A 278,633-nucleotide genomic window follows, 5' to 3' on the forward strand; every position below is an offset into this window, starting at 1 on the left:
GAGAGAGAGAGAGTAAGAGAGAGAGGTCACGCAGAACCATTTGGGGTTAATTTTGTTTCCCCCCCTAAAACCTGTAAGAAGAAATACGATTCCAGGATCAGAGACATGAGCAGGGGAACAATTTCCTTGTGGCATTTAATCCCTCAAAATAAACATGCTCAGTGGCCTTTGGATAGCGGCTGGTGACCTGCCTGCTCTAACCTTTCACAAGAGGAACCAATGAATCAAAGCACGATTTTGTACTGTGGTGACTGGGAAAACTGTTACAGTGTGCTGTAAGGATCTAAGAGTGGAGAGGTCATTTACATTACACCATCACGAAGGAGCGACGGAGGGAGCGAGGGGGACAGGGATTCAAATAGGGAATTCAAACAAATCTGTGGTCTCTCTTTCTCTGATTTGTCTGCCTCTCTCCTCCACAGCCTCTCCCTCTCTCTATTCCATTATCTCTGTCTCTCCCTCACTATCTCTCTGTCTTTCCTTTCCCTCTATGCCCTGGCAGTCTCTGAGCAGGTGTATGTGGGGAATTGATTGTTCCAGTCAGAGCACTGGAGTATCTCTTTCTGTCTACCTCACTCTCCTATGTCTTTCCCTCTAACCCCTCTTGGAGTGTGTCTCTCTCAGGGGATCATGTAGGATCTTCAGTCAACACAGCCCTCCTCTGAACTGACAGAGTTAGAGCCCTGATCCACCCTGTGAGGGAGGAAGGGATGGAGGAAGGGAAAAAAGATGAGGATGAAAGGGAGGTGAACAAGCTGCTCTTGTTTCCTTTCGTTCAGCGTCTCTCAGTTAAACGCACACACACACGGCAAAATGGCCCTAAGGCGATACTTGTTTTGGAAAGAACCGCTTTTCTAACTTAACAGTACAATTTGTACTTGGACTTTCCATCATATGCCTACTATAGAACATCCATCATTATTCAACCGGACCCCTTGCTCTCTCTCTGTCAGGTCAAACTACAGTGAATTCAGAGTCATCCAACTGGGCACACACTGGTTGAATCAACATTGTTTTTGCGTCATTTCAATTAAATTATGTTGAACCAACGTGTAATAGATGTTGAAATGAAATCTGTGCCCAGTGGGATATAGATGACACACCCATACATGTCTCATAGGTCAGCCTGGTCTCATAGACTAGATAGTAAAAGTAAATCCGGACACTCAAATTAGTATGATATTGTTGGATTCTTGCTTGAAATATACTTATTACTGTTACCATACTATATCTTATTGATTACTTTACATGTATAAGGAATATATATGTTGGGGTCAATGGAAGGGGTGTAATAACTAGGTGTATGGAAAGTAACTGAGTGAGGAAGGGGGAGTGCAAAAGGTTTACATTCTGTCAAAACATGATATTGTTAAATCTCATGGCTCCTAAAGAGGGAGGCAAAGGGCAACAGTCTGCTATTAATCACTGATAAGGGAGGACAGTCGTGTGTTAGGGAGGAGTGAAGAATTCGACCCGAGGTCAGGTCAGATGAAGTGAGAAGGAACAGTCCTATCCCACACACATACAGTTGAAGTTAGAAGTTTACATACACCTTAGCCAAATTCATTTAAACTCCGTTTTTCACAATTGCTGACATTTAATCCTAGTAAAAATTCCCTGTTTTAAGTCAGTTCAGGGTGGCAGGTAGCCTAGTGGTTAGCTCGATGGACTTGTAACCGAAAGGTTGCAAGATTGAATCCCTGAGCTGACAAGGTAAACATCTGTAGTTCTGCCCCTGTTCCTAGGCTGTCATTGAAAATAAGAATTTGTTCTTAACTGACTTGCCTAGTTAAATAAAATGTAGGATTACCACTATTTTAAGAATGTGAAATGTCAGAATAATAGTAGAGAGAATGATTTATTTCAGCTTTATTTTCTTTCATCACATTCCGAGTGGGTCAGAAGATAACATACACTCAATTAGTATTTGGTAGCATTGCTTTTAAATAGTTTAACTTGGGTGAAATGTTTCAGGTAGCCTCCCTTCCACAAGCTTCCCACAATAAGTTGGGTGAATTTTGGCCCATTCCTCCTGACAGAGCTGGTGTAACTGAGACAGGTTTGCAGGCCTCCTTGCTCACATGCGCTTTTTCAGTTCTGCCCACACATTTTCTATAGGATTGAGGTCAGGGCTTTGTGATGGACACTCCAATACCTTGACTTTGTTGTCCTTAAGCCATTTTGCCACAACTTTGGAAGTATGCTTGAGGTCATTGTCCATTTGGAAGACCCATTTGGAACCAAGCTTTAACTTCCTGACTGATGTCTTGAGATGTTGCTTCAATATATCCACATAATTTTCCTACTTCATGATGCCATCTATTTTGTGAAGTGCACCAGTCCCTCCTGCAGCAAAGCACCCCCACAACATGATGCTGCCACTCCCATTTTTCCTCCAAACATAACGATGGTCATTATGGCCAAACAGTTCTATTTTTGTTTCATCAGACCAGAGGACATTTCTCCAAAAAGTATGCTCTTTGTACCCATATGCAGTTGCAAACCGTAGTCAGGCTTTTTTTAATGGTGGTTTTGGAGTAGTGGCTTCTTCCTTGCTGAGTGGCCTTTCAGGTTATGTCGATATAGGACTCGTTTTACTGTGGATATAGATACTTTTGTACCCGTTTCCACCAGCATCTTCACAAGGTCCTTTGCTGTTGTTCTGGGATTGACTTGCACTTTTCGCACCAAAGTACGTTCATCTCTAGGAGACAGAACGTGTCTCCTTCCTGAGCAGTATGATGGCTGCGTGGTCCCATGGTGTTTATACTTGCGTGCTATTGTTTGTACAGATGAACATGGTACCTTCAAGCCTTTGGAAATTGCTCCCAAGGATGAACCAGACGTATGGAGGTGTACAATTTTCTGAGGTCTTGGCTGATTTATTATTTTTTTTCCATGATGTCAAGCAAAGAGGCACTGAGTTTGAAGCTAGGCCTTGAAATACATTCACAGATACACCTCCAATTGACTCAAATGATGTCAATTGGCCTATTAGGAGCTTCTAAAGCCATGACATCGTTCTTGTTTTATGTTGGTGATGTTGGGTCCTGGGGATGCCTCAGCTGGCTCTTCGGGCTTCCATGCCTTAGCTGGCTCGAGAGGTTTCCTTGACTCGGTTGGCTCAGCAGAATCCCACCCCACATCATGCCTCAGCGGGCTCGTCAGGCTTTCACACCTCAGTGGGATCGTCGGGCTCCCACGCCTCAGCCGGCTCATCGGGCTTCTACGCCTCAGCTGGCATGTCCAGTACCCATGCCTCGGCCAGCCCATCAGGCTCGCCCAGGTGGGATGTCGGGTGGCGCCCCTAGAGGGGGGTGGTATTGTCACGCCTGCTCCCACATTACGCACACCTGTCACCATCATTAAGCGCATCAGCACTCATTGGACTCACCTAGACTCATTCACATTTTGATTGCCTTCCCTATATCTGTCTGCTCCTCTGTTTCATCCCCGTGTCAGCATTATTGTCATTTTTTTCCCCCTGTCCAGATGCTGTCCATGTTCTGTTTCATGTCTGTTGTTCCATTAAAATTTTCACTCCTTGTACTTGCTTCTCGTCTCCCACCGCCTGTCCTCACAATTATGGGGTATTGTGTGTAGAATGATAAAGAAATTAAATAATTTAATCAATATTAGAATAAGGCTGTAATGTAACAAAGGCAGAGTTCCTCTGTCCAGTGTCTGTGTTCTTTTGCCCATCTTAATCTTTTCTTTTTATTGGCCAGTCTGAGATATGGCTTTATCTTTGCAACTCTGCCTAGAAGGCCAGCATCCCAGAGTCGCCTCTTCACTGTTGACGTTGAGTCTGGTAATTTGCAGGTATTAATTAATGGAGCTGCCAGTTGAGGACTTGTGAGGCGTCTGTTTCTCAAACTCAACACTCTAATGTACTTGTCCTCTTGCTCAGTTGTGCACCGGGGCCTCCCACTCCTCTTTCTATTCTGGTTAGGGCCAGTTTGCGCTGTTCTGTGAAGGGAGTAGTACACAGCGTTGTACAAGATCTTCAGTATCTTGGCAATTTCTCGCATGGAATAGCCTTCATTTCTCAGAACAAGAATAGACTGAAGAGTTTCAGAAGAACGTTCTTTGTTTCTGGACATTTTTAGCCTGTAAGCGAACCCACAAATGCTGATGCTCCAGATACTCAACGAGTCTAAAGAAGTCCAGTTTTATTACTTCTGTAATCAGCACAACAGTTTTCAGCTGTGCTAACATAATTGCAAAAGGGTTTTCTAATGGCCAATTAGCCATTTGAAATGATAAACTTGGATTAGCTAACAGAACGTGCCATTGGAACACAGGAGTGGTGGTTGCTGATAATGGGCCTCTGTACGCCTATGTAGATATTCCATAAAAATATTTACACGTTAAGTTTGCTGAAAATAAACCCAGTTGACAGTGAGAGGACGATTCTGAGTTTAGATATGCACGCCTATTCTGATGACAAATTCTCTCTCTCCCTCATCCTTTCCATCACTTCAGATTGACCCTCTGGTCTATGATTAGTAGATGTGGGTGAGTGGACATACAGATCTGGGACTAGCCTAGCAGCAGCAGCTCTTCTCAACTATTGGCAAGGATTTATTTGACATCTAATCGCCATGAGATATGCTTTGTTCTGCATTCAACACTTTATTGCAGGAGAAGTGAACACCTATCAGATCCTCTTGCTGTCCTTCACCCCTCGGTACAGTCTGCAAACCATCGCTGAGGCCAGGAAGAAGTCTGCCAGCCAAAGTAGGAGCCATGTTCATCGCCATGCAACACTCTACTGACTCAGGGATGCAAACTGGTGAGGGCCCAAAAAGGCGACACTTTTTGTTGTACTGAAACATGCAAAATAAATCTCTGCTAGGGGGAACTGCAGGTTTTAACTAATTAAACAACAAAGAATATGATCTACATGATCAGTCCCTGTGTGTAAAATAGAACACGATTATTGTGAACCTAACTCACAGCTAAAAAAATGTAAGGAAAGTAATCCAATGTTATTTGTTACCTAGACTTTATTGCAAATGACACTCAAGTCTTGAGAAAAAAACAATACACTAATATTGCAGTTAGCCATGACAGCCTTTATAATAGAACGCTTGTGACCACAAACATCTAAATAATGCACTTGGGGAAAAGACATCTTAAAGTAGAAATAGAATGAAACAAACAGGCATTGTATTTTTACTCTAATATAGTGGCCACTATAGTAGACATCGATCAAGTGCACAAGGCTACATGTGTGCAAAAATAACATTCACTGAGTAAAAAATGTAATAATCTCCCCCACTCACACAAAAGTTTTACTGTCAAGTTCAACACAACAAAAGCAATATCTTTGGGCTGCACTGCATGTTATTACATTGTACACTTTCTGTCTGTGGACATCTGTTCTACAATGTGCCAGCAGAGCGTGATAATTTATCTCTTTCAAGCATCCCCCGTAGTGTGGAGCACTTGCTACGAGAGACTTATAACTGGTTTTCAGTGTCTCCAAAGCGCAGGGAGGCCTACAAGGCCATATATGAGAGCATCAACTGTGGGGAGAAACCTTTACAGATAACCAAGGTGTGTCCCACACGTTGGCTCTCCATTGAACCCGCGGTTTCACGCATTTTGAACCAGTGGGAGGAGCTTAGGCTACATTTCGCAGTCACCACGTCCAGCGAACACTGCTACATGGCTGAGGTTTTCTACTCCATGTACAGTGATCCTCAAAACATATTGTATCTGACTTTTTTGAAGTCAGTGCTGGGTGAGGTACAGTTGGCCATCAAGGCTTTTGAGGGAGAGCAAGTAGATCCTCTTAAGCTACTTGACAACTTGGTTAGTCTGATCAAGTCTGTGAGCAGCAGGGTGCTGAATCCACTGGCAAATGTTGATGTACTCAAAGGGCCAATAGATGGATACATCAGTCCCAAACCGTACCTTGGTTACCTTTTTGAGTCAAAGACAGCTGAGCTCCACCTTGCGCCTGAGGATGAAAACAATGTCCGAAAGCGGTGTGTAGCCTTCACCATCTCCCTCACTAATGAGTTGAGAGTGAGACTGCCGGACAAGTTCGAAGCATTGCAGTACGTCATTATTCAATGTGGAGGAAACTCTGAAGCACAATAAGAGCCCTGGAGAAATAGAAAAAATAGCCAAGCTCCTTGGCTACTCCCCTGCAGAGATAGACAAGATTGTCCAGCAATGGCGTGCCATCCATCTTAGTAAATGGAATGAGACAAAAAACACACTGGGCTTCTGGAGTGAGATTTGGAAGTTCAGGGATGCAGCTGATATCAACCTGTTTCAAGAACTTGCCATGGCTGCTGAGTCTGTGTTGTCCTTGCCACACTCAAATGCTGAAGTCGAGAGAGTATTCAGCCAGATGAGTGTGGTAAAAAGCAAACATAGAAATCGGATGCCCTTGCAGACCTTTAACTCCATCCTGTACATTCGATATGGACTGAAGCTGTCAGGCTTGCTATGAGCACCAGCTGCCTGATAATGTTTTGCAGCTTTTTGGCACATCAGCTGCTTACTCATTTAACCTGTTATGGATAGGGGGCAGTATTTTCACAGCCGGATAAAAAAACGTACCCGATTTAATCTGTTTATTACTCCTACCCAGAAACTAGAATATGCATATAATTGTTTGATTTGAATAGAAAACACCCTAAAGTTTCTAAAACTGTTTGAATGGTGTCTGTGAGTATAACAGAACTCATATGGCAGGCCAAAACCTGAGAAGATTCCAAAGAGGAAGTGCCCTTTCTGACCATTTCTTGGCCTTCTTTAGCCTCTTTCTTGAAAACAGAGGATCTCTGCTGTAACGTGACACTTTCTAAGGCTCCCATAGGCTCTCAGAAGGCGCCAGAACGTTGAATGATGACTCTGCAGTCCCAGGCTGAAAAACAGTAGCGCATTTGGATAGTGGTCGATCTGAGAACAATGAGACGGGCTCGCACGTGCGCGTGAAGAGTCCATTTTACATTTTCAGTCTTTGAACGAAAACGACGTCTCCCGGTCGGAATATTATCGCTATTTTACGAGAAAAATCGCATAAAAATGTATTTTAAACAGCGGTTGACATGCTTCGACGTACGGTAATGGAATATTTTGAAATTTTTTGTCACGATATGCGCCGGCGTGTCACCCTTCGTTACCCTTTGGATAGTGTCTTGAACGCACAAACAAAACGCCGCTACTTGGATATAACTATGGATTATTTGGAACCAAACCAACATTTGTTATTGAAGTAGAAGTCCTGGGAGTGCATTCTGACGAAGAACAGCAAAGGTAATCCAATTTTTCTTTTAGTAAATCTGAGTTTGGTGAGTACCAAACTTGGTGGGTGTCAAAATAGCTAGCCTGTGATGGCCGGGCTATCTACTCAGAATATTGCAAAATGTGCTTTCACCGAAAAGCTATTTTAAAATCGGACACCGCGATTGCATAAAGGAGTTCTGTATCTATAATTCTTAAAATAATTATGTTTTTTGTGAACGTTTATCGTGAGTAATTTAGTAAATTCAACCGGAAGTGTTCGGTGGGAATGCTAGTTCTGAACGTCACATGCTAATGTAAAAAGCTGGTTTTTGATATAAATATGAACTTGATTGAACAAAACATGCATGTATTGTATAACATAATGTCCTAGGAGTGTCATCTGATGAAGATCATCAAAGGTTAGTGCTGCATTTAGCTGTGGTTTTGGTTTTTGTGACATTATATGCTAGCTTGAAAAATGGGTGTCTGATTATTTCTGGCTGGGTACTCTCCTGACATAATCTAATGTTTTGCTTTCATTGTAAAGCCTTTTTGAAATCGGACAATGTGGTTAGATAAAGGAGAGTCTTGTCTTTTAAATGGTGTAAAATAGTAACATGTTTGAAAAATTGAAGTTTTGGGATTTTTGAGGAGTTTGTAATTCGCGCCACGCTCTATCATTGGATATTGGAGCGGTGTTCCGCTAGCGGAACGTCTAGATGTAAGTTAAGTCAACACCCAATGTAGTTTTGGTTCCAAATAATCCATAGTTATATCCAAATAGCTGTGTTCTGTTCTTGCGTTCAAGACACTATCCGAAGGGTGACGCGCCAGCGTGTAACGTGACAAAAAAATTCAAAATATTCCATTACCGTACTTCGAAGCATGTCAAACACTGTTTAAAATAAATTTTTATGCGATATATCTCGTAAAATAGCGATAATATTCCGACCGGGAGACGTTGTGTCCGTTCAAAGACTGAAAGAAGTAAAATGGAGTCGTAACATGCATGCGCGCGCCCGTGTCATTGTTCTCAGATCGACCACTTTCCAAATCCCCTAATGTTTTTCGCCCAGGGACTGCAGAGTCATCATTCCCCATTTTGGCGCCTTCTGAGAGCCTATGGGAGCCTTAGAAAATGTCACGTTACAGCAGAGATCCTCTATTTTCCATAAAGAGGCTATAGAAGGCCAACATTTCTCTGACTTGCTAACGGAGAATTCGATCCAGCTACCACTACTATAGCAAGATACTTAACAATGCTAACAATACTTGTTCCACCACACTTTCTCCCTTACCTCAAACTTTCCAAATGCCAGTTGTTTTTCAGTTACAGCTCATGAAGTACGCTTCATCACCTTTTCATCCGTCTCCGTGGTAAGGCTTCTCATCTACCTCTTCGTTATTGTTCAGGGACTCGCTGCCGTAACTGGCAAACTGCCTTTGCACCATACTGCTGTCTTTCCAGAGTGCGCGCTAATTCTCTAGCTAGCAAATTGGTTGTCTCTTCTCTCTTCAGTCACGTGCTTTATTCTGTTATGTGAATGATTGGCTGTGTCACGCCCTGACCTGAGAGAGAGGGTTTGTTTCTCTATGTGGTTAGGTCAGGGTGTGGGGTGGGCATTCTATGTTTTGTATTTCTTTGTGTTGGGCCGAGTATGGTTCCTAACCAGGGGCAGCTGTCTGTCTATCGTTGTCTCTGATTAGGAACCATACTTAGGCAGCCTTTTTTCCACCTGTGTTTGTGGGGTCTTATTTTTGCATTGCTTTGTGTGCCTACAGAACGTGACGGTCGTATTTTCTTTGTTCATTACTTTTTATCTTGTTCTGAGTAAATAAATCACAAGATGAACATATTCCACACTATGTATGACTATGTAACACCTGCCGCCTATAGTGACGGAAAAAAGTATTTGATCCCCTGCTGATTTTGTACGTTTGCCCACTGACAAAGAAATGATCAGTCTATAATTTTAATGGTAGGTTTATTTGAACAGTGAGAGACCGAATAACAAATAAATCCAGAAAAACCAATGTCAAAAATGTTATCAAATGATTTGCATTTTAAATGAGGGAAATAAGTATTTGACCCCCTCTCAATTAGAAAGATTTCTGGCTCCCAGGTATCTTTTATACAGGTAACGAGCTGAGATTAGGAGCACACTCTTAAAGGGAGTGCTCCTAATCTCAGTTTGTTACCTGTATTAAAGACACCTGTCCACAGAAGCAATCAATCAGATTCTAAACTCTCCACCATGGCCAAGGCCAAAGAGCTCTCCAAGGATGTCAGGGACAAGATTGTAGACCTACACAAGGCTGGAATTGGCTACAAGACCATCGCCAAGCAGCTTGGTGAGAAGGTGACAACAGTTGGTGCGATTATTCGCAAATGGAAGAAACACAAAAGAACTGTCAATCTCCCTCGGCCTGGGGCTCCATGCAAGATCTCACCTCGTGGAGTTGCAATGATCATGAGAACGGTGAGGAATCAGCCCAGAACTACACGGGAGGATCTTGTCAATGATCTCAAGGCAGCTGGGACCATAGTCACCAAGAAAACAATTGGTAACACACTACGCTGTGAAGGACTGAAATCCTGCAGCGCCCGCAAGGTCCCCCTGCTCAAGAAAGCACATATACATGCCCGTCTGAAGTTTGCCAATGAACATCTGAACGATTCAGAGGACAACTGGGTGAAAGTGTTGTGGTCAGATGAGACCAAAATGGAGCTCTTTGGCCTCAACTCGCTGTGTTTGGAGGAGGAGGAATGCTGCCTATGACCCCAAGAACACCATCCCCACCGTCAAACATGGAGGTGGAAATATTATGCTTTGGGGGTGTTTTTCTGCTAAGGGGACAGGACAACTTCACCGCATCAAAGGGACGATGGACGGGGCCATGTACCGTCAAATCTTGGGTGAGAACCTCCTGGGTCATGGATGGGTATTCCAGCATGAGAATGACCCAAAACACACGGCCAAGGCAACAAAGGAGTTGCTCAAGAAGAAGCACATTAAGGTCCTGGAGTGGCCTAGCCAGTCTCCAGACCTTAATCCCATAGAAAATCTGTGGAGGGAGCTGAAGGTTCGAGTTGCCAAACGTCATCCTCGAAACCTTAATGACTTGGAGAAGATCTGCAAAGAGGAGTGGGACAAAATCCCTCCTGGGATGTGTGCAAACCTGGTGGCCAACTACAAGAAATGTCTGACCCCTGATTGCCACCAAGGGTTTTGCCACCAAGTACCAAGTCATGTTTTGCAGAGGGGTCAAATACTTATTTCCCTCATTAAAATGCAAATCATTTTATAACATTTTTGACATGTGTTTTCTGGATATTTTTGTTGTTATTCTGTCTCTCACTGTTCAAAAAAACCTACCATTAAAATTATAGACTGATCATTTCTTTGTCAGTGGGCAAATGTACAAAATCAGCAGGGGATCAAATACTTTTTTCCCCTCACTGTATATGGTTGCCTAAAATGGCACTTCCAGGTTATGGCTGCTCCTTTTTACTGAGGGGGAACACCGGTTCGTGACAGGCCACCTACAGTATATTGAGTTGGATCATGAGTTCGGAGAATTATAATGGACTTTATCAAAAATATAATTTTATTACAAGTTTCTCTTTAAGTTACAAGATTAAAACCACCCGCACTTTGTTTGTTAGCCAGTTACAACAGTCAATCAATACATACCTGGGTGTGTAACGGCCAATGCTTGAGATGAGAAGCATGTACGGGGAGGCAACATTTATTCAGGAACAGACGGGTACCAAAACAGGAACAGCATCAGCACACGGGTAAACAACGACAGACAATTAATGCTAAAGCAGGGAACCAGACAGATATAGGTGAGGTAATGACAGAGGTGATTGAGTCCAGGTGAGTCCAATAGTCGCTGATGCGCGTGACGGGAGGTTGGGGGGGCAGGGTGCGTAATGATGGGGCGCCTGATGCCTTCAAGCGCCAGGGAGGGGGAGCAGGCGTGACAGTGCCACTCGGCGTCCAACCTGGGCGAGCCTGATGGGCCGGCCGAGGCATGGGATCTGACTGGAGCGTGAAAGCCTATCGATCCCGCTGGGAGCCCGATGATCCGGCGGAGGTGTAGCAGCCTGACGAGCCGGCTGAGACCCGACGTGAGATGGGCACCTTCCGAGGCAAGAACCTCTCGAGCCAGCTAGGGAGTGACGAGCTGGCTTAGGCACCCCTGGTTCCATCGGTGGAAGCCCCTGGACCCGACGTCACCACCAACCAGAACGCCAGCACTCCGAGGCTTTGTGTAATGGCTTCAGCATTCTGTAACGACCGACACTGGAGATGAGAAGCAGGTGCGGTGAGTCAACATTTATTCAGGAACAGACAGGTAACAAAATAGGAACAGTGTCAGCACACGGGTAAACAATGACAAACAATGTTGAAGCAGGGAACAGAGCGGGGAACCAGACAGATATAGGGGAGGTAATGACAGAGGTTACGGGGGGGGGGGGGGGGGGGGGAAGGCAGGTGTGCGTAATGATGGTGGCAGGAGTGCGTAATGCTGGGGAGCCTGGTGCCTTCGAGAGCCAGGGAGGGGGAGCAGGCGTGACAGGATGGTAGTCTCTCTAGACAGATGGTTTGCCTCCCACAATGTACTAATGTTCCGGCATACAAGTCTGTACGGAAAAAAAGCTTCAAAGGGTCGAGTTGGGACATCTGGCATTCCTACATCACTGCCTTATTCGATTGTTGCCTTAGCACAGTGTTTCCCAACTCCAGTCCCCCCAACAGTAGACATTTTTATTGTAGCCCCAGACAAGCAGACCTGGGTCAACTAATCATCAAGCCCTGGAGTTGAATGAGGTGTGTATGTCTGAGGCTACAATGAAAATGTGTACGGTTTGGGGGGTACTTGAGGAACGTTGGGAAACATTGCCCCTGCACAATGAGGGAGACCTATTACTTTTGTTTTGAGCCGACATTGCGTTGGAGTTCAAACCAATAAGTTACTTTACATCTCAATCATAACAAATACCTTAGCAAAGCCACCGTCACACAGAGCACATGGAGTGGCGCTTGGGGTAAGATATACAAAAACAACAATATCAGGCAACCCTGAATGCAGGGAAAACTACACTGAGTGTAGAAAACATTATGAACACCTGCTCTTTCCATGACAGACTGACCATGGGAATCCAGATGAAAGCGATGATCCCTTATTGATGTCACTTGTTAAATCCACTTCAGTCAGTGTAGATGAAAGGGGAGGAGTTAGGTTAAAAAATGATTTTTAAAGATGCGCTACGCAGAAATATCTCCGCCATTTACTGGTTGCTAAAATTCTAATAGTTTGCCTAATTTCTGTTTGTGACAAAACAAGCGAGGTTTCCCAAACTCGGTCCTCGGGATCCCAAGGGGTGCAGGTTTTGTTTTTTGCCCTAACATTACACAGCTGATTCAAATGATCAAAGCTTGATTAGTTAATTATTTGAATCAGCTGTGTAGTGCAACGGGAAAATAACTAATCATACCAGCTAAACCATTGTGAAATATATTTTCCATAAGCAAAAATATTGTATTTTCTGCTGTTTTGAAGCTGGTGTTCAAAACCGAAAGTAAAAGCTGCAAAAACTTAACTGGAAGCATAGAAATAGAGCACATAGAACAGATCTGGGGTGGTGCGACACTCAATATTAGGGAGGTGTTCTTAATGTTTTGTACACTAAGTGTATGTTAGGACTGACCCCACTATAAGCTAGCTCCAACCTGAACTCTGCAGCTCAGACATTTGCAGTTTGGACCGACAGCTTGTTTCTTGGACCCAAGCACCAAGGAAATGTTCCTTCTCCCCGTGCTGCCCTAAGAGGTGATTGCCCACAAACACAGGTGGACTACATGTTACAAAGAGGCAGGGGGCATGAGATGCAAGGAGAGAAACAGAGTTAAGTTGGATGCTCCAATCATAGGAGGGTGGTTAAAATGTTCACACAATTAAACAGTTGGTTGGAGTGGAGCTTCAGTAGTTGGAGTTTCGAGTCCTGGAGGATGGTTGTGGTAAGATGGAAGGTTTCTGGTGTCTGGAAAGGAGAGAACATAAATTAGGAAACACATTATATACAAAGTGCATGCATGGTAAAGTAGTGGTAAATTACGAAAACTCAGCAAAAAAAGAAACGTCCTCTCACTGTCAACTGCGTTTATTTTCAGCAAACTTAATCTGTGTAAATATTTGTATGAACATAAGATTCAACAACAGAGAAACTGAACAAGTTCCACAGACATGTGACTAACAGAAATTGAATACTGTGATGAGGAGAGATGAGGAGGATCCTAACTTAGTACTTGAATATATCGCAGATTCTGAATGACAGGAAAACATGGCTTGCCTTAATTGAAAAGTTAAATTTACCCCTGACAATCTTAGTGCATTAAACGGACAACTATGGACAAGACTGTTTTTAACAGTACAGTGGTTCCTCCTTTAAAAGTTGCGTTATACTGCGGCACACCTTGCGTGCTGCCACAGCATTCAGCATTCTTCAGCACTCACAGCAACCCTCAAGGTTTCCGTTAGGATGGAATGGAAAATATGGTGCTGTACAACGTGCCAGTCGGGAGTAGGCTACAGGATTGGAGGATTCTAAATTGTTTGCCTTCATTAGACAACTTTGTTCCAATATTTCTGTAAATCAGTGATATTTATTCCCATAGTAATTCGTTATGGATCCATAACTAAATCAACATGTGCATTTTGTGGCCTCCCAGGTGGCGTAGCGGTCTAAGGCACTGCATCACAGAGATTCTGGGTTCGAGCCCAGGCTCTGTCACAGCCGGCCGCGACCGGGAGGTCCATGGGGTGACGCACAATTGCCCCAGCATTGTCTGGGTTAGGGAGGGTTTGGCCGGCAGGGATATCATTGTTTCACCGTGCACTAGCGACTCCTGTGGCGGGCCGGGCGCAGTGCACGCTGACCAGGTTGCCAGGTGTATGGTGTTTCCTCTGACACATTGGTGCGGCTGGCTTCTGGGTTGGATGTGCATTGTGTCAAGAAGCAGTGCGGCTAGGTTGGGTTGTGTTTCGGAGGACGCATGCCTCTCCCGAGTCCGTACGGGAGTTTCAGTGATGAGACAAGACTGTAACTACCTACCAATTGGATACCATTAAATTGGGGAGAAAAAGGGGTAAAAAAAAATAATAATCAAAAATGGCATTTTGAAAGAGTATTTTTTTAGCATTTTTTATTTACGAAATGTGTTTATTTGTTTATTAGGCTACTGTGCAGTCTACAATACATACTGTAGTAAACATGGGAAAGTTCCTAATTCCTTACATAAGGGAGAGCAGGCCATGTCTGTACTACAAAATGCGGGGCACGTGTGAGACCGGTGTTATTTCATAGTTGTGATGTCTTCACTATTATTCTACAATGTAGAAAATAGTAAAAATAAAGAAAAATCCTGGAATGAGTAGGTGTGTCCAAACTTTTGACTGGTACTTGCTTCATTAATTTGATTCATATTATGTTTTTTCTATTCCAAGAAAAACGAAAAACCCTCTGGGTTTCCATTTGGATGGAATGGCAAATATGACGCTGTACAACGTGACGGTCGGCAGTACAGTACTGGGCTATTTAGCTAAAGAATCCCTGCATGGCACAAGGAAGGAATAGGCTGTCCTTGTAAATAAGAATTTGTTCTGAACTGACTTGCCTAGTTAAATAGAGGTTAAATCTAAAAAATAACTGGCATCAACCGCAGCTCAATCAATAGGAGGCTGGTGCTGGTGCTGAAAATATAGCTAACTTGTTATGCAAGTGTTTCACACCAATAGATGGAGAAAACCTACACCAGTCGAGCAATTCATTTCAACAATAATCTTCATTTTAATTTGACTATACAAACAACAAGAGGGCTTAATTGGTGTCTATTTCTTTGGAGCCTAGACCTATATAAAATAACTTAACTGGCTGAGGTAGGCTATGAGGCTTAACAGACTAATAGAAGTAGGATTTTTTTTTATTAGGACCACTTACAATTGCAATTGGTCAAAAATGTAGCATCCTACATAAAACAATAATTTAAAGAAAAAAAGTCTGCATGTTCGAACTAAAACAATGTAACTAATCATTAAAAGCACACATTTGTAAATCCCAAACTCTAAAAGTAATTGGAAAGGTAGATACAAATTATGTGTGACACAATAAAGAATGTAACAAGATGTAAACAAGATGCTGTGTTTTTATTTACAGTAGTGATGGACAACAGGAGGCATTTTGAAAACAGGTTTTCAAACACTTGTTTTTCACAACTGTAGCAGGTGTAGCCCATCATGCAAATCTTTCCTATTAGCAGGACAATATACTTTTTCTAACCAGGCTACTGTTGTGAAAATCCCTCAACTTGCAATGTATTCGATGCTTAAGTACTTTAAAGTGTTATATTTCTAACTCAAAAGAGCAGCACAGTATTTCTTCAGCAACACCTTAATGTCTCGTTAATAAAATAAAATAATGAGAAAAAAGAGATTCAAATGCAGATGTTTATATAAACTACATTTTAGCCGCACTTCCACCCAGCTCCACGCCCACAGGTAAAACCTTGCTGAGATGTTCAATGTATTTGTTGCATTTTTATATCGTCAATTTCTCATCATCTTCATGAATATAAGCAAATGATTAGCAGGACAGTATAGGCTTACCAATACCTGTCTGTATTTTGATACTGTGCAAGGCAATTGATCAGCATTAAAAAAATGTGTAGATGGGACCTCCCGAGTGGCGCAGCGGTCTAAGACACTGGATCGCAGTGCAAACTGCGTTGCTACAGATGCTGGTTTGATGCCAGTCGCCACCGGGAGACCCGTGAGGTGGCTTTTGGTTTCTCTCCCTCTAAAAACAGAAATAAATCATTCTAAATAACAAACTGGCTTTATTTAGAAATTAGTGAGAATGTCTCACTCCATGTTCAAGTATTTCCATTTTCCTCGCTCACTCTAGGTTAATATATATATTTTTCCCCCCAGAACATTAACCGTGTGTGGGTAGATACAGTTGAAGTCAGAAGTTTACATACACCTTTGCCAAATACATTTAAACTTAGTTTTTCACAATTCCTGACATTTAATCCTAGTAAAAATTCCCTGTCTTAGGTCAGTTATTATCACCACTTTAGTTTAAGAATGTGAAATGTCAGAATAATAGTAGAGAGAATGATTTGGTTCAGCTAGTTCACATCTAACTCGGCTATTAGACAATTCTTTAGTCAAGGTTGAATAGTCTATTGTTCAGCTAATAGCCATCCTGCTACGCTTGTGAAAAAGTGATAATAATACTTTTTCCCTTTTCCACATGTTAAAGATTCTAATTGATAAAGTGTTTTTAGCCACAATCGGCCCCAACCCCAATTAATAAATTTGGGCACAGTTGATAGCGTGCTGGACTTCAGGCTAGAATGTTCAAAACCTGCTCCCTGCTTGTTTCATTACATTGTTATGCCGTTCTCAGAGCAAATAGCCTGGATTGTTACTCCCATCTCGTTCCTCGCTCTCTTCCACGCGTCATTCAGCAGGCTTGCGGGCGTGCTGGCAGGATGTACTGTTTTGAATTCTATATATATATGAATTACAAATCAGCCTTTAATTAAATAATGTTTCTAGTCTATTGCATAGTTTCAATGTGTAATCATTGATGTCCCGGGAGCAGGAGTAGTAAACATTGTTGAAGTGTATAATTGTAATACTGTCACAGGCGTCAAAATGAGTAGACCAAGGTGCAGCGTGGAACATGTTCATCTTGATGTTTAATGAAAGAATGAACACTTACAAATTAAACAAAAATGACAGCAGACAGTTCCGTCAGGTACTCACAACTAAACAGAAAACAACTACCCACCAAAACAAAGGAAAAACAGGCTGCCTAAGTATGGCTTCCAATCAGAGACAACGATAGACACCTGCCTCTGATTGGAAACCATACCCGGCCAAAACATAGAACACAAAACATAGAATGCCCACCCACCTATCACACCCTGGCCTAGCTAAACAGAGAAAACACAGCTCTCCTAGGTCAGAGCGTGACAAATACCTACATGCAGACACAGCATCATTCAAAGAATGGAGTTTAATACATGCAAACACAGCCTCATTCAAAGAATGGAGTTTAACCTCTATGGGCTAGGTGGGACGCAAGCGTCCCACCCGTGGTGCACTCCATCAACAGCAGGTGCATTTCAAGAGCGGCAAATTTGAATCCAAATAAATGTCAAAATTCAAATTTTTCAAACATACAACTATTTTAGACCATTTGAAAGATAAACATCTCCTTAATCTAACCACGTTTTACGATTTCAAAAAGGTTTTACGGCGAAAGCATAAATTTAGAGTATGTTAGGACAGTACATTTACAAGAGTTGTGTGTAATGTTTTGTCAAGTCAAAGACAGGGTCACCAAAACCATAAAACCAGCTAAAATGATGCACTAACCTTTTACAATCTCCATCAGATGACACTCCTAGGACATTATGTTAGACAATGCATGCATTTTTAGTTCTATCAAGTTCATATTTATATCCAAAAACAGCGTTTTACTATGGCATTGATGTTGAGGAAATCGTTTCCCTCCAATAACCGGCAGTCAAGTCAGCGTCACAAATTAAATAATTAAAATTAGAAAACATTGGTAAAATATTATATTGTCATTTAAAGAATTATAGATTTACATCTCTTGAACGCAATCAACTTGCCAGATTTAAAAATAACCTTACTGGGAAATCACACTTTGCAATAATCTGAGCACTGCGCCCAGAAAAATACGTGTCGCGATACAGACTAGACGTCATGTTGGGGAGATCTAAAATCGAAAATACTATGTAAATAATCCATTACCTTTGATTCTCTTCATCAGATGTCACTTCCAGGTATCACAGGTCCATAACGAATGTAGTTTTGTTCAAAAAAGCTCATCATTTATGTCCAAAAATCTCCGTCTTGTTAGCACATGATCTAAGCCAGCCGGACTTCTCGTCATGAACGAGGGGAAAAAATATATTTACGTTCATTCAAACATGTCAAACGTTGTATAGCATAAATCATTAGGGCCTTTTTTAACCAGAACATGAATAATATTCAAGGTGGACGAATGCATACTCTTTTATAACGTATTGGAACGAGGGTACCCAACATGAACTCGCGCGCCAGGTGTCTAATGGGACATCATCGTTCCATGGCTCTTGTTCGGTCAGATCTCCCTCCAGAAGACTCAAAACACTTTGTAAAGGCTGGTGACATCTAGTGGAAGCAATAGGAAGTGCCAAAATATTCCTCAGCCCCTGTGTTTTTCAATGGGATAGGTTTAAAGTCAATACAACACATCAGGTATCCACTTCCTGTCAGAAAATGTCTCAGGGTTTTGCCTGCCAAATGAGTTCTGTTATACTCACAGACACCATTCAAACAGTTTTAGAAACTTTAGAGTGTTTTCTATCCATATATAATAAGTATATGCATATTCTAGTTACTGGGTAGGATTAGTAACCAGATTAAATCGGGTACATTTTTTTTATCCAGACGTGCAAATGCTGCCCCCTAGCCCTAACAGGTTAATACACCTGGTATTGGATATGACGTAAAAGAAACCTGCTAAATAGCAATTTTTGTAAATTAAGTTTGACAAAAAAATATGCACAATCGTTTGTCTCTACATTAACTAACATATTCCTCTCAATTGTACGTTTTTTGCTTGACTCGTTATGACGTTATAACTACTTACATTTTCTTCTCCCATAATGTTTTGTCAGCCATCTTTGCTGCAGAAAGTCACCATGGACGCGTGGCTCGTGTCAAATTTGTCATTGGAACCACTCGATTTCATTGGTCATATAAAAACCTTGGGACCCAAATGCATAATGAGCGCTCTAACCACCTTGTGGTGGTCTGGAGCAATGATGCCGTGACGCTGGGTACCTCTAAGTCCCGCGATGTAAGCTCTCAACTTTTAAAGGAGGAACCACTGTAGAACTGTGCACAAATTTAAAATGCAATTGTGTTGTATGAGGATAACAATTTTTTGATTGCAATCCATTAGTTAAGTTAAGATCTTTGTTTTTGCCTCCATCTTTCTGACTCTTTCTCTTGTTCGTTTCCCAGTGTATCGATTGACAGAATAATTGGATAGAAGGGCTTGGAGTTTGGGGAGAAGGGTTTAATCAAAGCTGATAAATGAGGCTTGACAGACGAACAGGAATGGTCTCGCTTTGCGCTGAGATGTGTCAGCTTTTCATTCAGATTTGAGTGTGAATTATTGGTTTTGAATGGGATGAAACTGTAATATGTTGAAGCTGCATTGTGGGTCTTAAGGGGCAAGTAGCTGTCGATTTTGTTAACTCTAGGAAATTAAGATCATTAGTTCTAGGATTAACTATGCAGATACATGCATATGGACTTGCACACACCTCACACACACAGAGACCAAACCTTTCCCACTGTCACTCTTCCTCAGTAGACTTCGGTCTCTTTATCTTCCTCTCCTGGAGCAGTGAGATGAGATAAGAGCTGGAAGCACAGATTACCCAGCCCGTAACCCCTCCACATAAACCAACACACTAATGTTATATTCTACCTCAATTTACTCTCCTCCAATTCACAGTAGCAGAGACTATTCAGTAAATCATGCTTGTTTTATGAGTAACCTTGCCTGAGATCTGACCTGGATTTAATACCTGGATGGTGATGTGTGTGTATGTGATTGTAAGTGTGTGTAGAAGTGTTAGTGCATGTGTGTATGTGTGTGCAGGTATGTTTTATAAGGGTCTCTAATTGCGATGTGTGTGTATTGGGCTAGGTGCTCTCTGTCCATGGTTTGGCTGACTGTCTGTAGTAATTACTGGCTAGCTGATATAGTATTAGTATGTCTCAGGTGTTGCTGCTGCACACATCCCAACAAACATGACCAAAGTGGCACAATGTTGGCCCAATGGGGGATAAAATATTGGCCCCATGTAGGCTGTCCACATTGGGTCGATGCGGCTTTGCTCATCGTCTCCACGTTGGGCCCCAATGCATTTGCCTAGTGTGGGCAGCACATATCTGGTGAGGGCAGCCCTCACTTTGCCTTAAATACAGTGTATTCGGAAAGTATTCAGACTCCTTCCCCTTTTCCACATTTTTATACGTTACAGCCTTATTCTAAAATTGATTAAATTACTATTTTTTTCTCACCAATCTCCACACAATACCCCATAATGGCAAACTGAAAACAGGTTTTTAGAAATATTTGTACATTTATAAAAAATACTAAACAGAAATACCTTATTAACATAAGAAATCAGACCCTTTGCTATGATACTTTATGTTGCGCTCAGGTGCATCCTGTTTCCATTGATCATCAATGAGATGTTTCTACAACTTGATTGGAGTCCATCTATGGTAAATTCAATTGATTGAAAAGATTGATTGATTCAAAAGATTTGGAAAGGCACACACCTATCTAAATAAGGTCCCACAGTTGACAGTGCATGTCAGAGAAAAAAAACCAAGTCATGTGGTCGAAGGAATTGTCAGCAGAGCTCCAAGACATGATTGTGTCAAGGCACAGATCTGAGCAAGGGTACCAAAAAATGTCTGCAACATTGATGGTCCCCAAGAACACAGTGGCCTCCATCAATCTTAAACGGAAGAAGTTTGGAACCACCAAAACTCTTCCTAGAGCTGGCCATCCAGCCAAACTGAGCAATCGGGGGAGAAGGGACTTGGTCAGAGAGGTGACCAAGAACCTGATTGTCACTCTGACAGAACTCCAGAGTTCCTCTGTAGAGATGGGAGAACCTTCCAGAAGGACAACAGTCTCTGCAGCACTCCACCAATCAGGCCTTTATGGTAGATTGGCCAGACGGAAACCACTCCTCAGTAAAAGGCACATGACAGCCTGCTTGGAGTTTGCCAAAAGGCACCTAAAGGACTCTCAGACCATGAGAAACAAGTTTCTCTGGCCTGATGAAAATAAGATTGAACTCTTTGGCCTGAATGCAAAGCATCACGTCTGGAGGAAACCTGGCACCATCGCTACAGTGAAGCATGCAGGGTTGGGGAGTAACGGATTACATGTAATTCATTGCATGTAAGGGATTACAATAAAATGGTACCTGTAATCCGGTACGTTACCAGCTAAAATGTTGTAATCAGATTACAGATACTTTTGAAAAACTAGATGATTACTTCAAATTAGCATTGAAAAAAGCGGCAGTTTAAGTTTTTTCCGCCTGAACCAGTTTGACCACAAGTCAGAGACCACTATGATGACACACCAAATGTGTATGATGGATCGCTGGGAAAGAGCAGGAATATACTTTTGTAGGCTACAGTCCACGCTATTTCTTCTTATGGTGTCAGCATCCAAAGATTATTCAACTTGAATAAATGCTTGGAGGTAAGGACGACAGCAATGGTGTAGCCTAATGGCGATATGGATATCACTTATTATTTATATCTACATAGTGCATTGATGTGAATCACACTGCTGCTCTCTCATTTAGCTATTTCCGCCTTACGTGTTTGTGGTTGTTGTGGATGGCTGTTCACGAATCTAAATGTGTATTTGAACCCAATAATTGTTGAATTCAAGAAGTTTAAACTGCCTATCAATCATTGTTTTTGAAACCAGTGGACAGCCAGTGGAAAATGCGCTCTTGCAACAGTTGCAGAGTGCGGATCCCAGCCTATGAAATAAAAGTGCAGCATTTATTTCTCAATCTAATTGATGCTGATAAAAAATTGACACATGGGCACATTTTCAAATTCGCACACTTTTGATAAACTTATATTGGCAATCTGTAGTTGCTACATCCATTTTTGGACTTTTTCTTTATTTTTACTATTTTCTACGATGTATGAAAAAATATGAAATAACACATATGGAATCATGTATAGTAGTAACCCAAAAAAGTGTGAATCAAATCAAAATATATTTTATATTTGAGATTCTTCAAAGTAGCCACCCTTTGCCTTGATGACAGCTTTGCACACTCTTGGCATTCTCTCAACCACCTTCATGTTATCACCTGGAATCACAGGTGTGCCTTGATAAAATATAATTTGTGGAGTTTCTTTCCTTCTTAATGTGTTTGAGCCAATCAGTTGTGCTGTGACAAGGTAGGGGTGATATACAAGTCCATATTATGGCAAGAACAGCTCAAATAAGCAAAGAGAAACGACTGTCCATCATTACTTTAAGATATGAAGGTCAGTCAATCCGGAAAATTACAAGAACTTGTGCAGTCGCTATGATGAAACTGGCTCTCATGAGGACCAACACAAGAAAGGAAGACCCAGAGTTATCTCTGCTGCAGAGGATAAATTCATTAGAGTTAACTGCACCTCAGATTGCAGCCCAGATAAATGCTTCACAGAGCTTAAGTAACAGACACATCCCAACATCAACTGTTCAGAGGAGACTGCATGAATCAGGCCTTCATGGTCAAATTTCTGCAAAGAAACCACTACTAAAGGACACTGATAAGAAGAAGAGACTTGCTTGGGCCAAGAAACACAAGCAATGGACATTGGACTGTTCTTGAAATCTGTTCTTTGGTCTGATGAGTCCAAATTTGAGATTTTTGGTTCCAACCCCCGTGTCTTTGCGAGACGCAGAGTAGGTGAATGGATGATCTCCGCATGTGTGGTTCCCACTGTGCAGCATGGAGGAGGTGTGATGGTTTGGGGGTGCCTTGCTGGTGACACTGTCTGTGATTTATTTGGAATTCAAGGCACACTTAACCAGCATGGCAACCACACTATCCCTTCTGGTTTGCGCTTAGTGGGACTATCATTTGTTTTTTAACAGGACAATGACCTAAAACACACCTCCAGGCTGTGTAAGGGCTATTTGACCAAGGGTAGTGATGGAGTGCTGCATCAGATGACCTTGCCTAAACAGTCACCCGATCTCAACCCAATTGAGATGGTTTTGGATGAGTTGGACCGCAGAGTGAAGGAAATAGGTCGAAATAGGTCGAGACTCCTTCATGGCTGTTGGAAAAGCATTCCTCATTAAGCTGGTTGAGAGAATGCCAAGAGTTTGCAAAGCTGTCATCAAGGCAAAGGGTGGCTACTTTGAAGAATCTGAAATATAAAATATATTTTGATTTGTTTAACACTTTTTTTGGTTACTACATGATTCCAAATGGATTATTTCATAGTTTTGATGTCTTCACTATTATTCTACAATGTAGAAAAAAAAGTCAAAACAAAGAAAAATCCTTAAATGAGTAGGTGTGTCCAAACTTTTGACTGGTACTGTATATACACTGATTCTTGAAGAATATAACGTAGAAATAGCTCATGAGCTTAGTTCAACTGTCACACTCCACGAGCACCCAAAATATAAGCTTGTTTTTCTCCAATGTTTGTAAACATTGTAAATGGTAATAAACACTGTTTAGCCTCGTAACATCGTTTAAACAATAATTTTGATATCATGGATGGTCCTTGCATCCATAGCTCTGTCTATTAATCTGAGAGTGGTTACATTTCTCCAGGCCCATCCTGAGTGTGCTTCCGAGTGGCGCAGCAGTCTAAGGCACTGCATCTCAGTGCAAGAGGCATCGCTGCTGTCCCTGGTTGAAATCCAGGCTGCATCACATCTAGCTGTGATTGTGTGTCCATTAGGGCTGTGCACAATTGGCCTAGTGTCACCCAGGGTAGGCCGTCATTGTAAATAAGAATTTGTTCTTAACTGACCTTCCTAGTTACATAAAGGTTAAATAAAAAATATATATATGTCCCTCAGCTTTTTACCAAAACAGAGATGGGGCAACCATTTTGTTATTGTTTCATCTATGGACTTGCCCTTTAAACAGCTGCATATTATCAAGATATCAAAGTGTCACCAACAAAAAGGTAAACAATAGGCCTATAACAAATGCAGCATATGGCATTCATTTTTCACATATAAATAGCACTTTTCAGTAGTGCTCAAAGCATGCCATTCCATGAGCGCAGCATTTATTTTTCAGCTCGAATCAATGAGCTCAATCAGTCCTCCATGAAAACAAAATCACAAACAACAGAGTAGGGCTGGCTAATAAGTCCTTAGTTTTGTGTACATGTTCAGGTAAAATCATTTGGCTAATCTATACTTCCATATTTACAAATCTTTGGTTTTAATGTAAATCTTTGGTTTTTAATGTGACTGGTTTTTAATGTAAAGATATCATTTAATGGTATTATTTGTTGCAAGAACAATTATGTGAATCCTTTGGAATTACCTGGATTTCTACATAAATTGGTCAAAAAATTTGATCTGATCTTCCTCTAAGTCACAACGATAGACCAACAACAGTGTGCTTAAACTAATAACACACAAATTATTGTATTTTTCTTGTCTGTATTGACTACATAATTTAAACATTCACATTGTAGGTTGGAAAAAGTATGTGAACCCATAGGCTAATGACTTCTCTAAAAGAGCATTGGAGTCAGGAGTTAGCTAACCTGGAGTCCAATCAATGAGACGAGGTTGGAGATGTTGGTTAGAGCTGCCCTGCATTATAAAAAACACTCACAAAATGCGAATTTGCTATTCACATGAAGCGTTGCCTGATGTGAACCATGCCTCAAACAAAAGAGACCTAAGATTAAGAATTGTTGACTTGCATAAAGCTGGAAAGAGTTACAAAAGTATCTCTAAAAGCCTTGATGTTCATCAGTCCATGGTAAGACAAATTGTCTATGAATTGAAAAAGTTCAGCACTGTTGCTACTCTCCCTAGGAGTGGTCATCCTGCAAAGATGACTGCAAGAGCACAGCGCAGAATGCTCAAGGAGGTTAAGAAGAATCCTAGAGTGTCAGCTAAAGACTTACAGAAATCTCTGGAACATGCTAACATCTGTTGGCGAGTCTATGATACGTAAAATACTAAACAAGAATGGTGTTCATGGGAGGACACCACGGAAGAAGTCACTGCTGTCCAAAAAACATTGCTGCACGTCTGAAGTTCGCACGTCTGAAGTTCCAACAGGACAACGACCCTAAGCACACAGCCAAGACAACGCAGGAGTGGCGTCGGGACAAGTCTCTGAATGTCCTTGAGTGGCCCAGCCAGAACCCAGACTTGAACGATATCGAACATCTCTGGAGAGACCTGAAAATAGCTGTGCAGCAACCCTCCCCATCCAACCTGACAGAGCTTGAGAGGATCTGCAGAGAAGAATGGTAAAAACTCCCAAAATACAGGTGTGCCAAGCTTGTAGCATCATACCCAAGAAGACTCGTCGTAATCGTTGCCAAAGGTGCTTCAACAAAGTACTGAGTAAAGGGTCTGAATACTTATGTCAATGTGATATTTTCATTTTTAATTTGCAATAAATTAGCAAACATTTCTAAAAAACAGTTTTTGCTTTGTCATTATGGGATATTGTGTGTAGATTGATGAGGGAAATTTTAGAATAAAACTGTTATGTAACAAAATGTGGAAAAAATCAAGGGGTCTGAGTACTTTCCGAAGGCAATGTGTATATATATTATATATATATTTTTTATATACTCTGGACTCACCCTAATAATTTTTATACTGACATTACTCGTTCTAATATTTATATATGTCTTAATTTCATTCTGGGGCGGCAGGTAGCCCAGTGGTTAGAGCGTTGGACTAGTTACCGAAAGGTTACAAGATTGAATCCCCGAGCTGACAAGGTAAAATACTGTTGTTCTGCCCCTGAACATGGCAGTTAATCCACTGTCCCTAGGCCGTCATTGAAAATAAGAATTTGTTCTTAACTGACTTGCCTAGTTAAATAAAGGTACAAATTATTTTACTTTTTGATTTGTGTGTAATGTTGTGAATTGTTAGATATTACTGCAATGTTGGAGCTAGGAACACAAGCATTTCCCTACACCTGCAAAAACATCTGCTAAATATGTGTATGTGACCAATAACATTTGATTTGATTTGATGAAGGGGAGGAGACAGGTTAAATAAGGATTTTTAAGCCTTGAGACAATTGAGACATGGATTATGCATGTGTGAATGGGAAAGCCAATTTTCCCAAAAGATTTAAGTGCCTTTGAACAGGGTATGGTAGTAGCTGCCAGGTGCACCGGTTTGAATGTGTCAAGAACTGCAACACTGCTGTGTTTTTTGCTCTCAACAATTTCCTGTGTGTATCAAGAATGGTCCACCATCTAAAGGACATCCAGTCAACAACTGTGGTAAGCATTGGAGTCAATATGGCCAGCATCCCTGTGGAACGATTTTGACACCTTGTAGAGTACAATGGCTTGACGAATTAAGGCTGTTCTGAGGGCTTGTTGTGTTAGCCTTGTGTTATTATGCAATTATTAATGGCCATGTTTAGTTAATTAAATTAGAAGTTATGAATTGTGACCATGGTCACAGCTCTATCGCTATTGCTGATCAGCTGTTGTTATAATGCTTTAGATTGATGGTAACGGTCAGTAAAATTAAGCTACTGGTAAAAAGAAAAAAACACTGGCTGTTCTTGACAAGCATATTCAGTTCATTTCCATATCATTAATATTTTATTCAGTTGTTGACCCCATTCTCAGTAGCCTATTCCAGCAGGCTATTGGAAAAACACAAGCACTTCTTACCACGTTATCACCTCGCTATTCATGTTAAATAAATATCTGTCAATTTGAACAAAGTAAGCTGCTAAATTGTTCAGCTTACCTAAATATTGCCTAGGCTACTGTAAGCTAGCTGAAGTGAGACGTAGGCATATCAGGGCCTAGGCTACCTGCATCTAGCTAAGCAAACCATGGCAAAGTTGAATTACAATCATAAACACAGATTTTTGTCAGTAGCCTATGCCTATTGAAATGACAAGTCAATCTCGTAAATAGGCCATTCATAACAGTTTTTACTTTGTAGTCTTAACATCTGGCACATAACAATTGCGAGAAAACAATTGTTCAAGTGTTTCTTGCACAGAGATTGACTTTTATCCCTCAAACTCTTCTGTCGGAATATCTATAGTTATGCACATGCGTAAAAGGGATTTATTATAGCTCGCAATAATTATTATTTTGATGGAAAACTGAATTAAATGTTATATCGATATTCCTTATTAATATACTTGATTATGGTATAGAAAAAACATTGAATAATGGTGATAAATGTGTCAACACCACTACACTCACATTTTTTAGGGGGGTGGGGGCTAGTTTTCAGGCCTTGTGGGCAGGTTTTGAGTAGTCTTTGGGCTATAATTTTTTTGCTAGACCTGGCAACCATGATGAATAGGCTAAAAAGCATTATTTTGCACTGTGATTGCCAATTTTATTTATCAGCTTTTAAAATTTGTTTCGGCCGACAGCCGACTATTACTGGCTAACAGAAACCCTGTGCCGGGTTGGGAAGATGTTTATTTATCAAACATTTTCATATATTTACCAGTCAGACATATGCATTGGGTGTGGAACCCATTAGGGCGTCCACCCACGCTGCCAGCGCCATCAATAAACAAGGGATTTTTCACCCCCCACCCCATCCAGAAACCTCAACTCAAAACATTTTCCTGTGGCTATGCCTATCAGAGAGACTTGTAAAGCTGCAATATTGAGTGCCTTGCAGAGATGTGGCTGGATGACTCTATGTACGTAGAAATCAATGGTTTCTCCATGCAGTGATACGATCGGATGAAGGCGACCTCGGGCAAGTTCAAAGGGGGAGGGGTGTGCCTCTTCATAAACAACAACTGGTGCACTGCCTCCAGTGTGAAGGAAATCTCGAGATTTTGCTCACCTGACAAACTGTAGAACACCTCATGGTAATCTGTAATTATCACGGCTGTCTACATCCCTCCACAAGTCAACACAGCTTTGGCACTCAACGAAGTGTATGGGGCCATAAACAAACAAGTTTCTGGTGGGTGGAGACTTTAACACGGGGAGACTTAAAATGGCACTCCAGTCTCCTTTTCAACTCATTTAACAGCAGATTTCCTTTAAAAAAAGGCACATCTCAATAGGTGGTCCAGGTCAATTATGACATAGCACAAGTTGAGAGGTGAGCCTTTCCTCTTTTGTTCTTTATTGGTCCTCATGCAAGGGGGAGGCCAATAACATCACGACTTACCATCAAGCCAACTCCTTGAATGCCCTACTCAAATTTTGCTCACAACTTATTTTTACCATTTAGTGTGTGTACTTGACTGTATTTATACTTGGGATATCACTTCTCAACAGTAAAACTTTTTTTTAAATCGCTGGAGGATGTCTTTAAAACCGTTCTACTTCAGTTCAACCAACACGTCTCCTGAGCCACTAGGGGCGCTAAAAACTCACTTTTATTTTACCCACAGAAACGTACACAATGCCCTCCTTCGTCCTCCCTTCAGCAAATCTGACCACGACTCAATTATCCAGGGCCCTGTTTACAAACAAAAGCTCAAACAGGAAATAGCAGTGACTCGCTCAATACGGAAGTGATCCGATGAAGCAGACGCGAGGCTAAAATACTTTTGCAGAACTTATCCCAGGCTGGGATATGTTCCAGGATTCATCCAATAACATTGAGGAGATTACCCCGTCAATCATGTATCCACGTGTCCAAACCAATAACCATGGATTACAGGCATTATCCATGCTGGGCTAAAGGCTAGAGCTACAAGGAATGGGACACGGACATGGACGCATACAAGAAGGCCTGCTAAGACCTCTGTTGAGACATCAAACATGCAAAAGGGCAATATAGGAAGAAGGTGGAATCCTGTTACACTGGCTCTGACAGTTGTCGTATGTGGCAGGGCTTGCAGACGATAATGGATTACAAAGGGAAACCCAGCCATGAGATGCCCAGCGATGGAGAACTCCCGAACCAGCTAAATGCTTTTGATGCTTGCTTCGAGGAATACAACACTGAGTCTTGCTTGAAAGCCCCTGTTGTTCCAGATGACTGTGTAATCTTGCTCTCCATGGCCGATGTTAGTAAAACTTTTTAAACATGTTAAAGGTTCCGCACAGTCATCCTATTTCCCAAGTAAAAATAGCCCTTGAATGACCAAAACATCACCCATAATATTTTTAAGCTATTAAAATGCTCAGAATTTAGGATATTTTACCCTTTCTCTCATTTCTAACGATCAAAAAGCCCGAAAGAAAAGGCTGAGTGGGCGTGGAGCTGTATCTTCACTGATACACTTGAAGCCTGATTCACCTTAGAAGCTTAGACGTAAGGAAAAGCACCTGAAGCATACAATAAGTATATATTTATTCCTCTGCATTAGCATTATAAATGACAATATGTTCAGAATTGTATGTATTATTTTATCAGTTACAATAGGCCAACATAGCCAAAATATTGATCAACATGAGAAATAAAGGTGATAAATAATGGTGAGATCATTTGATACAAAACAATTAGAGCCATAAGCCTAATATCGGGACCCGGCCAGCCTAAAGTGTGCAGGACCCATTGATTCTTACAAATTGTAACACGTAACTCACCTCCGAATGCAAAAAAATAAAAATAACAAAATGTCATATATCACGTAAAAGATAATTACTTAGGCTTTAGGAAATGCAACCAACTACAACCCCCTCCCCATCAAATGCAGCACTAACCTTTGATGATCTTCATCAGATGACACACCTAGGACATTATGTTATACAATACATGCATGTTTTGTTCAATCAAGTTCATATTTATATCAAAAAACAGCTTTTTACATTAGCATGTGACGTTCAGAACTAGCATACCCCCCGCAAACTTCCGGGGAATTTACTAACAATTTACTAAATTACTCACAATAAACGTTCACAAAAAGCATAACAATTATTTTAAGAATTATAAATACAGAACTCCTTTATGCAATCGCAGTGTCAGATTTTAAAATAGCTTTTCGACGAAAGCACATTTTGCAATATTCTGAGTAGATAGCCCGGCCATCACGGCTAGCTAATTTGACACCCACCAAGTTTGGCCCTCACCAAACTCAGATTTACTATAAGAAAAATTGGATTACCTTTGCTGTCCTTTGTCAGAATGCACTCCCAGGACTTCTACTTCAACAACAAATGTTGTTTTGGTTCCAAATAATCCATTGTTATATTGAAATAGCTCCGTTTTGTTCGTGCGAGTGCATTTCGTGACAAAAAATGTCAAAATATTCCATTACCGTACTTCGAAGCATGTCAAACGCTGTTGAAAATCAATTTTTATGCGATTTTTCTCGTAAAATAGCGATAATATTCCAACCGGGCGACGTTGTATTCATTCAAAGACTGAAAGAAAAACATGGAGTCGTCTCGTGGACGCGCATCTCCAATGTCATTGTTCCCTGCCTGACCACTCACAAAAACTCCTGCTGTTTTTCGCCCAGAGACTGCAGAGACCCCATTCCACTTTCTGGCGCCTTCTGAGAGCCAATGGAAGCCTTAGAAAATGTCACGTTACAGCAGAGATGCTGTATTTTTGATAGAGATGCCACAGAAGGAGAACAAATTGTCAGACAGGGCACTTCCTGTATGGAATCTTCTCAGGTTTTGGCCTGCCATATGAGTTCTGTTATACTCACAGACACCATTCAAACAGTTTTAGAAACTTTAGAGAAACTAAAGAAGAGGAGGGGCATTTGTAAGGGGTATGACATATGGTATGACCAAATGTTAGGTATAAAAGGCTCTGTACATTGTATGATATTCAGAGCTCTCGTAAATAAACATTCTGACTATTGTAAGGTGGGTCTCTGTCTGCTTCATTCAACCAGAATCTTACTAGTTCTGGGATACAGACTGAGTAGATTAATTGAAGTTCAGTTTAAGAACATTGGGAACATTAGGAAAAATAATACTATTGTAGTCATGGCGCATTAAAGATGATGAAAAATATTTTGGTGATGTAGTACACCTGCACAGCATTCCAATGTAGAAAAACAAAAATATTATTGGGAGTAAACCTAAGAGGGAGGCTGTAGAAGGCTTCCAGGGCAGAGGTCTAGTGGAGAAGGCTCAGCTTGGCAACATCCTTCAGTAAACGCTTGTTGAGTATCAGCTTCTCCAGCTTGTGTAATAAACTCAGCAAAAACATAAGCGTCCCTTTTTCAGGACCCTGTCTTTCAAAGATAATTCATAAAAATCGAAATAACTTCACAGATCTTCATTGCAAAGGATTTAAACACTGTTTCTCATGCTTGTTCAATGAACCATAAACAATTAATGAACATGCACCTTTGGAACGTTCGTTAAGACACTAACAGCTTACAGACGGTAGGCAATTAAGGTCACCGTTATGAAAACTTAGGACACTAAAGAGGTCTTTCTGCTGACTCTGAAAAACACCAAAAGAAAGATGCCCAGGGTCCCTGCTCATCTGTGTGAATGTGCCTTAGGCATGCTGCAAGGAGGCATGAGGACTGCAAATGTGGCCAGGGCAAAAAATTGCAATGTCTGTACTGTGAGACGCCTAAGACAGCGCTACAGGGAGACAGAACAGACAGCTGATTGTCCTCGCTGTGGCAGACCACGTGTAACAACACCTGCACATGATCGGTATATCCGAATGTCACACCTGTGGGACAGGTACAGGATGGCAACAACAACTGCCCGAGTTACACCAGGAACGCACAATCCCTCCAACAGTGCTCAGAATATATGCAATAGGCTGAGGGAGGCTGGACTGAGGGCTTGTAGGCCTGTTGTAAGGCAGGTCCTCACCAGACATCACCGGCAACAACGTCACCTATGGGCACAAACCCAATGTCGCTAGACCAGACTGGACTGGCAAAAAGTGTTCTTCACTGACGAGTCGCGGTTTTGTCTCACCAGGGGTGATGGTCGGATTCGCGTTTATCGTCGAAGGAATGAGCGTTAAACCGAGCCTTGTACTCTGGAGCAGGATCGATTTGAAGGGGGAGGGTCCGTCATGGTCTGGGGCCGTGTGTCACAGCATCATCAGACTGAGCTTGTTGTCATTGCAGGCAATCTCAGCGCTATGCGTTACAGGGAAGACATCCTCCTCCCTCATGTGGTTCCCTTCCTGCAGGCTCATCCTGACATGACCCTCCAGCAACCATACTGCTCGTTCTTTGCATGATTTCCTGCAAGACAGGAATGTCAGTGTTCTGCCATGGCCAGCGAAGAGCCCGAATCCCAATTCCATTGAGCACATCTGGGACCTGTTGGATCAGAGGGTGAGGGCTAGGCCATTCCCCCAGAAATGTCTGGGAACTTGCAGGTGCCTTGGTGGAAGAGGGGTAACATCTCACAGCAAGAACGGGTAAATCTGGTGCAGTCCATGAGGAGGAGATGCACTGCAGTACTTAATGCAGCTGGTGGCCACACCAGATATTGACTGTTACTTTTGATTTTGACCCCCTTCCCCCCTCCCCTTTGTTCAGGGACACATTATTACATTTCTGTTAGTCACATGTCTGTGAAACTTGTTCAGTTTATGTCTCGGGTGTTTAATCCTGTTATGTTCATACAAAAATGTACACATGTTAAGTTTGCTGAAAATAAACGCATTTGACAGTGAGAGGACGTATCTGAAAAAGTCACATAGATTTGATGATAATTTGTTGTATTACAGTACATACCAGGCGTTTAGCAATTTGTTGGTGCTTCTGGAGGGAGCATGGAGACACTTCGGGAAGAGTGGGATCGTCATGTGTGTGGACATTCTGCAGGTGATTGAAAAGCGATGTCCACCTGGCAACCATCTCTTCCCCACTGTACTCGCCGACCAGTAGAGGTGTTTGATCATGCTCTGCACCCATTTTTTCACCTTCAGACATTCTTTGTCCTTGGCCACTACTTCAACTTTCCTAGAGATACCTGATAATGTAGTGTTCACAACAGAAATACAAAGGAAGTATTGATTTTATCAAACACAACAAATATTTCCTTTACATTGTTGTGGGTATGCTTGCTTTAACTCGATGGGTGAGCAGACTTGGCACTTTTAGGATTTTTGTCATGGTACCAGTCTAGCTAAATCTAGCTGTTAAATGACTTTTTACCTTTTGCCACATGCCAGGAATCATTGTAGTCTCTCTGTACATCTCTCTGAGGAATTTCTGGATCTGGGGAATACCAATCCGTAATCATAGATGTGACCTTCATATTGGACCTCTGCAGGAGTTCAATACTCCTTTTTAGTCCCCCCTTCTCCATGTGGCTGCTGCTGCCAAACTCATTGCTCTTTTTGAAGACAAATCTAAGTGAGTTTGTGATAAAAAAACAACACCTGGTCAGAAAACAAAACCCTGCAACAGGGGTGGGCAACCTCACTATACTAGGATCAGTATATTGTCAATGCCAGGCATTTGTTCCAGACAGGTCTGAGATGTTGGTTAAGTTTAGGCATTAGGGTTAAATGTAGGCATTAAATTAAACTGGTTAAGGTTAGGGTTAACACTGAAAACGTGTGCCTATCAATGGGATTGAACCAGAAATGTTTGGGGCCATAGCTTGCAGTCGTAGCTATTTAGCAACTTGGCCCATGTCTCTGAATCTTTGTAACACGTATTTTTAACGTGAGCTCGTCAGGCATTTTGAGTTGAAAATGTTGAAACTTTTGATGGACGAGACGCTCCCCAGCAGTTCGCCTTGCGTATTTAACCCACAAAAACATGTTGTGATCCCAGCCTTACAGTAACACATGGTTAATGTGGCGCATACGTCACATGACGAATCATGACAAGTCATAATATCATTACATTAATTAAAAGTTGTCAAATCAATTTTATTCTTGCATGAGCCACATACTGAAAACTCAAAGTTTGGATTAAAGCGTCTGTTGTTATGACCATTATCTGACCTCTACATCCATACAGTATATAGATCTATATATAGATATATGTATACTCGTGTCCATCTGTGAAAATAAATCCCTGCCATACCCTCAGTGACTGTGTCATTGGTTGTCATTGGATACCTCTGAGACGGATGCCTGTTGTTCATTTACTGGAAGATAAAGGTTAAAGTTCACACAAATACACACAAACATAGACGTGCACACACATATACACACAAAGTAGGATGGTGCTGATTTAATGAGATGATATGGGCCTACACTCTCTGCCAGACACATATCTAATTAAATTGAGAGCAGACTTTGACAGTGTAAGAATTATGGAATTACTGTAGCTGACATAGATACTAGAAAAGTGCTTTTACAGTTTTTTCATTGAACTGGAGATTTGTCTCTGATTGATAAAACAAACAGACCAATTGCAAAGTTGGAAGCAAAGGGTCAGCCACAATACAGTTGTCACGCTCGTCGTCGGTGAAGGAGGACCAAAACGCAGCAGGCATGCGGTTGTTCATTTTGAACATTTATTAACTCCAAAATGAACACAACAATAACAAAAGAGAACGAACGATAAACTGACAGTCCTGTAATGTTGACATACACTAAACACGGAACAATCTCCCACAAATGACAAACACACCCTAATATATGGGACTCTCAATCAAAGGCAAATAGACAACACCTGCCTTCAACTGAGAGTCCCAACCCCAATTAACCAAACATAGAAACAGACACACTAGACTACACATAGAATACATGAAAACCAAACAGTGCCCAAAAACCCCGGAATACTTAAATCAAATGCCCCTTCAACAAACACACCACACCGAACCACATAAAACGAATACCCTCTGCCACGTCCTGACCAAACTACAATACCAATTAACCCTTATACTGGCCAGGACGTGACAACAGTGCACCTGGAGTAGTGCCTTGTTCAGAACGGCACTTTGGATTTAAACCACTCACCCTCTGGTCTCTGTTCAGTGGTCCATTTCTAGATTTACTGCAAGAGGGTGAATGGAAATAAATCAGGAATAAGATAAAGAACTCACTTTAGGGGGCTTTCAAACCAAATTGGTTTGGTGTGGTTTTTCCAATCTCTGGTGTGTTTACCCCCTTATTTCAGTTCGTTTGGACTGGTGTGAACACTCTATCCGCACTAGGGAGCGCACAAAAAAATGCATCCTGGTTCGTTAAAACCGGGTGGTATTTTACTGTGTTGTTGTTCGCTGCAGGTGAGAACGCAGTCCGGACTAAACACAGGAAAATAACCGTAGTAGCACATTATTATGGATTGTTTGACTACAAGCATTTGATGAAATGCAAGCAGCATCATAACTTGAGATCTCTGAAACATTCTGTGAGTAGTAGCAAATGTATGAGCGATGCAGATTAGGGGAGACAGGGCTATACCGAGGATATAGGCTTCAGAATATATGTCATTTAGAGCTGCTATTCCTCCAGCATGATCTTGGAAGACCAAAGCAAAAGTAATATGATGACTGGGACACATGACTCATGATATTTATAAATGGATTTAACTTGAGCATTTTTGTCCAATAAACAAATGACTTGCATGGACATGATCTTTTGTTTAGGAATTTTTGTTCGTTTGAGATTTGGCAATGTGAAACCAACTGGACCAAATGAAAAAATACAATGTAACAAATAGTCGAACTCGAACTATAGCTCAAAACTTTGTGTGAAAACACCCTTACATGCTGACCCGACCGCTCGTGCGCCATCGCGTGCATGTCAATTTTGTCCACCCACACCAGACGCGATTGAAATATCAAAATGAACTCTGAACCAACTGTACAAATTTGGAGACAGGTTGAAAAGCATGAAATATTTATGGCAATTTAGCTAGCTAGCTTGCTGTTGCTAGCTATTTTGTCCTGGGATATAAACATTGGGTTATTTTACCTGACATGCAGAAGGTCCTCTACTCTGACCATTAATCCACAGATAAAAGGGTAAACTGAGTAAATTTCTAGAAATCTCTCCTCCTTCAGGCTTCTTCTTCTTGTTTGGACTTTATATGGCAGTTTGCAACCAACTTTAAGGTGCATTACCACTACCAACTGAACTGGAGTGTGGACCGCAGTTCATCTTTCAATCACCCACGTGGGTATATGCTCCTAAAAACCAATGAGGAGATGGGAGAGGTGGGACTTGCAGCATGTCAAGCGTCACAAATAGAACCATGTTCTATTTTAGCGCCTGGCTACGCACTCGTTGACGTACATGAGCAGTGTGGGTGCATGATTGAATAACATGTATGTGTACATTTTGCCATGATCACGCATGTGCCGCGAGTGGTGTTGTCAGCATGTAAGACAATTGATTTACAGCTCTCTGTTGTCTGTCAAAACTCAGTGTTGACAGTGTGAGAAAATAACAGAAAGAGAGAGAGAGAAAGAGAGAGCGCTTCACAGAACTGTACAATGTAGCTATAGATCAGATACAGTCAGTCTCTGCCTCCGCTACTTTTCTGCCTTATGCTTCCACTACCATCCCTAATAGTGGTGATATCATCATAATTTAGATTCCATCCCTTTTACTTCTTTGTAATTGTGTTGTACAATGTTGTCACTGGGTTATTATTAATTTAAAATATTGGTGAGTGGGATACCGGGGGTAATGTAATGTGGACTTGATATTGTAAATGCAGTTTCAAAGAATCACTGGATAAGTCTATTTAAATGATTTGCAGTATTCCCTATATCTATAATTCTGAAGGTGTTCCCCTTAAACCACCAACCCTCTGGTCGCTGTTCAGTGGTCCATTTCTAGATTTACTGCAAGAGGGAGAATGGAAATAAATCAGGAATGAGATAAAGAACTCACTTTAGGGGGCTTTCAAACCAAATTGGTTTGGGGCGGTTTTTCCAAACTCTGGTGTGTTTACCCCCTTATTTCGGTTCGTTTGGACTGGTGTGAACACTCTATCCGCACTAGGGAGCGCACAAAAAAACGCACCCTGGTTCGCTAAAAAAGGGTGGTCTTTTACTGTGTTGCAGTTCGCTGCAGGTGAGAACGTAGTCTGGACCAAACACAGGAAAACACAGGAAAATAACCGTAGTTACCCCCTGGGATTGCACCTGAGACGGTCGCTGTCCATTTCTCTGTAGCGCTGAACCTCTGAAATCCAATTCTGTGGCTGTTCACTTCAGTGCTATTCGCTGCTATTAGGGCCTACTGCTGGTTTGTTTCTTTAAAGGCTGACTGTGCAGTTCAAATCAGTGGCGACATTAGGCCTGGGCTTTTGATCCAGACCTGAAACTTTTGATGTACATTTTTTATTTTATTTTTACATTTCAGTCTGATATAAGTTTCCACAATCACACATCACTTGCGCTATATTGTATTTAAAAAAAAATGTGTTACTGTCAAATTTTTATGACAAAAATAAACAATACAATATATTGAGAGAGGCAGAAGCAAGCACTGCAAGAAGCCCCTGGAGTGACTCTGTGCCTTCTGTGTATGTACGAGATTTCACAACGCAGTGGACCGTTCATGTCCCTTGACCCTTCCCCGACCCCTACAGCACTGATTAGATGCCAATGTCATCACTCAGCAAAATGCCTGTCACTCAGTCAGTCTGCAGCATAGCACAGAGCAAATATGGATATTCGGAACTACTTCCGAAACAGTGGCAAAAAAATTTGATCAGGTTGAGGCAGCAGTGAATGAGATGGAGAGGGCAGAACAGCCAGAAAGTCAAAGATAAGGATGTTGATATAAGTCCTGATTTTAGGGAAAGTGTTTATTTCCATAAACTGTATTTGATGGGTTTCGTTTCTGTAGCTAGATTGGCTGGCTGGACACTTTGGTAGCTACTAGCTGGCTAGGTAGCTGAGACCCAAGAGATTTTGGAGAACGTTTTTCTGACTGAAGCACATATGTGACTCGTTACATGAAACTAGGCGTATGTCACGCATCACTACTTCACAGGAGAGGCCTTTGAACGTAAAATGTTATATCTAAATGCAGAGAGATGAGTTTGGATTGGTCTGCCATGTAGCACGCTTCTGTCTATAACATGACTTGCTCAGTATGTCGGTAATCCTTTCTAACGCAGATTTTTTTTTAAAGATATCACAAATAACTGCAAAAGTGTTGCTAATGCTCTCCACTTTCTGGAGGACCGAGTTTTGAAATCAGTGGAATGCCCGGTGGCACCAGAGTATGATAGCTAAGGAGATTAAGAAAATTCAGGAGTTTGATTAGAAATATGCAGAGGGAGTCGAAAAGGGAACACACAGAAGGCTGTTGTATAAAACACCTGTCTCCGGATTACATCTTCAAACTAAGGGCAACCATAGCATCCGTGACAGAGAAGGAGAAGCGTTCATCCATGTATACGGGTAAGAGAGTCTAGCTAGCTACATTTTCAGTTATTATATGTTTCTAATTTTGTCAGAATGACGTTTTCATTGCAAGTTAAAGCGTACTGTTAGCTAGCTAGCTAATGTTAACGTGTATGATCTGTGTAATAATATCTTTCATATCTCAGAGCCATTTGCATTGCTACTTATAGCCTAATATTAGCTAGCTAGCTAACATTGAAACTAGTTGGTTAGCTTTAGCTACATCTAGATTAATGTAGTGTAGTAAAGTTATGAGTTGGGGTTATGGTTAATTGTGTAGCTAGCTAGCTACATGTCTTAACAAAAGACTCCACTATGCAAGAAACCATTTCACTGTGCTGTTTACACCTTCTGTATCATGTGCATGTGATAAATAAACTTTGATTTTATTTGATATAGTGTGTGTTTACGAAAGACGTAATGTGAAGAACAACATAACCTGCACCAAAGTCAAATTAGGATATAACGTTAGGCCAACGAGAAAGGATCCAAGTTCTAAAATTCTCCAGTAGAATGCCCTGATTTTATTTGTCACACTCACAACTGTAAACTATGTTCTGTAATTAGCTCACCATTAACTTGTAAATTATGATCTTGTTGTGAGTTTATTTTCCTGTAATAATGAATACAAATTAACTAATGTTAAGATGTTGTCAGCTCTATGATATGGTAATTCTTTGTACTGGCTAGCCAGCTAACTTAATGTTGCACATGCTTGGCAAGTCTTAACGTTAGCTAGTTAGCTAACAAGCTAGACACGAACCAAAACATTGCTTAGAAAGTTGCTTTTAGTTGCCTGGTTTGCTGGATTGACATATACTAAAATCATTTTAAAATGGATGGGTTTCTTGGTGTTATTTTGGTCCACCAGGCTGCTGATGTCATGCAGCCTGTCGTTTTTTTTGTGTTCATACTTTTTCATAACGACAACGACAACTTTGATGTCGGATGACAATAGAATGTTCATGATGTCACTGCGACAACTGTATACAGAGATATCTTCTGACAGTGACACAGCGCCCCACTGTGGACTGAAGCTGAACTTTACTACAACATACAGTATTTAACCCTGTTTTAAAATGAGCAATGTTGAGGTGGTAGACTAAATTAACCTGTTGGGGCTAGGGGGCAGTATTTGCATGGCCGGATAAAAAACGTACCCGATTTAATCTGGTTACTACTCCTGCCCAGAAACTAGAATATGCATATAATTAGTAGATTTGGATAGAAAACACTCTAAAGTTTCTAAAACTGTTTGAATGGTGTCTGTGAGTATAACAAAACTCATATGGCAGGCCAAAACCCGAGAAGATTCCATACAGGAATTGCCCTGTCTGACAATTTGTTGTCCTTCTGTTGCATCTCTATCGAAAATACAGCATCTGTGCTGTAACGTGTCACTTTCTAAGGCTCCCATTGGCTCTCAGAAGGCGCCAGAAAGTATAATGGGGTGTCTGCTGTCTCTGGGCGAAGAACAGCAGGAGAATTTGTGAGTGGTCAGCCTGGGGACAGTGACACTGGAGATGCGCGTTCATGAGAATTCTCAATTTTTTTCTTTCAGCCTTTGAATGAATACAACGTTGCCCGGTTGGAATATTATCGCTATTCTACGAGAAAAATAAAGGAGTTCTGTATCTATAATTCTTAAAATAATTGTTATGTTTTTTGTCAACGTTTATCGTGAGTAATTTTGTAAATTCACCGGAAGTTTGCGGTGGGTATGCTAGTTCTGAACATCACATGCTAATGTAAAAAGCTGTTTTTTGATATAAATATAAACTTGATTGAACAAAATATGCATGTATTGTATAACATAATGTCCTAGGAGTGTCATCTGATGAAGATCATCAAAGGTTAGTGTTGCATTTAGCTGTGGTTTTGGTTTTTGTGACATATATGCCTGCTTTGAAAATGGCTGTGTGATTATTTTTGGCAGGGTACTCTCCTGACATAATCTAATATTTTACTTTCGCTGTAAAGCCTTTTTGAAATCGGACAATGTGGTTAGATTAACGAGAGTCTTGTCTTTAACCTCCCTGGGCAAGGCGGGACGCTTGCGTCCCACCTAGTCAACAGCCAAATACCTCATAAATGCTATAACTTCAATTTCACAAACATATTACTATTTTACACCATTTTAAAGACAAGACTCTCATTAATCTAACCACATTGTCCGAGATGCTGTATTTTTGATAGAAATGCCACAGAAGGAGAACAAATTGTCAGACAGGGCACTTCCTGTATGGAATCTTCTCAGGTTTCGGCCTGCCATATGAGTTCTGTTATACTCACAGACACCATTCTAACAGTTTTAGAAACATTAGAGTGTTTTCTATCCAAATCTACTAATTATATGCATATTCTTGTTTCTGGGCAAGTGTAGTAACCAGTTTAAATCGGGTACGTTTTTTATCTGGCCGTGCAAATACTGCCCCCTAGCCCCAACAGGTTAAAATGGTGTAAAATAGTCATATGTTTGAGAAATTGAAGTTATAGCATTTTTGAGGTATTTGTATTTCGCGCCACGCGATTCCACTGGCTGTTGACTAGGGTGGGACGCAAGCGTCCCACCTAGCCCAGGGAGGTTAAATGAATCATAACCTATTCCATTCTACATATACACATGCTTGGCACGTCTGTTATTTCCATAAAGGCTATGTGACTATTTGTAAAAAATACATTTATATTTCTATTACTTTCTTTGTTCACTTAGCTAATTACTTTTTCTATTGTTGACACTAGACAAGACAGAGACAGCAACAGAAGAATAGGTCATGGAGAGAGACAACAGACAAGAGAGAGAGACCGCAAAAGAAGGATACGTGATGGAGAGAGAAACACCACACAAGACAGAGACAGCAACAGAAGAATAGGATAAGACAGAGAGAGACACCAGAAGAACGGAACATGCCATAACAGAAGAAACAAAGGAGACAATTACATAGAATTCTAAGAGACAGCAACAGAAGAGGGCAGACAAGACAGACAGCAACAGACGACAAAGAGAAAGCAATGGAGTGATGCAGAGGAGGAGTGAGCACACAGTAGACTGTTTCACTTAAAGCTGCTCTATCGATTTGAATTACTGCAGTGTGTGTGTGTGTGTGTGTGTGTGTGTGTGTGTGTGTGTGTGTGGTGTGTGTGTGTGTGTGTGTGTGTGTGTGTGCGTGTGTGCGTTTGTGAGAGAGATAAAGAGGGATGGTCAGAGAGGCTCATTGGACAGTTCAGAGTCTATGTTTGAAGTTATTGAGCGGTTTTTGGCAATACACTGTAGAGTAGCAAGCCTATAACATTACTGTTACACCGAAAACACCTCATTTCTAATGAGATTTTAGGATTGTTAGATGGAGCTGAAAAGTCCCCCCCAAAATATAATTTGCCAAAACTCAGCCACCATACAGGATACAGTGGTTGCTCAACTAAAAGTTTTGCAATTATGCTGCGGGACATAGAGGTAATTTGTGCTTCAGTACTTTACCCTGCGTCACTCCTTCATTGATCCAGACCAGCAAGGGGGAGTTAGAGCACTGATTATGTTTTTGGGTCCCAAGGCGCTACTGTGTCTCTAACGGACACTTATTTTTTTGTTACTACTCTACTGTATTACTTACTAAAACTGTTGTTACACTAAGGTTTTTATTCTAAGAGAAACTTAGACTACAATTAGGGTGTGGAAATGTTAGGATTATTTTGCTCTTACTGTAGTATTGTAGCCTACTCCCGACCATGTTGCACACTGCCCGAGTGGCGCAGTGGTCTAAGACACTGCATCCAGTGCAATCTGCAATACCTGTGCCGGCCACGACCGGGAGACCCATGAGGTGATGATAGGCTTTTGATTTCTCTCCCTCTAAAAACAGAAATAAATAATTCTCAAGAACAAACTGGCTTTATTTACAAATTAGTAACAATGTCTCACCCCATGTTCAAGAATGGCCTTTTTCTCGATCACTTTACACAACGTTTCTAGCAGGACAATATATATTGGTCATGGCTCCCGAGTGGCGCACAATGGGATTGCCTTGCAGTTCTCCAGCTTTATTCACTGAGATAGCGGTAGGCGCATGAGATTCAAGGCACGAGGTCAGGAGGCACGGGATGGGCCGCAGAGCAGCGCACGGAAGACGGTGAAAGGGGTGCGTACTGGCGGCAGAGAAGTCGGACGCAGGAGAGCAAAAACTGTGTTTCCAACAGCACAGTTTAATAAGAAAAACACACCGGAAAACAGAACAATCAATAAATGGGTACATAACCCGACGCACACCAGACATAACGTGCACAAGCACTTACATTAAACAATACCGGACAAGGACATGGGGGGAACAGAGGGTTAAATACACAACATGTAATTGATGGAACTGAAACCAGGTGTGTGGGAAGACAAGACAAAACAAATGGAAAATGAAAGGTGGATCGGCAATGGCTAGAAGACCGGTAATGTCGACCGCCGAACGTCGCCCGAACAAGGAGAGGGGCCGACTTCGGAGGAAGTCGTGACAGATGGACCTAGCCCATGGGGAAAGGAGGAGGAGGAAGGGGGAGCAACACTTTAAGGGGCATTGCATTAATAATGGCGCTGACTAGGAAAACGTTCCCGCTGTTCTTAGTGCCTGTCTGCATGTTCAAACTAAAACAATGTAACTAATAATTGCGTGAAAAATGCCCCTTAGATATGAATTCGGAGGGCAGAAATTATCCAATATTAGAACATTAGACCTCTCACTAAAGGCGTAAGTCAAAAGTTATACTTAAATCCAAACTGGATTTAATGAAAAATTACATGAAAAGCGCACATTTGTAAATCCTAAACTAAAAGTAATTGGAAAGGTAGATACAAATTATTTGTAACATTGTGGTTACAATAAAGAATGCAAACAGGATGTAAACAAAATGCCATGTTTTTATTTACAGTAGTGATGGACGTCTGGAGGCATTTTGAAAACAGGTTTTCAAACCCTTGTTTTTCACAAGTGTTCCCATAGTACTGTAGCAGGTGTAGCCCTATCTGTAGGTGTGAACATCCCCCAACTTGCAATGTATTCGATGACATTGCGACCAAAGAGAACAGACGAAATGGACATTGTTTTCAAGCCAGCTTCTTTCTTTGGTGCTACCTATTCCAGGGTTAGGATTTTCAAGAGGACTTGAAAATGAGCCGGAGCTGAGAGGATCACCAAAACTAAAGGTATTTTGGTATCAGTGCATTTAAAAAAAAAATGTATATAGCCTATCAATGTGTAGGCATACTGTGTGATAAAAATTATAATAAAAAAATAAATAATAATAATTAAATAAACAAATTATAATAATTGTGTACTAAAAACGTGAATGTGTTTTTGCAGAGCATACTGTACAATCATGTCGATAACCATCTGTGGAGATCAGTGGACAAATGGCGGGCTGCACCGAAAAAACACATGGTTGCCAAGAAAGCCGTTAGTTTTGCTAGATTATAATGTGTATGCAGCATTTGTGTGTTGGAGTCACTTTTAATTCTTAATTGATCTATCGTTTCTATCATAGGCCACTGTAATCGATGGGTGCTCAGGGCGGGACCATTCTGCTCGCTGATGAAGGTGCACATGGATCAGATTCAAACTTTGAAGACCGAGATCGAGTCACTGAAGGCAGAACAGCAGAAGAGAAACATCTGAGGGCAGAGATACGGGCGACAGCTGTTGCATTGGTCCAGAGCCAGGCGGTATTGGCAGAGTCACTCGTCATTGGCAGAGAGTCAGGCGGCATTGACAGAGAATCAGGCGGAGAATGACACGTTGAGGAGGGTAAGAAACGAGATAGTCACAATCCATGCCAGGCACACCTGTGAGCTTTGGAACTCCACCTCCGACAGGCAGAGTCAACATACCTGGTGGGTTCGCCAGGTCGTCGGTTCACCCTGACATTTCCATTCCTCTTCTGACAACAGAACTTGACCAACTGCTCACCAGGCACAGCAAGGGCTTTCCAGACCGTTATGCTGTTCTGCTATTCCAAGGATGTGTAACCGAAGAGAGATAGCACGAGTGGACACAGAATACCAACTGGGATGGATCCCGAGGCAAATGTGGCTTACCAGTGAACCTCTGGGTGTTCATCATTAATAGTCTCTCATAAGTTTCTGTCCATGACTGATGCAACCCGAAGAAGCATTAAAGAAAGAGTTAATGAGTACTTGAGGTCACTGAGAAAGTCTGGACATGGCCTCCCTTATGTAAGGAATTAGGCACTTTACAATGTTTACTACAATATGTACTGTAGGCTATGTTTACTTGTCAGACTGCACAGTAAGCTAATAAACAAATGCAGGCGGCTTCTATTTTCAAAATGATTTAAATGCTTTATTATCCAAATGTTTAAAGTGCGTGTGGGCGACCTCATGCAACTGCAAAAATATCAGAAAAAGCATATACTGTACAGTACTTTATTTCTTCATCAGCATCTTTATGCTTTCGTTAATAAAATAATTATAAAAATACTCTTTCAAAATGCAGATGTTTATTTAGTTATGGATCCATAACAAATTACTATGGGAATAAATAGCACTGAATGACAGAATTATTGGAACAAAGTAGGCTAATGAAGGTAAACAAATTGTTGCTTACTGGAAAATGCTCTTTCAAACACACACAGTCAAGTTGTACACCGCCATTATGGCTATTAGCAGGGCTATTAGGAGGACAATAGACTTGCCTAGAAGGAAAGTAGGGAGAGAATTGTATCATCAAATGTATTTCTTAGTTAGGTTAGGTTGTCTGTATTAGTTGCAATTTCAGTTTAATCATCCACCAGAAAATAACAGACCAAATAATACAACAAATATTGTGGTTAAACTCAAATATACTAATTAATAAAAAAAAACATGATCAATTAGAACCTTTAACATGTGGAGGGGGGAAAAAGTATTATTATTATTAACCCTGTTTTTCACAAGCGTAGCACAGTCATATAGCATCGGCACCTACATAAAGCTGAGTGACTCACTCATTCATGGCTTTGGATCAAAATAAATAAGTACCAACATTCTTTCTGATAGTCTTTAATAAATAAATGTTTTGGTTATCCTGACCTGGACACCATGTACAGTATTATAATAGCCTATTATGGGCTATTAGCAGGACAATATAGGCTTACCAACACCACTCTGTATTTTGATACTGTGCAAGGCGGGATACCTGTGAGGCGGCTTTTGGTTTCTCTCCCTCTAAAAACATAAATAAATCATTCTAAATAACAAACTGGCTTTATTTACAAATTAGTGAGAATGTTCAATAATGGCCTTTTTCTCGCTCACTCTAGGTTAAATGAAAACAAAATGATCTCCAAAATATTGTTATTGTCACGTCCTGACCAGTAATAGGGGTTATTTGTTGTTGTAGTTTGGTCAGGACGTGGCAGGGGGTGTTTGTTTTATGTGGTTCGGGCTATGTATTTAGGTAGAGGGGTGTTTGGTTTATGTGGTCCAGGGTTTGTTAGTCTATGTTCTATGTTAGTGTATTTCTATGTTCTGTCTAGTCTATTGTAGTTCTATGTTTAGTTAATTGGGGTTGGACCTTCAATTGGAGGCAGCTGGTTATCGTTGCCTCTGATTGAAGGTCCTATAATTAGGAATTTGTTTGTCATGGGATATTGTGGGAGATTGTTTCTGTGTATAGCTTTGTGCCTTACCGGCCTGTTCTTTGTCGTCGTGGTTGTTTGTATGCATGTTTATTTTGGTTTTCCTTCTTTGTCCTTTAATAAAAGAAGATGAGTATACATTTTCCCGCTGCGTCTTGGTCTAAACCCTACGACACCCGTGACAGTTATACTTTAAACAAAGTTATTATTATTATTAGTATTATTAATTAATTTTGAATCATATGAAAGCCCCTTAGATATGAATTTCTCATAGATCAGATTTGCCCTAACGAAAAATGCCCCTTAGATATTAATTTAGAATCCTCCAATCCTTTTATGCTCTTAGTTAGTACTGTAGCCTACTCCCGACCGACACGCTGTACAGTGCCATATTTTCCGATCCATCCTAACAGAAACCCTGAGGGTTTAGTTTTTAGTTTTTCTTGGAATAGAAACACCATAATATTAATTAAGCTACATTTCTTAAAATCAATCCCATATACTATGTTTTTACAAAAAAGATTTTAAATTCTCTAGTATTGCCAATATTGAAGACTATCAAATGCTTCTCAAAGATACCCTCTGGTGGTCAAACTAGCACTAACTAGCATTAATGGGAAAAATGGCTGACAATTAAATAATGTGCCATAGACTTCTGCAGCAGTCCACAAGGTGTACTGCAGTATGACGCAGGTTTTAAAGAAGGAACCACTGTATGTGCTTTGATTGAAACAAAATGCAAAAAAGGCTAATAGTTTCTTAACATCATCTGCTCTAATTCGCTAATGAAACAGTAATTAAAGATCTAAATGTATACAGTGCATTCGGAAAGTATTCAGACCCATTCACTTTTTCCACATTTTATTACGTCACAGCCTTATTTTGAAATTGATTAAATAGTTTTTTCCCCCTCATCAATCTACACACAATACCCCATAATGACAAAGCAAAAACAGGTTTTTATAAATGTTTGCAAATTATTATTTTTTTTTAAAACACCTGAAATATATCACATTTACATACAATACCAGTCAAATGTTTGGACACACTCACTCATTCAAGAGTTTTCCTTTATTTTTACTATTTTCTACAGTATATTGTAGAATAATAGTGAACACATCAACACTATGAAATAACACATATGGAATCATGTAGTAACCAAAAATGTGTTAAACAAATCAAAATAGATTTTAGATTCTTCAAAGTAGCCACCCTTTGCCTTGATGACAGCTTTGCACACTCTTAGCATTCTCTCAACCAGCTTCATGAGGAATACATTTCCAACAGTCCTGAAGGAGTTCCCACATTTGCTGAGCACTTGTTGGCTGCTTTTCCTTCACTCTGCGGTCTAACTCATCCCAAACCATCTCAATTGGGTTGAGGTCGGGTGATTGTGGAGGCCGGGTCATCTGATGCAGCACTCCATCACTCTCCTTCTTGGTCAATTAACCCTTACACAGCCTGGAGGTGTGTTCTGTCATTGTCCTGTTGAAAGACAAATGACAGTCCCACTAAGTGCAAACCCGATGGGATGGCATATCACTGCAAAGCACCCCCACACCATCACACCTCCTCCTCCCTGCTTCATGGTGGGAACCACCCATGCAGAGATCATCTGTTCGCCTACTCTGCGCCACAGCATTTGAAACCAAAAATCTGATTTCCACCGGTCTAATATCCATTGCTCGTGTAAGCAAGTCTCTTCTTATTATTGGTGTTCTTTAGTAGTGGTTTCTTTGCAGCAATTCGACCATAAAGGCCTGATTCACACAGTCTCCTCTGAACAGTTGATGTTGATGTGTCTGTTACTTGAACTCTGTGAAGCATTTATTGGGTTGCAATTTCTAAGGCTGGTAACTCTAATGAACTTATCCTCTGCAGCAGAGGTAACTCTGGGCCTTCCTTTCCTGAGGCGGTCCTCATGAGAGCCAGTTTCATCATAGCGCTTGATGATTTTTGCGACTACACTTGAAGTAACTTTCAAAGTTCTTGAAATGTTCCATATTGACTGACCTTCATGTCTTAAAGTGATGATGGACTGTCGTTTGTCTTTGCTTATTTGAGCTATTCTTGCCATAACATGGACTTGGTCCTTTACCAAATAGGGCTATCTTCTGTATATTCCCCCCCCGTACATTGCCACAATACTCAACAGGGTTGAAGAGCCATGATAAGCTATTCAATAGGCTACATCTGTCGGTACAAACTTTGATTGAAATGATGATGTAATTTACATATTTTTTGCACTCCCTCATCTAAAAAATAGCACTACACCACCGCAAGTAAGATCTGTGGTAGGTTTGTAGCCGGTGATATCTGTATGCTGCATGTGTTCCCTGCTGGCTTCATCCATCTGAGCAGAAGCCAAAATGCAACTGTCACGTGCTCATTACGAACACCATAAATACAGTACCTTGAACGACAGCACCATGGACAACTCCTCCGTTTACCAGGAGACTTTGTGCCATTATTTTGATCTGCCACTGACCACATTGAAGCCTTCTTCTCCATTTACATTGTGTCATAGCCTACACTTGGATTAGCCTACACTGTAATTCATTACACTGGACTGGTTTATTTTACCGCACCATCATTGCAATCCAATGCATGCACGATTTATGCAATAAACTAAGATATATTGTGGCTCTGTTGCGCTGTGCTACAGAAGGCTATGTCAGTCCGCTAATACAGGACTAGTAAAGGCCCAGTGCACTACTTTTGTGACCCGATTCAGGAACTTGGCATAAGTCGCAAGTCACGACTTCACAGGAGATCGGTTTGAATGTAAAATAAAAATGTTTTTATCAAAATGCGTTTTTTTTTCTCGAACATGTGAACTTTAATGTGCCTTCATATCAAACGTGTATGCCATCTGTAAATACGAATAAAATTGTTAAATTACGACCCTAGTTGGTTTAGCAACAGAAAAAGTGAGCAACCTTCCCGCTAGTCATGATTGGCTGAGATAATGAGTGGGCTAGACATGCCGAGAGATGATTTTGGATTGGTCTGTCATATAGCACACGTCTGTCTATTGGAGCTGGTCAGTATGTCTAGGCAATCGTGTCAAACGCAGCTTTTTCTATGTATCGTGTAATAAAACTGCATAAACCTAATGTCAAGTTAAAGTGCACTGTTAGCTATCTAACGTTATGTGTATGCTCTCCACTTTCTGGAGGACTTAATTTTGAAATCAGTGGAATTCGAGAATGATAGATAAGGAGATGGAGAAAACACCAGTCTGGATTACATTGTGCATGGCATCAGACAGGAGACGTGTCCAACCATGATGTAAACAGGTAAGATAGTCTAGCTAGCTACATTTTCAGATATTACAAGTTTCTAATTTTGACAGAAAGTGGTTTAATTTCAAGTGTACTGTTAGCTAGCTAACGTTAGCTGGCTGGGTCGCTAGCTGGGTCGCTAGCTAACGTTATGTGTATGATCTTATTCTTTGTATCTCAGACGCATTTGCTTGACTAGTTATAGCCATAGAACCTGGTTGGTTAGTTACCTGCAGATTAATGCAGGGTAATAACGTCACGCATTGTGATTATGGTCCATTGTTTAGCTATCTAGCTATCTACATGTCTTAACAAAGGACTCCACTCTAATTTTAACAAAGTATTTTCATTTCAAGTTAGTGTACTGTTAGCTAACTAGCTAACGTTCGCTGGCTGGCTCGCTAACTAACGTTACGTCATGCGTTGGGATTCATTGTTTACCTAGCTAGCTATCTAGCTACATTTCTTAACAAAAGACTCTCGTTTTAGCATGCCAGAAGGCAGAATAGTTCGTAATTCAATTGTAGCCAGCAGCACTGTTACAGTCACCAATGCTCTGGATAACATGAAGTCAGCCAAACCAGCTCTGCTGGAGAGATTAAAATGGTCAAAGTGGGGTGTTCTCTCATTATGTGTCTGGAAGTAGCTAGCCAATGTTAGTAAGTTAGCTTGGATGCTTGACTGTAGTTGTGAGGTCAGAGCTTTCGGAAAAACCCTACTTATTGGCCAGAGTGTCCGGTGTGCGCTCTGAACACGAAACGCTCTGAATTTACAAATGGACAATCTGACAGCACAGTTGCAGTCACCAACGCTCTGGATGATGTAACAGCCTAACCAGCTCTGCTAGGGCGAGTAATGTTCAGTGAGCTGTTCTCTCTCACTTAGATGTCTGGAAGTAGCTGGCAAGTTTGTACAGAATGCACGGATCAACCCTTTAAGAGATGGTGGGCCTAAGGCTTAAGAGGGTGTGAACAATGCTGAATGGGTGTAGACAAAGAAGGGCTCTCCAATAGTAGAACCAAAACATTGAAAGACTGTTTTCTCAAAGTGCATTTACAAGTTGATCAACTTTCAAAGCAGAATTACTTTCCCATTGTTCCTCAAATGCACTGTATGATATACCATTTTGTAGCTCTGAGTCTCTACTTTTATCCAATGTAAAAAACAGAAATTCATATGTTGCTACATAAGACCGAATCCAGGTTGTGAGTCACTTTTGTGAAAAACTTTTTTTCGCCTATGCTAGAGATGGCTATATAGGCGCGCTAATATAGGACTAGTAAAGGCCCAGTGCACTACTTTTGTGATTGATTTTAATTTTTTTATTCCGATTTTCAGGGTTTGCTACACCACCCTCAACACCCCATTTCCCGCGTCTATGGAGAGGAGTATCGCTTTTGTGCGCTTGCTCGAATCAGTCCGGTGACCAAAAGCCTGATAATCCTAGTGTGTGAGTGTGTGTGTAAATGTGTGTGTTCGCAGGCAACAAGCGCGTGTCGCTCACTGGTGGAGAGAGACTGAAGCCAGTTTGGGTAGCGGAGAAAGCACATCACCAGAGCAGTCCGGACTGAAACTGAAATAACGAATTAACAGCCTACCAACGGGTTTGTCATTTAATAACATTTTATCAACCGTTAACTACACATGGTTAAAGGAGACATAAAACAAAAAACACCATAAAACACAACTGAGATTTATCCTCCATAGTTTCCGTTCCAAGCACCGGGAAATATGAAGACTAAAAACCGGGAGCAAAGCTTTTCTGATTCCAGAGAATTGGATGGATCGTATGACCAGCTGACTGGTGAGTGATGGGCTTTCCCAGCCCCGGCTTTATTAGACCAGTGAAAGATGCCATATGACTCTCGAAAAACTGGAATAGTTGTGTAGCCAAATTGTTTTAAGCTTGTGCTAGTCTACTTTCGATGCTTCTCAGTTGTCATTTAGTGCGCGACCTGTTGTGAATAAAGTGTTAAAGCAGATAATGAAGGCTATATCGTAGTCTTTAAAAAAAAGCGAGCAGCCTTTAATAACCTCATCTCATTACACAATGTATATATTGATTATGATATATAATTGTGTATATGTCATATTGTATCTTTTGTTGTGTTCGCATGCATGTTGTTGCGTGAATTGTTAGTGCATGGCGATGGAATCTGTGCGTGGCGCTCAATTTTGCTGACCAGGCTTTTCTACGGGAGTCCATTGGCTGCCAGGTTGAGATGCCCAAAGCGCATCTGGATTGGAGACATTGGTGCTGGCCTTGAAGTCTTGGGTGATATAAAATAAAACGTGTCATGTTAGTGAAAGTGTGCCTTTTCTAATCAAACAAACCAACATCTGCTTTCTGATTTTTAGGACTGTTTTGCAAAATAGTTGTTGACTGAATTATCTTGGATTCTATATTTAATGAGCTTTGCCAAGCTAAACTATTTGAGTTTATGTTGCTACTGGTTTTTGCCACACATGACGTTTCTTTGCTTGTGTGTGTGTGTGTGCCTGTCCATCAGGATTTTAGAATGTCACCTAGAAGTGTGTTGCAAAATGTCAAGACAATTTTAATTAAAAACAAAAACTGTGTGTGTGTGTGTGTGTGAGTACAGACTGTCAGCAATATCAAACCCTCGTATAATATAAACAGAGTTTAGAAGAGGAACTGCAGACAATAATATTATTCTATAATTAATGGACTGTATAAGTGCATGTGCGTGTGTGTGTGTGTGTGTGTGTGTGTGTGTGTGTGTGTGTGTGTGTGTGTGTGTGCGCACATGCCTATGTGTATGTAATGTGTGTGCTTTGCAAGCATTCCAAACACTGCCATTCCTTAATTACATTAGCTCGGTGATGTACCATGAAACACCATTTGTCTGTTTAGTGCCAGCTGCTGGATTAAAATGATGCTTTGTGGCCAAAAATATTGTTACTCTACAATAGGCAAGAGGCAGGCCATGCACTGGCTGCCGGACACACACACACACACACACACACACACACACACACACACACACACACACACACACACACACACACACACACACACACACACACACACACACACACCACACACACACACACACACAGCACACCACACACTACTCTTTGTCTGCCCAGGGACTGTGCTGGGCCAATCTAATCTAACATCACTACTCTACTGCTGCTGCATTAGGAGCTACACAACCATTTGTAGCCAATTTAATGCATAACAAATAAAGCTATGATTCCATTCCTGGGTCCTAGCCAGGAGGTCTGTCTGTGCGGGCTCACATAGAATTAGAATGAGTTGTTCTTAGAATTAGTAAATCTAATTCTATGGACTTCGCTCTGACGGGCATGTGTCTGTTTGTGCGTGCGTGTGTATTTGAGGATCAACGCCTGTCTAGTCTGTAAGCTTTGACTTGTTTTGGGGGGTGAGGTTGTGAGGCTGCACATGGGAAAGATCATTTAGAATCAGTCTGTCCCTCAGTTCTGTATGAACAGGCAGGCTCCAGAATCCACTAGAGGGATTATTGGGGAGGCTCTGGGCGCTGTCTCTGTGATTTTAAGCCAAGACTGAACCAGAAAGACATTCCATTGGACAAACAGAAGGGTTTAACGTTTAATAGTAATCTCTAAAATAAGAATTTAGAGATGTTCTTTAGAAGTTGATGCTTTTGTTCCTGCAGTAACCTGACAATGGCCTGTGCTCTCCAAACATTTTCTGTCAGCCGCAAGTAGATGAAGGATATTTTTCCTGTCATCTCTTGAACATGACCCTGGACTAGCCATAATATGCTTTCTTCTAATTTTCTCTACTTTTCCTTTGTCTTGCTCACAGACCAAGTTTTTCTAGAGGTCCCTTCTTCCCTTGTTCGTGTGGAGGGAAGTCAGATGTGAAGGTGAAGGTGTGAATAAGTGAACTAGTGCAGGGGAGCAATTCCCATCCTGACTTTGTTTAATGGATTTTAGAAAGCTGTCAGTAGCTAAGTTTCCATCCAATTTGTGACACATTTATATGCAAATATTATAAGATCTACATAAAAAAAATATCCGTATTTTCCCACTAGTGTTGTTTCCACCGAAAAGACTTGTTGCGGATAAAAGTCAGTGCGCGATGACGTTGTGCACACAACATGTACTTTTTCATGTACCAAATAAAAATATAAAGTTCAATGTGTTTCCATCGTATTTTCAACTCTACTGATAGATTTGTCACAAAAACTATTACATTAAATAGCAAATGTGCCTATTCTGGTCTTGGCATGTGCGCTCTAGCCAACAGCTTGCAGATACAGTGCGGGCAGGCTAGTCTATTGTACATGATGATATTATTATGGATAATATTTGTATCTGTCAAACAGCAGTCAAGCATCAATCATGTCACCAGAATTAGACCCTCGATATTTCTTTGAAAGGAGCATCAAGATCATCGTGCACTTTCACCACCCTGTGAATTTCCTCATAACTTATTCCATCTGTAACCCAATAAACTGCATGGTTTCCTGAGTCATAGTGGCAGGACCACACACCATATCATTGCATGATTCCAAGTTTACTTTGATAGGATGGTTATTCTATCAATATTTGCAGGTAAAGGTATTTCCACCACCATTTCTCGCATCATTCATTTTACAGACACAAAAAGATCCCACCATGTCGAACGAACAAATTATCTATTGGCATTTATTGTACCAAATCTCCCTGTTCCCATCACAGCTGTCAGGATTTTTTTCTACTGTATGACTTTAATTGCATGAAAACTGTGGATGGAAACGTGGTTTGTATGGCTAAAGAGATTGCCGTGAATTTGACAGTATCTTACAGGCAGCAAAGTTGCAAGTAATTTACTGTATTTCATATTGCAGTACACCTACCTACTGTAATTTAAATACAGTATCAAAGCAAGTACTGTGTAATGAAACACATTCTACAACAGGTTGGTCAAAACAAGCATTGTGATAGGTTGAGACGCATTCTAAGCCATACTAATAAACCAGTTTAGCATGGGTAAGCCTATGACTCAAAAATGGGCATCTCGTTTTCTGTTCCATCTGAGAAATCCCTAAGTAATCCAGTGTCCCATCAGCCCAGCCAGCCAATTCATTAACTTGATCTCCTCTGTAAAAAAAACAACATCTAGACATTATTTCCCCTTTCTTCTAGCCTAACCTGTGGTTTGTAACAACAAAATGTTTTTTTTTTTACAAGCTTTGCTGTCTAGCTCTCGACCTTTGCAGCATTGTTTCAATATTGAAATTCGATCTCCAATGTCCTATTGAGAATTAATGTGTCAGGACTAGATGGACATATACTTTTTAAGGATATTTACAAATAAATTAAATGCAGTTACTTTGCTGCACGGTTTGCAAGCAAGGGATAGGAGCGTTGATAGCCAGTATGGCAACGACACATTTAGAACTAATGACTGGGTCGCGTCCGTAGATATAGAACAAAAAGTCTTCACGACTGGGTCGCGTGTCTGGCAACCGATAGAATGAACGTACATCTTTTTTCAACCAGTTGAAATCATGAATCATTTTTATGGATATATACAAGGAAATGTCAATAGAAAAACAGGTCAAACGACATGAAATGCAGCTAGTTTGTTGTATTACCAGCTTCAGTTTGAAGTGATTGCGTTAGCTGTGTAGTTGGCTAGCTCCTCTGAACAGTGTCCTGACAAGAGAGCACATTGTCTATGCCAGGCAAAATCGCACATCATTAGCTCATTGTTATGGATGTATCCGAAACAGCTTAAACAAAAGCAAATGCAGCTATTTTGCTGTTATTATAGCTTCACTGTTTGACCTGAGTGTGTTAGCCATAGTTGGCTAGCTATCAAGCAAGGGATAAGAGCATTGCCAGCCGGCATGGCAACGGAACATTTAGAATAAACAACTGGGTCGCGTCAATAGCTATAGAACAAAAATACTTAATGACTTGGTCGCGTTTCTGGTAACCCAACCGATAGAATGAATGGCCAGCCGGCTTGGCCAGTAACCATAGATGTGCCTATATTTTTGTTGAGCGATGAATGTATATATAATTTGATATACAGAGGAATATACATAACTGTCTTATGATTTATATTATCTTGTTTGATATTGTAAATTTAATTTATTTCTCCTCTCCGTGGCTAAGAATACATTTATCAAAATAACATATTTTTTTTATCTAATTGCTAACCCGTTGTAGAAAAGCAATTGTACACTCGAGGGTGTGCAAACCAACTTTTTTAGCATGGCTGTGCTGATCTATGGTACTCGGCTCTGCCTCATAACTATGACGCAGCGCAGCCATGCTAAAAAAGTTGTCTTGTGTGCAATTACTTTAGTACAATACTGTATAATGACTCTGTAAAATACTGTAAAAAGACTATAATGCTACTGAAAATGTAATGAATGAATTGATTAATTAATAGATGGATTAATTAAATTCATTGAGGGGAGATGGGGTTTGTATTTCACAGTATTTTACTGTAATTACATGGGATTGGGGCAAACAGGTTGGCTGCTAGGTAATGTGTTTACACATTACATCATAATAGTGAATATTTTGTGTTTTATATCAGTTACATTTCCAAACGGGCAGCGAATACAGGGCAAAAAATACCAAAAAGACATGGCAAAATGCTCTTCCATTAATTTATACCTTTATTTAACTAGGCAAGTCAGTTAAGAACAAATTCTTATTTTCAATGACAGCCTAGTAACAGTTGGTTAACTGCCTCGTTCAGAACGACAGATTTTTACCTTGTCAGCTCGGGGATTTGATCTTGCAACCTTTCGGTTACTAGTCCAACAATCTAACCATTAGGCTACCTGCCGCCCCATTAAAGGTTTAAGACTTGCTGCCACTACAATCTGTCTCCTATACATTTTAAATTGATGGTGCACTACTACCACATGCCAGTTAAATTGGTACATCACTCTTACTCCCTGATGCAACCAGGGATACTGTACATAATGACGAGATGGTCTTGTCTGGGCCCTAACAATGGGAGTCGCAGAATAAGCCCATTAAGCCCATATAAACGCATTCAATATTGCTGTGTTTTGTTATTTTGGTGTTGATTTTGTATTTATTATTAAAAGAGCAAGATGAGCATACACATACCTGCTGCGTTTTGGTCCTCCATTTCCAACGACAAGCGTGACAGAATCACCCACCAACTATGGACCAAGCAGCAGAAGAAGGAGCAGAGGGACTTCGAGTTGGACTGGCGGGAGAAGTGGACCTGGGAGGAAGTACTGGACGGGGCCGGACCTTGGCACCAAGCTGGGGATTATCGCCGCCCGCAGTGGGAAATTGAGGCAGCCAAGGCAGAGAGGCGGAGGTACGAGGCCATGTACGCGCTGAGGGTGAAGCACGAGAGGCACCCCCAAGACATTTTTTTGGGGGGGCACACGGGTAGTTTGGCTAGGCATAGGAAGAGCCGGAAGCCAGCTACCCGTGGTTATATGGAGGAGCGTATGGGGTGGAGAGCGCCATGTTTCGCTGAGGAGCGCACTATCTCACCCATACGCACGCACAGTCCGGTGCGCGTTGTTCCAGCCCCTCGCAGGTGCCGTGCTAGAGCGGGCATCCAGCCTGGTAGGAGGATGCCTGCGCAGCGCATCTGGTCGCCGGTACGCCTCCGAGGACCAGGCTACCCAACTCCCGCTCTACGCACGGCTACCATCAGGCCCCTGCACAGCCCAGTCTGCCCTGTACCAGCACCCCGCTCGTACAGGGCTACTACTTCCATCCAGCCAAGACGGGTTGTGCAGGAGGTAAGATCAAGACCGACTGTGCGCCTCCATAGCCCTGGGTTTCCAGCTCCTGTCTCTCGTGCGGACCCGGAAGTGCGTCAACCCAGTCCGACTCGTCCTGTTCCCGCTCCCCGCACTAGCCTTCAAGTGCGTAAACCCAGCCACGCCAGTCAACAGTCGTCATCAGGAGCTGCCCGCCAGTCAACAGTCGTCGATCAGAGCTGCCCGCCAGTCAACAGTCGTCATCAGAGCTGCCCGCCAGTCAACAGTCGTCATCAGAGCTGCCCGCCAGTCAACAGTCGTCATCAGAGCTGCCCGCCAGTCAACAGTCGTCATCAGAGCTGCCCGCCAGTCAACAGTCGTCGATCAGAGCTGCCCGCCAGTCAACAGTCGTCGGAGCTGCCCGCCAGTCAACAGTCGCCGGAGCTGCCCGCCAGTCAACAGTCGCCGGAGTGGCCAGACTGCGCTGAACTGCCGGAGTGGCCAGACTGCGCTGAACTGCCGGAGTGGCCAGACTGCGCTGAACTGCCGGAGTGGCCAGACTGCCCTGAACTGCCGGAGTGGCCAGACTGCCCTGAACTGCCGGAGTGGCCAGACTGCCCTGAACTGCCGGAGTGGCCAGACTGCCCTGAACTGCCGGAGTGGCCAGACTGCCCTGAACTGCCGCAGTGGCCAGACTGCCCTGAACTGCCGCAGTGGCCAGACTGCCCAGACTGTCCCGAGTTGCCAGACTGCCCAGACTGTCCCGAGTTGCCAGACTGCCCAGACTGTCCCGAGTTGCCAGACTGCCCCGACTGTCCCGAGTTGCCAGACTGCCCCGACTGTCCCGAGTTGCCAGACTGCCCCGACAGCCTGGAACGGCCTGAGCCGGAGCCACCTCCAGAGATAGGTGGGTTGGGGAGGGGGGGTGTAGCACAGTGCCGTCGTTGACGGCAGCCACCCTCCCTTCCCTCCCTTTAGTAAGGGGGAATTTTTCTTTTTGGTGTTGCTTGGGGTTATTTTTGTTAAGGTGCTTCCGGGGTTAGCACCTTTAAGGGGGGGGTACTGTCACGTCCTGACCAGTATAAGGTTAATTGGTATTGTAGTTTGGTCAGGACGTGGCAGAGGGTATTCGTTTTATGTGGTTCGGGGTGGTGTGTTTTGTTGAAGGGGCATTTGGTTTAAGTATTCCGGGGTTTTTGGGCACTGTTTGGTTTTCAGGTATTCTATGATTTTGTCTAGTATGTCTGTTTCTATGTTTGGTTAATTGGGGTTGGGACTCTCAGTTGAAGGCAGGTGTTGTCTATCTGCCTTTGATTGAGAGTCCCATATATGAGGGTGTGTTTGTGTTTGTTATTTGTGGGTGATTATTCTGTGTTTAGCCTTGTGCCTTACCAGACTGTTTTTGCATTGCGTGTTTTGTTGATCGTTCGTTCTTTGTTATTTTGGTGTTCATTTTGTATTTATTAAAAGAGCAAGATGAGCATACACATACCTGCTGCGTTTTGGTCCTCCATTTCCAACGACAAGCGTGACACAGAAACAACAATACCATGCACCTGGTCAAAAGGTTTTTGGCGTTCCAAAGATACTGTATGTTACTGTTTTCTGTGGGATTGAACTACAGTACAGTTTGAAATACAGCAATTTTTTTCCCCCCACCCACAACATTTTCCCACAATGCACCATCATTTACAGTATGCTGCAGTGAAACGTTTCACAGTATTTTATTGTTCATAATATCCCAAATTACCGCATAAATGACAGTTTTCCGTTATAGTGCATCATGATGCGTTGCACCACAGGGTCCGCCCTATACACATTTTTAACACCCATCCCTAGATGGGTTTTTAGAAATTAGGAACTGAAGAATAGCCCCGGGTGGTCCGTATTCCACACGACTGTGCTAGCCTAATATGCTAAAGCCTATGAGGAGAGCGCTGGTAGACAGTAATGTGGTGTGTTTTAATGGTATGTGTCAAGACATGTTTTGTGTAGATCAGCTCCCCTGTGGTGAAACAACAGATGCAGATTAGCTACTGGTCTCCATCCCTGGGTCTGTTCTGGAAACAAACACACGAGATAGGATTTGACAGTACTGCTGTCTGTAAGTGCATGTGACTTGCCTTTAAGGTAGCGTGGGAGGAGGATAGTACAAGCAGAGGCACAGCTAACGGTGGTCTAACCACACACACACACACACACACACACAGCGAACTCAGAGTTGTCAGTCAAAGCTGTTCATCGAGTTGATAGTGGATAATTAGAGGGTTCATATCCTAGTTGCTGATGTGAAAGCTGTCCATCTGTCTATCATTTTACCTGCCTGCTACATTACATAGTCTGGGAGAGTGTGTGTGTGTGTGTGTGAAAATGAGAGAGGGATATGTGTGCGAAGGACTGGTGACTCAGAACTCCTTCTCTTAACTCTGGAACTCTGTTTGCATGCTCTCTGTGTGTGTGTGTGTGTGTGTGTGTGTGTGTGTGTGTGTGTGTGTGTGTGTGTGTGTGTGTGTGTGTGTGTGTGTGTGTGTGTGTGTGTGTGTGTGTGTGTGTGTGTGTGTGTGTGTGTGTGTCTTCGTGTGTGTATGAGATGTGTGCTTGTTATGAGACTGACCTGTGTAACTTTAAGGTAGTGTGGGTGGTCTCTAACCATCAGCTTTTGATAGAAGAGAAATGTAGCCCTCTAGAAATACTGTAACTCCCTCGCAGCCCGTTGTAGCATACTGTTCTCTGTGTGTTTCTTTGTTAGTGTTTTTGCACATATGCATGTATATTTCTCTGTGTGTATGACATGTGTGCGCGTATATCGGTCTGTGTGTGTGAGTGTGTGTGTGTCTGTGTGATGTGATGTCTCTTGAGTGTCGTATCTGAGGCGGAAGAGCAGATTACCGTACAACGCTTCTATAATTACCTCTCATCTTTCAGCTAGCGCTCTCAAACACAATGGGGAATGATACCACATGCACACACAAACGCTCGCTTGCACACATACATGCATGCACACAAGCACACAATGGTGTGTGTGCGTTATGCCATGTCAACAGTCTACCCAGAGGACATCATGGTCTTGAACCCTGGTTGTAGAAGGAAATTGTGTTAACATCTATTTAGCAACCAGGAAATACGTATTTATTTGTTTGTAATCTGACCAGATAACACCCAGCATATGACTTTCCCCATGATTTCTTTACCTGGTTGTTTCAGAGACCGTGACAACAACGAGTTCACAACCGTGTGCCACATTTGTCTGGGAAGGGGGTTCCACTCCTCATCTCATCTCCTTGTGTCCATCTACCTCTGGTATTCAAATGACTGGATAACCTGTAAATGTCACATGCCGCCCATGGCCCTCTCTGATTTGTCCTCTTTATTTCTCCTCTCCGTGGTGGATTAGAGCTTAAACCCACTAACACTCATGCTCTCCTGTCGTAATGTTTTTCTAACCCATTACACACTCTCTGTGCCTATAACACATGCCCTGTGGAAAGACAAACAAATATGCAAGGTAATAGTGTGTTTTTGTGCAGTATGTGTTTATGCATTGTTTTAGGGAAAGTGTGTACATACTTTTAAAAGAAGAAAAAGATGCTTTGAGGGGAAAGAGACTAGTGTGTGTGGGAACTTGTGAGGCGTGTAGTGTGTATGTCTGTGTGAGTAATGTATTATGTTTGTGTGTGTGTGTCCAGGTTTGCGTGCGTGCGTGAGTGAGTGGGTGTGTGCAAGTTAAGTGAGTGTTCTTTAAGCACATTAGTTGTGTGTGAGAGCATAAGTAGGATGTTGCTGACTACACTGGATGGTGGGCAGTCTGCTTTTTCTGCCAGAGACGAATATCCAATTAATTTAAGAGCTGGACATGATCCTCCGACCCACACACACACACACACGCACACGCACACGCACACGCACAGACACTCAGAGGGGGCTAAGACATTTTAAACAAAATGTTACATTTGTTATTGTGACAGTGCGAGGGGTATTACACTGTCTGGGGGTCGGGCATGGACATTGACTCAAAGGTAAAGGCACAGGAGACAGGAGCGCAGTGCAAACAGAAAGGCTGTTATTTAGAAAAAGGCAAATTCAGTCCTGGCTCTTCAGCTTTACAAGGTTCTGACTTTTACAGAATTAAGCTAAAGCTTAAACACAGCAAAACACAAAGGTCAAAGCCATACCGCTCACGTGTACTCTCCAGAGTGCTCTCCCTAACAGAGTGAGAGCCTCACACCTTGAAGGGAGTCAATGAGGGGATTTGATTAAGCTGGCCCGGGTGGGCGGAGTTTGCCATCGGTGAAAAGTGATTGCATTCGTTTTGGAACCGGGCTGCCTCCTGGCCGTGATCCTGGTGCCCCGCTCTGGCCGACGGCAGAGTCACCTCAAAAGAAAAGTGACGTATTTTAAGCACATGGAGTAATGAGTAGGATTCTGTGTTTTCACATGCAAAAGTGATGGCTTATGATAAAAAACGCTTTATCTGTCTTCCCAATGAAAACTAGTTTGAAAATTCAAACATATATTTTATGGAAAAGAGTTGTTAACAATATGACAGAGCGGCGTAGATTAGTATTGGATTTGAGCAAGGCGCGCCTCCCTCACCGACTTCGCATGGTCACGTGACAGGCCAGAGCTTGGTGCACCAGGCCAGTTTAATCGAATCTCCTAATTTAGAGGGCTGCCACACCCTCGTTAAGGGAACATTTTTCAGCTGAAGCTTGTTCCCCTAGCCAGCGTTCCTTGTGCTGGCCAGGCTTGGCGTTGAAGGGAGGCGTGGCAGTATAGGTATGGCCGTGCTGCACCACAGGTGTCTAGCCTCCTTTTCTTCCTCATCCCTTCCAAGCCCTCTACTCCCTCCTCTTTATCATCCCTTGTCCTCCCTCCCCTCCCCGTTGTTCTCCTCCTTCTTGTTCTCTCCCTACCACTGAATCAATAGGGTTAGGATCTTCCACTCCAAATGTGAAGACTTCTTCACTGGACACAGTGCACAAAATGTACAATACGCATAACAGTCTTGCAAAATACAGTAATATGTTGCTTGATGATTTAGAAGGTTGCGGCCAAGGGGCACATCTTTCCCAAACCAACCTACATAGATTGCTTTCTGGTGCAGGTTTGATCTGGGGTGTGATGGGGGTTCTCTGTATGGTAGATGATGAAGGGGTCCTGTTAAGTTTTAAGTTTTTAAGTTGGTAAGCATGGCACTTATAACGTTAGGATCTTTGGTTTGATTACCGCTAGGGTCAATCCAAAAGAAAATATATTCACGCACTGCCACTACTGTCAGGGTATTTTGATAAAAGCATCTAATATATTTTTATTATATTACTGACGTGTATTGTGATTAAGTATTTATGTGAATTGCCATTCATTTGGCTGTATGACAGTTGAATTGACCCAAGGTAGTTAAAAAAAAAAATAGGAAACATGCTCTCTCTCTCTTTGATGATAACAAGACAGGAGTGTCCTACATAGTAGAGACGGCCCTACAGTATAGCAATAACTGTCATAGAGACTTTGGTCCATTGTCAACTTCTAGCTATGTGTGTTGTTGGAATTCTAATTCCTACTGGCGCTAATTGGCTTGATTTAATGTGTCACCTAATTTGGCATGATGAGTTTGACACATTTCCCTGTCCAGCGCTCTCTAGTCTGGGCATAGGAAGCATGCGTTTTTACTCACTAAAGTAACAACACAGTGTGGTCAAAGACTTAGTAACTTGGTTGTAGTCACAATCTGGTTACCTATAACTACAACCATACTTATGTTGTAGCATTTTTACATATTTATACATGTATTTGGGGATATCTTCTGACCTACCCACAATGCACTGTTGAATTTGACTTTACTGCTATTAGCCCATAGAAACACATTGTAGAAGTCATGAAGCAAATGTCACTATGCTGTCAAATCCCCCCACATTTCTAGTTTGACCAGCTGTTTTCAGCAACTAATATTTTTTAATTTGGTTGTCATATTGGCTGGTATGCTAGCATCAAACTATTAGCCAGCTTCTAGCCTAGTGTTTGATATGCAATGCGATCTCGTTGTAATGAACAGTGTCGAGTGTCCTGACGAAAAGGCAAACTGTTCTAGCTATGCCAGGCAAAATTGGGCATTATCAGCAAAATAAATTGATTTTCCAATGTTGTCAAGCAAAGAGGCAATGAGTTTGAAGGTAGGCGTTGAAATACATCCAAAGTTATACCTCCATTTGACTCAAATGATGTCAATTAGCCTATCAGAAGCCATGACATAATTTTCTGGAATTTTCCAAGCTGTTTAAAGGCACAGTCAACTTAGTGTATGTAAACTTCTGACCCACTGGAATTGTGATACCGTGAATTATAAGTGAAATAATCTGTCTGTAAACAATTGTTGGAAAAATTACTTGTGTCAAGCACAAAGTAGATGTCCTAACCGACTTGCCAAAACTATAGTTTGTTAACAAGAAGTTTGTGGAGTGGTTGAAAAACAAGTTTTAATGACTCCAACCTAAGTGTATGTAAACTTCCGACTTCAACTGTATAGGGCCATGCTCATTTAAAAAAAAAACATCCTCCTTCATCTTTAACGGCACTGACCACTACTGCTCTCTTAGGTCACTAGTGGTCTGTGGGGTAATAGTAGAGGCAGCCAGAATCAATGCTAATGAGTTTTAATCTGGGAGTGTATCTTGGGAGGGAGGACTGGGATCGTTAATTAAAATAAGCACGGCTCTCCTCCTCCCCTGTAAATGCACACTCATCTATATACGCTTACTTTGCAGAGAAGAGAGGGGAGGAGGAGAGTAGAGGAGAGATTTGGGGTTGTGGACACATTTCTTTCCCAGCAGTGCCACGCTGTTGAAATACCATATTTCAAAGGTATCAGCTTTTTATGACGAAGTATTAATACAGAAGGTGCCACAAAGCACCCCTCCCTAATCATTAGTCTATCTCTTTATTTTTGTGTCTTGTTCTCTCTCTCCTTTTTTAGCACTTGTTCTCTGTCTCTCTCTCTCTCCTCGTCAGTCAGTCAGAGAGAGAACATGCATTAGTGGATGGCATTCCACCATTAGCTCTGTCAGATTTTATTATACTAACAGCAACCATAGCAGTGTATGTAAGTGAAGAAGACAGGAGCATATGATTCAATACTAACTGCATTCACACTGGATTTTGACATTGTTTACAAGCTGATGAGCCCTCTCCCCCAACAAAACCCCTGTCTGTTTCTACGTAATTACCAGTGGGTTTTTGGGAGGGATAATGGAATTCAATACAAGTCCTGGCTTGTCAGTGAACTAGTGTCCCCACTGTCCTTCACTCTCTCTTCTTTCTCCCCTCCTCGATATTCATGACTCATGCAGTGTGTATACATGTGTGTTGAATGTCATAGTGAGTATTGTCTCTCTCTCTTTCTCTAGTCCTATGTCTCTCTCAAACCCCTCAAACCATACAGTGTGAGATTGACAAAGAACAAGAGGATGGTAGGAGGGGAGAGAGGAGATAGAAGGAAGGGAGAAAGGGAAAGCGGAAGAAGTTGGCAGTTGTAGTATAAGGTGCCCACAGCGCTAGCTGTGCTGTGTACCTTAGAGTATTTTACCCCCTGCCATACCATATAGTCAATACTCTAACCCCTGCCTTGGACTCATATCCAACTGTAGCTTTATACGTTTATACACTGCGAGCACACACACACAAACACACACACACACACACACACACACACACACACACACACACACACACACACACACACACACACACACACACACACACACACACACGCACGACTCAAAAACCCACATGCAAATAGGGGCACACACATAGACGTGTACACATGCACATACAGACACATAGAGTGACACGTATACCTACACACACACGTCCTGTTGTGAGCTGAAAGATAGCGCCACAGGGAAACACTCTGTGGCTGGACTGGTAGTCAATCAGTCCGTTAGTTTAGACAGGAGAAGAGCTGTAGTCAATATTTGGACAACACCAAAGTGGACAGGTCTAGTCGATATCTGTCACTCTGTCAGTCATTTTGTCGGTATAAACCAACTATTTCCCTGAATAGTTTGCAGCCCACTCAAACGTGTCATGTGACTAGGTTGTTGTAAGCCTGCCCTCAAACAGCAGGGTTGCTGGTCCAAGCCAAACTCTGGTCATTCACCCTCAATAGCCACAGTGATAATGTATATTATGAATGATTATGGTTTGAATCCTACATCATTTTTATTTAGTTGAAAAATAGTGACACCCTGTAGTTGTTTGACTCTGAAAGAGGTGCCAGTTTAAGATAAGGAAAAATCACCATGGGTCCCATTTTACAGGAAACAGTATGGTGATGACAGTCATCCATACACAAACACCAAATTTAAACAATGAAAACATTCATAGATTAATGTGACCCAGATGACACACACATAATTTACACACACTAACAGATGCGTACACACACAGATTCACACACTCGTTTCATTCATGAGCAGAAGTGTCAGTGACAGTGGGAAAGATCAGAACACCTGCTGCTGCTAATGGAATTTTGAATCAGCTGTTTTATACAATTCTTAGAATCCTCACAACAATCTCAGAATGTAACAAATGTGTCAACACTCACTGTTCTGTTGCGGCATGCTGAAAGCAACAATCTCCATTTCAGTTTTATTAGTTTGTGGACTTGACATCCTGCAATTGTGTCCCTGCAAATAAGCAACCCCAATGTTGAGAATTTAAAGTAGAAAAAATAACTGCAAAACAGCTGTGTTTTTGACACAACCAACAATTCCCATCTCTGTTGTGTTTTAGTCTGCCTTGCCAGTACTGCTAGGGGTAGAACAATGTATCTGCTTCCAAAATGGCTTCCATCACCCTTGTCACAGCCTCAGGCCAGGTTGCCATAAGAGATAGGTCCTGACTGACAGCTTGTTACCACACAAATCCACACACACACACACACACACACACACACACACACACACACACACACACACACACACACACACACACACACACACACACATACCGTATAATATTGACATGGCCCTTGACAAGTTAGACACTTCTCCAGGAAATGTAATCTGCACACACCTGCCTATGTGTGAATCTTGACTTGAGTGTGATACCATACTAAAGTACTCCCATCTCTACTACAACACAGTCAGTCAACCCTCAAATCAATCAATACTTTTAACAGACAAAAAAGACAAGAAAACCCAGGGAAAGTATTTGTAAACGTTTAAACGATTTTACTGAATCATGTATACAGCAAGGCACGGCGCTCCAGGTTCAAGGTATGGCACTGGGAATCCTATTTTCCCAAAACCGGTTAAACGGATTACACACACCACATTCCACCATTCCAAGAGTTGGTATCCCTAGGCACAGAGTTCACCACGCTCAAATGTATTTCATAAGCTTTAATGGAGTCCCCAAACACAGACACACAAATAATGACAAACATGTACACGCACACACACACAGAGAAGCTTGATTGATTGGTGAGGCAGCTGACATGACAGCAATGCAATCGGCCCAGACCTGGATTAGAGCAGCAACCAACAACATTAACATCAACATGGCATCATACATCAAATGATTAACTGAGAGAGAGCAAGCGAGAGAATGGTAGGAAAGAATGGTGTGATATAGGGGAGTAGTTGTTTTTGCCACTAGACATGTTTTCTTGATTGAAGACCCATCTTTTTTTATTTTCTCTCGTGGTCATAATTTCCTACTGCCTGGGTGTGTGCGTATGTGCGTGTACGAGTGCACGCAGTGAGCTGCGATGACAGACAGATTAAATATGTGCGAGTGAATGGTTTTAACAGTCTGGTTTGGCATAGTCGGATCTCTCTCTACCTATATCTCACTGACTCGCTCATTTTCTCTCTCTGTTCCTCTCTCCCTCCTCTCTTTATCGATATATTATAGTCATTTATATAATGCTGTGCTAGGCTACACATCAAAGTTTTGATTAGTATGGGATGAAGCGTGACAAGTGTATTGGGGAATCATGACTCATCATATTAGCCAGAGACACAAAGGAATGTAAGTAGTAATGGCTGGCTTTTCATCTTATTAAAATGTACATTTCAGTCATTTATCAGATGCTTTTATACAGAGCGACTTACAGTAATGAGTGCATACATTTTTGTACTTTTTTTTCACCTGTCCCCCGTGGGAATTGAACCCACAACTCTGATGCCATGCTCTACCAACTGAGCTACACGTGGGGTAATCAAACGCCATTTATACATCCTGAGCTGACATTCAATACTATTTTTGCTACGACTGACCGTTGACTGACAGTTCTTTGAAACCCGTATGTCAAGCAACGTGGATGCAATATTGCAGTGAGATCATCTCATGCTAATTTTCCGATACACGAAGCAACTCAAACAAAATGGAAATGTCATGCAACATCCAATCCTGTAGTTTATCAAATTATTTGTTTATCCAACTGTTTGGTTATTGTAACAGCATCGATATAGACAAAATGCTAGCTGTTCAGTTTAGCTGGCTAGCCAAAATGAAATTGACACCACCTTTTATCATTGGCAATGTTGGACAATTTTTATTTTAAACTGGACAGGGAATGGTCTGCGTTCACTTCATAAATATATGTCACCTGGTAACCCAGCGCTTCCTTTTTTTCCTCTCACGTTTGCTGTGTTCACATGTTTTTGAAGTGCGTTTGCTGTGCTAACCTATTCCCAAGTGCTGTGTGTTTAATAACTGAAGTGTGAAATCTCACACGTGCTACCCATATGCATGTTCGCCAATGATATGCTCTAACCCAAATTGAGAGGCAACATTCCTGCCTCTCTTTCCGCTCTTGATTGTGCACAGGTGGCCACGTGGAAGACTTCAGCCATATAGATACAGTGCTCCACAACATCCGCACAGACACCACCCCACCCGTATGAGAACGTTCCGCCCCATCCACCCGGCACTCTATCAGGAACTGCGCAGCCTTCTGAAAGAGATGTTGGATGGAGGAGTGGTGCGTGAGAGTGCTAGCCCTTGGGCTGCACCTATTGTCCTGGTCAAGAAAAAGTATGGTACATGCCATTTCTGTGTGGACTATAGAAAGCTCAACGCAGTGACCCCAAAAAGATGCCTATCCCCTCCCCCAGATCGAGGATTCCTTAACCACCCTGAAAAAGGATGCCTGGTACTCCACTCTTGACCTCCACAGTGGCTACTGACAAATGGAGGTGGACATCCGTGACCGGGAGAAGACTGTTTTCACCACCCTGCTTGGGTTGTTTGAGTTTGAGCGGATGCCATTTGGGTTGTGTAACGCACCAGCCACATTCCTGCAACTGATGCAAAGGTGTCTGGGGAACCAGGTAGGATAATCATTGCTGTTCTAACTTGGTGATGTAATTGTCAATTGTCAATTCCTCAGATTTTGAAACCCACCTGACCCACTTGGAGGAAGTGTTTGAGCACCTCTGGAGCCATGGATTGAAACTACAACATCTAAAGTGTCACCTGCCCCAGAGGCAGGTCACTTACCTTGGGCATGTGGTGGGCGCCCAGGAGGTCACGCCAGACCATGGTAATGTTTAACCAGTAAAGAATGGGCTACCTTGTCCACAGTGTGTAAGGTAAAATCGTTCATGGGCTTTGTGGTGTATTGTCTGCCATTTATCCCTAAATTCTCTAGGATTACCGTACCTTTCAATAATCTATTGGAGGGCCAGGGGTCCAGCTCACCCAGTACAGTGGGGCACTGGTTTTGAAAATAACCTTTTGCAACACCCTGTTTTGACATATGCTGACTTTTCTCTCCCCTTCCTGCTCTAAGTAGATGCAAGCTGTGGGCTGTGTGGTCTCAAGTGCAGGATGGACTGGAAAAGGGTCATTGCCTACGGCAGCCGGAGCCTGAGCCGAACTAAGTGAAATTATCAAAACTATAACTCCTTCAAGCTGGAACTGCTGGGACTGAAATGGGTGGTAACAGAAACGTTTAAACCTTACCTGTGGGGCTCCAATTTCACTGTGTACACTGACAATAACCCACTTGTCCATCTGCATACATCCGACCTCGGGGAAGTTGAGCAGTGCTGTGCCACACAATTGGCAAACTACCAGTTCAGCATTGAGTACCATCCAGGAGCCCGCAACATCAATGCTGATGTCCTCTTGCTTCCAGAGGAAGGAGTTGACGAGATGCCCCAGACCCAGTTCATTGGAGGGACATCAATAGAGGGGGAACCCCCAAACACATGACCCTGGAGTGTTTGGCAACAGACCAACAATACCCTTCAAACTGTTAAACCAGGCCCAACCCTTCGACAACCCGGCATGGCAAGCAGCGCCCCAGCCCATCAAAATCTTACTGCAGGAGTGGAACCTGCTAAAAACATCAAGGGGGGGGGATAGTCAGGCAGGTGCCAGATGAATGTACAGGGGGAAACGGCACTACACATGGAAGCACTACACATGGGGGCAGAGAAGACCCGATCTGCACTACAAAGAGGTTTCTTTTGGCCAAACATTAGAGCAGATATTCAAATGCTCGATGTCAACAATGTGTGGTTAGTAAACCTAGGCCCTCTACCCATGTGCCAATGCTTTGAGTGTCAACTAGTGCTCCAATACAAATGGTGGCCATTGATTACCTCCCCCTGTGTCCCACCACTGGGGATGTTTGATGTGTTTTCCAGGTACGCTTGGGAGGTGCCCACAAAGGACCAGAAGGTCCACATCACAGCCCAGGTGCTATGGAAGCACCTCTTACAAACCTTCAGTTCTGCAGTGGTCAAACATTTGGGACTGGGTACACTACACACTTCCTAATGTTTGGTAGACATTCACTGTTGCCCATTGAATGTACCTTTGGAGTCAAATTTATCCAGACGGGTAGATCTGTGACCAGTGAGTGTAGCATCATCATGGGGTCCTCCTAGGGCCTATGAGAAGGCAGGAAAGGCGGCCCGACAACGACGAAACGCCAGGCCACTGGCCCCACCTCTACTGCCCGCAGTGCGTGTGCTTGTTTGTTGTTTCCGCAGGAGATCCCACGAAAAGTTGGTGGATCGTTGTGCGAACACACAGCTCTCCGGTGGCCGCCTGGTCCTAGGATGCACAGAAACCGTATCCACACATTTCTCTGAACACTCGTCGCTCCCAACACAAAGTAAAGTACTCTTTTCCTCTTGCCCATATACGGCTCAAAGTCACTGTAATGTATGCACTTTGGATAAGTTATGATTATGCAGGATATGGCCCAACATTGTGCTGAAGATATAGAAATAAAAATGAATTAATATGGGGAAACTGTGATACCTACCTGACTTACATACTTACACTGCCTTCTTCCTTCCGTGGCCAGACCTGAACCCTCCCTCCATGGAGACCGAAACCTCTGGAGAGAAAGTGATTCAATTGAGAGCTAAGGAGAAAAGTCTTAACTAAAAGGGGAGGTACTGACACCACGGGCGGACTCGAATACAGAGGCTACATTTGGATGAGTATTGACTGTTGGAAATTAAGATAAATGTTGATTGATGGATTTTATGCAAACGGGCTTTTTGAAAGAGGAATTTACATTTTTTAGGAGAGACTTTTAATGAGGCATTGCATATTTTTGTACCACCATTTTTAAGAGATACTTCCTGTCATGTCTACTCCCGCTCCTCCCCGCCGGCATTCGACGTCGCTGGTTTTCTAACCACCGGTCCTGGCAACCATCTTTACTCGCACCTTACATCAATCATTACTCGCACCTGCTTCTCATGATTAGGCTCACCTGGACTCCAGTTCCTCTCTCACTACCTCTCTTATATCTGGCACTCCCTTAGGTCTATTCACCAGGCAGTATTAATGTTGTTCCATGTCCGTACGCTACACTTGTCTTGCATTGTTCTCTGTGACTTTTATTTTTAAACTCGCTTCATGCACTTGCTTCCCGTCTCCCAGCGTCGTCGCTACAGAATACTGCCTCAACAAATGGAAGCAGACGGTCAACGAACAGGGAAACGTACTTCGTAAGCACCACGACCAGCTGGCGCAACTGGGGACGGCTATGGAAGAGGTTCTTCGCTGTCGTCAACATCTCGAACATGCTCGAGAGGCGTTGCCTTCCACTAGCGGAGGATACTCTGCCACCAGTCGACCCAACGAGCCAGCACATCAGTCTATTTAGCAGTCCGCCCAGGTCAGAGATGCCCGTTTGTCCTTTCCGGATAAATATGACGGAACCCCATCTAAATGCCGTGGCTTCCTACTCCAGTGCTCCCTCTATTTTACGCATCAGATGGGAGCCCTTACCACTGAAAGGTCCAAGGTTGCCATGGTTATTTCTCTGCTGACTGGACGGGCGTTGGAGTGGGCTATGGCCATCTGGGAAAGAAGAGAGGAGGAGCTGGCTTAGTATGAGGGCTTCATGGCTCTGTTCAGATTTATTTCCGATCATCCACCGGAGGGCAGAGAGGGGGGTGAGCGCCTACTCCAACTACGGCAGGATGACCGGACCTCTGCCGAGTATGCGCTCACCTTCCGAACAGTAGCAGCATCCAACGGATGGAATGAGGTGGCGCTCCGTATGCTATTCCGAAGAGGACTGCGCGAGGAGGTCCAAACAGAACTGGCATGTTGCGACGACAACCTCTCCTTAGACGCACTCATCACAATTGCCATCCGGTTGGATAACCTATTTCAGGAGCGTCGGTTCCCACATTGCTTCTTTCCCTCCCTCAGTGAACACCCTGGATCAGAGCCTGAACCCATGGAGGTAGGAGTCACACGCCTCCCTGCGGCGGAGTGACGCAGAAGGAGACAGCTGGGGCTCTGTCTTTATTCTGGTCAAGGAGGGCACCAGCTCCAGCGGTGTCCGGTACTTCTCAACCCGGGATCCACGAGAGCAAAGGGACGGTCACGTGATCTTTTACCTCCTGGGGCAGGAGTGAGTATTCCTTCATCACTTTCTACTAAACTCTTTGTGGTGTACATCCCACTAGTTGACTGTCCCTCATGTACTGTGTCGACAGTGTTAGTGGATTCTGGTGCCGCTGGGAGCTTTATTGAGCAGACCCTTGCCTCCTCTATGAACATCCCATCATACCCACTTTTGTTTCCAGTTCAAGCCCTTGATAATTGCCCACTAGGATCCGGAACTATTACACACATCACCCAACCACTCACCCTCACCGTGGAGTCCATTCATCGGGAAAACATCCCGTTCTTCATCACTAGTGCACCAGCTCACAAGATCATCTTCGGCCTCCCATAGCTCCAACGCCATAACCCCACCATCTCATGGTCGAGGATGAGAATCTGGTCACCTGAATGCCGGAGGACCTGTATTCCTGTTCCCTCTCGTGTCGTAGCCCCTGTGGCCTGGAATGGAGACGTGGACATTCACCAGGCTCTGGAGAGGGAACCCTGTCCTCCTGAGCGCATCTACGTTCCCACGGGGATAAGGGAGCGACGGTTGACCTGGGCACACACAGCTGTCATCTCAGGACATCCTGGGATCACCCGTACTATACAATCGCTCTCCGAAAAGTATTGTCGGCCCACCTTGGCGCAGGACGTTACTCGCTATGTCAACTCCTGTTCTGTGTGTGCCCAAACTAAGTTTCCCTGGCACGCACCAGCAGGGAAACTCCTTCCCGTGCCTCAGCATCCCTGGTCTCATCTGTTCATTAACCTCTCTAGGCTAGGCGGGACGAATTCGTCCCACCTACGTAACAGCCACTGCAAGCCTGTGGCGCGATTTTCAAAACGTTAAAAATCCTATTACTTCAATTTCTCAAACATATGACTATTTTACAGCCATTTAACCTCTTGGGGCTAGGTGGGACGCTAGCGTGCCACCCGTGGTGCACTCCATCAACAGCAGGTGCATTTCAAGAGCGGCAAATTTGAATCCAAATAAATGTCAAAATTCAAATTTTTCAAAAATACAACTATGTTACACCATTTGAAAGATAAACATCTCCTTAATCTAACCACGTTTTACGATTTCAAAAAGGTTTTACGGCGAAAGCATAAATTTAGAGTATGTTAGGACAGTACATTTACAAGAGTTGTGTGTAATGTTTTGTCAAGTCAAAGACAGGGTCACCAAAACCATAAAACCAGCTAAAATGATGCACTAACCTTTTACAATCTCCATCAGATGACACTCCTAGGACATTATGTTAGACAATGCATGCATTTTTAGTTCTATCAAGTTCATATTTATATCCAAAAACAGCGTTTTACTATGGCATTGATGTTGAGGAAATCGTTTCCCTCCAATAACCGGCAGTCAAGTCAGCGTCAGAAATTAAATAATTAAAATTAGAAAACATTGGTAAAATATTATATTGTCATTTAAAGAATTATAGATTTACATCTCTTGAACGCAATCAACTTGCCAGATTTAAAAATAACCTTACTGGGAAATCACACTTTGCAATAATCTGAGCACTGCGCCCAGAAAAATACGCGTTGCGATACAGACTAGACGTCATGTTGGGGAGATCTAAAATCGAAAATACTATGTAAATAATCCATTACCTTTGATTCTCTTCATCAGATGTCACTTCCAGGTATCACAGGTCCATAACGAATGTAGTTTTGTTCAAAAAAGCTCATCATTTATGTCCAAAAATCTCCGTCTCGTTAGCACATGATGTAAGCCAGCCGGACTTCTCGTCATGAACGAGGGGAAAAAATATATTTCCGTTCGTTCAAACATGTCAAACGTTGTATAGCATAAATCATTAGGGCCTTTTTTAACCAGAACATGAATAATATTCAAGGTGGACGAATGCATACTCTTTTATAACGTATTGGAACGAGGGTACCCAACATGAACTAGCGCGCCAGGTGTCTAATGGGACATCACCGTTCCATGGCTCTTGTTCGGTCAGATCTCCCTCCAGAAGACTCAAAACACTTTGTAAAGGCTGGTGACATCTAGTGGAAGCAATAGGAAGTGCCAAAATATTCCTAAACCCCTGTGTTTTTCAATGGGATAGGTTTAAAGTCAATACAACACATCAGGTATCCACTTCCTGTCAGAAAATGTCTCAGGGTTTTGCCTGCCAAATGAGTTCTGTTATACTCACAGACACCATTCAAACAGTTTTGGAAACTTTAGAGTGTTTTCTATCCATATATAATAAGTATATGCATATTCTAGTTACTGGGTAGGATTAGTAACCAGATTAAATCGGGTACATTTTTTTTATCCAGACGTGCAAATGCTGCCCCCTAGACCCAACAGGTTAAAGACAAGACTCTCGTTAATCTAACCACACTGTCCGATTTCAAAAAGGCTTTACAACGAAAGCAAAACATTAGATTATGTCAGTAGAGTACCAAGCCAGAAATAATCAGACACCCATTTTTCAAGCCAGCATATAATGTCACAAAAACCCAGAAGACAGCTAAATGCAGCACTCACCTTTGATGATCTTCATCAGATGACAACCCTAGGACATTATGTTATACAATACATGCATGTTTTGTTCAATCAAGTTCATATTTATATCAAAAACCAGCTTTTTACATTAGCATGTGACGTTCAGAACTAGCATACCCCCCGCAAACTTCCGGGGAATTCGCTAACATTTTACTAAATTACTCACGATAAACGTTCACAAAAAGCATAACAATTATTTTAAGAATTATAGATACAGACCTCCTCTATGCACTCGATATGTCCGATTTTAAAATAGCTTTTTGGTGAAAGCACATTTTGCAATATTCTAAGTACATAGCCCAGGCATCACGGGCTCGCTATTTAGACACCCGGCAAGTTTAGCACTCACCATAATCATATTTACTATTATAAAAGTTTGATTACCTTTTGTTGTCTTCGTCAGAATGCACACCCAGAACTGCTACTTCAATAACAAATGTTGGTTTGGTCCAAAATAATCCATCGTTATATCCGAATAGCGGCGTTTTGTTCGTGCGTTCCAGACACTATCCGAAATAGTAAAGAAGTGTCACGCGCATGGCGCAATTCGTGACAATAAAATTCTAAGTATTCCATTACCGTACTTCGAAGCATGTCAACCGCTGTTTAAAATCAATTTTTACGACATTTTTCTCGTAGAAAAGCGATAATATTCCGACAGGGAATCTCCTTTTCGGCAAACAGAGGAAAAAATCCCAAAGGCGGGGGCGGTCGGGGTCACGAGCATAAGCCCAGTGTCCCTTGATCGGCCACTTGAGAAAGGCGATAATGTGTTTCAGCCTGGGGCTGGAATGACGACATTCTGTTTTTTCCCGGGCTCTGAGCGCCTATGGACGACGTGGGAAGTGTCACGTTAGAGCAGAGATCCTTAGTAAATGATAGAGATGGAAAAGAATTTCAAAAAATGGTCAGACAGGCCACTTCCTGTAAAGGAATCTCTCAGGTTTTGACCTGCCATTTGAGTTCTGTTATACTCACAGACACCATTCAAACAGTTTTAGAAAATGTAGGGTGTTTTCTATCCATATGTAATAAGTATATGCATATTCTAGTTACTGGGTAGGAGTGGTAACCAGATTAAATCGGGTATGTTTTTTATCCAGCCGTGTCAATACTGCCCCCTATCCTAAACAGGTTAACTTTGTACCAATCTTCCCTTTTCTGACGGTTTCACCACCATTCTGGTGGTTGTGGACAGATTTTCAAAATTATATTGTTTCATCCCTCTCTGTGGTCTCCCTACTGCTCTCTAGGTCACTGAGTTCTTCTGTCATTATGGTCTTCCGGAGGACATCATCTCTGACCATGGCCACCAATTCACAACATGGTATGGAGAACCTTTATGAAGAAGCTCGGGGTCACGGTCAGCCTCACATCCGGGTATAGGCATCAGTCAAACAGGCAGGTGGAGAGGATGACACAGGAGCTGGGGAGGTACCTGAGGAGTCACTGTGAGGACGGCAGGGGGAGTGATCTACTCCCGCTCCTCCCCTCAGGCGTTCGCCGTCATCGGTTTACTAGCCACATGCATCTGGCATCAATCATTCCTTCCATGGGCTTAGTACGCCCAGAATTTGCGCAGAACTGTGGAGCAACGCTCACATGAGACTCCAGCGTGCTGTCTACCATCAGAAGAAGCAGGCAGACCTCCACCGCATTGAGACTCCCATGTTCCATCCTGGCTCTCTACCAGGAACCTCCCACTCTGCCTGCCCTGCAAGAAGCTGAGCCCCCGGTTTGTGGGGCCATTCAAGGTTCTCCAGAGGATCAATGAGGTGAAGTAAAGATTACAGCTCCCCAATGACTACCGCATCTCACCTTCCTTTCATATTTCCCTTCTCAGATGGGTGGTTCCTGGTCCCCTGGATGAGGCTGTCCCCCATGACGCCATTCCACCCCCCGGACATCGAGGGATGTCCCGCCTATGCCGACAGATCCCAACTGGACTCCCGACATCTTGGGGGTTGGCTCCAGTACCTGGTGGACTGGGAAAGATGCGGTGTTGGGTTCCGGTGGAGAACATTCTGGATCCCAACGTCATCAGTGATTTCCATCTTCACCGCCTGGACCGGCCTGCTCCTCGTCCTCGGGGCCGTCCCTCCATCCAGTGTCGTCCTGCGGCTGGAGCCATGCGTCGGGGGGGGGGGGTGTATTGTCACATCTACTCCCGCTCCTCCCCTCAGGCGTTCGCCGTCACCGGTTTACTAACCACGTGTATCTGGCATCAATCATTACTCAAACCTGCTACTCATGATTAGGCTCACCTGGACTCCATTACCTCCCTTATATCTTGCACTCCCTTAGGTCTGTTCCCCAGGCAGTATTAATGTTGTTCCATGTCCATATGTTACACTTGTGTCTTACATTGTTCTCTGTTACGTTTATTTTTAAACTCACTACCTGCACTTGCTTCCCGTCTCCCAGCGTCGTCATTACATCTCCTACCTTGTCCAATAAGGTATTGTGCATTGTGAAGCTTGCCTGGTTGTTATTCATCCTTTCTGAAATTGCACTGGGGCGCAAAATAACCTCCGTTTTGCCATATCTGACATGTACCTTTCCGCTTTGGCATTTCTCATTTGTTGCGATTCACAGCAGTACTGACAGATACACTACATGGCCAAAAGTAGGTGGACACCTCTTTAAATTAGTGAATTTAACTATTTCAGCCACACCCGTTGCTGACAGGTGTAAAACATTGAGCACACAGGCATGCACTCTCCATAGACAAACATTGGCAGTAGAATAGCCCATACTGAAGAGCTCAGTGACTTTCAACGTGGCATCGTCATAGGATTCCACCTTTCCAACAATTCAGTTCGTCAAATTTCTACCCTACTACAGCTGCCCGGTCAAATGTAAGTGCAGTTATTGTGAAGTGGAAATGTCTAGAAGCAAAAACGTCTCAGCCGCGAAGTGGTAGGCCACACAAGCTCACAGAATGGGACCGATTTCTTCCAACTGCCTCTGGAAGCAACGTCAGTCCAAGAACTGTTTGTTGGGATCTTCAAGAAATCGGTTTCCAGGGCCGAGCAGCTGTACACAAGCCTAAGATCACAATGAGCAATGCCAAGCATCGACTGGAGTGGTGGAAAGCTCACCGCCATTGGACTCTAGAGCAGTGGAAATGCGTTCTCTGGAGTGATGAAGCACGCTTCACCATCTCGCAGTCTGATGGACAAATCTGGATTTGATGGATGCCAGGAGAATGCTACGTGCCCGAATGCTTAGTGCCGACTGTAAAGTTTCGTGGAGGAGGAATACTGGTCTGGGGCTGTTTTTCATGGTTCGGGCTCTTAGTTCCAGTGAAGGGGAATCTTATAATGATGACACAGCATATAATGACATTCTAGACGATTCGTTCCAACTTCGTAGTGTTGTGACTTTACTTTCATTAATCTGATTACTGTTAGTTATCTAATCAACTAACTATGTTTAATTGTTAAATGAAATTAATCATGTAAAAATTAACTCATTAGGAATTTGGGGCACCACGAGCGGTTTGGCCACTAGATGGCAGCAGTGTATGTGCAAAGTTTTAGACTGATCCAATGAACTATTGCATATCTATTCAAAATGTTGTGTCAAGACCACCCAAATGTGCCTAATTGGTTTATTCATACATTTTCAAGTTCATAATTGTGCACTCTCCTCAAACAATAGCATGGTATTCTTTCACTGTAGTAGCTACTGTAAATTGGACAGTGCAGTTAGATTAACAAGAATTTAAGCTTTCTGACCATATCAGATTTAAGTCTATGTCATGGGAAATTGTTTTGATTCTTACAACCTTATACTAATCACATTAGCCTACGTTACCTCAACCATCCCGAGGTCAGGACACCAATCCTGTAGAGGTTATTTTGACTGTTTAGGACCTTTAAAATATCAAACTTGGGGAAGGTTTCAGCACAATATTCCATTGACTTCAATAGAGCACTTTGTCTTCCTACATCCTTAGTCTGAAAATTGGATGTTCATGGCTGCTGCCCCTGGTCTTCGGTCAGTTTAACATTTCCCATCCTAATGGTTAAGGTTAGGAGTGGGGCTGGGAAAGCTGATCCTAGAACTATGCGTACGGGAAACTTCACCTAGGAGCCGTGAATAATGTCCACCATCACATAGTGTTAAGGTGTCAGGCAAAGGTTTCACAGCTAAATACATCATAAAATAATCAGCAATAATATTTTGTGTCCTTGATATAACACTAAGTAAGGCATGAACATCTGTCAATAGGTATTTGTTCTTAATAACCAACATGCCTAGTTAAATAAAGGTTAAATAAAAAAAGATCTCTGGTATCTGATTTTAGTGCACAATTTCACATCTCTCTGAGCTCACAAGATAACCTAAAGACACGGAGGCTGCGTTTACACAGGCAGCCCAATTCTGATATTTTTCCACTAATTGGTCTTTTAATCAATTATGTCAGCTATTTTGCCAATAATTTGGCAAAAGGTCAGAATTGGAGTGCCTGTGTAAACACAGCCAGAGAAAAACAGAGTAAAAGTCTCCCACTTGAATTGCTTCATCAAAGTTCAACATTCTACATAACTTTGCCACATTATACAGTAGTTGTTTCATAGAGCTGTGCATCAAAGTTGTATATTTATGTTATGTTATGTAATCTATTTGCCTGAATATTTCTCTCATGAAGAGTGAGTATTTGTAGTTCATAATGTCAGTCACTTGCAACTCACTCTGTTGATGTAATTATTGAAAAATCAAGGCCTTCAGTGGCGTGTTTGTGTGAATGTGTGTGCGCCACCCCTCACCCTTTGCTCCACCCTCATCCCCCTTTTCACCCCTACCTCTTTCCTTCTCACCTCTCCTCTTCTGTCTATACTGTATAATGGTTTGAAGAAAATACAGTTATGATGACTCCATTCTCTCCTCTTCTCTCCTCTCTTTTCCTCTCCTCCCCTCTCTCCCTAAGATGAGAGGTCTGCTTGGTGATAAAACTCTGTCTAAAGAGTCAGCTCCTCACCCCTCGTTGACCCCTCTCCTCACCCGTCATCCTCCTCCCTCTTCAGATGATCTCTGCAAGGTGATTAGGCTAAACACTCTGTAGTTAATAGTGTCAGGGGGGCTGTCATGCCTGGACGGTCTGCCGACGTTAGGGGACCGAAGGGGCAGCTAATGGAGAGGAATGGTTAGAGCATTCCATCAGAGTGTGTGTGCGTGTGTGGTTTATGATGCATTCACAGGTGAAACCCATTAACAGAAGACATAAAGGGAAGACATACAAGGACTCAGGGTGCAGGCTAGAGCAGTGGTTCCCAAACTGCAGACAGTGCATTCGGAAAGTATTCAGACCCCTTGACTTTTTTCAAATTTTGTTACATTACAGCCTTATTCTAAAATGGATTAAATAAAACAATTTCATCAGCAAACTACACACAATACCCCATAATGACAAAGCGAAAACAGGTTTGTATACATTTTTGCAAATGTATTCTAAATAAAAAACAGAAATACCTTATTTACATAAGTATTCAGACCCTTTGCTATGAGACTCATAATGGAGCTCAGGTGCATCTTGTTTGCATTGATCATCCTTGAGATGTTTCTACAACTTGATTGGAGTCCACCTGTGCTAAATTAAATTGATTGGACGTGATTTGGAAAGGCACACACCTGTCTATATAAGGTCCCACAGTTGATAGTGCACATCAGACCAAAAACCAAGCCATGAGGTCGAAGGAATTGTCTGTTGAGCTCCGAGACAGAATTGTATGGAGGCACAGATTTGGGGAAGGGTAACAAAACATTTCTGCAGCTGTTAACGTCCCCAAGAACACAGTGGACTCCATCATTCTTAAATGGAAGAAGTTTGGAACCGCCAAGACTTTTCCTAGTGCTGGCCGCTGGGCCAAACTGAGCAATCGGGGGAGACAGGCCTTGGTCAGGGAGGTGACCAAGAACCCAGTGGTCACTCTGACAGAGCTCTGGAGTTCCAGAAGGACAACCATCTCTCCAGCACTCCACCAATGCCTTTATGGTAGAGTGGGCATTCTGAAGCCACTCGTCAGTAAAAGGCACATGACAGCCGAGTTTGCCAAAAGGCACCAAAAGACAAGATTCTCTGATCTGATGAAACCAATGTATAATTATTTGGCCTGAATGCCAAGCATCACGTCTGGAGGAAACCTGACACTATCCCTACAGTGAAGCATGGTGGTGGCAGTATCATGCTGTTGGGATGTTTTTTAGGGGCAAAGACTGGGAGACTAGTCAGGATCGAGTCAAAAATGAACGGAACAAAGTACAGAGAGATCCTTGATGAAAACCTGTCCCAGAGTGTTCAGGACCTCAGACTGGGGTGAAGGTTCACCTTCCAACAGGACAATGACCTTAAACACACACCCAAGACAATGCAAGAGTGGCTTCGGGACAAGTCTCTGAATGTCCTTGAGTGGCCCAACCCGAGCCCGGACTTAAACCCGACTGAACATCTCTGGAGAGACCTGAAAATAGCTGTGCAGCAACTCTCCCCACCCAACCTGACAGAGCGTGAGAGGATTTGCAGAGAAGAATGGGAGAACACCCTTAATACAGTTGTGCTAAGCTTGCAGTGTCAAACCCAAGAAGACTCGAGGCTGTAATCGCTGCCAAAGGTGCTTCAACAAAGTACTGAGTAAAGTAAATCAAAAGGTCTATTTATAAACTCAGCAAAAAAAGAAACGTCCTCTCACTGTCAACTGCGTTTATTTTCAGCAAACTTAACGTGTAAATATTTGTATGAACATAACAAGATTCAACAACTGAGACAAACTGAACAAGTTCCACATACATGTGACTAACAGAAATGGAATTACGTGTCCCTGAACAAAGGGGGGGTCAAAATCGAAAGTAACAGTCAGTATCTGGTGTGGCCACCAGCTGCATTATGTACTGAAGTGCATCTCCTCCTTTTGGACTGCACCAGATTTGCCAGTTCTTGCTGTGAGATGTTACCCCACTCTTCCACCAAGGCACCTGCAAGTTCCCGGACATTTCTGGGGGGAATGGCCCTAGCCCTCACCCTCCGATCCAACAGGTCCCAGACATGCTCAATGGGATTGCGATCCAGGCTCTTCGCTGACCATGGCAGAATGCTGTCATTCCTGTCTTGCAGGAAATCACACACAGAATGAGCAGTATAGCTCGTGGCAGTATCATGCTGGAGGGTCATGTCAGGATGAGCCTGCAGGAAGTGTACCACATGAGGGAGGATGATGTCTTCTCTGTAACGTGCAGCGTTGAGATTGCCTGCAATGACAACAAGCTCAGTCCGATGATGCTGTGACACACCGCCCCAGACCATGATGGACCCTCCACCTCCAAATCGATCCCGCTCCAGAGTACAGGCCTCGGTGTAACGCTCATTCCTTCGACGATAAACGCGAATCCGACCATCACCCCTGGTGAGACAAAATCGCGAGTTGTCAGTGAAGAGCACTTTTTGCCAGTCCTGTCTGGTCCAGCGACGGTGGGTTTGTGTCCAAAGGCGATGTTGTTGCTGATGATGTCTGGTGAGGCCCTGCCTTACAACAGACCTACAAGCCCTCAGTCCAGCCTCTCCCAGTCTATTGCGGACAGTCTGAGCACTGATGGAGGGATTGTGCGTTCCTGGTGTAACTCGGGCAGTTGTTGTTGCCATCCTGTACCTGTCCCGCAGGTGTGATGTTCGGATGTACCGATCCTGTGCAGGTTTTGTTACACATGGTTTGCCACTGCGAGGATGATCAGCTCTCCGTACTGTCTCCCTGTAGCACTGTCTTAGGCATCTCACAGTACGGACATTGCAATTTATTGCCCTGGCCACATCTGCAGTCCTCATACCTCCTTGCAGCATGCCTAAGGCACGTTCACACAGATGAGCAGGGACCCTGGGCATCTTTCTTTTGGTGTTTTATAGAGTCAGTAGAAAGGCCTCTTTAGTGTCCTAAGTTTTCATAACTCTGACCTTAATTGCCTACCAGCTGTGAGCTGTTAGTGTCTTAATGACCGTTCCACAGGTGCATGTTCATTCATTATTTATGGTTCATTGAACAAGCATGGGAAACCGTGTTTAAATCGTTTACCATGAAGATCTGTGAAGTTATTTGGATTTTTACGAATTATCTTTGAAAGACAAGGTCCAGAAAAAGGGACTGAGTTCATAATGAATAAGGGCAGAAATGATTAAATATTTAAGCATTAGACCTCTTTTAAAGGCATCAGTCATGATACTTAAATCCAAACTGGTTCTCAACCAAATTAGTAAGAATGTCTCAGCCCATGTTCAAGAATGGTCTTTTTCCCATTATTTAGATTACAACCGCTCACTTTCGGTTATTTGAAAATGAAATAATCTCTAAATATCGTAATTTTTTAAACAAGCCATGGAAAGTTGATTGCAATTTCCGTTTAATCCACTTGACAAGTTATAACAAATAATACAACAAATATTGTGGTTAAACTCAAATAAACTAATTGATCATTTTAAAATTATATCATAAATAGGACTGGTGGAGTTATGTCACACATGCAACTAACACAAATGTGGAAATGTCTGCTCTACCCAAAGTTATAACCAACTGATTGCAGCTTTACAGACAAAATGGAAGAGGCAAGTGGAAGGGGGAGAAAGTAAGGAACTTGTCTGTCGGCCCTGCATAAAGGACCAAAATTGGTTAAAGAAAATTGCGATTAATAAAAATATATACTTGTTTCATTTAAGGACCAAAAAATTGACAGCTGGGCCATATACATTGCAAAATAGTTGGGAAGAGATTTTCGATGTACCGATTCCATGGCACATGGTTTATGAATTGACACACAAAATGACGCCGGATTCGAAACTTCAATGAATATACAAAATTCTTGCAACCAATAGAATGATATATATATATATTGTGGAAGGACCACCAGAGGGCAGGCTGGGCTCATAGATAGTAGCCCAACAAGGCATGTGAGACAAGGTAACCAGAGTCAATTAAGCACAGCTGACGGTACTAATGAGATATTCTCTTTCCCCCTACAAGAGAGAGGATGGAACCAGCAAGAAAGGGGGAAGATAAACTATCTCTGGAGAATGGCTACGGAGAGAGAGGTGCTATCCAAGAAGAGCCATTAAGACGGTGACGAATATGTGATTGTTGTTATAATTTGAAGATAACCGTAATGTGATCCTGTGTCATCTAAAGAAGACGTATGTTGTTCCTTTGGAGATTCTCATTGACTGTGTTGGAGTGTTTGTAGTGTCAGAAATCCCTCAATAGAGAACTGTGTTGAATCAAGAAAACCTACTCTGGACTCGTTTATTCCACCTTTCCACTTTAGAGTGACACCAAATGACTTGGTCCGCTCACATATATATATATATATATATAATGAGGTATACAACCTTCCCAACTCTGCAGATTTTGCTGTGAGGAGGCAGAGCCATTAGATCATTTATTTTGGTACTGTCCATATGTAGCTCAATTTTGGTCACAGGTCCAGGAATGGCTGAAGAATTGCAACATTTACTTAGAGCTAATGCTGCAGATAGCAATACTGGGTGATTTGAAAAGTCATAGTCAATCGATCAATAATATAATAATAATTTGTGACTCACAACCTGGATTCAGTCTTATGTAGTAACATTTGAATTTCTGTTTTTTACATTGGATAAAAGTAGACTCAGAGATTCAAAATGGTATATCATACATTGCATTTGAGGAAACAATGGGAAAGTAATTCTGCTTTGAATGTTGATCAACTTGTAAACTCACTTTTGAGAAAACCGTCTTCCAATGTTTTGGTACTACTATTGGAGAGCCCTTCTTTGTCTACACCCATTCAGCATTGTTCACACTATCTTAAGCCTTAGCCCCACCCATCTCTTTATTAAGGGTTGATCCGAGCATTCTGTACTAACTTGCCAGCTACTACCAGACATTTAAGAGAGAGAGAACAGCTCACTGAGCATTACTCGCCCTATCACTCTATCCGTGGTTTCGCGTTCAGAGTGCATACTGGACGCTCTGGCCAATAAGTAAGGTTGTTCCGAAAGCTCTGACCTCACAACTACAGTAAAGCACCCAAGCTAACTGGCAAACATTGGCTAGCTACTTCCAGTCACATAATGAGAGAACACCCCACTTTGACCATTTTACTCGCCATAGCAGAGCTGGTTATACTGTTTTCATGTTATCCAGAGAGTTGGTGACTGTAACTGTGCTGCTGGCAACAATTGAATTCCGCTTTGTTGCCGACGTTTACTAACACTGGACATATTCAACGGGTTTTGAAGCGTTCAAAAATGTATCAGTTATTCTGCGCTCTGGCACACTAAGACGAGAGTCTTTTGATAAGAAATGTGGTTAGATAGCTAGCTAGGTAAACAATGAATCCCAACGCATGATGTAACATTAGGGAATTTGTAAAAATTCTTTGTCTCAGGTCAGTTAGGATCACCACTTTATTTTAAGATTGTGAAATGTCAGAATAATAGTAGAGAGAGTCACTTATTTCAGCTTTTATTTCTTTCATCACATTCCCAGTGGGTCAGATGTGTACATACACTCAATTAGTATTTTGTAGCATTGCCTTTAAATTGTTTAACTTGGGCCAAATGTTTCGGGTAGCCTTCCACAAGCTTCTCACAATAAGTTGGGTGAATTTTGGCCCATTCCTCCGGACAGAGCTGGTGTAACTGAGTCAGGTTTGTAGGCAGAACTGAAAAAGTGTGTCCTTGCTTGCACACGTTTTTCAGTTCTGCCCACAAGTTTTCTATGGGATTGAGGTCAGGGATTTGTGATGGCCACTCCAATACCTTGACTTTGTTGTCCTTAAGCCATTTTGCCACAACTTTGGAAGTATGCTTGGGGTCATTGTCCATTTGGAAGACCCATTTGTGACCAAGCTTTAACTTCCTGACTGATGTCTTGAGATGTTGCTTCAATATATCCACATAATTTTCTTTTCTCATGATGCCATCTATTTTGTGAAGTGCACCAGTCCCTCCTGCAGCAAAGCACCCCCACAACATGACGCTGCCACCCCCATGCTTCATGGTTGGGATGGTGTTCTTTGGCTTGCAAGCCTCCCCCTTTTTCCTCCAAACATAACAATGGTTGTTATGGCCAAACAGTTATATATTTGTTTCATCTGACCAGAGGACATTTCCCCAAAACATACGATCTTTGTCCCCATTTGCAGTTGCAAACCGTAGTCTGGATTTTTTATTGCGGTTTTGGAGCAGTGGCTTCTTCCTTGCTGAGCGGCCTTTCAGGTTATATCGATATAGGACTCGTTTTACTGTGGATATCGATACTTTTGTACCTGATTCCTCCAGCATCTTCACAAGGTCCTTTGCTGTTGTTCTGGGATTGATTTGCACTTTTCGCACCAAAGTATGTTCATCTCTAGGAGACAGAACGTGTCTCCTTCCTGAGTTGTATGACGGCTGCGTGGTCCCATGGTGTTTATACTTGCGTACTATTGTTTGTACAGATGAACGTGGTACCGTCAGGCATTTTGAAATTGCTCCCAAGGACGAACCAGACTTGTGGAGGTCTTCAAAATTTTTTCTGAGGTCTTGACTGATTTCTTTTGATTTTCCCATGATGTCAAGCAGAGGCACTGAGTTTGAAGGTAGGCATTGAAATACATCCAAAGTTACACCTCCAATTGACTCAAATGATGTCAATTAGCCTATCAGAAGCTTCTAAAGCCATTACATAATTTTCTGGAATTTTCCAAGCTGTTTGAAGGCACAGTCAACTTGTTAACTTCTGACCCACTGGAATTGTGATACAGTGAATTATAAGTGAAGTAATCTGTCTGTAAACAATTGTTGGAAAAATTACTTGTGTCATGCACAAAGTAGATGTCCTAACCGAATTGCCAAAACTTTAGTTTGTTAACAAGAAATGTGTGGAGAGGATGAAAAACGAGTTTTTATGACTCCAACCTAAGTGTATGTAAACTTCCGACTTCAACTGTATATAGTGGATATATATTTTTAAAGGTCTGTCATTAAACTTTCTCTTGAAAGTTGTAATAGTAGAATGCACAAGGTTCAATTTCGAAATTGGGTAGTGCATCATCAGTTCCTCTTGTCATGTTAGTCATTGCATACCTTAGAGCTATTTATAACTTGTCAGAAATGTCCAGTTCAACTAGCCCATCCCAGCTAATGTTTTCTTACTTAGGGTATTTTAGCCCATTGATTTTGTTGAACATTTTTTGTCACTCAAATAACACATGAATATACATTAGACATAGCAAAATGTATAGAAATTCATGAAGATTTGCTTTAAAACTGCTTAATTGCCTTTGCACCCCATGACTAAATGTGTCGAATTGCAGGAAATAAGCTTCAGAACGTTGAATGATGACTTTGCAGGCCATGGCTGAAAAACAGTAGTTGGATAGTGGTCGATCTGAGAACAATGAGACTGGGGGCGCGTGCACGAGAAGACTCCATGTTTTTATTTTTTCGTCTTTGAACGAAAACAGGGTTTCCCGGTCGGAATATTATCGCTTTTTTACTAGAAAAATCGCATAAAAATTTACTTTAAACAGCGTTTGACATGCTTCGAAGTACGGTAATGGAATATGTTGAATTTTGTCACGAAACGCGCCGGGCGCGTCACCCTTCTTTACCCTTCGGATAGTGTCTTGAACGCACAAACAAAACGCCGCTATTTGGATATAACTATGGATTATTTGGAACCAAACCAACATTTGTTATTGAAGTAGAAGTCCTGGGAGTGCATTCTGACGAAGAACAGCAAAGGTAATCCAATTTTTCTTATAGTAAATCTGAGTTTGGTGAGTACCAAACTTGGTGGGTGTCAAAATAGCTAGCCATGATGGCCGGGCTATCTACTCAGAATATTGCAAAATGTGCTTTCACCGAAAAGCTATTTTAAAATCGGACACCGCGATTGCATAAAGGAGTTCTGTATCTATAATTCTTAAAATAATTGTTATGTTTTTTGTGAACGTTTATCTTGAGTAATTTAGTAAATTAACCGGAAGTGTTCGGTGGGAATGCTAGTTCTGAACGTCACATGCTAATGTAAAAAGCTGTTTTTTGATATAAATATGAACTTGATTGAACAAAACATGCATGTATTGTTTAACCTGTTGGGTCTAGGGGGCAGCATTTGCACGTCTGGATAAAAAAAATGTACCTGATTTAATCTGGTTACTAATCCTACCCAGTAACTAGAATATGCATATACTTATTATATATGGATAGAAAACACTCTAAAGTTTCCAAAACTGTTTGAATGGTGTCTGTGAGTATAACAGAACTCATTTGGCAGGCAAAACCCTGAGACATTTTCTGACAGGAAGTGGATACCTGATGTGTTGTATTGACTTTAAACCTATCCCATTGAAAAACACAGGGGTTTAGGAATATTTTGGCACTTCCTATTGCTTCCACTAGATGTCACCAGCCTTTACAAAGTGTTTTGAGTCTTCTGGAGGGAGATCTGACCGAACAAGAGCCATGGAACGATGATGGCCCATTAGACACCTTGCGCGCGAGTTGATGTTGGGTACCCTCGTTCCAATACGTTATAAAAGAGTATGCATTCGTCCACCTTGAATATTATTCATGTTCTGGTTAAAAAAGGCCCTAATGATTTATGCTATACAACGTTTGACATGTTTGAACGAACGGAAATATATTTTTTCCCCTCGTTCATGACGAGAAGTCCGGCTGGCTTACATCATGTGCTAACGAGACGGAGATTTTTGGACATAAATGATGAGCTTTTTTGAACAAAACTACATTCGTTATGGACCTGTGATACCTGGAAGTGACATCTGATGAAGAGAATCAAAGGTAATGGATTATTTACATAGTATTTTCGATTTTAGATCTCCCCAACATGACGTCTAGTCTGTATCGCAACGCGTATTTTTCTGGGCGCAGTGCTCAGATTATTGCAAAGTGTGATTTCCCAGTAAGGTTATTTTTAAATCTGGCAAGTTGATTGCGTTCAAAAGATGTAAATCTATAATTCTTTAAATGACAATATAATATTTTACCAATGTTTTCTAATTTTAATTATTTAATTTGTGACGCTGACTTGACTGCCGGTTATTGGAGGGAAACGATTTCCTCAACATCAATGCCATAGTAAAACGCTGTTTTTGGATATAAATATGAACTTGATAGAACTAAAAATGCATGCATTGTCTAACATAATGTCCTAGGAGTGTCATCTGATGGAGATTGTAAAAGGTTAGTGCATCATTTTAGCTGGTTTTATGGTTTTGGTGACCCTGTCTTTGACTTGACAAAACATTACACACAACTCTTGTAAATGTACTGTCCTAACATACTCTAAATTTATGCTTTCGCCGTAAAACCTTTTTGAAATCGTAAAACGTGGTTAGATTAAGGAGATGTTTATCTTTCAAATGGTGTAACATAGTTGTATTTTTGAAAAATTTGAATTTTGACATTTATTTGGATTCAAATTTGCCGCTCTTGAAATGCACCTGCTGTTGATGGAGTGCACCACGGGTGGCACGCTAGCGTCCCACCTAGCCCCAAGAGGATAACATAATGTCCTAGGAGTGTCATCTGATGAAGATCATCAAAGGTTAGTGCTGCATTTAGCTGTGGTTTTGTTTTTTGTGACATTATATGCTAGCTTGAAAAATGGGTGTCTGATTATTTCTGGCTGGGTACTCTCCTGACATAATCTAATGTTTTGCTTTCGTTGTAAAGCCTTTTTGAAATCGGACAGTATGTTAGATAAAGGAGAGTCTTGTCTTTAAAATGTTGTAAAATAGTCATATGTTTGAGAAATGGAAGTTTTGGGATTTTTGAGGAATTTGTAATTCGCCCCACGCCTATCATTGGATATTGGAGCAGGTGTTCCGCTAGCGGAACGTCTAGATGTAAGAGGTTAAAGGTCTTACTCGCATCGGCTATGGAAAGCGTGATCACACAGTCGTCCGGAACAGCTGGTGCTCTCATGCATGCTTCAGTGTTGCTTGCCTCAAAGCGCGCATAGAAATCATTTAGCTTGTCTGGTAGGCTCATATCACTGGGCAGCTCGCGGCTAGGCTTCCCTTTGTAGTCCGTAATAGTTTGCAAGCCCTACCACATCTGACAAGCGTCGGAGCCGGTGTAGTACGATTCAATCTTAGTCCTGTATTGACGCTTTGCCTGATTGTTCGGCGCAGGGCATAGCCCACAAAGATCTCCCCCATGGCACGAACCCAAGGGGGGTGCCAACCCAGACAGGAAGACCACGTCAGTGACTCAACCCATCAAGTGACGCACCCTTCCTAGGGACGGCATGGAAGAGCACCAGTAAGCCAGTGACTCAGCCCCCGTAATAGGGTTAGAGGCAGAGAATCCCAGTGGAGAGAGGGGAACGGGCCAGGCAGAGACAGCAAGGGCGGTTTGTTGCTCCAGTGCCTTTCCGTTCACCTTCACACTCCTGGGCCAGACTACACTCAATCATAGGACCTACTGAAGAGATGAGTCTTCAATAAAGACTTAAAGGTTGAGACCGAGTCTGCGTCTCTCACATCGGTAGGCAGACCATTCCATAAAAATGTAGCTCTATAGGAGAAAGCCCTGCCTCCAGCTGTTTGCTTAGAAATTCTAGCTCTACCCTTTAGCTCAGTGTGGATGTTGCCTGTAATCCATGGCCTCTGGTTGGGGTATGTGTGTACGGTCACTGTGGGGATGATGTCATCAATGCACTTTTTGATGATGCCAGTGACTGATGTAGTATACTCCTCAATGCCATCAGATGAATCCCAGAACATTTTCCAGTCTGTGCTAGCAAAACAGTCCTGTTGCTTAGCATCTGCATCATCTGACCATTTCCGTATTGAGCGAGTCACTAGTACGTCCAGCTTTAGTTTTTGCTTGTTAGAAGGAATATGGAGGATATAATTATGGTCAGATTAACCAAATGGAGGGTGAGGGAGAGCTTTGTACATGTCTCTGTGTGTGGAGTAAAGGTGGTCTAGAGTTTTTTTTCCCCCTCTGGTTGCACATGTAACATGCTGGTAGAAATGAGGTAAAACGGATTTAAGTTTGGATGAGCGTTTTCTTGTTTGCTTATGGCCTTATGCAGGTCGTTGAGTGCAGTCTTAGCGCCAGCATCAGTTTGTGGTGGTAAATGGAAACCTACAAAAAAAATAGATGAAAACTCTATTGGTAAATAGTGTGGTCTACTACTTATCATGAGATACTACTTAATATTAGATTTTGCGCACCAGCTGTTATTGACAAATAGACACAGGCCGCCATCCCTTGTCTTACCGGAGGCAGCAGTTCTGTCTTGCCAACGCACGGAAAACCCAGCCAGCTGTATATTATCCATGTCGTCGCTCAGCCACAACTCGGTGAAACAATAGATATTACACTTTTTATTGTCCCGTTGGTAAGATAGCCTTGAACGGAGCTCATCCAGTTTAGTCTCCAATGATTGCACGTTGACCAATAGGACGGATGGTAGAGGCGGGTTACCCACTCGCCAACGAATTCTCACAAGGCACCCGGACCTGCATCCCCTGTATCGGTGTCTCTTCTTCATGCAAATGACAGGGATTTGGGCCTGGTCCGGTGTCAACAGTAAATACTTTGTGTCCGACTAGGTAAAGGAAAAGCTTTGTCCAGTTCCAGGTGGGTAATCGCTGTTCTGATATCCAGAAGCTCTTTTCGGTCATAGAGACAGTGCCAGAAACATTATGAACAAAATTAACAAATTATGTTACAAACGAGGCGAAAAAACACACAAAATAGCACAATTTGTCATGGAGCCCGTAAAACGGCAGCCATCTCCTCCGGTGCCATTGCTGTATCCCTGCACCTTTTACCTGCTGCACTTGACTAATAAAGTCGATCACAACAACAAGAATATGGATAAAATTTTGCTTCCGTTTTTATATTTGTTTCCGTTCCCCTTTATGTTAGTCGGAAGAGTGAAATTGTTGAAGAACAAAAGTTTCTTGTCAAACTTTATCTAGGATCTACAGTGAATTAGTGACCTTGTGGTTAGACGGTCCGCCCTGAGATTGAAAGGTTGGGAATTCGATACCAAATACTGTAAAAATGTAGTGTCCGAATGGTTTGGTTTGAACTACAAAACTAATACGACCACTCGTACAACTCCCACGGGACTTGTCTGAAGTCGGTAACGCTGATGCAAACCATCTGGGCTCTATGACCCCCAAAAGTGTCAGCGGACTCGTCTGAAGATAATCCAAACAAATGAATGGAGGTAGTTTTGTGCCAACAAAAATAAGGGGTTAAATATGTGTCCAAAAATATTTCTCCTAGATATAGGACAGACACTTCAAAACCTTATACCTTATGATTTACTGTCTTTTTTGCCATTCATGAATGTGTTATTCAATGCGTTTTCATGGGCTATAGTAAGTAGTAAAGGCCAAATTCAATATTTTCTTGATGTATTTTTTTATATATACCTAAAGGGGTCCTAAAATCTAAATCAAATAGCTAAATGATCCATATGTTAGCTTAGTAGACCCCTCCCCCTTATTAGACCCCCCAATGACTTATTAAGGACATAAAGTGGGGGTAAGGCCATGCGATAGACTAGCGTCCTGTCCAGGGGGTGTACTAGTACATCAAGCTGTCTCACGCTACAGAAACAGGAGATAGATTCCTGCTCCTATGAGCCGTTCCGGCTCACACAATCCAAGGCTTGTGCAAGGCTACTTACTTACTTTACAGTCAATTATGCAGTGTGTGTGTGTGTGTGTGTGTGTGTGTGTGTGTGTGTGTGTGTGTGTGTGTGTGTGTGTGTGAGAGAGAGAGATGAGGATCTAAAATCATTTATGCACTCTTCCATGCGGGTGGTCTCTACAAGCGGAGTTTGGAGGATCTGTGGCTTCCTGCTGTTTTCTTGTCAACTCTGATTTAACAGAAGTACAGCATCTGATGAGTCTGAAGAGTTGGAGGGAAAAACTAGGACAAACTAAGACATGCTATTTTTCCTTTTTAAAAGTTAGACCATAAAAGGGAAACAAGGAAACTGTTGCTTCCTCACTTTCCCCTTTCCAAGGAGAGGAGATGTAAGACTAGAAGCCTGTTTTCAGTTTGCAGTTAGACATACAGTATGTGACCTACCGCCTCAATTCGGTCTTATGTAGCAACATTTGGAATGGTATTTTTTACATTGGATAAAAGTAGAGACCCAGAGCTACAAAATGGTATATCATACACTGCATTTGAGGAACAATGGGAAAAAGTAATTAGGTTTTGAAAATTGATAAAATTGCAACACCACTTTTGAACGCTTCACGGCAGTGTGTCTTTTCCATTTGGTTTGTAGCTAGCTACAGCTTGTTTGGCCCGTTGTCAAGTCAGTCTGGTTGACAATGACCGTGTGCAGAAAATCGTCCATCAACTTTTTCTCACTGATTTTTGTCGATAACGCCGGCTAAATTCTGGGCAGCAATGTTGTTGAGAGGATTATCTATATATACTGAGCTGCTCATGTTATAGACAGAAGAGTCCTACATGGCAGACCAATCCAAACTCATCTCTCAGCATGTCCAGCCCAGAGAGCGAGAGAGAGAGAGAGTGTGTGCGTGCGTGTGTCTGTCAAGTTGTTTGGACACCCCCATTCACCCCACTCTGTGATCATGAAATGTAAACTTTGACTTTGTAGTCTGATGGCCTCTCATCTCACTCTCTGATCTTCTCTCTGTTAATCACTCAAAGAGCTACACACACACACACACACACACACACACACACACACACACACACACACACACACACACACACACACACACACACACACACACACACACACACACACACACACACACACACACACACACACACACAGGCACTGTAATCTGCCAGCCAGCTGAAAATACCCCAGCTAGCAGCTAAATCGAGGGAACTGCCATAAATACAATCAAATTAAGAGCTGTCCGGATGTGTTCAGTGGAACGGTGGAAAAGTGCAGTATACATCCCATCCATTGTTATGATTAAAAGTACATTTTTAAGCATTTATGGGACCTCAGAGAATAGATAATCTTGTAACCAAGATCTTGTCTGCAGCATATTGAGAGAGACTAAAAGGATATAAGTATATTCAGGGTTTGCTCAACAATCAAAAGATGTAAGCTAGAGCCAACAGAAGCTATTTTGCCGAAGAGTGTGTATGTGTGTCTGAGTTTGAAATGAACTGATATTCACTGCTGTTGCATGACTCTTTCTCTCTTCTCCTCAAACACTGACATCCACATTCATTCTCGCCCTCCCTCTCGCTCTCTTCCTCTCTGACTTTCTCCCTCCCCACATCTCTCTCTCTTTCTCTCCCTCCTTTTCTCTCTGTCTTCTCTTCTCTCATGGTTGCTGTAACAAGAGCCCAAGAGTGTAGTCACGCACCCCAGTTGTGGGTGGTGGAAAACAGATATCCCCTAAGTACCACATTCCAGACCAAGATGTACAGTTCTGTTATTGACAGCACCCCCTTTCAAGCCACCACAAGAACAAACAAACGTCTCTCCCTTTCTCTTTTTACGACACTGAGTGGCCCTGAGGGGGGTTGCAAGACTGAAAACAGAAATCTTCTGCAAATCAGCAGACCATCTTATGACCTGCATATGTATTCCAGGGGAAGAGAAGTCAGGAACTTTTTTTCTTTGTAACAAAGGAAAATAGTGCAAGGACATTTAATACACATTTCTGAACAATGTACAGTATTTAAACTGACGGACTCATGACAGATAACTTGAAGCATACTGTAATATTTCTCTTCTGATTACCCTATGTCATTAAAAAGGATATTGTGTATTTCCTATAGCATGGAATGTGTGTATTATAACCAAAGCATGTTTAGAACTTTGACAGGCTACGTATTTCAGGGGGGAAAAAAACTACTAAACAAGTTCAAGTCAACCAGTCATTTGAAAGAGTAAGAACATTTCAGCGAGGCAACTCAAAGGTGAAATCCATTAACACCAAGATAATGGAATTCATTACCCTTGACAAGCAACCGTTCTCTGTCGTGGAAGATGTTGGCTTTCGCGACTGGTCGAGCACCACGAGCCCCGGTACACACTACCAAGTAGGCGCAATTTTTCTGATGTTGCTCTACCGGAGTTACAAAGTATTGTTGAAACACACATCCATGAGCTACTTGCTATGGGCGTCACTGCTATTAGCTTCACGACTGACATTTGAACCAGCGATGTCTGCCCCATGAGCATGCTGAGTCTGACAGCACAGTGGGTCGATGAGGATTTCGTACTGAGGAAAGTCGTATTGCATGCTCAAGAATGTGCTGGTTCTCATACCGCTGCTGCCATTTCAATGGCATTTGAGAACATGTTTGAAACTTGGAAAATCCCCAGGAACGAAGTATACACTGTACTTCGTGTGCACTTAACATGACAAAGGCTTTGGAAGAATGCAGAGTCACCAGTTTGCCATGCATGGCACACACTGCAACTGGCTGTGAACGAAGGTGTTTTGGCCCAACGCAGCATATCTGACAAAGTGGCAACAGGTAGGAAGATAGTGGGTCATTTTAAACACTCACAGCTAGCATACAGCCGGCTGCAAGCAATACAGGAGTGAAACTGGGAGTGAAAACAAAAAGGTTTAAGCAAGATTTTTCCACCAGATGGAACAGTACTTTTTACATGATGGAGAGCCTGCTGGAACAAAAATGAGTGCTTGGCGTGTACGCAACAATCAGCACAAACCAGGGGACTCTCACTGAAAACATGAACACACTCCTAGCTCCATTCGAACAACTGCCTCGAGAAATAAGCTCATCAATAGCGTCTGCAGCAGACGTGATACCCTCTGTCATGGCATTGAACACCTGCTCAACAAAACTACCGACACAGACCGTGGGGTTAAAACTTGCAAAAGTTTTTTTTTTAAAGTCATTTGGTGGCATTCTCTCTAAGCCTCTCTACTGTTTCGCCACCATGCTCAATGCTAGGTACAAGGACCGCTACTTCGATGCAGACAAGAAACAGGGTTTACGTGAAATGTTACATACACAGCTGGACAAGATGGAAACAGACACAGTGACACAGCACACTGAGGGAGAGAACCCACGACAGAAGAGGCCACGGACAGACAGCTGAAACTTCACTGCTTGACATGTATGATGAAATCCTGGTTGAGAATGAAACGACTGAACAATGAAACAGCAGAGCGTGCAAGTGAAAGAAATTGGTTTTGATTATGTTTTACTGGTAATGGGGACATACGTACATGCCACCAAAATAACTTTTTGGTCAGTGTGTGTGTGAGAGAGAGACAAGTTGTATTTTCATTTTATGGTACTACATCGGTCAACATTTTCCAATGTTGATCTATGCCTAATGATCCTTTGGAATGCACGAATAATGCTATATGTTGTATTAAATGTACTAACCCCACCCCTTTCCTATTATATGCAGATACTAGCATACCTGACAGAACCTACTATTCACAGGAATGAAGATACACTTGGATACTGGAGAAGTAACAAGCACCGTTTCCAAATCTTAACTAAAGCTGTGCGCAAGTATCTTGGTGCTCCCTGTACTGGTGTGGACAGTGAGCGCCTTTTCAGAGCAGCTTCACACATTGTAGATGGGAAAAAAAACTGACTCTCCTGTCACAAAGCAGAACAGGTCCTCTTTGTGAAGAAAAACCTCCCCCAAATGTTAAAATTGTAAATGGACAGTCATATTGTAACCCAGCCATCTAGAGTCACTGGAAAAAGATTGACCAAGCCAAATGGCTTTTCTGTTGTTTATTCATGGCTGGTATAGGAGAAGATTTGCATTTAATTTAAAACAAAGCAGTTTTGTTATTTTGTTTATTTGTTTAATATCCTAAATGAAACATGAGATGATGTGTTGTAAATTTTCTCGCATTTTACTAGTCAAGTCAGTTGAGCACATTTGAAAAGTTTAAGTTGTGCCATTTATAGCAGTTTTTTCAAGCAGTTAAAGGTAAAATGATTAACTGCATTTTAGTTTAAACCAATATTCTTTCAAAGCATTTTTAAGTTCCTCCATACTGTCAAGATTGGATAGTAATAAGAGCCACTTCACAATCTTTGTAATGCGGGGTAGCTAAAATATAAATAAATAAATATCTCGTGCGATAAAATACACTAATGGATTTGTCATTTTTGTCATTTACAAGTTATTAAGCAATCTGTTCCTAACTGAACAAATGAACATATGACACTTTGTTTGAACTATTTAACTGTACTAGAATGCTTAAAAGGCCGGCAAAAAATTTGAAGTATCGGTTATCGGTATCTGTATCGTGTTTTTTGGCAAGGAAAATATTGGATATCTGTATTGGCCAAAAACATCATATCGGTGAATCCCTGATCTCCTTTGTTTTGTTGATGTTGAGTGAGAGGTCGTTTTCCTGACACAACACTCCAAGAGCTCTCACCTCCTGTCTCGTCGTTATTGGTAATCAGGCCTACTACTGTTGTGACGTCTGCAAACTTGATGATTGAGTTGGAGGTGTCCATGGCCACGCAGTCATGGGTGAACAGGGAGTACAGGAGGGGGCTGAGCACGCACCCTTGTGGGGCCCCAGTGTTGAGGATCAGCGAAGTGGAGGTGTTGTTTCCTACCTTCACCACCTGGGGGTGGCCCCGCCAGCACCCACAGACCCAGGGCCTCAAGCTTATTGATGAGCTTGGAGGGTACTATGGTGTTGAATGCTGAGCTATAGTCAATGAACAGCATTCTTACATAGGTGTTTCTCTTGTCCAGATGGGATAGGGCATGTTTTGAAGCAATGAGCCCAATCAGTCCTCCATGACAAAAACAAACAACAGCCTAATAAGTCCTTCGTGTTGGTAAAATAATACAATAATTAGACAACCCCATATTTCCAAGTCCTATTCTTGAGGATCAAGGGGTATTCAATGAATTGGAATGACTGGAACTGTGACAGACTTTGGTTTTTAATGTAAATATATAGCCTAATCGTTTTATTATCTGTATTGAAGTAGAACGCAATGGGTTAGACACCTTTTTAACCCATAATGTAAAAGGCAACATCCATTTATGGCCAGCTAACTCTAAAATGTTCACGCTTTATCTTGCAATAGATGCATTCAATTCATAATATTCATTTACGTCTTATTCCAATGCCTCTTAAGGGGAAAGTAATCTAAAAGTAACTGAAAGTGATCAGATTGTTATTGAGTTTGGGTAATCCAAAAATTTCGTTACTGATTACATTTTTGGACAGGTAACTAGTAACTTCAACTGCATGCATTATCCCTCTCTCCCTATTCCCCTCTCTTCCGCCCTCTCTCCTCTCTTTTGTTCTCCGCTGTGCTGGGAGACCTGGCTCACTGTGACATTTACATGATCGCTGTGACAGTAATCTTTACACCTCAACTCCTCTCTCTCTCTCTCTCTCTCTCTCTCTCTCTCTCTCTCTCTCTCTCTCTCTCTCTCTCTCTCTCTCTCTCTCTCTCTCTCTCTCTCTCTCTCTCTCTCTCTCTCTCTCTCTCTCTCTCTCCAGTACAAAGACCATTCTGTGAGATCCAGACAGCTAGATGTCAGGGAGTGAAAGGAAGGTTTCTGATCTCACTAAAGCTCACCTGCTGTATGGATACTGACTGGAGGAGGGATGTTTGGTAGGGGGAAATGGGCCATTGGAGGCAGCTAGGTAGATCTGTCTGGGGATTGAGTGGAGTGTGTGCGTGCAAGTGCTGCGTGTGTAGGTCCATTCATGCGTGCGTGCTGGTGAGTCGATGGACGTGTGTGTGTGTGACTATTCCATCTCATCCAATCCCCTCTCCAGTCAATCCCAAGCTTACAGTGACAGTCTGAATGAAGTTCAGTCGATTTAACAAAAGAGTCAACTCTTCACCTCTATCTATGGCTTATTACCAGTCAAACTGTAGGAAGCAGTGAGATTGGGCTTCACATATTTTTCCACTTTAGGGTGGCAAAGTCTAATGATGATTTTCATTGTTCCATGTCTGTGGGTTATATTTTGGTATGATAGCCCCGCATCGGAGGAAGCTAAATGTGTCACTGCATTATACTGTATGTTATGACCCCTGTTATTAACTCCATAACACAACACATATTAAGGTATGAAACAATTGGAATGTTAATGACATCTCTATGGGTCCACCTCAGGGGTCAAAGGTCATACATGTATGCATTCATGGTATGATAACTACACCAAATTTCACACAGAACAATAAGAGTCATCATAGACATTGTTTAAAATTAGTCCCAGCCATAGAGATAGATCGAGGACTCATCTATGTATCAGTGCAATTATAGTGTCTGTGAGAACATGAGCAGTGCCCTTGATCCCTGGCTCTGACCCCACTCTCTGAGGGTGTCTCAGGGGGAGTGGAATATGCAAAAAAAAAAAATCATTTCTAATTCAAAGGTGTGAAATAGTACAACTTTAAGCGCCCCACCAATTATTATTACTATTATTGAGGCTATATCTATTTTAAAGTAGTCCATTTTGTTCTTCATGATTGGCTGAATCCTCCTGATGTGTTACAATGAGGACAAAACCAAATGGTGGCCCAAGTATGTCAGTTATACAGTACCAATCAAAAGTTTGGACACACCTACTCATTCCAGGGTTTTTCTTTATTTTTACTATTTTCTACATTGTACAATAATAGTGAAGACATCAAAACTATGAAATAACATATGGAATCATGAAGTAACCAAAAAAGTGTTAAATCAAAATATATTTTATATTTGAGATTCTTCAAAGTAACCACCCTTTGCCTCGATGACAGCTTTATACACACTTGGCATTCTCTCAACCGTCTTCATGAGGTAGTCACCTGGAATGCATTTCAATTAACAGGCGTGCCTTGTTAAAAATTCATTTGTGGAATTGCTTTCCTTCGTAATGCGTTTGAGACAATCAGTTTTGTTGTGACAAGGTAGGGGTGGTATACAGAAGATAGCCCTATTTGGTAAAATACCAATAACAACAAAAAACAGCTAGAATAAGCAAAGAGAAACGACAGTCAATCATTGCTTTAAGACATGAAGGTCAGTCAATGTGTAAAATTTCAGTGCAGTCGCAAAAGCCATCAAGCACTATGATGAAACTGGCTCTCGTGAGGACCGCCACAGGAAAGGAAGACCCAGAGTTACCTCTGCTGCAGAGGATACGTTCATTAGAGTTACCAGCCTCAGAAATTGCCGCCCAAATAAATACTTCACAGAGTTCAAGTAACAGACCTCAACCCAATTGCTATGGTTTGGGATGAGTTGGACAGCTGAGTGAAGGAACAACAGCATATGTGGGAACTCCTTCAAGACTGTTGGAAAAGCATTACAGTTGAAGCTGGTTGAGAGAATGCCAAGAGTGTGCAAAGCTGTCATCAAGGCAAAGGGTGGCTACTTTGAAGAATCTAAAATATAAAATGTATTTGGGCTCCAATTTTTGAGGCTGGTATCTCTAATGAACTTATCCTCTGCAGCAGAGGTAACTCTGGGTCTTTCTTTCCTGTGGCGGTCCTCATGAGAGCCAGTTTTGTCATAACGCTTGATGATTTTTGAGACTGCACTTGAAGAAACTTTCAAAGTTCTTGATTTGTTTAACACTTTTTTGGTTACTACATGATTCCATATGTGTGTTATTTCATAGTTTTGATGTCTTCACTATTATTCAAGAATCTAGAAAATAGTACAACTAAAGAAAAACCCTTGAATGAGTAGGTGTGTCCAAACTTTTGACTGGTACTGTATATGTTAACTACAAAGTAGCCTATGTCTACCTGGTAGAATGATACAGTATCATGATTATTTGCATCAATCCAGTAGCCATTTGTTTTGCAAATTTTGCAATCACATGAGCACTGCAGAAACATGCTAACGAAACAATGTTCTCTGGCTGGTGCACAGTTGAATTTAAGGCTAACTACACCAAAAAAAAAGTATTAGGTCTCCTGATTTGGTTTAAGCAGAGTTGTAGACTTAGAACATCCAATGGTGTTTTCTCCAACATACCCTCAACACGGGGGCCCCTCACGGGTGCGTGCTTAGTCCCCTCCTGTTCTCCCTGTTCACCCACGACTGCGTGGCCTCGCACGACTCCAACACCATCATTAAGTTTGCTGAGGAAACAACGGTGGTTGGCCTGATCACCGACGACAATCAGACAGCCTTTAGGGAGGAGGTCAGTGACCTGGTAGTGTGGTGCCAGCACAACAAGCTCTCCCTCAACATCAGCAAGACAAAGGAGCTGATCGTGGACTGCAGGAAACGGAAGGCCTCAGGATCTCGTCATGGTATCTCTGTACATTCAAATTGACATCGATAAAATGCAATTGTGTTTGTTGTCCTTAGCTTATGCCTGTCCATACCATAACTCCACTGCCACCATGGGGCACTCTGTTTACAATGTTGACATCAGCAAACCGCTCGCCCACACAACGCTGTACATGCTGTCTGCCATCTGCCCTGTACAGCTGAAACCGGAATTAATCAGTGAAGAGCACACTTCTCCAGCATGCCAGTGGCCATCAAAGGTGAGCGTTTGCCCACTGAAGTTGGTTACGACGCCAAACTGCAGTCTGGTCAAGACACTGGGGAGGACGATGAGCACACAGATGAGCTTCCCTGAGATAGCTTCTGACAGTAAGTGCAGATATTCTTCAGTTGTGCAAACCCACAGTTTCATCAGGTGTCCGGGTGGCTGGTCTCAGATGATCCAGCAGGTGAAGAAGCTGGATGTGGAGGTCCTGGTCTGCCCTGGTGACACGTGGTCTGCAGTTGTGAGGCCAGTTGGATGTACTGCCAAATTCTCTAAAACGATGTTTTATGCAGCTTATGGTAGATAAATGAACATGCAATACTCTGGCAACAGCTCTGGTGGACATTTCTGCAGTCTGCATGCCAATTGCACGCTCCCTCAAAACTTGAGACATTTGTGACATCTGTGCACATTTTTGAGTGGCCTTTTATTGTCCCCAGCACAAGGTGCACCTGCGTAATGATCATGCTGTTTAATCAGCTTCTTGATATGCCACACCTGTCAGGTATATGGATTGTCTTGGCAAAGAAGAAATGCTCACATAATATGGATGTAAACAAATTTGTTCACAAAATTTTTGACAAATAAGCTTTTTCTGGGATCAATATTTTAAGCTCATGAAACATGGAACCAACACTTTTTCTTTTAACACTTTTATTTTTCTTCACTATATATGTACATATCTACTATACCTCAATTAGTTTGTTTCCCTGCACATCGACTCGGTACTGGTACCCCATGTATATAGCTAAGTTATTGTTACTGATTGTGTATTTATTCCTTGTGTTATTATTTTTCTAATATCTCTCTTTCTGCATTGTTGGGAATGGCCCGTAAGTAAGCATTTCACTGTTAGAATACACCTGTTGTTCACACAGCATGTGAGAAATAACATGTGATTTGAACTACATTTTTTTATTGATTTCACATTTTAAAATATGATACAATAACCCCACAATAACTCTTCAACATCTGAAATGGTGAGACTGACTAGCTAAAACATGGACATACTTCATTAGTGTGTCTGTGTCGGGAGCATCTACAGTGCCTTGCAAAAGTAATCATCCCCCTTGGAGTTTTTCCTAGTTCCTAAAAAACGGAATAGTGGTGCGTGCATACGTATGTATTCACCCCTTTGCTATGAGGCCCCTAAATAAGATCTGGTGCAACCAATTACCTTCAGAAGTCACATAATTAGTTAGATTGCACAACGGTGGACTTTATTTAAGTGTCGCATGATCTCAGTATATACACCTGTTCCAAAACGCCCCAGAGTCTACAACACCACTAAGCAAGGGGCACCACCAAGCAAGTGGCGCCATGAAGACCAAGGAGCTCTCCAAACAGGTCAGGGACAAAGTTGTGGAGAAGTACAGATCAGAGTTGGGTTATAAAAAAATATCTGAAACGTTGAACATCCCAAGGAGCACCATTAAATCCATTATTAAAAAATTGAAAGAATATGGTACCACAACAAACCTGCCAAAAAAGGGCCGCCAACCAAAACTCCCGGACCAGGCAAGGAGGGCATTAATCAGAGAGGCAATAAAGAGACCAAAGATAACCCTGAAGGAGCTGCAATGCGGAGATTGGAGTATGTGTCCATAGGACCACTTTAAGCCGAACACTCCACAGAGCTGGGCTTTACAGAAGAGTGGCCAGAAAAAAAGTTATTGCTTTAAGAAAGAAATAACAAACATGTTTGGTGTTCGCCAAAAGGCATGTGGGAGACTCCCCAAAAGGCAGCATCATGCTGTGGGGATGTTTTTCATCGGCAGGGACTGGGAAACTGGTCAGAATTTAAGGCATTATGGATGGCGCTAAATACAGGGAAATTCTTGAGGGAAACCTGTTTGACTTCCAGAGATTTGAGACTAGGACGGAGGTTCACCTTCCAGCAGGACAATGACCCTAAACATGCTGCTAAAGCAACACTCGAGTGGTTTAAGGGGAAACATTTAAATGTCTTGGAATGGCCTAGTGAAAGCCCAGACCTCAATCCAATTGAGAATCTGTGGTATGACTTAAAAATTGCTGTACACCAGTGGAACCCATCCAACTTGAAGGAGCTTGAGCAGTTTTGCCTTGAAGAATGGGCAAAAATCCCAGTGGCTAGATGTGCCAAGCTTATAGAGACATACCCGAAGAGACTTGCAGCTGTTATGGCTGCAAAAGGTGGCTCTACAAAAGTATTGACTTTGGGGGGGGGGTGAATAGTTATGCCCACTCAAGTTATTTTTTGTGTGTCTTATTTCTTGTTTGTTTCACAAGAAAAAATATTTTGCATCTTCAAAGTGGTAGGCATGTTGTGTAAATCAAATGATTTACAAACCCCCAAAAAATATATTTAAATTCCAGGTTGTAAGGCAACAAAATATGAAAAATGCAGAGGGGGGTGAATACTTTCGCAGTGCATGCAGTCTATTTAGTCAGGAAATGCCCACATTATTCTGAAATATTTTGGAATGAAAAAAGAATGTGAATGTCAATGCATAATGACATTGGGAAGGCCAAAACAATTATGTTAATGCATACTTTTTTGCGTTCATTTTGGTGGGAGTTTTTTTTCTGTAGGCTATTAAAACATTTAAAAAGTCCTTATTAAAAGTCCTTGAATTTGACTTGCCAGTGTCTGTATGAACCCTGTATACGATACTTGCTCAGCCCCAATGGAAGATAAAATCACCTGCTATTGAAATTATGTGTTTATCATTTGCTTTCCTGTCAGATCTTGACCTGGGCCAGTAATTTTTTCATTCGGGCCAGTAGCTTTCAGTTGGCACTGGCCTGGTGTGCCACTGGCAAATTTACCTCAATGTTGTGCCCTGATTTTGTTCATGTGTTATGATAAACTTGGACAAATTAATAAATGTTCTATTTAATTCAATGCATTTAGTTGATTTTCTACAAAGTTCAACACATTTTGAATATTGTTGAATTTCATTTTAATGTCTGGATTCCATGATTCTGCCCGTGTTTTCCTCAACACAAATGTCATAGGGCCCTGATTATAGTGATTCCACTCTACTCTGCCTTCCCTCTCATATATTTAGAGCCATATATTTAAATAATGCTATACACCCGAATGTCTAGAATTAGAACAATATACAAAATTCGAAAAGTTGGCCCAACTGTCTAAATACATGGCTCTGTCGCCATGGCATCCCTCTTCCCTCTCCCTCTCTAAGTGCATTGGCTTGTCTTCCTTAATGTAACTGAAGAGGAGAACTCTCCATTTAAATGTAACCCAACAGGACAGCAGCCAAGTCTAGGCAGGATACACTGCCAATGCTGATCTACGGTTGTCCTTGAGAGACTAATAGAGATGCAGCTGATTCCAAAGATGAACACCTGAATTGTTAACCCCCAAGAGTCTAAGAAACATAATCATCAAGATCTCTCAGTTTAAACTTGAGATATGTTTTTTTGCATGGGCTGCTTCCCAATCCACCACATCCTCCAACGTCGTCCCTCCGCATCTGCATGGAAAGTGGCAGAGCGCTGTTTGTCAGAACAGGAGACATCAGAAAATCTGTCTTCTCACGAAAACGTCTGTAGCATCTGAATGGTTTGGCCTACAAAATTAATATCACTCTATAGAAAGGGGAGACTCTCACAAACACTATGGTGCTCTTCGTTTTGCTCTACGGCCCCCACAAGTGTCACGGGACTTGTCTATGTATCCCATACAAATTAATGGAAATATAGAGGTAGTTTTGTGGCAACAAAAATAGGGGGTTAAACTTTTACCCCTTATTTAATGTAAAAATAACTAAAAATATTTCCTGAGCTTTCTTATATCTCTTAGATATAGGACAGACACTTCAAAACCTTATTCAGTTTGACTGTCTTTTTTTGACATATATTAATGTGTTATTCAATGTATTTCTATGGGCTATAGTAGTAAACACCAAATTCAATATTTTATCAAATATTTTTTTTATTAAAGTCTCTATATCCATTTAAATGAAGCTGCAACAAGTTCTACAATGAGAAGATTAAAGTTAATGCCAGTATATTTCATAAAGTGGATGAATTATGTTGTATAATAACGTTTTATGAGATTTGGCCAGTCAACTCAATTAGTCAGAGGATATGGAGGAATAGAGGTGCTGAGGAGAGGAAGGAGGGGGAGTGGGATAGAGAAAGGAGAGTGAGTTTCCTTCAGTGACACAACACACTGAAAAAAAATGAATGTGAAAAGGTCAACTGAGACCCTAACCCCATCCCTCTCTCTACCGTTCTCCTCCATCCCTCTATCTGTTTGTTGTTCCATGACCCATTTCTCTTGTTAAGCTCTCCTGTATTGTTGGTGATGATGGTTGTCCCTAATGCTAAGAGGGTGTGTGTGTATGTGGGTGTGTGTGTGTGTTTGTGCATACATTTCATTCCCCTCTCATTCTCCGCCATCTTTGTGCATATATAAGCAGAGAGGGACAAACCGTAGATTTAATCCCTGCTTGATGGCAACAGATGTCTTTTAACCCCCTCCCTCCCTCCTATCTCGTTCCTTCTCTCTCTTCCTCTCTCTCCTCCTTCCTCTACAGGTGTAAATGTGATTAGATATGGTGCCCTGGATAGAGAAAGGCTGGAGTCTGACACTCACTATTAGGGGGGCAGAGAGGAACAGAGGATGATAGAGGGGGGAAAGAGAGAGAGAGGGGAGATCCATTTTGTAACAGATAAGAGTTGCAATGGAGGGAGATGGAGGAGGATGAAAAAGAGAGCGATAGGTAATAGAGGAGTAATAGCTAGTGATGGATGAGAAAGTAGAATCCCCATACCGTCTTTTTAGGACTAAAGACAGACTACAACTATTCTTTGTTTCAGGTGAAATCAGACTAGGAGGTTTTAAAAATGAAATGAGCCTTTGCACGTCTCCATATGAAAGTGAAACTAACAACGTGAGTTTGTGTGTGTTAGACTGGGGAACAGGAGGGTACATAAGCATTTAAGATCAGTGCCAACTATTATACAGTACCAGTCAAAAGTTTGGACACACCTACTCATTCAAGGGTTTTTCTTTATTTGTAATATTTTCTACATTGTAGAATAATAGGAATACATCAAAACTATGAAAGAACACATATGGAATCATGTAGTAACCAAAAAAGTGTTAAACAAATGAAATTGTATTTTAGACTTTAGAATCTTCAAAGTAGCCAACCTTTGCCTTGACAGTTTTGCACACTCTTGTCATTCTCTCAACCAGCTTCACCTAGAATGTTTCTCCAACAGTCTTGAAGGAGTTCCCACATATTTTGAGCACTTACTGGCTGTTTTTCCTTCACTCTGCGGTCCAACTCATCCCAAACCATTGCAATTGGGTTGAGGTCGGTAGATTGTCCCTCTCCTTCTTGGTCAAATAGCCCTTACACAGCCTGAAGGTGTGTTGGGTCATTGTCCTGTTGATAAACAAATGATGGTCCCACTAAGCACAAACCAGATGGGATGGCTGTCACGTACCTGCTGCGTTTTGGTCCTCATTCACCGACAACAACCGTGACAATGGCGTATTGCAGCAGAATGCTGTGGTAGACATGCTGGTTAAGAAGGAAAGAAATTCCACAAATTAACTTTTAATAAGGCACACCTGTTAATTGAAATGCATTCCAGGTGACTACCTCATGAAGCTGGTTGACAGAATGCAAAGAGTGTGCAAAGCTGTAATCAAGGCATAGGGTGGCTATTTAAAGAATCTCAAATATAAAATATTTTGTTGATTTGATTAACACTTTTTTGGTTACCACATGATTCCATATGTGTTACTTCATAGTTTTGATGTCTTCACTATTATTCTATAATGTAGATATTAGTAAAAATAAAGAAAAACCCTGGAATGAGTAGGTGTTCTAAAACTTTTGACAGGTAGTGTATATATTGTCTATCAATATTGAGATGTCCTTTTGTGTCTCTTCTCTCTCAGATATATTTCGAACTCAAACTGCACACCTGTTTTTTGTTGTGATTCTCCTTAGTTGTTTCTGTGCTCTTCTCATGGTGAGACGTTTTCGTACCCACAATGAAACCAATATAGACACTGAGTGTACAAAACATTAGGAACACATGCTTTTTCCATGGCATAGGCTGACCAGGTGAATCCAGGTGAAAGCTATGATCCCTTATTGATGTCACCTGTTAAATCCACTTCAGTCAGTGTAGATGAAAGTGAGGAGACAGGTTAAAGAAGGATTTTTAAGACTTGAGACAATTGAGACAAGGATTGTATATGTGTGCCATTAAGAGGGTGGATGGGCAAGACAAAAGATTTCAGTGCCTTTGAACGGGGTACGGCAGTAGGTGCCAAGCTCACCTATTTGAGTGTGTCAAGAACTGCTATGCTGCTCAGTTTTACACGCTCAACAGTTTCCCATGTGTATCAAGAATGGTCCATCACCCAAAGGACATCCAGCTAACTTGACACAACTGTGGGAAGGATTGGAGTCAACATGGGCCATCCCTGTGGAATGCTTTCAACACCTTGTAGAGTCCATGCCCCAATAAAATGAGCCTATTCTGAGGGCAAAAGAGGAGAGATGTGTGTGTTTGGTTACACAAACCAGAGACAGCCAGGAGTACAGACACTTCATCAGGAGAGAAAGTGATCAAGGCGAGAGAGACAGAGCGAAAGAATGAGAAGAAAGAAAAAATATGTGGAGTTGAGTGTACTCAAATAAGTGTTGGTTGAGAGACAGAGAGCTCCTTGAGAAAGCTCTAGTCTAGTAGGTGTTAAGGATGGCTGGGGATTGAAGTGTAAATGTAAAGCTATGGATTATAGTGGGAGTGTAAGAGATTATAGTCATACTGTAAATGGCCCGCCTAGTAGCAGTCCACTCTCCATGATCAATGTTGTTATTAGTGCACTTGTTCAACTCTGTGCCATCTGTGTGAGAATGAAATTGTGGCACAGGGTTTGTTATCCAGCACGCAGGTTTTGACACACACAAATGCACACACAGGTAGATCGCTCAAGAGTGACTTCGAAATTGGACGTCTTGTCCATGTCCTGAGGATGTGCGGAAATCCTATTAAAACTCGTCCAGTAGGGGAAACAGTGAGCGCTATTACCATCAAGTAGGATTGGGTTTTGCTAGGGCGTTGTGGACAGGGGTGGGTGGCGGATAGGCATAATCCCATGACTCTGGATCAGAAAGTTACGTGTTTTATCCCAGTGGTGGACACTCGTAGTTTACTTATTTGTGTTAACCCTATCCAAAACCTTAACCCTTAATCTAAATTTGACGTTTGGAGAAATGGAACGATACCGACCAGGAGAAGTCAATCCAGTGTGTCAAAAACACTTCTAAATTTGACGTTTGGAGCAACTTTGGAGTAACGTGGATAAACGTCTAATTCTGCAGTGAGACTGTGAGAGCTTGTTGCGCACATACACACGCAGACACACACACACACACGCAGACACACACACACACACACGCACACGCACACGCACACACACACACACACACCACACACACACATACCCCTTTGCTCTGCCAGTATAGCCTTAGGCACAATATTTAGGGTTTCCACCCACTCTGCCCAGAGTTGGTGAAAACGCGCTTTGGTGATTCAATTTTACTTCCTTATGTTATAAAATAAATGTATCCAGAAGGTCAGATTTCGTAGCTTAATACATCCAATAATAAGCACTGAGCTCTGTTAACAGAGCGGTGCAGCTTTCTCGCAGCTACTTTTGAGGATTTTACATGTTGTGGTGGTTGTCTTCAAAGTTGTTTCCAAGGGTCATAAAAAGCTAAATTACCATGACACAAGCTGAATTACTATAAAATGCTTGTGGTACGCTCGGTGCTCTTTTGACAGTTCACAGAGATACGCTTGTTTTTGTGGGAAATCAACTAAAAAGAACAGGAATTTTGTATTAATATGAAGTATACTAAAATACGAAAATGCTACGTTGTGTCTCAAAATCGCTATCTATCTTACCTCTATATTGTTTTATGTTCTGCAATTCGAGAAGAAAGATGACTGTCACGTCCTGACCAGTTAAGGGGCTGCTTGTTATTGTAGTTTGGTCAGGGCGTGGCAGGGGGTGTTTGTTTCGGGGTTGTTCGGGTTATGTTCTATGTTAGTGTATTTCTATGTGGTGTTTATTGGGTTGACCTTCAATTGGAGGCAGCTGCTTCTCGTTGCCTCTGATTGAAGGTCCTATTTATAGGGGTGTTTGTTCTATGAGGGTTTGTGGGTAGTTATTTCCTTGTTTAGTGTTTGTTGCACCTGACGGGACTGTTTGGAGTCGTTTGTTTTGTATACGTGTTTATATTGTTTTTCCTTCTTCAAATAAAAAAAGAAGATGAGTATACATTTTCCCGCTGCGTTTTGGTCCACTCCTTACGACAATCGTGACAATGACGAGTTCAATGAGAAAGTAAGCCTGTCAGGTAGCCTTCATTCTCGCACAGCATCCAGCCTAGCTAGCGCGATGCTGTGCAGTTTTTTTCCCTCTGGCCTCCATTGATTTAGTCACCTTCATTTTGGCCATCATACAGTGAGGGAAAAAAGTATTTGATCCCCTGCTGATTTTGTACGTTTGCCCACTGACAAACAAATGATCAGTCTAATTTTAATGGAAGGTTTATTTGAACAGTGCGAGACAGAATAACAACAACAAAAAATCCTGAAAAACGCATGTCAAAATGTTATAAAATGATTTGCATTTTAATGAGGGAAATAAGTATTTGACCCCTCTGCAAAACATGACTTAGTACTTGGTGGCAAAACCCTTGTTGGCAATCACAGAGGTCAGACGTTTCTTGTAGTTGGCCACCAGGTTTGCACACATCTCAGGAGGGATTTTGTCCCACTCCTCTTTGCAGATCTTCTCCAAGTCATTAAGGTTTCGAGGCTGACATTTGGCAACTCGAACCTTCAGCTCTCTCCACAGATTTTCTATGGGATTAAGGTTTGGAGACTGGCTAGGCCACTCCAGGACCTTAATGTGCTTCTTCTTGAGCCACTCCTTTGTTGCCTTGGCCGTGTGTTTAGGGTCATTCTCATGCTGGAATACCCATCCACGTCTATTTTCAATGCCCTGGCTGAGGGAAGGAGGTTCTCACCCAAGATTTGACGGTACATGGCCCCGTCCATCGTCCCTTTGATGCGGTGAAGTTGTCCTGTCCCCTTAGCAGAAAAACACCCCCAAAGCATAATGTTTCCACCTTCATGTTTGACGGTGGGGATGGTTTCTTGGGGTCATAGGCAGCATTCCTCCTCCTCCAAACACGGCGAGTTGAGTTGATGCCAAAGAGCTCCATTTTGGTCTCATCTGACCATAACACTTTCACCCAGTTGTCCTCTGAATCATTCAGATGTTCATTGGCAAACTTCAGATGGGCATGTATATGTGCTTTCTTGAGCAGGGGGACCTTGCGGGCGCTGCAGGATTTCAGTCCTTCACGGCGTAGTGTGTTACCAATTGTTTTCTTGGTGACTATGGTCCCAGCTGCCTTGAGATCATTGACAAGATCCTCCCGTGTAGTTCTGGGCTGATTCCTCATCGTTCTCATGATCATTGCAACTCCACAAGGTGAGATCTTGCATGGAGCCCCAGGCCGAGGGAGATTGACAGGTCTTTTGTGTTTCTTCCATTTGCGAATAATCTTACCAACTGTTGTCACCTTCTCACCAAGCTGCTTGGCGATGGTCTTGTAGCCCATTCCAGCATGTGTAGGTCTACAATCTTGTCCCTGACATCCTTGGAGAGCTCTTTGGTCTTGGCCATGGTGGAGAGTTTAGAATCTGATTGATTGATTGCTTCTGTGGACAGGTGTCTTTTATACAGGTAACAAGCTGCGGTTAGGAGCACTCCCTTTAAAAGTGTGCTCATAATCTCAGCTCGTTACCTGTATAAAAGACACCTGGGAGCCAGAAACCTTTCTGATTGAGAGGGGGTCAAATACTTATTTCCCTCATTAAAATGCAAATCAATTTATAACATTTTTGACATGCGTTTTTCTGGATTTTTTGTTGTTGTTATTCTGTCTCTCACTGTTCAAATAACCCTACCATTAAAATTATAGACTGATCATTTCTTTGACAGTGGGCAAACGTACAAAATCAGCAGGGGATCAAATACTTTTTTCCCTCACTGTATATGGATAAGCACTCCAATAACTTTTGAACGGATTATGATAGAGACATAAGGTTTGGACCATCAGTTTTCTTAAAGGATTATATGCACAATTAATTGGTCAAAATATGCATTTTTGATTGGACACCCTACAATAACTGTACTTAACACAACCCTGTTCTTGTCAAGGTCACCTCCTGTCCCAGATAGTCTCACCCGTGGGATATGATGCCTCTTTCTCCTATCAGAACTGATTAGGCTGTTAGGGGTGTGTGTGTGTGTGTGTGTGTGTGTGTGTGTGTGTGTGTGTGTGTGTGTGTGTGTGTGTGTGTGTGTGTGTATGTGTGTGTGTTCGCATGTGTATGTGTGTGCGCATGTGTGCGCACGTGCGTATGTGTGTGTCAGAGGGTGATTATGTAGTTATTATGATGCTATTTAGACCCAGATGGGCTGTTTACCTCTACATCTGTCTTTATCAAACCATCAACCAGCCATGCTACTGATTCATGTCATTAGAAGGATATAGAGAGAGGTACATCAGAATCCCACCAGTGGGAGACAACCACTTGATTTGTCACATTAGTTTAAGACTTGGTCTCAAGTAGGTCATAAGCCACTTTCAAACGTTATTATTTTGTTCCACAGTGCACTGGGAGCGACTGTGAAGGCTTGGACATTCACAGGCAAGCTACCGTAGATGGGTAAGAGAAAGAGGGAGAAGGAGAGGGGGAGGCTGCAGCACATGGCGTATTGAGGTTCTTCTCAGTCCACTTTCCTTTATCAAAACCCCTGTAACTACTGTCTTATTGAAGCTAATGAAGTGCAATTACAAAAACCTAGTCAGAGTTAGCAAGGGGGGGAGAGGGTGGGTGGGCTGCAAAGTCAGCAGCTGGGGCTGGGGGGAGGTGGGGGGGGGGGGGGGTGAGAGGAAAAGAAAAGAGGGGAGTGAGAAGAAGTGGTAGTAACATGAGAGGTGGAAGCAGGCTTTCCCTTCATGGAAAACGTTTTCGTTTTTATAAATTGCACGTCTGCTGAATTGCTGAAATACAAATTCAAGAAAAAGAGAGACATACTTAAAATACAGAATGTAAATGCACTCCAAGGAAGTCTCCCTATCATGTTTTATTTCGGGGTCTCAACTTAATGTTGCGAATAGTGGTATACACAAGGTGCAATTTAGAGATTTGGTTGTGCATCTGCAGTTTATCTCTTGTTATGCCAGGCACTGACTGTCGCTCAATTACCCTATGTTAGCTAACATTATTAAGATTGATAAATTAGTCTGGCCAGCTATGTAAACTTGTAGTAATCGAGGTCAAAATACAGACCGGGGCGCCCATTGATTTTATTAGTCACTCAATCTCAGATATCATGTTCAATACTGCAAAATATTATCGCCGCCCTATGGCACAATTAGTAGAATTGCAGGAAATGATCTGTAAAACTTCAAAATTGAATCTCCATCCCATGGCAAAATTTGTAGAATTGCATGAAATAAGTTGTAAAATTGCTAAATCTTCTCTTCTCCCCATGGCAAAAGTTGTAGAATTGCAGCAAACTTTCTTTAAAGCAAAATGTCAACATGTTTCTACATCATCTTCAGCACCACCCTAACATCCACATATGTGAAATTTGCGCATTTCTACATTTTGTAGGGAAAAAGATAAAGGAAGATAAGTGTTTCCAATGACATCATCGATGTGCATCATTAACCAATTATGAGTAGGCATTGCCTACTAATTGTCTACTACAGTAAATGGTTGATGATGTCATTGGAAACACTTATCTTCCAGCATCTTTTTTTACTACAAACATAAAAACGTGCCATTTTCACGTATGTTTATGTTGGGGTGGTGCTGATGAATATGAAGTTCATTTTGGGGCGAAATTTCCCGTTAAAACGGCAACATTTTCTCTACAGCTGATGGGAAAATGTGACCCGTTTCAGGAAACTAGACGTATGTTGCGTTTTTTGGCAGAAATGCCTTCTCGAACATGTGAACTTTCATGTGCCTTAATAACAAACTTGTATGCCATCTGTAAATACCAATAAAATAGTTAAATTACGAGCTTAGTTGGTTTAGCCGCAGAAAAAGTGAGCAACCTTCCCGCTAACCATGATTGACTGAGATAATGAGTGGACTGGACATGCCAAGAGATGAGTTTGGATTGGTCTGCCATATAGCATGCTTCTGTCTATTTTAGCTGGTCAGTATGTGTAGGTAATCCTGTCTAACACTGCTTTTTTGATATATATTGTTTATTAAAACTGCATAAGTGTTGCTCTCCATTTTCTGGAGGACCGAGTTTTAAAATCTGTGGAATTTGAGTATCATAGATAAGGAGATGGAGAAAACACCAGTCTCTGGATCTTCAAACTAAGGGCAACCATGGCATCTGTGACAGGACACAAGCCCATCTATAATGTATACGGGTAAGATAGTCTCGCTAGATACATTTTCAGATGTTACACATTTCTAATTTTGACAGGAAGTGGTTTCATTTCAAGTTAACGTTAGCTGGCTCGCTAGCTAACATAACTTGTATGATCTTGTTATTCGTATCTCAGAGCCATTTTCTTGGCTAGTTATAGCCTAATGTTAGCTAGCCAACATTGAACCTGGTTGGTTAGGTACCTGCAGATTCATGCAGGGTAGTAACGTCCTGAGTTTGGATTATGGTTCATTGTTTTGCTAGCTAGTTATATGTCTTAACAAAAGACTTCACTAAGCAAGTATCCATTTCAATAGAATGTCACTGCAACAATTGTTGATAGACGTAACGTTAGCTGGTAAATTCGCTCTGGCTATCTACTCTGATTTCAGACCACAGATAAGATAGTCTAGCTAGCTACATTTTCAGATGTTACACGTTTCTAATTTTGACATAAAGTCCTTTCATTTCAAGTTAAAGTGTACTGTTAGCTGGCTAGCTAAAGTTAACTGGCTGGCTTGCTAGCTAACATTACTTGTATGCTCTTATTATTCATATCTCAGAGCCATTTGCTCGGCTAGTTATAGCCTAGTGTTCGCTAGCTAATATTGAACCTGGCTGGTTAGCTACCTGCAGATTCATGCAGGGTAGTAACATCATGAGTTGGGATTATGGTTTATTGTTTACATGTTTACATGTCTTAACAAAAGACTCCACTATGCAAGTAACCATTTCGGGTGTGTTTGTAAATTAAGTCTGGCCATCTACTCCAATTTCAGACCACTCTCGTCTGAGTGTGCTAGAGCGCAGAATAACTGATGAATTTACGAACGCTCAACACCCGTTGAATATGGCCGGTGTCAGTAAACGTCGGCAAAAAAAGCATCATTAAAATGTTGACAGCAGCACAGTTACAGTCACCAACGCTCTGGTTAACTTGAAAACAGCCTAACCAGCTCTGCTAGGGTGAATAAAATTATCAGAGTTTGGGTGGGGGCAAAAGCTTAAGAGGGTGTGAACGATGGTGAATGAGTGTAGGCAAAGAAGAGCTCTCCAGTAGGTACCAAAACATTCAAAGGCCATTTTATCAAAAGTGAGATTACTAGTTTATCAACTTTCAAAGCAGAATTACTTTCGAATTGTTGCTCAAATGCAGTGTATGATATACCATTTTGTAGCTCTGGGTCTCTGCTTTTATCCAATATGAGTGTTTTATGCGGGTGATGACAGAATGCTCTCACCGCTCCAAAATGTTATTCTTATGCAACAGGACAGTTAAACCGCTCTACCCTCAAACCAAGGCCCGCTGCCTGCTAATTATCTATAGGCTATTTCAGTTTGTCAATTTCAAATAAGTTGTATTTTCAAATAACAGTTTGAAATGAGGTGTGTTCTGCCTCCTCGTTAATTCACATAGAAGTAGCCCTTTTCACTGTGGCGGAGTACTTACATTTGAGGCATGCTATGCTATTGTAACGTGAGGACTAGGTAGATGAGCTGGACAAACTTCTCTCTTCGATGAGAGCCCAAGCACTCCCCCAGTGTTTCCCAGGTCAAGTATGCAGACATTTGCGTATCTCCTGTCAGAACAGAACCTGCACAAACTCTTTCCCCCTGGTGCATTTTCCGGCTGTTATTATGCCCTAATCTATGGATTACACGTGACTGGAAATGTAGATATGCATCTGTTTGTCACAGATAACCTTCATGGCCAAAAGTATGTGGACACCGGCTCGTCAAACATTTCATTTCAATATCGTGGACATTATTTAATATGGAGTTGGTCCTCCCTTTGCTGCTATAATAGCCTCCAATCTTCTGGGAAGGCTTTCCACTAAATGTTGGAACATTGCTGCGGGGACTTGCTTCCATTCAGCCACAAGAGCATTAGTTTGGTCGGGCACTGATGTTGGAGGATTAGGCCTGGCTCTCAGTCGGCGTTCCAATTCATCCCAAAGGTGTTCGATGGGGTTGAGGTCAGGCCAGTCAAGTTCTTCCACATCGATCTTGACAAACCATTTCTGTATTGACCTTGCTTTGTGCACGGGTACATTGTCATGCTGAAACAGGAAAGGGGCTTCCCCAAGCTGTTGCTACAAGTTTGGAAGCATAGAATAATCTATAATGTCATTGTATGCTGTAACATTAAGATTTACCTTCATTGGAACAAAGGGGCAGAGCCCGAACCATGAAAAATAGCCCCAGACCATTATTCCTTCTCCACCGAACTTTACAGTTGACACGACGTATTTAGGCAGGTAGCGTTCTCCTGGCATCCGCCAAACCCAGATTCGTCTGTCAGACTGACGAGTTTCCACTGCTTCAGAGTCCAATGGCAGGCGAGCTTTACACCACACCAGTCGACGCATGGCATTGCACATGGTGATCTTAGGCTTGTGTGCGGCTGCTTGTTCTGACGTTGCTTTCAGAAGCAGTTTGGAACTTGGTAGTGAGTGTTGCAACTGAGAACCAGTGTTGGAAAAGGTACCCAATTGTCATACTTGAGTAAAAGTAAAGATACCTTAATAGAAAATGACTCAAGTAAAAGTGAAAGTCACCCAGTACAATTCTCCTTAAGTAAAAGTCCAAAAGTATTTGGTTTTCAATATACTTGAGTATCAAAAGTAAATGTAAATGCTGAAATATACTTAAGTATCAAAAGTAAAAGTACAAGTCTAAGTCATTTTATATTCCTTATATTAAGCAACAAGACGGACACGTTTTCTATTTTTATTTTGGCATGCTCCAACTCTCAGAAAAAATTTACCAACGAAGTATGTGTTTAGTGAGTCTGCCAGATCAGAGGCAGTAGGGATGACCAGGAATGTTCTCTTCATAGGTGTGTGAATTAGACAATTTCCCCGTCCTGCTAAGTACTGGCAGCTTCATTAAATTGTGCCCGCAAAACACCAGCCCCAACGTCAACAGTGAAGAGGCGACTCCCGGATGCTGGCCTTCTAGGCAGAGTTGCAAAGAAAAAGCCATTTCTCAGACTGGTCAATAGAAAGAAACGATTAAGATGGGCAAAAAAACACAGACACTGGACAGAGGAACTCTGCCTAGAAGGCCAGCATCCTGGAGTCGCCTCTTCACTGTTGACGTTGAGACTGGTGATTTGAGGGTACTATTTAATGAAGCTGCCATTTGAGGACTTGTGAGGCGTCTGTTTCTCAAACTAGACACTCTAATGTACTTGTCCTCTTGCTCAGTTGTGCACCGGTGCCTCCCTCTATTCTGGTTAGGGCCAGTTTGCACTGTTCTGTGAAGGGAGTAGTATCGGATCACCACCGCAAGCTGAACCTCGGCAAGATGGAGCTGCTCTTCCTCCCGGGGAAGGACTGCCCGTTCCATGATCTCGCCATCACGGTTGACAACTCCATTGTGTCCTCCTTCCAGAGTGCTAAGAACCTTGGCGTGACCCTGGACAACACCCTGTCGTTCTCCGCTAACATCAAGGCGGTGACCCGATCCTGTAGGTTCATGCTCTACAACATTCGCAGAGTACGACCCTGCCTTACACAGGAAGCGGCGGAGGTCCTAATCCAGGCACTTCTCATCTCCCGTCTGGATTACTGCAACTCGCTGCTGGCGGGGCTCCCTGCCTGTGCCATTAAACCCTTACAACTCATCCAGAATGCCGCAGCCCGTCTGGTGTTCAACCTTCCCAAGTTCTCTCACGTCACCCCGATCCTCCGCACACTCCACTGGCTTCCAGTTGAAGCTCGCATCTGCTACAAGACCATGGTGCTTGCCAACGGAGCTGTGAGGGGAACGGCACCGCCGTACCTTCAGGCTCTGATCAGTCCCTACACCCAAAGAAGGGCACTGCGTTCATCCACCTCTGGCCTGCTCGCCTCCCTACCTCTGCGGAAGCACAGTTCCTGCTCAGCCCAGTCAAAACTGTTCGCTGCTCTGGCACCCCAATGGTGGAACAAGCTCCCTCACGACGCCAGGACAGCGGAGTCAATCACCACCTTCCAGAGACACCTGAAACCCCACCTCTTCAAGGAATACCTGGGATAGGATAAAGTAATCCTTCTAACCCCCCCCCCCCCAAAAAAAAAGAAATATATAGATGTACTATTGTGAAGTGGTTGTTCCACTAGATATCATAAGGTGAATGCACCAATTTGTAAGTCGCTCTGGATAAGAGCGTCTGCTAAATGACGTAAATGTAAATGTAAACGTACACAGCGTTGTACGAGATCTTCAGTTTCTTGGCAATTTCTCGCATGGAATAGCCTTCATTTCTCAGAACAAGAATATACTGACGAGTTTCAGAATAAAATGATTTGTTTCTGGCCATTTTGAGCCTGTAATCGAACCCACAAATGCTGATGCTCCAGATACTCAACTAGTCTAAAGAAGGCCAGGTTTATTGCATCTTAAATCAGCACAACAGTTTTCAGCTGTGCTAACATAATTGCAAAAGGGTTTTCCAATGATCAATTAGCCTTTTAAAATGATAAAGTTGGATTAGCTAACACAACGTGCCATTGGAAAACAGGAGTGATGGTTGCTGATAATGGGCCTCTGTACGCCTATGTAGATATTCCATAAAAAATCTGCCGTTTCCCGCTACAATAGTCATTTACAACATTAACAATGTCTACACTGTATTTCTGATCAATTTGATGTTATTTTAATCCTCCAAAAAAAGTTATTTAAAAAAAAAGGACATTTCTAAGTGACCCCAAACTTTTGAACAGTAGTGTACATTTGCAAACATTTCTAAAAACGTGTTCTTGCTTTGTCATTATGGGGTATTGTGTGTAGATTGAAAAAAACAATTTAATAAATTTTTGAATAAGGCTGTAACATAACAAAATGTGGAAAATGTCAAGGAGTCTGAATACTTTCCGAATGCACTGTAGATCTACAGTCATTGTCCAGGTTTTAGTTTCCATTCAACCCATCTTAACAGTAGGCTGCAATTCCCTTGACATGCCTATTTGAAGTCCCTTCTTGTGACTGTCAAATTTGTATAGTGCCTTACAATCATCACACATGGCATAGGCAGCACTGCTATCATCCTCTTTTACCACTTTACCAAATATTTTCCTAACATTACTTTTCTGTCCCTCCCTTCTCTTTATTTTCAACTGTCCTTTCGCAGCTTTTGTCTTATTGAATTAAACTTCAACAACGTCCTTTTTGCCTTCGTGGATTGGCGTTAATTTTTTCTGCCAGTTCCCAAAACTTGGTGATAGGCTGTGTAGGCTATTAGGAGTGCATACACTTAATCCCTAAAGATTAGGTTTATGCACTAATACCAGATAGCCTAAAATAATGAAATAAAAACCTCAATGTAGCCTATAGATATAAATTGCACAAGAATTACACATCTATTGATTTTTCAAGGTATTTGTTTTCTCTTTATTCAACCAGCCTGCCACCCACCAGCCCTTCAGCCACACAATATTTAATGACCCTAAACCATCTGCCCTGCGGATATAACCGCGGGGACTGTTGGTTATGAGTCAAGTCGCGCATCACTATTGACCACTGTTTGCCTCATGAAGCGCGACACATCTCCTTCGCATAGAGTTGATCAGGCCTGTGGAATATTGTCCCACTCCTCTTCAGTGCCTTGTGCGAAGTTGCTTGATATTGGCGGGAACTGGAAAACATCGATCCAGAGCATCCCAAAAATGCTCAATAGGTGACATGTCTGGTGAGTATGCAGGCCATGGAAAACTGGGCCATTTTCAGCTTTCAGGATTTGTATACAGATCTTGTGACATGGGGCTGTGCATTATCATGCTGAAACATGAGGTGATGGCAGTGGATGAATGGCACAACAATGGGCCTAGGATCTCGTCACGGTATGTACGTATGTGCATTCAAATTGCCGTCGATAAAATGCAATTGTGTTTATTGATTGTAGCTTATGCCTGCCCATACCACAAGCCCAATGATACCATGGGGCACTCTGTTCACAACGTTGACATCAGACCACTCGCACATACTGTACACGCTGTCTGCCATCTGCTGGTACAAATCTGCTGGTACAAACTGGGATTCACCCGGGAAGAGCACACTTCTCCAGCGTGCCAGTGGCCATTGAAGGTGAGCATTTGCCAACTGAAGTCAGTTACAACGCAAAAATGCAGTCAGATCAAGACCCTGGTGAGGACGACGAACACGTAGATGAGCTTCCCTGAGATGTTTTCTGACAGTTTTTGCAGAAATTCTTTGTTTGTGCAAACCCACAGTTTCATTAGCTGTCTGGGACCGGTTGGACATACTGGCAAATTCTCTAAAATTATGTTGGAGGCAGCTTATGATGGAGAAATGAACAATAAATTCTCTGGCAACAGCTCTGGTGGACATTCCTGCAGTCAGCATGCCAAACGACTGACACTGGAGTCAACCCGCACATTATTAACGTAAATACTCACACACACACACACACACACCACACACACACACACACACACACACGCACACACGCACACACGCACACACGCACACACACACACTAGTGTTCAAACTATGTGACCAAGGGGTGGTACACACACACACACTGGGAAAGTTCAGTCTCTGACATTCACACGCAATCACTCATACACACACACACACACACACACACACACACACACACACACACACACACACACACACACACACACACGTCTCTCTCTGTCTCTCATATGTGGAAGGTAGGAAGTAAAAGACGGGTGTCGTAAGCTATGCACGGAGGTCCACAGAGTGACTGTGGTCAATGGCTCATCTGTGGAAGAGCGTAACAGAAAACCTTTAAAAAAAATCTATCTGGATTTAAAGAGGGAGAGATGGAGAGAGAGAGTATTGGAGAATGTGTGTGTGTGTCATCAATATTTCAGAGCGGTGTGAATACCACTGGTTCCCCAGTGAGGTAATCAGAGTCAGTCCCAAAACATCAAAGCCCTCTGAGCCAACTCAATCTGTACCCTGATTCCCCCCCCCCCCCCCCTCTTTCTGTGCCTCTCATCCCTTTCTCCTCCGGAGCCCTAATGCCCCAAACCCCTTCTACTTACCTGCACACTAGCTGTATCTGGTTTGTGTAAGCTCTGGTGTGGGTTCACATGCACATGCACATTCACACACACGCAGGCAAACACACACACACACACACACACCACATGAATTAGGTCACTGGCTCGTATTTTGGATGAGAATAATCTCTCGTGGACAGACCTACGTAAACATAACTGGTACCATAGAATCAATCGGGAACTAATGGGATGTGTAGGATAGCCAGCATCAGTAGTTCTGGTGTTTGGGTTTTTTCGTTAGTTGTTATTTGGACAGTGGTTATCTGGTGTTAGCCTTTCGATTTTCGGAAGGAGAGGGGAAATTCAGCCCGTTACTCGCAAAGAGAGAGGGTGGAACTCCTCGTTCTGGTCCCGCTCATCATTCTAGCATCTCTTCATCTCTTCTCTTAACACGTATAGACCCAGAACTTAGTCGGGTAGCTGACCATTTACGTGAGACTTTAGTTCTGGGTTAACCTAGATTAGGACCAGAATGACAATCTCTAATGAATGAGATTATTGATTAAAAGGATAGACAGCATGGACGGAAGGGAGGAAAGTAGAAGGGGAGAGTGGGGAGATGGAAAAAGACACAGCAAAAAAGATACTGAAAGCAAAGCCGAGAGAGAGAGAGAGAGAGAGCAGCAGTTCTATCCTAATGTTCTTGACACTAGTAATCTTTAGTCTGGTATTACCACTGCTTGCTGCTGCTGCCTTCGTGCACGTGTGTGTGGAGGATATGCTGTTTCCCTTTTAAATGCTGGCCTGCTACCCTGTAACATTTGCTTGATATACATTATAACTGAACACTTCAGTGGTGGTTGGTGCCGTTTAAGATGAGGGAGGATGGTTGTATTTTTTAGGGGCATAGCCTTATTTCTTTTAAAGCATTTTGGATGACTGTCATTCGTATTCCGTTCACCCAGCTCAATGTAACATCGATACATTTAGGCTACTACATGATACTCAATTTTTACCAATAACCATCATGAAGTTGCTACAACCTAGCCTATGAATGAAAGTTTACAACATACTGTATGTGCAAAGTTCAAGAGAAATTTGAGTCATCAAGGTGACAAACATTGACACATTCAATACCGCCTTGCACACTCTTGCCTGCATCTATACTGAGCAAAAATTTAGAACAAAAGGTCAAACAAAAAAGTATGTTTTTACTCTTGTTTTGTGAAAAGGACACCAGGGCCTGTATGCAAAAAGCATCTCAGAAAGGTCCTAGGAATCCTTTTAAACCCTGTTTTAAGAAAAAAATAACTCTCAGCTCAGAGTAGGTTTTAGAATGATTATAAGACACTGCTCAGGCAATGAGTAAAATCAACCCAATTTATACTCAAGCCCAATTTTGGAATATTTTTATAGAACTTGATATTGCGTTCCAAAGGGATAAATTGAAATAACATAATGTAGGTAGTTAACCTTTTGACGTGTACGATCACATTGTTGTGATCATCATCTGCACGTCTACTCCAGTGTTAATTTGCTAAATTGTAATTATTTCGCTACTATGGCCTGTTTATTGCCTTACCTCCTTACTCCATTTGCACACACTGTAAACATATTTTTCTATTGTGTTAATGACTGTACTTTGTTTATCCCACGTGTAACTCTGTGTTGTTTGTGTCGCACTGCTTTGCTTTATCTTGGCCAGGTTGCAGTTGTAAATGAGAACTTGTTCTCAACTGGCCTACCTGGTTAAATAAAGGTGAAATAAAAGTTCCACAGCCAAATCATTCCATAAATCGCTGACAAAAAATAAAACATAAGTTAGCGACCTAACAACTAGACTTGTTTACAATGTACCACATCTTTGGTGATCACAAGGGAGAAATGTAATATTGTTTAGAAAAGAGATACGTGTCAGCTAAACTCACAGAGGAAAAATGATTTATTATGGCAGTCATGTTTGTTGATGTTTGACAAAACACCCTAATCCCAGAATGACATTCACTATAAAACGCACAAAAACAAAGTCAAAGATGATAATAAGATCAATTTAGTTTGTCCACTTTTCAGATTATTACAAATCTTCAATGTGTTTGTTACAGTGTATGCAAGAACCGGAGCACATAACTTGACAAGTCATTTACAGTTTTTGACAAATCACAAAACAAATGAAATGTTAACCTCAGATTATCGCCTCAAATACAAGCCTAATGTCTAGCTTAGCCATAAACTGGGTTGACAGATTTGGGTGAAACCATTTTAGGGGGGTTTGTAGTCAGTAATACTTGGAAGTTTATACAAATGTAACCACGCTTTGGAAGGAGATTGAAAACTGGTCCACCCACGTAACATTCAGCCCATCGATGATGCCAAAGCATAAACCTAGGTAATCCTGTCTAGCTCCGTTGTTTACGATTACCCTTATATCTACAACCTCGCTTCACTCATGCCATGGTCTCTGCACACAGTCTCTGCACACAATATAGCTTATTACACACACGCACCATTCAATCTGATCATCCGCACAAACAACCTCACTTTGTTGCTTACATGAATTGATCCACCCTGTTCTCACTCTCCTCTGCCCCGACCAGGATAAAACCTATCCAAGCCTTTGATGATTGCAAAATATCTTCCTCGCTTGACGACAAGGCAGGCATCTGTAGGCTACAGTGCCATGCGAAAGTATTCACCCACCTTGGCATTTTTCCTATTTTGATGCCTTACAACCTGGAATTAATATATATTTTGGGGGGTTTATATCATTTGATTTACACAACATGCCTACCACTTTGAAGATGCAAAATATTTTTTATTGTGAAACAAACAAGAAATAAGACAAAAGAAACTGAAAACTTGAGTGTGCATAACTACCCCCCCCCCCCCCCCAAAGAAAAGTCAATACTTTGTAGAGCCACCTTTTTCAGAAATTACAGCTGCAAGACTCTTGGGATATGTCTCTATAAGCTTGGCACATCTATCCACTGGGATTTTTGCCCATTCTTCAACGCAAAATTGCTCCAGCTCCTTCAAGTTGGATGGGTTCCGCTTGTGTACAGCAATCTTTAAGTCATACCACAGATTCTCAATTGGATTGAGGTCTGGGCTTTCACTAGGCCATTCCAAGTCATTTAAATGTTTCCCATTAAACCACTCGAGTGTTGCTTTAGCAGTATGATTAGGGTCATGGTCCTGCTGGAAGGACATCCCAGATTCAAATCTCTGGAAGACTGAAACAGGTTTCCCTCAAGAATTTCCCTGTATTTAGCGCCATCCATCATTCCTTCAATTCTGACCAGTTTCATAGTCCCTACTGATGAAAAACATCCCCACAGCATGATGCTGTCACCACCATGCTTCACTGTGGGGATGGAGCCCTCGGGGTGATGAGAGGTGTTGGGTTTGTGCCAGACATAGCGTTTTCCTTGATGGCCAAAAAGCTCAATTTTAGTCTCATCTGACCAGAGTACCTTCTTCCATATGTTTGGGGAGTCTCCCACATGCCTTTTGGCGAACACCGAACATGTTTGCTTATTTCTTTTCTAAGCAATGGCTTTTTTCTGGCCTCTCTTCCATAAAGCCCAGCTCTGCGGAGTGTACGCCTTAAAGTGGTCCTATGGACAGATACTCCAATCTCCGCTTTGCAGCTCCTTCAGGGTTATCTTTGGTCTCTTTGTTGCCTCTCTGATTAATGCCCTCCTTGCCTGGTCCGTGAGTTTTCATGGGCGGCCTTCTCTTGGCAGGTTTGTTGTGGTGCCATATTCTTTAAATGTTTTAATAATGGATTTAATGGTGCTCCATGGGATGTTCAAAGTTTCGGATATTTTTTTATAACCCAACTCTGATCTGTACTTTTCCACAACTTTTTCCCTGACCTGGTTGGAGAGCTCATTGGTCTTCATGGTGCCGCTTGCTTGGCGGTGCCCCTTGTTTAGTGGTGTTGCTGACTCTGGGTGTCAGGTGCGTCATAAAAAGTGGACCAAGGCGCAGCGGGTATCGTGCTCATCTTCTTTTTTTATTTGGATAAACGTGAACACTTAACAAAAAATAACAAACAACGACGACGAAAAACAGTCCTGTAAGGCTACACAGCTATACATGGAATAACTACCCACAAAACCCATGGAAAAACACCCCTACTAAATAGGACCTTCAATTAGAGGCAACGAGGAACAGCTGCCTCCAATTGAAGGTCAACCCAATGAACTAAACATAGAAATAGAAGAACTAGAACAAACATAGAAATATATTAACATAGATCATAACCAAAAAAAAACGAAACACACAAAACAAACACACCCCTGCCACGTCCTGACCAACTACAATAACAAAATGACCCCTTTACTGGTCAGGACGTGACACTGGGGCCTTTCAGAACAGGTGTATATATACTTAGATCATGTGACACTTAGATTGCCCACAGGTGGACTTTATTTAATTAATTATGTGACTTCTGAAGGTAATTGGTTGCACCAGATCTTTATTTTGGGGCTTCGTAGCAAAGGGGGTGAATACTTATGCATGCACCACTTTTCCATGTAAAATTTTTGTAATTTTTTGGAAACAAGTTATTTATTTAATTTCACTTCACCAATTTGGACTATTTTGTGTATGTCCATTACATGAAATCCAAATAAAAATCAATTTCAATTACAGGTTGTAATGCAATAAAATAGGAAAAAAGCCAAGGGGGGTGAATACTTTTGCAAGGCACTGTACATGTCCAATGGTGATAATACGTTTACATGATGATAAAATGTAGGCAATGCTGTAGCCTAGTTTTTTCAGGGGAGAATAAATGAAATTAATGTAAAAAAATTGACTAAAAGTATTTTGGACGCCAGCATTTTTCTTAACCATGGTCGATATAATGTAATATATGCTCATACCCCGCTCTCACTTTGTCTGTTAGCCACTATCGCACCTCAGGTTTCCCACCCTGTCTCACACTTGCAGCACCTCAAACAGGCTATTACCAAAGCTTTGTTGAGATAATAATACATGTAATATAGATGATGATAATAATAATATTTATATCATTATCAATAATACTATAGATACTCACTGCTTCTACTATAGGCAGAAAGTTTCACATTTCAGGAGAAGACCCAGATGCAGACAGTGTTGAAGTAACAAAAGTATATTAGTAGAACAGGGGGCAGGCAAAACGACAGGTGAAGAGCAGGCAAAAGTCAGTAATCCAGATCAGAGTCCATAAAGTACAGAACGCCAGGCAGTCTCGAGGTCAGGGCAGGCTGAGGTCAATAATTCAGGGTGGTGTGACAAGTTACAGAACAGCAGGCAGGTTCAGGGCAGGCAGAATGATAAAAAACGGGAAAACTAAAACACAGGAACTAGAAAAAGACAGGCGCAAGGGGAAACCACTGGTAGACTTGACAAACAAAACGAACTGACAACAGACAAACAGAGAACACAGGTATAAATACACTGGGGATAATGGGGAATATGGGTAACACCTGGAGGGGGGTGGAGACAAGCACAAAGACGGGGGAAACAGATCAGGGTGTGACAGAAAGGATAAGAGATTGAGTGGTTAAAATATACAGTTTTGTAAAGCCTAATATGAAGCAAAAATGTGGTCTTGATGCAGTGAGGGGTGCAGAGAATAGCGGCAAAATGCAACAATCAAATTCTAGAACAGCAGCATAGAATTCTGGTACCGCATGCAAAAGGAACTCATGCTGTAAGGGCCATTTAATTTACGCGTCAAAAGGTTAAATAATCTAAAGAAAAACAGGTTTATTTATTAGCCTAGTGGTTCAAAGTATTTAGGCATATCATGTGAAATAGGCCTCGTGAAATCATTGTCAAAGGCTTTCCTAGGACCTTTTCTGAGATGCTTTGTTGATACTGGCCCAGAGCCCGTAAAAGCTATACATGAATCCTCTTTAGTCAAAAGAGTACCAGCTAAACGACAGATACACTACATGACCAAAAGTATGTGGACACCTGCTCGTCGAACATCTCAATCAAAAATCATGGGCATTAATATGGAGTTGGTCCCCCCTTCTCTGCTATAACAGCCTCCAATCTTCTGGGAAGGCTTTACGCTAGATGTTGGAACATTGCTGCAGGGACTTGCTTCCATTCAGCCATAAGATCATTTGTGAGGTCGGGCACTGATATTGGAGGATTAGGCCTGGCTCGTAGTCAGCGTTCCAATTCATCCCAAAGGTGTTCGATTGGGTTGAGGTCAGGCCAGTCAAGTTCTTCCACACCGATCTTGACAAACCATTTCTGTATTGACCTTGCTTTGTACACGAGGGCATTGTCATGCTGAAACATGAAAGGGCCTTCCCCAAACTGTTGCCACAAAGTTGGAAGCACAGAATCATCTGGAATGTCATTGTACTGTATGCTGTAGCATTAAGAGTTCCCTTCACTGGAACTAAAGGGCTTAGCCCGAACCATGAAAACAGCCCCAGACCATTATTCCTCCTCCACCGAACTTTACAGTATGCATTCGGGCAGGAAGCGTTCTCCTGGCATCCGCTAAACCCAGAGTCGTTCGTCAGACTGCCAGATGATGAAGCGTGATTCATCACTCCAGGGAACGCGTTTCCACTGCTTCAGAGTCCAGAGTATAATATATGCCATTTAGCAGATGCTTTTATCCATAGCGACTTATTGTCAAGCATGCATACATTTTACATATGGGTGGTCCCGTGAATAAAACCCACTACCCTGGCCTTACATGTGTCTGTCCTCTATCTCTCAAAACATTCTTCCTTTTCATAAATGTTTTTACTATCTGTTTTGCCATGAATTTACCGCTGGGCACTGAGTTGTCAACTAATGTGAATTCAATATGAAACCCCCCCCCAAAATTCACCATGTCTTTGGATTTTTGTAAAAAGTTTGGTGAAAAATAGATGAAATACCCTTACGTTGATGATTTTTTTTTATCCAATCAGTTTTCCACGTTGATTCAACGTCATTATATTGAATTTTGGGGTTAAAATGACATGGAAACAACGTGATTCAACCAGTTTCTGCCAAGTGGGTTGTTATTTAATGCTTTTCTATGGGCCAATAGAAAAGCATTAAGGCCAAATTCAATGTTTCATCAAATAATTTGGGGATATATATATGGGATATATTTTTGATCCCTACAGGGGTCCTACAATTCAAAATCAAATAATAGAACAATTATCCTTGGCATGACTATTAAAAAACAGTTCCATATGTTATCTTAGTTGAAACCCAGCGCTGGGCCCTCAATGAATGCGTCCTACCTGACAGGTCGCTCCTACCAGGTGGCGTGGCGAGAATCCGTCTCCGCACCACGTGCTCTCACCACTGGTGTCCCCCAGGGCTCAGTTCTAGGCCCTCTCCTATTCTCGCTATACACCAAGTCACTTGGCTATGTCATATCCTCACATGGTCTCTCCTATCATTGCTACGCAGACGACACACACAATTAATCTTCTCCTTTCCCCCTTCTGATAACCAGGTGGCGAATCGCATCTCTGCATGTCTGGCAGACATATCAGTGTGGATGACGGATCACCACCTCAAGCTGAACCTCGGCAAGACGGAGCTGCCCTTCCTCCCGGGGAAGGACTGCCCGTTCCATGATCTCGCCATCACGGTTGACAACTCCATTGTGTCCTCCTCCCAGAGTGCTAAGAGCCTTGGCATGACCCTGGACAACACCCTGTCGTTCTCCGCTAACATCAAGGCGGTGACCCGATCCTGTAGGTTCATGCTCTACAACATTCGCAGAGTACGACCCTGCCTTACACAGGAAGCGGCGCAGGTCCTAATCCAGGCACTTCTCATCTCCCGTCTGGATTACTGCAACTCGCTGCTGGCGGGGCTCCCTGCCTGTGCCATTAAACCCCTACAACTCATCCAGAACGCCGCAGCCCGTCTGGTGTTCAACCTTCCCAAGTTCTCTCATGTCACCCCGCTCCTCCGCACACTCCCCTGGCTTCCAGTTGAAGCTCGCATCTGCTACAAGACCATGGTGCTTGCCTACGGAGCTGTGAGGAGAACGGCACCTCCGTACCTTCAGGCTCTGATCAGTCCCTACACCCAAAGAAGGGCACTGCGTTCATCCACCTCTGGCCTGCTCACCTCCCTACCTCTGTGGAAGCACAGTTCCCGCTCAGCCCAGTCAAAACTGTTCACTGCTCTGGCACCCCAATGGTGGAACAAGCTCCCTCACGACGCCAGGACAGCGGAGTCAATCACCACCTTCCAGAGACACCTGAAACCCCACCTCTTTAAGGAATACCTGGGATAGGGTAAAGTAATCCTTCTAACCCTCCCCCCCACCCTCCCTCCCAAAAAATATATAGATGTACTATTGTAAAGTGGTTGTTCCACTGGATATCATAAGGTGAATGCACCAATTTGTAAGTCGCTCTGAATAAGAGCGTCTGCTAAATGACGTAAATGTAAATGTAATGAGTGACCTTTCAAAATTTTTATGCAACATTATCTGCAAATAACTGTCACAGTTGTCATAGGAAGGAGCAGACCAAAGTGCAGTGTGATTATCGTTCCACATTTTTATTGAACTGTGAAACTATGCAATACATACACAATAAACTAAACGAACAAAAACAACAAACCGTGACACAGAGTTGAAACATACACTACTCAAAAACAATCTCCCACAAACCCAGGTGGAAAAAAACCCTACTTTAAGTATGATCTCCAATTAGAGTAAACGAGGACCAGCTGCCTCTGATTGGAGATCATCCCAAACAAATCCCAACATAGAAATACAAAGCTAGAACCTGACAACATAGAAATACAAAACATAGAATAGAACAAAGAACTACAAATCTTGAATGCCCAACGAAATCACACCCTGACCTAACCAAAATAGAGAAACAAAACGTCTCTCTCAGGTCAGGGCGTGACAGTAACTTGCTGCCTACTCTGCCAAAAGCAATTTAGAGTTGTTGAACGGGAGTGATGAGTGTGTTGATACAACAGTAGTATAATTAAAAACTTTATTCAAAATATCATAAATTGTAAAAAAAAAAAAAAAAAAAAAAGGTTTATGCATGCCAAAATACATACTAGGCAAGAATTAAGATTTAAGCAAATTGATCTTGTCAAGCAAAAATTATACCAAACGTTTTACCATTGCAACATTTCATGTACAGTCACATTCACATTGGTTGTCTGAAGCGTGCTATAGAGTTCACGGCTGGTGATGCCTCATCGCAATTGGTTATTACCCACCATTTGCAACAATGTCAATGATGGGTAATACTGTGTATTCTGCATTTAACCTAACCCCACTTTCTTTCCTTTGTGATACCTCAAATTGTTGTGATTACCAGCTGAGATAAACTTTTATGACTTGATTTTACTCATGGCTCAGAGTTTGTCGAGGCAGTATCTTAACATCATTCTAAAACCAACTTTGTTTTTGTCTTAAAACATGTTTTAACAGTATTCCTAGGACCTTTTCTGAGATGCTTTGTGAACACGGGCCATGTAATGAGTTGAGCAGTGGTGGAAAAAGTACCCAAAAAGAAAATGACTCAAGTAAAAGTGTAAGTAAAAGTAAAAGTCTTTACTCAAGTAGTATTTTACTATACTACTCTAGTAAAAGTCTAAAAGTATTTGGTATTAAAACCTGTTGGGGCTCGGGGGCAGTATTGAGACATTTTGAAAAAAATATGTGCCCATTTTTAACTGCCTCCTACACCAACTCAGAAGCTAGGATATGCATATTATTAACACATTCGGATAGAAAACACTCTGAATTTTCTAAAACAGTTTGAATGGTGTCTGTAAGTATAACAAAACTCATATTGCAGGCAAAAACCTGTGAAAAATAGATCAAAAAAAATGTGAATTTTGTGACTGTACTATTTAGTGTCATTGTTTTATAGATACCATAGTGAGAAAGGATTCATTTCGCAACACCTACGGCTTCCACTAGATGTCAACGATCTTTATAAAGTTGTTTGAAGCGTCTATGATAAACAGAGAGCAAATTAGAATCCAAGGAAGTTGACATGTCATCACTTCATTTTTTTGCGCCTGCGCATAAATCTGAGAAACGTGAGTTTGTCATCATTTTTTATCTAGACATAGGATAGGTTGTGTGAAAATATTACTGATGTTTAACGTTAAAAATGGACCAAAAGATTAATGCTAAACAACATTTGACATGTTTGAACGAACATAAATAGATTATTTACTAGGTTTTTTTAGCTTTTCGGCGTGATTTTACCAGCCCCCCACCACGTTTTGTGGGAGCATAATGAACGCTAAGTACTTGGTGTTATTTGGACATAAATTATGAACTTTGTCAAAAGAAACCACATTTGTTCCGGACCTGGGATGCCTTCCGGACCTGGGATGCCTGCCTTCTGATGGAGATGATCAAAGGTAAGGGGATATTTACAATGTTATTATCGATTTTAGATGATGCTAACTGTATAGCATAGCCTGTTGTTCTTAGCATAGCACCCCGTTTATTGCAAAATGTGATTTCCCAGTAAAGTTATTTTGAGATCTGGCCATTCGGTAGCAATTACGAGATGATAATATATTATTCTTTGAATGACAATATTATAATTTACCAATGTTTTCGAATAGTAATTTTGTTATGTTCACCGGAAGCATTTCAGAGAAGAAAAAAATCTGAATTTCACGCTACTGTAAAATGCTGTTTTTGGATATAAATATGAACTTGATGGAACAAAAAATGCATGTATTGTATAACATAATGTCCTAGGAGTGTCATCTGATGGAGATTGACAAAAGTTAGTGCATAATTCAAGCTGGTTTCTGCTTTTGGTGACGCCTGACCTTGAATTGAAAATGGATGTTTGTACTTTTGTGGCTATGTACTGTCCTAACATAATCTAACTTTATGCTTTTGCCGTAAAGCCTCTTTGAAAATCGAACAATGTGGTTAGATTAAGGAGATGTTTATCATTTAAATTGTGTAAAATAGTTGATTGTTTGAGAAATTGAAATTATTAGATTTTTGATGTTTTGAATTTCCAGCCTTGTTAGCAATCCCGGCTCGGGGTTCATTGCTAACCTGTAGCCCCAACAGGATAAATATACTTATGTATCAAAAGTAAATGTAATCCCTAAAATATACTTAAGTATCACAAGTAAAAGTAAAAGTATAAATAATTTCAAATTCCTTATATTAAGCAACCCAGACCACACGATTTTCTTGTTTTTTAATTTACACAATGCCAGTCAGACTAATTTACAAACAACACATTTGTGTTTAGGTGAGTCTGCCAGATCAGAGGCAGTAGGGATGACCAGGGATGTTCTCTTGATAAGTGTGTGAATTAGACAATTTTCCTGTCCTGCTAAGCATTCAAAATTGGGTGTCAGGGAAAATGTAAGGAGTAAAAAGTACATTCTTTTCTTTAGGAATGTAGTGGAGTAAAAGTAAAAAGTTGTCAAAAATAGAAATAGTAACGTACAGATACCAAAAAAAACGACTTTAAGTTATTTTTACTTAGGTACTTTACAACAGTAGAGTTGAGTTTATGGATGCACTTTTTCTTTGTGGTCCAACACTACCTTTTAGTGGGTATTAGAGGTAACTTCACCTGGCTCTACCTTGGTTAGGCTGCCCTCTGTTGGTACCAATGGGTCAGTACATGAAATTCACCAGGGTTGTACAAATTGGTCTAAACAGTTGCAAACAGTTGTGTTTTGCAACAAAAAAGCAGTTTCTATTGGATAAATTCAGGTAGGTCCCTCCCTGTTTGCTTCCGTTTAAGAAATGTTTTGCAACAGAATCAGCGTAATGAATACGCACGCCCCCAGTGCTGAATTCCAGATCAAACCCTGGCCTAAAAAGGAAAGGGAAAGGGAAACTGGGGATACCTTGTCAGTTGCACAACCGAATGCATTCAACCAAAATGTTTATTCCGCATTTAACCCAACCCCTCTGAATCAGAGAGGTGCAGTGGGCTGCCTTAATTGACATCCATGTCATCGGAGCCTGGGGAGCAGACACCTATTCCTAGCCATTCCTGTAGATGGATTGGATAGGTGGGTACAACATGGCAACTTTTTTGCCCTGCCAATCAGAAGGCAATATTATGATATTACCATATTGTTTATTTCTATCCAATCATCAGATCTACAGGAATGCCCACTTGGCAGACACGTAACAAAAGCTAAGCAATTTACAGTACAGGAGCAAGTGCATATATTTTTTGCATGTGTACGTGATCCCTGCGAAAATTGAACCCATTTCCTTGGCATTCCTTCCCCCATGCACTTAACAACTGACCCATACACATAATTTGGGAAACATCTGCCTTAAAATCTGCCTTACTTTATTCAGATGGAACCAACTGAATGGTAGAATTGAACTGAGGATATGTTGGTGTGTCTCCGCTGTAATACAACATCTGAACCACTAGATGTGACCAGAGACTTTGTTTAGTGTGATCAGAGTCCTACACGTCAACTACATGTTGTTCCAGTCCTGCACTAACACACCGGATTACACCAACCAGCTACTCATCAGGACTGATGAGTTGCATCAAGTGTGTTAGTGTAGGGCTGGAACAGAAGCCAGCACACCCTGTAGCTATCTGGAACCAGGGTTGCCACCTCTGTGTTAGTGCATTGTTATTTTTGGCAGCATCATCTTTTTTTCAAATAGTTCCTTTCACTACCCCTGTCTCCGCTCCTCTCACTTCCTGCCGCTCTCCTGTTCTCCTTCCTTTTTCGCTAACTTCTAACATACTGTCATTTTCATGTACTCCTGTTTTATGCAGAGGAGCAGATTACTTTCCTAATCCAGCTGTAGTCTGGATTATAATCTACAGATTCCAACCTGATTTCTTGTCTGTGTCAGGCCTTAAAAGACCAGCGATATGAGTCATAAATTCAAGTAATCCCTTTGGAGAGCAATATCTTGTTGTTTAAAAAGATCCCTAAATTGAGCATGCCTATAAATTGGGCAATTGAGAGCATCTAGGGACTATGTGTTCGGTGACCCCCTAGAGCAGGGATGGGCAACTGGCTGCCCCCCTTTTGTAGGCCCGCGGACCAATGAAAACATTTAAAAATTCAAATGGAACTCAGTCGGGGTCTCAAATTACTGTTGACAGTTAGAATAATAGAATACACAAGGTGCAATTTAGATATTTGGTTGTGCATCAGCAGTCACTTAATTAGCTCATGTCAGCAAAAAAAGAAAATTGATTTGTAAATGAGTCTAGCAGCTAGCTATCTAAACTTGTAGTAAGCATGGTCGAATTACCGACCGGGGTGGGTCCCATTGATTATCAGTTATCATAATAAAACTGCAAACATTTACCTCTATCCTATTGCAAAATGTGTAGAATTGCAGGAAATTAGCTGTATAACTGCAGATATTTCTCTCTGCCCCATGGCAAAATGAGTAGAATTGCTTAAAATGAGTTAGAAAATTGCATTATTTTCTCTACGCCCATAGCAAAACTTGCAGAATTGCAGGAAATTCACGTAAATTGTTTCTCTTCGCTGTCACAAGTGGCCCCTGCCCCCCATCAAAGTTTCCCACCCCTACCCTAGAGTCTATTTAGCAGTTAGCATATACATTAGCATTAGCAGAGAGAAACAAACGGGCTCATTTCCTCAGCAGTTGTTATGCAGCAACCACATTGCAGGAAAGTGAAGCAAACTCCTGTGTACAAGCGCAGATGCTCTGTGTGGATGCTCACAAGTGCAGCCTCACATAATATATTTGGTTCACACTGCTGCTTATGATCACAGTTTACATTTCAGTGATGTACAGGGATGTGCCTTCTGCGTTTAACCCAACCCCTGTGAATCAGAGAGGTGCGGGGGGGGGCTTCCTTAATCAACTTCCATGTCATCAGCTCCCAGGGAGCAATTGTTGTTGGGGGTTAACTGCCTTGCTCAAGGGCCGATTTTTCCACCTTGCCGGTTCAGGGATTCAAAGCATGGACCTTTCGGTTACTGGCACAGAGCTCTTAACCACAAGACTACCTGCTGCCCATGTGTGTAAGGGTTCCACATTCAAACTGTAAATTATTTTATAATACTTGCATTGTTTAAGTATTCTCCATGTAATGGTTATGGGGTGCTAACATGGCTGCAATATCATTTTGTAGTGTTATGTAAATACATTATAATGCAGAAACCTCAAAGTCCCAACTCCCAATAGCAAAAAGTATTATGCAGGCTATATTATATCTAGCTAGCAACCTTAGATATTCATTTGATAGCCTATCTTGATTCAAAAATAGTTAGCTAGCTAGATGGCTTGCTATAGGTTGCTTGAAAGTTGTCATGTAGCTTGAGTCACAAATTCTTGGCCGTGCAGTGTGTCCCGACCGTAAATCTGATCTGCTATCGATGACAGCTAGCTGGCTCAGGTCTTTGAATTGAACACAAAGTGGTGATGTTGTTTTCTCAACAGTATGTCTGATTTCTGCTGATGAAGAGTGCAAATGCTTCTGCCTTGCCTCAATATAGCTATTGCTACGTATACATGACATGCACAACACTTCACGAAAGTTCCTCTTTTTAGTTTATCTCAAATAAATTACAGTGATGCTAATGATTTTTGCCTCGTCGATATTAGCTACTTTACAAGTAGTACTTAGCAACCAATTTCATGCCTGGCTGGCTATTTTACCAGCTAATGTGCACAAGTTATTTATAGTCCTTGCCTTAACTGCAGTGGAGAAGAACCAAAGCAAAAACACCTGTGGTCATGTTCCCACTCATACTAGATACAAACCACCAAACGTGTATGTTTTTACAGAGGCACGGGACACCCGTAAGCATGCAGATGCTGTATTGAATTAGCATTTCACCACCTTGGCGTCATAGATTGAAATAAGTGATAAAAGTGATTTATCTTGACATTTGACTTGGTAACTTGCATATCACATGTTAGGCATCAACTTGGTTATAGACAGAATACATGATTATGAAAATATTATTCTAAACCATTTAATGCAGCACTAAAATGAAATGGATTTCAATTAGATATTCCCTTTTCGATACCCTTAATGGGCGGGACCGAAGCTGTTGCCAGGGACTCAAGGCCATAACACGTCCGAACGTTTGACCTTGTCTTCCTCCATAGTATGCTATAAGTAGTTCTGCGCTCAACTGCCAACAGATGAGATCACTCACTCAGCAGAAGCTTCCACAGACCTGACAGGAGCAAGGACAAACACGTGCACACGTACACACACACACACACACACACACACACACACACACACACACACACACACACACACACACACACACACACACACACACACACACACACACACACACACACACACACACACACACACACACACACACACACACACACACTTCTCTTCTACAAACGGGGCCAAACAGTTGCTAATGAATATTCATTACAAATCATCAACACTGGTTCTATTTCTCTCTCTGTGGAGGAGACATGCATCATTAGTTTCATCTAATGGGCTCCTTTAGACTCCATTACAACATCTCCGTTATCTCTCTCTCTCTTTCTGTCTTTCTACCTCACTAAGGAGAAACTTTTCCTTCTGTTTATCACAGTATTTCCCTTTTTGTTCTACATGGGTAGACACGGAGAGTGGAGGGGAGAGGGGATGGAAGTAAGACATATATTTGTGGGTGTGTGTGTTCGTGTGCGTGTGTGTGTGTGCATGTGTGCATGCACATATGCGTGTGTGCACTGGTGACCTCGTAGTATTGTCCAACATTAGTCAGCAGTCTTTTGACACAAGCACTTCCACCTGGTGGCTCCCTCTTTCATTCTCTCTCTCTCTCCCGCCGTCATGTTCACATTGAATCGAGTGTTGAGTCTGTCATACCAGCTGTTGCTTTTGCCTGCCCCAGGAAGAGGTTGTATGTGAGTGTGTGTCATATCACAGATGATCACTGGCTCCATATCGCATACACAAGGTTGTACATCTCACTCTCTAAATCTATCTTTGTCACTCTACTTTCTGCTTCCTCTTTGTGCCCCCTCCACCTTTCTCTACATTCAATTCAGTTCTCTCCCACTCGGTTTTCTTCTATGTCAGTCACTCTGTTTCTTACTCTCTGACACTTACCCTCTCACCCCCTCCTCTATGTGTTTTCTCTGCCCTCTGGGAGTAATCAATCCCTGTGATGAGTAAAGGAATGAATAAACTGTTCAAAGCAGCACAAAAGGGCATCAGAAGGGCAGATTGTTTGCGTGCGTTTGTGACTGTCTGTATGCTATAGAGAAAGACCATGGCTGGAAAAGATGATATCATCACTCACTCACAGGTCTCACCTCCCCGAAGGTGAGGATTTATGGATTTGCATAATCTGATCCTAGATCTGTGGTTAGGGAAAACTTCTGCAGGCCAGATTAAGAATGGGACTCAAGGGAAGGATGACGTCACAATGAGACAGGTTGGTTTGTAAATCCAAATCAAATCAACGTTTATTTGTCGCATACAAAGATTAGCAGATGTTAAAGAAGGTGCAGCTCAATTATGTTTCTAGCCCCCCCCGCCCGAGAATACAGTATGTACATATAAAGTGGGCAATCAATTTGCTTCATTTCGCAGAGATCAAATTAAATTTCAACAGCTGATTGCTGTGTGTACATGTCTCACACAGTTAGAGGAACAACACCTCTTTGCCCCCACACACATCCCATGTTGGTTCTCACTCCTACCTTCCTGCCTACCTTCTGTCAGACCTTTGTCGGTGTTTATGTCTCTGTGGTTAGGTGTCTGTACTGGTGCTTATTAATTAATTAAAAAGCTGATGTATCTAAAGGTTTAGGCTATATTGAAATCAATATGGCTTTACAGTCTAGCATCAGTTACAGCTTCACTTGGAACAACCACTCTCCTTGTCACGCCCTGATCTGTTTCACCTTTTCTTGTGCTTGTCTCCACCCCCCTACAGGTGTCGCCCATCTTCCCCATTATTCCCTGGGTACTTATACCTGTGTTCTCTGTTTGTCTATTGCCAGTTCGTTTTGTTTCGTCAAGCCTACCAGCGCTTTTCCCTCTGTTCTTGATTGTTTCTGTTTTTCCAGGTTTTGACCTTTTCGGTCCGTCCTGACCCTGACCCTGAGCCTGCCTGACGTCCTGTACCTTTGACCCACTACTCTGGATTACCGAACTCTGCCTGACCTGACCCTGTGCCTGCCTGACGTCCTGTACCTTTGACCCACTACTCTGGATTACCGACCTCTGCCTGACCTGACCCTGAGCTTGCCTGCCGTCCTGTACCTTTGACCCACTACTCTGAATTATCGACCCCTGCCTGCCTTGACCTGTTGTTTGCCTGCCCCTGTTTCTGTACTAAACATTGTTACTTCAACACATTCTGTCGCTGTCACTAGTTCTGAACTCTCTGAGAGAGAGAGAGAGAGAGAGAGAGAGAGAGAGATGAATGCTGGGCAGTCCTCTCTCTCTCCTGGATTTGCCTCCATCAAAAATGAACTACGTACTGTACACTAGCATCAGATCATACGTGTGTGTGTGTACGCTTGCGTACATGTGTTTGCATGTTTGTTTGTATTATAGTTGAACAAAGTATGATGGAATGAGTGAGTGCATCTTCCAGCTAACGTTGGCAGGGGGAGGGGGGGGGGGGGGGGGGGTCTGTGTGTGTTGTACTCTAGTTCTGTATGTATAGGTTCTGTCTTGGTTCTAATCTTAGTCTGGCAGAATGCTGAGCTGTTTTTCAGAACACACACTTGTGCTGGGACCACTCTCAGCTGAACTCTGAATATTGACTTGCAAGAAAGTGAATGTGACAGCAAGTCACAGGAGGTTGGTGGCACTTTAATTGGGGAGGACAGGCACATGGTAATGACTGGAGTGGAATTACTGGAATGGTATCAAATACTTTACATCAAACACACACTCCGTTCCAGCCATTATTATGAGCCGTTCTCCGCTCAGCAGCCTCCACTGCTGCAAGTGTGTGTTGTGTTTTTTCCACTCTACTGACTGAGTGACAGGTCAGGGACTGAGAGAGGACAGGAGCAAATGAGAGAGAGAGAAAGGAGAAGAGAAGACATGTGTGACAGAGAGAGCAAGAGGGTGAGAGAGCTGCTTCTCCTACTCTCTTCTTTAGAGGATTAGAACCCTTCTCTTCTTCGACAGACTGATACCACTGTATCTCTCATTCTTTCACTCCATCAACTGGGATTTCTACTACAATTGGAAAAACAACTGATTCCCCCTCTCCTACTGGGGGTTTCTGCTCCTGTACTATACAAAGAGGGAGAGCTCACGCCTTTCCTCCTCTGGCTCTACTGGGCTTTGGACATTTCATGCAACTATATCTTCGGAGAGAAGAACAAATTAAGACCAGATTAATTGACCAGATTCTCCTACTCCACACTCCCTCTCTCTCTTCCCTCTGGTCCATACGAGAGCTTAGCATAGAATGGTAGAAGAGAAGAGAGGAGACGGAAAAGATAGCAAGAGAGAGAGAGGGAGAGAGAGAGAAAAAAGAGAGAGTGAGTGAGGAGAGGAGAGCGGCGAGTGACGCTAATTGCCGTGTTTGCTTTGTTTCTCCCCGTCGCATTACTTACTCTCCCGCTGGAACACAAAAACGCACACACACACACACACACACACACACACACACACACACACACACACACACACACACACACCACACACACACACACACACACGCACACTTACTCTCCCGCTGGTTCACACCAAAACAAATCTCCCAGGCAGGGTTTGTTTCTTTGAAAGTAGCAAGTATAGAAAAACAACAGGAGACAGACGAGACGGAGAAAATAAATAGTCGCTGGAGGAAGAAGAGAAGAAAATAAAAAGAGGAAAAAATATGAGTGGAGAAAAACCTGTCACTCAGAGTACAGTAGTTGTATAGGAGACATCACTTGGACCAGCATTTTCCGCCACTCTCCCAGCCAATCAGATCAAGTGAGGGGATTCTCACAGGGTAAGGGGGAGGAGACAGAACACTGTTGTTGATTGACAGCAGGAGGCCTAGAGGTGGAGCCACGAACGAAAGGAGATAGAGAAGGTGGAGAGAGTGAGAGAGAGAAGAGCAGCAAGCAGCAACACTTTACACACCTTTTCCTTTCTTCCTTCTTTCTCTCTTTTCACTGTTTTTCTGCCTTGTCGAATCCCCCAACACTCGCCATTACCCCCACCTTGTGACTATCATTAGCCACTACAGAGTCAAGATGAGCCATTGCAGGAAGAGATGCAAGAGACAGCTGACCAAAGTGTTTCGCTTTTTCTACCGCTTCCTCACAGGGACACTCGAGAAAGGTAGGCAGTCTCTCCACTGTAACCCCCCCCCCCCCCCCCTCCTGGTCCTAACCCCCCTACTCCTAACCCAGACCCCCACAGCTGGCTCACCTCCACAGGTAAGGTGAGAGCAGAGATCTGGGTCTGGGTCTGGAGCTGCTCCTGGTTCTTGCTTCAATACAGGAGTGCTTGGGACTAGGAGCCGGGGTGTTGTAGATCTATGGTTTTATCTCTGTTGTTCCAGCTTTGTCATTCTATGTCTAAGAGCTGAAGTGTTCTAGCTGTGTGGTACTGTTGGTATCTGATATTATATCTCTATTGGTTCTGTGTGGTTTTCTGTATACGCCTTGTAGTGTGTGTGTGTGTGTGTGTGTGTGTGTGTGTGTGTGTGTGTGTGTGTGTGTGTGTGTGTGTGTGTGTGTGTGTGTGTGTGTGTGTGTGTGTGTGTGGATATGGTAAATGTATGTGTGTGGGTGCTTATATTTGTCCTAATTCACACATGTACAAGTGTGTCTCATACGAATGTCTGAATTGGAAATGTTTTTTTTAAATAATCTGAGACACCCTCTGGATAATGGGGTCACGGCCACTGTGTGTGTGTGTGTGTGTGTGTGTGTGTGTGTGTGTGTGTGTGTGTGTGTGTGTGTGTGTGTGTGTGTGTGTGAGAGAGACAGACAGACATTATATACTCTCTGTGCATGGAGATTACATGGTAATTATTCAATTAATTGAGCTGTGGATGTATGGACACTAAACAAAAATCTAAACACAACATGTAAAGTGTTGGTCCCATGGTTAATGAGCTGAAATCAAAGATCCCAACATTTTTACATATGCACATACACATTTGTTTACATCCCTGTTAGTGAGCGTTTCCCCTTTTCCAAAATAATCCAGAGAATTACGTCCAACCGGCCACACAACCGCAGACCACGTTAATGGCATCATGCGGGTGAGCGGTTTGCTGATGTCAAATTTGTGGACAGAGTGCCCCATGGTGGCGGTGGCGTTATGGTACAGTATGGGGAGGCATAAGCTATGGTCAATGAACACAATTGCATTTTATTGATGGCGATTTGAATGCACAGAAATACCGTGATGAGAGGCCGATTGTGAGGCCCATTTTTTTTTATGGGTTCTGTGACCTAGACATGTGAAATCCATAGATTAGGGCCTAATTCATTTATTTCAATTGACTGATTTCTTCATATGAATTGGAACTCAGTTCAATCGTAGACATTTTTAGATGTTGCGTTTATATATTTGTTTAGTATAGAATGAAAGGAAGGCCGGACTGAGTCAACTTTTTTCTTCTTCGTGAATCACTCTCTCTCTCTCCCTCTTGTTTTCACTCCCTCTCTCGATATTTTCGCTTTTCTATCTGAATCACTCTCTTTCCTCAGCCGAATGAAGAGACAATCATCCCCTACAAACTGTTGAGCAATGATGGGATACCAGTATAGTTGACCTGTTCAGTGGGTTACTGTGATAAGCTTATTTTATTGCTCTACTTGACAAGGTACTTAGTGCATCCTCCGTCATCACTCACTCTTTCTTTCTCTCAGTATTGTTTCTCTCATTAGACTTTGACATCTGCAGAGGAACATGTTCGTATTCAGAAAGCAAGTGCGTGTGTACACACACACACACACACACACACACACACACACACACACACACACACACACACACACACACACACACACACACACACACACACACACACACACACACACACAAACGCAGCAGAGCTGCTATCAGAAATACTATGCATAAAGAAATACTATAGTGTCCAGTCAGTAAGTCAGTGGTCTTATAATCATCAGATCCATGAAGTATTTATTAAATACAGTGTGTGTGTGTGTGTGTGCGTGCGTGCGTGCGTGCGTTCATGTGTATTTCCGTAAGTTTACCCAGAGAGCAAGGTTTCCATGACAACCGGTTCCTGCGTGTCTGTTCCAGGAAGAGGAGGGTGACAAAGAGAGAGGGGTGTGGAGATGGAGAGGGGGATGTAGAAAATAGAGAGAGAGAGAGAGAGAGAGAGGTGAATGTGGTCCTCTGTGTATAGGAGCTAGCTAATAGTAGGCCTTTGTCATGATTTCATCAAAGTCCATCATCGTTTGTATTTCGTTATCATGGCATTTCAGGACATGCTAATGTCAAGGGGCCCAGCTAATAGACAGTCAATATATACTATTTACTAGATGGATACACCATTTTTAGACCTCCAGTCCCTGATTAGAGGGGAAGGATGAAAACCTGTAGGCCAACAGTTCAATACAAATGAGTTCAAAACAATGCCTTTTGTGAACGTTCGTTGTAGGGAACCACTTTTAATGCCACACAGTTTGAGCAAGCCATAGGGATCCCACATGAAATGATTAATAGAGTGAAGCAAATGTAGTTTTTCTGCCTTCCACCATTTCTGAGGGAGAGAGAGAAGGATGAAGGGAGGGAGAGAACTCTAACTGTGATAATTAAGTCTGTCTGGTAAAGCTATAATTAAACTGGCTTGCGCAGCATAGACCTGATTTCTGAGGTGTGTGTGTGTTCTCCTCTCTGCCCTAGGGCTCCGTTATATTGTTGTGTAACAATCTCTACTTAGACTAACAGGCATGAAACACTATTCGGCAAATCTCTGTCTGTCTGTCTGTTTGTCTGTCTGTCTGTCTGTCTCGCTCTCTCGCTCTCTCTCTGTTGTTTTGTGTTGTCTGTCTGATAAGATATTCATTGGGTTGTGTCATTCTCTGAATGGTAAGAGACCAATTGTTCAGGCAATCCTCGGCCTATATCTGATCATTACATGTTAACCAGCTGAGCTAAAGCCTAGGCATTAGCTCAGAGAGCTGACACAAGTCTTTCAGGTCTCAAGTGAGGTTACTCATTACCAGTTCAATGAACCACCTCTGAAATAGCTATAATCGATGCCAGTAGAGTAAGTAACAAGAGCACATATGCTATTGTCTTCTTGTTTTGCCAGACGGCTAATCTGCTATTCTCTGATTGAAAGGTATGAGCTTTGTCTTTTGTTGTGTTTTGTCTCTCTCATTAGCTTCAGATAGGGAACGATTCCGACCTGAGTTAAGCATGTGTCATTTTATGCACTTTTTTCTCTATGCATATTCTCACCTTGAACTTGAAATGCTATTCAATGCTGTTCACCCATTATTTGTTCAACAGATTCTTGTGGAGTTTTCATTCAATAGGGTTTTCAGTACATTTATCTTAAGCATCCCCTTAAATATGATGTACCTTTAATTAGAATTTTGTCAACAGACTAGAATACATTGAGAGAACTGTGCCTGAAAATAGGGATCAATGAAAGAAAGCCATCTAAATATGTGCTTGTTCGTCTCTGTTTCAACACCAACTGGTACATAAAAAAAGACTGATTTTAAAGATTATTTAGGCAAAGTTTAGGGTTGGGGAAGTATGTATGAATCATGCAAAAACAGGTTTGGAGAGCCTTTACACACAAAATATATTTATGAATCAAAAATACAGTGGTTTGATTTATTATGAACATTGCCACATTCAGTTGTTTAATAATCACAAGAGTTTGGTGGCACCTTAATTGAGGAAAATGGGCTCATGGTAATGGCTGGAGTGGAACTGGTGGAATGGTATCAACTCCAATTCCATTAACTCCATTCCAGGCATTATTATGAGCCGTCCTCCCCTCAGCAACCCCCACTGATGGTAATGTTGTCACGGGCGACGTATGAATTGGACCAAAACGCAGCGGGAATGTGAATGCTCATTATCTTCTTTTATTAAATAAAATGAACACTGAACAAAAAGAACGACTAAAACAGTCTTGTCAGGTGCAACAAACACTAAACAGGAAACAACTACCCACAAATCCCATAGAAAAAACACCCCTACTAAATAAGACCTTCAATTAGAGGCAACGAGGAACGGCTGCCTCCAATTGAAGGTCAAAACAATAAATTAGACATAGAAAATAGAACATAGAAATACAAAACACAGAACACAACCCAAAAACCCCGACAACACAAAACAAACACACCCCTGCCACGTCCTGACCAAACTACAATAACAAATAACCTCTTTTACTGGTCAGGACGTGACAAATGTAGGAAGTATATAGAATTATGATAGGAGAATAGTGTACAATAGTACACATACAATTGTCTATTGCCTGTGCTAACCATGGAACTGTGTGATAACAGAGCCAAGTATTGTGCCATGTGTCGGGTTCAAACTGTTATGGCTTGGTCTCTGCTCTGCTCCATAATGATTTAAGTAGCCTATACGTTTAAATATATATATATTATCAACTGTTTCTAACGATCCTCAAAAACCACATGGCCATGACGGCATTTACAGACGAAACAAATTAAGTTAAACGAAACAATGTAATTAAATAGAATGATAATGTAGGCTTTACCAACTGAAGGGAACTAACAGTAAATTGGCAGTTGAATAAGTGTTGTTATTAGGCCTACTGACGGCCGATACTGATAGTGGTATTTAACACGATAGAAATAGGAAACCAAGAAAGTCGGAGTAGCCTACTATGAAGACATTCGAGAGTGCCCATCCCTTCAAGTTAAAAGGTTGTACATATCATTTAAATTCTGTATAATGGCATAGCATTTCTTAAACTTTACTGTGGGAAAGTTGATATGTTGATATGCTTCAGATTTGTGCCATATGACTAGTTTCACATTTGTCACCAGCAATTATGAGGTCAAATATATCTAAAACAAGTGTAATTTATATTTACAATTCCCTTCTCCAAATGGATGACTCATTTACCTAGATCTTATCAATAGCTCCTATCAAGTTCTAAATGACAGAGCATGGAGAATGGTGCTATTTCTAAAGGAAAAAATGTCCACTTGGAAACGGTAGGTTCGGTAGGTTCGGAAACGGTAGGTTCGCTACACCTTATTAATGGTTTTCAAGTTGGTGGAATTATTAGTGAATTACGTCAAGGTCAGATTATGGCATATCTGTAGACACACCTCCTTAATGTATTCAATCTCCCCCCAAAACGAATAGCAGGTGAATAGCACGCTATTCTCATGCTTAAATTCCAGGTCAGAGTAATGCATAGAGAGAAAAGAAAATGTTCAATTTACGCACGCTTAACTCGGGTCAGAATCAGGACAATAGAGAACAGGGCTGACTGATAGCAAACTAATTTACTGGAGACAAAGTCTTGTGCACGGCAAAGCACGCTCGCACGGGCGCACACACACACATACACACACACACAACATACGCAGACACACACACACAACATACGCAGACACACACACACATGCTGTACAGACACACACACAGACACAGACACACAAAGCCCCTCACTGTGGGGATGGAAGGAATATAGGATAGGGAGGGGAGGGGAGGGGAGGAAGAGAAGAGGAGAAGAAGCACAAACCGTGGTGGAGAGGCGGGCAACACACAGCAACACAGCAACACAGGGAATCGACCAGTAGCAGCTATTAGTCAGAGAGCGACACGATGCTAAAGGTAAACCGAGGGTTCATTCTTCAGTCTCCTGGGAACATTAATACACACACTCCTTATTAATGACCTCTGACTACACAGCCCATATGGTGCTATACTTATCTACACACATACACGCAGAGCACTTCTCTCTGTCTACCAGTTCTAAATGTACCTAGTTTAGGTGCATTGTGAATAGATGATCCAATTACTGAAGACTCCACAGAGATGCGAATGGAAACAAAAAGAGACCCATGTTAGACCTATTTCAGTCATTCCTTTTTCAACCTTGATGCACTTTTACAAGGGTTTACATCCCTAGTGATGCTAAAGATATCCTTATCTGACTTTTAATGCAGTAATAAGCCTATATTATAATAGTATAATATTGATGATGTCACCTTCTGCGCCGCTCTCTTTCTCTTCCTGCCCATCTCTCCGGCTTCTGTCTCCCCGTCAAGTTTCTCTTCTTTATTAAATGGATACAAACTGTCAACATATAATAGACCATGAATAAACCATACACTGGGTTACATGACAAGCACTGAAGAGTTGTTTGTGTGAAACGACTAACGGACTGTAGCATTTTATCCCAGCATGTGTTAATAGTCTCCACAGGAGAGGTAATGTTTACTTCCATAAGGAGAGATCACTCAAAACAAACCTCATGTCTTCATAGTGGGACTCCCTGTGCATCTCTCTATTTCTTCAGAGAGAATAGAGGAGACACTCAGCTGTGTGTTGTGTCCCTGTGTGTGTGTGCATGTGTGTAACGCTCTGATATGACTGTATAATAGGCAATATCAGGACCCAGCAGGAGGCCGGAACAAAGCCGGGGGGGTTGGATAGAGACGAGGATGGAGGCCAGAGTGAGGACTGTGGGTTGGTTAGAGATGGATCCCAGCCATGGTGACAGGTTTGTGATGGCCAGAGTGTGGCTTGGGGGTTGGATAGAGATGGATCTAGGGCCCGGTCCAGAAACAAACCCCTCTTTCCACTTGTATAGATCCGAAAGGATTGGATTGGTAGGCTAGTCAATATGACTGAAGTTCCAACATTGCTTATCAGAGGTGGTTACTACCATTTTGCTTATTACTTTCCAATATTTCCACAAGTCTTACATAATTTTATCATTGTTGTATAGTGTTATTTTAAAATAGGATATTGTTCAATGAGGACTAGTGTTTTATTTCCAGTTGATCATTTAAGTACACCTATAGTTATAGTAGAAAGTCAATGGCTTACACTCACTGGATAGTTTATTAGGTACACCCATCTAGTACCGGGTCGGACTCCCCTTTGCCTTCAGAACAGCCAGAATTCTTCAGGGCATTCTACAAGGTGTCGGAAACATTCCACAGGGATGCTGGTCTGACGCGTTGGAATCACGCAGTTTCTGCAGATTGGAAGGCGGTACATTCATGCTGCCAACAGCCCATTCTATCTCATCCAAAATATTCTCTATTGGGTTGAGGTCTGGGGACTGCACAGGCCACTCAAGCAGAATGTGGGCCTGGAGATTTCATCATGGCTACACTCGAACCCTAGGTCATCACATCGCCTGGCTGAGAAATCAGCTGCAAAATGTAAAGATATAAACCAAAATGTAAAATGTATTATTTTATTTTGCACTTACTGAGTGGTGGCTTTAATTGCTACCCAGAAATGATTTGATATTGAGATAAAAATGGCTGCATTGGACCTTCAACACCACTGAAAGATCACATCCAATTATAAGGACACACTTTTTCTCCCTCCAGGCATAGATTTGTGAAGATTCTCACTCATTTTCTCACCCATAATTTAATTTATTCCCTTTCTAAATCTGTAGCCTCTCTGTCTCTCCCTGACACCTCCCGCTCTCACCTCACACGCACACTTGCACATAAGAATAGGTAATTTTTTTAAATGTATTTTATTTCACCTTTATTTAAGCAGGTAGGCAAGTTGAGAACAAGTTCTCATTTACAACTGCGACCTGGCCAAGATAAAGCAAAGCAGTTTGACACATACAACAACACAGAGTTACACATGGAATAAACAAACATACAGTCACTAATACAGTACAAAACGTATATGTACAGTATGCAAATGAGGTAGGATAAGGGGGGCAAGGCAATAAATAGGCAATGGTGGTGAAGAAATTTCAATATAGCAATTAAACACTGGAATGGTAGATGTGCAGAACATGAATGTGCAAGTAGAGATACTGGGGTGCAAAGGAGCAAGATAAATAAATAAATACAGTATGAGGATGAGGTAGTTGGATGGGCTATTTACAGATGGGCTATGTACAGGTGCAGTGATCTGTGAGCTGCTCTGACAGCTGGTGCTTAAAGCTAGTGAGGGAGATATGAGTCTCCAGCTTCAGTGATTTTTGCAGTTCGTTCCAGTCATTGGCAGCAGAGAACTGGAAGGAAAGGCGGCCAAAGGAAGAATTGGCTTTGGGGGTGACCAGTGAGATATACCTGCTGGAGCGCGTGCTACGGGTGGGTGCTGCTATGGTGACCAGTGAGCTGAGATAAGGCGGGGCTTTACTTAACAGATACTTGTAGATGACCTGGAGCCAGTGGGTTTGACAACGAGTATGAAGCGAGGGCCAGCCAACGAGAGCGTAAAGGTCACAGTGGGGGCTTTGGTGACAAAACGGATGGCACTGTGGTAGACTGCATCCAATTTGTTGAGTAGAGTGTTGGAGAATATTTTGTAAATGACATCGCCGAAGTCGAGGATCGGTAGGATGGTCAGTTTTACGAGGGTATGTTTGGCAGCATGAGTGAAGGATGCTTTGTTGCGAAATAGGAAGCCGATTCTAGATTTAATTTTCGATTGGAGATGCTTAATGTGAGTCTGGAAGGAGAGTTTACAGTCTAACCAGACACCTGGAAATTTGTAGTTGTCCACATATTCTAAGTCAGAACCGTCCAGAGTAGTGATGCTAGTCGGGCGGGCAGGTGCGGGCAACGATCGGTTGAAGAGCATGCATTTAGTTTTACTTGCATTTAAGAGCAGTTGGAGGCCACGGAAGGAGAGTTGAATGCCATTGAAGCTCGCCTGGAGGTTAGTTAACACAGTGTCCAAAGAAGGGCCAGAGGTATACAGAATGGTGTCGTCTGTGCAGAGGTGAATCAGAGAATCACCAGCAGCAAGAGCGACATCATTGATGTAAACAGAGAAGAGAGTCGGCCCGAGAATTGAACCCTGTGGCACCCCCATAAAGACTGCCAGAGATCCGGACAACAGGCCCTCCGATTTGACACACTGAACTCTATCAGAGAAGTAGTTGGTGAACCAGGCGAGGCAATCATTTGAGAAACCAAGGCCGTTGAGTCTGCCGATAAGAATGTGGTGATTGACAGAGTCAAAAGCCTTGGCCAGGTCGATGAATACGGCTGCATAGTAATGTCTCTTATTGATGGCGGTTATGATATCATTTAGGACCTTGAGCGTGGCTGAGGTGCACCCATGACCAGCTCTGAAACCAGATTGCATAGCGGAGAAGGTACGGTGGGATTCGAAATGGTTGGTAATCTGTTTGTTAACTTGAAGAAAGGTAGGGTAGGATAGATATAAGTCTGTAGCAGTTTGGGTCTAGAGTGTCTCCCCTTTGAAGAGGGGGATGACCGCGGCAGCTTTCCAATCCTTGGGAATCTCAGACGATACGAAAGAGAGGTTGAACAGGCTAGTAATAGGGGTTGCAATAATTTCAGCAGATAATTTTAGAAAGAGAGGGTCCAGATTATCTAGCCCAGCTGATTTGTAGGGGTCCAGACTTTGCAGCTCTTTCAGAACATCGGCTATCTGGATTTGAGTGAAGGAGAAATGGGGGATGCTTGGGCGAGTTGCTGTGGGGGGTGGAGGGCTGTTGATCGGGTTAGGGGTAGCCAGGTGGAAAGCATGGCCAGCTGTAGAAAAACGCTTATTGAAATTCTCAATTATAGTGGATTTATCGGTGGTGACAGTGCTTCCTAGCCTCAGTGCAGTGGGTAGCTGGGAGGAGGTGCTCTTATTCTCCATGGACTTTACAGTGTCCCAGAACTTTTTTGAGTTTGTGCTACAGCATGCAAATTTCTGCTTGAAATTTTACCAGAGAAGTGACAGATAAGTGACAATGTAACAAATAGAAAACTATTTGCAAAGATTCTTAGAGCCTAAATGGCCATGGTCTGTGATTCACTTCAGTTATTGTTGGAAAGAATGAGGATACTGGGAATACTTGTAATGTAATCTGATTTCAGAAAAACTTTTGTGCATGTCATCTCTTCTCACTCATCTCTGCCCTACTGACTATCTGCCCGCCTGCTGCATGCTTCACTTGTGTCAAGCTCTCATCTCGCTCTTGTCTCGGTTACAGCTGAGGTATTCCACAGCAGCTTGACTGCCATAATCTGCTCTCCTCGTCTCACCTTGCCTCATTTTATGCTCTAAATCCAGACCTCAAATACTCCACTGTTTCTGTTGTTTCACTCCTCTCCCTCGTTTCTGTGTTGACAGAGCAACACTCACTAGTCTCCAGTAATGCTATAGGGAACTTCGAACACATACGCCAGTGGATTATGTACTGTCCAGGCGTTTTTAGAATGGTGACGTTACGGCATGGTTTGACATTAATTCCATGGCAAATTTCAACCGTCCTCTAGGGGCAATGCGAGTGCCTGTTACCATCTTGTAGGCTCAAGCAAGGGCGTTGTGGATGGGGGTGAGGACCGGCTTAAACCGTGGACTATAGCTCCAAACATCTCGGGTCCAATCCCGGTGCTAAGCACTCCTTTTGAAATTTTTGTTTTTCTCTTTTTAACCCTTTTTTATCCTTAAACAGTGACTGCCCCGAAAAATAAACGAATCCATTTGAAAATCAAATCAAAATCAAATCAAATTTTATTGGTCCCATACACATATTTAGCAGATGTTATTGTGGGTGTAGCGAAAGGCTCGTGTTCCTAGCTCCAACAGTGCAGTAGTATCTAAAAATGATTCACAACAATACACACAAATCTAAAAGTAAAATAATGGAATTAAGAAATGTATACATATTATATCGAGCAATGTCGGAGTGGCATGGACTAAAATACAGTAGAATAGAATACAGTATGTGCATATGAAATGAGTAAAGCAGTAAGTAAACATTATATAAACCTTATTAAAGTGACTAGTGTTCCATTATTAAAGCGGACAGTGATTCCAAGTATATGTACAGTATATGGCAGCAGCCTCTAAGGTGCAGGGTTGCGTAACCGGGTGGAAGCCGGCTAGTGATGGCTATTTAACAGTCTGAACGCCTTAAGATAGAAGCTGTTTTTTCAGTCTCTCGGTCACAGCTTTGATGCACCTGTACTGACCTTACCTTCTGGATGATAACGGGGTGAACAGGCAGTGGCTCGGGTGGTAGAAGTCCTTGATGATCTTTTTGGCCTTCCTGTTACATCGGGTGCTGAGATGTCCTGGAGGTGTCCAGGCCTATGTGGAATCGATATAAGTCAGAAACATTTATTCCAGTGTCGAAATTGACTACAAAGTGTAAATAGGACAATTTTGGTCCTCAAGTCAGTCTCGTCTAAAATGTAGTTTGGAACCTGAGTGCGTCACAACAAGTAAATGGAGGTTGGGTTTTGATTTCAATCATTTTAACAATTCATGCCACCTTTTGCCAAACTCCAAGGTCAAATCGCCCCTCCACCCACTTAGCTTCCCTTCAGTGAATTGGGCTCCGTTGTTTCATGGACCCAAACACATTCAAAGGATCACGGCCTTTTGAGACTGGAAAGCCCTATATGGATTGATCAAGCCGGCTCCAGTTCGACAACACATGCTTCCAGCAGGATGCACAGCCAACTATGGTTTACATGCCTTGCTGAAGGACCCTATCGTGCAGAATAGGTGGTTGGAGATCATTGGTCCCCAAGTCTGTACCAGTAACACTAGCTTACTTGAATAAAATGACATCTTAGCTAACGACATTAGATAACGTTATTGCTGGTTATATAGTTAGCTAGAGGCAGGCTAGCTAGCATTTTAGCTAATGTTAGCGTAACTAGCTAGATAACTAGCTCGATATCTAGCTTGTTAACTACCTCAATACAACTTAGTTAGGCCGTAGCACATACAAGTTTGTGTATTGTCGAGATGCTGCTGGTTATGTAACATTATCATGTGATAATGCTTTAGAGGCAGGCTAGCTAGCTAGCTAGTTACAGGCTAGCTAACGTTAGTTAGCCTACAAGTTGGATTTGCAAGTTAGTTCATTGCTCATACAAGTGTATTCTGTATTGTTTAGGGCAAAACTAAATAATGGATGCAGCTGTGTTGGTAACTAACTCATGTCTGAGTCTGACTGATACAGTGAACTAGGAGCAACAAGCCGTAACGATGTCACCGGCCTGAAACTAATCCATTCTGGAGTTACAGTCATAAAATTAGCTTGAAAGTTATATTAAAAAATACTCAGTTTGATGAACTAGTAGGTTAAATACCCAGCCAAGCAGATGCAAGTTGTAGAGTCATTTTGTTTGTGAAGTGCATTATCAAAAAGCTGTGTCATTTCTTTACAACAAAATGCAATTTACCACTTGACTGTCTATTGTATGACCTTATCACAGGCCCTTCCATTCAACACCACGTCATAAGATGAGGATATACATTGTTTATGAGGATTTTCTGCTGCAGTTCGAGAGATGTATTTGTATTGTATTTGTATTAATTATGGATCCCCCATTAGCTTCTGCCAGGGCAGCAGCTACTCTTCCTGGTAGTCTGGCAAAATTAAGGCAGTTATACAATTTTAAAATCATTACAATACATTCATTAGAGAATTCACAACACACTACGTGTGTGCCCTCAGGCCCATACTCCACTACCTTGATTGTTTTTAATGCTTTACTGGGAAGCAGAAGTAGACTTGCTCATGTTATTTATATTGGAGCTGGGTGCAGGGTGCAGGGTGAGTAGCGCAAAGTGGTCTTCCTACTAGGGAACACCGCCTCAGTGCTAACAGTGTAACTCTGGTTCAAAGGCTCATGATTACTGCCTACAATAGCTGTAGGATCAACAGAGGTATTCAGGGGAATTAGGGGGACATAAATTAAGTTACTTACATTGTTTCCGCCAACGCCCCTAGCATAATGTACATTTCATGCAGCATTATGACGACTCATTGTCACAATGGTAGGGATTAACTGAGCTGGTGTTGGGTCATTGATAAGTAATTGTTTCAACACAGCCTTGAAATGCGTGGACAGAGTCCAGGAGCGAAGATTATTTGTATGGAGTCCGTCATTCCTGTAGTGTCAAAGTTTTCTATAAAAGTGACTCCAGCAGAGCTACAATAATCTTTTAGCCAGATGTGTAATGCCAGCATTCTGCTGAATCTTTCACACATTTTTAAATACATTTTTTTGTTAATTGTCGTTTAGCAGACGCTCTTATCCAGAGCGACTTACAGTAGTGAATGCATACATTTCATACATTTTTTTTTCCGTACCCGCGGCCCAACGATGGTACTGGACCTGAAATAATTGCCCGTTTTTCGGGGTCTTTTAATGCTAAAATCAGTTCTTTAAAATACATTTTCAGATGTTCTGAGCTAGCCCTCCTGATGTCATTTGACCACACATAGACTACGACAGTGTCAGCTCCCGGCATCTGTCGTAGAACAGTCGGAAGCAGCCTTGTAATGTCCTGTACTCATGCTCCTGGGTAGCACAGGGTTTTTGCCTTGGGATCCGAGATGTTTCTCACCATAGAGCTGCCTATGATGACATTTACATTTACATTTAAGTCATTTAGCAGACGCTCTTATCCAGAGCGACTTACAAAATGGTGCATTCACCTTATGATATCCAGTGGAACAACCACTTTACAATAGTGCATCTAAATCTTTTAAGGGGGGGGGGGGGGTTAGAAGGATTACTTTATCCTATCCTAGGTATTCCTTAAAGAGGTGGGGTTTCAGGTGTCTCCGGAAGGTGGTGATTGACTCCGCTGTCCTGGCGTCGTGAGGGAGCTTGTTCCACCATTGGGGTGCCAGTTGACAGCTGGCGATATTAAATGGGCCGGTCTCTCAGACAGCCTCATGGTCTGATGAGGGTGGGAGCTCCGAGGATCTGAACCCGAGGTAGAAGCCACCAGAGAGGGAGACAGAACAGAGGATGAACACGCAGGAACCTCTAGATCCGGGGCGTCAAATACGTTTCTGGTCTGTGTCAGGTCCGGGCTCAACATCTCCAAGCAGACCCACGTTGCCAGAGGACGCTTTCTTCGACTTCCACGGCGAGTGACGTATCTCCATGGCTGGTTGGGTCGATGACAGCTCCGTTCTCCAGGGAATGGGTCGGGGTCTCCCCCTTCGTTCTCCAGCTCCATTCTCCAGTTTGCAGCTGCACATGTAACATACGGAAGACCAGCAAGAGGACCCTCAACATTACGCAGGCATGCCCTCACTGTGAGCTATAAATGGAGCAGGGAGGACACTTGAATCAGGTTGGTGACATTTGACCTGGTTAAAGGTCAAAACAGTTTCTAGTTCTGTCCCAATTCACCTTTGTAACTTAGCCTGCTGCAATCAGCCTGATCGCTGCGTTTTCCATTATTTTTCACTTCACGTCTTGATATCTGAAGTGAAATAGAAAGGTGAATGCAGCAATCAGGTTGGTTCCACCAGGCTAATCATAACCACCATTGATAATGTAATCAGTGCTCTGTGTGTGTGTGTTTGTGTGTGACCGACCAGTATGTTTGATGAGGGGCCAGAAGCTGATCTACGCTCCCATGCCCGTCAATGTGGCGCTGGCAAAGACCTCACCTCCAGCTTCACCTCTTGCCTGTTCACCAACGGTCGTCACCGGGGAGACCAGGATTAGGTAGGTTTAGTTTGACCTGTTCAAACTTCAACATAGTATATGTTTGTTTGTCCAATATCACTTATCCTGCCATTGATAATAGAACAGTGACTGTGTGTATGTGTTCACAGATGCATCTATGGAGCCAGCACTTGGAGACTTGCAAGATGATGTGATGTAGTTCTGACCGACAGAGAGGCTTGATACTGACGTCTCTGAATGGAGAGAGACCTGGCAATCAACACATCCACAATGTGGGACTGAAGGTGACTAGAAATAATACAGTGCAGCAGAAATGTCCAATATTTGCATCACCCTTTCATTCCATGTGTAACTGATGTACTCTGCCTGTTTATACAGATGGAGAGAACTGTAGATGCTTTTGCCAGACGACAGCCTCGGTCGTTTGATGGGGAGTCTATAATTAAGTAGCTATTATCTGACCTGTTCAACCTTTATCATACTAGCTGTTTGTGTGTCAGATATTACATATCCTAACTGCCATTGGTAATGGAACAGTGACTATGTGTTTATGTGTTCACAGAAACATGTATTGAGCCAGCACATGGAGACTTGCAAGATGCGATGAAGTCCAGACTGACAGACAGGCTTGATAATGTTGTCTCTGAATGGAGAGAGACCTGGCACTCTGCATTACAATTTTACTAGAAATAACTTTGACTTGTATTGTCTTTTTTATTATTGATTTGAGTGGTATCAGTCAATATGGGGAGGGAGAAACCCTGTGTATTATTCACCAGGATCAGGGAACTCCTGACCTGTTTGCCAAGATAGCCCCATTACCACCAGGCAAAATGTTGATAGGCATAGTATCTGTATCGCCTGGGAATGACAATGAATGTTAAGAGGTGCACATTGTTGTATTAGCAGAACACTGCTTCTATGGTAATTATGTAAATAGTTGGACCTGTTACTACAATTGAAAGTTATCAAAACACTTAGTTTAGAATATCTACATGAATTCACCAATTGCATTCTCATATTACTCTGTAGGCTACTGACCTATTCAAAGCTTCCTCCTGTATCACACAAAATACATCTGCCTGTAGTTATTGAATTCAACCTTTGTCAGGTTTGTTTGTTGTGATTGAGTGTTGGGAAATATCTGCGGGCAAGGTTCTGACAGATGGGCGTGTCTTGGTGGTGACAATGGCACACCCAAGAAGCACCCACATCAAACCACACCCCCAAGCCAACTCACGTATGGCTTCTGTCATGGCCGCCAGCATTTCTTGAGGAGCAAGCCAAAAAGCAAGGCTAAATCAGTGGGTGCAGTTCCCGTTTAACCCTAACCAATCAGAATTATTGCATTGCATACATTTAATCCAATGCCTAAATTTAACAAAGAGCTCGGAATGAATGCCTTAACTTAACATCAAGGTTAGTTTTGATTTCACTTTGCGCAGTTTGGCTTACAGCTAACAGATGGAAAAACATCATTAAAAGGCCAGCACATTCCGTAATCTCTGTTGCCTACAGTTACGACAAATGTCTCCATTTGTCTTAGAGGTTACATTGCAAATGTGTATTCTCTATCACACACACACACACACACACACACTGACTCTCCACTCTGTTCTTTTGGGCCATCAGAAGTAGAAGGTCTCACAGCGTGTGTCCTTGTCTACCACTCTCTATCCCTTCGTCTCCCTTCCCACCTTTCCCCCCCTTCCCTTCCCCTCCCTCGTTCCCCTCCTCCCTTACGAGAAAGCTGTGAAACATCACCTTCATCCATCATCGACACACACACACCTCTCACACATCCACCGAAAATACGCACTCTCACACACACCTCACACACACTAAAAATGAATTCCAATTAACAGCAGTCTGCCTGGGAGGAGGGGAGAGGGGGAAGAGAGGAGAACAGATAAAAGAGACAGAGTGTACATGTCCGAAAGAAGAGGAGAAAGGTTAGGGAAGGAGAGGAGAAATAAGGAGTGAGCGGAGAAGGGGGATAGGATAAGAGAGAAAGAGATGACATGATGAAAAGTACAGAAAAAGAGGGAAAGGGGAGGATAGGAGAAAGCAGACAGAACAGCGATGAAGCATGCACAGACAACAATATATCACAGTCTCATGTCATTTATTGACGTCCTATAGTAAACGTCTATTTTTGACTAGTAAACTGACTTCATGTCCCAAGGTCCTGTATTGGGTCTTTTTATAAACTAGGGTACCAGTGAGGATTTCCTACACTGGACAAGTTATTACAGCTGTTGAGAAGTCATTGATAATAATATGGCAATTTTTTTTCATTTCGTTACATTAAGATATGTGACTGACCGCTTCAATTCAGTCTTATGTAGCAAAATTTGAAATTGTGTTTTTTACATTGGATAAAAGTTGAGGAACACTCCAGTTGAGGAACAATGGGAAAGTAGTTCTGGTTTGAAAATGTATAAACTTGTAACTCCACTTTTAGAAAATGGTCATTGAATGTTTTGGTTCATCTACTGGAGAGCTCTTCTTTGTCTACACCCATTCAGCATCGTTCACACCATTTTAAGCCATACCCCTACCCATCTCTTTAAGGATTCATCTCTGATGCCGTTTGGTAAACACACGCTATGTCAAATAAAATCTAAGTTTATTTGTCACATGCACAGGATACAGAAGGTGTAAATGGTACAGTGAAGTGGTTACTTGCATAGTAGGAATATCAAAAACAGAAAGTGTCCAGATAAAAATATTTTATCAATATTTTATCATTATTAGTTGACGCTTACCTGACACACTTGTCTAAATTGATGGGTCATGTGAAGGAAATTATATAACCACCCCCCAGCCACATCTAGCGAAGTGGATGGGTCACTATTGTCTAGATGTACACATTTCATGAAATACAATAGATGACCGTAATCACCCCCAGATACACCTGGGTAATTTGATGGGTCATGTAATAATCCGGCCGAGATGGAGTCTTTTGTTTAGACATGTAGCTAGCTAGGTAGCTAACTAGCTAAATAATGAACCGGCATAATCCCAACTCATACTACTACCAATACAAACATTGTCTTAACTATAGTATGAATCTGCAGGTAGCTAAAGCTAACAAACTAAGTTCAATGTAAGCTAGCTAACATTAGGCTATAACTAGCAATGCAAATGGGTTTCTGATTCGAATAATACTACTCCACAGATCATACACGTAACATTAGCTAGCAAGCCAGCAAACTAACGTTTGCTAGCTAACTAACAGTATGTTTTATCTTGCAATAAAAACAACTTTCTGGGCCTCCTGAGTGGCACAGCGAACTAAGGCAATGCATTGCAGTGCTAGGGGCATCACTACATATCCAGGTTCGTTCCAGGGCTGTTTCACAACCGGCCGTTATCGGGAGTCTCATAGGGTGATGCACAATTAGCCCAGCTTCCTCTGGGTTAGGGGAGGGTTTGGCCTGTGGGGCTTTACTTGGCTCATCGCGCTCTAGAGACCCCTTGTGGTGGGCCGGTGACTACAGGCTGACCCCGGTCGTCAGTTGAACGGTGTTTCCTCCGACACATTGGTGGGGCTGGCTTCCGGGTTAAGCAGGTGGGTGTTAAGAAGCTTAATTTGGCGGGTCATGTTTCAGAGGATTCATGACTCGACCTTCACCTCCCAAGCCCGTTGGGGAGTTGCTGCGATGAGACATCATCGAAATTGGGGAGGAAAAAGGGGGTAAAATACAATAATAATAATAATAAATTAAACAACTTTCTGACAAAGTTAGAAAATGTAGCTAGACCCTTACCCTTATACATTGATTAACGCTTCACGGCAGACTGGAACCACTTAACTCCGTTTTGTTTAAAGATACATCTTGTTTGGCCAGCATTTTGTCAACACACTCTGGATCACACTGACTGTGGTGTGTGCAGAAAGTAGCCCGGCACTTTTTCCAACTGATCTGTCGATAGCGCCTGCTAAATTCAAGGCATCAATGTTTTTGATAAAAGTAGTAAAACCTTTGTAGTACTCAATGGCTAATGTTATATCTTTCATAAATGGCGCAGTAGAAAGGACTGTCAACACATACTGAACAGCTCACGTTGTAGACAGAAGCATGCTACATGGCAGAACAATCCAAACTCATCTCACGGCATGTTCAGCTCATCCATTATTTCAGCCAATCATGACTAGTGGAAAGGTTCCTTTCCTTTTTCCGTGGCTAAACCAATTAAGCCCATCATTTAACAATTTTATTCGTATTTATGGATAGAATACAGGTTTATTTTTAAGGCACATGTTCCAGAAGGCATTTCTGGCCAAAAAACACATTTTGATAAAAAAAAATGTATGTTAAAATGCTGCTCCTGTGAAGTAGTGACGTGCGACATACGACCAGTTTCCTGAAACGAGTCACATATAAGGGGGATCATAGCTATATTCAATAATATTCAAGAGTTGATTACTTTGCTGTACTTGCATTTATGGCAGTGTAAGTTGTCATTATATTATATATTAAGCATTACATCGTTACGCCGATAAAGACAGTTGTGCCTGGATCGACGTTGGATCTAATACCCTAGCAACTTGATGTTGATAATTGGTTGTCTGCTTTATTTCCAGTAGGGGCTTGTTAGATTTAACAGAGAAAGCATCAAGGTAATGAGTTCATGTTTTTGTAGTGGGCAGTATGATATTATAAAATCCTCACATATGACTCATAATAAGACTAAGCAGTTAGCCTAATAAAATCTGTATCTGACTTCATAAAGATAATTAAAATATACACTCAAGCATTAGGCAATAAGTTGACGTAGACTCGCAGTAATTGGTCTGAGAATGGTCTATATCAAAGGCATATATTTAATTAACATTGTACAATGAATGGATTAAAATACAAGGCATAAAGCTGAAGTTACAAGGCATTAACAAGCATTACAAGACATTGTTCCAAGCATACAGATCCTAAGGTTAACTTTCAGGACAAAGCATGAACAAAGATATTCTTACTAGGAAAGAGGCCTAGAAGCCTAGGAAATCAGAACTGATCATGCAACCTTCCTCCATGGACTGGATACATGATGAGAGAGAACAAAGGCATTTCATTCCAGTTATAACATCTGAAGGTGTAACCTTTCAACCCAAGACCAACCACCATTGACCGATCAAGCGATACCAAGTTCACAGTGTAACCTGACCACCAAGGCCCAATCTCCACAGGGTGTCACAGCATTTAAATGCATATGTGGGGGATGAGACCAATGTAAATGAGAGGACCATAGAATCTTTTTGAGAGTCATTTAGAGTTCACCCTGTACAGATACAAGTTACCACAGTGATAATACATCCATATACTGTAGATAGCATCAGAATTATCCTCATTGAACAAGTTTCAGATAGATACCAAACATTGATACTGTAGGATTATTCTATCACATTCAACAGTCAGTCCTCTGAATACTGTAGGAACATTTTGGCCCCTCGGAAGGGGGAAAGGCTGACTTGTCCTTTGGCATTGTTCTCTGTCTTCCAACCCCAGGTGTCAGAGAGCACATAAATTAGGGCCACGCCTACATTTTCATGTTTATGTGCCTCGGATTGGACACCGAGTCTACTGTGCGCAATTGTGTAGGATAGACTAGTCTGTTTTGAAGTGTCTGTCCTATATCTGAGCGATATTAGAAAGATCAGGAAACTTCATATAAAAAAAATTGACACATTTTTAACCCCTTTTTTTAGGCACTAAACTACTCTCATTCATTTTTTCAACTGGTACCAGGCTACCTTCAGGTGAGGGTTGTGAGGCTTGTGGGCTTCCTAGAGCAAATTGTATTAGTGTGTAGCCCAAACTGTTTGGACGCTTCAGACAGAAGTTGGCAGATCAGTGATACTGACTTCAGACGATTCCACCCCCCTTTTGGAGGTCTCGGTTAGTTGTTTCAATATAACAGTGTGAGTACACAATCATTTATTTTTAAAAAACGTATTAGGTGTATCTACCGACGGCCTGTACAGGTCCAGAAAGATACATCCATTGTTTTGTTTTTGTTGTTTTTTACTCTGCCTGCAAACACGCTGGATGATTCAGAATCCATTGAAGAGCTTGAAAGATTCATTGACAAGAGATACTTACGAGCTCAAAGAAACATGTCGACAAAACAAATCAACAAAACAAACCAAAGCCAAGTTGGACAAGCGGTGTCAACGATGGCATCAAATCATCCCCAAGCAAGAGGGAGCACGTGGAGAGTGGGGAGAGGATATGGATGTTGACTTGTTGAAATCCATGAATGAAAGGCTTGCCAAACTTGATGTCATGGATATACTACAAGAGGACATCAATGCATTATGTGCCAGTCTAGAATTGTAAGAAAAGACAACACAGTGCTGAAAGGTACTGTAGGCTTTATTCAAGGCAAGGTGGAGGTGGTGCAAACGGAGAACAAACAACTTGAAGAAACCTTGCGTGATGTACAGTGACGATCAATGTGGGACAATCTTTCAAGGATACCGGAGAATGACAACAGCAGAAGCCATGAGGACACTGTCCGAGACTTTATGTCAACTCAACTGAAACTGCCCACAGATGTCGTGCGTAATGTCACTTTCTCCAGAGTCCATAGAATCATCATTCATAGAATCATAGAGTCCATAGAATGGGTAATGCCTCTGGGAATAGGCCATGGGCTATTATTCCATGTTTTGAACATTTTAAGCAAAAGGAAATGGCGAAGAGCAGGGGCAGAGAACTCGGAAACACTGATTTTGGAATTAATGATCACTTCCCCACGGAGATCAATGAAAGAAGAAAAAAACTGTATCCCATCATGAAGGAAAAACGTTGAATCAACTACTCTCCTTGGTGATTAGGGTTGGGGAGGAACAGATTACATGTAATCCGTTACATGTAAGGGATTACAGAAAAACAGTAACTGTAATCCGTTACATTCAGAAAGGATGTTTGCAAAAAAAAAATATTTGACACTTCTCTGTTTTCTCATTGACATTCAAATCAGGTTAGAAAAAAGGCTCAAGTTTCAGGTTGTTCCACCTGAGCGAGTCTGACCACAAGTCAGAGACCATTATGATGACACACAAAATGTTTTTGATGGATCACGGGAAAAGAGCAGGAATATTTTGTTGGCTATAGTCCAAGCTATGTCTTCCAATGATTAAATAAACACTTGGAATAAATGCTTGGAGGTAAGGATGATAGTAGTGATGTAGTCTACAGCGATACAGATATCACTTATTATTGATATCTACATAGCGCATTGATGTGAATCACACTGCTGCTCTCTCATTTAGCAATTTGCGCCTTGGTTGTTGTGGATGGCTGTTCACAAATCTAAATGTGTATGTGAATCCAATAATGGTCGAATTCAAGAAGTTTCAGCTGCCTATCAATCATTGTTTTTGTAACCAACGGACAGCCAGTGAAAAATCCGCTCTTGTAACAGCTGTATAGTGTGGAACCCAGCAATATGAATTAAAAGTAGGGCATTTATTGCTCAATCTAATTGATACTAATAAAAAAAAAATCCATAGGCCTAATGGAAACATGCTCAAACTTGCACACTTTTGATAGACTTAAAGGGACAATCTGTAGTTGCTACATCTATTTTTGGACTTACAAATAATATATACAGTACCAGTCAAAGGTTTGGACACACCTACTCATTAAAGGGGTTTTCTTTATTTTTACTATTTCCTACATTGTAGAATAATAGTGAACACATCAAAACTATGAAATAACACGAGGAATCATTTAGTAAACAAAAAAGTGTTAAACAAATCAAAATATATTTTAGATTTTAGATTCTTCAAAGTAGCCACCCTTTGCCTTGATGACAGCTTTTCACAGTCTTGGCAAAGCATGCCATTCCATGAGCGCCGCATTTATTTTTCAACTCAAGTCAATGAGCGCGATCAGTCCTCCATGACAACAAAATCATAAACAACAGAGTAGGGCTGGATAATAAGTCTTTAGTTTTGGGGTCATGCTCAGGTAAACAATTTGACTAACCTATACTTCCATATTTCTAAGTCCTATTCTTACATTTTAGTCATTTAGCAGACGCTCTTATCGAGAGCAACTTACAGTAGTGAATGCATACATTTCATTTCCTTTTTTTTTTTTTTGTACTGGCCCCCCATGGGAATCAAACCCACAACCCTGGCGTTACACACACCATGCTGGCATTGCAAACACCATGCTCTACCAACTGAGCCACAGGGAAGATCCAAGGGTATAACATTTATTGGAATGACTGGAATTCTGATATACTTTGGTTTTTAATGTAAAGATACAATTTTATCATATTATTATATGTAGTAGAAAGTGATGGGATAGAAGAAGCCTACATAACCAACCCATAAAGTAACATGTAACATCCATATATGCCTAGCTATGTAAACTTTAACATTGATTTATCCTGCCATAGATCTCGTTCAATTGGATAACATACATTTTTGTCTTTTTTTAATGCCTCTTAAGGGGAAAGTAATCTAAAAGTAACGGAATGTAATCAGATGATGTTACTGAGTTTGGGTAATCCAAAAGTTTACGTTACTGATTTTCAATTTTGGACAGGTAACTTGTAACTGTAAGGGATTACATTTAGAAAGTAACCTACCCAACCCTGTTGGTGATGGATAAACGTTACATCAATGGGCAACTGTGTCGGGACTCTAGAGTAAGTCCCTGGCTATTTTAATCCAATGTTCAAATCTGAGTTTGTGTGTTGTAGTGTATCATGACAACTTCAACTATAACGAATACATGCTCTTTTGATCTTCACTTGACAAGGAAAGGGCTGCATATAGCTCAGGTTAATGTATGTAGCCTTCCTAACAAAATACATGAGGTTTTTAACTTGGTCAACATAAATAATATTCATATTTTAGCTTTGACCGAAATGCATTTGGATGCATCTGTAAATGATGGGGAAATTAACATTCATGGACATAGTCTACTTAGAAGGGACAGGAATAGGAATGGTGGAGGTGTAGCATTGTACATTCAGAATCATATACCTTTTAAGAGGATGGATGACCTTAATGTATGTCAAATAGAGGCACTATGGGCTCAAGTACATCTGCCTCACCAGGCACCCATATTGGTAGAATGTGTGTATAGACCTCCTAGGTCTAAGGTGTCCTATCTGGATGACCTATGCACTGGGTTTGACCAGGCCACAGATAGTAACAGAGATGTATTTATCTTGGGTAATTTTAATATAAATTGGTAGGATCACGATAATTCAAATAGAACTCAATTATTGAGATATGCCGAGAGCTGTGGTTTGAAACAAATGGTTAATGATACTACTAGATCATCAACTAAGTCAGGTCACCGTTCGGACACGTGCATTGGTCTGATCTTCTGTAATATACCATTGCAATGCTTAAAAGCCAGATCAATGTCAGTGGGCTGGACAGACCATAATATTGTGACCATAACCATGAACACCAGGGTTCCAAAGAAACCCCCAAGGATTGTGGTCAAGAGAAATTGTAAAACATTTAATCATGAGCTATTTCAAAATGATTTGGCTGCTGTACCCTGGGAGCTGATTTATCTAGAGGATGATTTAAATCACGCTACAGAATGTTTTATTGATTTGCTCACTGAGGTAATGGACCATCATGCCCCAGTAAGAAAGAATACAGTTGGGGCTCGTACATCTCCATGGATTGATGAACTGGGTGAGGCATGCAGTTAAATTAAATCAAAAGAAAAAATATATATTTTACAAAAATGCTTTTTAAAAGGTATGGGATACAGTTAAGGGCTTATTTGGTTCATCTAGTTCATCATGCCCATCTAGTGTGGATGTTGACAGGAGAACAATAGCAAAACCAGCTGATTTTGCCAATCATTTTGCAGATTTTTTTTTACAAAGAACATTTATTTACTGAGCACTAATGTAAACACCCATTCTTCCAAACAAGCTATTGTCCAATGGAAGGATGATCATATTATGAGCAAAAAACAACTTTCTCTTTTAGTCTACAAATGGTGTCAGTAGAGGAGGTATTAAACCTATTGAAGTTATTACCCGATGGTAAATATACAGGTTAAGATTTTATGGACAATTTTTTACTTCGCTATGCTGTTCCCCAGATTGCAGCTTCACTAAAATACATATTTAATTGGTCACTGGAATAGGGGACATCTGCAAATGTATGGAAGCATGCTAAACTGTGTCCAATCCCGAAAGACAGCAAAGAACCTATTACTCCTGCCAATAGTCAACCAATTAGTGAACTCCCTTCACTCAGTAAGATATTGGAGGATATTGTGAGTAGACAAGTGTGGGAGTACATGGAAAAGAATGATCTGATTACAGCCAATCAGCATGCTTATCACAAAAACCATTCCACTACCGCTGCATTGGTTGACAGAATTGACCAGTGGCTCAATGCTATGGATAATGGCAGGTTTGTGGGTGTACTATTTTTAGATTTTAGTGCATTTGATTTAGTGGATTATGAAATAAATTTCACAAAATGATTGCATTATGGGTTTAAGGAGGCAGCATTGAATTGGGTACAGTCATATATAACTTACAGGAAACAGTCCACCTATATCAATGGGTCGTTTTCTTCCCCTCGTGCTTTAAACTGCGGTATACCACATGGCATCTGCCTTGGGCCACTTCTTTACTTACTATATACCAACAATCTTCCTTGTGCCTTATCTGAAACTCAAGCTACTATATTTGTTGATGATACTACAATTTATACAGCAAGACAATCGGTTAAACAGGTACAGCAAGCTCTACAAGTAGATCTGGGAAATTTCAGGGAGCAGGTTTTCCTGGAACAAACTTGTTTTGAACACCAAGAAAACCAAGGTTATGTTGGTCTGTTCCACCAGGAAAAGGCCAATACAGCATGGGATACAATTAAGTATTAAATGAAGTACAAATTGAGGAACTTGTAGAAACCGAACTACTATGGGTGCAACTAGACAACTGCTTATCATGGTCATCTCAAACAACTAATATATGTATAAAACACAATGCGTGCATGATCAGAAGGATAGCTAGCTAAATATTTACTGGGAAAGATTCTTAAGTAAATAACCCAAGCATTAATTGGGAGTCAGGTGAACTACGGTTCTGTGGTCTGGGGAAATGCAACAACAAGTGAAATTAGGAGGCTGCAGACTGCACAGAACAAAGCAGCAAGGATTGTTTTAAGGTGGAGATATGGTTCTTCTGTTGTAGTCATGCTCAATGCTCTTGGTTGGTCATCAATCAGCAAGATAATTGAAAAGAACATGCTTATTTTATTTCACAATGTACACCATTTAAAACAGCCAAACTCTATTCACAACAGTATTCAGTTGATAAGAGACAGACATTCAGTCAGTTCTAGGAATAGATTGTCCACTATCTATGTGTTATCCAGACAGAAAAGAGACAAAGAACAGAAACCTTTCAATATATAAATTCAAACAATAGTTTAGAACCATTTAAATATAATAAATTGGGAGGTTGTGCGGGACTATGGTAGATGAAGGAATCAATCTATCTTTTCAGACTGTTAGAGTATTTATCTGGTCAATATGTCAGTGTATTATGTTTGTTTGTAACAGTGTGTTATATGTGAAAATGTGATTTTTATTACATATTGTATTTTAATGTTTAAGGACTCTTGGAAGATAAGTCCAAATGAGGACTAAAATAGATCCTAATAAGATAAAATAAAATAAAAATTAGACGGTTCCACCCCCCTTTTGGGGGTCGCAGAGCAAAACAGAGAACACCATCGTGTTTGTGAGAGTCTCATCTCTCCATAGAACGGTCATATTAGTTAGTAGGCTGTTTTTGTTTTTGTGACAAGACCAATTTTTTGGGATGTCTCATGGTCTGACAAACAGCTGTAGCTCGGCCACCTTCCACCGTAAATGCAGAGGCCGCCATTGGCGGATGCGGTGGATTGATATGCAGCCCATGCAACACAAAAAACATATCTGTAGCTTAAAGAGAAAGATTTTGATGAAGATTTTTTAATTATGCTAATTGGATTTCCGTGAGGCGCGGACATCAACTCTAGAGGGAAACAATACAAGGGGTTTGAAGTAGCCTACTTGAACATGAATTTGGAGCTCAGAAATGTACTGGAATAGGCCTACCTTGAAAATTGGACATTTCCTCAATTTGGTGCTTGAAAAGTTCTCCTGCTCCCTCATAATTATCTGTGACTAAATTTTTGTATCATTTTTTTGGTGAGAGATGTGGCTACTGTCGTTTGTTTCCCGCCACTTCAATTGAAGGGTGTTGCGCTACTCTGTTGCGGTAAAACCACATGCGGTTATTAGAGGACGATAAACATCTAATGTTGGCTTCAACTTGGTTTTCCGTACAAATCCTTCCATTTAAAAAGGAACCTGGTTTTTGGTCTCTTCTCATAATAAAAACAGCAACGTTGAGATTTAAATTCTGAGATGAATGCTATTCATGGCTTTATTATGTGTGCCTGTGTAGGCCACATACTGTAGGCTACAGAAAAATTCATGCATCCAATCTATTTAGTCAGACAATGTTGGCATTATTCTCACATATTTTAGAATGTAATAATAATTTGAATATCAATGCATTGGCAAGGCCAAAATAAATCATACCTAAAGTGGTAAAGGCCTACTTTAAATTTTGTTTTACTTTTGCACGCTTTTTGGGGGAGGGGGGGTTCTATATTATGCCCTATATGTACAATTATATAAATTATACAATTGTATAACATTGATGTCCTTAATTACAATTAAGTGCTTGAAAGAGTCCCTGAAAGTCCTTGAATTTGACTTGCCAATGTCTGTATGAACCAAAGGATGTATAGTCCTAGGCACCCCATGAAAAAAACCTACCGGGCCCCTAACATAGAAATCAGAATGTTTCAGATTAAATAACGTACTGAACAATATGTGTTATTAAATGTACTAACTATAAGCTTCTGCTGCTCTATACTAATACTGTTTAATAGTATACATATCAAATAGAATATGTGTTTAAGTGTTAAGCTGCTGCTATGCTGCTGCTGCTACAAAACAACTGCCTCACCTCCAAGGTCCGCTGTTTCAACTTCAGGTAGTAGACACACATCGGGATCTTTGTCTATAGCAGTAGTAGTAGTAGCATCTACAGTATGGATAGGTAGGCTACATGTTAGGTTTTCATTTGAGTCTAGCTAGCTAACAAATATCACGCAAATATTGGGGAATACTGTTATAATAATATCTAAATAATAGCTAATTAGCTAGCCATAGCTGGTAGTGGTGGCTCATCATCATCATGTTAATAATTACTGCTCTGCCCGAGCCGAGTGAGTCCACGGTAGGCAGCTACCTGTAGCTAGCAAGCTAGCTATATTGGCTAGCTAGGCTACTCAGTTCGGCAGGCCGTCTGCACTGACTTACCACTCAAATCCTTCTCCTCGTAGTGAGTAATTTTTTTCCTGAATTTTGATGTATCTGTCTCCGTTTCCTTTCTTTCCTTTTCTGGAAACCCGATTTCGTTTTTGAGCGGGGGCATAGTGGTTATCTCTCATGAATGCTTAGGCTAGATGCCTGGAGCAACTGTCAGATCAGACACCCCTAGGCCTACGTTGTTGTATAGGTGGAGTTATGGGCCAATTTGCATATATTCCTCTAAGTACACATGTGGAACTGCATGAACATCCTTTTTTATTTTAGTTTCAAACCATTTAGAAATGTTTACCCCAATGTCACACATTGGCCCCACATGAGGTCGAGACAATTTAGGCTCACAGAAACAACTCTATGGTTAAGTTAATGGATTCATTCTACTGGGTTAAGCGTTAAGGTTTTGGATAGGGTTCAAACAAAAACAACTCTAGAGTTAAGTTCAAACATTAATTCCGATTGGTTAACAGTTCAGGGTTTAATTCTGATTGGTGAAGTTAGGGATTAAGGTTTAGGACATAGTTAATTAAGTTAAGCCATTAATTCCAATTGATTAAGTTAAGGATTAAGCTTTGGGATAGGGATAAAACAGAAAAACAACTCCATGGTTAAGTTTAGCCATGAATTAAGACTGACCTTGCTAACACATTTCGGATGGATGGCGCAGTGGTCTAAGCAGTGAGTTCCTGCTCCATAGACAGTGAATCCCAGGTCTAGGCATTTGTTTTGAGTTTTTTATTGTATTTTTTTTAGTGCGGTTTGACTGCGTCTCCTAATGTCCTGGGGACCTGCAAAACATTACATTCCATTTAGAATATGAAGTGATCTCTCTGGCACAGAAGGAGATGAATGGATAAGGGAGGACAGGGTGAGGAGGAGAGGAAATGACAAAAGAGAAAGATGAGGAGAGAAGAGAATGGAGGAGTGTATTCTTTCATTCATGGTACTGGTGAGCTATAGGGTGTTCAGGCTTTATTGCCAGCCCTTCACTAACTACCTTATTACACTAATCACGGTCTTTATGATTATATTGGTGAATCAGGTGTTGCTTTAGGACCAAGGCTGAACCTAAAGTCTGCACACACTGTAGAGCTCTCTCTATCCCTCCCTCTCTCTAAATGTTTCCAAAATTCAGATGTTGATGTACTAATGGTTTCCAGGGGGAATAGGGGGATTACAACTCTCAAATTGAATGTACGTGGTCTGTTTTTTGAGCGATAGTACCCTTGCCTCATTGATCATTATCTGTGTTTGTGTGTGTGTGTGCGTGCATGCGTGCGTGAGAGCAGAGAAATGGTAAGAGAGAGAGTGATCATTTCAAGATGCTTAATGATCTGTCCCTGCCGTTTTATGTCTCTCCCATGGCTGTCGTAGGCATCTCTCTCTTTCTCCCCTCTCTCCTTCCTTTCCCTCCCCCTCTACTTCCCCTTTGAGAATTTATGAGCTTGGAAACACACACACACACACACACACACACACACACACACACACACACACACACACACACACACACACACACACACACACACACACACACACACACACACACACACACACACACACACACACACACGTGGTTGTGTGACTGAAACTCTCGAGGCATTTAGGAGAAAGAGTAGATGCCAGCCTCTTCAAGTATCACCAGCTGTTGGCCCTGTGTGAATGGGAGGTGCAGCACACTGTGTGTGTGTGTGTGTGTGTGTGTGTGTGTGTGTGTGTGTGTGTGCTTTTAGTTTGTATGTTTTGTCTCTATCACTGTCTTTGGTGCTGAAACAAGGAGAGCTCTGTGCTTAACCTCTAGCCCTGTCTGTGATGCTGAAACAAGGAGTGCTCTAGCCCTAAACAGCTTTAGCCCTGTCCGTGGTGCTGAAATAAGAGGCTTTACTCTTAAACAGCTCTATCCCTGTCCCTGGTGCTGAAACAAGGAGAGCACTATCTCGAAAGAGCTCTATCCAGGTCTGTGGTGCTGTAATATGCAGAGCTCTCCATTTCTATCTCTCTTTCGCACATTTGTCCCGTCATCAGTATGTGTGAAGTAGCTGTCCTCTCTCCTGACCTTTCTGCTCAACCTCACATTGGTTGTGAGTATAAAAAATAAAAATATACCTTGCGCTCTCCCGTCTTTCCCTCTCTGTCCCCAGTCTCATTCTTGGTGTTGAAACACAAGCCTATATCTCTTATCAAGACCGATTACCACTATATCATTACAGGCATATATCACCAGGCTTTTCTGGGAGCTATTAGACTGTGTCTCTACTGTATATACAGTGTACTACCCCTAGAAACTGACAGAGGCTGTACGTAACAATCACTCTCTCATTCTGTTCATCACCCTTCACCTCTGTATTCTTCTTCGCCATGTTCTTCCTCTTCTTCTACTTCTGTCCTCCTTATAATCTCCTATTTTCCTCCTCACAATCTTCAATCTCTTTCTCATTCTATGAAACGCTTCTCACTTCTACATTCTCTTCCTCTCCTCCCTTCATCTCCTCCTTTCCTTCTGTCTAAACACACAAGTACGCATGTATGCACACACACCAACCAAACGCAAACACACATCTGCACATCATCTGTAATCCACAGTCAGAAAATACACTTTTCAACATAATGACTGGCTCATGATTTCATGGACATTGTTAGTAGTATTTTGATAATTAATACATTTTCTAATCAGCGTCTTTTCACACAGATCTTTAGTCATTAGAAGCTTAGAAAGCTTAAAGTAACAGCTAAACCTCTGATGTGTTCTTTAGTGTGTGTGTGTGTGTGTGGGTGTGGTGTGTGACGTCCTACTATGGCAGGTGGATAAATGTAATCTAACTATAGCTATCACAGCGGTGAATAAATCTAGTCTAACTATAGCTATTAAACGCCTGAGGGATCTCTCCATTCACAGACACACACACACACACACACAGACTCACCTCGTTCCCTGTCTCTCTCTCTTCCATTAAATTTGGATTAACTTTGGGTTCATGGCCAAGATTAACCTATATGCGTGCATGTTTGTCCGTGCGTGTGTGTGGCCCCAATTTGACCTCTAGAAGCAGGATCTTCAGAACACAGACTCACACAAACACACAGACACAGAGTCACACTCAAACACACACACAGTCTTTTTGTGTGTGCCTGCCTGCATCCCTTGTTTGTGTGTGTGTGCATGTGTTCGCCTGTGTGTATGCGCTTGTGTGTAGACCAGTAAAAGTGTGTGACTAGCTTGTGGGAATTGCTTGTCTACTCCAGTCAGCTAGCGAGACGAGATCTTGGAGGGAGATGACCTTGAAACACTCTCACTATGACTCCTACTGAGTACTGCAGAGAGAAAGCAGGAGGGGGGAGTTGAAGTTAGGGAGAGGTATTGGAGAGGGCAAGAGACAAGGGATGAGAAGACAATGTAAAAGGTGGGAATAGAGAAATGGAAAAAGATAGACGTAAACAAACAAAGTGAGGTGAGAGAGGGAGCTGTGGGGAGAGAGCGAGAGCACTACATTGCTGCCTGGCATAAAGATGAGGAACAGTGTCTCAGACCAATCAACCTGCACAAGTCCTCTATGCTTATTGTTATTGTTCAATGTATGGTTATTTTGATCCTTGATCATTGTTGTTACTGACAAAATTGATTATTATTATTTTAATTATGTTAATATTGTAAATCTCCAAAGTAAGCTTTAGCAATATGTAATTAAGCAAATTTAATTTAATTTAATTGAAATTGTGAGAGAGAGAGAGCGAGAGAGAGAGAGAAATGGACAGAATGTGTGTGGAAGAGGGATGGATGTTTCTCTACTTCTACATCAATTCAAGCCTTTTTCATTTCACTCTCATCCATCCATCTGAATACTCAATAAATTTGAAATCTCTCTGAAAACGTTCACGTTGTTTAAATGCTAGTGAGCACTGAGAGCGGGGTTGCATTCAGAGGTTGGGTTGTCAGTGGCATACTAACACAGCTCAACCTGACTTATTGTTTGTAAAGAGGTTTTCACTTAGTCTCAAAGCTCATATGACACTGATGGGCTTTAAGATAAACAGGGCTGTGTTCATTAGGCACCAAACGGAAGAAAACATACTGAAACCGGGAGGGACAACCTGAACTGCTCAAATGTGACCCGATTCAGGAAACTAGGCATATGTCGCAAGTCACCACTTCACAGGAGAGCTGTTTGAATGTAATTATTATTTTTTTTTTATAAAAAATGCATTTTTTGGCAGAAATGCCTTCTCGAACATGTACTTTCATGTGCCTTAATATCAAACTTGTATGCCATCTGTAAATACGAATAAAATTGTTAAATTACGAGCCTAGTTGGTTTAACCATAGAAAAAGTCAGCAACCTTCCCACTAGCCATGATTGGCTGAGGTAATGAGTGGGCTAGACATGCCGAGAGATGAGTTTACATGCCAATTGCCAAATGCTTTTGAGAACTTGGGCAGAAAAAGATCATGTTGAGCCATTGAGGCAAAAAGGACAATGTTGGAGTTTAATTCAATAAGAAAAAAAGCTGGCAAATGGAGAATTCAAAATAGAGCCAGAACAGTAGTCTAATATTTGGGAAAGATTCGGTGGTAAAAGAAGATGATAGCAGAATGTTATGTGTGATGATTGTGAGGCACTATACAAATTTGACATTCACAAGATGGGGACTTTACATATGGCACGTCAAGGGAACTGTTCAGATGGGTTAAATGGAATAGGAACTGAAATCTGGACACTGAATGTAGGTCTATAATCTCTCACATTGCGTAATATAACAGGCTGTTAACTCCTGCAGAATTAAGCATTTTGTGCAGTAAAATGATACACCAAACTTAAATTTTGACTCAGGGACAGGAGTGGAGAAACAGGATTTCTTTCTTTCAGCATCTTAAGAAAATGTGAATGTGCAATAGGGACAGTCTGTGTAGGGACCATCTTTATTAGCATCATATAAGCTGATAGTATTTCAACCAATTAGCTAAAATATGCATCCACGCTGAACTGAAATCTTATCAGAAACACGTTGAGTCATTTTCACATCTTTAAATTTCCTTTAAACCATTCAAACAGAAAATCTTTCCTGTTTTTTTTTTTTTGCTATTGCATTTTCTGCCTGGTCTCTAAACGGTCCTTGCTCCGCAAGAGAAGCAGATACGAAAGAGAAAAGATTGAAGCGTTCATTCTATAATTTATTATTATTTTTCTGTTGAGCAAAGGTTTATTTAGTCTTCTAGGGCAACAAGTAATGACAGAAGAGAAGCTGCATGTATCTAATTATAGATAAGCTGACTAACAAATAGCCTACCAAAATGCATTGTCTGTATTTGCGTGTTAAGGTCAGGTGCGGGCCTCAAATTTTTACTTCATCACATAGAATCGGCGGTTGGCAATGGTTTATTAGGGCGGGCGGGTCTCATCACTTCCTGACCTCTCTGAAGATGTACAGTACCGGTCAAAAGTTTGGACACACCTACTCATTCAAAGAGTTTTTCTTTATTTTACTATTTTCTACATTGTAGAATAACAGTGAAGACATCAAAACTATGAAATACCACATACTGTATAGTATAATGTAATAACCAAAAACTTGTTAAACAAATCAAAATATATTTTATATTTGAGCTTCTTCGAAGTAGCCACCATTTGCCTTGATGACAGCTTTGCACACTCTTGGCATTCTCTCAACCAGCTTCATGAGGTAGTCACCTGGAATTCATTTTAATTAACAGGTGTGCCTTATTAAAAGTTAATTTGTGTAATTTCTTTCCTTCTTAATGCGTTTGAGCCAATCAGTTGTGTTGTGACAAGGTAGGGGTGGTATACAGAAGATAGCCCTATTTGGTAAAAGACCAAGTCCATATTATGGCAAGAACAGCTCAAATAAGCAAAGAGCAACAACAGTCCATCACCACTTTAAGACATGAAAGTCAGTCAATTCGGAAGATGTCAAGAACATTCAAAGTTTCTTCAAGTGCAGTCACAAAAACCATCAAGCGCTATGATGAAACTGGCTCTCATGAAGACTGCCACAGGAACAGAAGACCCAGAGTTAACTCTGCTGCAGAGGATAAGTCCATTAGAGTTACCAGCCTCATAAATTGCAGCCCAAATAAATGCTTCACAGAGTTCAAGTAACAGACACATCTCAACATCAACTGTTTAGAGGAGATTGTGTGAATCAGGCCTTCATGGTCGAATTGCTGCAAAGAAATCACTACTAAAGGACACCAATAAGAAGAAGAGACATTTTACATTTTACATTTTAGTCATTTAGCAGACGCTCTTATCCAGAGCGACTTACAGTAGTGAATGCATACATTTCATTTCATACATTTTGTTTTTTCTGTGCTGGACTTGCTTTGGCCAAGAAAAAAGAGTAATGGGCATTAGACCGGTGGAAATCTGTCCTTTGGTCGGATGAGTCCAAATGAGAGATTTTTGGTTCCAACTGCCATGTCTTTGTGAGACGCAGAGTAGGTGAACAGATGATCTCCGCATGTGTGATTCCCACCGTGAAGCATGAAGGAGGAGGTGTGATGGTGTGGGGGTGCTTTGCTGGTGACACTGTCAGTGATTTATTTAGAATTCAAGGCACACTTAACCAGCATGGCTTCCACAGCGATACGCCATCCCATCTGGTTTGCGCTTAGTGAGAGGTGTGTCCACACTTTTGACTGTTACTGTAAAGACTGGTATCTGTGCTCACTCAAAATACGCTTTCTGATGTGACAGAAAGTGTGAAAACCACTCAATGGGCACTACAGATCCTGAGTACTTCTGTCTCCTGTCTGAGACATCCCCTCTACTTGCTGAGAAGTACTGACACTAAAGATAGTGATAAGGGTTGTTCTCTTGACACTCACACCTCACCATTGTTACAGCCATCAGTCTTGTGTGTTTTCATGGTCATCACTCACTCACTGTAAAGTTTGTCCCGACATCAGTTCTACCTTCAACCAAAAAGGGTTCTTCCAAGGTTTCTCTTCAAGTTTCAAATAGCACCTTTTTTTCTAAGAGTGATCCCCTCGTTTGGCCCTTCTCTGGTCTACAGACGCGATTAAGTCCTCTAACTCAAGAGGGCACCAGGGTGGGGATCTCACGATAAACAAGTTGGGGTCTTCTGGGTCTGTCTCCACATCAGACATCATGTTTTCAGTAGCCCCCTCAAAGCGCTGCCTTTCTTCAGCAGAGAGTTCATTAATTCGACTGTGGCCTGTGAAATAGAATAGACAATAAGTTATCCTAATAAACACGTCATGATACGCGAAAAAAAATGCTAATAACGGTCCCGTGACTTGAATGGGATTTTTTTGGTTGAAACAGTGCCAGGAAAACTAAACCAAAGCATGAATTGTCATACCATGTCGCTAGACTGCTTACAGGGTAAGGAAACCAATGTGTTATTTTGTAAGTTGAGTGAACAGATTGGTTCACATTTATAAACTAGCCCATCTCCGACGACACCGCTTTCACTTTTTTGCGTCCCTCTCTGATGCTCTGACTGGCCTGTCTGACAATCGATGCTTCTCTCGTTCAGCCCAATATTGGATCTGCCAGTCGGAGGAGTTAGTGTGGTGTATTAGCTATGGTTCTATACAAAATCCTTGAGAAAATTGTAAGATGTTGAACTATGTTTGTCAGTCCATGTCTTTTTGAGACTAACCCACCTTTAAAGTCTGCTTTGCTCCACTATCCAGTATACGGGTGTTGCAGACTGGTCTTACTGAGACATTAAATAATTAAATTAAGTTTTTGCGTGATATTCACACAACTGTCATGCAACATATTTGGGAATGTATAACAATCATAAATCAATCAAACCTTATTTTTTCAAAATAAACAATGGTGTCAGATATAAAGTCTGATAGAAATTTGTCCTCACCTTTCATGCGGCTTAAATTTGTCCTCCTTTGCTTACCAGCTAACATTAGCTTGCTTTAGTCAAAACAGCAACATGCAATTTCTTACTCCTACAACTTATGTGAAATCCACATAACACGTCCGCTAAGTAGCTAGTTGTTATTGGCTATATTGTCATTGGCTGTGACATTAGCAATTTAACTAGCTAACTTAGCTAGAGGAAGTCCGCGTTGTTTAGTGTCTATCCACTAGGGGTCTTGGGGTGCCAGAGTAGCTTTCCAAGCAAGAGGGCCCAAGGCACTCTTTTTGACTCTAGCTAGCAATGTCATTTGAACTTCCGGATCCAGTGTTATATGCCTGTTTAAAAATACTATCTAACTAGCTACTCGTCTGCTGTTCTATGCTTTCAACTCTACTTGAAGTATTTAACTAGCTTCAGAAGCAGAAGCAGAAGCAAACATGTCTGCCTCCAAATTGGAAGAACTCTTACTACTTGTGAGAAATAAAAACAAACGAGGAAGAAAATGGCATGTTCGTCCACTGAACACTACAAGACTAGCGGAGAATATGTCTCTTGTCCGACCAATGCGAAGCATTGACAAGGAAAGACATTTTCAATACTTTCAGATGTCGGCTGCAAGATTTGACAACTTGCTTCAGCGGCTTGCCCCTCACGTCTCACATGGGATGAATCACATCTTGTCTGTAAGCGCTGATGAAAGGTTGACTGTGACCATTCGGTTTTTGGCTAAATATCTGTTTTTTTTTGTGGGAGGAAACGTATTCGGATCTGAGTTCCGGCAAACTCGTGCAGCGAGTACTAAAACTACTACAACTCAAGGGCTATCTCTCAATGGTTCTGATGGCAGTCTGTGATGAAAAGTACCACTTTGCTATGGTCGACGTGGGCGCATTTTGCCGGGAGGGAGATAAAGGGAATCTTCTTACGAAGCAAGTTCGACTCCGAACTCATTGCAAGCCAGCTGCCCCTGACAAGGCCAGAGTCTTTGCCGGGGACCCAAACACCGAGCCCATATGTCTTCACGGAGACGAGGCATTCCCTCTAAAGGTCAACATGATGTAACCAGGTAAGATATTGTAAATTATGTGAAAATGATTTGTAATGTTGTAATGATATGCCTCACATAAAAGTGCAGTCCAAAGTATAGACTACACAGTTGTTACAGTCAGTGCTGGACTTAAAATAGGTTCTGGTACTCATTTTGGGTGCGGGTACTGTTTATATTTAGGTGCAAGAAATCCACAATGCTTTTGAGCTAATATTCAATAAGAGGAACAGGAGCTCAAGCAGTAGTAGATGTGAGGTGCCGGTATTCAGCTCCGGTGAGCTCCTGCCCAAGTCAAGCACTAGTTACTGTACATATTTAATAGCCTTCATGTTACTTTTCAACACTGACATTCTTCTTTTATTCAAAGGTTCTTCTGGCCTTGATGATGCCAAAAAGATCTGCAATTACCGTCACTCAAAAGGCAGAAGAATTTTAGAGAACTGCTTTGGCATCCTTGCTGCGAGATGGAGGACCCTGGGACGAGCCCTTGTGGTTGCCCCAGAGAAAGATGAGACCATTGTGAAGGCCTATGTGACCCTCCACAACTACAGTTCCTTCAGAAAGTATTCACACCCCTTGACGTATTCCACATTTTGTTGTGTTACATCCTGAATTTAAAATGGATTAAATTTAGATTTTTTTTTACTGGCCTACACACAACACCCCATAATGTCAAAGTGGAATTATGTTGTATTTTTTTAAATAAAAAATGAAAAGCTGAACTTGTGTCAATAAGTATTCAACTCACTTTTTATGGCAAGCCAAAATACGTTCAGGAGTGCAAAATGTGACCAATCGGCTCAAATCGGTCTTATTTTGCAAAATTTGAATTGCGTTTTTTACATTGGATAAAAGTAGAGACACAGAGCTACAATGTGGTATATCATACAGTACAGTTGAGGAACAATTATAATGTAATTCTGCTTTGACAGTTGATAAACTTGTAAACTCACTTTTGAGAAAATGGCCTTTGAATGTTTTGGTACTACTATTGGAGAGCCCTTCTTTGTCTATTCCTGGTTAGCATTGTTCACACCCTCTTAAGTTTTAGCCCCACCCGTCTCTTTAAGGGTTGATCCGAATGCACTAATAACAGCAGTCAAGCACCCAAGCTAACTTGCTAGCTACTTCCAGACATCTAAGTGAGAGAGAACAGCTCACGGATCATTATTCACCCTTGCAGAACCGGTTAGGCTGTTATGTTATCCAGAGTGTTGGTGACTGCAACTGTGTTGCCAGATTGTCCGTTTGTAAATTCAGAGCATTTCGCGTTCAGAGTGCACACCGCCGGTCTCTGGCCGATTAGTAGGGTTGATCTGAACGTTCTGACCTCACAACGGCAGTCAAGCATGCAAGCTAATTGGCTAACATTGGCTAGCTTGATAGCGACTTCCAGACACATAATGAGAGAACACCTCACTCTGACCAATTTACTCACCCTAGCAGAGCTGGTTAGGTTGTTATGTTATCCAGAGCGTCGGTGACTGCAACTGGGCTGTTGGTAACAATTTCATTCCACTTTTTTGCCGACAATTGCTGACACCGGCCATATTCAACGGGTGTTTAGCGTTTGTAAATTCATCAGTTATTCTGCGATCTCTGGCACCCTCAGACGAGAGTTAAGATATGTAGCTAGCTAACTAGGTAAACAATGAAACATAATCACAACTAATTATGTTACTACCCTGCATGATTCTGCAGGTGGACTAACCAACCAGGTTCTATATTAGCTAGCTAACATTAGGCTATAGCTAGCCAAGCAAATGCAAAATGTAGCTAGCTAGACTATCTTACCCGTATACATCATTCATGGTTGGACGTGTCTCTTGTCGGATGCCATGGTTGCCCTTAGTTTGAAGATGTAATCTGGAGACAGGTGTTTCCTCAATCTCCTTAGCTACCATACTCGAATTCCAGTGATTTCAAAACTCAGTCCTCCAGAAAGTGGAGAGCAACACTTATGCAGTTTTAATACACAATACATTTTATTTAAAGCCGCGTTAGACAGGATTATCTACACATACTGACCAGTTTCAATAGACAGAAGTGTGCTATATGACCAATCCCAACGCATCTCTCAGCATGTCCAGCCCACTCATTATCTCAGCCAATAATGGCTAGCGGGAAGGTTGCCCACTTTTTCTGTGGCTAAACCAACTAGGCTGGTAATTTAGCAGTTTTATTTGTATTTACAAATGGCATACAAGTTTGTTATTAAGTCACATGAAAGTTCACATGTTTGAGAAGGCATTTCTGCCAAAAAATGCATTTTGATCCCAATTGTTTTTTAATGTTCAAATGGCTCTCCTGTGAAGTAGTGACCAATGACATACACCTAGTTTCCTGAAACGGGTCACAAATTTGCTTAACAAGTCACATAATAAGTTGTATAGTGTTTAACATGACTAAACACAGAGTGAGTCCATGCAACTCTGTACCCCACACATACAATTATCTGTAAGGTTCTCAAGTCCAGGGAGGTTTTCCAATTCCTCTCAAAGAAGGGCACCTATTGGTAGATGGATAAAGCATGGTGAAGTTACACTTTGGATGGTGTATCAATACATCCAGTTACTACAAAGATACAGGCGTCCTTCCTAACTCAGTTGCCGGAGAGGAAGGAAACCATTTAGGGATTTCACCATGAGGCCAATGGTGACTTTAAAACAATTACAGAGTTTATTGGCTGTGATAGGAGAAAACTGAGGATTGATCAACAACATTGTAGTTACTTCACAATACTAATATAATGGACAGAGTGAAAAGAAGGAAGCTTATACAGAATGAAGCTATTCCAAAACATGCATCCAGTTTGCAAAGAGGCTTTTAAGTAATGCTGCAAAATAAATGGCAAAGCAATTAACTTTTTGTCCTGAATACATAGTGTTATGTTTGGGCCAAATCCAATACAACACATTACTGAGTACCACTCTCCATATTTTCAAGCATAATGGTGGCTACATCATGGGTATGATTGTAATTGTTTAGGACTAGGCTGTTTTTCAGGAGAAAAAAACACGGAATGGAGGCAAAATCCTAGAGGAAAACATGGATCAGTCTGCTTTCCACCAGACACTGTGAGATGAATTCACCTTTCAGCAAGACAATTGTATGGCAAGACCTGAAAATGGTTGTCTAGCAGTGATCAACAACTGATTTGACAGAGCTTGAAGAATTCTGAAAAGAATAATGGGCAAATGTTGCACAATCCCGGTGTGGAAAGCTCTTAGAGACTTACCCAGAAAGACTCACCTCTGTATCAAAGGTGATCCTAACATGTATTGAATACTTATCTAATAGAGATATTAGTGGATTGAATACTTATCTCATCAAGATATTAGTGTTTTATGTTTCATACATTTTTCACAAATATTATAATTGTTCTTCAACTTTTACTTTGTGGAGTATTTTGTGTAGATCATTGACAAAACTGAAATAAATCAGTGTAGTATGTGTGAGTGTATGGGTAGAGTCCAGTGAGTGGGCATGGAGTGGGCATAGAGCCGGTGCAAGATAAATGCAAATAAAAAGGGGGTCAATGCAAATATTAAGTGTAGTCATGTGAATAAATGTTCAGCAGTCTTATGGCTTGGGGTCGAAGCTGTTCAGGAGCCTTTTGGTCCCAGACTTTATGCTCCAGTACCACTTGCCACATGGTAGCAGAGAGAACAGTCTATGACTTGGGTGGCTGGAGACTTTGACAATTTTTAGGGCCTTCCTCTGACACCACCTGGTATAGAGGTCCTGGATGGCATTACCCTCTGTAGCGTCTACCCTCTGTAGTGCCTTATGGTCGGATGCCAAGCAGTTGCCATACCAAGTGGTGACCCAGCCAGTCAAGATGCTTTCAGTATAACTTTTTGAGGATCTGAGGGCCTGAGGGCCCATGCCAAATCTTTTCATCGGTGGAAGAGACGTTGTCATGACCTCTTCATGACTGTATTGGTATGTTTGGACCATGATAGATCCTTAGTGATGTGGACACCTAGAAACTTGAAGCTCTAAACCCACTCCACTACAGCCCTGCCGATGTGAATGGGGGCATGCACAGCACTCTATTTCCTGTAGTTCACGATCAGCTGCTTTGTCTTGCTGATGTTGAGGGAGAGGTTGTTGTCCTGGCACCACACTGCCAGGTCTCTGACCTCCTCCCTATAGGCTCTCTCATTATCGTCGGTGATCAGACCTACCACCGTTGTTTCATCAGCAAATTGAATGATGGTGTTGAAGTCATGTGCAGCCACTCAGTCGTGGGTGAACAGGGAGTACAGGAGGGGACTAAGCACACACTCCTAAGGGGCCCGCGTGTTGAGGATCAGAATGGAGGATGTGTTGTTTCCTACCTTAACCACCTGGCGGTGGCCCGTCAGGAAGTTAAGGATCCAGTTGCAGAGGGAGGTGTTCAGTCACAGGGTCCTTAGCTTAGTGATGAGCTTGGAGGGCACTATAGTGTTGAACGCTGAACTGTAGTCAATGAACAGCATTCTCATGTAGTTGTTCCTTTTGTCCAGGTGGGAAAGGGCAATGTGGAGTGCAATAGAGATTGCATCATTTGTGGATCTAATGGGGCGGTATGCAAATTGGAGTGAGTCCAGGGAATCTGGGATGATGGAGTTGATTTGAGCCATGACCAGCCTTTCAAAACATTTCATGGCTACGGTCCTTTAGACAGGTTACCTTGGCGTTCTTGGGCACAGGGGCTGTGGTGGTCTGCTTGAAACATGTAGGTATTACAGGCTGGGTCAGGGAGGGGTTGAAAATGGCAGTGAAGACACTTGCCAGCTGGTCAGCGCATGCTCTGAGTACACGTCCTGGTAATCCGTCTGGCCCTGCGGCCTTGTGAATGTTAACCTGTTTACTCACATCGGCTACGGAGAGCGTGATCACAAATTTGTTTGGAACAGCTGGTGCTCTCATGCATGGGTCAGTGTTGCTAGTCTCAAAGCGAGCATAAAAGGCATTTAGTTCATCTGGTAGGCTCGCCTCACTGGGCAGCTCGCGGCTGGGATTCCCTTTGTAATCCACAATAGTTTGCAAGCCCTGCCACATCTGATGAGCATCAGAGCTGGTGTATTGATGCTTTACCTGTTTGATGGTTCATTGGAGGGCGTAGCGGGATTTCTTGTAAGTGTTCGGATTAGTGTCCTGCTCCTTGAAAGCGGCAGCTCTAGCCTTTAGCTCAGTGCGGATGTTGCCTGTAATCCATGGCTACTGGTTGGGATATGAACGTACGGTCACTGTGGGGACGACGTCATTGATGCACTTATTAACCTCTCTAGGGTCGGCGGGACGAAATCGTCCCACCTACTCAACAGCCAGTTGAATCCCGTGGCGCGTTATTCAAATACCTTAGAAATGCTATTACTTCAATTTCTCAAACATATGACTATTTTACACCATTTTAAAGACAAGACTCTCGTTAATCTAACCACACTGTCCCATTTCAAAAAGGCTTTACAACGAAAACAAAACATTAGATTATGTCAGCAGAGTACCCAGACAGAAATAATCAGACACCCATTTTTCAAGCTAGCATACGATAAACCCAAACCACAGCTAAATGCAGCACTAACCTTTGATGATCTTCATCAGATGACAACCCTAGGACATTATGTTATACAATACATGCATGTTTTGTTCAATCAAGTTCATATTTATATCAAAAACCAGCTTTTTACATTAGCATGTGACGTTCAGAACTAGCATACCCCCCGCAAACTTCCGGTGAATTTACTAAATTACTCACGATAAACGTTCACAAAAACATAACAATTATTTTAAGAATTATAGATACAGAACTCCTCTATGCACTCGCTATGTCCGATTTTAAAATAGCTTTTTGGTGAAAGCACATTTTGCAATATTCTGAGTAGATAGCCCGGCCATCACAGGCTAGCTATTTAGACACCCACCAAGTTTAGCACTCACCAAAATCAGATTTACTATAAGAAACATTTTATTACCTTTGCTGTTCTTCATCAGAATGCACTCCCAGGACTTCTACTTCAATAACAAATGTTGGTTTGGTTCAAAATAATCCATAGTTATGTTCAAATATCCTCTGTTTTGTTCGTGCGTTCAAGACACTATCCGAATGGTAAAGAAGGGTGACGCGCACGACACATTTTGTGACAAAAAAAATTCTAAATATTCCATTACCGTACTTCGAAGCATGTCAACCGCTGTTTAAAATAAATTTTTATGCCATTTTTCTCGTAAAAAAGCGATAATATTCCGACCGGGAATCTGTGTTTAGGTTCAAAGACGAAAGAAAATAAAAACATGGGGTCGACTCGTGCACGCGCCTCAGCCCATTGTCCTCTGATAGAGCACTTGCCAAAAGCGCTAATGTTTTTCAGCCAGTGGCTGGAATTACATCATTCAGCCTATGGGAGCCGTAGGAAGTGTCACGTTACAGCAAAGATCCTCAGTCTTCAATAAACAGAGTCAAGAAGCTCAAGGAATTGTCAGAGACGGGACTTCCTGTACAGAATCTTCTCAGGTTTTTGCCTGCCATATGAGTTCTGTTATACTCACAGACACCATTCAAACAGTTTTAGAAACTTTAGGGTGTTTTCTATCCAAAGCCAATAATTATATGCATATTCTAGTTTCTGGGCAGTAGTAATAACCAGATTAAATCGCGTACGTTTTTTATCCGGCCGTGTAAATACTGCCCCCTACCCCCAACAGGATAATGAAGCTGGTGACTGATGTGCTAAACTCCTCAATGCCATCGGATGAACATATTCCAATCTGTGCTGGCCAAACAGTCCTGTAGCTTAGCATCTGCTTCATCGTACCACTTCCGTATTGAGCGTGCCACTGGTACTTCCTGTTTGAGTTTTTACTTGTAAGAAGGAATCAGGAGGATAGAGTTTTGGTCAGATTTGACAAATGGAGGGCGAATGAACACTTTGAATGAGCCTTTGTGTGTGAAGTAAGGGCGATCTAGAGTTTTTCGTTCTAGTTGCACAGAAAACAGAAAATCACTCGGAAACACGCCGGTTTACGCAATGTATGTGGGTGCGTGAAAAACAACAAAAATGAAATTATTGAAATACTTAATTTGTTCTTATGGGTTCTTATTTATCTGTTCTCATCCTAAACTGAGAAACTGACACGTTTACATTTAACCAGTCTCAGAGTACCTCAGTGGTGATGGAGGGGCAGGAGGAGGGAGGAGGAACAATTTTCTGGTGATTTTACACTTGACGTCTTCTGAGAGCTGTTTGAAACACTCCTATGGAATACTAACGTGTGTGCGTGCTTGTGTGTTTGTATGTGTGCCTGCGTGTGTGAACTGTTCCATCTTTTCTGAATTTTCTGACTTTCTGATTTAATCCAATCTTATCTGAAAGACTGAGAGACCTATTGTGTATTCAGGCATTTGTGGATAGGTTGTTTTGTCCTCTTGTTGATGTTATTGGATTATTTTTAGACAAAACGCTGTATCATCAATCACACATATAAATGCAGCACTGCCGTCTACGCACACATACACACACATGCACGCACTCAGGAACGTAGGCACGCACACACGCACGCCCCCCTCCCCCAAGTGTGTCTGCATATTATTCTACTACCGACTACACTGCCCGCTAGTGTTTGTATATTGAACGTACATGCATCCAGGATGTGCTGGTAGGGAGTATGTGAGTTTGCATGTTTTTTAAAATTAAATAAACCTTTTTGTACATATATTAATGAGTACCTGTCAATGAGAAAGACAGAAAGAGGGATCAGTGAGATAGTGAGCGAATTGCAAGCCAGTAGGGAACAGCTCACGAAGTCAGTTTTGAGGGGGGGTGCGGTGCGTGTGCGTGTGCGTGTGCGTGTGCGTGTGCGTGTGCGGGCGGGGTGTGTGTGACCTAGGTCTTCCTCTTGCTGAGGAGAGTACCAACATCACTAATATATGAGGTGTCTCTGCTCTATTCCCTGACTATTGCTTTCATTTACTGCTCTCTCCCTCTGTCTTTCTTTCAGATTATCTTTCGCTTTTCTCTTTCCCTCTCTATCTTTGTGCATTCCCTAGTATTCTCTCTCTCTCTCTCTCGCTCTCTGTCTCATTCTCTTGTTCTTTCTCTCTCTCTCTCTCCCTCTCTCTCAATTCAATTCAATTCAATTCAATAGACTTCATTGACATGGCAGGTTAAATGACTTACATTGTCAAAGTATACATATAGCAAGAAGGGTGGGACCAACAGCAATAACAATAATAGTAGTAGTGGAAATGGGATTACCATTAACAGCAACTACAACAACAATATTAATGACAATAACAATACATTAAAGCAATAGTAGTAGACCAGTCTCAACATGACTGAGAAGACACATGACATGGTATGAAGGCCAAAACAAAACTAAATGTGACATATTATTGACATTACATTGCACTTTTCACTGGCTGTCCCTCAGGTTGTGGCAGGAGGACACATATTTGGCTTCCAAAACTGCACATTTTGGCTTTTCACCTAATAAATATTAGATTTTTTATTAATCTTTTAGATTTTCAAATTCGTTGTACTGGATGATAATTTGGGGAAATAATTATTCTCTTAGGTCTGAGTATCTGTCACAGTGTAATAGGAAATGCAGCTCTGTCTCTACCTCTCCCTTGGAGCAGAGTGAGCACAACCTGTCCTCTCTGGGCAGCCAGGTTTGCCTGTGACGACCAGTCTCTATAGCCAGACTGTGCTCACTGAGTTCATAGCTAGTCAGTGTTTTCCTCAGTTTTATATCAGTCACAGTGGTCAGATAGTCTGCCACCATGTACTGTCTGTTTAGAGCCAAATAGCATTGACGTTTACTTAGATTTTTATGGTGTCTTTCCAATAGGTGATATATTTTTATTTTTGTTTTGTGATGATTTGGTTGGGCCAGATTTTCTGAGTGATGTCTTGAGGCTCTATGGGGTTGGTTTGGGTTAGTGAACTGAGCCTCAGAACCAGCTGGCTGAGGGGACTCTTCTCTTGTTTCATCTCTTGACATTGTAGAGCTGTATGATGGAATGTTTTGGGGTCACTTGTTTTTAGATGGTTGTAGAACGTGATGCCTCTTTTTTCTATTCGAATAAGGAGGGAGTATTGGCCCAATTCTTCTCTACATGTGTTATTTGGAGTTTTTTTTTGCACTTGCATTACAGTCTAGCAAAACTCTGCATGCAGTATTTCGATTGGATGTTTGTCCCATTTGGTAAATTCATTATTAGACAGCGGACCCCATACTTTGCAGCCATATAGAGCAATTGGTTCTATAACTGATTGGAAAATTCTGTCCCAGATTCTAATTGGAATTTCGATTTTAATGTTCCTTTTAATGGCATAGAATTATCTTCTTGCTTTGTCTCTCAGCTCATTCACAGTCAAGCGAAAGCTACCTGTGTTGCTGACATTTAGTCCTAGATATGTGTAGTTTTTGATGTTTTCTTATTGAACTGTGTCCAAATAGTGTCATCCTTTCCAGACATTTTTTGGAATATCATTATATTTGTTTTTTTTTAGATTAATGGTCAGAGCCCAGATTAACGGTCAGATTAACGGTTTCTCTCCCTCTCTCTCTCTTTTTCTCTCACCCTCGATCTCTCTCTTTCTCTTTCAATCTCTTCTCTCTCTGCTCTTTTATTTCTCTTTCACTGTCTGTCTTTCTGTCTTTCTTTACTTTTATCATTATTTCCCAATTCTGTTTATTCTGTCTCACTCCAGGTTCCCAGGTGTATGCATTCACTCACAGTTTTATAGAGAGCTCCCATTTCTGCAATTTCTTCTCTACTCAACAGTGTATAGATTTGGCTTTTGAGTTGGTGTGTGTGTGTGTGTGGGGGGGGGGGGTGTTAGGAAATTTGGGAATGGAAATTTTCAGACCGTGATGGTCACACTGTATGCAAGTGTGTTTGATCATATCTACTAGGGTTATTAACACACACACACACAGGGGGAGAGAGAGAGAGAGAGAGAGAGAGAACAAGCATAGGGAGTAAGAGAGTCTGTGTTTGTCCACACCTGATGTCCCTTGCCACACATACAGTACATGACAATAGCATCCATCACACCTACAGTATAGCTGTAAACACTGGCTAGGTTCTGGTAAGCCATTTCTATAACTGAAATTAGGTCACACATAATGAACACAGGTGATGGTACAGGGATGGGTGTGTTTGTGTTTGTGTGTTCTTGTTTAGAAGGGAGTGGACACTTGGGTGTGGCAGTAGGTCAGAATATACCTCCTCACACACACATTCAAACACACACTTGTTCTCTCACACACATACTATGTTGGCTATGCTTGTCAAGTCATTAAAGTTTCCAAGCCTCCCAGAGGAGGGGATGGGAGGTCTCTACGCTGTAATCATCATATCTCTATTCCCTCTATCTTATCTGCTGTTTGGAAAGGGTGAGTCTAGCTCCACCATGTGTGTGTGCGCGCACAAGTATACCCTAAATATTATTTTGAAGAATAGTCCTATTCCATATTCAACAATTGTCTTTGGGTGTTGTTGTTAGTCTCTCCACCCACTAGGTGTCCTATTTTAGCTGAAAGATTACATTTTTAGTTAGCCCTTATCTGTAGCACAGATCATGAAGACTATAGAGACTGTCTGTGTCTCTACAGAAGAAATGAGGCCTGTTTAACGTGATAAATGATAAACAACCAGCTCGATGAATAACTCAGTAGATGTATGATGTAGATGTATGGTCCCCGCGAGAATGAATGGATAGGGAGGAAGGGCATTGAGTGCGTGCGTGCGTGTGAGTGCGTCTGCGTGTGTGAGAGAGACACTGAGAGAGCGAGAAAGAGAGAAAGAGGTTGGAAATATGTCTAAAAGGATATGGAGTGGAGTGAGTATGGAATGGAGCTCATTGGTTTAAGATATCCCAAAGATGTCTTTGTGTGTGTGTTAGTTGTGTCTGTGTGTCCTCTTCTCTCTGCCTCCCACTCCACTCTGCAGTCGGACCTCATCCTGACAGATTAGTGAGTGTATTTGATAGCAGCATTACTGTATGGAGGGTACGTGATAGGGCTAAATGAAAGCTGTGTGTTGTTTAGCACTAGTTAGATGATCTCTCTGAGGTCATTTTTATGAGGGCACTGAGACTAATGTGTCTCTCCTCCTCGTCTTACTTGCCGGGACGGAGAATTAAATATCAACTGTGTGTGTGTGGGTGTGTGTGTTTGTGTGCGCCTGTGTGAGTGCGTGGGGGTTTAGGGAGGAGGTATATTGAGAGCTAAAGAGGAGGGGTGGAGAGGAGAGGAGAAGGGGAGGAGGAGAGGAGAGGAGAGGAGAGGAGAGGAGAGGAGAGGAGAGGAGAGGAGAGGAGAGGAGAGGAGAGGAGAGGAGAGGAGAGGAGAGGAGAGGAGAGGAGAGGAGAGGAGAGGAGAGGGAGGAGAGGAGAGGAGTAGAGGGGAGCAAAGGAGAGGAGGAGAAGAGAGGAGAGGAGAGAGGAGAGGTGATAATACAACTAGATAACACATCTACGAGGCCAATTTACCTGCTGACAGCTATAATGAGGTGAAGAATACTGCAGGAGAAAAGAGATGCTGGAGGTAATACAGTAGGGATTGTTTTTCCTCTCCTCTCGTTCTGTCGTTCTCTCGCTGACACAATGTCATCAGGCCTTAGTCACTCGACATGGGTCATTTCTCTTTATCTGTCTCTATTTCTCTCTCATTCTCTGTTGTTCCTTCCCTTGTTTTCTATTTCTCCTTCCCTATATACATTATGACACCTCATCAATACATCCATGAGAAGAATAATCTTTAACAAACATGCCTCCTGTGCTCTGTGTATTTTCAACAGAGAATAAGGGGGGGGGGTGTGTGTGTGTGTGTGTGTGTGTGTGTGTGTGTGTGTGTGGTGTGTGTGTGTGTGTGTGTGTGTGCGTGCGGGTGTGTGTGTGCACCTTTTACTAGTGCTTTCTCTCTCTCTCTCTCAGCAGCAGCTGCAACCACTAGAGGCACCAGGATTCCAATATTCACTGAACGGGATCTTAAGCACTTACAAATTCGTTCCATATTTAGCAAATTGAAATTCATAACGTATCATACGAACTGCAGAAAAAATATATATTATTTTTATTTTGAATTTTTTGCATCATATGAAATGGATGACGATGTACACGATTATTTAGGAATGAAAAATGCATTCATGTCACATCCAGACCATAGTAAGCTGTTACTTTCTATGGTAGAGTAGGTCAGGGCGTGACAGTTTTTTTTTTCTAGTTTAGTTTTTCTATGTTGTCAGGTTCTAGTTTTGTATTTCTATGTTGGGTTTTGTTTGGGATGATCTCCAATTAGAGGCAGCTGGTCCTCGTTGTCTCTAATTGGAGATCATACTTTAGTTGGGGTTTTTGCCACCTGGGTTTGTGGGAGATTGTTTTTGAGTAGTGTATGTTTCACCTCTGCGTCATGGTTTGTTGTTTTGTTCTTTAGTTCATGTATCGCATAGTTTCACAGTGTAAATAAAATGTGGAACGACACACACGCTGCACTTTGGTCCGCTTCTCCTTACGACAACTGTGACAATTCAAAACACAGGGCTTTAGAACGATTATTCAAATGATTAAATAGTTTATTGTTTAATTATTCAAGGCTTCCTTTGTTATTTCATTTTCAAAATAAAATGTTTTATTGTTTTAAAGCCATGAATGACTCCTATGCTGTATGAATTCGTGATTGATTGAGATACATTGAGGTAGGACTAAGTGACGTTAATGATAGCTATAAGAGGACACACTCACAGCTCGGTTGGATAGATAGATTATACACAGCTACTAGCCTACTAGGCCTAATTAATAATAATAATACAAATAACAGCAACAACAACAAAATAACAACATCAAGAAGAAGGAGGAGGAAGAGGAGCGAGCGCTGCGTGATATTTTGTGTGCCAAACAGGTATTACATTAGAACGTTGATTTCTTTGACCATTTGGAACAATGTAAACAAAGGTAAACACATTTTAAGAAATCCCAGAGTTTTTTCGAACGACTTCAAGCTGTAAAGCCTTTGTTACAGCAGAGATAAAAAAATAAATAAAAAATAAAAGCATTCATGAAAATAAATTGCTTTGTCCAACATGTTGCAGTTGCGTGAGGCTTGGAGCGCAATTGGTAGCGGATTGGATTATGGAATCTGTTTTAAAGGGATACTTCAGGATTTTGGCAATGAAGCCATTTACCTATTTTCTCAGAGTCAGATGATCTCGTGGATACCATTTTTATGTCTCTGCGTGCAATTTGAAGTAAGTTGCTGACTAGCGTTAGCGCAATTGCTAACTGCCATTAGCGCAATGAAAGGAAGTCTATGGTAACTGCTAGCATGCTAGTAGATACCATAGACTTCCAGTCATTGCGATAATGCTAGTCAGCATTAGTTCCCGAAACTACCTCTAAGTTCCTTCATACTGGTTGCAGAGACATACATTTTTTATCTGTGAGTTCATCTGGAATTAGATAAAGGGCTTCATTGCCAAAATCACAAAGTATCCCTTTAAACAAACACTCTAAAACAGGCAACAGCAGCCAGATGTCTAACTTCTGAAGATATGGATGTTTTATAAAGCCTGACACATTCAACAGTTGTTGATCATAATTAAAGTGAGTTTTCCTCTACTCACTTTTCTTAGAAAACATGATTGCTCTTCTCCTCACTCCACTGATGCCTGCGCCACATTGTTCTCACCGGTCAATATATCCCACTGGTGAAATATGCTGTTATGCGCAATGGCAACATGGTCTGGGTAAAGCCCCGACCGTTTTCGAGAAATCCGTATTTTTTTTCTTCTTCAGGCTGATCAAATTTCTGATTTGTCGGACTCAGGTTATGGTCGGGCTAGGTTGGACCGGGCCCTAATTTTCAGGCCGATGACAATTCTAGCATTTGTGCGTGTGTGTTGATAGGAGGGTACTATGTTTCTGAAAATAGCCTATGCTCAATACAGACATATGCATTACTGTCAACATCATTGGAGGAACAGGTTACAGCATGGTGTTTGTTTTGTAGTCAAACCCCACAGATATCAGCAGTTACAGTATGCCTGATTGTGTTCCCTGTCATATTGTGTGTCTCCCTGTAGGGTCAACCAAGGACAGGCTAAACTGGGGTTATGAGAATAATGACATGCCATGCCAGGGTGTTCCCTGGTGTTGTGTACTGCTGAGACAGCAACAGTAATGAGATGTCTAGTGCAGAGACTCTAGTAAACAAACAGCACAGACATGACTAATAAACAGATTGAAAGGGAAGGAGAAAGGCATTGAGAGTGTGTGTGTGAGAGAGAGAGAGAGAGAGAGAGAGAGAGAGAGAGAGAATGCTTTAAGAGTGTTGTTGTTTCTGTAGTACAGAGATATGTGATATCTTCATTGGGACAGGACTTTGAGCCTTTCCACCCTGCCTCCCACTGCTGGCCCTCAACTCCATGTTAAGCAGGGCCTGGTCGATCCTTGGATGGGAGACCAGATGCTGCTGTAAGTGGTGTTGGAGGGCCAGTAGGGGGAAATCTTCTTCTGGTTTGAAGTACACCTCAATACCCCAGGGCTTTGACTGGGACACTGCCCTGTAGATGGTACCATTCTTCGCAAAATGAAGCTGAGGTGCTGACTCTCTGTGGTCACTGAAGATCCCATGGCACTTATCAAAAGAGTAAGGGAGTCCTGGCTTATTCTGATATGATTCAAAGTCGAAATGGAGATTAGATTAATGGTACTGCAGTGGTAATGTCTACTACATCCACATCTCATTAGGGTAATGATGGCGTTGCGGTCTGACCCTGACCAGTCATCACTCCTACTAATGGTTAAGTGTCTGTTCATTGCCCGAGCGAGGTAGCCAAGCTTAATGTGCGTGTCTATGTGTGTGTGTCAGAGGAGGCTGGTGGGAGGAGCTATAGGAGGATGGGCTCATTATAATGGTAGGAATGGCATAAATGGAATGGTATCAAACACATCAACGCATCACATTTAACAAAGTTCAGAATCTCCTGGATAGCTTTTTTTGGACATCGTAGCATTGCTAGTGGAAACCGATTGTATCAGTTAGCCTTGCGTTGAAAAGCATGGGAAAAGGGATGGTACCAAATTATCACCGTGGAACACAGAGCTCTTTCCCCATGCTTTGTGAATACAGAAAGCAGCCGTGTCTATCTAGGAGAGAGACAACAGACATAATTAAACTAGAGTGACACTCACAAGTGGGGAGGACTGACCCTTTCATTTCTCTTTCTCTCTTCTTCTTTTCTTTTGTTCAAATCTTTGTTATCCTGCAGTGTCTCCCTTCATTCCTCTCTCCCTCTGTCATGTAGTGAAATAGTACTCTGGTTTTAAATTAACTGGGTTTTGGTCTTTCTCTACCTCCCTGTGATTGGGTCCATCTTTGTGATCCATTGTTTTGGTTAAACATCAGAGTCTAAGCCATTCGTTTTTTACCAGTGTTCCTCCATCTAATTGTTTCCTCTGCCCATCCTCTGCTCAGATCCATCTCTTTCTGTTTCTCCTAAAGCTACTACTGAAGGGATTCTGTGTTGGTGTGTACGTAGCCTAATGAAATATTGCATTCATTAAGTGGGTAGAAGTTTACTGAAGACACTGTAAATAGGTTTCCATGAATTTCACTGTAATTTACAGGCTAGCTCAGTCTGAAGTAAAATTGTAATATGCTGTAAATACGGTATCAAAGCATATATAGTACATGTATATAGTACATGTTAAATTGATGGGGCACTATAACCACAGAGCAGTAAAGTTGGTACAGCATTTTCACTCATGGGTGCAACACAAATAGCCTCTTACAAGGCACGCTTCAAAATATGTTGATAAGCCAGAAACAACAATAACACAGATAGAACAATGAGCCAGATGTCTCACCTGATGTATAACTCTGAAGCATCCGGTTGGCATTTCCACTCACCACCAAATAATGTGATGAGAGGAAGCCAGTGGCCGGCAGTGGGAGAAGATGAAGAGAGATGGATTTTAGCCTACATTCTGCACATTTTCTCATTGATGAAACATTTCATCTCAATACAGTTTTCTGTTCCCCAAACTACAATCTGTTTCGAACAGTGTTTGGTAGACTTAACCCTTTGCCAAAGTTTCTCAAAATTGTGTTGTTTAGGACTGCAAGGTGAATTGAGTTATTGCACACGCGCACTTCACAGAGCAAACGTTCCGTATCGGAAATATGCAAATACATGCTAGAACACGCCAATAGGAAATCGCTAGTGCATGCTTGTTCTGCCCACTATCATTAATTTGCTCCCATTGGAAATGACAGGCTGTAGTCTATCTTGCATTACTTACAGTATAAGAATCAGCATGCACCCACTAGTGGTTAAAAGGTTTTTGGCTCTCCAAAGATACGGTACGGTACTGTTCTTTCCCCCCAAATGATCGTATAAGTTAAATACATTAACTTGTTAATTATACATTTATAAAAAACAGTTAAACAGCTATTTTTTACAAGACAGATTTAGTTCTGTTGTCACGCCTGTTCTGGAGTTCGGTTCTCCAAAACATTCTCAGCCAGTTACCTTGGCAACCACATAAGGCAAATCAATGAAGGTAAATTCACTGGGCATATGTCTCTCTCTCTCTCTCTCTCTCCCTCTCGCTCTCTCTCCCTCTCTCTTTCTCTTTCTCTTTCTCTTACTCTCCTGCCTCCCACCTACTCTATCTCTCCCTTCCTTCCCTCTTTCTCCCTCTGTCTCCTGCATCTCCCTCACTCTGTCACTCTAACTCTCCTTCACACACACACAACCACAGCCAAAGGATTAGGAGACAGCACTTTTCCCTGGATTCCTTTACTCGAACAGGGGTTGGAGGACAGGAAAGAGAGCAGAAAGGAAAGGAAGAAGGGAATGTTGGAGGAGGCAGGGGGAGTCTTTTTCGAATTGTAGTCCAGGACTGATCCAGTATTCTCTCACTCTCTCTCTCTCTCTCTCTCTCTCTCTCTCTCTCTCTCTCTCTCTCTCTCTCTCACTGCCTTTATCTCTTCAGGGGGGGGGGGGGGGGGGGGGGGGGGGGGTTACATTGGAAGTACCCACCTTGAATCTGGTTGACCCAGCTTGGTTCTGAGGGACTGCTCTGTCTGGGGAAAGAGGCACAAGATATAGGTCTATTCCGGCATAAGGACTGGGTCTGGCTGGGCCTGGGCCTAGTTCGATGAGCTCGTGTCACCAGGATGTTGAGTTTGGATGGGCTGGAGATGATAGCTGTCCTGGTGCTGATGGGACTGTTCGTCAAAGTTCTGGAGCAGTTTGGACTCTTTGAAGTTGTAAGATGGGAAGGTAACGGACTGTGTGTGTGTGTGTGTGTGTGTGTGTGTGTGTGTGTGTGTGTGTGTGTGTGTGTGTGTGTGTGTGTGTGTGTGTGTGTGTGTGTGTGTGTGTGGTGTGTGTGTGTGTGTGTGTGAGAGCCTCTGTTCTCCGCATGCTTCTGTCCTGAGGTGGCCTCTTTGTCTTTGGCTAAGGAGTTGGGTTACTGACGGAACTGTTGGCTCTGTCACACACACACACACACACACACACTCACACACACGCACACACACGCACACACACACACACACATACCATACCATATGTAACTATAACTGTGTGTGAGAGACTCTCTAATATTCTCTTTTCCCCTCATCCCTCTCTCCCCTCCTCTGCTGATATGAGCTTTTACCCCTTAATCAATAGCACTATGGAGAGAGTAGCTGAGTGTTCTGGCTCTTGTCTTACTGAGGGAAACTCAGTTTCAGTGTGTTTTAAAGGGGGAAAGGGCAGGATTGTGTTTCCCAAATGGTAGATTGTCCATAAATGTTGGGCTGTGGATAATTCAGGGTGGCATACAAATAAATCGCACTGCACCAACTATTCCAGTCAACTGCTATGCGATGTCGAGGCAATGTGGTTTGTTTGAGTCCCGGCTTAAAACTGTGTCAAAGGCGAGTCAGTCTTATGACAAGGATATGTACAGTAGGCCTTGTGAGGGTTACCCAGTGTGTTGTTTTTAATCAGAAGTTTGAATGGCCCTTACCTTTCTCTCGCACCCTGTTAATACTTTAATCTGTTCTCACTCAGAGTGACGCTGTGAAAGATTCTAATCTCACCAACACACACACACAAACACACATCACAACAGGTTTCTGGCCTGTTGTAATTCCAGGGTCACCTCTTCCTATGATAGTTTGCACTTATACTAAATTCACTGAAGTTGTCTTCTCATTTTAGGGCTCTGTCAAGAACTCTTAGTACTCAGCTAAATTGTTATGAAGAACATTTGATCATTAATTTAGAAATGGATATCTGACATAATCCTTTTAGATGCAGTTAAAGAGCTGTAGACAACTGTCAAACACCCAACTAAGTCTTATTATACTTGTGAGGACTTTTTGGGGACCGCCAATTGATTCACATTCCAAATCCTATTTTCCCTAACCCTAAACCTAACCCTAGCCTTTACCCAAACCTTAACCGTTAAACCTAAACCTAACCCTAATTTTAACCCTAACCCTAACCCTAGTTCTAACCCTAACCCTAAACCTAAAATAGACCTTTTGCAAGTGAGGACCGGCAAAATGTCCTCACTTCTGTAGATTTTAGTTGGTTTACTATTCTTTTGAGGACTTCTCACAGGTATAGAAAACGTATACACACACGCACTCACGCACGCACACGCACACACACACACACACACACACAGACACGCACATGCACACACACACACACACACACAGACACGCACATCACACACACACACACACACACACACACACACACACACACACACACACACACACACACACACACACACACACACACACACACACACACACACACACACACACACACACACACACACACACACTATCTCTATGTCTGTTGGACAGTACCCAGTGTTCAAGGTGTGCCAACTGGTTCATCATCTGTGGAACAAAAGTTAAGTTCTATAGAACTCTCCCTCTCCTATCCCTGTGCCAGGATTGGCCCACTCAGAGTGATTGAATAAGCAGCCTCTCTCTATAGTGCATTAGGCTTTGGCAGATCTGACCAGATCCTTGAAAAATCCTTGGAAAGGGGCATCTCCAATAAGTACTTCAATATGTGTGTGTGTGTGTGTGTGTGTGTGTGTGTGCGCGTGTGTGTGTGTATGTCCTTACTTAGTCTAATGAGTGCTCTCTGTAATAGATGACCAGTGTCCTGATGGCAGTTCATCATGGTGATATTATTATTACTCATTATTCAGCAGGTCAGAGAAGAGGTAGGAAGCTCATTGCTTTATCGTTTTATTTAAAGAAATGGATTGTGTGTATGGGAACATATGTGACCGACCGGCTCAAATCGGTCTTATGTAGCAAAATTCGAAATTGTGTTTTTTACATTGGATAAAAGTAGAGACTCAGAGCTACAAAATGGTATATCATACAGTACAGTTGAGGAACAATGGGAAAGTACGTTTGTGACAGAAAGAGCTCACTGAACATTACTTGCCCTAGCAGAGCTTGTTAGGCTGTTATGTTCTCCAGAGTGTTGGTAACTGCAACTGTGCAGTCAGATTGTCCATTCGTAAATTCAAAGCGTGTTGCTCTAGAAGCGTTCAGAGCGCACACCAGACGCTCTGACCGATGAGTAGGGTTGATCTGAACGTTCTGACCTCACAACCGCAGTCATGCACCCGAGCTAACTGGCTAACATTGGCTACTTGCTAGCTACTTCCAGACACATAATGAGAGAACACCCCACTCTAACCATTTTACTCGCCCTAGCAGAGCTGGTTAGGCTGTTTTCATGTTATCCAGAGCGTTGGTGACTAACTGTACTGCTGGCAACAATTTAATAAAGTTTTTTTGGCAACGTTTACTGACACCGGCCATATTCAATGGGTGTTGAGCATTCGTAAATTCATCAGTTATTCTCGCTCTGGCACACTCAGACAAGAGTGCTCTGAAATCGGAGTAGAAGGCCAAACTGAATTTACGAACGCACCCGGAATGGTTACTTGCATAGTGGAGTCTTTTGTTAAGACATGTAGCTAGCTCGCTAGGTAAACAATGAAGCATAATCCCAACCCAAGACGTTACTACCCTGCAGGTAGCTAACCAACCAGGTTTAATGTTAGCTAGCTAAAATTAGGCTAAAGCTAGCTAAGCAAATGGCTCTGAGATACGAATAATAAGGTCATACACGTAATGTTAGCTAGCGAGCCAGTCAGGTAATGTTAGCAAGCTAGGTAAACAATGAACCATAATCACATGTCATGATGTTACTACCCTGCATGAATCTGCAGGTAGTTAACCAACCAGGTTCAATGTTAGCTAGTTAACATTAGGCTATAGCTAGCCAAGAAAATGGCTCTTTCTGTCAAAATTAGAAACGTGTAATATCTGAAAATGTAGCTAGCTAGACTATCTTACCCACATATATAATTTATGGATGGACGCGTCGCCTGTCGGATGCCATTGTTGCCCTTAGTTTGAAGATGTAATCCGGAGACAGGTGTTTTCTCCATCTCCTTAGCTATCATACTCAAATTCCACTGATTTTAAAACTCGGTCCTCCAGAAAGTGGAGAGCAACACTTATACAGTTTTAATACACAATACATTTTTAAAAAACAGCAATTGCCAGGATTATCCAGACATACAGACCATGTCAAATAGACAGAAGCGTGCTATATGGCAGACCAATCCAAACTCATCTCTCGGCATGTCCAGCCCACTCATTATCTCAGCCAATCATGGCTAGCGGGAAGGTTGCTGACTTTCTGTGGCTAAACCTACTAGGCTCGTAATTGAACAATTGTATTCATATTTACAGATTGCATACACGTTTGTTCTTAAGGCACATGAAAGATCATGTTCAGGAAGCCATTTCTGCCAAAAAAACACAATTTGATTAAAGAAAGTTTACGTTGAAATGGCTCTCCTGTGAAGTAGTGACCCGCGTCATACGCCTAGTTTCCTGAAAAGAGTCACGTGTGTGTGTGGGGGGGGGGGGATTTTTTTTTAAACGCAGGCGGATACTCTTTGGTAGCCACACCCACTCATCTGATACTCTCTTGGCCAAGTCTATAGGCCGAATGAACCCCTCCCCTTCCAAAATTGAAAAGATGCCAGGTACAGGTGCACACCCGTGAAATCCTGATTCATCCTCACCTGATCACCTTGGCTGCACACCTTTGTCTTCTACTGGCAACATTTTGGTTCCCATAGGCTTGGAAGAGTTTCTACTACTGTTTTTTTCAATGACATTTGTGCAGTTTTCACTAGTATGTGGTATATTTTCAGAACTCTAAGCACAAAAATCTAAACAGATCATCAGAATTGCTCATGTTTAAAAACTCCACACATATTTTCAATTGACTGAGTACAACCATCAAATTCATTGCACCAAATCACTCTTTCAATTTGCATATATATTCAATGTAAGTATCTGCTTTTCACAATGCACTTTTCACATTACATTTTACAAGATTTTCTTGTTATTTGTTAACAATACATTTAACTACCACTTAATCAAACTGCTTAAAACTGATAACTACTAAAGAAAAATTATGTAGTGCCTAGTTAACGTACACTGAGTACACCAAACATCAGGAACACCTTCCTAATATTAAGTTGCGCTGTTCAAAGGCACTTAAATAATTTATTTTGACCATTCACCTTCTGAATGGCAGACATACACAATCCATGTCTTAATTGTCTCAAGGCTAAAAAATCCTTCTTTAACCTGCCTCCTCCCCTTCATCTACACTGATTGAAGTGGATTTAACAAGTTGCATCAATAAGAGATCATTGCTTTCGCCTGGATTTACCTGGTCAGTCTATGTCATGGAAAAAGCAAGTGTTTTTAATGTTTTCTATACTCAGTGTATATTGTTTGATAACTGCTGAACACTGTAAAATGATATATGTTTACCTCATAAATGTATCAAAATGACAGAAATGTATGTTGGAAGGTAAAACCAAATCATTAATAGATGTGGCATTAAATACAACATCATCATTCTCCATCAGCCAGTGTGCTTCATTAGGACAAAGTGGAAAGAGTCACTCGATGTGCTACCATTTCGAATTATAGTGTAGTGTACAATGCACTGCTGAAATACCTGGGTTTCATATAGCAATATATTCCACTCATTGATACACTGTGAACTGATGAATTTCAAGCAGAGATACAGGCAATACTGTATCAGTTGACAAGTCACATAGAAAAGGTGACCTTGTACAATGGTGAATGGGGCAGAAATTATATACTACACCATGCTACGTTTTTACAGCAGCCAACTGCTTTACAATACCCCTATTTCTGATGATTTGTATGTATTGTATAAGGATAATGAAAATGTAAGACTGACATATTTCACAACATGATCACAACCTCCCATTGGATACAAATTATTTTTTAAATGATGCTTGTCAAGTTATAGTCAAATACTGTACGGAAAATGATGTTTACCATCAGGGCCGGATTACCGAACGGGCACGTAGGGCATGTACCCCCAACCTTCAGGGAGCCCCCAACCCCCCCCAAAAGATAGCATATGATAGCAGAATGTGTAGAATTTCAGGAAATTATCTTTAAAATTGCTCAATGTTCTCTCAGCCTCATGGCAAAATGTGTAGAATAGCAGGAAGGTATGGAGGTCGGTGCTACTATTGTAGACCATTTATCACTTTTACAGAAATATACAGTACACCTCATAGAACAGAATATCCATTTATGTGTTTCTAAGTATTCAGACCCTTTACCCAGTACTTTGTTGAAGCACCTTTAGCAGCGATTACAGCCTTGAGTCTTCTTGGGTATGAAACTACAAGCTTGGTACACCTGTATTTGGGAGTTTCTCCCATTCTTCTCTGCAGATTCTCTCAAGCTCTTTCAGGTTGGATGGGGAGGGTCACTGCTCAGCTATTTTCAGGTATTTTCAGATGTTCGCTCGGGTTCAAGTCCGGGCTCTGGCTGGGCCACTCAAGGACATTCAGAGACTTGTCCCGAAGCCACTCCTGCGTTGTCTTGGCTGTAAGCTTAGGGTCGTTGTCCTGTTGGAAGGTGAACCTTCACCCCAGTCTGAGGTCCTGAGCACTCTGAAGCAGGTTTTCATCAAGGATCTTTCTGTACTTTGCTCCGTTCGTCTTTCTCTCGATCCTAATCAGTCTCCCAGTCCCTGCCACTGAAAAACATCCCCGCAACAGGATGCTAACAACACCATGCTTCACCATAGGGATAGTGCCAGGTTTCCTCCAGACATGACGCTTGGCATTCAGGCCAAATAGTTCCAACTCCAAGCAGGCTTTCATGTGCCTTTTACTGAGGAGTCACTTCCGTCTGGTCCCTCTACCATGAAGGCCTGATTGGTGGATTGCTGCAGAGATGGTTGTCCTTCTGGAATGTTTTCCCTTCTCCACAGAGGAACTCTAGAGCTCTGTCAGAGTCACCATCGGGTTCTTAGTCACCTCCCTGACCAAGGCCCTTCTCCCTCGATTGCTCAGTTTGGCCGGGCGGCCCGTTCTAGGAAGATTCTTGGTAGTTCGAAACTTTTTCCATTTAAGAATGATGGAGCTGTTTTGGGGGACCTTCAATGCTGCAGACAAAACATTTTAAACCTATTTTCACTTTGTCATTGTGGGGTATTGTGTTGAGATTGATGAGGAATTTATAGGATTTTATCCATTTTAGAATAAAGCTGTAACGTGGCAAAATGTGGAAAAACTTTCCAAATTCACTGTATAAAAAAGGGTTGTGGTCATACAAAAACTTGCTGGGCTAATAAAATATACATAGAAAAATAAAGAAAAGGCCTGCACACTATATATGCTCCCAATTAGTACCTTTATAGACAACATTTTGGTCCCAGGGATCTTCGTCAGGTCGAGTAGAGCTATAATACATGAAGTTGTGTGATGTTCCTTTCCAAATCAACCTTTAGCCCCAAATCAACCTTGAGCCCCATGTCGATCCTACGGATGTGCATGTGTGTGTGTGGCGCCCTGTACTGTGGTTCTGTCAGTGAACTAGAGAACAGGTGGTATTGACACACTGTTGCTCTGCTGCCAGGGAGCTGCAGGTCTGCAATAACACACACACACACACACACACACACACACACACACACACACACACACACACACACACACACACACACACACACACTAAGTGAGCTGACCTTCAATTCTTCTCCTTATAACTCATTACTCTGAGAGGATGTTCTATTCATCTCTCTCTATCCTCTCTCCCTCCTTCTCTATTATCTCTCTCTCTGTCTCATTTTATTTCTCTATACCTTTAACCTAATCCCGGGCGCATAGCCACTGGGCCTCTCATTCCTTCCTCCTCAGCATCTCTTCCCTTCTCCTCTCCCCCTTCATCCTCCCTCCCTCCCTCCCTCATCATCTCCTTCTCTTGAATATCAGTGGGCAGAAGTGTATGTATTGCTTATTTGTACTTTGAGGAAAATTGTGAGGGTATAGGAAGTTGCAAAAGTCAGAGGCTGGGGTTGGAGCTGTGCTGTCGCAGCGTTCGGGGGCGCCCCCGAAGCTTCGCCCATGTGCTTTCTTTTCTAAGAAGCTGAGTCCGGCGGAGCGTAACTATGATGTGGGGGACAGGGAGTTGCTAGCCGTAGTCAAGGCCCTGAAGGTGTGGAGACATTGGCTTGAGGGGGCACAACACCCTTTTCTCATCTGGACTGATCACCGTAACCTGGAGTATATCGGGCGGCGAGGAGACTAAATCCTCGCCAAGCCAGGTGGGCTATGTTCTTCACGAGATTTCAGTTCACCATCTCGTACATCCCAGGTTCCCGGAACATCAAGGCCGACGCACTGTCTCGTCTCCACGACACCGAGGAGTGGTCCATTGACCCCACTCCCATTCTTCCAGCCTCCTGCCTGGTGGCACCGGTGGTCTGGGAGGTGGATGCGGACATCGAGCGGGCGTTGCAATCAGAACCCACTCCATCTCAGTGTCTCGGTTCTCGAAGTCCTGTCATCTACTCCCTTTGCCCGGTCTTCCTACGGCCCTACAGGCCCTGTTTACGCATGTCTTCCGGCACTACGGGGTGCCTGAGGACATCATCTCTGATCGAGGTCCCCAGTTCACGTCCCGGGTGTGGAGGGCGTTCATGGAGAGACTGGGGGTTTCGGTCAGTTTGACTTCAGGTTTTCACCCCGAGAGTAATGGGCAGGTGGAGAGAATCAACCAGGATGTGGGCAGGTTTCTGCGGTCCTATTGACAGGACCGGCCGGGAGAGTGGGCGAGGTTCGTGCCATGGGCCGGGATGGCGCAGAACTCTCTTCGCCACTCCTCTACTAACCTGTCGCCCTTTCAGGTGGTGTTGGGTTACCAGCCGGTCCTGGTGCCCTGGCATCAGAGCCAGATGGAGGCTCCGGTAATTCCACATCTTTATTGAAGGAAAACCGAAACCAAAACAATAAACAGGTACGCAGCAAGAAACGTAACGCACTGTGCCGTACACGCACAGAAATAACAGAGATTGGTGGCAGCTAGTAGGCCGCCCACGACGACCGCCAAGCGCCGCCCGACCGGGGAGAGGCGCCACCTTCTGTGGACGTTGGGACAGTGTTGGCAGACAACATTACATTTGGAAATACTCACAATGTAAGCATAACAACTATTTCTAGAGTCCTGAAACAACATCAAGTCAGGATGAAGCAGTTGTACACTGTCCCCTTTGAGAGGAACTCTGAACGAGTCAAGCAACTCAGAAACCAATATGTCCAGGTAATTTGACTATAAAATACAGAACTGCTTTTGAACAAAACTAAACAGGGCAGAGACACACAATGGCATGCTTTTAGGTATAATGTAAACTACTATAATAGCCTAACTCTTATGTTGCATTGTGGATTTATTTTAGAGAGTCATGGAGATTGAAGCCAGGCAAACACCCCACATATTCATCTTTGTGGTTGAGGCTAGTTTCAACTTGGCCAAAACACGGCGGCGAGGAAGGAATGTGATTGGGAAACGAGCCACAGTGGATGTCCCGGGCCAGAGGGGTGCCAACATCACAATGTGTGCAGCAATATCCTCTGATGGATTGCTGTTACACAAACCGCTAATTGGACCATACAACACCGAGCATCTCATTTCATTCCTGGATGACCTCTATGAAAGGGTTGTGCCAGTTGAGGAAAGGGTTGCAAGTGAGGCGAAATCGGCCAATGTTTGTAATTGTATGGGACAATGTGGCATTTAACCACTCCCGTGCAGTCACAGAGTGGTTTGCAGCCCATCCCAGGATGGTGTCACTTTTCCTCCCACCTCACTCTCCATTCCTCAACCCCGTAGAGGAATTATTTTCCTCATGGAGATGGAAGGTTTATGACCACCATCCACATGATCAAATGTCCCTCCTGGACGCAATGAATGCTGGATGCCTGGACATATCTGCAGAAGATTGCCAGGGATGGACCAGGCATGTCAAAATATTATTTCCTAGGTGTATAGGAAATAAGATGTGATGTGGATGAGAACCTGTGGCCAAATGCAGAAGACAGGGTTGACTAGCATTGCTACTGTATCTGTATCGGTAGATGGTGTATACACAAATTATTGTATTTTGGAATCACTCAATGCCAAAAAATGACAAAACATATTGAAGCATATTGCATCATGTCTGATTCATTCCTGTAACATATACTGCAGTGAATTCTAAACAGTAGAGAGGTGTCATTCTTGTTTTGTAAAGACATTTTACAAAAGAAAACATTGTGTAATGTTACCAGTTGTTAGTGTTTTTTAGGTCATTGCTTTATGAGTGACAAAGTGTGCTTGTTGGGTGGCGACCTTTGCTAGTGTTATGGAAGAATGAGTTGACATGAGACATGTATGAAGTGCTTTGATAGTTTTAGTGCATTTTGGATGTGAAATTAACTGCTGTGCCAAGCTGAAAGTTGGTTAGGAGAACTGTGTGAAGAGTTTTGAAAAAGTTACCTAAGTATTGAGAAATGGGTCCTAGCGATTGTAAAAACAAAACTGTAAATACAACTTTAATGTTCTGTCAGATATTAGACATTATTGACCCAAGTCTGTAGAATGGAAAACAGAGTGATGTGCATGTATGTATCAACAGGACACATGGGGTGTTTGTACCCACAAAACTGGTTATACGTGTGGCTCAGTTGGTAGAGCATGGTGTTTGCAACACCAGGGTTGTGAGTTTGATTCCCATGGGGGACCAGTACGGAGAAAAAAATGTATGAAATGTATGCATTCACTACTGTAAGTCGCTCTGGATAAGAGTGTCTGCTAAATGACTAAAATGTAAAAAAAGTAAATGTAGAAGCCAGACAACAAAGTTTAAATTAAGCTTCTAAAATGGATACATCAATATATCCCCAAGCAACTGGGAGAGAGTGAGCAGTCAGTTATGTACAACAGTGAACCAATCAGTTGGTAAGGCGGTGCTGCGACACAAATCCAACAAGCCATGGCTTCCCCCAGAGGAAAAGACAAGGAGCAACTTGGAGAGGCAAACGAGAGTAATGAAAAGTTAAAGGCTATCCAGGTAAACATAGCTAAAATGCCCTCAATGCTCACCAAAACAAGCAAACTGCTACAATCTGTTGTGAAAAAAGTAGATTCGCTCAAAAATAAAGTAGAGTCTATCGTGTCAGACATGCACATACAAGGCGTGCGCATGAAAGAAAAAGACAACGAAATCAGACTTCTGGAAACAAAGTTGCAAACTTTAGAAGATGAATTCGACCAGCAAGGAAACTGAATGAGACGAAACAAAATTAGAATATTGTCCTTACCGGAAGACGATGAAAAAGGAGGAAGTCAAACTGGATGTGGTCAGACTGATATTAGAGGAACTTGATGTGGAAATATTGGATCGACGGGAAACAAAAAAAACGCGAAATACTCTTGCATGGTAATCTTCAAGCTGTCGAGCTATTGGACCAAAGTCAACATTCTGAATGCACAGGGGGAAAGGAGATCAGGATCCATGGCCAGTCCATTCGATTTGTCCAGGACCTGTCTGCTAGGCTGAGAAAAAAACGCAATGAATACATTCCGATCAGACAGCCTCTGGAGGAAAGAGGAATCAAATCTCAGCTCCACTTCCCGGCAGTGCTGTGGGTATGGAAGGGAACTTAAAGGATGGAATTAATTTTTGTAATGTTTTATTTACCTAGACAAGTCAGTTAAGAACAAATTCTTATTTTCAATGACAGCCTAGGAACAGTGGGTTAACTGCCTTGTTCGGGGGCAGAATGACAGATTATTACCTTGTCAGCTCGGGGATTCAATCTTGCAACCTTTCGGTTACTAGTCCAACGCTCTAACCACTAGGCTACCTGCCGCCCCAGATTTGGGGTGGCTTGCCAGACACAAGCCACCCCACAGTGAAAGCCACTCCACAGTGCCTTTCACTGTGGAGTGGCTTGCGTCTGACCACTCTACCATAAAGGCCTGATTGATGGAGTGCTGCATAGATGGTTGTCCTTCTGGAAGGTTCTCCCAGCTCTACAGAGGAACTCTGGAGCTCTGACAGAGTGAACATCGGGTTCTTGGTCACCTCCCAGACCAAGGCCCTTTTCTTCTTGTATTCATTGCGTTTTTTCTCAATTGCTCAGTTTTACAATGTGAATTTACTTTTAATCAACTATCTGCATATTTCAAGACATGGTATATGGGAGTGCGGTGAGAAACAGCCAACAAATCTGGCTACAGATATTCTTACAAGTATTAGAAAGGGGAAAGGGGATACCTAGTCAGTTGTCAAACTGAAACAACATTGTGTGTGCATATGGTGGGAACATGTGGGTCTGAGAAAGTGTGACATCATTAATGTTTGTGGAAATGTATGTATGTAAACATTATTATTTATTTATTTTTTTGTCTATGTATGTTTTTTGTCAGTTTATAAATATACATATATATATATATGCATACCTTCTCATTCAAGGGTTTTTCTTTATTTTTGCTATTTCTACATTGTAGAATAATAGTGAAGACATCCAAACTATGAAATAACACATATGGAATAATGTAGTAACCAAAAAAGTGTTGTATGTCCAAACCTTTGACTTGTACAGTGTATATATATATATAAATATATATTTAATAGCTTAAGGTCTTAGGTGTCAGAGCTACTGTATATGATTAACTACATACTTTTTATTAATAATTTAGTCTAATAAAGTGTTGTATTGTGTTCTCTCTGAGACCAAGGTTGTGTTACTCAATTAAATTTAGAGCAAGAATTCAATTTTCTGACTTGAAATGGGTTGGAGGTTTCTGGCAGTTGGCATTTGCAGTGTTTATGTTATCTAATTAGTTTATTGTTTTATGATGTTGTATTGCTTGGGGTCTCACTCGCCATATGTCATTTCCAGCAGCTGTTTTGAGGACAGTTTTTTCTTTCTAAGAAGATGTGTATTTTTCCACCCAACTCTATTTTGTTGATACATTTTAATATGACATGATTTATATTCATGATTACGATGGTATCTGAGTAACTGATTGCTTTATGATTGTTGGATTCCATGTGGTCTTCCTGGCCTTGGTTCAGGAGCTGGCACAGCTGGCCAGCTGGGTGATTCTGATTGGTCAGAGATGGTAACCACATTAAGGAAGTTTGGAAAGCTATACAAACACAATTTAGAAGGAGTTACCGGCAGCATCACACACACACACACGCACACGCACACATATATATATAACGCACACACATGTATATGTAAACACACAAACATATATAAACACAGGCACACACAGGCACACACACACACACACACTTGGAAGTGAGGAGAGCGATGCAAGGGGGGAGTGCTTTACAGATATGATCTGTTGAGCTCAATTGACTTCACCACTTCATAGTTACTGCTGATTTTTGTATAACACTGCTATAGATAATGGTTATGATGTTGATGATACTCATCATCATAACCGTTAACACCCACGCAATATGAAGAAATTGTTTCAGTGTAAACCGAGTGCCATACTGTGCTGTACTGTGCTGTACAAATCAAATCGAGCGTGCCTGCATGCGTGCACATGTTTTTTTTTATAGCCTCTGATCCTTCATTATCTTCCCACTGTTTGTCTGTGCAGTCATAATCTGAATGAAGGACAGTTCCAGAAAGGGAGAGAAGAGACAGACAGGCAGGCAGTCAGAGATGCAGTCAGAAAGACAGACAGGCAGGCAGGCAGGAAAAAACGAGGTAGAAGTTAGACTGACAAATCACTGTTGCATACAAATGTTAAAGATAATGCTCCATTTGATTTTACACAACACTGCCCTCTTGAGGACTATTAGTGGATTCCAATCATGAATTCATTATTGATTGTAATGACAAATGTATTATGCACAATTAAATCTTCGTGAGCACAAAGAACATAATTTGATCATAAGAATTCCCCAGTCAATGTTGCATTTTGCCTAAGAAAGAAGACTTTGACACAACTTTGATAACGTGCCTCTAAAAAGACAGAACATCCTCAAAGCAGATTTTTCAACGCTGCCAGTCGAGTGCCTCTATGCCTGTGTGTCTGTGCGTGTTGTGCATGTCTCTGTTATGAATACAGTGAAGATTTTTCCTACTTTCTAATCAGATTTGTAAGTTTATGTAGTTCATTCCAAAAGGGCCTAGTTAATGTAATTAATCTATTTTGTCCTAGATCCCTATTTAAAAATACCTTCCTAAAGCTAATGATCTATGGAAATTGATCTCGCCTTTCATTTACAGTAATTTGGAACACATTACTGTATTTTGAGCACCGTTCGTCAATGTCCCTCTCTGTCTCTCACCTATACACACACACACACACACCTATACACACACACACACACACACACACACCTATACACACACACACACACACACCTACACACACACACACACACACACACACACACACACACACACACACACACACACACACACACACACGCCTAGACATTTTAATTAGCTTATTATCTTTGAGAGGGATAATTGCACAGATAGAAGTCTAAATCTGGAGGTGTTTCAATTATTCTGTCTGTCTGGCTGCAGGCAAAGTATCCCTCATCATAACTAATACATAGTCTGGCTGATTAGCTTAAGACATCACACTGTTTGCTCTCCAATAGGGCTGTCTGTGTGTGTGTGTGTGTGTGTGTGTGTGTGTGTGTGTGTGTGTGTGTGTGTGTGTGTGTGTGTGTGTTTTGGAGTGCATGCGTGTGTCAGCATAACATTGGATTGGAGCTATTTCAAGCATGTCTCTAAGGCTGTGTACTAACCGACAGTCAGCCAGCTAATTTTATTTGAGGTATTCTGTAATTACAGTGAAATCGAGGAGATCCTTCCACCAGCATATCAGGACACACACACGCAAACACATAAACACACGCACGCAATCAAGACATAGAAAATCATTCTCTGAATTATCGGACATATCGGTCTGAGCATAGAAGTTTGCACTATGAAGACAATTCAGTTTCAAAAGGTTGCTCAGTTTGCTCTGAGAATAGATATCAATAAAGTCAACATAGAAAATTGCTTTTGGCTCGACAGTGACATGATAAACATCACAAACAAACAACTGTAAAGCATCAGCAGCACATTAGTGCCATTTCATTCAACTGTTATGCAAAGGGAAAAAAGGCAGTTGAGTGGCAGGAATGTGTGTGTGTGTGTATGTTTGTGTGTGTGTTGGCCAAGGTTATCTGAATCTTGGAGTCCTCAGTTGCTCGTTGGTGTGGCTGAGTGTTTAATGGTCACTAGGTGCTGTTGCTGAGGAGCTTAGTTCCAACACGGCCTGTGGAGCATTAATCACTGATCTGGCAGACCAGTCCTCCTTACTCTTCTACCCCCTTTCTCAACTCTCTGTTTCCCCCCTTTTTCATTTGGTCCCTTAATATTATTGAAAATGCATTGAGAACACTCACACATGCACACAAATGCGCACGCATGCACACACCCATGCACACACACATTTTTACTCTTCCTCCCCAGCTCCATCGCTCTCATTGAGAGTGTATTTCCACTTGTTGATAGTGTCCCATATCGTGTATCTATAAGGTTGTGACGTAATGTCTTTCTCTTTCTGCTGTATAGTCAGATCCTTTTTTTTTAGGATTCAGCGTACAGCAATAGATTGCCTGGTTAGTTGAGTCATTTGGTGTTGGTTGGATTTTGTTTGGTTTAGTTTTGGTCACTTACTGTATTTTGACTATTTAGTTAACTGTGGTTAGTTTGTCAGTCTCTGCTTAGTTTGGCTGGGTAAGTTACACTGTGGTTGGTCTGTCATTCTGGTTAACTGTTGGTTTGGTGACAATTTTTGGTTAGTAGGGTGTTGTGGTGTTTTTACTGCATCCGTGTATCAGGTGCCAAGCTAAACAACCTGAGGCCTGGCATCTTACTGGCACAAAGACATGATACACCTGGAGTCAGATTTCACTCAATGACACACACTACAGCTCACTGGGACAGACAGGCCTGCAAGTGTGTATGTGTGTTTGTGTAGGTGAAAGGGAAGCGCCCATAGTAAAGAGAGCCACATCCATGAGTATGCCCACTGCTGCCAGCGTCACGTCAGTCCCAGCTTCATGTCGGTCTCTCTCCTCACTCCCCCATTCCACCTCTTTCCTCACAGACTCAAAGCATTTCTGAAGTGATCTCTCTGCTTTCCTTCCCTCCTCTCCGCTATCCTGTCTCTTCTCTCCTCCCTCTTCACCTCTCCTCCTTCTTCTGTCCTCCCTCTCTCACCTTCTCCCATCTCTCCTCCTTCTTTCATCCTTCTCTCCTAGCTCTTTCTTACCTCTATCCAAACTCATGCTACTTAATTACACACTAGGAGGGGCTGAGCAGGAGGGGATGGAGAGAGGGAGGGAAGGGAAACAAACAGAATGACAGAAAGAAAAGGGAATCGGTAGATGAAAAGGAGTGAGAGTAAAATAATAAACCTTAGATATACCTTAGAACTAAAGTGGACTATAATCACCTCTCTACTCTGGTTAATGATGTTGGAGTGTTCTTCTAACTTCTAACAATTGTTATCTGGACTTACGGACAATTGATGATAGTTGACGAGGCTGGCTGACAGGTCAAATCGGAGGGCGGCTGAGTTACAGAGAACCTTCTCTGTGCCTTCTGATGCATCAAGGCTTTGACTAACAACCACCTGTGAGCTGTTCTTGACAGGGCAGCTACTACGGACAGTCAACTCTATACTGTCAATACTACCTACTACAGACAGGAGAGAGGGGATAGAGGGAGTTTGTCTCGACATCGTCGTCACTTCTGACCTTAGTGGACGTACCATGACTTTTTACTGGCAGATAGTGGGAGACTGAACAAGAGAGAGAGAACAGGTGGACAGAGTGATATAAATGCGACTGAGGGACCGGAGGGGTTCTGAGCTAAGGGGGGGCTCTCTTGGATTGACACGGATAGACAGAGAGAAGGAGAGAAAGATAGAGGGAAAGGAGAGATCTCTCCATCTCTGGGACAGTGTGTCAAGATGCAGTTGATGTTTTTCCGTGAAGTGTGGGAGATGGAGGGGTTGCAGACAGTGGGGATACTCCTGGTGGTCTGTAGCTCCCTCAAACTGATGCACTTCCTGGGGCTCATCGATTTCTCCTCCAGAGGTAAGATACAGGGGGCTGAGGGCTGGGTATGAGACAGGGGACAGATATAGTTAAAGGACAGGAAGGGTGGGGGGTTAGGGACAGGTATGGGTATAGGGGTAGGAGAAGAGGCAAGGTTATGGGCTGGGTACAGAGGGGCTTGAGGTTAGGGAGAGGGTTAGGGTGTGGGAGAGAAGTAGGGGTAGGGGTTAGGAACATGGGGTAGGGACTGGGATTAGGGTAGGTTGAGATCAGGCTGAGGATCAAGTCCGAGGACAGGGAAGGGTTGGAGTCTGGGATAGGGGTAACTGTAGAGTTGAGGTAAAGGAGAGGCAGACATGAGCAGTAGCAGGATCTGGGGCAGGAGTAGGTGTAGAAGGTGGGGATTCAGGCTGGGGTAGGGCTAAGAGTAGGGGCAGAAGAAGGGAAAGAGAAAAAATAATAGATTAAAGGAAATGTTTTTTATTTTTATTTGAGAAGGGAACGTCTATGTACGGCAAGAAGACCCAATCCTTAATCTGTCTGATAAATGGTGGACATTAATGGCTGTAATTCAGGTCATTGGGTGTCTAATCAAGCGTGTGTACATTTTTCAGTACACTTTCCAAATGTCAACTAAACAAAATACGCTAGACAAGGTGGGATCTTTTTGTCTCAGTAAAATGAATTATGTGAGAAATATTGATGGACATGCTTTTATGTGCAAATATTGATATAATAACCATCATATGGAAGTAAACGAGTCACGCAATGACATGTTGCGTGGTCCTCCCACGATGACTCGTTGGGAAAGCATGCAGTTTATTAGGCTACAGATGAAATAAATTATGAGGAACTTCACAGGGTCTTATTCTGATGACATGATGAATGGCTGAAGTTTGACAAATAAAAATAATTTCGCTCTTTTGTCAATAACAATAATCTCTTCATATATAGGCTATACGTGTGCTCTAGCTAACAGTGAGCAGATAGCGCTGTTGGCTAGAGCGCACTTGCCAACATCAGAGTGGGCACATTCACTATATAACCCACATTTTTTATGAGAAAACAATCAGTAGAGTTGAAAACCCATTTAACTTGTATTTGTTATTCGGTACATGGGAATTTAGTCGCAAAAGTTTTTTTTTATGTGCACTACGTCATCACACACAGCCTTTTATCTGCAACGAGTTAATTTGATAGAAACACATCTCTGGTGGGAAAATGTGTTTTTTTTATGCAGATTTTTGAAAATTTGCATGAAAATATGTCACCAATTGGTTGACCTAGCTTGTGTCTACATCTATTTTTCCTCTCTCACTCTTCTCTGTGCCTAATGGGCTGTCTATAGTTTATATTACTAATGGACAGATTCCTAGATGGTTAGTTGGCCATGGATTATAGCCGTTTGAGGGTAATAGTAGACACGTTTTTCCAAAGCATGGTTTGTGTATAGGTGCTCTCAAGGGAACACAAGGCAGAGCTAGCTGAAACGACACAAAACAATTGCTTTCCGGACATTCGTTAATTTGAGATGTTAAGGTCAATTTCATCAATTGCTTTTCCTTGTAATTGGAATGTACACTACCGATCAAAAGTTTGGGATAACTTAGAAATGTCCTTGTTTTTGAAAGGAAAGCACATTTTCTGTCCATTAAAATAACATCAAATTGATCAGTAATACAGTGTAGACATTGTTCATGTTGTAAATGACTATTGTAGCTGGAAACGGCAGATTTTTTTTAATGGAATATCTACATAGGCGTACAGAGGCCCATTATCAGCAACCATCACCCAAATATTCAATTTTATTTGGAATGGCAAGCCAGACAAAATTAAATGGTCCTATTTATGCAAGGAATATGAATTCGTAGGGCAAAACTTAAGGACTCAGTCATACAAATGTTATACTTAAATCCGAAACTGGTTCTTTAGCAGATTAATAAGAATGTCTCATTCCATGTTCAAGAATGGCCATCTTCCTTATCTTCAGATTACAACTTCTGACTTTTGGTTATTTGAAAATGAAATAATCTCCAAAATATTGTTCTTTTTAAAAGAAGCCATCGAAAGTTGGGTGCAATTTTAGTTTAATCCACCAGAAAAGACAGAAAAATAATACAACAAATAATGTGGTTAAACTCAAATATACTAATTGATTAAAAAAAATAACATTATAAAAATAAAGTTATAATCTTTGTAAATGATATCATAAATAGGACTGGTGGAGTTATGCCACACATGTAGCTAACAATATAAGGAAATGTTTGCTCTACCAAAAATGACAACCAACTAATTGCAGCAATACTTCCAAAATGGAAGGCAAGTGGAAGGGGGAAATGTAAGGAACTTGTCTGTTGGCCCTGCATTAAAGACAAATATTGGTTGAAGAAAATTGTGATAACTAAAAAAGTATATCAGTTTAATTTAAAACTTCTTAGGGATAACCCCCATTTTTTTCAATTTTCGCCTAAATTACATACCCAAATCTAACTGCCTGTAGCTCAGGCCCTGAAGCAAGGATATGCATATTCTTGGTACCATTTGAAAAGAAACACTTTGAAGTTTGTAGAAATGGGAATTGAATGTAGGAGAATATAACACAATAGATCTGGTAGAAGAAAATAGACCATCTTTGAAATGCAACAGAAAGGTCCCAGTTCTAGCCATCAGTCTGTTTGTAATTCCTATGGTGTCCACAAGATGGTGGCAGTGTATGTGCAAAGTTTCAGATAACTTGAAGTATGAGCGAACTACATGACATTTAGTGTGAAGTCACCCAGGTACATTTGGGCAAATCGTGAAGGAGACATTTGCATTCATTTTACATTTTTCTGCAAGAATATCGTCAAATCTGTGTAGTTTGACTTTGATTTAGCTTCCAAGTATTAGTAGCCATATTATAAGTTCAATATTTGCAAAACAACCAGTTTTCATAACCTCATAACTCTGAATATTCGTATATTTTTTCCAAAAGGAAAAGGCATGCTGTCGTTCAAGGTTAGTAGCAACATTTTATGACAGATACAGGGTTTCCCATAAAGCCCAGCTCATTGGCTATCTAGCTAGCTTTGTTTGACCCCAATTGGTGCTTATTTGACAAAGTTAGAGTCATTCAAGTGAAGATCGCCCTTGTTATCGGCGTGCCATGAAGGCGTCGCTCTCTGACCAAATATGGTGTCCTATAGGATATACTACACCCCTAATGATATAGTGAAGTCTGGTTACGTTCTAGGATCTCTGAGGAATACATACGAACGTGATTTGACTGGTTGAAACAACGTTTAGGGTTAGATTTTCACAGATTTCTTTCTTTGCAAATTGAATGAGTGGAAATACAAAATCGATCGTGCATGCTATATGGACCTTTTTAAGATATGAAAAATGATTTTTATCTGACAAATCGACACTTCATGTTATCTCTGGGACCCTTTGGATGATAAATCAGAGCAAGATTTCAGAATATAAGTACACATTTCACCTTCAGAGGTGAATTTATCAAACCTATCGCGGTGAAAAAAAGTTTTGTTGTTAGGAGCTGTCCTCAAACAATAGCATGGCATATTAACAAGAATTTAAGCTTTCGGATGATATAAACACTTACATGTACCGACATTTGCTGTTTCTCTAAAATCTGCAATCGTGACACAAGGCGCTGCATGATTTATAACTGTCCCGTTGACGGGACGTCTATCCTTAAGGACTCAAAAATTGACCGCTGTGCCATACAGATAGTTGGGAAGAGATTTTCAATGTACCTATTCCATGGCATATGGTTTATGAACTGATACGCAAAATGACACCGGATTCAAAACTTAGAGTTTTTCAATTTAAATGATTATACAAAATTATTGCAACCAATAGAATGTTATATATACAGTGCCTTGCGAAAGTATTCGGCCCCCTTGAACTTTTCGACCTTTTGCCACATTTCAGGCTTCAAACATAAAGATATAAAACTGTAATTTTTTTGTGAAGAATCAACAACAAGTGGGTCACAATCATGAAGTGGAACGAAATTTATTGGATATTTCAAACTTTTTTAACAAATAAAAAACAGAAAAATTGGGCGTGCAAAATTATTCAGCCCCCTTAAGTTAATACTTTGTAGCGCCACCTTTTGCTGCGATTACAGCTGTAAGTCGCTTGGGGTATGTCTCTATCAGTTTTGCACATCGAGAGACTGACATTTTTGCCCATTCCTCCTTGCAAAACAGCTCGAGCTCAGTGAGGTTGGATGGAGAGCGTTTGTGAACAGCAGTTTTCAGTTCTTTCCACAGATTCTCGATTGGATTCAGGTCTGGACTTTTACTTGGCCATTCTAACACCTGGATATGTTTATTTGTGAACCATTCTATTGTAGATTTTGCTTTATGTTTTGGATCATTGTCTTGTTGGAAGACAAATCTCCGTCCCAGTCTCAGGTCTTTTGCAGTTGTTGCCAAAAAGTTTGGTTTCATCTGACCAGAGCACCTTCTTCCACATGTTTGGTGTGTCTCCCAGGTGGCTAGTGGCAAACTTTAAACGACACTTTTTATGGATATCTTTAAGAAATGGCTTTCTTCTTGCCACTCTTCCATAAAGGCCAGATTTGTGCAGTATACGACTGATTGTTGTCCTATGGACAGAGTCTCCCACCTCAGCTGTAGATCTCTGCAGTTCATCCAGAGTGATCATGGGCCTCTTGGCTGCATCTCTGATCAGTCTTCTTGTATGAGCTGAAAGTTTTTGAGGGACGGCCGGGTCTTCGTAGATTTGCAGTGGTCTGATACTCCTTCCATTTCAATATTATCGCTTGCACAGTGCTCCTTGGGATGTTTAAAGCTTGGGAAATATTTTTGTATCCAAATCCGGCTTTAAACTTCTCCACAACAGTATCTCGGACCTGCCTGGTGTGTTCCTTGTTCTTCATGATGCTCTCTGCGCTTTAAACGGACCTCTGAGACTATCACAGAGCAGGTGCATTTATACGGAGACTTGATTACACACAGGTGGATTCTATTTATCATCATTAGTCATTTAGGTCAACATTGGATCATTCAGAGATCCTCACTGAACTTCTGGAGAGAGTTTGCTGCACTGAAAGTAAAGGGGCTGAATAATTTTGCACGGCCAATTTTTCAGTTTTTTATATGTTAAAAAAGTTTGAAATATCCAATAAATTTCGTTCCACTTCATAATTGTGTCCCACTTGTTGTTGATTCTTCACAAAATATTACAGTTTTATATCTTTATGTTTGACGCTTGAAATGTGGCAAAAGGTCGAAAAGTTCAAGGGGGCCAAATACTTTCGCAAGGCACTGTATATATATATATATATATATGGGGATACAACCATCCCAGCACACTTAAAAATATATGGCAAATAGAAATCAAAATGGATGGTCTTCAGAAATAGATGGGAGTAGGATAGGAGTAAAAACAAACAAAAGATAACCATAGTTAATTAGATTGTGTCCGAAACATTTATATAGTATGTATAAGCTGGAAGTAGAAGCCTAAGTGTTGTTGTTAATTTGTTTACTCCAAGTAGGGGAGGGGTGGTAGGGTTAGTGGAAAATAATATTTTAGGAAAATATATTTTTAAAAGGTGTGTGTCTGTACAGTATATAAACTCAACAAAAAAAAGAAATGTCTCTTTTTCAGGACCCTGTGTTTCAAAGATAATTCATAAAAATGCAAATAACTTCACAGATCTTCATTGTAAATGGTTTAAACACTGTTTCCCATGCTTGTTCAATGAACCATAAACAATTAATGAACATGCACCTGTGGAACGGTCGTTAAGACACTAAGAGCTTACAGAAGGTAGGCAATTAAGGTCACCGTTATGAAAACTTAGGACACTAAAGAGGCCTTTCTACTGACTCTGAAAAACACCAAAAGAAAGATGCCCAGGGTCCCTGCTCATCTGCGTGAATGTGCCTTAGGCATACTGCAAGGAGGCATGAGGACTGCAGATGTGGACAGGGCAATAAATTACAATGTTCGTACTGTGAGACGCCTAAGACAGCGCTACAGGGAGACAAGATGGACAGCTGATCGTACTCGCAGTGGCAGACCACATGTAACAACACCTGCACAGGATCGGTACATCCGAATATCACACCTGCAGGACAGGTACAGGATGGCAACAACAACTGCACGAGTTACACCAGTAACGCACAATCCCTCCATCAGTGCTCAGAATATATGCAATAGGCTGAGAGAGGCTGGACTGAGGGCTTGTAGGCCTGTTGTAAGGCAGGTCATCATTGGCAACAATGTCGCCGATGGGCTATAGTTTTGATGTCTTTACTATTATTATTCAATGTAAAAAAAAACATTTTAAAATAAAGAAAAAACATTGAATGAGTATTAGGTGTATCCAAACATTTGACTGGTACAGTATGTGTATATGTACAGTGTATATATATTTATTTTTATATATGAGGGATTGGAAATGATGCAGACAATTAAGTTGATGGAAGCTACAATCTATCTGCAATGTTAAAGCTGATCTCCCCTCAAAAACAAATTTGATTAAAAAAAATATTATGTAGGGAATAATCTCACCCTGTGTGTGTGTGTGTGTGTGTGTGTGTGTGTGTGTGTGTGTGTGTGTGTGTGTGTGTGTGTGTGTGTGTGTGTGAGTGAGTGAGTGAGTGAGTGAGTGAGTGAGTGAGTGAGTGCGTGCATTTTGGCTAGGGATAGAGCAGTGTGTGATTGACTCAGCCCTAATGGCTTTGATGTCCCTACATGGGCCAGATCAAACACACACACTCCATCCCGTCTCCCAAGGCTACGCTCTGTGTGTGGGTGGGTGTGTTCCAGTACCTATAGCTCTAATGTCTAACCTCGTACTGCCTATTTTGGCAGCACACCTGTAGGGGGTGGGACAGAAAGCATATGGGGAAGAAAGGGAGTGACACGGTCAACAGATCAACAGCTTGTCCTTAGTACATAATAGGGATTGTGTCAACCTGTGTGTGTGTGCGCATGCGTGTGTTCATTCGGAGGTGTGTTAATGTATTGGTATAGTTACGGGTCATACAATACTGGTCTTTATCATGGCCTTCATCCCTCAGACTTCTGGAGGTCTACTAAAAGTAGTGAAGTTGCTGTTACTACGGAGATGCAGGTGCTCTCTTCTTCTCTCTGCCTTAACTTTTAGGACACACAGGGATACAGTATGACTTCGCTCTGACAGTACCAGGTCTGATTCTTACTGAGTGTGTCCTCGAATTGCACTGTGATTATTCTTGGTTCCAAGTTGGGTTGTACTTGTACTGTTTGTGTGGTCAATGGGTTGAGGGGGAGTAGTGAGTAACATGGGCTGATGGATGAGTTCTGATTAATGAGTTCTGATGAATGAATTCTGATGGATGAGTTCTAAAGGATACGTTCTGGAGTTCTGGTGGATGAGTTCTAATGGATGAGTTCTAGTGTTTGAATTCTGATCTGTTAGAATGTGAGGACTGGTAGGGTTTGAGTCGTTTGATCAAGGTCCAGCTGAATGCTGATCTAACACGGATGTTTTCAAAGTGTGAGGCATGCCTCACCAGGAGGTTACTAGTGACTGTAAAGGATTACATTTATAAAGTAACCTACCCAACCCTGTGAATGATGTAATTGATGTTCCACATTTAAATAATACAATTAGCATGAAATAATTCAACCCCCCATGTCGTTATACAAGATATAAACCTCATTAACAGTTAAACATTTATTTGGGGAGTTATTTCATTTGTTTTATGTGTCAAACCTCGAAATCAGACACAAACAAACACACGTCATAGAATTACGCCCTCCTCTCCATTCTTCTGTATGAAATTGCACAATCTCCAAACATATTGCGGTGCATGTTGGGATACCACTTTGCTCTGGAGCCTGCAGCCTTGCTGGCTTGGTTGAATAGGCTATTGGAGGGTCTAATTAGCCCCTACACCCTTGATAATCTTTACTCCCTCAGCTTTGGGACACGCACATATGGCGGGGGGGCGCGTGAACGTACAAATGTAGGGCCGTGGGGAAGGGACTGGTTAGGGATTCAGCATAACTGTATTCGGTTCTCTAATAATGAATAAATATTAGACCTGTTTCTAGTTACAATCGTGTGGAAAACACACCTTTTAAAGCAGTTTGGTGGCTACATTTAAAAAGAGGGGTATTCCAGCTTTCCAGTGCTACCACATTTATTTCACAATTCCTAAAATTGCATGCATGGCATCGTTAAAAAAATGCATACAACCAGAGTTTGTCGCAGAGCTCTTAAAGGGGCAACAGCGTTTTTAAAGGGCAATGACATACTTTGTAAAATAAACAACAACAAAAAGGTTTTCGACTGAATTAACTGTATATTTTGAAAACACTTCTATTCATTTAAAGTCAGTTGCATGTTAATTAAGTTGTGTCCAAAAAATATAAAATAAAAGTTGTTTTCTAAGAGTTTCATTGCAGCTATTTATTTTAAAACAAAATGTAACTGTGTGTTCTGGAGGTATATATATATATATATAATGGAAATTATTGTCTTGATGTTCCCTGAAAGGAGGCCCACTGTCTCAGACTTTGAAAACGCCTGGAGTAGAGAGTTGGGCTTTAGCTCAACCGGCTAACCATATGGCTTTTCTCTAGGAGGCATTAGGGCTATCAAAAACGATTGTACTGGTAGTCTAGGAATTGCCTAGAAATTGTGTTGCATTGATTCCTAGAAATCTCTGAAAAGGTTACATAAATGTGGATTCTTACCTCGTAAGAACCCTTTTGCCTTTCTCTGTTTGCCATTGACTTCCCTCAGTTTTCTGTAGTCCATTCAGACTGAAGATAATTATGATTTCATACTGAGTATTAATTATTTCTTTGTGTTTGCCAATGACTCACCCGTAGAGGGCTGTGTATGGTGATGTAAGCTATCAGCTGAAATGGACGCACACGCCCGTCCTAGAAAAGCCAGGTCAGCAAACCGAACCGTTGCCCTTACTATGGGAGACTGCTGTGCATGCTTCAATGAGTTGCATGTTGCTTATGCTGTGTGTGCGTGCGCTTGTGTGTGTGTGTGCATGGTTGTGGGTGTGCATGTCAGTTTGTGTGCACATGCAGGCCTGCATCTGTGAGTTTTTCTTCCTTTGAGTGTCTGTGTGTGCTCTATGTCTAACCTCTGCTATGGTTGGTGATTACAGGTAACACTCCCACCATCAAAAGTAAAAAGACTATAAAGCAGAGATTCCTCAAGCTGCTGCCCTGCTGCACGCCTTCCGTTGCTGCCTCAGTCAGTCAATGCAAGTGACTCTTCAGTCTTCACTCTCCCTACACACACATACATGGGCCCACAAATGCACACACACACAATCTTACTCTTACACACACACACACACACACACACACACACACATCTACACACTCACGGCACACACACATGTGCATGCTTACGCACAGACACAGACGCAGACACATACACACACACCTTCTCTCTCTCGCTCTCTCTTTCTCTCTCTCACACACACATACTATATACAATATATCTGGATATATCTCAGTATTATTGAACTGTGTGTTCTGGAGGTATTTTACAGTATTTTTGTCTGGTATGGTGTGTGACTGATGTATGTGTAGAGGTGAGAAGTGAGATGCGGACAGACAGTCAGCCCTGCTTTGCATCTTGGGATAAGAGGAGAGGAGGAGTGAGGCATGACTGTGTGTGTAATAAGGTTTGAATAGAGGAAGAGAGGGATGAGTGGAGAGAGAAATGGATGGGGAGTGAGGGAGGGAGGGATGGAGTGTCATATTGCCTGAAGATCTGAGGACTTTTGTCGTTTCACTGATGTTTCGATGGTTTACTACTACTTTCAGTGAAAGTTATCGTCAATGAGCACATCGGGTTACTAAATGAACTTCTCCATAGACATTCAGGAATCTCACGGGGTGATGTTGATATGTTTTTGTTTTCTATTGATGACTTGATGACTACCTGTCTTTCTTTGTGCACTTCAGTTTTGGAGAATTGTAATACAATGTAAATGTAGCAATTTATCATCTAACGGTATGTTTTAGTAAAGCTAATATCTGCTAACAGTAATGTAATGATATTTCAACAGTTCATAATTAACATTGATTTAGTTGGCTGTGTTTTTACCATTATTATTACTAGTACCAATTAAAAGGTGTGCCAGCCAGGAACCTGTAGGAGTAGCCTATAGCAGTGGATGCTGGTGGGAGGAGCAATAAGTGTACGGCTCGTTGTAATGGCTGGAATGGAATTAATGGAACGGTATCAAACACATCAAACATATGGAAACCACATTTGACTCCGTTCCACTGATTCCACTCCAGCCAATACAATGAACCTGTCCTCCTATAGCTCCTCCCACCAGCCTCCACTGACCTATAGGTATATCTAACAGTGCTCTCTGTCCCACAGACAGCGTAGAGGATGACTTTGAGTTGTCCACTGTGTGCCATCGACCAGAGGGGCTGGACAAACTACAGGAGCAGACCAAGTTCAACAAGAAGGAACTACAAGTTCTCTACAGGGGCTTCAAGAACGTGAGTTTGGGGATGCGGGGAAGAGAGGGGGTGGGGATATGGGAAGGCTAGAGACCTGGGGCTGAGGGTTGGGAAAATTGCACCTCTGTCAATCAGTCGAGTCACGCTGTAAAATATATATTTTTTTTAATTCAGTCGGGATCTCAACTTACTGTTCAGCTTTAGATTAGTAGAATACAGAAGGTGCAATTCTGAACTTGGTTATATCAGTTATCTTATTGTTACAGTATATGTGACTGACCGGCTTGATTCGGTCTTATGTAGCAAAATTTGAAATTATGTTTTTTACATTGGATAAAAGTAGAAACTCAGAGATAGAAAATGATATATCATACACTACAGTCGAGGAACAATGGGAAAGTAATTCTGCTTTGAAAGTTGATAAACTTGTAACCACACTTTTGAGAAAATGGCCTAATGAATGTTTTGGTACACCTACTGGAGAGTTATTTTTTGTCTACACCCATTCAGCATCGATCACACCCTCTTAAGCCTTAGCCCCACCCATCTCTTTAAGGATTCACATGTGAGACCATGTGCTAAATAGAGTGAGTATGGTAGTGTACTAAACAACCAAAGATTTCAAGACTAAAGGCTGGTTTTTCGTCTATCGACATGTCTGTAGACAGTTGTGGCAGTGACATCATGAGCATTCTATTGTTGTCTCACATCAACCTTTTCGTTGTCATTATGAAAAAGTATAAATACAAAAACTACAGGTTGCATGACATCAGCAAACTGGTGGTCCAAAATAACATAACTGGTGTATTTTAACACCAATTAACCCAAATGAAATTAGCACATGTCAATCTAGCAAACCAGCAACTAAAAGCAACTTTCTAAACAATGTTTTGGTTCATGTCTAGCTTGTTAGCTAGCTAGCTAACATTAAGTTAGCTGGCTAGCCAGTTCAAATGACCATATCATATAGCTGACAACGTCTTAACTTTAGACAATTTGTATTCGCTATTAAAGGAAAATTAATTACAAGTTAATGGCGTGCTAATTACAGAAAATAGCTTACAGTTGTGAGTGTGATGAAATAAAAGCAGGGCATTCTACTGGAGAATTGTATAACTTGGACATTATCTCGTTGGCCTAACATTATATCCTAATTTGACTTTGGTGTAGGTTATGCTGTTCTTCACATTACTGTCTCTCGTAAACACACACTATATCAAATAAAATCTTTATTTGTCACATGCACAGGATACAGAAGGTGTAAACGGTACAGTGAAATAGTTACTTGCATAACAGAGTTTTTTGTTAAGACATGTAGCTAGCTACCTAGGTAAACAATGAACCATTATCCCAATTCATAACATTACTACCCTGCATAAATCTGTAAGTAGCTAACCAACTAGGTTCAATGTTAGCTTGCTAGCTAACATTAGGCTATAACTAGCACTGCAAATGGCTTTGAGATACAAATAATATTACTACACAGATCATACATGTAACATTAGCTAGTGAGCCAACTAGCTAACATTAGCTAGCTACCGGTACGCTTTAACTTGCAATGAAAATGACTTCATGACTGAATTAGAAATGTATAATATCTGAAAATGTAGCTAGCTAGACTCTCTTACACACATGGATGAATGATTCTCCTTCTCTGTCATGGATGCCATGGTTTCCCTTAGTTTGAAAATGTAGTCCGGAGGCAGGTGTTTTATACAACAACGGTGTTCTCTTTTCGACTCCCTCTGCATATTTGCAATCAAACGCCAGAATTTTCTCCATCTCCTTAGTTATCATACTCTAATTCCACTGGAAATTCCACTGATTTCTTTGTGATATCTTTAAAAAAAGCTGCATTAGAAAGGATTACCTACACATATTGAGCAGCTCATGTTATAGACAGAAGCATGCTACATGGCAGATCAATCCGAACTCATCTCTCGGCATGTCCAGCCCGTCCATTATCTCAGCCAATCATGACTAGCGGGAAGGTTCCTAACTTTTTTCCATGGCTAAACCAACTAGGCTCGTAATTTAACAATTGTATTTGTATTTACAGATGGAATACACATTTGTTATTAAGGCACATGAAAGTTAACATGTTCTAGAAAGCATTTCTGCCAAAAACTGCATTTTGATTTTTTTAAAATCCCTATGTTCAAATGCCTCTCCTGTGAAGTAGTGACATGTGACATACGCCTAGTTTCCTGAATCGAGTCACATATGTCACTCGCTGACAGTCACTCAATTAGCCCATGTCAATTAAAATGGTTTAGATTGGTAAATTAGTCTAGCCAGCTATGTAAACTTGTAGTAATCATGGCCGAATAAAACCTATCCAAAGCAAAAACCGTAGACAGATGGCAGAATTTGCGCCAAACTGAAAGCGTGAATCATTGCATTTAACCATGGCAAGGTGACTTGGAATATGGTTTAATATAAACAGTACAATTATGCCCCCCGTAAGGCAATCAAACAGGCAAAATGTCAGTACAGTGACAAAGTGGAGTCGCAATTCAACGGCTAACAAGCAGGACCTTTGTGGCAGGGACTCCAGACAATCACGGATTACAAAGGGAAAACCAGTCACATCGCAAACACTGACGTCTTTGCCAACTTTGAGGATAACACAGCACCACCAACACGGGTCTGTGGGCTCTCTTTCTCGTGAGTAAGACATTTAAGCGTGTTAACCCTTGCAAGGCTGCCAGCCCAGATGGCACCCTAGTCGCATCCTCAGAGCATGCGCAGACCAGCTGGCTGGAGTATTTACAGGCATATTCAATCTCTCCATATCCCAGTCTTCTGTCCACACTTGCTTCAAGATGTACACCGTTGTTCCTGTACCCAAGAAAGCAAAGGTAACTGAACTAAATGACTATCACCCTGTATCACTCACTTCTGTCATCATGAAGTGCTTTGAGAGGCTAGTTAAGGATCATTTTACCTCCATCTTACCCGGCACCCTAGACCCACTGCAATTTGCATACCGCCCCAATAGATCCACGGATGATGCAATCGACATTGCATTGCAAACTGCACTATCTCATCTGGACAAGAGGAATACCTACGTAAGAACACTGGTCATACATCTCAGACCTCAACAACATAGTACCCTCCAGGCTCATCATTGAGCTCGGTTCCCTGGGTCTGAACTCAGCCCTGTGCAACTGGGTTCTAGACTTCCTGATGGGCCATCCCCAGGTGGTGAAGGTAGGAAATAACACCTCCACTAGGCTGATCCTAGACACAGGGGCCCCACAAGGGTGAGTACTCAGCCCCCTTCTGTACTGCCTGTTCACCTATGACTGCGTGGCCATGCACTCCTCCAACTCAATCATCAAGTTTGCAGATGACACAACAGTGGTAGGCCGGATTACCAACAATGACTAGACAGCCTACAGGGAGGAGCTGAGGGCCCTGGCAGAGTGGTGCCAGGAAAAATAGGAAGAGGAAGCACGCCCCCATCCACATTGAAGGGGCCGCAGTGGAGAATGTGTAAAGCTTCAGGTTCCTCGGCATACACATCACTGACAAACTGGAATGGTTCACCCACACAGACAGTGTGATGAAGAAGGTGCTACAGCATCTTGTTCAACCTTAGGAGGCTGAAGAAAGTTGGTTTGCCCCTAAGACCCTAACAAACTTTTACAGATGCACCATTGAGAGCATCCTGTCTGGCTGTATCACCGTCTGGTACGGCAACAGCACCGTCCGCAACTGCAGGGCTCTCCAGAGGGTGGTGCGGTCTGTCCAACGCATCACCGAGGGCACATCTACAGCTCCCGATATCACAGGAAGGCCGAAAAGATAATCACCCAGTTATCATCCAGAAGGCGAGGTCAGTACAGGTGCATCAAAGCTGAGACCGAGAGACTGAAAAACAGATTCTATCTCAAGGCCATCATACTGTTAAATAGCCATCCCTAGCCAGCCTCCACCCAGAACCCTGCCATGAACTTAGTCACTGTCACTAGCCGGCTATCACCTTCGGTTACTCAACCCTGTACCTTGGAGGCTGCTGCCCTATGTACATAGACATGGACTCACTGGTCACTTTAATAATGGAACACCGGTCACTTTAATAATGTTTACATACTCTTTTACTTATTTAATATGTATAATACTGTATTCTTGTCAAGGCCATCCTATTCAACTATTGCTGTACATACACTATTCTATCCTACGTATTCTAACGATATACTACATATTCTATCTACATACTATTCATAATGTCTATACATCCCATCACACACATATGTATGTATGTGTATATATATATACAGTTGAAGTCGGAAGTTTACATACACCTTAGCCAAATACATTTAAATTCAGTTTTTCACAATTCCTGACATTTAATCCTACTAAAAATTCTCTGTCTTAGGTCAGTTAGGATCACCACTTTATTTAAAAAATTTGAAATATCAGAATAATAGTAGAGAGAATGATTTATTTCAGCTTTTAATTATTTCATCACATTCCCAGTGGGTCAGAAGTTTACATACACTCAATTAGTATTTGGTAGCATTGCCTTTAAATTGTTTAACTTGAGTTAAACGTTTCGGGTAGTCTTCCACAAGCTTCCCACAATAAGTTGGGTGAATTTTGGCCCACTCCTCCTGACAGAGCTGGTGTAACTGACTCAGGTTTGTAGGCCTCCTTGTTCGCACACGCCTTTTCAGTTCTGCCCACAAATGTTCTATAGGATTGAGGTCAGGGCTTTGTGATGGCCAATCCAATACCTTGACTTTGTTGTCCTTAAGCCATTTTGCCACAACTTGGAAGTGTGTTTGGGGTCATTGTCCATTTGAAAGACCCATTTGCGACCAAGCTTTAACTTCCTGACTGATGTCTTGAGATGTTGCTTCAATATATCCACATAATTTTCCAGCCTCATGATGCCATCTATTTTGTGAAGTGCACCAGTCCCCCAAGCATCCCAACAACATGATGCTGCCACCCCCATGCTTCACAATTGGGATGGTGTTCTTCAGCTTGCAAGCCTCCCCCTTTATCCTCCAAACATAACAATGGTCATTATGGCCAAACAGTTCTATTTTTGTTTCATTAGACCAGAGGACATTTCTCCAAAAAGTACGATCTTTGTCCCCATGGGCAGTTGCACACTGTAGTCAGGCTTTTTTATGGCAGTTTTGGAGTAGTGGCTTCTTCCTTGGTGAGCGGTGTTATTGAAATTCAGTACTGAGAGAGACTTTGTCTAGGTCATTTTTTCAAACAATCATCTTTATTTAATATCGATTAATTATATCAATAATGAGACCATCAGCCCATCAGTCTTGACTGACCGTTAGGCTGGGAGTCTAGCCTTTACAGACGATGCACAGCTTTTATGTAGCTGATACCAAGATTGCTTAGTCCGTCACTTCTAACCTTCCCATAAGCCACCTTGGTTATCTACACAGGATGGTATTTTACTTAGTTTCCCAGATGCCAGGAAGAAGAGACAATGAGGCATTGTTCTCAACTCTTCAAGGCTCTCTCTATCTCGAGTCACACACCACATCTTGTCTATAGAATGTTAGCTTTTAGGTTTTTATCACCAACACAAGGACATTTCTTCAAAAAGTACGATCTTTGTCCCCATGTGCAGTTGCAAACCGCAGTCAGGCTTTTTCATGCCGGTTTCGGAGCACTGGCTTCTTCCTTGCTGAGCGGCCTTTCAGGTCATGTTGATATAGGACTCGTTTTACTGTGGATATAGATACTTTTGTACCTGTTTCCTGCAGCATCTTCACAAGGTCCTTTGCTGTTGTTCTGGGATTGATTTGCACTTTTCGCACCAAAGTATGTTCATCTCTAGGAGACAGAACGCGTCTCCTTCCTGAGCGGTATGACGGCTGCGTGGTCCCATGATGTTTATACTTGCGTACTGTTTGGAAATTGCTCCCAATGATGAACCAGACTTGTGGAGGTCTACAATTTTTTTTCTGAGGTCTTGGCTGATTTCTTTTGATTTTCCCATGATGTTAAGCAAAGAGGCACTGAGTTTGAAGGTAGGTACACCTCCAATTGACTCAAAAAAATGTACAATTTCACCTTTATTTAACCAGGTAGGCTAGTTGAGAACAAGTTCTCATTTACAACTGCAACCTGGTCAAGATAAAGCAAAGCAGTGCAACACAAACAACAACACAGAGTTACACATGGAATAAACAAACATACAGTCAATAACACAATAGAAAAAGTATATATACAGTGTGTGCAAATGAGGTAAGATAAGGGAGGTAAGGCAATTAAATATACCTTCTGGAGCGTGTGCTACGGGTGGGTGCTGTTATGGTGACCAGTGAGCTGAGATAAGGCAGGGCTTTACCTAGCAAAGACTTATAGATGACCTGGAGCCAATGGGTTTGTCAATGAATATGAAGCGAGGGTCAGCTAATGAGAGCATACAGGTCGCAGTGGTGGGTAGTATATGGGGCTTCGGTGACAAAATGGATGGCACTGTGATAGACTGCATCCAATTTGCTGAGTAGAGTGTTGGAGGCTATTTTGTAAATGACATCACCGAAGTCAAGGATCGGCAGGATAGTCAGTTTTACGAGGGTATGTTTGGCAGCATCAGTGAAGGATGCTTTGTTGTGAAATAGGAAGCCGATTCTAAATGTAATTTTGGATTGGAGATGCTTAATGTGAGTCTGGAAGGAGAGTTTACAGTCTAACCAGACACCTAGTTATTTGTAGTTGTCCACATATTCTAAGAGAGAACCATCCAGAGTAGTGATGCTGGACGGGCGGGCTGGTGCGGGCAGCGATCTAGTTTTACTTGTATTTAAGAGCAGTTGGAGGCCACGGAAGGAGAGTTGTATGGCATTGAAGCTCGTCTGGAGGGTTGTTAACGCAGTGTCCAAAGAAGGGCCAGAAGTATACAGAATGATGTCGTCTGTGTAGAGGTGGATCAGAGAATCACCATCAGCAAGAGCGACATCATTGATGTATACAGAGAAAAGAGTCGCCTGAGAATTGAAACCTGTGGCACCCCCATAGAGACTGCCAGAGGTCTGGACATAATGTACAAGCCAATGTATGGTAGGATGTGAATACGGTGGAGGTCAACCTAGGCATAGAGTGACGATGAGAGAAGTATTGTCTCTCGAGACACCGTTTAAACCAGGTGAGGTCACCTCATGTGTGGGAGGTGGAACAAAAGGGTTAGCTAAGGCATATTGAGCAGGGCTGGAGGCTCTACAGTTAAATAAGACAATAATCACTAACCAAAACAGCAATGGACAAGGCATATTGACATTAGGGAGAGGCATGCGTAGCCGAGTGATCATAGAGGTCCAGTGAGTAGCTAGGGGGGCTGGAGACCCAGCTATTCAGACAGCTAGCGGGCCGGGGCTAGCAAGCTAGCAAAAGGGCTTTAGAGGGACGTCGCGACGGAAGAATTCTGTTGTAGCCCCCTTGTGCGGTTATGTCGGCAGACCAGTCATGATGGATCAGCGGGGTTCCGTGTAGTAAAAGGGTCCAGGCCAATTGGCAAAATAGGTATAGTAGCCCAAGAAATTGGCTGATGGACCTCTTCAGCTAACAGTCTGATATGCTCTAGACAGCTAGCGGGCCGCGGCTAGCAGAATAGCAGATGGGCATTCAGGGGACGTCGTGACGGAGAAGCCTGTTGAAAAACCCCTTCGGGCGGATTACTTCGGTAGTCCAGTCGTGATGAATCGGCGGGGTTCTGTATCGGCAGTAAAAGTGGTCCAGGCCAATTGGCAAAAAAGATTTTGTAGCCCATGGAGTGGCTGATGGACCTCTTCAGCTAGCCGGGAGATGGGCCTAGCATAGGCTAGCTCCAAGCTAATTTTTGCTTGCTTCGGGACAGAGACGTTAGCCAGGAGTAGCCACTCGAATAGCAGCTAGTTAGCTGCGATGATCCAGGGAAAAGGTTCAGAGATTGCAGTAGGAATCCGGAGATATGGAGAAGAAGAAGTCCGATATGCTCTGGGTTGAATCACACTGTGCAGACTGGCAGGAGTTGTCCGGGCTAAAGGTTAGCTGATGACCGCTAGCAGTGGCTAGCTGACTAATAGCTAGTAGCTATTTAGCTAGTTAGCTGGCTAGCTTCTGTTGGGGGTTCCGGTTCTAAAGTAAAGAAAATAGCAGATCCATTCCACATTGGGTGAGTCGGGTTGCAGGAGAGTATGATGAAGTTGAGGTTAAGAAAAATATTTTTTTAAATATATGCAAAGAAAAAAAGATATAAAAAGATATATATACGGGACACGACAAAACGAAGACAAAGACGCCTGACTGCTACGCCATCTTGGATTTTTACTGTATATCTACAGTTGAAGTCGGAAGTTTACATACACTTAGATTGGAGTCATTAAAACTTGTTTTTCAACCACTCCACAAATGTCTTGTTAATCAACCACGCCACAAATTTCTTGTTAACCAACTATAGTTTTGGCAAGTCGGTTAGGACATCTACTTTGTGCATGACACAAGTCATTTTTCCAATAGTTGTTTACAGACAGATTATTTCACTTATAGTTCACTGTATCACGATTCCAGTGGGTCAGAAGTTTACATACACCAAGTTGACTGTGCCTTTAACTTAAACAGCTTGGAAAATTCCAGAAAATTATGTCATAGCTTTAGAAGCTTTAGAAGTTCCTCTTTGCTTGACATCATGGGAAAATCAAAAGAAATCAGCCAAGACCTCAGAATTTTTTTTTAGACCTCCACAAGTCTGGTTCATCCTTGGGAGCAATTTCCAAATGCCTGAAGGTACCACATGTATCTGTACAAACAATAGTACGCAAGTATAAACACCATGGGACCACACAGCCATCATACCGCTCAGGAAGGAGACGCGTTCTGTCTCCTAGAGATGAACGTACTTTTGTACGAAAAGTGCAAATCAATCCCAGAACAACAGCAAAGGACCTTGTGAAGATGCTGGAGGAAACATGTACAAAAGTATCTATATCCGCAGTAAAATGAGTCCTATATCAACGTAACCTGAAAAGCCGCTCAGCAAGGAAGAAACCACTGCTCCAAAACCGCCATAAAAAAGCCAGAATACGGTTTGCAACTGCACATGGGGACAAAGATCGTACTTTTTGGAGAAATGTCCTCTGGTCTGATGAAACAAAAATAGAACTGTTTGGCGATAATGACCATCGTTGTGTTTGGAGGTAAAAGGGGGACGCTTGCAAGCCGAAGAACACCATCCCAACCATGAAGCACGGGGTGGCAGCATCATGTTGTGGGGGTGCTTTGTTGCATGAGGGACTGGTGCACTTCACAAAATAGATGGCATCATGAGGCAGGAAAATTATGTTGATATATTAAAGCAACATCTCAAGACATCAGTCAGGAAGTTAAAGCTTGGTCGCAAATGGGTCTTCCAAATGAACATTGACCCCAAGCATACTTCTAAAGTTGTGACAAAATGGCTTAAGGACAACACAGTCATGGTACTGGAGTGGCCATCACAAAGCCCTGACCTCAACCCTGAAGACAATTTGTGGGCAGAACTGAAAAAGCGTGTGTGAGCAAGGAGGCCTACAAACCTGGCTCTGTTACACCAGCTCTGTCAGGAGGAATGGGCCAAAATTCACCCAACTTATTGTGGGAAGCTTGTGGAAGGCTACCCAAAACGTTTGACCCAAGTTAAAGAATTTAAAGGCAATGCTACCAAATACTAATTGAGTGTATGTAATGTGATAAAAGAAACAAAAGCTGAAATAAATCATTCTCTCTGCTATTATTCTGATATTTCACATTCTTAAAATAAAATGGTGAGCCTAACTGAACTAAGACAGAGACTTTTTACTAGGTTTAAATGTCAGGAATTTGAAAAACTGAGTTTAAATGTATTTTGCTGAGGTATATGTAAACTTCCAACTTCAACTGTATATATATATATACAGTGGGCTCCAAAATTACTGGCGCCCCTGACTGGCAATGCACAAACAATGCTTAAAGAAATATAAACAATATAATTATAGAGATAAACTCAAAATACCAACATTTGAGAAATACTGTACTTTATTAATGTTTCAATGGAACCAACCAAAATAATTGATTGATTTAATTAAAAATCAATGTGATCCAAATCAAGGTTTCACAATTAATGGCACCCTTAAAGATTATTGGAAATAACATCTACCAAAATTAAACCACAAATTAAATTCCACTTATTTAAGTTTATCTAAGTCTTAAGGAACTATATTGAGCCATTACATCACTTCCTGTTTCACTAGGGTATAAAAATGAGTTAACACACATCCAATATCCCGCTGTCATCCAACACCATGAAGAAAACAAAAGAACTGTCAGTTCAAAAGAGACAGATGGTCGTAGACCTTCATAAATCTGGTAATGGCTACAAGAAGGCCACAAACGATTGAATATACCACTGAGCACTGTCAGGAAAATTATTAAAACATTCTTAAGATAAGGAACAGTTGAAAACCTCACGGATAGAGGATGCAAATGCATTTTGCCCCCCAGGATAGGGAGGAGGATGGTGAGAGAAACAACAAAATCCCCAAGAATCATTGTGATAGAAATGCAGGCCTTGTTGGCATCTTGGGGTCACCAGATTTCAAAAAGCACCATCAGACGCCACCTCCACAACCACAGGCTCTTTGGAAAGGTTTCCAGACGAAAGCCCTCTCTGACCCCAAGACACAGACGCAAGCGCTTGGAGTTTGCCAAATGTCATTTAAATTATGACTGGAAGAAAGTGCTCTGGTCAGATGAGACCAAAATTGAATGTTTTGGTCAGATACAGCATCGGCATGTTTGACGTTGAAACAGAGATGCATACAAGCAATGTAGGAGTCCGGAGTATATATCTGTCTGTACATATATATATATATATAGAAAACTGCAAGACTGAATAGGAGAAAAAACAAGCAACAAACAAAGAAGATAGGCTTTTGAAAATAACTATTTTTCATAAAATTTTAGTTATCTTAGCAAGCTGAATTGTTTACCAGTTGCTAAGCAGTTGCTAGGGACTCTTTTGGAAGAAGCTAGCTAGCTAACGAAGAACAACAAAGAATATCTAGTTAACAGAAGAAAAGAAAGAGAAAATCAGGACAGAAGAAAAAGGATATCAAAGTGAAACAGTTCTCTAAAGACACAGGAGACAATAATACAAGAAACAACACTTCTGTAGCTTGTCAACTATGTGTCTGTCTATCCCTGTTCTCTCCTCTCTGCACAGGCCATACAAACGCTTCACACCGCGTGGCCGTTGCCACTCTAACCTGGTGGTCCCAGCGCGCACGACCCACGTGGAGTTCCAGGTCTCCGGCAGCCTCTAGAACTGCCGGTCTGCAGCCAACAAGGCTGAGTTCATCTCAGCCTATGCTACCCTCCAGTCCCTAGACTTCCTGGCGCTGACGGAAACATGGATTACCACAGATAACACTGCTACTCCTACTGCTCTCTCTTCGTCTGCCCACGTGTTCTCGCATACCCCTAGAGCATCGAGCCAGCGGGGTGGTGGCACTGGAATCCTCATCTCTCCCAAGTGGACATTCTCTCTTTCTCCCCTGACCCATCTGTCTATCTCCTCATTTGAATTCCATGCTGTCACAGTTACCAGCCCTTTCAAGCTTAACATCCTTATCATTTATCGCCCTCCAGGTTCCCTTGGAGAGTTCATCAATGAGCTTGACGCCTTGATAAGTTCCTTTCCTGAGGATGGCTCACCTCTCACAGTTCTGGGTGACTTTAACCTCCCCACGTCTACCTTTGATTCATTCCTCTCTGCCTCCTTCTTTCCACTCCTCTCCTCTTTTGACCTCACCCTCTCACCTTCCCCCCCTACTCACAAGGCAGGCAATACGCTTGACCTCATCTTTACTAGATGCTGTTCTTCCACTAATCTCATTGCAACTCCCCTCCAAATCTCCGACCACTACCTTGTATCCTTTTCCCTCTTGCTCTCATCCAACACTTCTCACTCTGCCCCTACTTGGATGGTATTGCGCCATCCCAACCTTCGCTCTCTCTCTCCCGCTACTCTCTCCTCTTCCATCCTATCATCTCTTCCCTCTGCTCAAACCTTCTCCAACCTATCTCCTGATTCTGCCTCCTCAACCCTCCTCTCCTCCCTTTCTGCATCCTTTGATTTTCTCTGTCCCCTATCCTCCAGGCTGGCTCGGTCCTCCCCTCCTGCTCCGTGGCTCGACGACTCACTACGAGCTCACAGAACAAGGCTCCGGGCAGCCGAGCGGAAATGGAGGAAAACTCGCCTCCCTGCGGACCTGGCATCCTTTCACTCACTCCTCTCTACATTCTCCTCTTCTGTCTCTGCTGCTAAAGCCACTTTCTACCACTCTAAATTCCAAGCATCTGCCTCTAACCCTAGGAAGCTCTTTGCTACCTTCTCCTCCCTCCTGAATCCTCCTCCCCCTCCCCCCCCCCTCCTCCCTCTCTGCGGATGACTTCGTCAACCATTTTGAAAAGAAGGTTGACGATATCCGATCCTCGTTTGCTAAGTCAAACGACACCGCTGGTCCTGCTCACACTGCCCTACCCTGTGCTTTGACCTCTTTCTCCCCTCTCTCTCCAGATGAAATCTCGCGTCTTGTGATGGCCGGCCGCCCAACAACCTGCCCACTTGACCCTATCCCCTCCTCTCTTCTCCAGACCATTTCCGGAGACCTTCTCCCCTTCCTCACCTCGCTCATCAACTCATCCTTGACCGCTGGCTACGTCCCTTCCGTCTTCAAGAGAGCGAGAGTTGCACCCCTTCTGAAAAAACCTACACTCGATCCCTCCGATGTCAACAACTACAGACCAGTATCCCTTCTTTCTTTTCTCTCCAAAACTCTTGAACGTGCCGTCCTTGGCCAGCTCTCCTGCTATCTCTCTCAGAATGACCTTCTTGATCCTAATCAGTCAGGTTTCAAGACTGGGCATTCAACTGAGACTGCTCTTCTCTGTGTCACGGAGGCTCTCCGCACTGCTAAAGCTAACTCTCTCTCCTCTGCTCTCATCCTTCTAGACCTATCTGCTGCCTTTGATACTGTGAACCATCAGATCCTCCTCTCCACCCTCTCCGAGTTGGGCATCTCCGGCGCGGCCCACGCTTGGATTGCATCCTACCTGACAGGTCGCTCCTACCAGGTGGCGTGGCGAGAATCTGTCTCCGCACCATGCGCTCTCACCACTGGTGTCCCCCAGGGCTCTGTTCTAGGCCCTCTCCTATTCTCGCTATACACCAAGTCACTTGGCTCTGTCATATCCTCACATGGTCTCTCCTATCATTGCTATGCAGACGACACACAATTAATCTTCTCCTTTCCCCCTTCTGATAACCAGGCGGCGAATCGCATCTCTGCATGTCTGTCAGACATATCAGTGTGGATGACGGATCACCAGCTCAAGCTGAACCTCGGCAAGACGGAGCTGCTCTTCCTCCCGGGGAAGGACTGCCCCTTCCATGATCTCGCCATCACGGTTGACAACTCCCTTGTGTCCTCCTCCCAGAGTGCTAAGAACCTTGGCGTGATCCTGGACAACACCCTGTCGTTCTCCACTAACATCAAGGCGGTGACCCGATCCTGTAGGTTCATGCTCTACAACATTCGCAGAGTACGACCCTGCCTCACACAGGAAGTGGCGCAGGTCCTAATCCAGGCACTTGTCATCTCCCGTCTGGATTACTGCAACTCGCTGTTGGCTGGACTCCCTGCCTGTGCCATTAAACCCCTACAACTCATCCAGAACGCCGCAGCCCGTCTGGTGTTCAACCTTCCCAAGTTCTCTCACGTCACCCCGCTCCTCCGCTCTCTCCACTGGCTTCCAGTTGAAGCTCGCATCCGCTACAAGACCATGGTGATTGCCTACGGAGCTGTGAAGGGAACGGCACCTCCATACCTTCAGGCTCTGATCAGGCCCTACACCCAAACAAGGGCACTGCGTTCATCCACCACTGGCCTGCTGGCCCCCCTACCTCTGAGGAAGCACAGTTCCCGCTCAGCCCAGTCAAAACTGTTCGCTGCTCTGGCACCCCAATGGTGGAACAAGCTCCCTCACGACGCCAGGACAGCGGAGTCAATCACCACCTTCCGGAGACACCTGAAACCCCACCTCTTTAAGGAATACCTAGGATAGGATAAAGTAATCCTTCTAACCCCCCCCCCCCCCCCCCCCCCTTAAAAGATTTAGATGCACTATTGTAAAGTGGTTGTTCCACTGGATATCATAAGGTGAATGCACCATTTTGTAAGTCGCTCTGGATAAGAGCGTCTGCTAAATGACTTAAATGTAAAATGTAATGTAATGTAAATGTAGATATATACTCCGGACTCCTACATTGCTTGTCGTAATATTTCTATATTTCTTAATTCCATTCTTTTACCTTTAGATTTGTGTGTATTGTTGTGTATTGTTTGATATTATTGCACTGTTGGAACTAGGAACACAAGCATTTCATTACACCCGCACTAACATCTGCTAAGTATGTGTATGCGACCAATAAAATTTGATTTGATTTGACCTCCATGGGGCCCCCATTGATTTTATTGGTCACTCTCACTCAGATATATTAACCTGTCATAAGTCATGACAAAATGTGTAGAATTACATGAAATTAGCTTTAAAACTGCAAACATTTCTCCCTCTTTCAAGAACGTATAATAGTAAAAGTATATGGATGGCAGAAGACTTGCCTTCTGACTGATCCTGTTCTTTCTGTGCTGTTGTTGGCAGGAGTGTCCGAGTGGAGTGGTGAATGAGGAGACCTTTAAAACCATCTACTCCACATTCTTCCCCCAGGGAGGTGAGTCAATGACCGTTAAACCTTTGACCCCTGACCTATAACCCTAAACCCAAACCAAGTATATTAAAGATCTGTTACTCCCCAAAGTAACTGAAACATTTAACAAGAGTAACAACATTTAAGACCAGTGATATTTGTATTGATGTGATGCCCCATTTTATTTTACCATTATGTCTGTATTGCTTACAGTAGGGCACTTACAGTACAAGGCCATGTTTGAAATTACATTTAGGTTGAAGATATATCTAACTACTTGTTACAGAATAAAAGTGTGTTGTCTGAAATTACATTTATGTACTAAGAACTTATTTGATCAGGTTGTGTTCTAAATATATTTACCCACTTGGAATTTTTTGTGTATTGTTGTCTCAGACACATTTCAATTATGTATTCTGTACGTCTCTGTCCGTTCAGATTCGGGTGCGTATGCACATTTCTTGTTTGAGGCCTTTGACACTAACAAGAATGGATCGGTTAGTTTCGAGGTAAGATTCTTTTTTACTATTGTCTACTTCCTAAGGGAGTGAGGAAAAACTATCTCTGTCTGTATACTGTATATGCAGCTGCAGCTGAATATGTATACAAATAGAATAAATGCCTTTCTTCTCCTCTCAACACATACACACACACACACACATACACGTACACGTGCGACCTAAGGGTCGAAACATTGTTGATGGACACACTGGGGAAAAATAGTGTATTGCAGTGAGCCACATCATCTTCTTTGCTGATGCTATAGCCCAGGGATGGGCAACACATTTAACTTCTGTTCTCAGAACGATTAAATATGTTCAGTTTTATCGGTCAGGAAGCATATGGCTTCATTCCCACAACCAATGTGAAACCAAAAACGTATGTTCCCACAATTTCCAAGGAACCAAATGTGCTTGTAGTGGTGACAAAAAGGTGTGTACGTGTTGAATGCTGGTGAGTATGATGGGTGGTGAAGAATGTTTACAAAAATGTTAAATCTCTCTCTCTTTCTCTCTCTTTCTCTCCCTCTCAATATCTTTGTCTTTCACTCTTTTTTCTCAGGACTTTGTGTTTGGTTTGTCTATCATTCTGAGAGGAACGATAAACGACCGGCTAAACTGGGCCTTCAACCTGTACGACCTGAACAAAGATGGCTGCATCACCAAAGAGGTAACACACACGGCTGCACACAAACACAGATGCACACACACATATATAATAGATGGTCCCGTGTGGCTCAGTTGGTAGAGCATGGTGTTTGCAGCACGAGGGTTGTGGGTTCAATTCCCATGGGGGACCAGTATGGAATAAAAAATTGTATGAAATGTATGCACTCACTACTGTAAGTTGCTCTGGATAAGAGCGTCTGCTAAATGACTGAAATGTACTTGAAAATACAGAGTATCAACAACATTACTGGCCTGTATGACAGCTTGAAAAGAATGAAGCTTATGTTTTAAAAAATCTGCTCCAAATCATCCATTCTGTTTGCCACAAGGCCATTAAGTAATACTGCAAGACAACACGGCAAAGAAATACACTTTTTGGCATAAATGGTTTAGGTAAATCCTCGGCATTTTCAAGTATTGTAGTGGCAGCATCATATTATGGGTGTGCTTGTTACTGGCAGGGACTGGGGAGTTTGTCAGGATCAAAATAAAAAAAATTATGGAGCAAAGCCCAGCTATAAAGTTAGAGGAAAAAACGTCTCAGTCTTCTGGAAACTTAACCCTGGGATAGAATTGTATTTTTCAGCAGGACAATTAAAAAACTTTTAAAAAATGACACACCAGAATAGCTTTCCAAGAGGTGCTGAGTGTTCCTGAATGGTCCGGTCTCAGCCCAGACTTAAATATCCATGAAAATCAGAGACAACGTTTGAATATTGCTGTTCATCAATGATTCGCAACCAAAGTTATTTTGACAAAAACAATGTCTACATGTTAAGAGAGTTGTACTAAGTTAATAGAATCTTATTCAAATGGTGCTTCCACCAAGTATTAACTCTGGGGTGTCAAGACATCTTCCATTTCTTCTTTTTAATTATTTTCATAAATGTTCTATAATTAACTTTTACTTAAAAAATGTTGTGTATGTTGTGTAGATCCGTAGAAATTTTAAGGCAACAAAATGCGAAGATTGTGCAAGGGGTGTGTAGACTGTACCTCTCCATTCTGAAATCTGAGTCTCCTCTTCTAAGTTCTGAGCTGTCTATCCATGTTATAAATCTAAAGTCTATTCTAAAGTTGACAGTTCTCAAGTTGACCCTCAATCTCAGATTGGAGAGTGATTGACTGATCTTGTGCTGTGACATTACCCAGCTTCCACGTAATGTTCTGAGAACCTAGTGTTTTTTAAAGCTTGGTGAGAGTGTGGTTGTCCTATGGTTATTTTGCATACAACCTTCCCACAACTTTCTGGGAATGGTGCAGGATAGTTGCTTTGATTTTGGAACATTCTCAGCACATTTAAGGAACTTCACAAAAAACACATTATTTTCTTGGTATTTCATTACCTTAACAGGACAATTCCTAAAAGTTCAAACATGATTACATTTAATTTACATTTTGGTAATGTTCTGGGAATCTTCTCCAACTGGTTTGGTATTGGGAACGTTCTCAAATAGTACAGATAACATTAAGAAACAACATTCTGATGTGGCAATTTCAGTACTTCAGCCTAATGTTTCCTACAGGTTTTCTAATGGTTCTGTTTAAAGTCATGTTCTTAAATTGCCCCGAGAACGCTAAGAAAGCGTTTTATAAAAACACAAGAAACCTTTCGTAATATGCAGAGAATATTCTAAGGATGTTATTTAACAACATACATTACGTTCTCAGAACATGAAGAAAACTTTCCATAAAAACCACAAGAGAACTTGAGTAACATTCAGAGAACGTTCTGAGAATGTTTTTTAAAAACGTATACATTCCATTCTCAGCATCAACAAAACGCTCTGTAGCCTCCTGTCTTGTTAAGTGTGTTCAGGTGTTTCCTTTGAAATGGGGTCTGTTTGAATAGACTAAAATAAACAGCTTTGTATGCATAAAAAAATCATGGCATGCTATCTCCATCCTGGTGGTGCAGCGGACTAATTCCATGGACAGAGAATCAGAAGATAATAGATTCAAATCCCACTGATTCCATGTCAAAATAAAGGTATTGCATGATTAATGCCGAAGAAAATACATTTCCATGTGTCTTATCTGTGCTTAGAGTTAACTCAAAATGAGCTAACAACATTATTAAAAGTATTTTTGAAACATTCAGTGACATTTTTAAGGAAGTTATTAATAAAACTAAAAATAACCTATAATTTCCGTTCTCAGAGCGTTAATAAATCCTCCCAGGAAAACTGGGAACCAGAGTAAAATGTTCTCAGAACATCCCTGCAAAACAACTGTCATTTCTGTTCTCAGAAAGTTTAGAAAACGTTCAGTTTTAACAATCAGGAAACTTATCGCTTCGTTCCCACAACAAAAGTGAAACCAAAAACATACATTCCCCCAACTTCCAAGGAACCAAATGCTAGCTGGGTATACCCTGTGTCATATCTCTCTCTCTCTCTCTCTCTCTCTCTCTCTCTCTCTCTCTCTCTCTCTCTCTCTCTCTCTCTCTCTCTCTCTCTCTCTCTCTCTCTCTCTCTCTCTCTCTCTCTCTCTCTTTCTGTCTCTCTGTAGGAGATGATGGATATAATGAAGTCTATCTATGACATGATGGGGAAGTACACATACCCCTGTATGCAGGACGAGGCACCCAGAGAACACGTGGAGAGCTTTTTCCAGGTCAACATTCAATTTCTGTTCATCAAACCCAATACTTTAGAGCAAGCCCTTGAGCAAGGTACTCAATCCCCAAACTGCTCCAGGGGCACTGAATGACGTTTGTCCCCTTTTTCCTCCCCTTTCTCCCTTCTAGAAAATGGATCGTAATAATGATGGGGTGGTCACTATTGATGAGTTCATCGAGTCATGCCAAAAGGTAGGTTGTGTGTGTGGTGTGTGAAAGTTCTTGTTTGTAAGGCAGGTTCCATTTGTGTAACTGACCACTGAGTCCTTAGATCTCACTAAGGTTAATTAGGGCATTCCCCAAGGTTTGGTTTTAGGACCGTTACTGCTTGCACATTTTATATTCCCTTTTCACCCCATTTTCCAACATTGTTTTGGGTTGTGAGCCATTTAAAATGCACTTTAAATACATTCTGAGAGAGAGAGAGAGAGAGAGAGAGGAGAGAGAGAGAGAGAGAGAGAGAGAGAGAGAGAGAGAGAGAGAGAGAGAGAGAGAGAGAGGAGAGAGAGGAGAGAGAGGAGAGAGAGAGAGAGAGAGAGAGAGAGAGGAGAGAGAGAGAGAGAGGAGAGAGAGAGAGAGGAGAGAGAGGAGAGGAGAGATGGAGAGGAGAGAGAGAGAGAGAGAGAGAGAGAGGAAACTGTCTGAACCAACTCCTCTGAGCTTCACCTTTACTGGCGTTTCTATCTTAGGGAGTCTGACTCCCTTGAAAAAGAAAGCTGAAACAAAGAGGGATTAATTGTGTCTCTAGAAACTTGCTATCCCTGTTGTCTCTCTCTATGCTTAACATTTCTATCTCTCTCCTTTTCACTCTCTATCCCCCCTCTCTCTCTTCAGGATGAGAACATCATGCAGTCCATGCAGCTGTTCGACAATGTCATCTAGGAGCCTCTGACATAGGAAAGTGGCTGGAGGACAGGGGAGGTGTGTGTGTGTGTGAGTGTGCACCACAGGAGGTTGGTGGCACCTTAATTGGGCAGGAATGGCTTGTGGTGATGGCTGTAGCGGAATAAGTGGAATGGTATCAAATACATCGAACACATGGTTTCCATGTGTTTGATGCCATTACATTTGCTCCTTAGTGGCCATTATTATGAGCCGTCCTCCCCTCAGCAGCCTCCACTGGCATGCGCGTGTATTTGTATGTGTGCGCATGTGTGTGTGTGTGCGCATGTGTGTGTGTGTGTGTGTGCATGTGTGTGTGTGTGTGTATTTCTCTCTGCCCTCACTCCAAGCCAAAAGGGGGTGCCTCCTCTTATCCAGCCCTTCATCTCTCCTAGAGACATAGAGAAGAGAGGGGCTGGTGATCCACACCCACATCAAGGACTGGTTCAGGAGTGAGCAACGTTACAGAATGTTCAGATAGAAATGTGTTGTGTAGAACAAATATGATTGCCTGTCCTGTGTAATAGGGAGTCAATCATGTCAGCTCTATTCGTTACGTCTATATGCAACTTTTGGAGTGCTTTGTCTGGTTGAAAACACCCCTGTTTCGTTAACTATTGTATTATTTTAACACTCCTGTTTCTGAGAAAGCTGCTGTAGCATGCTGCCTGGACTCAATGTAGGATAAAGTCCCCCATACTCACTGACCAATGGTCAGTTTTGCATGTCCCCGCCTAATGGTTAAGGTTAGGGTCAGGGTTGGCTAATCCTAGATCTGTGGTTAGAGGCAACTTCTACCAGAGCAGCTGGACCCCTGACACCTGTCATTAAAACAAAGGTAACTACCGCCACTTAGTGGACAAAAGAAGGAAAGGACACTATGGAAAAGGGACAATGGAACTGAAGGGACTGAGGATCTGAAGGATGAGACTTCTTGCGAACAGAAGACAGAGACAGAGTTGTTTTCAATAAGGGACTGATTTGAATATCGCAATAATGATGTCACTAATAATAACTTGTACGTATATACAGAAATATTCCAAAGCCTGTCTGCCTGTCTGCTGTTGCTAGAGTCATCCACAGGTGCCTCGCTCCGTGTGTGTGTGTGTGTGTGCGCATCCGTGTGCGTACTTGTCATTCCTGTCTCTGGTAGGAATCCATTCAACTTGTTGTACCTCTTCCAATAACCCTGCAGTCAAGAACTGCTAGACAGTCTAATGTGGGGCTGTATTGATGAACATGCTACTTCGACCCTCTAGGCTCCAGTAGACTCCTTACTGTATTTGCAGGCGACTAACTGATGCAGTGAAGCATGGGAATAGGAGTTGAAATGGAAATGTCTGGCTTATCAAATACTGTAATACGTCATGTTATGCCTATTTTTCATTGTACTGATCATGCAACTGAAGCTGGAAGCATTTCTGTTTAGATCGACCATGAAAGAGCAGCAACATGTCGAGGACAATTCTACCTGATACAGTATCCAAGTTAGGCGTCTTGTTTCATGTCTACGTACACAAAGTCAGGCGTGTGTGTTGTAGTGTGTGTGTGTGCGTGTTTGTGTGTGCGTGTGCATGAAGGTGGGCGGGTGGGTCAGTGGGTGTGAGGGACACCAGTACTGTTTCTACCAAAGAGTCAGACACGCAAACTGAAGAAGTATTTAAAGCCACCCGCAGTTATATCAGGCTGTAAATAGGCACATGTGTGAAATGTGGGAGGAGAGGAGGAAGTGGAGAAAGAGATAAAGAGAGATTAGAGTGGAAAGGGATAGAATGTGAATGCTTTTGTGTGTACGGGTGTTGGGTTGTGTGTGTGTCACTGCGTAAGAGAGTGATTTGTCTTTGCCAACTTCAAGTTTCGACTGGGGATTAAAAAAAGGCTGTTTGAAATGCCTTTGTGGTTCTGAAGAGAATGTTTATCTTTTGTAAGATAACATGACCTGTCTCCATCAACTACTTCGTATGTGTCTCATTAAATTACATCATCACTTTCAGCCCTACAACAGTGGCATAAGCAATAACGTCCATATTCTACACCCTTTTACCTGTCCCTGGGAGTAGATAACCAACTGGTCCAGGGTCAGATATTCCAACAGCCACATACTCATTTAAATTACAACATTTAATTTTGATTTCCTTACCCTGTAAGCAGTCTATGGTCAAGGTATGACAATAATCCGTGCTTTGGTTTTGTTTACCTGGCATTGCACTATTTTTTCCAAATGCTGACGTTGTAGCATTTGTGGCACAAATCCAATGCAAGTCAGTGGTACTTATATTAGCAAATCCAAATCAACCTGAAGTATCTCATATTGATTGTGTAGCTCAACTAAAGCCCTATTTATATATGGTGCTAACATGCCCCCTTTGTCCTGATCCTGCCCATATTCTGATTGTGCCCACATTTTTTGCCAGGTGTAGATGATTAAAAGACACATTGTGATCTGATTGTGATCAGATTTTCCTGAACACCTCCGGAGGTAGTCAGGCAGACGTGTCTGGATATCTATCAAGAGTAAACAGACCCAGAATGTCAAATAATTTAAATCATAATTTGACCAGCCTCTAAAGTCCTTGACAGGTTGCACCATTGACTTGCGACATCATTATATGTCTTAAAATAAACAAAATCATAATATTTTGAAAGAATATCTGTCAAATAATTTGCATAGAGGGAGGCAGCAGCTAATATAGTCACAATGCAGACACATTGGACGGATAAGAGACATATTTTAAAACAATGTGTAGATGTGACAAACCTTGGTCAGATAGTGATTGGATAATATAGATCAAATCATAAAACTCACATGTTAGCGCAAGGTGTAAACAATGCTTAAGTCACTTATAGATGATTTGGACATGAATTGCAAAAATTCTAATAGAGGTGCCATTGCCTTGCATTGGGTTTGTGCCACAAATGCTAAAATGCTAGAATTTGAAAACAGTTCCAGGGAAACAAAGACAAATCATGGATTGCTGCCACAACTTGTCCATAGACTGCTTACAGGGTAAGAAAACTCATGTAATTTTGTAATTTGGGTAAACTATCCCTGGGCCAACTTCTACCTGGAGTGTATTATTAATCGGTTAACACCTGTAATAACCTGCACCTTCTTCCAACTACAATATTTGTAACTTCTGATTACTGTACATCTACATTTAATCCACTTGAATATGTTTTCACAATCTCTTTTTTGGGGGGGAGGGGGGGGATCTGGCTCTGATTGTCTGCTTGCAGGTGCCGTAGGTGATTTCATGCACTGAGCACCATTGAAACCCATCTATACTCCATGTACTGTGTCATAGAACAATGATATCTACTAACCCGTTGTTACTGACTGTGTGTAGTTAGTTAGCTAGCCTCAACTGGTTGCATTGCATATGTAAGATGTGTATATTTTGTACAGAGACAATACAAATCACATTGCTATGCATCTTTGTGTGTGAAGTGTTTTTAGTGATCATGTTGCTTAATTCACAGTGAAAGCCAGGCAAACTATGTCACTACAGCCTATTCCTAAACTGTCCATTGAGAATGAAACAGCTAATCATGTGGTGGGTTATGAAGGGCTGAAAATACTGAGATGGTTCAATATTGCCTTTATTTAAGACATAAAATAAGAGAAGGCTATGTACATATCTGGTAGCACTCACTCACTCACTCACTCACACACACACACACACACACACACACACACACACACACACACACACACACACACACACCAACAGTAGTGTCCATAGCAATATATAAAATATACTTTTACTTTTGGCAATCTAGTTCCCCAGAGTCAGATAAAATAGTGGCTACAAATGTTGTGTCTCTGTGTGCAGTTTGAAGGAAGTTGCTACCTAGTGTTAGCGCAATTGCTAACTAGCATTAGCGCAATGACTGGAAGTCTATGGTAACAGCTAGCACGCTAGTAGATACCCTAGACTTCCAGACATTGTGCTAATTCTAGTTAGCGTTGGCTCGAGAAACTACAGTACCTCTAAGTTCCTTCATACTAGATCCAGAGACGTACGAATGGTATGCGTTAGTTCTTCAGACTCTGGGGAAACAGAAAGAGCTTCATTGCCAAAATCCCGAAGTATCCCTTTAAGTGAACAAAGATTGCCCTCCAGTCACAACTCTACTAATTGTATAGGTATAAATTGCCTCCAACCACTGAGTCAGATACAGTGCCTTCGGAAAGTATTCAGACCCTTTGACTTTTTCCACATTTTGTTACGTTACAGCCTCATTCTAAAATGTATTAAATAAAACAATTTCACAATACCCCATAATGACAAAGTGAAAAAAGTTTTTTAGAAATTATTGCAAATGTATTAAAAAGAAAAAACAGAAATACCATATTTACATAAGTATTCAGACCCTTACAACTGTGGTAAATTCAATTGATTGGACATGATTTGGAAAGGCACACACCTGTCTGTACAGTTGACAGTGCATGTCAGAGCAAATACCAAGCCATGAGGTCGAAGGATATGTCCGTAGAGCTCCGAGACAGGATTGTGTCGAGGCACAGATCTGGGGAAGGGTTCCAAAACAATTCTGCAACATTGAAGGTCCCCAAGAACACAGTGGCCTCCATCATTCTTAAATGGAAGAAGTTTGGAACCACCAAGACTCTTCCTAGAGCTGGCTGCCCGGCCAAACTGGGCAATCGGGGGAGAAGGGCCTTGGTCAGGGAGGTGACCAAGAACCCAATGGTCACTATCTTAGAACTCCAGAGTTCCTTCCAGAAGGACATTTTTTTTACATTTTAGTCATTTAGCAGACGCTCTTATCCAGAGCGACTTACAAATTGGTGCATTCACCTATAATATCCAGTGGAACAACCACTTTACAATAGTGCATCTAAATCTTTTAAGGGGGGGTTAGAAGGATTACTTTATCCTATCCCAGGTATTCCTTGAAGAGGTGGGGTTTCAGGTGTCTCCGGAAGGTGGTGATTGACTCCGCTGTCCTGGCGTCGTGAGGGAGCTTGTTCCACCATTGGGGTGCCAGAGCAGCGAACAGTTTTGACTGGGCTGAGCGGGAACTGTGCTTCCTCAGAGGTAGGGAGGCGAGCAGGCCAGAGGTGGATGAACGGAGTGCCCTTGTTTGGGTGTAGGGCCTGATCAGAGCCTGAAGGTACGGAGGTGCCGTTCCCCTCACAGCTCCGTAGGCAAGCACCATGGTCTTGTAGTGGATGCGAGCTTCGACTGGAAGCCAGTGGAGAGAGCGGAGGAGCGGGGTGACGTGAGAGAACTTGGGAAGGTTGAACACCAAACGGGCTGCGGCGTTCTGGATGAGTTGTAGGGGTTTAATGGCACAGGCAGGGAGCCCAGCCAACAGCGAGTTGCAGTAATCCAGACGGGAGATGACAAGTGCCTGGATTAGGACCTGCGCCGCTTCCTGTGTGAGGCAGGGTCGTACTCTGCGAATGTTGTAGAGCATGAACCTACAGGATCGGGTCACCGCCTTGATGTTGGTGGAGAACGACAGGGTGTTGTCCAGGGTCACGCCAAGGCTCTTAGCACTCTGGGAGGAGGACACAAGGGAGTTGTCAACCGTGATGGCGAGATCATGGAACGGGCAGTCCTTCCCCGGGAGGAAGAGCAGCTCCGTCTTGCCGAGGTTCAGCTTGAGGTGGTGATCCGTCATCCACACTGATATGTCTGCCAGACATGCAGAGATGCGATTCGCCACCTGGTTGTCAGAAGGGGGAAAGGAGAAGATTAATTGTGTGTCATCTGCATAGCAATGATATGAGAGACCATATCATTGCTATGCAGGACCACCTGCAGCATTGCACCAATCAGGTCTTTATGGTAGAGTGGCCAGACAGAAGCCACTCCTCAGTAAAAGGCACATGACAGCCCGCTTGGAGTTTGCCAAAAGGTACCTAAAGGACTCCCAGACCATGAGAAACAAGATTCTCTGGTCTGATGAAAACAAGATAGAATTATTTGGTCTGAATGCCTAGCATCATGTCTGGACGAACCCTGGCACCATCCCTGCAGCGACGCATGGTGGTGAAAGCATCATGCTGTGGGGATGTTTTTCAGTGGCAGGGACTGGGAAACTAGTCAGGATCAAGGGAAAAATGAACAGAGCTGTTCTGTGAAGGGAGTAGTACACAGCATTGTTGTAACGAGGGTCGTATAAAGGGGACCAAGGCACAGCATGTATAGTGCTCATATTTACTTTTAATGAATATACTTTCACAAAACAACAAAACAACCGAAAACAATTCCGTCAGGTGACATACACTAAACAGAAAACAACTACCCACAAAACCCACGAAGAAAAGCCCCTACTTAAATATGATCTCCAATCAGAGGCAATGAGGATCAGCTGCCTCCAATTAGAGATCAACCCAAACAATCCCAACATAGAAATAGAAAAACTAGAACTTAAACATAGAAATAGAAAACATAGAACAACCCAAAACACCCCCTGTCACGCCCTGACCTACTCTACTATTGAAAATGACATCTTACTAGGGTCATGACGTGACAGTTGTACGAGATCTTCAGTTTCTTGGCAATTTATCGCATGGAATAGCCTTCATTTCTCAGAACAAGAATAGGCTGACAATTTTCAGAAGAAAGGTCTTTGTTCCTGGCCATTTTGAGCTTGTAAATGAACCCATAAATGATGATGCTCCAGATACTCAACTAGTCTAAAGAAGGCCAGTTTTATTGCTTCTTTAATCAAGTTCTTTAAACAAGTTTTAATGACTCCAACCTAAGTGTATGTAAACTTCCGACTTCAACTGTATGTCAACTTTTTATTACATAATTTGAGTCAATTGGAGGTGTACCTGTGGATGTATTTCAAGGCCAACCTTCAAACTCAGTGCCACTTTGCTTGACATCATGGGAAAATCAAAAGAAATCAGCCAAGACCTCAGAAAAAAATTGTAGACCTCCACAAGTCTGGTTCATCCTTGGGAGTAATTTCCAAATGCCTGAAGGTACCATGTTCATCTGTACAAACAATAGTACCTAAGTATAAACACCATGGGACCACGCAGCCGTCATACCGCTCAGGAAGGAGACGCGTTCTGTCTCCTAGAGATGAACGTACTTTGGTGAGAAAAGTGCAAATCAATCCCAGAACAAGAGCAAAGGACCTTGTGAAGATGCTGGAGGAAACAGGTACAAAAGTATCTATATCCACAGTAAAACGAGTCCTGTATTGACATAACCTGAAAGGCCGCTCAGCAAGGAAGAAGCCACTGCTCCAAAACCGCCATAAAAAAGCCAGAATACGGTTTGCAACTGCACATGGGGACAAAGATCTTTTTGGAGAAATGTCCTCTGGTCTAATGAAACAAAAATAGAACTGTTTGGCCATAATGACCATCGTTATGTTTGGAGGAAAAAGGGGGAGGCTTGCAAGCGGAAGAACACCATCCCAACCGTGAAGCACGGGGGTGGCAGCATCATGTTGTGTGGGTGATTTGCTGCAGGAGGGACTGGAAAGGAAAATTATATTGATATATTGAAGCAACATCTCAGGAAGTTAAAGCTGGGTCGCAAATGGGTCTTCCAAATGAACAATGACCCCAAACATACTTCCAAAGTTGTGACAAAATGGCTTAAGGACAACAAAGTCAAGGTATTGGAGTGGCCATCACAAAGCCCTGACCTCATTCCTGAAGACAATTTGTGGGCAGAACTGAAAAAGTGTGTGCAAGCAAGGAGGCCTACAAACCTGATTCAGTTACACCAGCTCTGTCAGGAGGAATGGGCCAAAATTCACCCAACTTATTGTGGGAAGCTTGTGGAAGGCTCCCAAAAATGTTTGACCCACGTTAAACAATTTAAAGGCAACGCTACCAAATACTAATTGGGTGTATGTAAACGTCTGACCCACTGGGAATGTGATGAAAGAAACAAAAGCTGAAATAAATCATTCTCTCTACTATTATTCTGACATTTCACATTTTTAAAATAAAGTGGTGATCCTAACTGACCTAAGACAGGGAATGTATACTCGGATTCAATGTCAGGAATTGTGAAAAAGGTGTATGTAAACTTCCGACTTCAACTGTATATACACACATATACACACACATATATATAAATATATAAATATATATATTTATGAAGTTTGGACACCTACTCATTCAAGGGTTTTTCTTTATTTTTACTATTTTCTACATTGTAGAATAATAGTGAAGACATCAAAACTATGAAATATCACATATGGAACCATGTAGTAACCAAAAAAGTGTTAAACAAATCAAAATGTATTTTAGATTTTAGATTAATCAAAGTAGCCACCCTTTGCATTGATGACAGCTATGCACACTCTTGTGATTCTCTCAACCAGCTTCATGAGGTAGTCACCTGGTATGCATTTCAATTAACAGGTTGCCATGTTAAAAGTTTTGTGGTGTTTATTTCCTTCTTTCCTTCTTAATGTGTTTGTGCCAATCATTTGTGCGATAACAAGTTAGGGGTGGTATACAGAAGATAGTCCTATTCAGGCCAAAGACTTAAATCTTGGTTTCATCAGACCAGATACATTTTTACATTTTAGTCATTTAGCAGATGCTCTTAACCAGAGTGACTTACAGTAGTGAATGCATACATTTCATACATAACATTTTTTTCTGTACTGGCCCCCCGTGGGAATCAAACCCACAACTCTGGCATTGCAAACACCATGCTCTACCAAGTGAGCTACAGATAGCCTTGTTTCTCATGGTTTGAGAGTACTTTAGGTGCATTTTGGCAAACTCCAAAATGTGCCTTTTACTGAGGAGTGGCTTCCATCTGGCCGCTCTACCATAAAGGCCTGATTGGTGGAGTGCTGCAGTGATGGTTGTCTTTCTGGAAGGTTCTCCCATCTCCACAGAGGAACTCTGGAGCTCTGTCAGAGTGACCATTGGGTTCTTGTTCACCTCCCTGACCAAGGCCCTTCTCCCCCGATTGCTCAGTTTGGCTGGGCGGCCAGCTCTAGGAAGAGTCTTGATGGTTCCAAACTTCTTCCATTTAAGAATGATGGAGGCCACTGTGTTCTTGGGGACCTTCAATGCTGCAGAAATGTTTTGGTACCCTTCCCCAGATCTGTGCCTCCACACAATCCTGTCTCTGAGCTCTACAGACAATTCCTTCGACCTCATTGCTTGGTTTTTGCTCTGACATGCACTGTCAACTGTGGAACCTTATATAGACAGGTATGTGCCTTTCCAAATCATGTCCAATCAATTAAATTTACCACAGGTGGACTCCAATCAAGTTATTTCAACATCTCAAGGATGATCAATGGAAACAGGATGCGCCTGAGCTCAATTTGAGTCTCTTAGCAATGGGTCTGAAAACGTACGTAAATATGGTATTTTTGTATTTTATTTTTAATACATTTAAAAACTGTTCTAAAAACCTGTTTTTCACTTTGTCATTATGGGGTATTGTGTGTAGATTGATGAGGACAATACTTTTTAAAATTAATTTTAGGAAAGGCTGTAATGTTTAAAAAGAATGAAAAAAGGGAAGGGGTCTGAATACTTTCCAAATGCATTGTAAAAGGTAAGTATGACTCAGATAACCATTTAGACTCGAACCTTTTCTATAGATCATGTGCTTGTGTACACCACATACATGTTTAAGACAACAAAGAAAAAAGAGACAGTTGTTACATGCGTCTTCTTCGAGTGTTGTTGAGGGGAGGGGAGACACAAAGCGCTGTGCTCCCTCTTCGCCTGCAGATGGCAACAGGCATAAACAATTCCCATTTGAAATCCTTGGAGGACTCAGCCCAAAATAATAGTGGATTACAACCATAAACAGTCATTGATTACAACAATATCCAAACCATGTTTTATAAATACAATGTGATTCCATAATCTTATTGGCAGCCTCAACTACAGTGTATGAAAATAAACATTAAAACTTAGATACAGTAGGTTTCTGTGCGTTTTCAAAACTTGTATTTCTGAAATGATAAACCTACAATAGTCTAGGCCATCTCAATCGAATCTCCAAATGAGATGTCAAGTATTATCTACTGTAGATACAAGAAACAACAAAGTAACCATAAGATTGCCTAATACTAAATGCAATTAGAAAAAAATTCAGCCCTACTATATGTGAGATTTATGTATTGATTTGAAATATATGCAAAGTAAAAAAGAAAAATGTTTCTGGAATTTCAAAGCAATAAATGTATTAAAAAATACATTTGAAAAATGTAGCCCCCTTAGTCACTTTATCCTGGAGCCAGGTATGACACAATACGAAGCTACTACTTTCAGTTTTTTGCATTCATTTGGTAAGGGCTGCATTTAATAGAGTAATTGCCCATCTAAACGTCATTGCTGTTCATTGTGCTGATACCGTGTAGCAGAGATATGCTACAGATTTCAAAAGCACTCAATGATCTCGGAGTCTCGCCGTGTGTGCCACTGCCAAACAGGTGTAGGATTAAAAATGTTCTTCATATATTATTATAATTACTACTACTATTATTATTATTAAGTACTATAGTAACCTATATAAGTAAGAGACAGCCAGTCATCCCTTAAAATACAATCAATCTTTTTACTTTGAAAATAGAATAACAAATGAAATGTTCTGGCTAAAAACAACAGAAGAGAACACAACAGAACAACACGTCAATAAAATAACAGACGGAGCCCTGAATAAATAAATAAATGTTCTGGATATTATTAAGCTACTATAGCCTAAGCATTAAGGCTACCGAACAGAACACTATAGAAGAACGCATAAAAAAATTGTCTTGAATAATTGAATAATAAATAAATATTCTGGATATTATTAGCTTTATTTTTTAATACATCAAAACACAACAGAAGAACACATACTGTATTTTAGGAGACGTCCTTGTGGTCATCTCTTGCCGCTAGCAAGCTGAAATCAAATTGAAATTGAATAACTGATATAAATAAATGAATATAAAGCTACATTAACCAACTTACTGAACATGTAACAATTGTCAGAAGAATTAGGCTACTAGGACATGTAGACCTCTGCATTTAAGTTTACTTCAAATGAATTGTCTACTTGCATAAAGTAGGATTTTCTCCATGTTATCGCATAGAAACAGGATCCACAGTGGAGGGTTCCAGCGTTGTTCTCCTCTGGTCGATGGTTCAGCCTGCCATGCTTCCTCTGCACTTGACGTGGCCAGTTGATCCTCTAGTTGTTTCAACAACCAAGTCAAATAACTTCCACACATCTGACTTTTCTTCCCAACCATCCAGTATACTTTCCCATGTGGCAAGTTTCTTTTAATATCCTTTGCATCCATTTTGCTGTCACATCTGTGATAATGGTATAATGGAGTTGTTGTAACAAATGTATTGTTGTGATATATGATTGACTATCGTACGTTTAGACCCTACCCTATTGGTCAGTCACAGGTGCATGCATGTGTCACGTGAAAAAAAGCATTTTTGCAGTCTCAACCAATGGCGACCTATCATTCAGAGCCCTACCTGTTTTGAGCCCCACATTTTTAGCTAAAAAACAACAACAAAAAACAACATCATACTTTCAAAATCTTAGCTAGCAGTCATGATCATGAATCAAGTCCTTTTTAATCCTTGTCAAGGACAACAACCACCCGAGCCACTGCCTGTTCAACCCCGCTACCATCAGGAAGGTGAGGTCTGTACAAGTGCATCAAAGCTGGGACCGAGAGACTGAAAAGCAGGTTCTATCTCAAGGCCATCAGACTGTTAAACAGCCATCACTAACAGAGAGAGGCTGCTGCCTACATACAGACTTGAAATCATTGGCCGCTTTAATAAATGGATCACTAGTCACTTTAATGATGTTTACATATCTTGCATTACTTATCTCATATACTGTATTTTATACCACCTATTGCATCTTGCCTATGCCGCTCTGTCATTGCTCATCCATATAGTTATATGTATATATTCTTATTCCATTCCTTTACTTAGATTTGTTTGTATTAGGTAGTTGTTGTGGAACTGTTAGATTTCATGCTAGATATTGCTGCACTGTCGGAACTAGGGGCACATGCAACACTCGCAATAAAATCTGCTAACCATGTGTATGTGACCAATACAAATTGATTTGATTTGATTATCGTGCTCATCGCAAATTCAACAATGAATGGTTTGGAAGGAGTCAGTGGCTAACTGCAAGCATTGCAAATAAATCACTAGCCTGCTATTCAGTGGAGTGTGTGTATGGTCCCAATTCTGGGTTTAAGGGTCTATTTTCAAGCCTTAAAATGATAAACTTTCAATATTGATCAGGCTGTCAATCCAGCATGATTTCTGTTGCGCTCAAAACAACTGTTAACTGGGAAATCTGACTTCTGTGAGTTCAAGACAACTGAGAACTTGCGAAAAATGAGCTCCGACTGGAAAAATATGTTTTGAACGGTAATCCAACTCGGAATTGTAAATCGGGAACTCGGGCCTCTTTCTAGAGCTACGACCTGAAGATCGCTGACGTCATCATGATTCAACCTTGTTTTCTCCTGAGTTCCCAGTTGTCTTGAAAGCCCTATAAATCCAGAGAACGCCAGACTTTGATGACAAAATTTGCCCAGGAAGGATTGCCTCGCCACCTTCCTGTTCAAGTGAGCACAGCACAACAAGGTGAGTCCAGAAATGTATTCTACACTGCTGCACAAATGCTGTAATATGCCAGGGAGATATGTATACTGTAGCTAAGAAAGTAATGCTAAGTGTATGTTGTGTAGTAAACTGTTAGTAGCCACGAGGGTGCAAGTGGGGGCATTGAATATTGTGCCCCTCAGTTTTGTATCCCTATTCTGTCCCACAATCTGCCCACTCCGTCATGCCAAACCGATTTGTTGTGTATGTTCATTCATGCAACTCCCTTGCATGCATCATTATTTATTTAAAATGTTTATTGCAACAATAATAACAATATTACACATCAATGCAGGGACATTCCTGTGAATACAATGAAAAAAATGAGATAATAGAACATCAGGCGACCCCCCCCCCCCCCCCCAAAAAAAAGAATAATTCAGGACATCATTAATATTTGACAAGGTAATGAGGCATTAATAGACATTCAGAGACATGACTTCTAATAATTTTTCCAACTTTTTACGTTTCAGAAGTTTGAGGGATTTATAAAATTGTAACAGTCCAATGAAAATAACAAAAAAGTATGTAATTTTTCCACCCCATTTACATTTGTGAATATACTATTTGGCCAAGAGAGTAATAATGTTAATAAAATAGTTATGATGGGAATTACAAGGATAAGCATAATGTCATTTAACATCTTCAAAGGAAAAGATATGTAATTCTTTATACACAACCGATCATGAATTTCAATCCATGGTTTACTAGAATGGTGGCATGAAAAAAATAAATGCTCTATAGATTCTGAATCAGAGGAAGCCTTCCATGCATCATACGTACGCACATTTTACCAGTTGGCCTTCACAGTAGAAGGGCAGGGTCAATTTGATCATTTAGGTTATGTACTACCACATTTTTTTTAGCTAACGTTAACTGTTAGGTAGGTAGCTGATAGCATGATGGATATTAGAAAGTTTGCTTCGCCAGGGCACAACGGCAGCATCGGATCAAAGCGGCGGGGAGGGGGAGAAGCCTGCCACAGAGGCCAAGGCCGCTAAACCGACGATAATCACCTAGGCCAAGGCTGTCGAGTCCAACAGCAAAGGCACCTGCACAACGGTCTGCAGCCTGGTGACATAGGAGGTAACCAACCCGACGTGGGGCCTGCAACTGGCATTTTGTAGCGCGTGGCTCAAAGACAGAGAGTGGCTGGAATATTCCTGCAAGGAAATACAAGCACTCGGACACCCCGCTCCAAGCAAACGGCAGAGTAGTGAGTCGTAATCTGAAAGAACATGTGGTCGAAACAACAATGGGCCAGCAAGAAGAGGATAATGAGAGGGAGTGCAAAAAACTTTTTTTCAGCACTCTGGATGCTGGACTAGGAGAAATGTCAGCAAGATTTAACGAACGAAACAGCCAACTTGTTGAGTCCCTGTGTGCCTTGCACCCAGAGAATGAAACCTTTATGGATGTGGACAATGTGAAACCACTGCCTGACTTAATCTCAGGAGATTTTGTGGAATCTGAGTTTACTGTCGCACGGCAGTTTCTCCAGACTGAAATCGCCCGATCTGGAGAAGAAAAATGGACTAACGTTATGCAGAGCATTTTGTATTCAGTAAGCACAGACGGAGCATGTTGCACAAGAGGAAAAGGCAGCTGATTCAACTGACATTTGAGAGGGATCTTACAAGCAAATTCCGTAGGGAGTGGAACAAGAGACTGCTGAGGAAGTTCAATACAGCATCAAGGCGGCTGCAAATCTTTTGAATCTGGGTAAAAAATCTAATCAAATCAAATGTATTTATATAGCCCTTCGTACAGCATCTGATATCTCAAAGTGCTGTACAGAAACCCAGCCTAAAACCCCAAACAGCAAGCAATGCATGTGAAAGAAGCACGGTAGCTAGGAAAAACTCCCTAGGAAAAACTCCCTATAAAGGCCAAAAACCTAGGAAGAAACCTAGAGAGGAACCAGGCTATGAGGGGTGGCCAGTCCTCTTCTGGCTGTGCCAGGTGGATATTATAACAGAACATGGTCAAGATGTTAAAATGTTCATAAATGACCAGCATGGTCAAATAATAATAATCATAGTAGTTGTCGAGGGTGCAACAAGCACGTCCGGTGAACAGGTCAGGGTTCCATAGCCGCAGGCAGAACAGTTGAAACTGGAGCAGCAGCACGGCCAGGTGGACTGGGGACAGCAAGGAGTCATCATGCCAGGTAGTCCTGAGGCATGGTCCTAGGGCTCAGGTCCTCCGAGAGAAAGAAAGAAAGAGAGAAAGAGAGAATTAGAGAGAGCATATTTAAATTCACACAGGACACCGGATAAGACAAGAGAAATACTCCAGATGTAACAGACTGACCCTAGCCCCCCGACACATAAACTACTGCAGCATAAATACTGGAGGCTGAGACAGGAGGGGTCAGGAGACACTGTGGCCCCATCCGATGAAACCCCCGGACAGGGCCAAACAGGCAGGATATAACCCCACCCACTTTGCCAAAGCACAGCCCCCACACCACTAGAGGGATGTCTCCAACCACCAACTTACCGTCCTAAGACAAGGCCGAGTATAGCCCACAAAGATCTCCGCCATGGCACAACCCAAGGGGGGGGGCGCCAACCCAGACAGGAAGACCACGTCAGTGACTCAGCCCACTCAAGTGACGCACCCCTCCCATGGACGGCATGGAAGAACACCAGTACGCCAGTGACTCAGCCCCTGTAATAGGGTTAGAGGCAGAGAATCCCAGTGGAGAGAGGGGAACCGGCAAGGCAGAGACAGCAAGGGCGGTTCGTTGCTCCAGCCTTTCCGTTCACCTTCACACTCCTGGGCCAGACTATACTTAATCATAGGACCTACTGAAGAGATAAGTCTTCAGTAAAGACTTAAAGGTTGAGACTGAGTCTGCGTCTCTCACATGGGTAGGCAGACCATTCCATAAAAATGGAGCTCTATAGGAGAAAGCCCTACCTCCAGCCGTTTGCTTAGAAATTCTAGGGACAATTAGGAGGCCTGCGTCTTGTGACCGTAGCGTACGTGTAGGTATGTACGGCAGGACCAAATCGGAAAGATAGGTAGGAGCAAGCCCATGTAATGCTTTGTAGGTTAGCAGTAAAACCTTGAAATCAGCCCTTGCCTTAACAGGCAGCCTGGCTGGGCTTGTATTATTTTGTTGTTTGCTAGGTTTTGGAAATGCGTGGCAAACGTCAGAAATAGGCGTAGACGTGATTTCTTTATTGGCGTTGCTGCCAAGTCTGCTGCTTGGTTTCTGTGATGTGATTGTAAATGTTTGGTTTATAATATAATTAGATTGTTTTTAACCTGTTGGGGCTAGGGGGCAGTATTTGCACGGCCGGATAAAAAAACGTACCCGATTTAATCTGGTTACTACTCCTGCCCAGTAACTAGAATATGCATATAATTAGTAGATTTGGATAGAAAACACTCTAAAGTTTCTAAAACTGTTTGAATGGTGTCTGTGAGTATAACAGAACTCATATGGGAGGCCAAAACCCGAGAAGATTCCATGCAGGAAGTGGAAATCTGATTTGTGGAATCACCTTCAACACTTTGCCTATGAAACACACCGTGAGTTAGAATTCATTTAGCACTTCCTAAGGCTTCCACTAGATGTCAACAGTCTTTACAAAGTGGTTTGAGTCTTCTCCGGTAAAAACTGACGGAACGAGAGGCCTGGAAATTTTGTCATAGGGGGAGGGCCATTACTACTATGACTCGGGCGCCCATGGGTACCCTTTCGTTCCGAAACATTTACTAAGACAATGCAATCGTCTGCCTTGAATATTATTGATGCTCTGATTGAAAAAGGCCCTAAAGATTTATGTTATACAATGTTTGACATGTTTGAACAAACGTAAATATATTTTCTTTGCACATTCGTGACGACAAGTCCCGCGCGCTTCAGTACATTATGAGTAGCCTTCGGAACGCGCTAACAAGAAGGAGCTATTGGGACATAAATTATTAACTTTTTCGAACAAAACTACGTTTGTTGTGGACCTGGGATATCCTGGAAGTGCCTTCTGATGAAGATAATCAAAGGTAAGGGAATATTTACAATAGTATTTTTGATTTTAGATGGGTCCAAGATGGCGCTAACCTGTATCGCCTAGCCTATTTTTCTGAGCATAGCACCTCGTTTATTGCAAAGTGTGATTTCCCAGTAAAGTTATTTTTAAATCTGGCAATGCGGTTTCATTCACGAGATGTTGATCTATAATTCTTTGAAAGACAATATTCAATTTTAACAATGTTTTCGAATAGTAATTTTGTAAATTGTAGCGCTGATTCACCGGAAGCATTTGAGGGAAAATATTTTCTGTAAAATGCTGTTTTTATATATAAATATGAACTTTATCAAACAAAAAATGCATGTATTGTGTAACATGATGTCCTAGCAGTGTCATCTGATGAAGATTGTCAAAGGTTAGTGCTGCATTTAGCTGTGTTTTGGGTATTTGTGATGCATGCTAGTTGCTTTGAAAATGGCAGAGTGATTTTTTTGGCAGGGTACTCTCCTAACATAATCTAATGTTTTGCTTTTGCTGTAAAGCCTTTTTGAAATCGGACAACGTGGTTCGATTCAGGAGAGGTGTATCTATAAAATGATGTAAAATAGTCATATGTTTGAGAAATTGAAGTTATAGCATTTATGAGGTATTTGTATTTCGCGCGACGCGATTCCACTGGCTGTTGACTAGGGTGGGATGCAAGCGTCCCAGGTTCCCAGACAGGTTAATGTTGTTTTATTCGGTAGAAGAGGTGCTTTGCATTACATTGTTGAGGGTGGGCAGACCTTGACTAATGGTTGAGTAGCGATGTAGCTACAGTGTTGTCATAAACAACTCGTTGCTATGGAATACTAATTTCTCTGTTACCATACGCAGCGTAGTACGGCACTCTTGTGGGAAGACAGCTTGGTAGCTGCGTCCAAGCTGCATTGTACTGAAAAGTCGTGTTAGTGCATTGTACATTGTTGTTTGCTTTCCGCGATTGGAAATGCATTGTATTCGCATGGGGAAGTGTTATTACGGTAATTAGCAACTGTTTTGCATTGCATGATGGGTATTGTGCATGTAACGTTGTCATAACTTGCAATTTCTTGAGCCTGTTATGAGTTGTCCATGTTTGTAAAGCGGTGCAGTAGCCTTTATTCTTGCGGCAAGACAGCCATGCGTGGCTGCAAATACATTGTGTGTAATTGTAATATCGATTATTATCTAACCTGTGTTATCAGCAAGAGAAAATAGTTGTGCCCGCTTAGTCATTTCTGATGCCCCCTTGCTGAGTTAATCCTGCCACCAGGCATGCATGTGCCTCACCCTAATAATTTGGTCTATTTTCCCCTCTTAATTTTGCCTACTGTTCGGTGGTGCACATGTAGCCTATAACCTGTTTAAGAGAAATGTAATCATCGATTATTGTAAGAGCTTTCATTGTCTGCTTATACGCTCCCTTTATTTATCCTACCATTCTGACTTGGTGTACAGGGAGAACACTGTAAAAATGGCCTATGTTCTGAATTGTGTCGCTGTGCATTTGAAAAGTGCTGAACAAATAGTTATATTGACTACGTCCATCCTAGCTCTCTCATTAATGTCTTAATCTAAATTACGGATTGCCTTTAATCCACTTGTTGTCCCCTTATGCCATAGTTTGTACATCTCAATTGTCAGCAGAAACCACATTTGTTTAAGCAAGTCAGCCATATCAGGTATGTTTTTTTAAAGTCAGTAAATGAGGCTGAATGAACTGTTTCGTTGCCAGACACGGCTCCGCTGATAGCCAGGAGTAGCAGTGGTAAGGTGTTGGGACTGCTGTTGGGACTCTGCTGTTGGGACAGCTTTATGTAGGTCCTAACAGTTTGTGGGCACAGTTTGTCACCGTTATAGTGCAATTAATGTATTGTTTAGTGTTGTATGTAGTGACTTTGCTGGCATGCATCACCCCAATTTTTGGGGGGTTTGCCCGCACCAAGATTTACATACTAAAATCGCCACTGGTCTCAATAAATGAGGGATTTTGGTGACATAACTTTTTAGTCCGAACCCAGTCCGAATCAATTCTTGAAAACACAGACCCGCCCGAACCCATCGGGCCCTGTCAGGTTGCGCCTGGAATTGAGAATGCTACCGAGAACCACTCACCAGTTCCAGCTAAAGGACAGTCAGCACCATGGACAGTGCTATCACCGTCAGCATCAGCAGCGCCTGCCCTGCATAGCAACCTGACAATCGAACGGACTAATAGTCGGCTTGGCTGGCAATCCTAGATTTGTGTCGGTACTATATTCTCATGGAGGGATGAAATAGTATGAACACATTTATCAAAATGACGTTTTTTATGACAATGTGTCACTCATTGTTTTCATTCGTAACCTCTTGTAGAAAAGTAATTGTGCACTCAAGCTTTTTACGACTTTTTTAACACTGCAGTGGTGCTCTACGGTAAATATGTACAAGGGCACAACTTCCACTGGGGATGGGGGGAGGGCTCATGTCCCCCCACATTCTGAAACAACACTGCATTTTTTATCCCCCCCAGTTTTCTGATTGCAATGTGATACAAAAACGGTGTGTTTTAAGACCATGCAGAGGCCTCTGAGCAGTCAGGTAGGCTGTTTGGAGTGTTTAACCGGCTGGATTTAGGACAGGGCAGAAACCACAGAGTGGCTGACAGGCTGTGTGAAGGCAAAGCTTCTGGAAGCAGAGTTGCCATGTTCACGGTTTTCCGGCAAAAATTGGGCTACTTTGAAAACGATGCTGCGGGTGAAAATGTATTGGTCATGGGTTGTGGGTTTTTGTGCTATTTCTCAATTGCATCGTGGTCGTCATGGCAATTTCTTAAAAATATATACAGTACCAGTCAAAAGTTTGGGCACACCGACTCATTCAAGGGTTGTTCTTTATTAAAATGTTTTACATTGTATAATAACTGTGAAGACATCAAAACTATTAAATAACACATATGGAATCATGTAGTTACCAAAAAAGTGTTAAACAAATCAAAATATATTTTATATTTGAGATTCTTCAACGTAGACACCCTTTGCCTTGATGACAGCTTTGCACACTCTTCGCATTCTCACAACCAGCTTCATGAGGTAGTCACCTGGAATGCATTTCAATTAACAGGTGTGTCTTGGCCCTTGTTAAAAGTTAATTTGTGGAATTTCTTTCCTTCTTAATGCATTTGAGCCAATCAGTTGTGTTGTGACAAGGTAGGGTTGGTATACAGAAGATAGCCCTATCTGGTAAAAGACCAAATAAGCGAAGAAAAATGACAGTCCGTCATTACTTTGAGACATGAAGTGCCGTCAGTCCAGAACAAGTGCAGTCGCAAAAACCATAAAAACGATGAAACTGGCTCTCATGAGGACCGCCACAGGAAAGGAAGACTCTGCTGCAGAGGATGAGTTCATTAGAGTTAACTGCACCTCAGATTCCAGCTCAAATAATTGCTTCACAGAGTTCAAGTAACAGACACATCTCAACATAAACTGCTCAGAAGAGACAGCGTGAATCAGGTCTTTATGGACGAATTGCTGTAAAGAGACCACTACTTAAGGACACCAATAATAAGAAGAGACTTGCTTGGGACAAGAAACGTGAGCAATGGACATTAGACCGCTGGAAATCTGTCCTTTGGTCTGATGAGTCCAAATTTGAGATTTTTGGTTCCAACCGCCGTGACTTTGTGAGACGCAGAGTAGGTGTACGGATGATCTCCTCATGTGTGGTTCAAACCGTGAAGCATGGAGGAGGAGGTGTGATGGTGTGGGGGTGCTTTGCTGGTGACACTTTAAGTGATTTATTTAGAATTCAAGGAATTCCACAGCATTCTGTAGCGATACGTCATCCAATCTGGTTTGCACTTAGTGAGACTATCATTTGTTTTTCAACAGGACAATGACCCAACACCCCTCCAGGCTGTGTAAGGGCTTTTTGACCAAGAAGGAGAGTGATGGAGTGCTGCATTAGATGACTTGGCCTCCACAATCACCCGACCTCAACCCAATTGAGATGGTTTGGGATGAGTTGGACCGCAGAGTGAAGGAAAAGCAGGCAACAAGTGCTGAGCTTACTGTATGTGGACACTCCTTCAAGACTGTTGGAAAAGCATTCCAGTTGAAGCTGGTTGAGAGAATGCCAAGAGTGTGCAAAGCTTTCATCAAGGCAAAGGGTGGCTACTTTGAAGAATTTGTTTACAACTTTTTTGGTTACTGCATGATTTCATATGTGTTATTTCATAGTTTGGATGTATTCACTATTATTCTACAATGTAGAAAATTTTAAAAATAAACAAAAACCCTGAGCAGGTGTGTCCAAACTTTTGACTGATACTGTATTTCACTGTGACCTGCTGCTGCTGACTATCTGTGTCATGGATCCCTCTGGAACTTTCATTGCGCACACCTGGCCCCTATTCCCACTGATTGTATTTGTATATATGTGCCCTTTATTCACTGTGGTGCTGTCAATTATTGTTACAATGTCCATTGGAGCGTGTGAGTACCTGTGCTGTGTGTTTTAGGCTTTCGTGCCCTTGTGGATTGAGCAGATGATTACAGGTCTCGTCCCGTGTGATAATCATTGTGCGCTAGTGTTACTTATTCAAGGTACTCCTCGCTCTTTTGTTTGGGTTTCAACCCTGTATTTTTGTTACGTGTTTGTTTGGTCTTTGTCCCCGTGTCTTTACACGGCATACCGTCATTTGGGGCTTAATAAAAAAAACTATACCGACGTGACAGAATAATCGATCATATGGAACACCGATTGGGTCTTAATACATCTAGACGTTCCGCTAGCGGAACACCACTCCAATATCCAATGATAGGGCGTGGCGCGAAATACAAACTCCTCGAAAATCCGAAAACTTCAATTTTTCAAACATATGACTATTTTACACCATTTTAAAGACAAGACTCTCCTTTATCTAACCACACTGTCCGATTTCAAAAAGGCTTTACAACGAAAGCAAAACATTAGATTATGTCAGGAGAGTACCCAGCCAGAAATAATCAGACACCCATTTTCAAAGCTAGCATATAATGTCACAAAAACCAAAACCACAGCTAAATGCAGCACTAACCTTTGATGATCTTCATCAGATGACACTCGTAGGACATTATGTTATACAATACATGCATGTTTTGTTCAATCAAGTTCATATTTATATCAAAAACAAGGTTTTTACATTAGCATGTGACGTTCAGAACTAGCATTCCCACCGAACACTTCCGGTGAATTTACTAAATTACTCACGATAAACGTTCACAAAAAACATAACAATTATTTTAAGAATTATAGATACAGAACTCCTTTATGCAATCGCGGTGTCCAATTTTAAAATAGCTTTTCGGTGAAAGCACATTTTGCAATATTCTGAGTAGATAGCCCGGCCATCACAGGCTAGCTAATTTGACACCCACCAAGTTTGGAACTCACCAAACTCAGATTTACTATAAGAAAAATTGGATTACCTTTGCTGTTCTTCGTCAGAATGCACTCCCAGGACTTCTACTTCAACAACAAATGTTGGTTTGGTTCCAAATAATCCATAGTTATATCCAAATAGCGGCGTTTTGTTCGTGCGTTCAAGACACTATCCGAAGGGTAACGAAGGGTGACGCGCCGACGTGTTTCGTGACAAAAAATTTCAAAATATTCCATTACCGTACTTCGAAGCATGTCAAACGCTGTTTAAAATACATTTTATGCAATTTTTCTCGTAAAATAGCGATAATATTCTGACCGGGAGTCATTGTTTTCGTTCAAAAACTGAAACTGTAAAATTGCCTCTTCATGTGCACGCGCACCCGTCTCATTGTTCTCAGATCGACCACTGTCCAAATGCGCTACTGTTTTTCAGCCAGAGACTGCAGAGTCATCATTCAATGTTCTGGCGCCTTCTGAGAGCCTATGGGAGCCTTAGAAAGTGTCACGTTACAGCAGAGATCCTCTGTTTTGGATAGAGATGACAAAGAAGGCCAAGAAATGGTCAGACAGGGTACTTCCTGTACAGAATCTTCTCAGGATTTGGCCTGCCATTTGAGTTCTGTTATACTCACAGACACCATTCAAACAGTTTTAGAAACTTTAGAGTGTTTTCTATCCAAAGCTACTAATTATATGCATATTCTAGTTTCTGGTCAGGAGTAATAACCAGATTAAATCAGGTACGTTTTTTATCCGGCCGTGAAAATACTGCCCCCTATCCATAACAAGTTAAAGCACATGGTCAAAACACGATCTTTTAATGTTACGCGTGTAAAGTAAGCAGGCGCTAAGTTAACTCGTTCAAGCATTAAGTTAACGTCTTCAAATTAAATCAAATCAAATGTTATTGGTCACATACACATGGTTAGCAGGTGTTAATGCGAGTGTAGCGAAATGCTTGTGCTTCTTGTTCCGACCGTACAGTTATATCTAACATGTAATCTAACAATTTCACAACATCTACCTTATACACACATGTGTAAAGGAATGAATAAGAACATGTACATATAAATATATGGATGAGCGATGGCCGTGCGGCATAGGCAAGATGTAGTAGATGGTATAGATTACAGTATATACATATGAGATGAGTACTGTAGGGTATGTAAACATTATATGAAGTGGCTGTCACGTCCTGGCCAGTACAAGGGTTAATTGTCATTTTAGTTTGGTCAGGACGTGGCAGAGGGTATTTGTTTTATGTGGTTCAGGGTGGTGTTTTTGTAGTAAGGGCATTTGATTTAGTATTCCGGGGTTTTTGGGCACTGTTTGAGATTCACGTATTTCTATGTTGATCTAGTTAGTTAATATGTCTATGTTTGGTTAATTGGGGTGGACTTCCAATTGAAGGCAGCTGTGTGGTGTTGCCTTTGATTGGAAGTCCTATATTAGTTGGGTGTGTTTGTCTGTTTAATTGTGGGAGATTGTTCTGTGTTTAGCCTTGTCAGACTGTGTGTTGATCGTTCGTTCTCTCTTTTTTTGTTGTTGTTATTTTGGTGTTCATTTTTGGAGTTCATAAACCTCAAGATGAGCTTACACATACCTGTTGCGTTTTGGTCCTCCTTAACCAACAACAACCGTGACAGTGGCATTCTTTAAGTGACTAGTGATACATTTATCACATTCAATTTTTAATTATTAAAGTGGCTAGAGATTTGAGTCAGTATGTTGGCAGCAGCAACTCAATGTTAGTGATGACTATTTAACAGTTTGATGGCCTTGAGATAGAAGCTGTTTTTCAGTCTCTCTGTCCCAGCTTTCATGCACATAGTTCTTCCCAGCTGTATGTAATAAGACTTAAGATTTCCTGGGGTAACAGTGTAAGAAATAATACATAAAAAAACTAATTACTGCATAGTTTCCTAAGAAGCATAAGCATAAGCGAGGCGACCATCTCTGTCGCGCTAAGTTAACGCCTATACGTGTCAAATAAGCAAATGTGCTTGCAGGTGGTCCAACGTGCTAAATCCTCCTTTCAACCAGATTTCACAGTTTGAAGGAACTTCCTTTTCCACTGCAAGCAGAGTATGAACCTTTACAAGGTAACATTTTTGTCTTTGAAAATTGCTGTTAGTGAATCATAAAGTTTAGCAGCTAGTTTACAGTGGAAGGATCTGTTTCTCATCACTGGCTATAAAATTCAGCTAACATTAATCTAGCACCAGGATCAGCAGTGCTTAGCATAAGCTAAGTCAGATACTTGCTAGCTAATTTAGCTAATGTCGGTAGCCTCGAACCCCGGCCATATTATAGTTAGCCTTAAACTTTGCCCAGTCATACTGCTATCTTGTGTTTTATTAAAAGCCCTGCTAAAAAAAAACGTCTACTATAACAGCCACAGGAACACATTGGACTATGTTAATACTATCAAGGTAAATTACATACTAGCAAGATTGTTGCTTGAATGCAGGGCCAGGCAAACATAGATTAGACAACGGAGATGTTCAAAATCCTGGTAGTTCTCGATTTTTGGACTATTGTCTTTATTGTGCTTTATCATTGACTAAATGAAGACAAGCTACCTTAATGTGACTTATCGGCTAGTACTGAAGCAGGACATGTTTTTGAGTTACGTTTTAGCCCAAAGCCTTGTATTTAAGCAAAACAACAGCTGAAGGTAGGCAACTTCTTCAGCCTGACTGGCTGTCATTTCAATGCTAGCGTTAACCACGCTAGCTCGCGATTACCATGAAGAAACTGAAAAGCTCACATAAAGCAAATTTGGCTAGTGACAACCTTGTAAAACCTTTGCTGACATCAACAACACATCAGCTTTCAAACAAAGTAGACTTTAATGTGCACGTTCACTTCGTTTTTTGGAATATTTATATTCCATCGAAGCTTATTAGGGTAAAATAACAACTTCAGGCATATACCCAGTACTATATAGTACTGCTTCAAAGGAATAGGGTTCCCATTCCTTCCGCTTTATTTTCAAACAATTGTGTCTTGCAGAAGGGAACCATGAAGAGGAGCTTGGAGTGGGCAAGGGGGAGGCTGATAAAGCAGCAGAGAAGACCTGATTCAAGTGTCACAGTTAATTCTAGTGATTCTCACCTGGTTGGCATGCACAACACAGCAAGGTATGCAACATTAAGCCCAATCAAATGTCCAATGTTATTAAAACATGTATCCCAATCTACAGTCAAGCAACGTTTAATGTCAGTTGTGTGTTAATGTTATGAACTACAAACAATCTCGGGTTTTTGGAGTCAATGAATCAATTGAAAGTGACTAAAATGTGAAATTATTTCAAAACCACTGTGCCAGTAAAGATGACAAAAAGGAATCTGCTCCTATGGTTCTGTTTAAATTTTTTCAGACACTTCAATCTGACTCTCATGTTAATGTTTGACGTCAGGCAAAACGTCTTCACCCACCATAGGATGAAGAGCCGCTGGTTGGCATTTTTGATTGCAGTGTCTGTGTGGGTGTGTCACGTTGGTATGAAGGGTCGGGAGATAGGCGCAGGAATGCGTAATAGTTTTTTTATTCATCCCTGTGTAAAGGCACGGGGACGAAGACCAAACAAACACTATACAAGACACAGAGTTGAAACCCAAACAAAAGAGTGAGGAGTACCTCGAATAAATACACAATCGCACAATGATTATCACACGGGACGAGACCCGTAATCATCTGCACAATATACGTGGCACGAAAGCCAAAACAACTGGTGCCACTGGTGTCCCCCAGGGCTCAGTTCTAGGCCCTCTCCTATTCTCGCTATAAACCAAGTCACTTGGCTCTGTCATATCCTCACATGGTCTCTCCTATCATTGCTACGCAGACGACACACAATTCATCTTCTCCTTTCCCCCTTCTGATAACCAGGTGGCGAATCGCATCTCTGCATGTCTGGTAGACATATCAGTGTGGATGACGGATCACCACCTCAAGCTGAACCTCAGCAAGACGGAGCTGCTCTTCCTCCCGGGGAAGGACTGCCCGTTCCATGATCTTGCCATCACGGTTGACAACTCCATTGTGTCCTCCTCCCAGAGTGCAAAGAGCCTTGGCGTGACCCTGGACAACACCCTGTCGTTCTCCGCTAACATCAAGGCGGTGACCCGATCCTGTAGGTTCATGCTCTACAACATTCGCAGAGTACGACCCTGCCTCACACAGGAAGCGGCGCAGGTCCTAATCCAGGCACTTGTCATCTCCCGTCTGGATTACTGCAACTCGCTGTTGGCGGGGCTCCCTGCCTGTGCCATTAAACCCCTACAACTCATCCAGAACGCCACAGCCCGTCTGGTGTTCAACCTTCCCAAGTTCTCTCACGTCACCCCGCTCCTCCGTACACTTCACTGGCTTCCAGTTGAAGCTCACATCTGCTACAAGACCATGGTGCTTGCCTACAGAGCTGTGAGGGGAACGGCACCTCCGTACCTTCAGGCTCTGATCAGTCCCTACAACCAAAGAAGGGCACTGCGTTCATCCACCTCTGGCCTGCTCGCCTCCCTACCTCTGCGGAAGCACAGTTCCCGCTCAGCCCAGTCAAAACTGTTCGCTGCTCTGGCACCCCAATGGTGGAGCAAGCTCCCTCACGATGCCAGGACAGCGGAGTCAATCACCACCTTCCGGAGACACCTGAAACCCCACCTCTTTAAGGAATACCTGGGATAGAATTAAGTAATCCTTCTAAGCCCCCCCCCCCCCCAAAAAAAAAGATATAGATGTACTATTGTAAAGTGGTTGTTCCACTGGATATCATAAGGTGAATGCACCAATTTGTATGTCACTCTGGATAAGAGCGTCTGCTAAATGACGTAAATGTAATGTAAAATGTAAGTCAATCTCGCAAATAGACCATTTATAATGGTTTGTAGTCTTAACATCTGGCACATAATAACAGTTTCCAGAAAATAGCCCAACGCTCTTCTTTTGAAGTTTAATAAGGGCAAATGATCTTTTCTCTTGTGACACATTTAAATTCCTTGCAATAATTATTATTTTGTTTGGAAAACAGAATTTTTCTTCTCAGGTCGTTAGAAGTGAAGTCGAGATTCCTTCTTAATTCGCTCGATAACGTTATGGAAAAAGGGTTTATTGGCTAAATGCAACTCTTCTCTTGCTGCAAAATTTTTTTATTGGGCTCGTGTTCTGACCTTGTAGGTGGGTTTTGAGTAGTCGTTAGACTACAAATCATTGCTTGACCAGGCAATCTTGTCTGGAAGGCTGGCTGGACCAGCACGAGAGAGTTGAGCATAGTTCAGTGTGTATGTGTTGGGCTCTTTCACCGAGTTGTAAAAGCAAGCAGAGCAGAAACTGCCTATACTTTAAATGACTGATGTAGCTGGCAAGGTAACTGCTGTTTAACTTAACAGAAAAAACTACACTTAACTATTGTGTATTCGCAGTGCTGAGCTATTATTGAAACTGACATGTAGTGTTAGCTAATGTTTCATCCCCTCTCAAATGAGATTAATGAATAAGCTATGCTAGCTAGAAGCTACCACAGCTAGGTCAGCTCTTGCCTCTAGTTATCTGTCAGATAGCGATATGAGGTGGCTTTTATTGCTATCTAACAGCTGTTGTTTGTATGGAAATGTTTTGTAGCCTGTATTTTGTCCTGTTTCAGAAGTAAATGACCTTTGCTAGCTCTTGCCAGTTGTTGTACTGTTAGAGCGAGAGCTGGCCAAAGGTTGGCTAACGTTAGCTAGCTAATCTTTTTGCCTCAATCACACTAGATCTGTATCAAATGGCCAAACGATTGAAGATTAATATTCTGACATTTTTTTGTGCAATGGAAGTTGTATTAGTTAGTATGGGGTTGTAGAGGTGCTGTTGTGCCTTCTTCACTATGGTGTGGATGTGGTGGGACTATTTCAGGTCCTCAGTGATATGCACGCCAAGAAACTTGAAGCCTTTGACCCTCTCCACTGCAGGCCCGTCGATGCGGATGAGGACATGAGTCCTCCTCTGTCTCCTCTAGTCCACTATCAGCTCCTTTGTTTTTTTTACTTTGAGAGAGAGATTATTTTCCTGGCACCACTCTGTCAGGGCTCTAACCTCCTCCCTGTAGGCTGTCTCATCGTTGTTGGTAGTCAGGTGTAAGGGAAATGTTAATGTTTGTGCTATTCTTATAACTAATTTCTGTGTTCTATTCATGTGCTGTTCTATAAACCAATTTCTGTGTTCATGCAAGTGGCTGACTGTACAAATCACACCAGTAGCTGCAATTTGGCAGTAGGCCCAGACTGTGTTTTGAGAACAAACGAAAGATATCTCAGTTTCAAGGTCCCAGAGAAAGAAGCTTCGTGAGGTGTTGGTCTGTCACATTTTATGAAACAGTATTGGCCAATCACATGGGTGAAACAAAACGGCAATGGTTAAAACCTCTCTAGGGTCGGCGGGACGAAATCGTCCCACCTACTCAACAGCCAGTTGAATCCCATGGCGCGTTATTCAAATAGAAATGCTATTACTTCAATTTCTCAAACATATTACTATTTTACACCATTTTAAAGACAAGACTCTCGTTAATCTAACCACACTGTCCGATTTCAAAAAGGCTTCACAACGAAAGCAAAACATTAGATTATGTCAGCAGAGTACCCAGACAGAAATAATCAGACACCCATTTTTCAAGCTAGCATATAATGTCACATAAACCCAAACCACAGCTAAATGCAGCACTAACCTTTGATGATCTTCATCAGATGACAACCCTAGGACATTATGTTATACAATACATGCATGTTTTGTTCAATCAAGTTCATATTTATATCAAAAACCAGCTTTTTACATTAGCATGTGACGTTCAGAACTAGCATACCCCCCGAAAACTTCCGGTGAATTTACTAAATTACTCACGATAAACGTTCACAAAAAACATAACAATTATTTTAAGAATTATAGATACAGAACTCCTCTATGCACTCGCTATGTCCGATTTTAAAATAGCTTTTCGGTGAAAGCACATTTTGCAATATTCTGAGTAGATAGCCCGGCCATCACGGGCTAGCTATTTAGACACCCACCAAGTTTGGTACTCACCAAACTCCGATTTACTATTAGAAAAGTTTGATTACCTTTGCTGTTCTTCGTCAGAGTGCACTCCCAGGACTTCTACTTCAATAACAAATGTTGGTTTGGTTCCAAATAATCCATAGTTATATCCAAATAGCGGCGTTTTGTTCGTGCGTTCAAGACACTATCCGAAGGGTAAAGAAGGGTGACGCGCCCGACGCGTTTCGTGACAAAAGAATTCAAAATATTCTATTACCGTACATCGAAGCATGTCAACCGCTGTTTAAAATCAATTTTTATGCTATTTTTCTCATAAAAAAGCGATAATATTCCGAACGGGAGTCGTTGTTTTCGTTCAAAGAGAGAGAAAGTAAACATGGTGTCGGCTCGTGCACGCGCCTCACCAGTCTCATTGTCCTCAGATCGACCATTATCCAAATGCGCTAATGTTTTTCAGCCATGGCCTGCAAAGCCACCATTTATCTTTCAGGCGCCTTCTGAGAGCCTATGGGAACGTTAGAAAATGTCACGTTATGCCAGAGATCCCCTGTTTTGGTTAGAGATGATCAAGAAGGCCATGAAATGGTCAGAGAGAGCGCTTCCTGTTTGGAATCTTCTCAGGTTTTGGCCTGCCAAATGAGTTCTGTTATACTCACAGACACCATTCAAACAGTTTTAGAAACTTTAGGGTGTTTTCTATCTAAATCAAACAATTATATGCATATTCTAGTTACTGGGCAGGAGTAGTAACCAGATTAAATCGGGTACATTTTTTATCCGGCCATGCAAATACTGCCCCCTATCCCCAACAGGTTAACCTGTTGGGTCTAGGGGGCAGCATTTGCACGTCTGGATAAAAAAAATTTACCCGATTTAATCTGGTTACTAATCCTACCCAGTAACTAGAATATGCATATACTTATTATATATGGATAGAAAACACTCTAAAGTTTCCAAAACTGTTTGAATGGTGTCTGTGAGTATAACAGAACTCATTTGGCAGGCAAAACCCTGAGACATTTTCTGACAGGAAGTGGATACCTGATGTGTTGTATTGATTTTAAACCTATCCCATTGAAAAACACAGGGGTTTAGGAATATTTTGGCACTTCCTATTGCTTCCACTAGATGTCACCAGCCTTTACAAAGTGTTTTGAGTCTTCTGGAGGGAGATCTGACCGAACAAGAGCCATGGAACGGTGATGTCCCATTAGACACCTGGCGCGCTACTTCATGTTGGGTACCCTCGTTCCAATACGTTATAAAAGGCTATGCATTCGTCCACCTTGAATATTATTCATGTTCTGGTTAAAAAAGGCCCTAATGATTTATGCTATACAACGTTTGACATGTTTGAACGAACGGAAATATATTTTTTCCCCTCGTTCATGACGAGAAGTCCGGCTGGCTTACATCATGTGCTAACGAGACGGAGATTTTTGGACATAAATGATGAGCTTTTTTGAACAAAACTACATTCGTTATGGACCTGTGATACCTGGAAGTGACATCTGATGAAGAGAATCAAAGGTAATGGATTATTTACATAGTATTTTCGATTTTAGATCTCCCCAACATGACGTCTAGTCTGTATCGCAACGCGTATTTTTCTGGGCACAGTGCTCAGATTATTGCAAAGTGTGATTTCCCAGTAAGGTTATTTTTAAATCTGGCAAGTTGATTGCGTTCAAAAGATGTAAATCTATAATTCTTTAAATGACAATATAATATTTTACCAATGTTTTCTAATTTTAATTATTTAATTTGTGACGCTGACTTGACTGCCGGTTATTGGAGGGAAACGATTTCCTCAACATCAATGCCATAGTAAAACGCTGTTTTTGTATATAAATATGAACTTGATAGAACTAAAAATGCATGCATTGTCTAACATAATGTCCTAGGAGTGTCATCTGATGGAGATTGTAAAAGGTTAGTGTATCATTTTAGCTGGTTTTATGGTTTTGGTGACCCTGTCTTTGACTTGACAAAACATTACACACAACTCTTGTAAATGTACTGTCCTAACATACTCTAAATTTATGCTTTCGCCGTAAAACCTTTTTGAAATCGTAAAACGTGGTTAGATTAAGGAGATGTTTATCTTTCAAATGGTGTAACATAGTTGTATTTTTGAAAAATTTGAATTTTGACATTTATTTGGATTCAAATTTGCCGCTCTTGAAATGCACCTGCTGTTGATGGAGTGCACCACAGGTGGCACGCTAGCGTCCCACCTAGCCCCAAGAGGTTAATAAAGAAGAAGATGAGTATACACATTCCCGCTGCGCCTTGGTCCCATCTTTACGACAAACGTGACAGAACTACCCACCACCAATGGACCAAGCAGCGGGGTAAGGAGCACGGTGAAGAAGGATGGACATGGGCAGAGATGAGGATGAGCATATCCAGGGCTGTGGAGGATTTAAGGAAGACCGAGAGGCATCCCCCAAAAACATTTTTTGGGGGGGCACACGGGGCGTTGGGCAGAGTCAGGATGGAGACTTGAGCCAACTCCCCGTGCTTATTATGGGGAGCGACGAATGAAGAAGGCACCGAGCTATGCGTAAATGCGCACTGTATTGCGAAGAAGCATTCAGAGGCCGGTGCGATCGATAGAAGCTCCTCAGCGTGGCCAGGCTATATTGAGCACTCAGCCAGGAAGGGTTGCACCTCCAATACGTCTTCAGGGTCCGGTTTACCCTGTTCCTGCTCCTCGTACTAGCCTTAAGGTTCGTGTCTCCAGTCTGGTACCTCCAGTACCAGCCCCACGCACTAGGCCTCCAGTGTGTCAGCCCAGTCCAGTACGTCCTGTTCCCGCTCCTCGCACTAGCCTTGGGGTGCGTGTCTCCAGTCTGGTACCTCCAGTACCAGCCCCACGCACCAGGCCTCCAGTGCGTCAGCCCAGTCCAGTACGTCATGCTCCTGCTCCTCGCACTGGCCTTGAGGTGAATGTTACCAGTCTGGCGCCTCCAAAGCAAGCCCCACGCATCAGGCCTGTAGTGCGCCTGTCCAGTCCAGAGCTTCCGGAGACAGTTCCCCGTCCAGAGCATCCGGCGACAGTTCCCCGTCTAGAGCTTCCAGCGACCGTTCCCCGTCTTGAGCTTCCGGCGACCGTTCCCCGTCTTGAGCTTCCGGCGACAGTTCCCCGTCAAGTGATTCCGGTGACGTCCTACAGTCTGGAGCCTGCAAAGACGGCCCACAGTCCGGAACCGACAGAGACGGCCCACAGTCCGGAACCGACAGAGACGGCCCACAGTCCGGAACCGGCAGAGACGGCCCACAGTCCGGAGCCTGCAGAGACGGCCCACAGTCCGGAGCCTGCAGAGACGGCCCACAGTCCGGAGCCTGCAGAGACGGCCCACAGTCCGGAGCCTGCAGAGACGGCCCACAGTCCGGAGCCTGCAGAGACGGCCTACAGTCCGGAGCCGGCGCAGCCAGAATTGCCTTACAGTCCGGAACCGGCGCAGCCAGAGTCGCCCTTCGGTCCGGAGCTCCCAGAGTCGCCCTTCGGTCCGGAGCCTGCAGAGACGGCCCACAGTCCGGAGCCTGCAGAGACGGCCCACACTCCGGAGCCTGCAGAGACGGCCCACAGTCCGGAGCCTGCAGAGACGGCCCACAGTCCGGAGCCTGCAGAGACGGCCCACAGTCCGGAGCCTGCAGAGACGGCCCACAGTCCGGAGCCTGCAGAGACGGCCCACAGTCCGGAGCCTGCAGAGACGGCCCACAGTCCGGAGCCTGCAGAGACGGCCTACAGTCCGGAGCCAGCGCAGCCAGAGTTGCCTTACAGTCCGGAACCGGCGCAGCCAGAGTCGCCCTTCGGTCCGGAGCTCCCAGAGTCGCCCTCCGGTCCGGAGCTCCCAGAGTCGCCCTCCGGTCCGAGGTCTCCAGCGACGCGCCTCAGCCCGAGGTCTCCAGCGACGCGCTTTAGCCCTGAGCCTTCAGCGGGGTTGGACAGGTTAGGTTGGGGACTAAGGCCGGAGCCTGAGCCACCTCCATAGTAGGAGGATTGGGGAGGGGGGGTAGCCACCCTCCCTTCCCTCCCTTTAGTTTGGGATTATTTTTGTTTTGGGGTTTATTTTTGTGTTCTTTTTGGTTTGGTTTTTTGAGGTGCATCTGGGGTCTGCACCTTTTGGGGGGGGGGGGGGGGGGGGGTGGTACGGTCACGTCCTGACCAGTAAAGGGGTTATTTGTTATTGTAAGTTTGGTTAGGACATGGCAGGGGGTGTTTGTTTTAGGTGTTTCGGGGTTTTTTGGTTAATGTTCTATGTTAGTCTATTTCTATGTCTGTGTCTAGTTATTATATTTCTATGTTTAGTTTATTGGGTTGACCTTCAATTGGAGGCAGCTGTTCCTCGTTGCCTCTAATTGAAGGTCCTATTTAGTAGGGGTGTTTTTTCATGGGTTTTTGTGGGTAGTTGTTCCAAATGTGTAGCTGTGTGCCTCACAGGACTGTTTCTTCGTCGTTGTTTTTTGTTCAAGTGTTTTGTTTCATTTCTTTAATAAAGAAGAAGATGAGTATACACATTCCCGCTGTGCCTTGGTCCCATCTTTACGACGAACGTGACACTAGAGCTTGTTTTAGAACTGCATTCAATAATGACGTTATACCAGTAGATTGCATAGTATAGGCTTGGGCCTTCAGCAAATCACTTGTGTGAGAATAATAAAGACACAGAAGAGCCTTGTCTAGAATAACTGCCTGAGCTGCAAAATAGAAATAGGATTTAGGCTAGGCTTATTCCGCTATCTAAATATGCCATACTGTTGTGTTATTTAATGGCTATATTATTGTATAATTTATTTTTATAGCCGCTTGGGGCTACTGTGTTGATCGTGTAACCTAATGAATCACACATTTTCCAGTATTTTGGAGCACAGACTGTAGGACTTATATTAGGCATTTTGACTGTTGTATTAGTGAATTCCACTCTGTATGTATGGTTGTTGTAGCCATTTGCGTTGCACAACTACATCATGCAGAGGATATATCCATATCAATAAATGAGAAAAAAAACGAAATATTCATTAAGTCTTGGTTATAACATGTCCTGAGCGAAAAAGCCAAGGGGTCCCAAATGGTCAAGACTATCTATAGCCTATTCTTATTGCCAGATCTGATTTCCCTATCAGCCACTGCACTTGGTTCTTCAACTATTTTGTTTAAAATGTGTTTAGAGGCTACATTTAGAGGCCTGAGAGCTAGGGTCCCTTTTTAAGGGGAGCCCTATAATAAAACTGTTATAAAACACAAATAGAGTTCTAAAATTATTCCTTAAGACACCAGTACCCTAAATTGCAATGTCTACAAGTCGAAGGATTATTTTTGGATAGGCCTAATTTAAACATTGAATTATTCACAAAATAGATGGCATCATGAGAAGGAAAATTATGTGGATATATTGAAGCAACATCTCAAGACATCAGTCAGGAAGTTAAAGCTTGGTCTAAAATGGGTCTTCCAAATTAACAATGACCAAGCATACTTCCAAAGTTGTGGCAAAATGGCTTAAGGACAACAAAGTCAGGGTATTGGAGTGGCCATCACAAAGCCCTGACCTCAATTCTATCGAAAATGTGTGGGCAGAACTGAAAAAGCATGTGCGAGCAAGGTCTACACACCTGACTCAGTTACCTGGCCAAACCTTACCAAATTCACCCAACTTATTGTGGGAAGATTGTGGAAGGCTACCTGAAACGTTTGTCCCAAGTTAAACAATTTAAAGGCAATGCTACCAAATACTAATTGATTGTATGTAAACTTCTGACCCACTGGGAATGTGATGAAAGAAATAAAAGTTGAAATAAATCATTCTCTCTACTATTATTCTAACATTTCACATTCTTAAAATAAAGTGGTGATCCTAACTGACCTAAGACAAGGAATTTTTACTCTGATTAAATGTCAGGAAGTCATGTTTTGCAGAGGGGTCAAATACATATTTCCCTCATTAAAATGAAAATCAATTTATAACATTTTTTACATGCGTTTTTCTGGATATTTTTGTTGTTATTCTGTCTCTCACTGTTCAAATAAACCTACCATTAAAATTATAGACTGATCATTTCTTTGTCAGTGGGCAAACGTACAAAATCAGCAGGGGATTAAATACTTTTTTCCCCCACTGTACATTTCATGTTTCACGCATGGCTTTTATTACAATCATAACAATTAAGCATTGATTTTCTTATGATCCAAACGAAATGTACGTTCAAACTTTTGGCAGTTAACTCACGCCATATTCAGGCCTCAGAGACACAGGTGGTGAGGCTCTTCAGTATGATGGTTTTATTGGTTTTTGGATGGGGGAACTGTTTGAGTTTTACAGATTGTGGGCAGCAGGAACAATGAGCACACGGGAAATGGCCTATATGAGGTGGGAGTCTATAGATGGTGTTTTGTGTCTGATTTGTGTAGAGATTGCACAAGTCCTTCCCTAAGGTTGGTGTTCCTTCTAAGGGCAACGAGGGGTTTAACAGTGAAGCTGTGGTGCAGTTGCAGGAAACTCCAGTGCTTGTGCAGGACACCGCATATTTTTTTATATTGCATACCAGACGGTTGGACTGCTGTTTTTTTCATGGATGTAGCAGTATGTCTCTGTGTGAATAAGGCGCTGTCTTGTATGCTGATTGTATGACCTTTTGATTGTAGCCTCTTTCCGTAAACCTGACTTTCATGTCATTGGCTTTTACAATGAACTAATTTCTGTCCAAGGACAGTCTTCTGAACTTTCGTTATTTATTTCACTCATGTTGCCTTTATATAACGACATGTTAACATTCTACATATGTTTTATACAGTATTCAGACCCCTTGACTTTTTCCACATTTTGTTACATTACACTCTTGTTCTAAAATTGATTAAATTAATTGTTTTCCTTATCAATCTATACACAATACCCACTAATGACAAAGTGAAAACAGGTTTTTCGAATTTTTCCATATTTGGTCAAAATAAAAAACAGAAATACCTTACGTAGGTAAGGTATTCAGACCCTTTTCAAACCCTTTGCGATGAGACTAGAAATTGAGACTCAGGAGCATCCTGTTTCCATTGATCATCCTTGAGATGTTTCTACAACTTCATTGGAGTCCACCTGTGGTAAATTAAATTGATTGGACATGATTTGTAAAGGCACACACCTGTCTATATAAGAACCCAGAGTTGACAATGCATGTCAGAGCAGAAACCAAGCCATGAGGTTGAAGGAATTGCTCCGAGACAGGATTGTTTCGAGGCACATATACGGGGAAAGGTCCCAAAACATTTCTGCATCATTGAAGGTCCCCAAGAATACAGTGGCATCCATCATTCTTAAATGGAAGAAGTTTGAAACCACCAAGACTATTACTAGTGCTTGCCGCCCAGCCAAACTGAGCAATCAGGGGGAAGGGCCTTGGTCAGGGAAGTGACCAAGAACCTGATGGTCACTCTGACAGAGCTCCAGAGTTTCTCTGGGAAGATGAATTTAAAAAATGTTTTTACAATATTTTTATTTAACTAGGCAAGTCAGTTAAGAACAAATTCTTATTTACAATGACAGCCTTCACCGGCCAAACGCTGGGCCTATTGTGCGCCCAATCATGGCCGGTTGTGATACAGCTTGGAATTGAACCAGGGTGTCTGTAGTGACACCTCAAGCACTGAGATGCAGTGCCTTAAACCGTTGCCCCACTCAGGAAGAACCTTCCAGAAGGACACCATCTCTGCAGCACTCCACCAATCAGGCCTTTATGGTAGAGTGGCCAGATGGAAGCCACTCTTCAGTAAAAGGCTCATGACAGCCTGCTTGGAGTTTGCCAAAAGGCACCTAAATTACTCTCCGACCATGAAAAACAAGATTCTCAGGTCTGTGCAAACCAAGATTGAACTCTTTGGCCTGAATGCCAAGCCTCACATCTGGAGGAAACCTGGCACCATCCCTACGGTGAAGCATGTTGGTGGCAGCATCATGCTGTGGTAATGTTTTTCAGCAACAGGGGAAAGTACAGAGAGATACTTGATGAAACCTGCTCTTAAGCGGATCTCAGACTTGGGCAAGGACCCTAAGCACACAGCCAAGACAACGCAGGAGTGGCTTCAGAACAAGTCTCTGAATGTCTTTGAGTGGCCCAGCCAGAGCCTGGACTTCAACCCGATCGAACATCTCTGCAGAGACCTGAAAAATAGCTGTGCAGCGACGCTCCCCATCCAACATGACAGACCTTGAGAGGATCTGCAGAGAATGTGAGAAACTCCCCAAATACAGGTGTTCCAAGCATGTAGTGTCATACCCAAGAAGACTCGAAGCTGTAATCGCTGCCAAAGGTGCTTCACAAAGTACTGATTAAAAGGTCTGAATACTTACGTAATTAATATTATTATAAATTAGCAAACATTTCTAAAAACCTGTTTTTGCTTTGTCATTATGGGGTATTGTGTGTAGATTGATGAAAAAAAAACAACATTTTATACATTTTAGAACAAGGCTGTAACATAACAAAATGTGGAAAAAGTCAAGAGTTCTGAATGCTTTCCAAAAGTTGGCCTTCACACCTAGATGTGATACACTACATGACCAAATGTATGCGGACACCTGCTCGTCGAACATGTTATTCCAAAATCATGGGCATTAATATGGAGTTGGTCCTCCCTTTGCTGCCACAACAGCCTCCACTCTTCTGGGAAGGCTTTTCACTAGATGTTGGAACATTGCTGCAGGGACTTGCTTCCATTCAGCTACAAGAGCACTAGTGAGGCCCGGCACTGATGTTGGTCAATTAGCCTTTTTTATATACCTACAGGGGTCCTAAAATTCTAAATCAAGTTGCTAAATGATACATTTTATGACCATCTTAAAACAATTCCATATGTTTGCTTAGTAGATATTGCGATCTAAGGGCTTAGACCTACAGCACTGGTGCGTCAATCTTAGTAACATAATATAAAAATCTGTCACTTTAAGCTAGAGATATTCTGCATAGGCTGTGTCTCAACCCGCCTATGTCACCCATCCACCTATGTTGACTTTCTGTTTTACCATTTCTGTTTTTCAATGCATTCCTATGGGCTATAGTAGTAAAGGCCAAATTCAATATTTTATCCCTCAAAAAATAATAAATTTATCACTAAAAGAGTCTTAAAATTTGAAATAAAAAAAACTAAACGATCCACGGTATGACCTGAAAACAATTCCATATGTCAGCTTAGAACATGCTCAATAAACTCACACAATCTACATTACTTTCAAATTTGATTCACTATTTCCTTTTTCATTACAGATATGAAATCAGATGTTGCATTTAAATTTATTGCAAATTAGATTTATTTTCAGGACATGTGTGTCACGTCCTGACCAGTAAAAGGGGTGATTTGTTATTGTAGTTTGGTCAGGGCGTGGCAGGGGGTGTTTGTTTTGTGTGTTTCGGGGGGTTTGATTTATGTTCTATATTTTCTATTTCTATGTTTAGTCTAGTTTTCTATTTCTATGTTGTGTTTTTCAATGACCTCCAATTAGAGACAGCTGGTTGTCATTGTCTATAATTGGAGGCCATATTTAAGTGTGTTCGTTTTTCACTTGTGTTTGTGGGTGGTTTTTTCTAGTATAGTCTGTGCACCTTACTGGACTGTTTTCGTCGTTTGTTTTGTTTAAGTGTTTTTCCTTTAATAAAAGAAGAAGATGAGCACTTTACCCGCTGCATTTTGGTCCACTCCTTACGACGCCCATGACAGTGAAATATTTCAAATTGGACAGATCAAATATTTTTCTAATATATGAATACATTTCACATGCATTTCCAGATGCATATTAAAATACATAATAAAAGAATATTGACAGCAGTTTTGAGATTATGATAAGTTTAGGTTAAATATTTCAGGCATTTCTAAGCTGTGTCCTTCAAAAACCATGACGACATTTTACATGT

General features: G+C 42.1%; 1 protein-coding gene across 1 annotated transcript; it reads left to right on the top strand.

Annotated features, from left to right (window-relative positions):
* Nucleotides 1–50,742: 50,742 nt before the first annotated feature.
* Nucleotides 50,743–243,096, top strand: LOC106576844 (A-type potassium channel modulatory protein KCNIP2). Its single transcript, XM_082964692.1, has 9 exons — nucleotides 50,743–51,069; nucleotides 218,920–219,022; nucleotides 220,162–220,282; nucleotides 234,947–235,016; nucleotides 235,431–235,501; nucleotides 236,055–236,162; nucleotides 238,673–238,777; nucleotides 238,911–238,973; nucleotides 239,616–243,096. The coding sequence occupies exons 1-9, from the start codon at nucleotides 50,997–50,999 to the stop codon at nucleotides 239,661–239,663; spliced, it is 762 nt and encodes a 253-aa protein (XP_082820818.1). The 5' UTR covers nucleotides 50,743–50,996; the 3' UTR covers nucleotides 239,664–243,096.
* Nucleotides 243,097–278,633: the final 35,537 nt, after the last annotated feature.

This window comes from Salmo salar, chromosome 18 (genome assembly GCF_965601325.2).
Source record: "Salmo salar chromosome 18, fSalSal1, whole genome shotgun sequence".
NCBI classification, from domain to species: Eukaryota; Metazoa; Chordata; class Actinopteri; order Salmoniformes; family Salmonidae; genus Salmo; species Salmo salar.

What these genes read in the sequence shown, in the direction of transcription:
- LOC106576844 (XM_082964692.1), top strand. Translation starts at nt 50,997, where the DNA reads ATGAAGACTAAAAACCGGGAGCAAAGCTTTTCTGATTCCAGAGAATTG. An exon ending in TCTACAGGGGCTTCAAGAAC is followed by an intron (nt 220,283 to 234,946) that starts GTGAGTTTGGGG and finishes TGTTGTTGGCAG; the next exon opens with GAGTGTCCGAGTGGAGTGGT. An exon ending in ATGGCTGCATCACCAAAGAG is followed by an intron (nt 236,163 to 238,672) that starts GTAACACACACG and finishes GTCTCTCTGTAG; the next exon opens with GAGATGATGGATATAATGAA.